The sequence below is a fragment of the Schistocerca gregaria genome, unplaced genomic scaffold (genome assembly GCF_023897955.1).
Source record: "Schistocerca gregaria isolate iqSchGreg1 unplaced genomic scaffold, iqSchGreg1.2 ptg000286l, whole genome shotgun sequence".
In the NCBI taxonomy this organism is placed as follows: domain Eukaryota; kingdom Metazoa; phylum Arthropoda; class Insecta; order Orthoptera; family Acrididae; genus Schistocerca; species Schistocerca gregaria.
In genome coordinates, this window is record NW_026061776.1 from 105,610 (window position 1) to 393,967 (window position 288,358).

The 288,358-nt window shown below is 40.5% G+C and overlaps 2 protein-coding genes and 1 non-coding gene across 3 annotated transcripts; all 3 read left to right on the top strand.

Moving 5' to 3' along the window:
• The first annotated feature begins 30,483 nt into the window (after positions 1-30,483).
• LOC126305239 (2-oxoisovalerate dehydrogenase subunit alpha, mitochondrial) lies at positions 30,484-204,272 on the top strand. Its single transcript, XM_049992028.1, has 9 exons — positions 30,484-30,866; positions 96,807-96,983; positions 99,348-99,543; positions 134,676-134,837; positions 138,014-138,158; positions 145,501-145,704; positions 182,582-182,753; positions 189,851-189,945; positions 203,717-204,272. Exons 1-9 carry the CDS (start codon positions 30,798-30,800, stop codon positions 203,796-203,798), a joined length of 1,302 nt encoding a protein of 433 aa, XP_049847985.1. The 5' UTR covers positions 30,484-30,797; the 3' UTR covers positions 203,799-204,272.
• Positions 33,809-33,883, top strand: Trnas-cga (transfer RNA serine (anticodon CGA)). Its single transcript has one exon. It is a non-coding gene; the product is annotated as a tRNA-Ser (tRNA).
• A 43,457-nt stretch (positions 204,273-247,729) lies between the features above and the next one.
• On the top strand, positions 247,730-252,022 carry LOC126305233 (cytochrome b5). The gene is made up of 4 exons (XM_049992024.1): positions 247,730-247,998; positions 249,567-249,695; positions 249,775-249,842; positions 250,146-252,022. The coding sequence occupies exons 1-4, from the start codon at positions 247,882-247,884 to the stop codon at positions 250,231-250,233; spliced, it is 402 nt and encodes a 133-aa protein (XP_049847981.1). The 5' UTR covers positions 247,730-247,881; the 3' UTR covers positions 250,234-252,022.
• The last annotated feature ends 36,336 nt before the right edge of the window (positions 252,023-288,358 follow it).

Sequence of the window (288,358 nt, forward strand, 5' to 3'; positions counted from 1 at the left end):
AGGCAGCAATGTCAATATCTAATCTGATTATCTCATAGGTGAGAGGTGTTCTTTTTTCTAATCTGTTACCATTTAAGTCCATAAAGTTCTGACATTCCATGTCCGAATACTCATAATCATACTGTTATACCTTGGTTTTCGTTCACAAATTAGGAATGACCACTGGGTACGGATCACCAACCAGGTGCAAGTCTATTTACCAATGTTTAGCACACCTTTTCTAGACCCTTCCCCATTCGGAATGTGCAGTGGTTATCCAATAGGTCTGTCTAGTCCCAGATGCAGCACCAGATTGTTGAGTGGTCTCATGAGTTCTCAGGAAGGCGACCATCACAACCTGCCACCAACCTGCAGGTCCAGACTAGCAGCTTCTATACTCGCTTAAGCATGCTAAGACCGTTCTTATTCCACTGTCATTCAACTTTGAGGACAATGCCAGGTAGAACTGCCAGCCACATGATGTTATTTAAGGTGGATCTCTCTCTGCAAGAAAAAACATCTGAAGCACTGTCCTGTATTAAACTTGTATCAGACTCCAAATAACAGGAATATTATAGTCTTGTGTTCTCCTCTTTTTATTTTTCAAGAACAAAAATGTCACTTCTGCCTCCTTTGATTCCACTACAACATTCTTCTCTCTGCATTTTTTCAAACGTTCACTTATTTGGAGACAATGTATGTAATTAACAGATTCAGAAAATGACGATTTGACTAAATCTGGTGGCTCTTGATTAGATTACTGATTTTGAGAGTGGGCCAGATACCATTTAGACTCATATTCACTCTGTTGTTTGCGTCTCGTACATCAAACTCCTGGTGTATAGCAAAGTCATTATCTCTAAGTATGAGTATGTGCTTGCTACATGGGAAGAGTCCCGTATTCCAGATGTCGTTTAAAACACTTTCCATTGTTACTGCTCACAAGTAGACCGCTCCAAATAACCTTGCAATCAAAAAGCAGATTACTGCTTGCCCTAGATTCGAGGGCGTCCATACAGTATGTGTATGTATGGGAGAGGGGAGGGGCGGCTTGACCCGGCTTGCCTCCTGCCATTTTTACTAAATTTATCTGCCCCTTGTCATGTCCGCTGATAGGCTGGACTCTTTAGTTTCATCTAAAGTCTCTTACGTTCATCTATTACAGGAAAATGTATTGACGAGCGAGATTCTGATTCTCCATTATGACCACGGTCAGACCTACTGCCACAGCAGACTGGTGAGACTACATAGCAGCACGACTCACTAGATGGGGTTTAATGTTATATAGGGAGCGTATCATTGCCACAGCTCCGATAAACACAGTTTATGCTTTAGTGTCGTTTGTTGTGGTATTGAATCGAACACTGGAGTTTCTAAATTAATCGTTGGGTTGTAATGGATAAATCATTTAATTTGCAGCTAGGATACGGTAGCCCTCCCTCCACTTGCCGATCTTGTTAGTTCTCATCAGTGATTGTCTTTGTTTTTTCATAGAATGTTGATGCACGTAATTTGTAATTGGCGAATATAATAAGTAATCAGTTTATGTTTTATTGGCATTTTTATTTGAAGGTAGTCATAGTTCCCTTCAATTCACTGATTTACTCTATTGATTGAATGGATAGTTGTATAGTAAGAGTACTGCAATTTCCCACCTTACGATTCTCTGTTAGGGCATTTCAAGATAGCAATTTCAATGTGTAATTTATCGCCATGGAGTCGTAAGGGGAGTATGACGGAATCTGGGTAGGTCCATTACTCTGATAGGTTTCACAATCTCACACACTGCATGATATTGCAACATTAGTGAACTCCCACAGAATAGGCACCTTTCCTTTGTATTCAGGGTATTTAGAATAATTATAGTATCATTTTGTGGTAAATTAAGAACGAAGTCAAGTCATAACATAAACAGGTATTTTCTCAAATAAAATTCTAACTGGAGGAAGGAAAAGCATAGTACCATTCCATCATCTGACATCTATAGTTTGATACACACAGACCACAGTAATTATTAAATCATGGAGAAAGGAACGATAATTTCCGTCAAAAACCATATTCCAATTTGGTCCTGTGAATTAAAAGGTAGTGTGATTTTGTATCTCCTTATCGTTTTATGGGCGACATTATACATGCCCAACAGGGCTTTTGTCGGGCAGAATTTGAATGATGAATAACTAAAATTATTGTTCCCAGCATATTTGTAATTTTACTCCCAGATCAAAATTTAATAACTCGTCATTAAACATTTATTCTCTCTTATTCAATTTCAACTTAATGATTTTTTCTGCTGCACCTGCTTTCCCATTCTGTCTGCTACTTCTGCGAATAATTTTATGGATAAAGACAAAACTTCATTTGTATCTGACTGTTTTCGAAATTGAGAGTGACAGTGAATTTTAGTGTTCCTGAACAAAAGGCCAAAATGATTTCCATTGAGCTTGGCACTTGCATTTGAAAATGTAATTTGAAAAAAAGTGTATCATTACCAGTTTCATTTGTGCCAAGTAACTGAATAATTATCCAATTATTTGCTTTCTCCAAATTCTGACATCCAAACTTCGTCAAAGATAAAAGTTTGCCACAAGTCTGACTGATCTAAAATCACTTATTGCTCAGAATAATAATATTCTCTCATGCCTATAAAACTGAATACCCTTAAAATAAGTTGGATGAATTTTGTTAAAAATGTTGTGAATTTTTTGATACAGTTTTTATGAGCGTGTTCTACAATAGTTCTCTTAAAGACTACAAATAATTTGCTGCAGTGTTGTGCTCATGAAGACAAGAGAAGCCACTACGAAAGGCCATTGACACCTACCGCGATGGGGACAAAAAACATTGGCCGGATGGCGGAACCAATGAGTGACGGATAAGCACTTCAACTGTGAACTACTTCACAGCTACACCAACACCTCCTTCAGCCTGCATCTAATGCTACCGGTCAAATCATTACATATTTCGTGATAGCTTCCTCTTATACAGTATTTGGCAATTGGAGTCATATAACATCAAAACGAAAAATCATTTTAGAGCACTTATTTACAATGATCGTGTTACTCCACTGAATTTGTACAGAAGTCATATTGTATGTTATTTTATTTGTTATTATTAGTAACATACCATGAGTCGATTCTGCTAAGAAATTCATCAATGCAGTAGAAGGAGTTGTCCACCAACAAATTCTTTAGGCTCCTCTTAAACTGAACTTTATTAATAATTGAATGTTTTATGACTGCTGGCTAGTTATTGGAAATGTGCATTCTTACACAATGGACAAGTTTCTGAATCAAAATAAGTGACTTATTACTCTTATTTCTAGTACTGACTCCATGGATAGAGCTGTTGGTTTGAAAAAGAGATATATTTTTAATGTCAAATTTCATTAAGAAATAAATATATTGGGAAGAAGTAGTTAGTATCGTTGGTTTTCTAAACAGGCCTCTGAAGGATGTTCTTGAGTTTACACCACAAATAATTCTTATTAGATGATTTTGTACTTGGAAAATTTTAGTTTGGCTTTATGAGTTACCCCAAAGAAATAATCCTGTATGACATTATGCAATGACAGTCAGCAAATTGTGCTAATATTTTAGTTTTTATATCACATATGTCTGACAACAGATCCACTCGAACAGGAATTTGTTAGGTGGTCAAGCAGTTCTGTGGTATGCTTCTCCCAGCTGAGTTTGTTATCAAGTTGTAATTCCAAGGATTTAACGCTGTTATCCTATTTACTTAACATTGTATTTTAGGTATATACTGGCAGGAAACCTCTTACAAGTTCTAAACTGCATAAAGTGTGTTTTATTCAAAGTTCAGTGACAAAGTCTTGTCTAGGAACCATTTATCAATGTTCATGAAAATATCATTAACCAATCTTTCTATTTATTTCAATAATTTTATCATCTACAAACAAAACAAATTAGACGTCTGGTAATGTAGCCACTGACATACACAAGAAAAAGTTCATGCTCTGAGATGAATATTGTGGGACACCACATGTAATTAGTTCCCAGTTGGATGGTGGATGATAGAATAATACATTGAAAGTTTAGCGTCTTTCCTCCTTGCCTAGGGACGCCAGATGAAAGTTGATGTCAAGCCCTGAATCAAAATTGCGCAACGGATAACTGGGAAGAGGAGCTTGAGAGCGCTACCTAGAGAGCATGTCCTTTCTGTACGATACTAGGCAAGGGGCTGGAGGGCTCACACACTGTTGTGTGGGTCCCTGCATTCTATAGCTTTAATTTTAAATAAATTCCTTTAACTCGACTTCTTTGTGATTTTTAAGGTATGTTAAAGATTGATGACAATTGATGAAGTATTTATTTTAAATATTATCACTCGATTTTACAGCCATTGCAACAATTGTTGCAGTTTACAGATATTACAATTTTACAACTTATAGCTCGTGTATATTATATAGGAATCTGCACGCACTTTTCTATGGGCAAGACGCAATTGCGTTGGCCAAATGTAAACCACTGATGCCTCCCAATATTTTACATAGGACATCCACTATGCGAGGAGGATAACAGGCAAACTGGGGACCAGATACATTAACACAGGGGGTCAAATTTCCTAACTTAACGAGATCATTCATTTCCTTACACAATCCGAAGCTGGAAATAAAAGAATTAGTAGAAATATTCAAATACCTGTCTTCCATGCGTGAACATTGAGACAGACGCACTGAGGGCACGTCTGCTCACTTACCTGTCTTCTGTAACACTCCTAGAATATGGCGGGCACCTGGAGGTCTTCCTGGGCCCTGGTGGAGGGGCTGGTCGAACCTATTGGCCGTGACCAACCTCTCCACCCCAAATCTTGTGACACTGGAAAGTCTTTGACTTTTACCTGCCTGTGCTGTCTCTCTGATCCCCTAGCCAGGAGTAAGGTTGGCACTACATACTACAGAACTACTTCCCAACAAAGATTTGGCCACGCTTTACGGAAATGTGTGAGGAGGATTAGGAAAGGTCATGTGCAGAATCACATTCACGTACAAGAAATGCATAATACACGACACATATAAATACGTATTATGAAGCCTGACACATTTCTTTCCATCCGTCCATTTGGTTTCTGTTGCACCCGCGGCCGGTCGCGTCATGTAATAAAATTGGCTGCGGAGCCGCCTCTGTTTCTATTTCCCAATGCAAGCGAGCAGCGAAACCTGCTGCTTATAGAGCGGAAACTGCTATACCGTTTCAACATATCTCCTCCATCTGACACCCTCTGTTTTCTGTCAGAGATATAGGATTTGAACCATTTTGGAGCAATTTCTAATTATAATTTACTTAACAGGATATTGTGATTTATACAGTCAAATACTCTTGACACATCACAAAATATACCAGTAGCCCATAATTTATTGTTCAATGAGTTAAGTACATTCTCATTGTATGTGTGGATAACCTTCTCATCAATTAAAACGTTTAGAAACCTGAACTCTGATTTTGGCAATATGTTATTTGTTGTCAGGCGAATCAGAAAGCGATTTTATTGTACCTTTTCTAAAATATTCGAGGATGCTACCATTACTGAAGCAGGACGAATTTTATGATATTTTCTTATCTTCTTACTTCAGCATATTTGAATCATTGAAGACATGTTTCACTGATAAATAACTGGTTACACATATAGCATTATATGTTGTGGAACTCAGAAACACACTCTTTAATTAACTTTGTGATATTTTATCATAACCACAAGAATACTTTTTAAAACATTTTGTGATGGAAATTACTTCTGTTGGTAATGGGGATGCTATTTATAAATTAAAGTTATTTGTAATGAATGGCCTCAAATATTCCATGGCAGTATTTCTAGTAACAGTTACGAAATGCTTGCTAAAAATTTTTGAAACACAGCCCACATCTGTTACCAATGTATCATTCACTCTTACTGGCATCTGCCCCTCTTCACCTCTTGTTCTGCCAGTCCACTCCTTCACTATATCCAAAACTGCCTTTGTTTTGTTTTGTGATGCAATTAACTTTTGCACTTAATGTATTTGCTTTGTAGTCCATATTACTAACTCTAATATTTGGCAGTATGTCTTGTAATGAGCTACAGCATCAACATCAGAGCTAAATGGAAATGAGCGCTTGGCATCGTTGGCCAGGAGGCCCCATCCAGGGAAGTTCAGCCGCAAAGTGCAAGTCTTATTTCAGTCGACACCACACTGGGCGTCCTGATGAGGATGAAATGATGATGAGGACAACACAACACCCAGTCCCCGAGCGGAGAAAATCTCCAGACTGGCCAGGAATCAAACCCGGGCACACTTGCATGGGAGGCGAGCACGTAACCACTCAGCTAAGCAGGTGGACAACATCAGAGCTGTTCCTGACTGACAGATACAGTCCCTTTTTGTCTTGACAGATACCTTTATTTCTTGAATAATCCTTAGATTTTTGTGGACCTTGGTTTAATATGGGTTATTTTTAGGGAAAAACTATTTTCAGTTAAGATAAAGACTTTATTAAAAAAAGATTTGCATTTTTCATTGCCGTCATGGATGCCATACATATCACTTTCATTCATGTCTTTGAGGAGTTTCCTATAGTAATCATTTTCTGGCTTAATGCCTACCCTCTTGAAATCAGATTTAGTAGATTCTTTATCTTACCCAGTATTAACATTTCACAAAAGGAACTGCATGTCATGGTCTGAGAGGTCATTAACTAAGGATTTTGTAATATAAGGAAAAGCATAGTTTGCTTCTCACTGTAAAGATAACAATTTGAGTTGCAGACAAGCACAACAAAAATGTCACATTGAACAAAAGGAGTTACCTTGAAGGGGTGGGAAAGGCGAAGAGGAAGGGATAGTAGGGTATGTGTGGGGGGTGAGAAGAGCGCTGTCTGGAGGAGCATGCATGGACTAGATGGAGGCTTGAGGATTGTCAGGCGCAGCTTTGGAAGGTTCTGCTGCAGGAAGGTGGTGGGGGGGGGGGGGGGGTGAGGAGGATGGGGTTGGAATGGGGAGCAGAGAAGGAGAAGATCATGGAAAAGGAAAGATAGGTGGGGGCATTGGCAGAGGGCGGCAGACAATGATGGTGAGGGGATGCAAATGGGGGGAGGGGGGGGAGCTAATAAGACAGATGAGGTGGAAACTGTTGGGTGGAGGGTGTGGAGAGAATCCATTACCATTGGTTGGCACCGGGATAATTCTGGAAGTTGACAATGTCTTGTAAGGGTAACTCCCATCTGCACAGCTCATAAAATCTGGTGGTGTACTGAAACAACTGAACCACATCCTTCACCAGGGCTTTGATAACCTATCATCATGTGCTGAAATGAGGGACATCCTACCAAAATGCTTCCCAATTCTCCTAATGTGGTGTTTCATGGCTCACCCTAACTCTACAAGATCCTATTCCATCCATATGACACTTCCAATCCCAGTCCTGTGTCATGGGGATCAAATCCCTATGAAAGGTTTAGGCGCAACACCTGCCCAATCCATTCACCCAGCACTTCCTATTCCAGTCGCGTCACAGGCTTGTCCTACTCCATCAGAAGCCACCTGTGAAAGCAGCTGTGTCATATACCTGCTCTGCATCAGTCATTGCAGAACTTTTTACTTCGGCATGACTGCCAACCAGCTGTACACCAGGATTAACGGCTACCTCCAAATTGTGGCTCAAAATGCACACAACATGCTTGATTTAAAAATGGCTGCTTCAGAATCCAGACCATCTGGATTCTCCCATCAGCTACCAGCTGTGCAGCTAGTAATTATCCTTACAACATATTATCCACTCCTGAAATTATCCCAGCCTCAACATGTGGTAAGCTACTGTCCCCCACCCTTTACCCAATAGTTTCTGTCCCCTTCGCCCTATCACCTTCTCCCAATTCACATCCCCTCACTCTCATTATGTGCTGCCCTCTGCCAAGGCACCGGCCTGTCTTTCCCCTTTCCTGCTCCTCTCCTTTTCCGCTCTCCATCCCCCCTTTCCCTCCCTACCCCACAATCTCCCAATGGTGTGACTGGCAGTCTTCGTGCCTCCACCTTGTCCCTGGATGCTCTGCCAGACAGTGCTTCTCTCTTCCCCCACCTATCCCTTCCCTATCCTACTATCCCCTCCTCATCCTCTTCTGCAACCCCTCCAGATTGCTGCTTTTATTCAATGTGACAGTTGCATTCTGCTCTTAGCTACCAGGGATGATGATCATGTGTGTGTCAGCTGTGCTTGCTTGTGTGAATGAAAATGTCTGTGTTTTCTTTTCTGAAGAAGGTTTAGGCTGAAAGCTAAATCGTAACAGTATTTTAATTGCGCCTGTCTGTAACTCAAGGTGAGTAAGTAGCAATCTATACTTTTCTTTATGTTATTGACATTCCAACCTGGTGTTTCCATTGTTTTGTTTTGTAATATTATCTTGTTCATTAAACCTATTTTATAAGCATATTATCAATGGTTGTTTTTTAGCAGTTAGCTACTTTTGTTGGGGAATTAACAGTAGCAAGTTAACTGACAGTAATAAATTCTTACTGGAATTTTTACGAAAATTTGCATTAAAACAGCTGTCATTTATATCTTTTTTGTTGTTTATCAGGCCAACAGAGGTTAAAGTGATTTGTGAACAGATTATAATTACAAGTGGGTCATCAGTACAAACTTATGATTAAGAAGGATTAATTATGGAATTCTACTTTTGTCACACATGCTGCCATATGCCACTCTAGGCAAAATTTATGAAGGTTTATGTTCTTAAATTTATGACAGTTCCTGATTAATGAACTACTAATACACAACTGATTTGTAACCCTTCGAAAGTTGATGTTATCATTCAAGATTTTTATATCTTACACAACATCATTCCCATTTGTGTTGGGATATTCTCAAGACCTCAGTTTGGCAACACAACTATAAGAAACCAAAAACAATTAATTATGACCACAATAGCTATCTTTTAGATTTATTACAGTGTCATCCGACATGCTTCCTAAAAACGTTCTCACATTTCATTTCATTGCGTTCACTGAACACTCACATGTATATAATTTTATTTGTAACAATGCTCCAGGTTAGAAGCTTCAGATAAATCTGTTTTACATTTATGCTAGAACTGAAATGTATGAACTCTCAGGTGGTAGCTGTCATTACGTTCAGTCTCACTGTCAATCGGATTGTGTGGCACCACATTTGACCCACAAATAAAAGCACCAGAGTGCCACTTGGACCTCACTGCCATGCATCACTTTGGATCACCTGCCGTGGCTGCAAACGTATGTGGCACAAACAATGAAAGCGTGCAAAACAATACCATATCTTCACCACAACACAGCCACATGTCCATCCAGTGCCATTTCTATGTGCATTTGACCTTGTAACACCCAATGCTGTGTGCATTCAACTGTTCTTAAGAACATTACAACAGCAAAAAGTAACACTGGCACTCGCACTGGCAGATAAATATGCTGCATCATACCGATACAGGAGTGTTATGCTCTAGGTTGTTAACGTAAATACTAGACAGAGCCAAAATTTAATATGTCTGATTTCCGAAGTGACAAAAATTTGTGAGAAAGGTGAACATGCATGGTGTGCAGAGAAAATTTTACCCCAGAAAACAGCTTGTGATAAGTATGAATCAAAATTGCTCTTCCTTTCGCTTTAAAATTTCTATTAATGGAACAAGTGTGAATATAGTATTTCTTGTGTGATATTGTGAATCATGACCCAAATTACCACATAGTCCAGGACCAGTCAATGTTTACAATACAAATTCTGGCCACTATGGTATGTTTACAGCTGTACGAAGTACATTTTCAGTTACGTGACAGACAGAATTCAATGTTTCTCTGACAGCAAATGTGGAGTAATTTACACTGTTGTCTTAGATCAGGAGCGGTCACGGATTCCGCCACGGCCGCCTGTATTAGAGGCCGGAGGACTGAAATGTGGCAATGTTACGTTAAGGCCTACCGCATGGCTGTGACTATAAGGTAGCAAACGGAAGCAGTTGTTTACATACATCCACGGTGTCTGTTTTATCCGAGATTACAGTGTAATTACACTGGACTCTGCAAAAATTATAGCAAGTAGTCGTGACTACAGTTGAAGATATAACACAATGTAAGTATACAATTCTGTGAAGTTTGTAGTGTTTTTACATGTATATGTGCAAGCGTGCTATGTGAACGACTTTCGTCTACACAATTGCAAGAAAAGTTCTACTATATACTAGATACAATTTGAAAATAAAGTTTTGAATTCATAAGTTTAGTATCAGAATCTTCTCCTAAGTGATTTTGTGGTAATATTATGAATATTTCTACACATTTGATTCTGTTTGTAGACTTGTGTTTCGTGATATCCAAGCAGTAGAAAAAAAAACAGTCCACTCAAATTCTTATTTGCTATTTTTACATAATAGTATTTTGATTTAAGATGTTAGCAATTAATGCATCATTCTATTTGCAGATGCCAGAAAAATGTTGTGTTTCTGGTTCCAACAGCAACTACAAATCGAGCAAGGAAGAGGGTTACATCTCAGTGTTAAGATTCCCTACTGAAGAGGAAAACAGAAAACGATGGACAAGAAATATCCCCAGAAAGGACTGGACTCCATCAAATAGAAGTGTTGTTTGCATTAAACATTTTGAAGAATGTGATGTATCAAGAGTGGAGATTTACAAGGACTCTGATGGGAACTGTCACGAGTTTCCTCGTCAAAGGCCATTGCTTTTACCAGAAGCTGTGCCAAAAATATTCCCTGGGTTACCATCATATTTAAGTAAGGTGCAGCCTCCAAGAAGGTGTGACCCAGAAATAAGAAGGAAGCGTGCACACCATGAAGAAGAGGAGAAGAATGAAGCCATGCTAAATGAGGACATTATTGCAAATTTTCAGTGTTTGTGTGCTGAGTACCAGGATAGAATAAACAGTGTAGGAAAATGGAGTGTTAGTGTTAAAGAGAATAAGATATTCTTTTATACTATAGATTTTTCTGAAGACATTCCTCAGGTCAAAGCGAGTATGGAAATTAATGACAAAACTCATTTCAAGTGTGTGTGTGAATGGTTTTATTCTGTCACATGAGCAGCTCAGCTGGATTTTACCTTCCTCACTTAGAGTAACCAGATGGTCACAAATTGAAAATATTTTGAGTAGAGTTATCAACTGTGATAGCTACACACCCACCTTTAGTTCTATTTTAAATGAATTAAAGAATATTGCAAAGAAACTTACTCTGCATTCAGAAGCTAATCCAAATTGCTGTGTCACACTCTTGTTTCTGTTGGAACAGGTAGATTTGTTGGCAATGAATAAGCGGACATATTCGGTTGATATGATGATGCATGCATTTATCATCTAAAACCAATCTCCAGCATGCTATGCAGCACTCCGGTCAAGTGGATTACTTACCTTACCACAGCAGCTTTCATCTTCACTGAAGATTTGTACAACCAATAAATCACAAAATGCCCATTTTCTTGAAATTGTTGTGAATAAATTAGATGAGAGAGAAAAGTTTGTAATTCTGCAAGTGGATGAAATTTATGTTAAGCCATGTATTCAGTTTAAAGGGGGGAAACTCCATGGATATGCAGAAAATAGTGCCCCATCTAAGGCAAGAACTGTGCTTGCCTTTCTCACATCATCTTTATATGGCAGTTACAAAGAAGTTGTTCATTTGGTTCCTGTCAAACAGTTGTCAGGCTCAGATCTCCATAAATTAACACTTAATGTGTTGCAGTTTCTTTCGTCATGTGGTCTGACTGTTGTTGTTATTATATCTGATAACAACAGAATTAATTGGAATATGTTTTCACTATTGGTAAACAATTCCAGCAGTCCATATTCCTCTCTGTCATGTGGTTCCCCTGTATTTGTGATGTTTGACACCATTCATTTGTTAAAAAGTATTAGGAACAACCAGTTGAACCAGAGGAACAGTGACAGAACATTTAAATTTCCCCATTTTGACTCAAAATCCAGTGATCTGCTAATGGCAAAATTTTCAGATATTGAGAACCTATACAAAAAGGAACTCAACCAGCTTTTGAAATTAGCTCCTCGGTTGACTCACAAGTCAAGCTTAGAAAGACAAAATGTCAATCTTGTCTGCAATATTTTTAATGAGACAACACTTGCAGGCTTAAAATCTGAATATGGTGAAAATTCAGGAACTGTACACTTTATTGAAATCATTCTCCATTGGTGGAATATTATTAATGTTAAGAACTGTACAAAGGGAATTCACAAACAAAATGAATTGTGTCTGCCTTTCACAAGTGCTTCTGATGACAAGCTTGAATTTCTTGCCAAATTTTTGGCTTGGTTAGAGAGATGGAGGGCTTTGGACACTACCAGTTGTCTGACCACAGACACACATCAGGCACAGTATCAGAGTACTTCTGTTATTTCAGAAGTTGTTGAATATTCTTTTAGTGGTGCAGGCATGCAGTATCTTCTCACAGGAAAACTACAAACTGATAATTTGGAATCAAGGTTTAGTAGGTATTGTCAATTATCGGGTGGAAACTAGAACGTTTCTGTACCCAGGTATTTGAATCTGAAAAGAAGTTGCATATAATGAGTGTTTTGGGAATAAAGTCTGCAAAATATGGTCCAGTAAAACTTTCTCCAGAAATAATGAATGACGTAAGCATCTCAGATGTAATGTCTACGGATGTTGACGTGAACCCGTTTATAAGTGTTTTGAACAATATAGGAAATGAAACTGTGATGTACACCAATCTGTGCTTCTGTATGTTTGTGGTTATGCAGCACACAAAACAACACAATTGCTCCGTTGTACAACATGCACTGATTTTGTTTTAGGCACACACACCATAGATAAATATTTTGATAACCTTGTCCGAAGTGGATTTACTGTGCCATCAGATATTGTTGTGGAACTTGGCACTTTTGTATATACAGTTATGAGGCTTTTAATATCTGAAGAGTATGAAACAAAATCCCTCACTTGTCAAAATCAAAAGCAGTTACTACTCAATCTGGTTGGCCAAGGATTTGAATCACATGTTTCTCTGCAGATATTTGTAACAGATTCATGTCTCTGTGGAAGGTCACTTACTGATATCTACAAAAAGCTGGTTTCCATTATGTGTAACATATTGTTAAATAATTATACCAAACTCCAAAATGATCATTTAATATGTTCCAAGAAGGTGGGATTTAATAGAAAATTAAAAACATTACATAACTTTTGACACAAAAGTATGAAATTTCTTTCTTATCCATAACCTCAGTCCTTAAATGCTCCGATTAGTACTTGCGAGGAGGAGGTGGCCACTATGAAATAAACTTTAATGCACTGATAAATTTCAGTCATGCTTCTTATGCAAATCCTACAGCAAGGTCCCCAGTTCATTCTGACTCAGAAAGATGTGTGAAAGTATTTACATACATTGTGTATCACCTAGATTAAAAAAAAATCTAATATACCAATGAACAATACACAAAAAACATTCGTTAAAAATTATCATTATTATGCCTCTCTCATATATAAAGGTGTGAAAGATATGTTGCAGCTGTCAGAAACTTTTATATTAGTTTGTCATTTATACAGGAAGGAACATAATACATTTCAAATAACAGACTGAAATAATTGCAAGTCTGCAAATAATGTTACTAGGCACCTCACAAAATTATTTGCTGAACTTGTATCTCCAAATCTCGGGTAAGAAACGTCATAATATACTGCTATGAAGCACATGTGAGTTATTGAAATGTTCATCGTTGCAAGGTAACGAGAATAAAATGCGTAATTCCGACATAAAGTCGGCGTAATACTACGAGAAATTTGCTTCTCTAGGTTACTGTGTTATTTATAGGGACCAAATCTACAAAAAAAGAAAGAGATTGCGTATTTATATCTGACACTTCGTCTACATTCGATTAAATCTAAACTTCAGTCTGGGCCTGGCTGCTCACGCTAGCCGGCCTACTGACGTCACAGGGTACGATGTTGTCAGCTTGACGACTCCCGCCTCTAATACGGGCGGCCGTGATTTCGCACATGAACTGCGCTCTGGCACCAGTGCCATAGCACTCAGCCACGCTGCACATTTCACGCGTTGCCACGCCACGCTGTCTGAGCGTGAGGAAAGGGACACTGCGGACGCGCCGCATTTAAACAGCACTGCAGTCGCACTGTATACGACGTGGTTTACATTTCACTCTTAGCAATAACATAAATCACAAACAAAACGAATTTCCATTAGTTTTTATTCGCTTTGGCTGGCTGAAGATTGTTTTCTGATACACACTGTCGGAATAAGGACTAACGCAGACAATTTCACAGTTCTTCGCACTTAGATTGCCACGTAATCGTGACATATTTAGTTTCATAAGAAAAAAGGTCGTTCACACGAATATGTCGATCGAAATATTATTGCACTTTTGCGACCTCATTATATCCAAAATGGCGTCACGTATACAACCAATAATAAATCGTCCCGCGAAAAACGGCAATTTATTGCATCTAAAGTGCGTGAAGTGCAAGAAAAATATGGATAACTGTGTCATGTTCGATAACTCATGTGTGGATCCACTCATCGTGTTTAAAGCATTTAGGACCAAGAAACACGTGGTGTCATTGTGGCTTTGTGCAGTGCATCAGACGAGTTAATGCTACAGGAAATAATCGTGCATATGAGGGAGTAAACGTTACAGCTGCATTACATCAAGAGCTTGAAATTACCAGAAACCACGCTCGCCATATTGAATTGCAAATGACACAGCTCAGTGTCCATTGGGGAAAGAAAGCAAAGGGATGATTACATCAACCTTAAAAATACAAATTGTGTGAAACGTGACCAATCGAGTTTTAACTTAGAATTAAGTAACAGGTTCCAGCCTCTGACGATGTTGAAAGAAGACTGGAAGCAAAAGGCGGAGAAATATAGTATAAATATGAATCCATCACCAGACATTGAAAAGCTGTATTCGTGCAACTTAACTGTAAACAAAGGAGACTGAATGAAAGTCCAGTGCAAAACAACAACATACAGACTAAATCAAGTTCACCTACGAGTGAAAATCAATGTACAGTCAACAAGACTATGCTAGAGGGAAAAACTTGACTAGAAATACTGATCAAAACGAAATATTCGTTCATTCTGATGAGCATAGTCGAGGCATGGCAAAAATTTTATGAACATAAACTGCAAGTCTGTGGATACGTGCAATCAAGAGCACCAATGTGGGAAATAGCAAAAAACATAAACACATGGAAAAAACAGTGGAATATAATCACAGCAGGAGGAAATGACATCTATAAAAAAAAAAAAAACATGAGTAGAGCAACATGTAGCCGAATACATTGCTGAAACTCAGGTGAAAGAAACATGTGATGGTTGTCGGAATTCTACAAAGGCATGATTTAATTTCTACATTGTGCTTAACACAGAAATACAGAACGCAAATCAATTTTTCACTGAAATATGTAAAACATACAATGTGTTTTATATAAATGTGGATTACTTAGAGAGGGACTCTTACACTAAGTTGGTAAGCACATGAATGGCAAAGACAAGAGAATTACATGCCAAAAGATTTGTGAAACAATAGCAGCATTAGAACGTTAAGACGAAATACACACTGAAGCACCGACGACATCAAACACCTCTGCAGACACAGCAATGTCCACTCCAATGTCTGTGCCAAACCAAGCCTCAACAAAACCAACAACTCTAACAGCAGTAGCAATTGAAAATTCACCACTAGCTGAAGGCTTACTGGCAATGAGGACCTCCATATCAACATCACCTACAAGAGTGCAAGTGACACCTACAACAGCAGTAACAACACCAACTACTACCACCCCAACAACAAGAGGAAAGCCCACATCTCGTGGTCGTGCGGTAGCGTTCTCGCTTCCCACGCCCGGGTTCGATTCCCGGCGGGGTCAGGGATTTTCTCTGCCTCGTGATGGCTGGGTGTTGTGTGAATGTCCTTAGGTTAGTTAGGTTTAAGTAGTTCTAAGTTCTAGGGGACTGATGACCATAGCTGTTAAGTACCATAGTGCTCAGAGCCATTTGAACCATTTGAACAAGAGGAAGTTCAGCAATTCCAGTGAAAGGAAGTGTAAGGCAACCATGTCATCTACAAGATTTTTTGTTTCCCAAAAGGTCTCATGACCAAATTGGAATAAATAGTACACCTATCAACAATACCTCCAGCAGCAGGCCTTGAAGCAAAAACAGAAACCACATCAACCACACAAGAAGAATGACCAAAGAGATGGAGAACTGCAACTGTTCACCATCAGGACATTTTCTTATGAGCAACAGAGAAAACCAACCCACACTTCAAGATGAGAAGGAATATTTCCCACATAATTTAAATTCAGGAATAAAGGTAAATAGTCAACCAAGTACAATCAGAACAAACCCAAAATCTCACCAGGTCACTCTTCTTTATCAGAATGTACAGTCGCTTAGGAATAAAGTAAGAGAGCTGTCAGGTGAACTGACATATGTTAATACACTTTTCTTAATTGATCACTGCCTGAAATAAACTGAGTTAAAGACAGTGAAAGTAACGGATTGTGTGTGAGCAGCACAAGTGTGTAGAAATCAGTTTACACATGGAGGGAACTGCATATACATTAGAAAGATATCAAATTCAATAACTTAAATAATGTTGAATCCTTGAACACTGAGAAAGATTTTGAAATATTAGGCATAGAAATTCCAGCATTCAAGTTAATTGTGATATGTTGATATAGATCTCCAGAGAGCCACTTAAAATTCAACACTCAGCTTGATACTTTGCTAAATAAAGTAGTAACAAACCAAAAAAACAGTTTTTGTATGTAGAGACCTAAATTTAGACTTTAATAAGCCAAGCAATTCAAAATCTGAGTTGACGATCATATTAACAGCCAATAATTTGGAGAATACAATCCATGTCCCTACATGTGAAATGATTCATTCTAGTACCACTATAGATCAAACAATAATTAGCTCCAAAACAAAATATAAATCAGCTGTAATTAAAGCTGGACTGGCAAACCACCATGAATAGGCTATAGGCTTTCATGTAAACACAAATTCATCCTGTAATTATATGAGGAAGACTACACATATGGGTAGAACTTTCAGTAATGGTGCAGTACAAACATTCCAGAATTATCTCCAGCAAGAATCATGGGCACTAGTGTATAGTAGAGAAAATATTTCTGATAAGTTTGAGACATTCATGAAAATATTTTATATTATTTTTATCTTGCTTTTCTACTGAAAACCAAAACAGCCCAAACCACTAAATACAAGAAATGGATTGCTAGTGGTATAAGGAAATCTTGTGCTAGGAAACAGTACCTACACAATATTGCTAGAAGTTACAGCACAACTCTGGAGTTTGATAATTACTTCAAAAAATGTAAATCTATCTTAAATAAAATAGTAAAGGAGGTAAAGAAACGAGACAACGACAAATACACAGAAAATGCTTCAGACAGAACCAAAGCAATCTGGCAAGTTGTACTGAAAGAAACCCTATCTGACAAAAAATATTGTGTTAAGGGCTGGCTTCGAAAACATTAATAACCCAGAGAAAGTAGCAACTATGTTTAATAACTATGTCCTGAATGTAACAGAGAAACTACTACAACAGACCTGAAATTGAAAACAGCATACAGAAACAGGGAAAAAAAGCTTCAAGCAAATCAATGTTCCTGTATCCAACAACTGTAGAAGAAGTACCAGTTAGAATAAAAAGTCTCAAAAATAAAAAACTGTGCAGGAGTAGATGATATACCTGATTTCATTGCAAAGAAATGTGGGGTCCTGATTACTCAGCCCTTAACTCACCTATGTAACCCATCTTTAGCTACAGGAACGTTTCCTTCATGTTTGAAAATAGCAAAAGTAAAGCCATTGTACAAGAAAGGAAACAAATGTGATTTTTCCAACTACAGACCATTGGCACTTTTCTCTGTTTTCTCAAAAATATTAGAAGGGCTCTTCAATAAGAGACTAACAGACTTCTAGGAGGATAATGGCATTGTGTCAGAATCTCAACATGGATTTAGAGTAAACCATTCAATCGAATCAGCAGTTCATCTCCTTCTATTTGAGGCTCTGTTAGCATTAGACAACAAAAAACTTACCATGGGCATATTTCTAGATTTGTCAAAGGCATTTGACATTATAAATCATGATAAATTGCTACACCAGCTGGAAAATATTCCAATTTGCTGCTGATACAAGCATTCTAATCACAGGAAACTCAGAATAAACCCTTGAAAAAAACATAAGAGAAGCCACTGACAAGCTAGCATATTACTTTGATAACAATGACTCAATAAACACTGGAAAAACTGTAGCTATGGATATACACAGCACAAACAAAAAATCTGATATCGCCAAATCTAGAGCCACATGGACAGACAATTACAACACAGCCTGTACCAAATTTCTTGGATTTCATCTACAAGACAACTTGAATTGGAAAACACATATTGAACAAATGAACAAAAAATTAAGTACTTGTTGTTTTGTGATGGGTATATTAAAAAATTGTACCTGCTACAACACTCTTCAGTCTGTATATTATGCAGTCGTACAATCTCACCTCCAGTACGGGATTATGTTCTGGGGAAATTCTGGAGACGCCATCAAAACATTCAAAATTTAAAAAATTATAAGAATAGTGGAAGGGGTAGATAATCGCAAAACATATAGACCATTGTTTCAAAAAAGGATGATCCTGCCTATTCCTTGCATATATGTACTTGGAAATATAATGTAATTAAAACGAAACTTATACACAAAAAGACCGCTCATCACTCAAAATCACATAATACACAGCTTTGATATAAGACAAAAATTGGATGTACATGTTTAAAGTGCCGACACAAAGTTATTTCAAAACAGTCTTATGCATCCTAGTATCAAACTAAACAATGCTTTACCAGATACCATTAAACATATGCAGAACATTGGTCACTTCAAATTTAAATTTAAGTCATATTTGGTAGATAATTGCTTTTACACAGTAAATGAATATCTACCAAAAAAATTCTATGTTAACCCACTGTAGTCTCAGACGGAGGAAAATTTGTATATTATCTCTTTCTATATAGTGTAACAACATTTATTTAAGTATTCCTCATTAATTGAAATATTAATGTGTGTTATTATGTACAAAGGTGTAATTATATATAAACTGTTAATATTAACATAAAAATCCAAATATATGTTGCACTGTGTGCAGCTGTAGATGAAAATGGATCAATAAATCAATCAGTATGGGGATGTGGAACCCCTAACTGAGGACAGCAACATAGATATCCTGGAGAGTTTCAACTTAAAAGGATTTTTCGTTGAAATGGGCATTACATTGCATGTCAGTCCATTACATCTGCACACACACAGTGGCACTTTCAACTACAACGACAGTCTCGAAAACAACTCAAAACCAGATGTAAGATTAGTAGTATCCTCAAAACGTTTAGGAAACTGTCCTTTTAACTCTTTCAAGGCCACAAGGAATTCTTCAGACCACATGTTTTCTTTGACACCAGTGCGCTTAGGGAAGTGGATGTGTTTGTCAGAATGTGTCCATTCCATAAGGCGATTTTCTGTTTAAATGCACGCCAGTCAAATCAGAAATAAGTTTTTTTCTCGCTTTACTATGTGTTACTGAGGGCAGAGCACTTTCAAGTCCACATAAATTTCGAGGCCTCCAATACACTCCGAATATTCTAATATTCGATCTTGCACTCTTTTTTCTCCATAAATTCAACAATAGAGAGTTTTAAATAGGAAAATAGTTCTAGTTACACCCCTTGACTTAACCAATGTACTTTGTAGTATACAATCCCCATACTCCCATTCAGTTCCATTGACGACTGTCGCACCTGACAGAGGAATAAGACTGAAGATTCCTACCCAAACACTGAAAAGCTGCACAGGTCACACCAACATTCAAGCAAGGTGGTAGCGTTATCCTCTAAATTACTGACCAACATCATTAACGTCGATATGCAACAGGATTGTGTTCGAACATTATGAATTACCTTGAACAGAATGGGCCATTGACACACTGTCAATATGACTGCAGAAAACATCATTCTTGTGAAACACAACTCGCTTTTAAAACGTGCGCAAACAAAGTTGACACTCAGCGCGGCGGCTGATGGGAGCGACCGTAAAGGCAGTTCCCATTTACAGTCGCTCCCATCAGCCACCGCGCCGATTGTCAACTTTTTTGCGCGGTTATTACTCACACGAAGTGTTGAGTACTATTGACAAGGGTTTCAAATATCTCCCGTATTTCTAGATTTCCAGAAGGCACTGTACCATACAACCGGTTTGTAGCCTTGTGTGCTTGTGGAATATCGTTTCAGTTATGTGACTGGATTTGTGATTTCTTGTCAGGGAGATCAGAGCTCACAGTAACTTATGGAAAGTCATCGAGTAAAACAGAACTGATTTCTGGCGTTCCCCAAAAGTAGTGTTATAGGCCCACCACTGTTCTTTACTTATATAAACAATTTAGAAGACAATCTGAGCAGCCTTCTTAGGTTGTTTGTGGATGATGCTGTCGTTTATCGTCAAATAAAGTCATCAGAAGATAAAAGCAAATTGCAAAAGATTTAAGAAAAGATATCTTTATAGTGAAAAAACTAGCAATTGACCCCAAATAATGAAAAGTGTGAAGCCATCTACATCAATGCTGAAACGAATCTGTTAAACATTGGTTACACCATAAATCAGTCAAATCTAAAGGCCATAAATTCAACTAAATATCTAGGAATTACAATTATAACTTACATTGGAAAGAACAAACAGAATATGTTGTGGGGGGGGGGGGGGGGGAGATGTAAACCAAAGACTGCGTTCTATTGCAGGACACTCAGAAAATGTAACAGATATACTAAAGAGACTGCCTACACTATGCTTGACCATCCTCTTTTGGAGTACTGCTGTGCAGTGTGGGACCCTTACCGGATAGGATTAACGGAGTACATCGAGAAAGTACAAAGAAGAGCAGCAAATTTTGTATTATCGAGAAATAGGGGAGAGAGTGTCACTGACATGATACAGCGTTTGAGGAGGACATGATTAAAACAAAAGACGTTTTTCGCAGCAGTGGAATCTTTTCACAAAATTTCAGTCACCAACTTTCTCCTCAGTATGGGAAAATATTTTACTGGCGCCGAGCTACACAGGGAAAAACGATCATCATAATAAAATTAGGGAAATCAAACCTGCAGTACCTATGACTCATGCGACTGCATAATATACACTGGTGTCCAAAATTAAAGCAGTAAATCGGTATTTCCCTGTCCTATGTCTAATTGTCGATACAGTCACACAAATTGTCTACATATGTCTGTATGATCGTGTTCTTCAAGGAAGATGACATTCCAGTCGCTTATCGTCAAGTACAGTCACCAGAAGATAAAAGCAAATTGCAAAAGACTTAAAAAGATATCTTTATAGTGCAAAAACTAGAAATTGACCCCAAATCATGAAAAGTGTGAGGCCATCTACACGAATGCTGAAACGAATCTGTTAAACATTGGTTACACCATAAATCAGTCAAATATAAAGGCCATAAATTCAACTAAATATCTAGGAATTACAATTATAACTTACATTGGAAAGAACAAACAGAATATGTTGGGGGGGGGGGGGGAGAGGGAAACCAAAGACTGCGTCTTATTGCAGGACACTCAGAAAATGTAACAGATCTACTAAAGAGACTGCCTACACTATGCTTGTCCATCCTCTTTTGGAGAACTGCTGTGCAGTGTGGGACCCTTACCAGATAGGATTAACAGAGTACAAAGAAGAGCAGCAAATTTTGTATTATCGAGAAATAGGGGAAATCAGAGCTTGCATGGAAATATATAGGTGTTCGCTTTTTCCATGCACTGTTCGAGATTGGAATAATAGAGTATTACTGTGAAGGTGGTTCGATGAACCCTCTGTCAGGCACTTAAGATTTGCAGAGTATCCATGTAGATGCAGGTGTAGATGTAGATGAATGTGTGCAATTTCAGGAATTTTGCTATTTCTACAAACAATTTCATCAAGTTCTGCCAATTCAGCACAAGGTGCTTCTTGATGCACAGAACAATGAATCCCATCTGTCGATAATTGTACTTTTTTGCTCTTTCATTGTCAATTTTATCTTTAAACTCAATGTGCACTGTATTGTAATACTGTTTTATAGCAAACCTGCAATATCTATGACTCATGCGACTGCATAATATACACTGGTGTCCAAAATTAAAGCAGCAAATCGCTACTTCCCTGTCCTATGTCTAAGTGTCGATACAGTCACACAGATTGTCAACATATGTCCGTATCATAGTGTTCTGCAAGGAAGATGACATTCCAGTCAATGGACAGCTCTGCCAGTGATGACGTCAGGACACCTACTACACGAGTTAGTATGTACCGGGTAGCGTCACATCAACAGTCACTACGTACACAGTCACAGACGGTGCAGTATGGCACAGAGAAGGTGCCTGCCAGACTCTCTGCGGTGGAGGGCCGTAGAAAGAAAGTAAGCAGGACAGTCACAAACTGATTTGGCTCAATGGCTTAAAGTGAATCGTTTTCTTGTTTCTCAGATGTGGCGACTGTTTATAGAAGCTGAAACTGTATCCCAAAGACCAGGGCAGGACCGACCACGTGTGACTTCAAAAGACAGGACCGTTATTTGGATGTAAGGGCACGACATTACCGCCTTATTACAGCATGGCAACTCGCATGTGAGCTCACAGCCTCCACTGGATGTGTTTTATCGAGGCAAACGGTGTGCAGAAGGCTTCAGCAGAGTGGCCTTTATTGTCGGAGAAATGCTGTATGTCTACGTCTGATTCGTCTTCACAGAAGGGGGCGGAGTCATCTACATGCCACCTGGACAGTCGAACAGTGGCCAGTGTTGCTTTCACAGATGAGTCCCAATTTATTCTGGAGAGTGATTCTCGATGGATTCGTATCTGGAGGGAATGAGGAACACAATTTCAGGACCAAAACATTGTGGAAAGAGACTGATATCCAGGAGGGCCCCTAACGGCTTGTGCAGGGATTATGTTTACCACTCAAGCCCATCATCACGAAATGTACGGGTGATTCGGCAAAGTTTAACTGCTGTCAGGTATCGTGACCTCATCTGCAGTTGTTGCGAGGTGCTGTGAGCCCAGGCGTCGTATTGATGGACAATAATGCTCAGCCTCATAGAGCACGAGTGGTTGATGTTTCCTTGGATATAGAAGAAGATACTGCATGCATGGCGTGGCATGCTGCCTCTCCCGATTTGGATCCCATAGATCGTGTCGGGGATGCTCTAGGGAGACGGCCTGCATCACGTCAGCATCCACCAACCACTCTACAAGACTGCGAGCAGTTCTGCGGGAAGAATGGGTGTTACTGATGACATCTTTCACAGCATGCCCCGTCATCGTCAAGCATGTATTGCTGCCAGAGGTGGTCACACCCCTCACCGAGCACACTGACCAATTGTCGGAATGTGTGTTCAAATCCATTAAGTCAGAAAAAACGAAGCACATTTTTGTCTACCATCATGCATGTTGCAGTTGTTTGTGTTCTGTATTCTTTGCAATGTTTCTGCTTTAGTATCACCTGTTTACACTGATTTGTGGCAAAATAAACGTAACACTGCAAAATTTCCTTTTGTTGCTTTAATTTTGGACCCCAGTGTATATTGAGAATTCTCATCCCTCTCTTCTGTCACTCTCATTCATTTTTAAAGTTTTGTAATGATAGATCGCTAGACTGCCTCTTTTTGTGCAAAGAGACACAGGATCTGTGAATGTTCTTCACATTACGAACAAATAGTGAAGAGTAAACAGTGCTGACACCAAGATTCTGCGGAACTGGAGAGGGTAGTAAAAAAAAAAAAAGCCGCATTGCACTACTAAATGTAATGCCACACTGTATCAAATACTTCTGTGAAAGAACGAGTAAAGCCAAAACAGGTTGAGCCTTGGTCCATGCACAGCCCACACACATGGGGCGTGCGAAGTTTAGCATGCTGTGCCTGCTCCTGCCTTACACCATCCTTGTCTGAAAAAAAGTTAGTTTTGTGGAAACGCAGTGTAGTGCCGTACGAATTTCACTGAGTAATGCATATAGAGCCAGTAAACTCAAGGGAAATGGAAGGAGAAGGCTGGAAGCGATGTATGGAATACGTGTTCCAGTGATGCAATGTAAATTCAGTGGGATGAATTTTCGGTAAAACAAGCTATTTATTAGGTTACACAAAGATAAACACTAAAGTTCATCCCTTGTAAAAGCCTTGGGAAACAACGAATAAAAATAAGAGAGATACAGTGACTGTGTGCCGTCGCAAGTGAGGGAATGTTAAAAGCTGTGTGAGATTGGGACACTCCACATGGAATCTCGACACTGCACGAAGCAGAACAACATACAAAATGCTTACATTGTCGTTGCACGTGATACTAACGAAATTGGAAGGCAGGCTTTCCAAGGCGTCTCAGGAATGCTAAAGAGGATGCGATGCGCGAGCCATAAATGGCTAAAGTGCAACTGATCCTAATCGGAAAGCTGTGATGCCCACAGGCTCTCTGCCGCTAACTGCTGCACTACATCAACTCCCCATATTTACCCTCGAATAGTCTCCGTACAGAATGTACAGCACTCATGTCATGTTGGAAGCACTGGTTAACGAACGAAAAGTGTAGCTAGCATTCGTGGGCCAGTTTCATCGACCGTTCATCACCAGAACACACAGAAGAATGCCTGCCTCCCACGCCGATGAGAATTCTGAGCGGAAGCTCCGGTGGGCAGGTCGCAGTATTGGGGGCAAACACATTCCTGTCAGTAGTGCCCACTATGTCGCAGGTGCTTTGGAGAGCATCTACGTGTGACTGTAAGGGGAGAGTCGCCGCTAGGGCAGACTGCACAACTCGTGAAATTTTAGAATTTAGAGAGGGGCCAGTCCCCCTCCCCCCCACACCAAAGAAGAGGAGGATGTTAGGCTAATAACGCTGACTGCAGCTCCGGGGCATCAAATGCTGGTATGCGGGTGAAGCAGCAGTGAGTGTTTTTGACGTGGTAGCGTGAGGTCAGTCGAGTAGTGGGAGCTGGCATCAGAAGAGGTCTATGGTAGCTGACAGTTGTCACAGTGACAGCAGTGCATGCAGGAATGGTGTGTAATGTGGGCAAACAGCTGACTACTGCTAGTGGCTGGGATGGTGTGGCGGCAATGGCGACATAGTACAGAAGTGGGTGGCACCTGCCATGTGGGTGGGTTTGGAGGAATGTAGCCCAGGTGACCCACTGTGAATGGTGGCAGGAGGCTGTCCAAAACACACAGCAGGCGACTGGCACAATGGCACAATGGCTGAAGGTGGACCTGGTGAGGTGCAATGGCGTTGGGACTACAACTCAGAAAAGAAAGTGCTGCGTGGCACAGCAATAGGTTCAGAGGTGCTGGGTGTGACATTGGGATGGCACCAGTAGCGACTGGGCCACATTGGTCATGAAATCAGCAGCATCAGTGATGGGCAGGGAGACCTCAGCTGTTGTTGGCATACAGGCATCATTGAGGGTGAGCATGTGAGCTGGCTTAAAACTGTTGAGGACACAACTGAGGGGACGCCATTTAAATCCAAAGTAAATGTTTTTTCTTTTCATTGTAAAACGAGATAAGGGCCTGAGTATTTTGGGCGGACAGGTGGCTGGCATGCATTGATGCACTGACGCATAGCATTACATTAGTGCACTACGTGAGGTCATGATACATGAAAGTCTTGTACTTGCCAAGGCATCACGGAGGCATGGTGAAAGAGCATCCCTCAACAGAAGGACAGTAGTACTTCACTGTCTCTTAGACTGTGAGCAGTTCCCGATTATGCATGGCCCATTTACGATGGGGCCTTTTTGCCTTGGCAGTGGAAGGGGGCTGAAGTAGGTGGTGGGGGTAAAGGGACTGGGTGGTGGCTGCAGCCAGTGGGGGGATGAGTGACTCAAGCATACAGACTGCTATTATGGCAGTGGCGGGAGTCCTGCATGGTGAGTGCTCTATAGATCACAGCACGCACGTAAGAATTCCAGCTCTGGAATAAAAGCTTGTCCAGCAATAAACTGAGTTTGGCTAAGGCATGGAGGTATTGCATAAGCTGGGTGGGCTTCACATCAGGACACTCTTTTGAAGAAAATAGTGTGTCGGAGTGCTGTGTTTTGAATGACTAGGCCTCTTTTAATATACAGTAGCTGCCAGACTGTGGAGCACTGGTAAAGGCGAACTGCGGTGTGTCTCTCATAATTCCAGACCGTTTGAGGATTGCCTTTGCGGAGCCATCTGTGTCAGCAGGTTGGGCAGACTGGTTGCAGGGGTCTCACTGTATGAAACACTCTGCCATGAACGACATGCACGAATGTCCAAAGGAACAGGCACTGTGGCGACTACAGCTTTTATGAAATACATGAAATGTATTCATAGTTGTGAATATGGACAACCATGAGCTACACAATGAAATGAAAACCATGAAAATATGAACCAGACCTGACCTTGAACTCGTATTTCCTGCTTCTCGTTACCAGTGCCATTAGGTAATCCAAGCACAACTCTCTGCCAGATCCAGACAAACACATGTCATCAACCACATATCTACAACCTGTATTCGTATATCCATTATGTATATCCCAGTACAGGCGAGACATTGTACTTAAAAGTCGTTTGCCCAGTGTCATTGGACAAATGCAATATTGCAGTGCCTGTGTTATTCCAAATTACAATGCAGTGTTCCTTTGGACACGCATGCGTGCATCCTGACACCGCATAAGCGACTTTCAAGAACAATGTCTCCCCTGTATGGGAATTTACGTAGTGAATACATGAGTACAGGTTATAGACACATGGTTGCCGACAAATGGTAGTTTAGATCTGCCCATGAGTCGTGCTCAGATAGCCTAACAGGAAGGCACCGCTCGCAAAAAGCGGGAAATCCGGCTTCAAGTCTGACACAAATTTTCATTCCATTTTCATTCCATTATACAGCTGATGGTTGTCAATGTTCGCAACTGCAAATATATTTCATTTATTTCATGCCTAACAGGGAAGGTGCGCTGCATGGAACATGCGAGAAATGGGGGCAGTAGAAGGAGGGTCTTTGAAGTCCAGATCACTAGTGTGAAAACACACTCCAGCGCCATAAATGTTTCACTGCACAACACACATTATCGCTACAGAGCTAAGGAACATAAGGGAAACAGAAGGAGAAGGTGGAAAGTTATACATCGAATGCATGTTCCAGTGAAGCAAGAAAAACCTTCTAGAAAAATTTTCGGTAACACAAGCTATTTATTAGAGCAGAAATACTACTGCACATTATTTACCAAAACATAGGTAGAAAAAATGATCTGTACAAAAATTTGGGGCCTGATTTGTGCAGCCAAGGTTCTTAGTTCGTCAGTTATGACAAAGAAACAAACCGACGTTAAATTCTTATGTGGGGGCCTTCACTAAGATTAACACACGTTAGAAAATTCAACAAAAACACCAAAAGTTTGGCCGTCATAGAGGCTGTGGGAAACAATACATAAAAGTAAAAGAAATACAGTGACTGAGCACCTTCGCACATGAAGAAAGATTAAAAGCCCATTGAGAAGTAAATGGGATGGTCCATATGGACACTCAGCACTGGCTTGAAGCAATACAACGTACATGACCGTTGTGTGTGTTGCTGCACATGGAATTAATGGAATCTGGAGTTGAAAAGGATGTGGCATGCGAGCCATATATGGCGGGAATGTGACTGGTCCTGTTCAGAAAGCTGTGGCACTCACAAGCTACATGCTGCTAACCAATGCACAAGGTCGACTCTCCAGATTTATCCTCAAACAGTCACTGTGCAGCACTTAGCACTGGTTCACAAATGGGAAGTGGAACATTTGTGTGCTTGCTGCACTGACCGTTCACCAATATAACATGCATAAGAATGACTTCCTTGCACACCAGTGGGAATTCTGATCCGAGGCTCCAGTAAGCTGGTTTGGTAATCAGGCGAAAGACATTCCTGTCAATAGGTGTCCACAATGACATGAGTTATTTGGAGAGCCTCTAGGTGTGACTGTGAGCAGACCTTACATCTCGCAAAATTTTAGAATGTAGAGTTTAGAATTTCTCTTCTTAGACTGAAGGTAATTTTGATGTGAGATTGTTAATTTGGAAGTGTTACGACCCCACATTGTAAACAACATTGGTGTTAATCAATAATAATAGAAAAGTTTAACTACATACATAATTTTGAAACTGCAGTTCCCTTCTGACTCTGACATCTGGCTGCTCCAAGTATCCATCTGCATGACGATCTGGGAGAGAATATCCTGAAGATCGCAGGAAAGATTTAAATGTACTGGGATTAGAGGATGATGATGACGATGGTATTGTGATTTTGGGTGAAAACTCGTTTCTGTTTCATTACATCAGTGGCTAAAGTGCACAAAATTATATAAAAAAGCTGTAAATACTGCAAAGCTTTCTGATAACAGAAACAAAACTAGCAGTTTAAAATTGCTATAACTTAAAGCACAAGTGTTGTAACAATTGGAGCAGTCATTATATTACCTCAAAACGATGATCGATATAAATATGAAACGTAATACGAGTGACTTGTTCAGAATAAGAAACATAAATTCCATTTGTCTCTTGTTTGTGAAAGATGTCCCTAAAGTTTCTGTCATGTAGTTATTGATAATGGCTTGGTTATGCACATTAAGGCTGACCATAAGCAAGTGCAGGGAGAGGGAAATACAGATCTTTCAGTTAAAGACTTGACTCTTGCAAGTTATATTAATGTGGAAACATTCTGATTACAAAAGATGACATCTACTATGGATCAACAATTTATCAACCATCCACAAGATTTAAATGTACTGGGATTAGAGGATGATGATGACGATGGTACTGTGATTTTGGGTGAAAACTCGTCTCTGTTTCATTACATTAGTGGCTACAGTGCAGAAAATTATATAAAAAAGCTGTAAATACTGCAAAGTTTTTCTGATAACAGAAACAAATTTGGCAGTTAGGAACGGTTTTACCATATATACAAGTACTGATGGGGGTTTTGTTATCCCTCTATTAATTTTATAGGTTATGTTTAGCACAAACTTATGTTGTTGCAAATAAAATACTTCTATGAATCTGCTACAAAGGAACATTCTGCAGTAGCAATGGATGTTAATGATTTGTTTGTGGCTGACCAGTGTGTAAACAACAGTAGTGTGAGACTTCTACTCAGGCACAGTGTGGAGCCCATACTGTTCTGTCAGCATATTTATGAACAATTATACAAATTAAATAAATGGCGCTTTAAAAAAAAAGTCTCTGTCAAATATTCCAAATGTAACTTTGCATGGCATACAAACAAAAAATAAAACCTTTTGATTCATGTTAAAGCATCCCATGCATCCTCAATAATTTTTTCATGCAAAGTTCTTCATAGAATAAGTTATTTTACGAATAAAACACAAAAATTTCTTTATAACTGTATAACTCTAATGGGCTGTTTAATGAAATAAGCCCTTCTTGACAACTGTGATATGATATGTCACCTAGTTTGGAGTCTGTTTATGGTAAAATTGTTGGGGGGGGGGGGGGGAGTTAGCACTTAAAGGGTGATAATCTGATGTAGAAGAGAGATACTGTGCATATATAATTTTAATCATTAGCTAAATGCCATAAACGTTGTGCAATCCAAAGCTTTTAGAAGTATGAAGTTCTGCTAACATGTGGCGTGCTGTGTTAGCTGTTATCGAGAACTCACCGCTAGTCATGTAAGTTTGGCTTGTCACGAACAACTGAGGAAGAATAGTTGCAAATATTAACAATATAGTGGCCATAACTTTTTGTCAGTTCCGTTACTGAACATGTCACTTTTGTGTCGTTGACGTTTTCACGAGGCATATATCTACATTCATACTTTGAAAAACCACTGTGAAGTACATGGCAGAGGGAACATCCCATTGTACTAGTTATTAGATCTTTCTCCCGTTCCATTCATGTATGTAATGGCAGAAGAATGACTGTTTAAATTGTCTGCAATTAGTCTAATACTGTCTTCGCTGTTTATATGGGGGGGGGGGGGGGGGCGACGCATGGGGGTTGTAATATATTCCTAGATTCCTCGCTTGAAATTGATTCTAGAAATTTCTAAGTAAATTTTTCATGGCAGTGTGTCAACGAAGGTGCTGAACGAACTGAATTGGTTGACATTAATTATGAATACATCTTGAACTTACGTTATCTGACGATCTAGTGTGAATCAGCATTTAACCCACCCCCATTCTAAACCGAATGGCGCTATTTTTGCGTGCAAAAATTGTCTTCAAGCTTGATTTGCGCTACCAATCGGAATGGGAATGCTACGCCAGATATAACTAACTGGGGAATAAAATGGCATCGTACAACGCGCACTCCAAATTATGCCGTAGTTAACATTACCCCGAATAGTGTTTTGTTTTATCTTTTGATTGTACACTGGCCTTCATTATGAACTGGAATCGATGTCACCTATTCCCCTAGAAAGCTGCTGTATTACTACTAAAGCGCCATGTGACAGTGACATCAGCGTCACAGATTAATTCCTTGATAGTATTTCTACAATCTGATTCATTTGGCTTCGCAACAAACTCTCGTGGCCAACATCTATGGAATACGCAACTAATTAAGTTCGAAACACGTGCTATTGTTTGGAGCTTGTAAAAACGATATGGTTTCTGGAGCCAACTAATCGATATGACTATTTGATGACGACATGTGTTATGAATGGTGAAATTTGTGTCGTTTCCTGTTGTTTTGATTCCTGAAGGAAATGGCATCTAGAGTTATTTCTCGTGGAGTGAAAGTTTCTCAGCGTTTGTTGTTGCCGTTTTCCTTCCGAGTAAGTATGTTTGTGTATTGTCAGTATTTAGCGCGGGATTCAAACCGAATAATATTTTCCCAGGCGTGGTACAGGATTCGACGGTAGTATAAAACTGTTGTTGCTAGCGTGGAATACCAACTTTGTGAAATGACCTCACATTTTCTGGAAAAACAAGTGCCATGCAGACACATCTCCTGTTAAGTCATATTACTCGCCTGAAGTTACATGCCCCAAATAGAAATTCAACGAACTGTAACCAACTTCTTGCCTTGATAACAACTGAAGTAACTTCCTGCTTACAACTAGTTGTTTGAGATTTGCACGGTGTGATCATCGGCGAGGGAGTAATCTGGTCAGTAATCTGTCTTGCTTGAAAAGAAAATAGCGTTATAAAGATTCAGTTTAAGTCCTCATTTTGAAGTATCATTTACCGTTATTGCAATTTTGATTATCAACTGCAAAAACACTTAAAATTTGGCCAGCAGGAGACATGCCGTAGCATCATGGCACAATGTAACAAGTTATACATTTTCTGACACTAAGGCAAAAAATTAAGTGGTAGAGAACTTAGGTTACACATTTTTACTTAGAGAATATACAGATAGTTCAGTACGTCCTTGTTTGGAGTGCCAAACATTTCCTGCGTACCTGTGGGGAAAATGTTGTAGGCTGATCAAGATCGTGGCATATGTTATATTTATTTTGTGTTTGGTAATTATGTCTCTCAATTTATGGATAAATTGATACAATAATATATTATTTCAATAAATTCAAAGTACAAGTTACAATGGAGGATTAATTAAATCTGATGCATGGTGTCACCATCATCTTTGGTATTTACTAGATTATTCACACATACGGTATTTAAGTACAATTTAAAAAAAAAATTTAAATGTATGTTGTTCGTTCCTAATAAACATTTATGAACGAAGTACATGATGAAACATGTAATCCATATCAAATGCACAGACACAACATAGTAATGTCACTGGACGACCCGGTCTTTATTGATTTGTATGACATGAGAATTTTTTTTATAAATTTGTATTGTCCTTATCTGCATAACAACAACCAGCTCCGTACATTTGCTCTCGACTCGTGACATCATAAAGGTGACGGGCATTGATATTTCAAGCATATGCAGAGGATGAAGTCACTCACTACACTTGTGAACAAACATAACTAACACTCGAAATAGTAAACTCCAGCAATAGAATGAAACTATTGGGATAATTGCAGGGAGTAGGGGGTTTTGGGTAGGGGCAAACTTTATGAACATCGGTATAAATAGTGAGAGAGAGAGGAAAAAAAAAAGCGCACAAAATTCTTGATGTGCAACACAAATGATTGTTGTCATAAATTTTGTGTCACCTACGAAGTAAATGGTACCAGTAAACCCAAACAAAATATGGAAACAAAGTAGTCCAAATTTTACTTGACCTGTATAGCCTTTGATACCAAGAAACCTACACACAACTCAGTATCGGGCCATTCTCAAAAATTGGACATTTTTGTAAAATAAATTGTTTTTGAAAATGAAGTTTTATGTATTTAGATCTTAGTGCAATCAAGTAAACCAGTACTCCAATAATGGTGTACCCCCCCCCCCCCCCCCCCCACTCCCCCTCCTGCAAAAAAAAAGTATTTTGTGAAAAAAAAAACTAAAAAATTATTCAACATAATAGTGGAGGTGAGATTGGTAGTAATGGAGGTGAGACCTGCCTGAAGTACCTGAATACTGCGTAAGTTAGAATTTAATAATTGTCATTGAAACATGAAATGAATCATTATTGATTGTTCGTGCTATTGCAGTATGAATAGCTCAAGATACAAATGGTACATCAGGCCAAAATATTATAATTTTTCAAATCGGCACTGTCCTTGATTACTGGTGTTTGGCAGATTTAAAACTGTCACAATTTCACACCATTCTACATAAGAGACATTCTCTTTTCCAGGGAATATGAACAAATTGCCCTAAAAATCCCAAGCCGTAGCCAGAAGCAAGTCTGGGAGTACAGCGACTAGATTTAAAAACTAAAAAACATTAGGCTATTATACAGAACATTAAGGTAAACCTACTCAGCAAGCATAAATAAGCTACATAATTCCATCACTAATTTTTAGAGGTAAATAAAATAGGATCATTTTGATGCCTGAAGCTGACCTTGTAATATTTTGGAAATCATAAGTTAGAGCCTAAACCATTTTTTAAAAAAATCACTGTCTAGTTAAAAGATAAATTTGTCACTTATATACAGACATAGCTTTTCTAATTTGATAAATAAGACAGCTTATTTTGTCGTTTAATCACTAATCAACATTCCGATACTACATTCTCACCTCTGTGAAGATCAGTTTTCACGGAGGTGAGAAACATTCACAAAATTAGATGTTGAGCTGCTGCTTGTGAGGTTAGACTTTCCTATCTCCTTAGTGTTAATTAACAATTAATGTGTAATCAATTGATAAAAATAACAATTATAAATGATTAAAACTTACCCAAAACAATGAACATTGGAGTATCTGAGGTGATGATCATTAATGTCATTATTTCTTCTTGGCGCTGTAATAATTTAACTCAAACTCTACAATCATACAAGCCATGCAATAACTGCCCAAAAATCAAGATGGCTGCTTGCGGTTCCCCTTACATGAAGGAGAAAGCTACTGGGACACTGTATGAGACATTTATTGAACTATAACTCTTATTCACAGAGGTGAAGCTGTAGCATGGGACTAGGTTTGAACAGTTTTTAAGTATCAGCGCGTACTCCGCTGCAGAGTGGAAATCTCATTCTGGAAACATCCCCCAGGCTGTAGCTAAGCCATGTCTCTGCAGTATCCTTTCTTTCAGGAGTGCTAGTTCTGCATGGTTCGCAGGAGAGCTTCTGCAAAGTTTGGAAGGTAGGAGAGGAGGTACTGGCAGAAGTAAAGCTGTGAGGACCGGTCGTGAGTCGTGCTTCGGTAGCTCAGTTGGTAGAGCACTTGCCCGCGAAAGGCAAAGGTCCCGAGTTCGAGTCTCGGTCGAGCACACAGTTTTAATATGCCAGGAAATTTCAACTTTAAAAATGGTTTTAACAAAAAATACAGTAGTGTCTCATTGTTAATAAATTTTGTAATTGTTAAACTGGTTAAAAATTAAAACCCTTTATAATGTGTTGTCCAATTTAACTTAATGTAACCAAGGTAGATGTAGAGGAGAAGTAAGAGGTGATATCTCACATACTGTTACTGAAATATTTAACAAAATTGAATAATTTTATTTAAAAATAAGTAAATTAATGATGTAATATAGTTTTAAGCTAAATTCAAGATATTTGAGAATGCTTAAATGCATTTAAATAAATCATATTATGACCTGGGGCTCAAATATGCCAGATTTTTTAGAATAACCCCTGGTAGTTTCACTTGACCTATACAGCTGATTCACAACCTTCTATACAATGAACCCACTCACAACTCCAAAACTTGATACCACGAATTTCACTTGGCCTATGTGCCAGCTAAAGTGAAGCCTGCAGTACCAACAACCAACACCCTCAAATCGTCATATCTGTCCTCTAAACCTTCACTTACCCTGCCTGTCTGATACGAAATTTACAGTACAACAAATGAAGACGTAACTAATAGCTAACGTGTAATCTAACCAGCAGTGGCAAACCAATATCCATGGTACCTATCAACCATGTTCTAACACAATTACCAAACGCTAACAAGAAAAACTCTGAAGTTTTCGGAAACTTGCATCTACACCAATTTCAATAAACTCAAACAACTCTAAACATAAACAGAAATATCAAACATTACAATCCAAGTATAATAACAAAAATAACAAGCAGTGACCTGCTCTTAAATTAATGTCATATCAGTGACTACCAAAAGAAGATAAATAATATTAAGTCTCCAACCATAAGGAAGAGACAGCACTAATAATTCAAAATACAGACAAGAATCTGTTGGCCACGATATGCAAAATCAAAGTAACTCGCTAGCAAACTGGCACACACTCTTTGAATAACAACCTGACACACTGTGTACAACACTGAATGACTCATTAAAACAACTTTGAAACATAAACATCAATATAAGAGAGTGCCCCCAAATACAACAACACACCATCTACAGACAGACCTGACTTAACACTGCACCACCATGTCGCCATGCAACACAACACAGTTATGTGACAGATCAGAGGAGAGGGTGGAATCGTAACTTTTTGACCCTTGTGCTCAGATGTTAATCCAGAACCTTCTTCCCACTAGGACGTACAGAGTTCATGTGAAAACTGACTATTAAATATAGTATCTATTTTTATCCCCTGTTTATGAAGTAAATATTGAAATGTTGCAAATACATCATACCATGGAAGTCCAGTCATCCACAGGAAGCCCTGAGATTTAGCTCTGTGCCCCCAGTATACTGTTAGATAAGTCAAGCAGCAGATCTGAATGCAGTACAGCTTTCAATTTCATTTGGAATAATATGGAATTTTGTTTCATGTCATTTTCCTGCTCGTAATTAGTGGTTTGTTCCATCTGTGGAGCCAGTTCTCCTATTCACATACTTTTAAGATTTCGTGAATTCTGCAGAAATGCAAAATGAATGAAATGAGAGTAAAGCATCAAGAAATAGGTCACGTCTTTGTGTGTTGAGAAAACAGTATGTGCAGTATAGGTAAGTTAAAAATATTAAAGCTAGAAATATGACATAATGATTGTGGCGTAAAGAAAGAGATCCAAGTGGTTTGGTGAGCAATACTGCCAGAGTACTTGGTTAAATATATTCCTTATAATGCATGACAAGAACATAATTGTGTGTCTCCAGGCCTTTGTAGCTGTTATTGAAGGTAAAATCTTCTGGGTTGGTAGGCCTTGTTATTTATTTTATATGATAAAGGTTTTGATCCCTCTGTTGGGATCTCCTTCAGGGTCTTTTGGTGTCCATGATTAACTGAACACTGCCAAAGCTGAGTGTTGTATAGCATTATAAAGGGAGATTTTTCCATTTTTATAGTGAAGAAGTGGGGTTACTAAGAAACTCCTATGGCTACCACTGGTGGGCCATCATGATTGGATATAAAGGGATTTTTCCTGCACTTGTGCCAAAGAAGAGCTATTGGTTCAGATTCTTCCTACTGCTTTTGGTAGGCAACCATCATGGGAAAGAAGCAAAATGGCAGAGCAGGAAAGGGGGAATCTTTATCAAAAATGTTATTGTCCGTAGAGGCTGTATCCTGGACATCGTTGGTATTGTTGCATAACATGGCCTCATAGTCAGTTCCTTGATGGCGGGGAGCCACAAAGCAGGAATTGTATAGCTGTCCTCTCTGTTGAAGTTACATTCATTCTTACAAATTTTAATCACTTCTCAGACTTTTAGACAGCACACATACATTCCTGAAATCACTGTCCAGGCCACAATTCTCAAGATTTTCTGTACCACAGATTTCACACTTCGTTGTAGCCGCTTGTGGCGTTTGTGTTCCTTAGTTCGTATTTTAACAGTCTGTCCTGTTTCGTCTATATGCACTATGCCACAACCACACGTCATTTCATAGACACCCACAGTGTGGAGGTAATCACGTCCATCCACTTTTTTTGTTTTGTTTCGGCTGAAGAAAGATAGCTGTATACCAATTTTCAGAGAGTTCGGCTGATGTAGTCAGTAACCACAGAAAAAAATAACAGAGTGAGAAGGTGGTTGCTCATAATTTTTATTCGCATAATTTAGCATAATTAATATTTTGTTCAAAGACCGTGTCTGTGGACAAACTAGCATTGCCATTTGGCTTCATTGTATTCTTCAAGAATTCCAACTCTGATTCCAGGCTGTTGGTGCTGATCAGGAAAACGCCATGAAAATAGTATTGGGCACTGCTTGCTTCTGGGCTGGGTGATGGTGTGAAGTGGCATCTAAATCCCTGTTTATGTTAGTAGGCCTTCCATACACCCTCTGTCCTAAAGTGTTGCTAGAGCTACTATTTACCAATACATATAAGAACGGGAGACAAACCTCACAGAAATCCTCTGAGGGAAAGTTGGTTTTGCGGTGAATCTCATTTAAGGAATTGTGAATCCTGTGAAGTCCATCTTTGCTGTGGGCCATAGTTCTGTAGCAAATCCATCATCCACATAGCAAAGCAAACAAGAGGGCTTTAAAGGAGCATTATTTAATGCTTTTTGCTCAAAATATTCCATTAAAATGTCAGCTGCTACTGGCAGCATGGATGAACCTATAACACCACCATTAGACTGTTCATAAAGTTCTTCTCCAAATTTAAAATAGCTCAATCTATACCGTAACTCAGTTAGGTCACAAAAATGCAGAACAGCTGTCTCTCCTATGATCTCCATTGCACCTGTTGCTGGGGTGTTACTAAATAAGGATTTCGCATCAAAGCTTACAGGAATGTCACTATCAGATATCTTTATTGTACATAAAGTTTTGCAAAAAAAATTTCAAATCGTTGTCAGAAGTGTTAGTTTTTACTACTGGATGTCTCAGGTTTCCAGATAAATGACGTGCTGAAAAGTAGGTTGGTAACTAATTCCACTCACTGACAGTCTTAACGGACACCATTCTTTGTGTATCTTGGGTAGGCCATACATTCTGGGTGAGGGAAGTATTAAGGGCAATAGATTCTTGCCGGCCGGGGTGGCCAAGCGGTTCTAGGCGCTACAGTCTGGAACTGTGCGACCGCTACGGTTGCAGGTTCGAATCCTGCCTCGGGCGTGGGTGTGTGTGATGTCCTTAGGTTAGTTAGGTTTATGTAGTTCTAAGTTCTAGAGGACTGATGACCTCAGAAGTTGAGTCCCATAGTGCTCAGAGCCATCTGAACCATTAGACTCTTGGCACTAAGCTATGTATTCTGGAGTGTGATAACAGATTTTTCACTTTACAAATGATTCTGTTTATCAGACTACCTTTTAACATGCAGTACACAGGATCAGCTAATAGTTGTTCCATCTTCTTGTGGTATTCCTCAATGTCCATAACAAACGTAGCATTTCCGTTATCCACTTTCATCACCACATTGCTTTGTTTTCTCTTTAGGTGACTGAGAGTTTTCCTTCCCTGTGTAATTGTATTGCATTTGGGTGGTTTCGTTTTCTGTAAAATTTACAACATATCCTGTCTTACATCTTCAGCTTAAAGTTTCGGAAGAGAGAATGAGGATACTTAGATGGCACTGACAGTTTGTTTAACAGTAATTCTGTTAAATATAGTTGTGAAATTCATGCTATTGCCCATTGCTGAGGCAGCTGTTTCATCAAGTTCCTCTGATGAAAGGTTCACTACTACTCACTTCAGTTTTTATGTCGTAGTATTGAAATCTGATAATCTTGCTGAGTGATTGAATGTTATTGTGTCTGCTTTATCCCAATCTTGTGGTGAGAAGTTGTTGCCAATGACAAATGCAAAGCAATTAAAATAGAGCTAACATAAGCCCCTGTGTATTTACTATATTCTTTGATGAAGAAGTGCTTGGCTTGCCCTTTGGTAGTTCCTCTTGGCTTTCATTGTCTGCACATGGTGACGAATTGTCACAATTGGGCATAACCTCATTATCACGACACTGGGAAGAGGTGTCAGGTCACTAAGTAATTTCTCTCTTCTTCTGTGAGAGTTTTCCAGTCAAAGACCTATGACACATTCTTTCATGAAGAGGAAATTTTCCTATGTTTATGCTGGAGAAGTGGGGTTATTGGGTAAAATTTCTGTGGTTACTATTGTTGGGTCATACTCATTGGGTAGTAGGTGAAATTTACTGCTCTAATGCTGTAGAAGTGGGTTATCGGCTAAGAGAAGTCTGCTTGTTTTAGATTTGCTCCCATGTCATCCCTGTTGTTCATACTAGGGTCTCTACAGAATGAGGAAACGTTCAAGAACAAGAGAGAAGCAATAGGAGAACCTCTGTCTGGAAATGCAGCGGTGAAAAGCTAAGCTATAAGCCAAATTATGAACAGTTGGCTGGAAGTTACATTACTCCTCAAGCATTAAGTGCCACGTGGACAGTTGTGCGGTAGTGCTATGTTTGTGTGTGGTGTAGAACAAATGCGGTCAATGTATCCACGTGCAGCATTTGAAGCAGTGAGTTAGAGTATGGTATAGGATAGTGCATTAATGGCAAGCTCTTGAGCAGATTATGTCTAAATGCTGCAAAATAGGAAGTGCTCACTTTGTGTGGAGGGTCCTTGTTTACTTTGCTTTCATATTGTTGCTGTTACTATTTTGAATGTATTTTCTGTGCTTGTACTTCATATGGTGAAATAGTTATTAACTATTTTATCTGAAATTCAAATTCTGGATTTTGCTGGTACAGCCATCTGCTGCATAGCCAAAGGTTGATGTTACTTGTTATATGGTAGTTTCATTTGCCAGCTAGTACATGAACAACAGCAAAAAAGAATTGTGTTACATCTATTAGAACTCTCTGTCCTTATTTATTTATTTATTCATTCATTCATACTACCAGATATCATCTCACTACGATACGTGGATGTATCATCATAATATAGTGAAAATAAATAGTTCAAAATACGCATACACACAGAATATATAAGTATGCCTTTATGAGGATATTACAGGTGCTCAGCTGAGGCCTTGATGAAGGAGCCATCTCACCCTTTGCCGAAATGGTTGAGGAAAACATAAATCACTCTGTCCTCCTAAATACGAGATCAATGTCTCAACAACTGCATTGCTTCATTCACTTGGCCCCTATTGTACAGTGTTCCTTGATTTGCCTAAAATTTAATCCAGATGCATACTTACTGGTCAGCAGGACAGTCCTTGGAAACATTGTCCTCCTTTGTCAACTTCCACCGTTTGTCTCTGTCCATTAATTTCCTTATCCAGTTCCTGGTTCCCATCGTTTTGACATCCTCTTCTGTATCTTCCTATTCTCCTTCTCCTTTCAGACTTTCCTGTAAACACTTTCTTAACACTCTTAGTTTGTGACATTCTTAGAATACAGCCAGCCCACCTTGTTTTATCTTGCTTGATTTTTCACTGCACTTTTCTTCTGCCCAAAAAGTGTCAGTAGTTCTGTGTCTGCCCTTATTCTCCAGCTTTCTTCCTCTCTCACTGCCCCAAATATCTTTCTCAAAATCTTACTTTCCCCTCTCAACAACTAGCCTTCAGATCCACAAATAGTAGTCAAATATATGAGTGTGTGCTGAAAACTATTGACTCTGAATTTTGTATGTGAAAACTCTTAAAGCTTTTTAAATAAAATTAATGTTATTGACATTCTACTTTATTCTTCATGTCTACGTATTTATTTCACAATGTAGTCACCCTGATGACAAACACATTTTTCCAAATGAGAGACCAGTTTTTTGGTGTTGTCACTGTAGAATATTCGACATTGTTGATGGAGCCTCAACTTCACCTCTGCTTGCAATGCTTCATCACTATCAAAGCGAAGTCCTCAAAGGTGTTCTTTAAGTTTTGGAAACACGATAGGGCCAAGTCGGGACTGTGAACCCAATGTGTCAGATTGTTTCTGGTCTCATGGCTCTTGGGTGTGGTCTGGCATTGTCATGCTGAATGAGAGAGTGTGCCTTATGTGGACAAACTTTTTTAAATTTAAAACTCAATTACAGCATGTTGTTTCTCACACACCGACATAGTTACCTTACGTGCTGCCATGTTACATGCTACAGTTCGAAACCCTCTAGTGGCAGAGGTTTGCAAATATGTAGACATGATGAGGAATAATGATGGGGAATGCCAGTAATGCTTGTCTTACTCAAAAAGCTTAAGAGTTTTCACATAAAATATTCGAAAGCATTATTTTTCAGCACATTCTCGTATTTTGATTCCTGTATTCCTACTAACATTTCTGGACTTAAATGTATTCTGCATTGAATAATATCAGTGTCCATTTGCTATCTTTCCTTGAATTCCTATTGATGTCTTGCTATCTTCTGTTATTGTCAAACATAGATATTAAAATGCTTCCGCTCTTTAATATTCTTTCCCAGTTGTCTCTATTCAAGTCTCTTCGTTATTCTTACCAGCATCTCCCATTACTACGTACTTTGTTTTGCATGTATTCATTTCCAGTTCTAACTTCTGCACCACTCTTTCTGATGCAGCGTAATTATCTTTCATACATTCCGTGCATTTAATGCTATGTCACCGGCATATTCCACCACCTGAACTTGCTGGTTAAATATTGTTCCCCCATGGGTTAGTTTGCTTTTGCCCAATTAACTTCTGTTGTGCTAAGTTAAAGAGTAATTCAGATATAATCTCTCCCTGCCACTGCACCATCCGTACATGGAACTCTCCTGACAACTCATGTTCTATTCTGGCCTTGCAAACTGTTGCTTTCATTGCCATTTCCATCAGCCTCACTAAAGTGATTCATACTTTGGAGAATACTATTTCTGTCTGGACTGTTGTGTGCTTGTTTAAAGTCCATGTGCAACTGATGAAATTGCAGAATATTCATAAATGATCTCTAGCATTTGTCTCAAAAAAATATCTGGTTCTGTTGTGGTTGGCAGGAGAGCCAACCGTGTTACTGAAGGAGGCCGAAATGCACGGGTCTCGGCTCACGCAGGCTGGCGTGAGGTCTGGAACATGACAACGTAATTAGAATTGAGAAAAATGGATGTAGCTGGTGGAATACTTAACTTTAATCCATTAATGACGAACGTCGCTCTTGACGATACATGGTTTACAATATCAATAGTACTGACTATGGTGCCTTGCTAGGTCGTAGCAAATAACGTAGCTGAAGGCTATGCTAACTATCATCTCGGCAAATGAGAGCGTAGAAGTCAGTGAACCATCGCTAGCAAAGTCGGCTGTACAACTGGGGTGAGTGCTAGGAAGTCTCTCTAGACCTGCCGTGTGGCGGCGCTCGGTCTGCAATCACTGATAGTGGCGACACGCAGGTCTGACGTATACTACCGGACCGCTGCCGATTTAAAGGCTACCACCTAGCAAGTGTGGTGTCTGGCGGTGACACCACAGGTTCATTATGGATCTACACCACTGTTCATTAATTTCAATACACCCAATAAATGACATCTAGATCTCTGTAGATAAGGTCGAATACTGTGGGTATTATGGTTGAGGAAGCAAAGGAATAGTACAACAGTTGTACGCATGTCATGATTTTTGTGTGAGGTCATTGAGGTACAGTAATATCCAACAAACAATGTTGTGTACCTAAACATAATGTACGTATCTGATATGTTTGTTTACCTATTTGCCAACGGACATCGCATTTGGTGCACCTGTGTTGTTCCCTGTAGTGATGTGATGTCTGCAGCGAACAGCAAGCACTGCTACGATATGTAGCATGTGGTTCCTGCTTGTCAGTTCCTTCATGAAATTAAAGTGTGCACATTGCTAGTATGGCTCCACCAATGGAGATACCCACAGAAGAACATGTTGCAAATGTAGCGCTTAGCCAAGCAGGTTTATCTATTCGCCAAATTGCGAAACAGTGTAGTGTGTCTATAGGGGGAGTGCAATACACCCTTCACCCCTAGAAGACAACAGGTAGCAATAAAGACATACCACTATGAGGAGAACCTCGTAAAACACTAAAGGTGATGAAAACTATATCAGAAATACCAGTAAGAGAAATAGATTCAAAACAGCTCCCCAAATTAGTGCAAAATTGCTAGAAATGAACACGTCAACAATATCTATTGCAACAGTGAAAACGAGACGGACTTTAGTTGGCTTGAAAGAATGTGTCACAGCAAGAAAATCCCAACTAAGGCCTATAAATAAACAGAAGACACTTGAATGGGGTATATAACATCGTAATTGTCCATCAGATGAGTGGATGAAGGTGTAACTTACCAATGAATTGAAGTCAGAGATTTTTGGAGCCAGAAGGAGAATACTTGTTTGCTGATTTGTAGGAGAAAGGGTGGCCCTGCAGTGTGTTCTACCTACGGTTAAACTCGGTGGAGGTTCTTTTATTGTTTGGGAATGTTTTGCCGGAGATAGAATTGGCGACATTGTGAAAATATAAGGATGTATGGATCAGAAGCAGTACCACTGCATACTTCAGTATCATACAATACGAAGTGGATTGCACTTACTAGTGAAAGGGTTCACCTTACAACAGGATATTGACCCAAAACATCAGTCGGCATACTGTACGAACTACTTTGGACCAAAGGAAAAACAGAAAGTACTGAATGATACGGTATGGCCATCTCAAAGCCCCGATCATAATCCCATTGAAATGGTCTGGGATGAAGTGGACGGACGTATGAGGGAAGTTAATGTATCCAGCAAGCAACACCTCTGGAATGTTGCTTAAGATGTGTGGAATGATAAAGGTTGACAATACTTACAAAAACTGATTGACGGCATGCCTAGAGTTTGTGAGGCAGTCATTAAATCCAAAGGAGAATACTTTGAGGAAAGTAAAGCATAATGATTGTGATTGTTTTATATGCAGAAGTTAATATAATTATATTTTGTGATAAATAACGTTTGATTTGTGTTGTAAATCTGAAAGACCAGGTTGTATTGAAATTAATGAGTGTTGTGTATTTTTTCTAAATTTAACCTGATAATCTTCCAGTATCCTTCTCACCCAGCATTGTAGTCAAGAAGCTAAAATATTACCAAACAACTTGCAAGTTTATCCAAGAAAGTTATCCCACAGTAATTTGCTGCATTCTGACTTGTCACCTTTCGTAGTAATGTGCAGATTATTCCCATGGTCCAGTCTTCATTTGTTTCTTCATTTATCCCGATTTTCCTTACTAATCCATTAACAGCCATCTCCATCTTCTTTCTCATACATTTTAATAATTTGGCCTCTACACTGTCTTATGCTGCTACTTTAATATTCGTTAGGTTTTTAATTGTATTCTTCAGTTCCTCTAAATCTGGAGATGTGACATCCTGCTCTGCTGCTTATGTTTCCAAGTCTAAATCTGATTCCTCATTCAAGGAAGAGAATGAATCCTCCTTTCCACTGAGTAACTCAGTAAAATGTTCCTGCCATTTCCCCTGAGCTTTGCTTTTGTCTCCCTTATCCAAGACTACTCTCAGATGGAATCCTCACTTCAGGTCTCTCCATATTTTGTAGAACTTTTGTTTCTCTTTATTGTCCCCCATTTCACCAAACTGCTCTGTCTTCCTCCTTTCATACTGCCTTTTCTTCATCCTGCATAACTTATTAGCTCTTTTCCTATTCTCCTTATGCTCTTGTGCTTCTAGTCTTGTTTTCCTTTGCAGCATTTTTTACCTCACTTAATTTTTCATTTGGGTTACTAGTGATCTCTCCATCAAACCATTTAATTTGTCTTTTGTATTCTCTCCTTCCAGTAGTTCGTTTGCGGCTATGCTGAAGGTTGTTTTCAAAATCTCCCGTTTAGTTTACACATCTCCTTCCGTCCCCATGTTCTTTCCTGTTCTGAAAATCTCCACTAATTTTTTTCTTGTATTCTTCCTGCTCTTTTTTAATTTGGAGACTTACTTTATTACGTTTCTCTTTTACCCTACTCTGCTTGTGTATTGCCAGATCTACCTTTGTCTACATCTGATCCGCACTAAGTAATGATCTGCGTCTCCGTCCACTGCTCTGCAGCTACTAACTTCCTTAATATCTCATGCTTGCTGTTTATCTATAATTACATGGTCCATTTGCTTTCTTGTAACTATGACTGGCGATGACATAGTGCACTTTTTAATATCTTTCCTTCGATGCCATGAGCTTTTTATCATCTCACTGATTAAGTCTCTCAGCCTTAGTCCATTATCGTTATCGAGTGAAGTGGCTCAGTAGTAAGCACACAGGACTCACATTCGGGAGGATGCAGTTCAAACCCACATCTAGCCATCCAGATTTAGGTTTTCCATGATTTCCCTAAATCGCTCCAGGCAAATGCCAGGATGGTTCTTTGAAAGGGTGCAGCTGATTTCCTTCCCACCTTTGACACAGTCCGAACTTGTGCTCCATCTCTATTGACTTCGATGTCGATGGGATGTTAAACCCAATCTTCCTTCCTTCCATTATCATTATTGACTGCATGCAGGCTTTTGTTTCCTATAGTGTTTCTGTATATTCCTTCTTTCCCAATTTTTGTAGTCATATTCCCAAGGATCTTTTCACATTGTACCTTTGAACTTCAGTGATTTCCTCCTCCGGTTTGGAGCCTCTTATAGGGGCATAGGCACACATTCATCCCAGTGTTCCTGACGCGGTGGAGCCACCCTCATAGCATGGTGAGTAGTGGGTGGTAACACGTTTGCATCACTAGAGGCCAAGGGGGAGACTGCCTGCCTGGCCTTGCTCACTGTCACTGAGAATGGGCAGGTGGCCTCTCCTTCAGCAGGGTCCGAGCACACACACGAGAGGATGGGTTTTCTAGTTACTGGGAGCTTCTACGTTAAGTGCATTATGGAGCCCCTTAGGTAGGTAGTGTTGAGGGCTGAAAAGAAAGCCAATGTGCACTCAGTATGTCTGCCATAGGCCTCATCCAAGATGTGGAGGTGGCCTTGCCAATGGCTATTAAGCATACAGGGTGCAGTCAGTCGTCTTGCAAGTTCTTAGGCCATCCTCAATTCATACAGGCGGCTGGTAAAAGTGGTGAAGACTGCTGGCGTCGTGTGCAGGATGCAAGCAGAGCTCGTAATTTGCGGCATTGTTCTCACAGTTGGTCAGGGTACTTTGGTTTGGAAGTGAGTGGAGGGTCTCAACCAAGGGCTTCGTCATCCCTGTGATGGTCTTGGCTGCAGATTTCTAGGTCTGCGTTATGGTATGGGGAGTTGTAGGACTCCCCTTGATAGGTTGGGGGTGCACTACACGAAGAAAGAAGCTACTCGTGTGGAGTGAAAACAAGAGTTTTTTAGGCTAGATGGTAATTTGAGGTGTTCTGATGAGCATTCACCAGTTGATACGAAGCGAGGGAAGTCAGATGGTGTTCAGAGTAAAGACACTTTGACCCTCACAATTTTATCAGTAACCTGTTAAAGTATTTGTAATGAAGTTCTCGAATTTGCTGCTCTCCAGGAAAGTTCTCATGCTCAAATTATTCTTGGGATGGAGAGCTGGTTGGAACCCAAAAGGGAAAACTCTGAGATATGTAGTGAGCCGTGGAGCGTATATCGGAAAGACAGATTAGAGGCCGTAGGAGGTTGAGGTTGAAGTTGAGCGTGACAGTGAAGTCATCTGGTCACATATAACACATGTAGGTTAAACTAAGTTAATTGCTGGATGTTTTTACCAGCCACCTGATTCTGCTGTAACAGTTCTAGAGTCATTAAAAGAAAATCTGTGGTCAGTAGCACGTCACTACCCAGATCATGCAGTACTAGGTGAAGACGACTTAAACCTGTCGAGTATAGGCTGGGATATGTATGGATTCATTGCAGAGGGTACAAGCAGTCATGCGATATACTTTTGAACACACTTTCTGAAAATTGTCTTGAGCAGCTGGCTTGGCAGTCCACACGCAGTGGAAATGTCTTGGATCTTGTAGCTACAAATAGACTGGACTTTATCGACAATGTCAGTATAGAAACAGAGATTTGGGAGCATGATGTCATTATAGCAACTATGGTTACGAAAGTTAATAAAACCATCAAGAAGGTTAGGAGAGTGTTTCTGCTAGATAGAACAGATAAGCAGTTATTAATATCTGATTTAGGCAGTGAATTGACATCACTTAGTTCCAGTAAGATGGACGTAGAGGAATTATGGTTAGGAGAGCTGTGTGCCTAGTAAGTGGATAAATGATGGAAAAGACCCACCATGGTTTAATAATGAAATTCGGAAGATGCTGAGGAAGCAGAGGCTGTTACACTCTCTTCAAAAGAGACTGCACAAATGATGGCAAGAAAAGTTTATTAACTAGAGATTTGTGCACCTGTGAAAAGATCTATGCGTGAAGCATACAACAGTTCCCACCCTCACACCTTAGCAAAAGATCTGGCAGAGAATCCACCAAATTCTGGTGCTATGTAAAATTGGTAAGCGGGTCTAAGTCTTCCATTCAGTTCCTTGTTGACCAGTCCGGTGTGACAGTTGAAGATAGCAAAACAAAAGCTGAAGTTTTAAATTTCATGCTCAAGAAATCGTTCACACAGGAGAACCATACAAACATACCACCATTTGACCATCAGGCAGACTGCTGTATGGACGACATAGTAATAAGAATTCCTGGCGTAGAGAGAGAAACTGAAGGAGATGAAAACTAGTAAGTCACCAGGTGCGGATGGAGTCCCAATTTGGTTTTACAAACAGTACTCTGTGGCATAGGTCCCTTACCTATCTTGCATTTATCATGAATCTCTCATCCAGCACAAAGTCGCAAGTGACTGGAAAAAAGTGCAAGTGACTCCAGTATATAAGAAGGGTAAAAGAACAGACCCGCAAAATTACAGACCAATATCCCTAACTTCTGTTTGCTGCAGAATCATTGAACATATTCTCAGTTCAAATATAATAAACTTTCTTGAGACTAAGAAGCTTATGTCCACAAATCAGCATGGTTTTAGAAAGCATCACTCGTGCCAAGCTCAGCTTGCACTTTTCTCACATGATATACTGAGAACTATGGATAAACGGCAACAGGCAGATTTCGTATTTCTAGATTTCCAGATAGCATTTGACACAGTGCCCCATTGCAGGCTGTTAATGAAGGTATGAACATATGGAATAACTTCACAGGTATGTGAGTGGCTCAAAAATTTCTTAATTAATAGAACCGAGTGTGTTGTCTTCGACAGCAGGTGCTCATCAGAGACAAGTGTATCATCAGGAGTGCCCCAGTGAAGTGTGATAGAACCGTTGTTGGTCTCTGTATACACAAACAATTTGGGAGACAGGGTGGGCAGCAATCTGCAGTTGTTTGCTGGTGATATTGTGGTGTGTGGTAAGGAGTCGAAGTTGAGTGACTGTAGGAAGATACAAGACAACTTATACAAAATTTCTAGTTGGTGTAATGAATGGCAGCTAGCCCTAAATGTGGAAAAATGTAGTTTAATGCAGATGAGTAGGAAGAAGAAACCTGTAACGTTTGGATACAGTATTACTAGTGTCCTGTTTGACACAGCCAAGTTGTTCAAATATCTGAGCATAACGTTGCAAAGCCATATGAGATGGAACTAGCATATGAAAATTGTAATAGGGAAGGGATATGGTAGATATCGGTTTATTGGGAGATTTTTAGGAAGGAGTGGTACATTTGTGAAGGAGACCACATATATGACACTGGTGCGACCTATTCTTGAGTATTGCTCGAGTGTTTGGGATCTGTACCAATCTGTTTGAAGGAAGGCATTGAATCAGTTCAGGGAAGGACTCCTAGATTTGTTACTGGCAGGTCTGAACAACATGTAAGTATTATGGAGATGCTTCAGGAATTCGGGTGGAAATTCCTGGATGGAAGACAATGTTCTTTTCGGGAAACATTATTGAGAAAGTTTAGAGAACCAACATTTGAAGCTGACTTCCAATCGATTCAGTTGCTGCCAAGGTACATTGCATCATTGCATGCAATGACTATGAAGATAAGATTCAAGAAATTAGGGCTCATACAAAGCCATATAGACTGTCATTTTTGCCTTGCTTTTTTGCGAGTGGAACAGGAAAGGTAATGACTAGTAATAATACAGGGTACACTCCGTCACACATCATAAGGTGGCTTTCAGAGTATCAGTATGTATATGTAGATCAAAAATTATGTCTAAAATGTCAACGAACACAACGTATCATGAACTGCTGTGAAGGTAATTGCATTTGCCTTCATTGACCTGTGTATAAGGAAGTCAGTATCGTGATGGCCTGTATCCCCTCCACCATAAATCAGTGTGTGTTTCCCCAATGCTATCATTCTGTGTCCTTTCCATTGCATTTCGTATGGTGTTGCTGTTGTCATTCTACGCTTAACTGTTACTTCTATAATTTCCTGCAATTTGGTAGATGTGTTAAGTGTTCTCCCATTCCAGGTGTGTGTTTTCCTTTTTCCTTTTCATTGCCTTTTTGTTACTGATTCGTCATCTTTTAATTTGTACCCTTCTGAGGCTTATGTGTGTTATCTGCAACAACTCCATTTTACAAGATGGGTCTACAAGCCCAACCTCACCCCTCTCCCCCTCTATCCCTTTCCCTCCAACCTGAACGACCAGGATTTTCTCTTGGATTTTACTACCCTTGGGGTGGGGGGTCAGCTTCCATATGCCTGTAGCTCCCCCCTCTCCCCCCCTCTCCCCCCCTCTCCCCCCCTCTCCCTCCCTCTCTCCCACCCTCTCTCCCACCCTCTCTCCCACCCTCTCTCCCACCCTCTCTCCCACCCTCTCTCCCACCCTCTCCCACCCTCTCCCCTTTCTTATTCCTCTCTGTCGAGATGTGTCTGGCTTTGGTGACCCTTGTCAGTAGCCTTGCTACTCTCCCCCTCTATCCCTTTCCCTCCAACCTGAACGACCAGGATTTTCCCTTGGATTTTACTACCCTTGGGGTGGGGGGTCAGCTTCCATATGCCTGTAGCTCCCCCCTCTCCCCCCTCTCCCCCCTCTCCCCCTCTCCCCCTCTCCCCCCTCTCCCCCCTCTCCCCCCTCTCCCCCCTCTCTCCCCTCTCTCCCCCTCTCTCCCCCTCTCTCCCCCTCTCTCCCCCTCTCTCCCCCTCTCTCCCCCTCTCTCCCACCCTCACCCACCCTCTCCCACCCTCTCCCCTTTCTTATTCCTCTCTGTCGAGATGTGTCTGGCTTTGGTGACCCTTGTCAGTAGCCTTGCTACTGCTAGCGGAGCTCTCACTTTCGAAGGTGCACACAAACCCTCCTGCCCAGTATTGAAGGTGTCTTCGATAAGGCTGTGTCACATGACAGGGTTGTTAAACATAACTTACAACGTTAAAATGTTGCTGTTCCCCATGCACGAACTCCACTCTATTTGGAAAACTGCCTTCAGGCCCTTAAATGTGCTCCTATGGACCTGGCATGTCTCCAGTTTCTCCCCTTCACTCTGCCTGAAAAATAGAAGCAGCACCCTGAAGAAGAGTGAGAGGTTGAGCTCAGGAGAATGGCAAGAAATTACTATCTTGAGCTAGAGATCTTGGCACACAATTTTGTTGTAAAATCAGTACATTTTGATCATGTTTTGTAATGTGACAGGGTGTTACACATAGTGCAATCATATTAACGTGAGAGCCACCTATGTTAGACGTCAATATGCAATAATTACTCACAGATGGCATGTAGCAGCACTAGCAATGGTGGGTACGTAAAGCATGCTGGGCAATGTGGAAAACAGTGCAGTCATTGTCATAAAGTGAAAGCACAGCAATTTAGCTGATGTCTGAAAGGGCATTAGAACTGGCTTTCGGGCCAAGGATGGAATCATTTCTGAAAAAGTGAAATTTGTAAACTCTTCACATGCCACCATGTTTAAAGTATGTTGTGCATGGCAAAATGGCACTATCCAAAACTGGCACAGAGAGAACTGTGGTGCACTACAGGCCAGAAATGATAGTGGTGGACAACAGCTGCAGAGATCCGTACAGGTGAGTAACAGAAGTGCAACTGTTGAGCAGCTGACCATTCAGATGAACCAGGGTGCTACCAACAGGTGTGTCCTCAATGACTGTTCAGTGAATACTGGTGTGTATGGGCCTCCGCTGCAGGACCTGGTTCTTGCACCTTTGCTGACTGCTGTACACTGGCCATAAAGGCTGGAAATTGCACATGGATACTCAACTGGATGTCCAACAAGTGGCACCGGGTGGCCTTTTCTGATGATTCACATTTTATACGTCATCGGACACATGGTTGTTGGCGTGTATGGTGTGAATCATCTGAAAGCGAAGGGCCCAGGCTGGAGGAGGGAGTGTTATGGTCTGGGCATGTTTACATGGCATTCCCTGGGAGATCTCATAATTCTGAAAGGCACAGTGGATCAACACAAGTATGTATCTATCCTTGGGGACTATGTCCTCTCCTACATGTATATTGTTTTTCCTTAGCACATGACATCTACCAGCCGGACAGTGCAACACGCCACATAGCTCGCAGTGTGCATGCATGGTATGAAGACTACCGGGATGAATTTACCATTCGCCCCTGGCTACAAAACACCCCAAATTTAAACCCAGTTGAGAGTCTGTAGAACAACCTCAATTGGACTGTTCGCACGAGGGGTTCTCAACTGAGACACCTAGCACAGCTGGCTATGGCACTGGCATCGGTGTGGCTCCACATCCCTGTTGGTACCTTCCAGAACCTCGTTGACTCTCTCCTTGCTGGTCTTGCAGGTGTCCTTGCTGCAAAAGGTGGTTATTCAGGATTTTCACAGGTAGTCACATTAATGTGACTGGACAGTGTAGTTCCCCTTTCAGTTTTAATCTTTACTCTGAGTTCTCTAAGTAATCTTTTAACTGTGCAGTATGTATTAAGTATGAAGAATTATTTAGGTACCATGTTGAACCAATGTATTTCAGTAATCTTTTTCATCTACTTTCTTACATTAATTTATTATATTTATTATTTTTATGATACAGTTTTGTAGAAAATGCTGTTTTAATTTTTTTGTTTGTTTTCCCCTTGGTAAATGTAAGTCTTAACTGCCTCTTGTTCCATAGTTAGTATAGATCTACTAGTGAAATACTTAGTAATATTGTCTCTGACATGCACAACAGATTGGTAGATGTGCTCCTTCACTGCAGTAAGGATGTGCAGTTTTTTAAATACTTCTTTACATTGAACCCTTTTCTGCAGTTTAAAAATTGTTTACTTTTTATGTCTTCAATCTCAGAAAAGAATCCCATAGCTAACAATTGAGTGTATGTAGAAATACACTGGTCAAAACAATTAGGGTATCAAATGAGATATCTAGGTTCTGAAGTATTGTCATCGGCAGAATGAACTTAAATGGTTCAGTGTCTTTCTAGCAGCTCTATGGAGTGGAGTCAACAACATTACGGTCACCGAGATAGTGGTAATAATGGAAAGCTGCTGCAGAGGGGGTTGGTGTCAACTTGTGTTTACTGTACCAAACGAATTATGCAAGCAGTTGGGTTCAGATATTGTAGTGACTTACCCGAATCTCATGGAGAGCCATAGGACAGTTGGAATTGGGACAGACACAGAAGGAAGTGGCTGCAGCTTTTAGAGTGTCCCAAAGTGTAATTTCCAGGACCTGGATGTGATTTCAGACAACGGGAACTGTTAAAAGAAGGCAAGGCCAAGGTTGTCCATGTGTAACATTTGCAAGAGATGACTGTTATCTCCAGTTAACAGCATGTCGAGACAGAAGGCTGAATGCAACTCAGCTGCAACGCAACCTCCAGGCAGCAACAGGACGTGCAATATCAACACAAGCAGTCCACAATTGCCTTCAGAAATGTGGCCTCTATGCACAGAGGTGTATGGTGTGTCCCCCATTAAAACCGCGTCACTGTTGAGCCCGCAGGAACTGGGCAGAGGAATGTCAGGCTTGGAGTCATACATGACTCATGGCACTGGGTGTTGTTCACAGATGAGTCAAGATTTTGTGTTTAGCTGGACAATCATTGATCCCTCATCTGGAGAGAACGTGGAACTCGGAACAATCCTGCGTATGTGCAGGAAACATCACCATATCATGGTGGTGGACAAAAGGTGTTGGCAGGAGTCAGTATTGGCGGATGTACTGACCTCTATGCCATTGAGAATGGCACTTTGACTGCTCAGAGGTACAGAGACGAAATCCTTCGACCTTTTGTCGTGCCCTAAGCTGATGCCATAGGAGATGGGTTTCTTCTGGTGTATGATAATGCTCGCCCCCACAGAGCTGCACTGGTGGACAACATGCCTGAAGCTGAGGGAATTGAATGAATGGAGTGGCCAGCTTGTTCACCGGACTTAAACCCAACTGAGCATGTCTGGGATGCACTTGGCAGATACATTGCAGCCAGACCAGCACCTGTAGCAACAGTTGCGGAGTTGAATATTGCACTCATGGAAGAATGGCCAAATATCTGTCAAGAGCTAATTGGCAACCTCATACTGTTCATACCATGCAGGTGTGCAACTGTACTGGCCATCGTAGTTGATCACACACCATATTAGAGGGCAACGAGACTGGACTGTTTCACTATTATAGTAGCCCCATGGTGCCTCGCCCTACATAAACGCCATGTAAACCTCAAGTAAAGAATTGAGACAGCAAAATATCATACTATATCACACACAAATTGCAGTTGTAACTGATATCTGAATAAAATATGTTACCATATGTCTTTTGTGTATGATATCTCACCTGATACCCTATTTGTTTTGAGCAGTGTAGTATGTTGCAACAAGACATTGGCTGTTACAAACTGATGATGGAACCCTAAGAGCTAACATGCTTGTGTGTTCACTCCATGTTAACTGGCAATCAATATTTATCCCAAAAAATTTTGTGCTTGTTACACAATGTATAAATGTATTGTCTATGTTTAGTGGGATCGTTGTTTTCCCTCTTTATGCTGAAGTGCATACCATTTGTTTTCTCTACATTCAGTATTAATTTATCACAAACTACTCAGTTGTAAGTATCCTTGAGGGCCATCATTTGGTTTATCTGATGGGAGTTACGATGATTTGTCAGTTACTATGATGATACTGTTACCAGCAAAGAGATTTTTTTTCTGTATATGTTATACTGTCTGAAAGTCATTGATATATACTAAGAACAGAATTGGATTCAAAACACTACCACAAGATCTGTCTGACAATGCTTTTACTAAAAATTTATCATTAGCAGACATGTCAACTCTATCTTTTGCATCCTGTTTTCCAGGTACCACTTATTTGTTATACCTCTTCCATCTAGTGCTTCTAGCTTGTTTAATAGTACAGTAGAACCCTGATATAATGTGGTTGTCGGGGGACATGCACGACTCCTGCATTATAGCTTACTTGCAGTATATCAAGAGTGAGCTGTGTAATGTAAAATTACCCAGTGAAACTTAGAAAGGACACATAGTGCAATATTATACATACTGCACTATACTGTATTTTAATTTAAAGAACATTAGAAGTAAAACAACTTAGAAACTAACTAAACAGGGTGCAGCAATTAGACAAACTACACTTAAATACTGACCAAACAGGAGTTTCAATATGGTATGTAAAGTACACTATCACATACAGTAGGTAATTTACAGTACTGCCTGCAAGCTACAGTACTTCATTATTCTACTGTTTTAAAGAAATCAGTGCCCTTTCTTTGGTAGGACATTTCGCACAGTTTCTTTTGCATATATTGCGTATTGTTTTATGCGCATCAGATGCAACGACTCAATTTTGTTTAGTTCACTTTGTCGCTCAATCAACATAGCCACTTTATTTCTGTTACCCAATATTTCACGTGTACTGGGAACATCTAGACTTTCTTCTTCAGCTTCATCATCCTCATCCTTGACTGCTTCACTATTGTCATTTCGAACAGCATCAATAATATCTGTATCATCTATGATCTCAGAAACTGGTATTTCATTGTCAACAACTGCCCAGTGGTTCAAGTCTTCAAGTACAGTATAGCAGTGTAGAACACCACATGCCGACTGGATGTCACCTCTTGTTGAAATCTGTCACTACAGCGTTCATCTTTTGCATTTTCTTTAATGGAACATATTCCAGCAATTCTTAAAGTGGTTGGACTATGCGTTGCCATACCAGGCCTACTGAATGCGTAACACTCTAAGGATTTATGAATTTTTTTCTTCATCTGAATATACCATTGAAGTGAGCAATTCACAGTGATAATGAACCTTAAGTGCTTTCATGATGCCCTAATCCAGTGACTGAATTAATGATGTTGTGTTTTTTGGCAGAAACAAAGTTTTAATTTTTTCCATCTTCTTATTGCAATCCATCAGCAGGTGGATGAGCTGGACAGTGATCAAGGATTATTAGAGCTGCTTCTCCCAGCTTAAGTGATCATAGTCGCTTTCTCACTGAAACCAGTGAAACTCTTATTGAAACCATTTGTTGAAAATGTCACATGCCATCCAAGGATTCTTTGACTGCCTGTAAGGTAATTGTAATGGTAACATGTTTACTTTCTTGAAACATTTTTAGCTTTTACTTTTGCCTATACAAAGACTTTCTAACTTATGGCTGCTCGATTTATTTGTGGGAAAGAGGAGGGTTATTCCATCTTCATTCATTTTCAAACCCATCTTATGTACTGATTTTTTCCCCCTCTGTATTGAGTGTTCTGGTTGTAAGCAATTAATAATGAAGCAAAGTTTCATCACAATTATACATGTGATGATCATTCAAATTTTCATCTGCCATTAGTTTGCTCAGGAAACTTAAATAGATTCACTGTTGCAAGGTCTTTCTTCACCTTTAGTGGTCATTTGGCGAATTCCATGATGATATTTCCACCTTGAAAACAATCCACAGGAAGCTATAAAATCATTGTTGCCATGTTAAATCAAAGAAAAATTTTCATCTTGGACTTTAACAATTGGCCCAGAAAGCAGCTCACCTTCACTTTCCTTTATTAAAAACAGCTTATAAAGGTGTTCATATTCTTTGTCTTTTCTTAGTTTAGTCCTTTTTCTGTCCATTCCCACATCATTTTCAACTGTGTTACAAAACTTTCAGGTTTATTCTCTTCTTTCACCCATCCCCTGATTGTTTCTTCAGGTACACCACACTGGCATCATAAAGTTGCTTTAGTTTCCCCACTCTTCGCACGGTCAATAATTTTTAGTTTACTGCTCACAGACGTTGTTGCCAGCACACAGAAATCTAGACAGTTAATGAATAATTTATGATCCTCATAATGGTTGAACTCGTTTTGGTTATTGCCAAGAACTGTTGCACAGTCACTTCATTGACTGTGCCAAACTGTTAACTGTGATATGTGTATTCAAAGCCTCTGTCTAGCAACAATCCTGTGAATTTTAGAATCGTGCTATTCTGATAAGACAAACCAAAGGTTGAGTTTAACTACGTTCATGTATTTTTGTTAATGCTTAGAGTGCTTGGAGGTAGCAGAAGTAAACTCTAATGCAGAAAGGCTACATGCAGATTATAATAAGATTTTTCAAATTTATAAAATATACTGAGTGCAAAAATAATTCACAAATAATATTTTATTTTGTGGGACATAATTCATACTGTGTTACATCTGAGTCTGTGGTACATCAGACTGCTGTGTTTGGAGTTTTTACTGTATTTTATGTTCAGCAGTATCAAAAGCATTGGAAAAGTTAAAGGATATGCCTGTGACACAATCATCCCTGTCAAGAGCTTCAAATACTACTGTTGTGAACTCTGTAATGTCCGATATTGTACATTTCCCAATTTGGAAACCAAATTGTGCTGTGTTTAAAAAAGTTATATCTATGTCTTCTCTTACATGATTGTTCTGTTATTTTGAATATACAGACAATAATGGGCTGACATGTATTTTTAAACACACTCTGCATTATCTTTCTTAAATAAGGGCACAACCCAAGTGTGCTTAGGGTACTCTGGAAAAATACCTGAAACAGAGGACTCCTTTGTAATGTTTATTAATGGGTCAGCAGTCTATACATCCCTTAAGAACAGACTGGAACCTCATGTATGTCTGCTGACGTCTTATTTCATTCATTTCTGTCTCTCTTTCCTGACTTCAAACTCTGTTATGAGAATCATCATTGTGCATGCTGTGTAAGTCACTGTGTGTGCTAAATGTGTTTCAGAAAGATTTTGTTGCAACTTCTCCAGAATACCAGAGAAATAATCATTTACAAAATTTTCCAATTCTTGAGGATTCCTTTTATTTTACCCTGTCAATGATTAGTATGTTGTTATACTTGTGTGGTTTCTCCAGCTTCATGTTTTATGATCACCAACACTACTTAATTTCTGCATTACATATTATTTTGTCATTAAATGATTATATTGCAGCAGGCATTTCTTTGCTGCATATTTTTTTCTGCTTATTATGGTAAGCTAAGAACTGTAAATAACTGAATTGTAGTCTATAACATAACAGTATCGATGCACGGGAAACAGCTTACTGTAACCCAGCTGCGAATTCGAGGAGTTCGGCCAGACATGGAGCACCCTCTCCTTCACATGACAATGTCAGACCACACACAAGAGTGCTGTGACATCTGTGACTATTGGAAACGGTGGGTTCACTGTCATCAGTCATCCTCCATTCACCCCTGACCTGGCACCATCCGATTTTCATCTTTTTCTAGAATTTATAGAACACCTTCAAGGACTTGACTTTGTCGGTGCTGAAACGTTTAAAGCAGAAGTGAGGCTATCTCTCCATCAACCAAGTCAAACATTCTACCGTGATGGTATCAACAAACTGACCCCTGATAGTGAGAAATGCTTTTGCCGCCCAGGTGACTGTTGAAAAATAAATATGTAGACATGAAGAATAAAGATGTAGAACATTGAAGATGTTTGTTTTATTGAAAATGCTTTACGAGTTTTCACTAAAAAATTTGAAGGCATTCGTTTTCAGCATTTCCCCTGTTGAGATCTTGTAGGTACATCATCTGAGACTAATGCTGAACTTTTTGATATCATAGTGGCAGTGTTTACCATTTGCCCCACACTAAAAGTGTTCAGAATGTTTAGGTAAGTATCACTTGCTTCACCCTCAACACGTGTTAATATTCATTGTTTGATATTGTGGTCTTTTTGACTTGTAAAAGGTATTTGTTGTCTTGGGACTGACATAGTAGACTATTTCCCCTTTCGCCACCTTTGCATTTCTTGGCTACACTTTTACTGCATGTTTACTGTCATCTTCACCTTATATGTACAGCTCTTGCTGCCTATGCATATCATGCTGAGGTTATTGAGCTATTCATTTTTCTTCCTTTTAGACTGTGAGCAGAATCACTCATCTGTGAATTCTGGATTGGGTTTTGAAGACCATGATGTGCTTTATAAGGCAGGCTATTTTTACTCTGTCATAAGAGATATTGATGCATGTGAGTGGTAGGTCTGGCTATGAGCAGGTTTGATGAAACAGCCTGATCACCATATCACATGTTGATTTGGCTGGTGGAGCTATAGCTTGCCATATATTAGCACAATGCCGTGGGTGTAGAGATAAGAACGGCTTCTTAGATGTATCCCATGTAAAAAGAAGGATTTCCATAGTTCATTGTCATGATTTTTAATCAAATGAAAGAGTATAGCATGTATTGGATTCACACAGTAGATGATGAGTAAAGGCAGCAACAGGTTTTTGGAGGCAGAAAATTGTAATGTTCAAAATAACTGTGTGCATCCGTAATTTTCAGCTTTCATAGCACATATTTTTATAAATCATTGTGCGTCATTTAGAAAGCAGCACACACACATTCCTGGGGGCCCAATCTGATGATGAGTTGCGGTTTGTGTCTCGGGGTAGGAGGGGGGAGGCGGGTTGGGGTGGGATAATCTGAAATCGAGATAAGATTTTTGTTGTTCTTACATTTTCACTGATAGAAAGACCAATGCAGGGCAACCTGTGCACAGCAGTCTTACTTGCACAATACAGTTTATTGATGACCTGTTTCAGATGCCGGTTAATTGTAATGTTCATGTGAGACTGTATACTATGTACTTAACACAGAAGGCAAATTTACCACTTAGGAGAAATTTGCCAAGAAAAGTGAATCTTTTCACCGATGTGAAGCTCATGGCGCACTGTACCAATTTCATGCAGTGCCATGTCAATAGTAACTGCTAGTTCCAAGGATTTTTTCAAATACAAAGTCTAGTGTACAGTGATATACTTCATTGCTACATGGTATATTGGTTTAATTGTAGTAGCAAATGTACCCAATTTTTGGAAATAAAAAATGAGGTTCAGTTGACACTGAGTGATGTAAAGTAGGTAGGCAGAAAATGTTTTCATTTGACAAAATTTATATGACTTTGGTACCTACCTGAAGAAATGTTACCACAAAGGTAAGCTGTACTGAGGATAAATGTGTGTGATAAGATAAAGGATCATCAGGTCAACTTAGTGTGTTTTAGAGGTAACTTTGGAGAGGGAGCTATACATATTTTAAATGATTTTCATTGATGTGGTTACCTCCTAACACATATATAAGTAATTTACCAATAATAAATCATAAAACTTTGTAAATACTTTGAAATTAGGTTTCATGATGTTTGAGGCAGGGAAAATGAGGTGAAATAGTTAAGTACTGCAGTGACCAGCACAAGATTCAACACCCACGGTTCTGGGCACAGAGGTGTATGGCATGCCATAGAGGTTGCAAGATGCCCTGTAAAGACCCCACTCTCGGATATGCATACGGCCTCTCCGTAGTGCTCTCTACTAGCCAGCTGATGGCTCATAGCCAGCCTCGCCCTCAGTCATATGTTTATTTTTAGCTGATATGTCTTGAACTAGTAAGGCAGCCACTCCATGGTAAGTGTTTTTTGTATCCATATTCTGGAAGTAATAATTAGTGTTGTGTTCATATTGTCTGTATACTCCTGTAGACAGAACAGTGCCTTCTTTTCTTGTCTGACACTGTATTCTTACAAAACAGTTAGAAGTGATTGGTTAGTAAAACTTGACATTAGCAAAAAACAACTGTTACAACACCAGCTGTTTTTTTATGCTTATATCATGATGTGTGTGAATAAAGTTCATCGAGGTACCCAGAAATATGTCAGACACTCTGTAGGAACAACTTTTTCTTATATGAAATGAATAAAAAAATGAGAACTTTGCTTCAGGACTTTACCATTGAGAATACTCAGAATCTTACACCTGTTACCATCAAGTTTCCTCTCTTATATTCTCCTCTGATTTCTAGTAAGTACCTGCCAATGTTGTGTACACAACTTTCGCTGCCCATTTGGGCACCTTGTTTGCTTGATGATGATCATGAAACTCACCAGCTAGCATATGGAAACTTGAGGGAGATTGAGAGGCTGCTAGAGTTTTACAGTCATGATTCTTTCTTTCTTTCTTTCTTTCCCCCCCACCTAGAACGTTTTCATATGGGCATTAAATGCTTACAGTTATCTACATGACTAATGGGCAAAAGCATGACTGATGACTTGATCTGGTGTACTGTATAAAGAGCCTTTGAATTCTGCTACATCATTAGATTGATTCTGTTACAAGTTTTGTATTGGGGGCTCAGATGAAATACACTGATACACTGCAGAGACATTGATCTATTAACTCCCAAAACATTTAAGACAATGTGGGGGGGGGGGGGGGGGGGTTATTGCAGTAATGCATGCCACATAGAAATATTTAATTTAGCAATATGATCTGTCTGTTTTGTCCCATGACATCATCAAAATGGCAGAGATAATACACTAGTGTAAAATGTGCCCAATAACAGGAATTACAGATATTCTCACATCACATTCACTGACATTGCCAACGCACAACCAAACTGTCACCTTCCAAACTAACAGGACCTCATAATATGCTATTATTTGGTCAGCTACCTCAACCATCATTCCTAGAAATAGTATAAAAGCTAAGTAAATGTTGGAGTTCTGTTCTATGTCCGCACACATGTATCACCACACTCTACACCATATCACAGTCAGAATCAACATTCACTACTATTAGGTTCAGTTAAGGTACACTGATTACTTAATGCTCCCAAGCTGCACTTGCCTTGGGCTAAATGGTGAATGTGTCAGGAAGAATGAACTGTGTGCAAAGAGGAGAGCGTAATGCTTGCCACATTGTGCCATTATTGATCTAAATGTTGCTGAATGCCAAACTTATCATGAAATTAAATTTCTTTTTCTAAGCCAGCTGCCGGTCATTGCCACAAGTTGTGGCTAAGCTCAATAAATGTTTCAGTAACTGCCATTAGACATCACAGTGAAATGACTATTTTCAGAAAGTAGCAGTTTTGGTTACAAAGATGCCATGATTTTAAGAGGCTTCATTGCAACATCTGAGGACTTCATGCAAATCTGATTTCCCGGAGTTAATGCAGAGTTATAATTCTGACCAAATGTGTATTGAATCAGAGTGAAAAAATTGTGGCACAGCTTAAGAGACGGGATTGTTTTATAGGACACATCCAGGAATTATCAGTTTAGTAATAGAGGGAAATATTGGGATGTGACACTGCAGAGAAGACCAAGAATTGACCACAGTAAGCACCTCCAAATGGGTGTAGTTTGCAGTAGTTATCCAGGGATGAGGAGTCTTGTGCTTGATAAGCTAACATGGAGAGATGCATCAAACCAATCTTAAGACTGAAGACAACAAAAGCAGTGTCATGTGCTTGGTCTGTGGTATGAGTTTATTTCATTCAGATGTGTTTCTTGATATTGAAATTTTCATGGATGTTAGTGTCTGGTTATGAAGAGGGGTGTTTGGTCACCATTTTACATTCAGAAAGTTCTACTCTTCCGGGAAATCTAATATTGGTGAAGAATTTCAAAAGTAGAATTCTTTTACTTGAAGTGACATCATCAGTTGACTACCACTCAGTTTACAAATAATTTATGGCAATATCCCATTGTAATTGATTTGCACTTTGTACTGACTCCCTATGTGCTTCTCTGGAAACTCATCACATACCACCTGCAGAAATACGTGTCCAGATTATCCATGTCTCTATTTCTCATATGCAGAGGCTGGCACGGAGGTGGTGTTGTGCAGGGTACATGGGAATATGAGGTAATGGAGCAGATAAAGGTGCGTGCATGGCAAATAAAATTTCCCATTCCCCTCACAGTTTCCACACTGGTGAGACACAAGATCATGTGTCTTTGGGATTAGTGGGTAGGGCTGAGGACCAGCTGATCTGCCATCTACTTTAGGAGATGACGAAGCAATATGGTGCATGTTTTGAGGTTCTGAGGAATGTCTGGTCACCTACTGGTTATTAAGTAGAAGATTTTAATGTGCTTTCAAGGTTGCTGGTTCATCCTGTTTTTTTCCCATCAATCTGTCAGTCACAGTTCAATGTTACATTATTTTAGCTATTGTGTGTTTGTATACTGTGTATTCTAACAATAGATTTCACAAAATGACTGTTTCTTATGTATTTTGTTCCTCTATGTAAAAGTATGAATGTAAGTAAGTGGTAATGGAGCAGGGTGGATGAGATTTATATTAAATATTTTTACTTTTTGATACACAATTTTAAAATTTTCGCTCACATTCATCTATAATTACTTTAGTAATCGTGCTTCTGGCCTCTCCGTTGAACTTCCATTATTTACTTTGTCTCGAAACCTGGCAGAATATCCAAAGAGATTCTGGTCGTATGTGAAGTATGTTAGCGGCAAGAAACAATCAGTGCCTTCTCTGCGTGATATCAGTGGAGATACTATTGAAGACAGTGCTGCCAAAGCAGAGTTACTAAATACAGCCTTCCGAAATGCCTTCACAAAAGAAGACTCGGTAAATATTCCAGAATTCGAATCAAGAACAGCTGCCAACATGGGTAACTGAGAAGTAAATATCCTCGGAGTAGTAAAGCAACTTAAATCACTTAATAAAAGCAAGTCTTTTGGTCCAGACTGTATACCAGTTAGGTTCCTTTCGAAGTATGCTGATGCATTAGCTCCATACTTAAGTCATATGCAATGGTTCGCTCGATGAAATATCCGTACCCAAAGACTGGAAAGTTGCACAGGTCACACCAATATTCAAGAAAGGTAGTAGGAGTAATCCACTAAATTACAAGCCCATGTTGTGAACATCGATATGCAGCAGGATTTTATAACATATATTGTGTTCGAACATTATGAATTACCTCGAAGAAAATGGTCTATTGACACACAGTCAACATGGTTTTAGGAAACATCATTCCTGTGAAACACAACTAGCTCTTTATTCACATGAAGTGTTGAGTGCTATTGACAAGGGATTTCAGATCGATTCCATATTTCTGGATGGCTTTTGACACTGTACCACACAAGCGGATTGTAGTGAAATTGTGTGCTTTTGAAATATCGTCTGTTATGTGACTGGATTTGTGATTTCTTGTCAGAGGGGTCACAGTTCGTAGTAACTGACGGAAAGTCATTGAGTAAAACAAAAGTGATTTCTGGCAGCAAAGGGCCTATAACACTACCTTGGGGAACCCAATGTAGTGTTATAGACCCTTTGCTGTTCCTTATCTACATAAACGATTTGGGAGACAATCTGAGCAGCTGTCTTAAGTTGTTTGCAAATGACGCTGTTGTTTATTAACTAATAAAGTCATCAGAAGATCAAAACAAACTGCAAAATGATTTAGAAGAAATATCGGAATGGCAGTTTGACCCTAAATAACGAAAAGTGCTAAAAGGAGCTTGTTAAACTTCGGTTACACGATATATCAGTCTAATCTGGAAGCTGTAAATTCAACTAAATACCTAGGTATTACAATTATGAACAACTTAAACTGTAAGGAACACAGAAAATGTTGTGGGGAAGGCTAACCAAAGACTGTGTTTTATTGGCAGAACACTTAGAAAATGTAACAGACCTACTAAGGAGACTGCCTACACTATGCTTGTCTGTCCTCTTTTAGAATACTGCTGCACGGTGTGGGATCCTTACCTGATAGGACTGACGGAGTACATCGAAAAAGTTCAAAGGAAGGCAGCATGTTTTGTATTACCATGAAATATGGGAGGGAGTGTCACACAAATGATACAGGACTTGGGCTGGAAATCATTAAAAGAAAGGAGTTTTTTGTTGTGACGGAATCTTCTCACGAAATTCCAATCACCAACTTTCTCCTCGGAATGTGAAAATATTTTGTTGACACCAACCTACATAGGGAGGAACGATCACCACGATAAAATAAGGGAAAGATATAAGTGTTCATTCTTTACACATTCTATATGAGTTTGGAATAATAGAGAATTGTGAAGGTGGTTTGATGAGCCCTCTGCTAGGCACTTAAATGTGGTTTGCAGAGTATCCATGTAGATGTATATGTACCAGCCCAGCCTAAAGTGTTTAGTGCTAAGCCAGCCTGTGGGAAATGCAGATGGATTGGACAGGTATTGGGGTCATTTTTCTCATGAATTCCTGCAATGGGCATCAGGAGTGGAGTAAGGACTTGCCTGTCTTTACAGAAGAATAAAAATTCAGAAATTGAAAGTCACCAAATGAATGAGTATAATGAAGAGAGAAAGGTAATTAAAGCAGCAGAGCCTTCAAAATTTGGTACAGCATTTGTATCAGAACAAAAGACTATTTGGAAGATACACTGACACAAGTCAGTATTGAAGAGAGTAACAATGATCAATGCTGATGGTGATTCTGTAGAATGGAAATGAGTGTGGCGGGTGTTGCTGCACCCATACGCCCTCCTATGAAAAAAGGAAGACGTGAATTTTGAGAGAGAGTGCGAGTGAGAGTGTTAAGGAAGTGAATCTGTAAAACATTAGAGGAGAAAACCCTTTCATCAGATAAGGATGTCTCTAAAATTGACCAAAATTGTCCTCAATGTATTCAGCTAAGGAATTAACATAAAAGTTTCACATTGTCACTAAGTTGATGGAATAAAGACAAATTTCACCATTAAAATGGCTACCATAATGCAGTTGAATATGATTCGACCCATGGGAGATCTTATACTTGATGCACAAAGGTGACGCTTGTGCTTGTGGCTTTGGAAGATACACTTTCAAGATGCTAACCTTTGTGCTCTAAGTGAGTGTAAATTTGCACAAAAAGAAGAGTATTGTAGATAACATTGCCAAAGGTGGAACAGTGAGGCTTACATGTATTAATCAGAACTACCACTCTTCACAAATCTCAACTTGTTGTCTAATTATAAACAGTCATCAGAATGAGTGGGTCACTTTGCATCTGTCATCTTGCATCTCTCAGAGCTCATCTCAGGCAATTCCGCCATCTAGTCATCATTCTTGTTGCCTTAAGTGCATGTATTGAACTGTGTGACATGCCTCCAATGTGTAGTTAAAGAAAGCTTCCTTCTAATGAAGGGCCTATGTATTATGGGCACAGAAATAAAAGATGTCAGCAAAACAATAGTGCTATTTCCAGCTATTGACCTCTTCTATTCGCCATCTCTTGTGGACACTGCTCTGTGGCAGATGGTTAATCATTTGCATCCTGGTGACCACTTTCTATATAAAATAGCAGTGCACAAAAAGACTTTGTAGATAGATGTTCAAGATGGTGACCTAGGCACTGTGCAGTCATCTGGCTGTGTTTAGATGACTGTAACAGTATGTGGACATGCTAGTTCAAATTATCACTGTCATCCATCAAGCTGTTGAGACATCCTTTGAAAAATAACCTAGCCACCTCACATGGTAACCTTTTCCATGATGGAATAAGGAAAGTCACTATTCAGTTAAGATCTTTCAAGCAGTGCTGCTAAGGTTCAGATGCAGACTATGAGCAGCAAACCTCACAGCCTTTTGTGTCTTCAGTGTGAAAACCTGGAGACTAATTAAAGAACATAATAGATAATTGCAAAAGTTTTTGAACTCAATCAGTTGTCACTTTAACCCTCGTTTGATGAGTCAGTCGGAAAGATCTCTGAAAAAGGCTATTACCAATGCCTTTGACAAATATTCTGCAAAGTTATCCAATTCCTAAAAGTAATCAGCCAAGGATTTTTTACATCCTGTGGAGTTTTTAACTACATGCAGAAACATGTTATTGAGAATCCTTGATGACTGTGTTTTCATCTTAAACATTAAGCATAATCAATAAATGTTAGCATATTTCTTGAACAGACTTTCAGAGGAGGTACAAAACAAGCTAAATCATGATTAAAAGGCATTTAGCATGGAGCATTGTTAAAGCATCAAAATAGAAACATTGGGAATCAGTGGTATATTTGTCTTAAAATTAAAGCTCAGGAGATTATTCCACACACTCCCTTATCATACCCACCGTTAGTGCTAGGCAGGAGAGTTTGCATGCCTCAATGACTCTGAGGGCCATGCCAGCAATAGCATAGGTACTGGCAATGTCATCCAAACCGGACAGGCCTGATGAAGAGTGTTCCATAACTTGGGAAAGGGACGAGGGAGCTCTGCCAGCAATGGTTTGGGTGTGGGTATGGCAATCATGGTTTCCCAAGCTGAGGACAGGCTGGCACCAACAAACTTGTTTTTCCATAAACTGTGGGCATAGTTCAGGGACTTTGGCTTCATTGCCTGGACCCTGAGGATACCTCTATGAAAAAAACCCAACTTCAAGGTGTGCTATGTTCTCAAGAGGTAAATGACTGTGGAGATGAAACAGTCGACAGTGGACAACCTCTGCACCCTAGTTGAGAAAGGCTTGCTCAGGCATGGGAGGCTCTGTCTGGGTTGACATCTGTTTCTGTAGTGGCTCGTGGGATCCCTATGGAGCGACTTCTACTCCTGACAGGGTGAGTATAGTTTGAGATAGTACCTATACCTACCCAACAAAGAGCACTTTGTTGGTCAGTCCACTCAAGTAGTAGTCTTAGAATTATTGTGACAGGGCAGTAGTGTGCCATAACACTTTCATTGCAATCAAGAGAGCAGAGGGAACCTTTGAGAATGTCTATTGCTGTGGTATTCACAAGGCATTGGAAGGTATTGCTGGATCCGTAAAACTTGTGAAACAACTGTGTAATGGAACACTTAAAGTTAAAACTACCTTATCATAGATAAGCTTCTGGGATGCAAGGCCTTAGGTGACTATCCTGTTGTGACTGACTTGGCATTGCACACTTAACTTCTGAAAGGTGTGGTTACCTGCTCCTGTAGAATGGAATGGACCCTGGGGCATTACGTGGCGACTGGAAAAATATGGGTGTCACCACTACGGCATGTAACAGGAGGGCTGCATGTGAAAACTGTGGAGGCTTAGCTCATGAATTGGGCAACACTTGTACACTTCTCCAAAATTATAAACTGCTCTGGGAATCACCCAGTATGGAGCAGGAAATGTAGTGATTATAACTAGTAAAGGAAAATTCAGGAATTGAAAGTTGCGAGACATGTATCGTGTGATGGAACTAAAAAAGCTTTCTAAGCTATACAACTTCTGGTGTGTGTTACATCTTTTGCATCAGTCCTTAAGAAGCCAGTCACCAAGTGTAATGCCTCCACACAAACCCATACCACAGATTCAAATACGCGTACATGCACTTGTTGCTGTACCTGTGGGGGGAAAAGCTACACTTGAGCCTAAGATCATTTGGAAGCTGTCAGTGACAAACTTGGAACCACAGACACTTACCATTGCACACCAGCAGCACCCACTATTTTGCCCTGTCTTCCCATGCGAGCAACTCCTCCCATAAGTTAGGAAAAATTCTACACAGGATGTCATTGAAAATCGAAGAAAGTAGCAGCAAATTATTGGATTGGTGAACACTCATCCTTTCTAAAAGTGATTTTATGGTTGAGGACACTGATATCCACAAGGAGGAACCAGAGAGTTGAGAGTTGGGCATGGTCGCATATTCCCTGTGACACCTCGGTTAAATCACCACTGCTGGGGGAGAAGAATGAGGACAACCATGGTTAATCAGTGGCTTCCACAGGGTCTTCCCTATTGCAGTGGAACTTAAATAGATACAGACTGCATTTGGAAGTTTCAAATAACTCTTGGGAATTCAGCCAGGTAACGCTTGCAGCGACTGCCGATACTTCGGCGGGAGAACATCCCGCCATTTTCAAGGCAAACTGCAAAGGACAGGTGACGTACAAGCAAATTTAAAACCTCGGTTCTCGGACTGAAGCAGGAAAGAGACACACACACACACACACACACACACACTGAACACTAGTGCCACCAAAGCTGACCAAAGTCAGAGCTATTGATAGTGAGACTATGAACTCGCAGGTGAGGTAGCATTGACTGTGTCCCTCTGTTTTTTGACAAGGGAGAGAGCCGGATTCCAAACAGAGTTTAAACAAAAACCTCCACCCCTGTTAACAAGGTTGCTCACTAATTTAATCTCAACTGCCTCCTTAATAACACTGACCCAATAGCTGGACGTGCATGCCACTATCTCTGTGTTATTATATAACATGGGGTGACCAGTATCCAAGCAATGTTCGGCAACAACAGATCTACTCGGCTTCTGTTTCAAAGGCCAAACTGGTTGAGATACAGTCAGCACGTCATCTTCGAACAAAAGGATTGTGCCCAGGGGATAGTAGACTATATCACTTCTGTGATCCAATGATTCTGTTCCCCAGTGTAGCAACCATCTCAGATGACGGCCTGTCTGTTGGAAGAATGTTGTTCAGCAATCAGAGCCATGTTCACAGCTGTGTGGAAATTCAAATACTATCAAACGACAGAAAACTTTCTTGGCTTCAGATCTGCATGAGCACAAATGAGGTGAGTATTTAAGAAGAAAAGAACTTCTGGAAGAAATCCACTACTTCCATCACTTGGTCCGCATCCACTGTGCAAGTTTGGTACACAGAAATCCAGATTTCAGGCAAGGGCAGTACTCCTCCCCATATGGTCTCGTTGAGAAATGGGGTCTGAGTGGATGCACCTAAAGATATGACTCAGGTTTTCAATGCACACTTCTTTAATGTCACTATATCATGTGGACAGCTCTCTGGGACCAAAGTCCATTTCCTAGTTTCCGGCCTGATTGTACCAGATGTCATTGTGGACCCAATTCCTTCTGCTGGAATTTTGCGGAGACCCCAAACTCCATCCACTATCACCCTGCTTTCCTCCATCAGATACGAGTGGAGGATGATGCTCAGGTTATAGATATCCTTCTCCTCTTAGAATCATGAATGCTACAATCCTGCCTTTACTGTGCAGGAGCTGGATGATGCTCCCACTTCATCCCGATCTTCTGTCCCAGGGCTAGATGATGTTCACATTCAAATGTTGTAGCACCTTTCTCTTGTGGGCAAGCACTTTCTCCTTCATGCGCACAATCACATATGAGCGGATGCCACGTTTCCCAGTTGGTGGCCTGCTCCCACTGTCATACCCATACCTAAGTCCAGTAAGGGCAGACACCTTCCTTCTACCTATCGCCCCATTTCTCTTCCTAGCTGAGTTTGCAGGGTGATGGAATGTATGATTCATGCCCAGCTAGTATGGTAGCTTGAGTCTTACAATTTACTAACCACTGCACAATGTGTTTTCGAGCACGCCATTCTGCAGTTGACCATCTCGTCACTTTGTCAACCCATGTCATGGACAATTTTCTGCAGAAATACCAGACTGTGGTCGTATTTTTTGATGTGGAGAAAGCCTACAACACCTGCTGGAGGACTATTAGACAGGAGTCCTTTATACTCCCTACACATGGGGCTTCTGAGGCTACCTGCTCTGTTTCCTTGAGGAATTTTTTAAAATACAGAATTTTCAAGGTATGTGTGGGTTCTGCCTTGTCGGCCACCTTTATCCAGGAAAACTGGGTGCCTCAGCGCTTCATCCTGAGCATTATCATCTTGCTGCCTGCCAGGTTTGCCGTGCGGTCTAACGCACGGCTTTCTGGGCGGGAAGGGGCGCTTGGTCCCTGGCACGAATCTGCCCGGCAGACTTGGGTCGAGGTCCGGTGAACCGGCCAGTCTGTGGATGGTTTTTAGGCGGTTTTCCATCTGCCACGGCGAATGCGGGCTGGTTCCCCTTATTCCGCCTCAGCTACACTATGTCGGCAATTGCTGCACAAACAAGTTCTCCATGTACGCGTACACCACCATTACTCTACCGCACAAACATAGGGGCTACTCTTGTCTGGTGTGAGACGTTCTTGGGAGGGGGGGTGGGGGGGGGGGGGGGTGGGGGGGGGTCCACCAGGGGCCGAACCGCACAAAAACCCTGTGTTCGTTGTTGGGCGGCGGAGGGGTGAAGTGGACTGCGGTAGTCGCCGTGGGGTTGTAAACCTCTGCGGCTGTGGCGGTGACAGAGCCTCTTCGTCGTTTCTAGGCCCCCGGTTAAAATACAAATACAATACAATAAAATACAATACAATACAATACAATACAATCCTCTTGCTACCGCTATTAACCCTATTGTGGCCTGTCTCCCGCTGGGCATCCCCGGCTCCCTTTTTGTTGATGGTTTTGTGACCTGTTGCAATTCTCCACATACTTGCCTCCTTGAGCAGCATCTTCATCGATGTCTCAATTGCCCTTACTTGTGGAGCATTGACAGTGGCTTTTGCTTTTCCACCGACAAAACCATTTGTATGAATTTCTGGCGGCACAGTAAGTTTCTTCTACCTTCTTTACACCTTGGTCCTGTCGCTTTTCTGATTGCTGAAACTATGAAATTCCTGGTGCTCATGCTTGATAGGAAACTTTCCTGGTCCTCCCACATGTCCTACTGAGCCACCTGCTGTACCTGATCCCTCACTGTACTGTGTGTCCTCAGCGGTACTTCCTGTGGAGTGGTTCAGACCGACCTCCTCCATTTGTACCGATCCATTGTTTGTTCGAAAGTAGACTGTAGGTGTTTCATTTATGCATCTGCATGTCCATCCATCTTACGCCATCGAAATGCAATCCACCATTGTAGAATTAGTTTGGCCATTGCTGACATTTACACTATCCTGATCTCTTCAGTGGATACGCATGCCATTTGTGTGCCATGCCTGGCCACCTATCCTATGCCTCCTTCTTTGATGACTCCTTTGACCACCAGTATGAGGTGCGTTCCACTTCTGTGTTACCTCTTGGAGTTAGCTTTCGGCTATTGCTCTGGCAGCTTAACTTCACACCACCTGCCACTTTTCCGATGGATGTGAACCCTTCACCATCTCGGCTTCGTGCGGTGCCCCATGTTCAGCTTGGGCTTCATTCACTTCCTAAGGACACTGCTCCAGCTTCGATCTATACTGTAAGTTTCTCGACCTTCATGATAGTGATAGTACCTCTGTGTACACTGATGGCTCTTGGACTGACTGTAGTGTTGGGTGTGCCTTCGTCATTGGCACCAACCATTTTTGGTATTGGCTCCCAGAACAGTGCTCAGTATTTACAACAGAACTCTTCGCCCTATATCAGGCATGCAGTATATCTCATGCAGGATACGGTGGCTGATGCACAGTGACCAGTTTTTGTCCAAAGCATTGGGTGAGTTCATTCGTTTGTTCAGAAGGGGAGGACAATAAGCGTTTTCCACCTCTTGGCCTGTCAGGAATGACAAAATCATAGCACACACCCTGCAATCTTTCTCAAACAATTTTTCAGAAACTATGTGGTAAAAAAAAAAATCATATTTTTGCTTTACTTACAGCTTTACATGTCAGGTTCATGATGATGTGCCCATTATTTTGTTAATGATCATAGTTACTGTGTTATTTATGTGAAAAGTAAGACACTGTATGAAATTTGGAAAAGTGTCCAACGAAAAATAGAGGTTGCTACAATTTTGTGTATGGTGCGTGTTATATAATATGTTATGGCATACAAAATTTAGCTAATATACTGAATTTTTCTTTAGACTTAGGTAGAGGTATTTATCTGTCACCAATCTCGAGAAAATTGATGTGATGTAGCTCACTTGTTTTTGATCGTGCTGCACCACCGATAAAGACAGAATGAAATACCCACAACATTTCTTGTTTCCAGAATGAGATTTTCTCTCTGCAGCGGAGTGTGCGCTGATATGAAACTTCCTGGCAGATTAAAACTGTGTGCTCGACCGAGACTCGAACTCGGGACCTTTGCCTGGCAGAAGTAAAGCTGTGAGGACCGGGCGTGAGTCGTGCTTCGGTAGTCCAGATGATAGAGCACTTGGCCGCAAAAGGCAAAGGTCCCGAGTTCGAGTCTCGGTCGGCCACACAGTTTTAATCTGCCAGGAAGTTTCAACATTCCTTGTATTTCATAACAGTTTCAGATACTGAAATGATGTTTTGAAATGATAGCATGCAAAGAGGAGAGAACTTCATTGTCTACCATGTTATTCCAGTAGCTACAGACTTTTTCGGTGAAAGAATGTAAGTTTTAAAGGCCATCGATAGCTGGTGAAACGAGAAAGGCTATGGTTTTTGGAACAACATATGTGAAGACATTACACGTTTTTTTTGTACTGAAGATAGACTTTTTCATAAGCTACTGACTATACGTTTCCTCAGTTCCTCACTTAATAAACCACTGTTCCAAAACTCTGTTTAATTGTATTTGCAAACATGTTAATGAGGTGAGACAGTGTGAACACCTCTGTGTTTTAGCAAAAGAAGCAGATTTTGACGTAGCAACCAGAGAAATGTGTAGGTTTTACTCAAAATTGGTCACTCACAATGCTTCTCTAAAAGTTACAATTGGTTAACAAGCCAGGTGAAAATAAATCACTGCATTTTTGGTGGAATTCTTTTTAGGTACTAACGAAAGCAGAGGTAACAGTAGATCTATTTGAATGGTCACCATGCAAGTGTGGACATGGAGGGGCCACACACCAAAAAAAGTTTTGCATCACTCCTGTTCCCAGAAATCTTGAAGGTAGACATTATCTGTGGATATTGTATCACAGACACAGCCCCTTGACTGTTCGGAGATGTCACTAAACATGCCCAAAGATGTAAACAACAATGCATGAGCAGCGCCTTTTAGACGGAGGGGGTCCGACTGTTGTTTTGGCAGAAGAGCCAACACCGTGTTACAACTGGAGGCCGAAATGCATGCGTTATAGCTCATGCAGGCTGGCTTCAGGAGGGAAGAACTATACTTGCGTGAGGTCTGGAACATGACAAGGAATTAGAATTCAGAAAGCGGATGTAATTAGTTTGATACTTAACTTTAATCCATTAATGATGAACGTCGCTCTTGACGGTTCATGAGTCGCAATATTATCTGTTCAGAAGACATAGTAACTGAATATGATGCTTTGCTAGGTCGTAGCATATGACGTAGCTGAAGGCTCTGCAAATGAGAGCGTATGTAGGCAGTGAACCATCGCTAGCAAAGTTGGCTGTACAACTGGGGCGAGTGCTAGGTAGTCTCTCTAGAGTAGACCTGCCGTGTGACGGCGCTCGGTCTGTAATCACTGATAGTGGGAACACGCGGGTCCGACACATACTAGTGGACCGCAGCTGATTTAAAGGCTACCACCTAGCAAGTGTGGTGTCTGACGGTGACACCACACTGACAGCCGATCAGTTCCAGTCATTCCACCAGGAAGGTGGTACATGGCTCATGTTGTCTCCAGTTCAACCATGCCTAGACGGTCAGTATTGTGGTTCGATTGTGTACGCATTGTTACTTTGTGCCAGGAAGGGCTCTCAACAAGGGAAGTGTCCAGGCATCTCAGAGTGAACCAAAACGATGTTCGGACATGGAGGAGATGAAGAGAGACAGGAACTGTCTATGACATGCCTCACTCAGGCCGCCCAAGGGTTACTACTGCAGTGGATGACCGCTACCTACAGATTATGGCTCGGAGGAACCCTGACAGCAATGCCACCATGTTGAATAAGGCTTTTCATGAAGCCACAGGATGTCGTGTTAAGACTCAAACTGTGCTAAATAGGCTGCATGATGTGCAACTTCATCCTGATGTCCATGGCGAGGTCCATCTTTGCAGCCATGACACCGTGCAGCGCGATACAGATGGGCCCAGCAACATGTCGAATGGACTGCTCAGGATTGGCATCATGTTCTCTTCACCAATGAGTGTTGCATATGGCTTCAACAAGACAATTGTCGGAGACATGTTTGGAGGCAACCTGGTCAGGCTGAACGCCTTAGACACATTGTCCAGCGAGTGCAACGAGGTGGACGTTACCTGCAATTTTGGTGTGGCATTATGTGGGGCCGATGTACGTTGCTGGTGGTCATGGAAGGCTCCGTAATGGCTGTACGATATGTGAATGCCATCTTCCGACTGATAGTGCAACCATATCGGCAATGTATTGGCAAGGCATTTGTCTTCATGGAAAACAATTTGCGTCCCTATTGTGTCCATCTTGTGAATGGCTTCCTTCAGGATAACAACAACGCTCGACTACAGTAACCAGCATGTTCTCCAGACATGAACCCTATCGAGCATGCCTGGGATAGATTGAAAAGGGTTGTTTATGGACAATGTGACCCACCAACCACTCTGAAGGATCTACGCTGAATTGCTGTTGAGGAGTGGGACAATCAGGACCGACAGTGCCTTGATGAACTTGTGGATAGTATGCCACGATGAATACAGGCATGCATCAATGCAAGAGGACCTGCTAATGGGTATTAGAGGTACCAGTGTGTACAGAAATCTGGACAACTGCCTCTGAAGGTCTCGCTGTATGGTGGTACAAGATGCAATGTGTGGTTTTCATGTGCAATAAAAAGGGCGGAAATGATGATTATGTTGATCTCTGTTTCAATTTTCTGTACATGTTCCAGAACTCTTGGAACCGAGGTAACGCAAAACTTTTTCTGATGTGTGTATTTACAACAAAAAAAAAAAAATGTGAGCATAGGCTTCAGTTTAGAACAGCACATCCCCTCCAGCGCGTGGCATTTCTCCTATAGCGCTCTGAGCGACCCAACCGCCCCCCACCCCTCGCCACCTCACACTATACATCCAGCGACACAGGCTTTTCAATTGTGTCATCTGCTCCAATTCTCTCAGTGCCCTTCAGATCCTCAGTGTGCTTTACACAGAATGTCCTGTAGTACAACAGGTCCAAGAAAGCTTCCACTTGGTCACTCCTGAGGGAGCCATTGTAATGTTTGTGGGTCCTTGGTCACATTGGTCTGATGGGAAACAATGCTGCTGATACTGCTTCCAAGGCTGCAGTCCTCCTACCTCGGGCCACTAGCTCTTCCATTCCATCTGATGATCTCTGTGTTGCTGTCTGTTAGCAAGTGGTGTCACTCTGGCATCACCTCTGGTCTTCCCTTCATGGGGACAGGCTCCAGGGAATTAAACCTCTCCTGGCTGACCACATCTCAGCTCTCACGCCATGTGGAGATCATTGGTTGCGTATTGGGCACTGTCATTTCAGCCATCATCATGTGATGGTGATGCCCTACTACTTTGTGCTCATTGTCACCAATCTCACCATTTTCTGACTGAATGCCCTATTTTTTAATCACGTACATTCTAATGTATGCTTGCCATTTGAGTTATTGGCAATTTTAGCAAACAACTCGCAGACTATCAACGGCATTTTACTTTTTATCTGTCATAGCAATATGGTGAAGGACATGTGATCTTTATTTGGGCATATTTTGTGGACCTTCCTCCAAGAGGAAGTCCCTGTTCTCAGCTCTCTTTCCTTCCATTGATTGGGCTTATTTGTTTTTAAGTCTTTCATTTGTTTCTCTACACTAGGGATGCGTATTACTATGCCTTTCATATGGGAGTCTGTGCAGTGGTCAGTCAACAGTATGTTTGAACGAATCTCCTGTGTGAATGATTCTTAAATGCTAAATTCAAAACCTCAGCTATCATTTTGCAATCTTCTGTTGCCACACCAGACTGGTCAGTGAGTGATTGGATAGAAGCCCTAGACGCGTTTAGTGATTTTACGTAGGACCAGAGTTTTTTCGGGTTCTTGGCAAGATGTTTTGCTAAGATATGATGGTGGTAGTTGTTGCTTTGGGCATCAATCTTGACTAACTTCAGCGTGTTGTCATTTATGTGTTCTCTTTTGAATGCCTCTTGCAGTTCTATAGGGCATTTGTCAGATCACATTTAGATTACAGCAACTTGGTTTATGAATCAGCCCATGTTTCCTGCTTTAAGATATAAAGATGCCGTTCACCATGAGGGCATTCAGATACCAACTGGAGGCTTTTGGACCATCCCAGTTCAGAGTCTGTGTTCATGGCTGGTGAAGCACCACTCTGAATTTGGCAATTTGGCGGTGGCTTGTCCTGGCTCAATCATTGGGTTTTAGTGTGGCGGTCCACCCCCAACTTTGAGTGACTGTTCAAGAAAGTATCTGACATGTCAGACCTCCAAATACACATAAAGGGATTGAACAAATTTCCACCTTGGTGTCTTCAGAGGCCCAAAGTGATTTAATGCTTCATACAGTACAAGCAAACTTTTACTACAGATTATATTTTTACAACTCTTTATTCTTCAATTTTAAGTACTTCTCACAGTTTCATCATTTATATGGGTGGAGCCCAGCAAGGGGATGCACTCAGTTGTTCAACTGTTTTCCCTGATAGGATTTTCAAATGACACCTTCTGGAACCTTCTGGAACAATTTTACAAATTATCATGTGGAGTTATACAATATTATGAAGGCACTAAAATGGATTCACAAGCACCATAGTAAAAGATTTCTCATCTCTTCTGAGTCACTCACTGTGCTACCAGTGTTCCACCAAATGTACCTGGTAGACTGGTTGAGTCAGTTCATCCATGACTCCTTATAGTGTCTCCAACACCGAGGCAAGAAGGTGGTCATTTCCAGGGTACCTGGACACGTCGGGGTACAGGGAAATGACAAAGCAGCCAAAGAAGCATGTCGGGATGATGTAGTACTTCGATGTTGTTGTTCCCTTGCACACTGTCACCTCATTATCTGGCAGGTGAATCATGTGTCAGTGGTGAATGGTTGGAGGTGGTGGAAAATGGGCTGCAGTTTCTCATATTGACCACACAGGCATGACGGACCTCATGTCAACCTCACTGATGGACAGAAGTACTGATCACCAGACTGTGCATAGGACATAGCCCTTTAACACATAGGTTCCTTCTCCAGTAGGAAGATCCATCACTGTGTAAAGTTTGTTGTGTTCAGCATATTTTGGCTACTTTTGTCTTACATACTGATGTCAGGACAGCCTTCAGTTTAGGTAGAGATCTGCCAACCATCCTCACTCACACGGACACTAATGTTACATGGGTTCTAAAGTTTTGTGAACTGTTGTGCTCCATCCCCAAAGTACTGGGGATGGGAGGCAGACTTTAATCCATTATAAACTACTTTAAATGTGGGGACAGTCTTTGTCCCATCTCATCCCTCCCCACGAGAATGGTATACTGACTTTTTGTCAGGACACTGATGACCGTAATGCTGAGTGCCCCACATCCAAAATCATCATCATCATCATTCATATATCTGAGAAAATCATTTACTGAGGTCTTTAAGAGCTTTATTGCATTGGAACAAGATGTGACAAATGAAATTACAGTGAAATCCAGACCTTTGTAGCTGATTACAGGCATTGATAAATATCAACAAAGACAGTTGAAAATGTGTGCCCATACTGGGACTCGAATCTGGGATCTCCTGCTTACATGGGAGATGCTCTATCTGACTCAGGATAGTGTGGCTGCAGGGACTTATCTGTGGCACGCTTCCCGTGAGACTCACATTTCCAACTTACTGTCCACACACTACATTTGTAGTGCCCCTGCTCACTATGCTCATTATTTGCATCAGTCAATCTCCCAAATCCCATAGAGTTTGAGCAGTGTGAGTGCATCTGCGCTGCAGATGATCATTAGCCTGTAAGCCAGCAGGATACTAGACAGGACATTTCACATTTCAGGGCATGACAAAAGGTAGTTGAAAACCTGGTGGAGAATGTAATTCGGTTGCTCCAGTCCTGGGTGGTACTGAGTTATGAGGGGAATGCTCCTCTATGGCCTGATGGTGGGACTTAAGGAGGTATTGGGAGACTGGAAAGATAAGGCACGTTGTACAAAAACAAATCACCCGTGCCTTACCTATCCAGTCTCCCACCACCTCCCAAAGTTTTTTCCGTCCAGCCCCAGAGGAGCATTCCCCCAGTAACTCAGTACCACCCTGGATTGGAGCAATTGAATTACATTCTCTGCCAGGGTTTCGACTACCTTTCGTCATGCCAAGGAATGAGAAATGTCCTGCTCACTATCCTTCCAACCCCTCCCACAATGGTATTCCTCAGTCCATCGAACCTACACCATATACTCATCCATCCTTACACCAAACATGCTGCCCAACCCCTTACCTCGTGGCTCATACCCTTGTAATATACCTACATTCAAGACCTGTCATCCTCCCTCCACCACCTACTCCAGTCTGGTAACAAACATCCCCTATCCCATCAAAGGCAGGGCTTTGTGTGAGACCAATCATCTGATCTACAAGCTAAGCTACAACCACTGTGCTGCATTCTATGTGGGCATGACAACCAACAAGCTGTCTGTCCGCATGAATGGCCACTGACAAACTGTGGCCAAGAAACTAACGGACCACAGCTGAACACGCTGCCAAACATGACATCTTTAATTTCAATGACTGCTTCACAGCCTGTGCCATATGGATCCTTCCCACCAACACCAGCTTTTCTGAGTTGTGCAGGTGGAAACTTTCCCTTCAATACATCCTACATTCCCGTAACCCTCTTGGTCTCAACCTTTGTTAGTCACTGTCTTCACCCATCCAGCCCCTCCCCTGTTCTCATTCCAGCACTACACAGCCATCATTCCACCATCACACTCAGTCCTCCTTCCCCACCCCTCCCCAGCCCTGCGTCTAACCTGCAGCACTTCACTGTCCACCACCCCCACCATACTATGCCAACTCCTCCCCGCCTCAACCTCTTCCTTACCCCCAACCCAGTGCTGTTGCTTGCAGTGTGGTTTCAGTTGCCTGAGACTGCAGTCGTGTGTGTAAGTTGCATTTGCGTGTGTGTCTACGACTGTTGTTGATGAAGGCCTATATGGCTGAAAGCTTTATTTGTGACAATCTTTTTGTTGCGCCTATCTGCGGCTCATCATCTTTGGTATATGGTGAGTAGCAACTTTACTTGTTGTTAACTTCCATCCTGGATTTTCCATTGTTTGATTTATAAAGCATTTATTGACAAAGTTGAATTGTGATGCTTCTGCACCTGGATTAGACTGTGTTGTATCCACAGACTGGAGAGCTTTTGATGTGAAGAGGTACATTTAAGATTTCAAAGATTGCCTCCAATCCAATGCCAAAAGGACAGTGGAAGTGCTTTTAGATAAGTGTGCATACAGTCACTCTCTCAATACCAAACATGTTGTTCAAACACATATATGAAACTAAAGATTGATTACTAGTGTGGGAACCATTACTTTACAATCACATTAGTATGCATCTGAAATGACAATGAAAATTGATGTTACTCTGAACTTTAATCACAATGTCCTACTTTCCAGGTTTGAGTCTTCATCCTGACACAACTTTGCAATTCTTACTTCAGCTGCACATTTTCTTCAGTAATAGCTGTTGCTGTATGCCCATCGCAGTTTTCAACTTCAAATTTGTTTCATTTCTGAATCTATTCAGCAATCCCCAAATGCCTAATCAAACACCTACAAACAGTGATTCACCCTCAAGCTGGCTGTTCAGCTGTAAATATTGTCATCAGCTGCGCTGAATGCAGTTGACATACACTACGTGATCAAAAGTATTTTTCATATTAGGTGCATTGTGCTACCACCTACTGCCAGGTACTCCACATCAGCAACCATGGTAGTCATTAGACGTATTGAGAGAGCAGGATGGGGCGCTCTGTGGAACTCACGGTCTTCAAACATGGTCAGGTGATTGGGTGTCACTTGTGTCATATGTCTGTACATGAGATTTCCACACTCCTAAACATCCCTAGGTCCACTGCTTCTGATGTGATAGTGAAGTGGAAATGTAAAGGGACACGTACAGCACAAAAGCATACAGGCGGACCTTGTCTGTTGACTGGCAGAGACCGCCAACAGTTCTAAAAGGTCGTAATGTGTAATAGGCAGACATCATCCAAACCATCACACACAAATTCCAAACTGCATCAGGATCCACTGCAAGTACTATGACAGTTAGGCGTGAGGTGAGAAAAACTTGGATTTCATGGTCGAGTGGCTGCTCATAAGCCACGCATCATGCTGGTAAATGCCAAACAATGCCTCGTTTGGTTTAAGAAGCGTAAACAATGGATGAATGAACAGTGGAAAAATGTTGCGTGCAGTGATGAATCACAGTATAGCGATCTGAGGGCAGGGAGTGGGTATTTCGAATGCCCGGTAAGTGTCATATGCCAGCGTGTGTAGTGCCAACAGTAAAATTCGGAGGCGGCAGTGTTATGGTGTGGTTGTGTTTATCATGTAGGGGGCTTGCACCCCTTGTTGTTTCGTGTGCTCTATTGCATCCCAGGCCTACATTAATGTTTTAATCACCTTCTTGCTTCCCATTGTTGAAGAGCAATTTGGGGGTGGTAATTCCATCTTTCAACACTATCGAACACCTGTTCATTATTCACGGTCTGTGGCGGAGTGGTTACACGAAAATAACATCCCCGTAATAGACTGGCCTGCTCAGAGTCCTGACCTGAATCCTATAGAACACCTTTGCTATGTTTTGGAATGCCAGCTTTGTGCCAGACCTCACTGACCAACATCAATACCTCTCCTCAGTGCAGCACTCCTTATTTTAGTATCATTATTGACAATATCTGAATATTGTGTATAGGAAGGCAGTGGAGGCCTTTCCGGTACTTCATATAGCTACACATTGATGAAACATGCAACAAAAGATTGTATTCTGTTATTGCTTGTATTCCTTTGAAGTACTCAAATGGACTACAGCACAATCACACTTTAAAGTTTCTTGGTGACCATTCTAAGTATGTTAAGCAGTTAGAACAAAACACTCATTTGCAACAATGAACATGTCCTCATGGGACAAATTTCTTGCTAAAAAGCCAGTTTTTTTATTTTAGTTTGGGGAATAGAGTGCATCCACTTGGAGAGACATAAGGAAAATAAAATGATCAACAGAACAGTTCGAATGCCAGTTTATCACATTAGCTCTTGTGATACTGCAGTGTGGCACCGAGCATTTTTCTAGTAGAAAAAAACTATTGTGTGTATAATTCTTGGTCACATTTTGTTCAGCTTTGGTTTCAAACAGTAACAATATAGCACAGTAGGCTCCAGTTATGGTTTTGTTCTTTTCTGAGTAATTGGTGAGGATTAAACTCTGGGAATCTCAAACAAACAAACATATCAGTACCTCATTTGGCACTATCTGACTGGCATTATTGTATTCTGTAGATATCAAGCAAGATGGTGCAGTGTTTAATACACTGGAATCTCAGTCAGGTTGAGTGCATTTCAATTCCCTGTTCATTTATACAGTCACAAATTCAGGCAAACAGTTCTTTTGGCTCAGTTTTAGTTATCAATTGGATCATTCATTGCATAAAGATTTTTCATTTCCAGTTTGTCATGCAGGACATTACGTACTCACTCATTTGAGATGCATACAATAGCAGCAGTTTTGTGCACTTTCACCCAGTGGTGTTGCACTATATTTATTTAATGTATTTATTCATCCAGGATCATCTGACAGTGATACAGGATTTGTCATCATCATACAATGGAAACAAGTAAATCAAATGTGCAGATGGATCCAAACCCTCAGTTGTTCTTCTGTTTTCCCTGATAGTTTTCAGAGTGTGCCTTTGGAACAATTCACAAATTATGATGCGGAGTTACATTGCATTATAACTGCACTGGAGTGGAGTCACAGGCGTCACAGTGCAAGTTATCTTGTATGTTCTGACTCGCTAAGTTGTCCACCAAATGTGTCCAGAAGACAAGTTGATTCAGCTGATCCATGACACCTTACAGTGGCTCTAACACCCTGGAAAGGAGTGGTCTTTTGCTGAGTACCTGAACACATCAGGATACAGGTAAATGACATAATCAGCAAAGCAGCCAAAGAAGCTTGTCTGGGTGGTGGTGTACAGCAGTGTGCCATCCCCTTGCATGTTGTCATCTCATTATCTGACATATGAGTCATGCATCAGTTGGTAACTGAATAGTTTGAGGTGGTGGAAAACAAACTTCGGTTATTCAAATCTGTTTAAGAAGGTTAATCTCGCATTTTTGTAAGTGTAAATTCATTCAGTCTGTAGCACAGTAGTTGCTCATTTGTTTTGTTTTGAAAGTAACCGTTCGTCCATTCGTTTATTAAGCCAGTCAGTCAGACTCCAGCTCTCGGCTGTCATACGAGTACACCTACAGAGTGGCCAGTTTAAGTGTTTAACCTCTTCTGTGTTTTTCACGTAGTATATTTATTAACTTCCATGTGTGTTTCTCGGTTGATACACTTCATCTCGAGTTCTTGTAAGTGTAAATTCATTCAGTTTTTAGTGCAATAGTTGCTCATTGAACAGCTAGCTACGTAGCTCTTTAACACATCAGTGTAAATTGCTGACACATCAGGAAGGTAGCAAGTCAAATATCTAGCATTGTCTGCTTTTAAACTTCTTCAGTTAGTCTTGTTCGGATGGATAGGATGTGTGAATGCTATGTACAGATGCAGGAGGAGCTGGCCACAGTTTGAAAACAGCTGAACATGCTGTTGGTTATGGTCAGTCACCATCAGTTTGCTGCCTCGGGGTATAGCAGTGACAGAGAATCTAGCATGTTGTGCGACATACCTCAGGTGTCACTTGTTTTGTCCATGGACCCTGCTTCTGAGGCATCTCCTAGTGCTCTTGATGCAGTGGTCCCACCCTCGCAGCAGAGTAAGTGCCAAATGGTAATGTGTTTGCGTCGTTCAAGGCAGAGGACCAATGTGAAAACGGGCCACCTGGCCTCACCCATTCACCTTGTGGATTTACAGGTGGCTGCTCCTTCAGCAAGGTCCCAGCAGGAACGCGGGAGGAGGGGTTTACTGGTATTTGGGAGCTCCAATGTTAGGTGCATTATGGAGTCCCTTAGGCAGATAGTGTTCAGGGCTGGAAAGAAAGCCAATGTGCACTCGGTACATCTGCCAGAGGGCCTCATCTGAGATGTGGAGGTGGCCTAGCCTGTAGCTGTCAAGCATGAAGGATGAAGTTGTCTACAAGTTGTAGCTCACATTGGAACCAACAACGCCTGTCGCACGGGTTCTGATGTGATCCTCGACTTGTACGGGCGACTGGCGTAGGTGGTGAAGACTGCTGCTCTCACATGCAGGCTGTAAGCAGTGCTCGCAATTTGCAGCATCATTTTTAGTTGATCAGGGTCCTTTGGTTTGGAGCTAAATGGAGGGTCTCAACCAAATGCTTTGTTGACTCTGTGATGGTCTTGGCTGCAGATTTCTAGACCTACATTATTGTGTGGCTATTTGTAGGACTCCCCTTGATAGGTCGGGAGTGCACTACACAAAGGAAGCTGCTACTTGGGTAGCAGAGTACGTGTGGAGTGCACATGAGGGATTTAGGCTAGGCGGTAGTTTGAGGTGCTCCAATGAACACTCATTTGATTCACAGCAAGGGAAACCAAACGCCATTCAGAATATAGACACTTCAACTGTCACAGTTTTATGTGTAAACTGTTGAAGTATTTGTTATAAATCCTGGATTTACTGCCCTCCAGGAAAGTTCTCATGCTCAAATTATTCTTGGGACTGAGAGCTGGCTAAAACCTGCAGTCGAAAGCTCTGAGATACGTAGCAAGTCATGGGGAGTATGTTGGAAAGACAGGTCACAGGCCATAGGACGGGGAGTATTCATTGCAGATTGACAAAAATATTCTCCCTACTGAGTTTGAAGTTGAGAGTGACTGTGAAGCCATCTGGTCGAATACAATACATGTAGGAGAAACTAAGTTAATTGTTGGATGTTTTTGCCAGCCACCTGATTCTGCTGTCAGTTTTAGAGTCATTCAAAGAAAGTCTGTGCTTAATAGCGCGTAAATATCCAGATCATGCAGTAATAGTTGGAGGCAACTTAAATCTGCCAAGTATAGACTGGGATGTCTAAGGATTCGTTGCAGGGAGGTACAGACAGACAGACGGTCATGCGAAATACTTTTGCACACAATTTCTGAAAATGGTCTTGAGTAGCTCGGCAGCTCACACGCAATGGAAATATCCTAGATCTTGTAGCTACAAATAGGTCAGACCTTCTTGACAGTGTCAGTATAGAAACAGGGATTAGTGATCATGATGTCATTATAGAAACTATGATTACGAAAGTTAGTGAATCAGACAAAGTGGCTAGAAGAGTGTTTTTGCTAGATAGAGCAAACAAGCAACTTGTTTAGACAGTGAATTGGTATCACTAAGTTCCAGTAAGATGGATATAGAGGAACTATGGGCAAAGTTTAAGCAGACTGTATATCATGGTCTGGTAGTTACGAGGCTAGTAAGTGGATAAAGGATGGAAAAGACCCACCATGGTTTAATAATGAAATTCGGAAGATGCTGAGGAAGCAGAGGCTGTTACACTCTCTTCAAAAGAGACTGCACAAATGATGACAAGAAAAGTTTATTAACTAGAGATTTGTGCACCTGTGAAAAGATCTATGCGTGAAGCATACAACAGTTCCCACCCTCACACCTTAGCAAAAGATCTGGCAGAGAATCCACCAAATTCTGGTGCTATGTAAAATTGGTAAGCGGGTCTAAGTCTTCCATTCAGTTCCTTGTTGACCAGTCCGGTGTGACAGTTGAAGATAGCAAAACAAAAGCTGAAGTTTTAAATTTCATGCTCAAGAAATCGTTCACACAGGAGAACCATACAAACATACCACCATTTGACCATCAGGCAGACTGCTGTATGGACGACATAGTAATAAGAATTCCTGGCGTAGAGAGAGAAACTGAAGGAGATGAAAACTAGTAAGTCACCAGGTGCGGATGGAGTCCCAATTTGGTTTTACAAACAGTACTCTGTGGCATAGGTCCCTTACCTATCTTGCATTTATCATGAATCTCTCATCCAGCACAAAGTCGCAAGTGACTGGAAAAAAGTGCAAGTGACTCCAGTATATAAGAAGGGTAAAAGAACAGACCCGCAAAATTACAGACCAATATCCCTAACTTCTGTTTGCTGCAGAATCCTTGAACATATTCTCAGTTCAAATATAATAAACTTTCTTGAGACTAAGAAGCTTATGTCCACAAATCAGCATGGTTTTAAAAAGCATCACTTGTGCCAAGCTCAGCTTGCACTTTTCTCACATGATATACTGAGAACTATGGATAAACGGCAACAGGCAGATTTCGTATTTCTAGATTTCCAGATAGCATTTGACACAGTGCCCCATTGCAGGCTGTTAATGAAGGTATGAACATATGGAATAACTTCACAGGTATGTGAGTGGCTCAAAAATTTCTTAATTAATAGAACCGAGTGTGTTGTCTTCGACAGCAGGTGCTCATCAGAGACAAGTGTATCGTCAGGAGTGCCCCAGTGAAGTGTGATAGAACCGTTGTTGGTCTCTGTATACACAAACAATTTGGGAGACAGGGTGGGCAGCAATCTGCAGTTGTTTGCTGGTGATATTGTGGTGTGTGGTAAGGAGTCGAAGTTGAGTGACTGTAGGAAGATACAAGACAACTTATACAAAATTTCTAGTTGGTGTAATGAATGGCAGCTAGCCCTAAATGTGGAAAAATGTAGTTTAATGCAGATGAGTAGGAAGAAGAAACCTGTAACGTTTGGATACAGTATTACTAGTGTCCTGTTTGACACAGCCAAGTTGTTCAAATATCTGAGCATAACATTGCAAAGCCATATGAGATGGAACTAGCATATGAAAATTGTAATAGGGAAGGGATATGGTAGATGTCGGTTTATTGGGAAATTTTTATGAAAGAGTGGTACATCTGTAAAGGAAACCACATAGATGACATGCCATATGATTCTAATTCTACTGCCACCAACATACATTGTGCATAAGGGTCGCGAAGATAAGATGTGAGAAAATTTTTCCCTCACTCCATTTTGAGTCAAACAGGTGGGGAGGGGGGGATGACTAGTAGTTGTACAGGGTGCACTCAGCCACGCATGGCACAGTGGCTTGCAGAGTATCTGTGTAGATGTAGACCACACAGGCATGGTGGACTTGTGGGCTTCATGCCAGCCTTACCGACAGAAGGAAGTGCTGCTCACCAGACTGGATGTACGACGTAGCCCTTTAACACAAAGTGAAGTTTGTGGTGTGCCACTTTTGTTTCAGCATATTTTGACTTTATGTGTCTCATACTGACACGAGGGCAGCCTTCAGTTTGGCTGGAGATCTACCTACCATCCTGCTACCTGTGTGCCGCAAGTACTGAAATTTTGTGAACTGTCGGGCCTCATCCCTAAAGTGCTGCAGGGGAAGCAGATTTTAATGCATTATATACTGCTGCACATGTTGGGACGGCCTTTGTCTCCCCCTTCCCCCCACCCCCCTCCCATATGTGAATAGCATGCTGCCTTTTCATCAGAGACCTGATGTCTATGATGTTGAGTGCCACGCAACCAAAATCATAATAATAATAATAATAATAATAATAATAATAATAATAATAATAATAATAATAATAACAAAAACAATATCAATAATCAGGTCAAATGTACATACACATAGAATATTCAAGGATGTTTTTATGAGGATAGTGCAGGTGGTCAGCCATGGCATTGCTGAAGGGCCTGTCCCTGCGTTTGTGTGAAATTCTTTAGAAAAGCTAAATTAAAAAGGTCAGACAAAGCAAACTCCAGCATCTCAAATAAGAGAAAAGTGTCTTCACAATTGCGTTGCGTCATTCGATTGGTCCCTATTGTGCGATATTCTTTTCACTGTAAAAAAAATTGCAGAAGATATCTTACAATATATGAAATAAATATTTCTTTTTCCGATTATCACCATTGTTCTGACCTCAGTTGTGTAGTCAGAGTACTTTCTCCTTCGGTAATTGTACAGTCAGTGCTGTTCCCCAATGACACGTTTGTTTCAGACTTTATTTAGAACTACCACAAAAATAATGCTTACCAACAATGATGCTGTTTTACAACATTCCCTACCCTACCATTTCATAGAAATTTACCATGCTGGTAACACAACCTCCACTGAAGACAGACATTCTGAGAGAGAGAGAGAGAGAGAGAGAGAGAGAGAGAGAGAGAGACTGAATTGTACTTTGAGAGGGAAAGAGCTAATGTTAATGATAGTTACATTATGAAACTTCAATTAGTGTTAATGTGGACCTTGTGGCAACCATGTACAGTGTGGTAGCATGTTATTGATAATACAGGAACACAAATTTGTTTTCAGTATCATATAGTATAGCCTCTAACAGGTAAAAACATGACAAAAATTTAGTCGTCGTACATAATAGCAATGTACGAAATTATTTTAGCAGAACATCTGTACTATTGCAATTATACCCCATGGAAGGTGGAAGAGCATCAAAAATTTGTTTGCAGGCCTTCAGCTAACCTCTGACCTCACTGGCACTGAGGTAGAACCAGTTTTCATCAGAAAACACAACAGACCTCCACCCCGCCTTCCGGTGAACTCTCGCTTGACACCAGTGAAGTAACAGATGGCGGTGGTTTGGGGTCAGTGGAATGCACACTACAGGGCATCTGGCTTGGAGCTCTCCATGAAGTGACCAATTTATAACAGTTCATTGTCACTGTGGTGCCAACTGCTGCTCAAATTGCTGCTGCGGGTGAAGTACAATGCACCAGAGCCATACGCCAAACACAGTGATCTTCCTTCTCGGTAGTGCCACATGACCATCCAGGAGTTCAAAAACATAACAAAATAATTTATATCTGTGATGTTGTAACTTACCAAACGAAAAAGTTGGTTTGTTGATAGACACACAAACACACACACAAAATTCAAGCTTTCGCAACCAACTGCTGCTTCATCAGGAAAGAGGAAAGGAGAGGGAAAGACGAAAGGATGTGGGTTTTTAGGGAGAGGGTAAGGAGTCATTCCAATCCTGGGAGTGGAAAGACATACCTTAGGGGGAAAAAAAGGACAGGTATAGACTCGCGCACACACACGTATCCATCCGCACATACACAGACACAAGCAGACATATGATATATTTTTCCCATGTGTAATGTTTCCCTCTATTATATTTATAACAATTTTTTTTACATGTGAAATTTCATCATTTTTTTTCAGTTACTATTGACTGCATTTGTTGCCATAGGTATACTTTTCTTCATAAGTAAGAGAGATTCTTCGATGAATTTTGGATAGCATAAAAACCATACTTACAGGTGTATGAAAATCTAGAATTTATTTAATTGATGGGGTTCCTGTAGTCATGTGTGGTTCATGGTGTGGGTTCCTGTAGTCATGTCCTAGTTCATGAACCACGGGCAACGTATGAGTGGCCAAGTAAGTGGCCCCAACAGTCGGGATACCAGTTGCTTTGGAATAAGGCTGGGCATCTCGGACATATTCTGAGTCGTGGTCACCTTTGTGCTCAGACGGCAAAGACTATCAAATCCACCAGTTAGTCCCTCAACCGTTAGGGGTAAAACTCAATGGGACTTGGGGCAAGTAAGGCTAGCAACCTGCTTCCCCGATACTTTAAGTATGATGCTGGCAACAATCAGAGCAAAATGCCTCAGACCTTTGGATGTGACGGAGTCCCACCTCTAACTGACTCCTAAGATATGACTTGGCAAACAAATGAGATGGGGAGTTATTAATATCAATGGGGGCTACTCTGGGAAGAAGGTAGAGCTGGCAGAGGCTGCAAGTAAGATGGGGCTGGACGTTTTAGCTGTTAGTGACATTCGGGTAAGGGGTGAGAAAGAACAGGAAATGGGAGAATACAAGGTCTACTTGTCAGGAGTCAAAGCAGAAATAGCACAATGGGGTGTAGGGCTTTACATCAGGAAAGAAATGGAACCCAGCGTAGTTGCAGTAAGGTATGTAAACGAACGACTGATGTGGATAGATTTGACAGTGTCTAGCAAGAAAATTACGATTGTGTCAGTATATTCGCATTGTGAAGGGACAGATCAAGATGAGATGGATAGTTTTTATGAGGCACTCAGTGATGTAGTTGTTAGAGTAAAGGACAAGGACAGTGTTCTGCTCATGCGGGATTTTAATGCCAGGATTGGAAATCGAACAGAAGGGTATGAAAAGGTTATGGGTAAATTTGGAGAGGATATGGAGGCCAACAGGAACGCGAAACAACTCTAGGATTTCTGTGCCAGTATGGGCTTAGTAATCACAAACTCCTTTTTTAAACATAAGAACATTCACCGGTATACTTGGGAAGGCAGGGGAACCAGATCTGTCATTGACTATATAACAACAGATCAGGCATTCAGGAAGGCTGTGAGGGACACACGTGTATTCAGGGGATTCTTTGATCACACTGATCATTATTTAATCTGCAGTCAAATTGGGATTGTGAGGCCGAAAGTGCAGGAGGTCAGGTCAATATGTAGGAGGATAAGAGTGGAGAAACTTCAGGATAAGGAAATCAGGCTCAAGTACATAACAGCGATCTCAGAAAGGTACCAGTTAGTTGAATGTAATCAATTACAGTCATTGGAAAAGGAATGGACAAGGTACAGGGACACAGTACTAAAAGTGGCTAAAGAATGTCTTGGAACAGTAGTGTGTAAAAGTAGGATGAAGCAAACAGTTTGGTGGAATGACACAGTCAAGGCAGCCTGTAAAAGGAAAAAGAAGGCATATCAAAAATGGCTACATACTAGAACTCAGGTAGACAGAGAAAGTTATGTTGAAGAAAGAAATAAAGCCAAACAGATAATTGCAGCATCCAAGAAGAAATCTTGGGAAGACTTTGGAAACAGGTTGGAGACTATGGGTCAAGCTGCTGGAAAACCATTCTGGAGTGTTATTAGCAGTCTTCGAAAGGGAGGTAAGAAGGAAATGACAAGTGTTTTGGACAGGTCAGGAAAACTGCTGGTGAATCCTGTGGATGCCTTGGGCAGATGGAGGGAATATTTTGAAGAGTTGCTCGATGTAGGTGAAAATACGATCAGCAATGTTTCAGATTTCGAGATAGAATGGGATAGGAATGATGATGGAAATAGGATCACATTTGAGGAAGTGGAGAAAATGGTCAGTAGACTGCAGTGCAATAAAGCAGCTGGGGTAGATGAAATTAAGTCGGAACTCATCAAATACAGTGGAACGTCAGGTCTTAAATGGCTACACAGTATAATTGAAATGGCCTGGGAGTCGGGACAGGTTCCATCAGACTGGACAAAAGCAGCAATCACACCAATCTTTAAACATGGAAACAGAAAAGATTGAAACAATTACAGAGGTATCTCTCTAATCAGCGTTGTGGGTAAAATCTTCTCAGGTATTGTTGAAAGGAAAGTGCGAGTATTAGTTGAGGACCAATTGGATGAAAATCAGTGTGTGTTTAGGCCTCTTAGAGGTTGTCAGGACCAGATCTTTAGCTTACGGCAAATAATGGAGAAGTGTTATGAGTGGAACAGGGAATTGTATCTATGCTTTATAGATCTAGAAAAGGGGTATGATGGGGTTCCTAGGAGGAAGTTATTGTCTGTTCTAAGAGATTATGGAATAGGAGGCAAACTTTTGCAAGCAATTAAAGGTCTTTACATGGATAGTCAGGCAGCATTTAGAGTTGACGGTAAATTGAGTTCATGTTTCAGGGTAGTTTCAGGGGTAAGACAAGGCTGCAACCTGTCTCCACTGTTGTTCATATTATTTATGGATCATATGTTGAAAACAATAGACTGGCTGGGTGAGATCAAGATATGTGAACACAAAATAAGCAGTCTTGCATATGCGGATGACTTAGTTGTGATGGCAGATTCGATTGAAAGTTTGCAAAGTAATATTTCAGAGCTAGATCAGAAATGTAAGGACTATGGTATGAAGATTAGCATCTTCAAAACGAAAGTAATGTCAGTGGGAAAGAAATATAAACGGACTGAGTGCCAAATAGGAGGAACAAAGTTAGAACAGGTAGACGGTTTAAGTACTTAGGATGCATATTCTCACAGGATGGCAACATAGTGAAAGAACTGGAAGCGAGGTGTAGCAAAGCTAATGCATGAGCGCTCAGCTACGATCTACTGTCTTCTGCAAGAAGGAAGTCAGTACCAAGGCTAAGTTATCTGTGCACCGTTCAATCTTTCGACCAACTTTGTTGCATGGGAGCGAAAGCTAGGTGGATTCAGGTTGCCTTATCAACAAGGTTGAGGTTACGGATATGAAAGTAGCTAGGATGATTGCACGTACTAGTAGATGGGATCAATGGAAGGAGGGTGTCCACAATGAGGAAATCAAAGAAAAACTGGGAATGAATTCAATAGATGTAGCAGTCAGGATGAACAGGCTCAGATGGTTGGGTCATGTTACACGCATGGGAGAAGCAAGGTTACCCAAGAGACTCATGGGTTCAGCAGCAGAGGGTAGGAGGAGTCGGGGCAGGCCAAGATTCGGTTAAGAATGATTTTGAAGTAATAGGTTTAACATCCCCCCCCCCCATGAACCATGAACCATGGACCTTGCCGTTGGTGGGGAGGCTTGCGTGCCTCAGTGATACAGATCGGCGCACCGTAGGTGCAACCACAATGGAGGGGTATCTGTTGAGAGGCCAGACAAACGTGTGGTTTCTGAAGAGGGGCAGCAGCCTTTTCAGTAGTTGCAGGGGCAACAGTCTGGATGATTGACTGATCTGGCGTTGTAACAATAACCAAAACAGCCTTGCTGTGCTGGTACTGCGAACGGCTGAAAGCAAGGGGAAACTACAGCCATAATTTTTCCCGAGGGCATGCAGGTTTACTGTATGATTAAGTGATGATGGCATCCTCTTGTGTAAAATATTCCGGAGGTAAAATAGTCTCCCATTCGGATCTCCGGGCGGGGACTACTTAAGAGGATGTCGTTATCAGGAGAAAGAAAATTGGCGTTCTACGGGTCGGAGCGTGGAATGTCAGATCTCTTAATCGGGCAGGCAGGTTAGAAAATTTAAAAAGGGAAATGGATAGGTTAAAGTTAGATATAGTGGGAATTAGTGAAGTTCAGTGGCAGGAGGAACAAGACTTCTGGTCAGGTGACTACAGGGTTATAAACACAAAATCAAATAGGGTAATGCAGGAGTAGGTTTAATAATGAATAGGAAAATAGGAATGCGGGTAAGCTACAAACAACATAGTGAACGCATTATTGTGGCCAAGATAGATACGAATCCCATGCCTACTTCAGTAGTACAAGTTTATATGCCAACTAGCTCTGCAGATGACGAAGAAATTGAAGAAATGTATGATCAGATAAAAGAAATTATTCAGATAGTGAAGGGTGACGAAAATTTAATAGTCATGGGTGACTGGAATTCGGTAGTAGGAAAAGGGAGAGAAGGAAACGTAGTAGGTGAATATGAACTGGGGCAAAGAAATGAAAGAGGAAGCCGCCTGGTAGAATTTTGCACAGAGCACAACTTAATCATAGGCAACACTTGGTTCAAGAATCATAAAAGAAGGCTGTATACATGGAAGAAGCCTGGAGATACTGACAGGTTTCAGATAGTTTATGTAATGGTACGACAGAGATTTAGGAACCAGGTTTTAAATTGTAAGACATTTCCAGGGGCAGATGTGGACTCTGACCACAATCTGTTGGTTATGACCTGTAGATTAAAACTGAAGAAACTGCAAAAAGGTGGGAATTTAAGGAGATGGGACCTGGATAAACTAAAAGAACCAGAGGTAGTTCGGAGTTTCAAGGAGAGCATAAGGGAGCAATTGACAGGAATGGGGGAAAGAAATACAACAGAAGAAGAATGGGTAGCTTTGAGGGATGAAGCAGTGAGGGAGCAGAGGATCAAGTAGGTAAAAAGACGAGGGCTAGTAGAAATCCTTGGGTAACAGAAGAAATATTGAATTTAATTGATGAAAGGAGAAAATATAAAAATGCAGTAAATGAAGCAGGCAAAAAGGAATACAAACGTCTCAAAAATGAGATTGACAGGAAGTGCAAAATGGCTAAGCAGGGATGGCTAGAGGACAAATGTAAGGATGTAGAGGCTTATCTCACTAGGGGTAAGATAGATACTGCCTACAGGAAAATTAAAGAGACCTTTGGAGATAAGAGAACCACGTGTATGAATATCAAGAGCTCAGATGGAAACCCAGTTTTAACAAACAAAAAGGAAAGCAGAAAGGTGGAAGGAGTATATAGAGGATCTATACAAGGACGATGTACTTGAGGACAATATTATGGAAATGGAAGAGGATGTAGATGAAGATGAAATGGGAGATAAGATACTGCGTGAAGAGTTTGACAGAGCACTGAAAGACCTGAGTCGAAACAAGGCCCCTGGAGTAGACAACATTCCATTGGAACTACTGACGGTCTTGGGAGAGCCAGTCCTGACAAAACTCTACCATCTGGTGAGCAAGATGTATGAGACAGGCGAAATACCGTCAGACTTCAAGAAGAATATAATAATTCCAATCCCAAAGAAAGCAGGTGTTGACAGATGTGAAAATTACCGAACTATCAGTTTAATAATTCACAGCTGCAAAATACTAACGCGAGTTCTTTACAGACGAATGGAAAAACTAGTAGAAGCCGACCTCGGGGAAGATCAGTTTGGATTCTGTAGAAATGTTGGAACACGTAAGGCAATACTGACCCTACGACTTATCTTAGAAGCTAGATTAAGGAAGGGCAAACCTACGTTTCTAGCATTTGTAGACTTGGAGAAAGCTTTTGACAATGTTGACAATGTTGACTGGAATACTCTCTTTCAAATTCTGAAGGTGGCAGGGGTAAAATACAGGGAGCGAAAGGCTATTTACAATTTGTACAGAAAACAGATGGCAGTTATAATAGTCGAGGGACATGAAAGGGAAGCAGTGGTTGGGAATGGAGTGAGACAGGGCTGTAGTCTATCCCCGATGTTATTCAATCTGTATATTGAGCAAGCAGTGAAGGAAACAAAAGAAAAATTTGGAGTAGGTATTAAAGTCCATGGAGAAGAAATAAAAACTTTGAGGTTCGCTGATGACATCATAATTCTGTCAGAGACAGCAAAGGACTTGGAAGAGCAGTTGAACTGAATGGATAGTGTCTTGAAAGGAGGATATAAGATGAACATCAACAAAAGCAATGGAATGTAGTCGAATTAGGTTGGGTGATGCTGAGGGAATTAGGTTAGGAAGTGAGACACTTAAAGTAGTAAAGGAGTTTTGCTATTTGGGGAGCAAAATAACTGATGATGGTCGAAGTGGAGAGGACATAAAATGTAGACTGGCAATGGCAAGGAAAGCGTTTCTGAAGAAGAGAAGTTTGTTAACATTGAGTATAGATTTAAGTGTCAGGAAGTCATTTCTGAAAGTATTTGTATGGAGTGTAGCCATGTATGGAAGTGAAACATGGACGATAAATAGTTTGGACAAGAAGAGAATTGAAGCTTTCGAAATGTGGTGCTACAGAAGAATGCTAAAGATTAGATGGGTAGATCACATAACTAATGAGGAAATACTGAATCGGATTGGGGAGAAGAGAAGTTTGTGGCACAACTTCACCAGAAGAAGGGATCGGTTGGTAGGACATGTTCTGAGGCATCAAGGGATCACCAATTTAATATTGGAGGGCAGCGTGGAGCGTAAAAATCGTAGAGGGAGACCAAGAGATGACTACACTAAGCAGATTCAGAAGGATGTAGGTTGCAGTAGGTATTGGGAGATGAAGCAGCTTGCACAGGATAGAGTAGCATGGAGAGCTGCATCAAACCAGTTTCAGGACTGAAGACCACAACAACAACAACAACAACAACAACAGGTTTAACATCAGAAGAGGCACCAATGTTAGCACTGATTAGGGGATCATGGAGTAATTTTACAAGGGGGCTATGCTCCAGACTGAATGCTGAAAGGCATAATCAGCCTTAGATGATGATGATGATGATGATGATGATGATGATGATGATGATGATGATGATGATGATGATGAAAAATAAATGAATTGTTACATTTTAAACTTCATGTTTAGAAAAAAACTCAAATTTTATAGTTAATTATCTAAATTTTTACCACAGTTTGTAATAGATTTGGAAAATTCCAGAGTTTTGCCTTAAGGAGTTTGTGTTTAATAAGCAATGCAAAATTCACTGAAGAATCTCTCTTACTTATGAAGAAAAGTGTACCTATGACATCAAATGCTGCCAATAGGAAGTGGAAAAATGATGAAATTAAACATGTAAAAAAATTATTTTGTTATGTTTTTGAACTTCCACTGCTGTGAGTCTGAGTCCTGAATCTTTCCTGGTCATGCTCACAGAGTTTTATGAATTTATTTGTAAAAGTATAGGCAGTGGAAATTAAAATGTCCTGTGGTGCCTCTCCTGCTCCAGTGCTCCAGGTGGGCCCATTTGACGTACTACCCTCCTTAAAGAGATTCCTGACTAACATAAACTCACTACATACAATCTCAAAAGTAATTATCACTTACAACCGTTACCGTGTGTATTTAAAGCAAACCTGATTCGCATCGCGCCACTCCTATGCAACTGGCATGAAATTTGAATAGACATAATTTTTGAGATTTGGGAATTCAGGACAGAGAGTATATTGTCTGGCTATTATGTTCACCACACATTATTTTACTGCAATTTTTACTTTTGCTTTCAACTATGACATGAGTAGGTGACTTAGTGGGTTAATTTTACGCATGTATGTAAAATGAGAATTCTGTAGTTAAAAATAATGTGTTGAGAAACATGTGGCAGAAAATCGGATACCAGCTTGATGTTTTTCATGCCATAAATGGTTCATATATAAAAGTGTACTAAAAGACTTAAAAGACTGCAAAATATATTACATTTCTCTTGCATTTTAGCTAATTTTATTTTCATCTGTTTTATACTTTTTGTGGTAGTTCGACATACACCTGTATTTTGGTATCTTTTTGGAAGGTAGTGGAACAAGCTGAAAGGTTTTTAGGCAAAGGTTTATAGGCAAAGGTTTTCAGCATATTTTGTCATTTTGTGTGTGTGTGTGTGTGTGTGTGTGTGTGTGTGTGTGTGTGTAATATTTCAGCTTAAAACTTGTCAAAAAGAGTGAATGACTGATTTCTGTGTGTGATACTGCCTATGTATTCTTCAAGTTGTTCTGTCGAGGAAAACATTTACACCCTTGCTGCTTGTGGGAGGAAGTTGACATTGGGTAATTCCCTAAAAAGTGCTACTAATGGTATGCGGTAGCCATTTGGGTAGTAAAAGCATCAGTCAACAAAGAACCTGTGAAGGTAGTCCTCGTGACCAGATATTGTCCATAGTAAAAGCAATGTAATGAATGGGGTATGTTAAAATGTATTCATAGTCATTATACTGCTAGAAGGTGAAGTTAAAAAAGTTTCACCTATCTGTGAGAGCATGCTGAAAAATAATGCCTCCAGCTTTCTTAATGTGAAAACCCTTAATGATTTTTAAATACAACAAACATTATTAACATTCCACATCTTTATTCTTCATATCTGCATATTTGTTTCTCAACATAGTCACCCTGGGAGCAAACACATTTTTCCCAAAAAGAGACCAGTTTGGTGTTACCGTTACTGTTGAATGTTTTGATTTCATTGACAAAGCCACAACCTCACCTCTGCCTGCACTGCTTCATCACTATCAAAGTGAAGTCCTAAAAGGTGTCCTTTTAGTTGTGCAAACAGATGAGTCAGATGGGACCAAGTGGGGACTGTGACAATGAACCCAAGGCGTCGGATTGTTGCAGATGTTGCAGCATTCGTGTGTGGCCTGGCATCGTCATGCTGTAGGAAAAGCTCCATGTGTGGACAAACTCTTTGAATTTGCAACTTTGTTACAGCATGCCTTTTCTCATGCACCGATGTAGTTATGTTACACACTGCCTTATTACAAGGTGCAATTCGGAGTCCTCTAGCGGCAGCATATGTAGACATGAAGATAAGATGTAGAATGTTAATAATATTTTCCTTATTTAAAAAGTCTTAAGAGTTTACTAATAAAAAATTAGGAGGCATTATTTTTGAGAATGCCCTTGTAATTCATGATCATATAAATCCCACTCCATATTGTGTCTGCGTATCATCTTTCCCAGAGTGAAACAACAAAAATTTTTGTTCGTGTATCTGTTCCTTACCTATCCATCTAACCTCTTGAAGTGCAAAAACTCCCAATTCACTATTTCAGAACCTCTTCAATGATGATGTACGTTGCTCGAAGTTGCAGCAGGGTGCATAATTCCATGTGCCAACTTTTAGTAGCTTTTTCATATCCTTTAGCCATGTTAATCTTTGTAAGTGGTGACCAGCATTTCTTGTTGTACCATTGGCAACTTTCAGATTACATATAATTTGTTTCTGCAGCTTTCTATTAATCTCGCATACATTTATTTGTAGGAAATAGTTGTTGACAAGAATGTGTGAAGTAGTGAAATATTGTTGATTGTTATTTGTAGGCAAATGTAAAAAGCAGAGTTGGGGCATTGAGCCAAATGAGTGATTTACCTATGTTCCCTGGTGCCCAGTCACAGTGGACGGAAAAACTCGAGTTCAGTATAAGGGAGAATGCCATACCAACTTACAGGGTTACAGATCGTCGTGGAATGGTGGTAGATCATTTGGAAGAACCACAGGTGCGTAGCTACGTATTGTTCATATTTTTAGTGGTTCTGTTACATTAGTTTTTTGAAGTTTCTCCTGAGGACATCATCAGGTCAATGGAAATCTGTTTGCTGCCTCCTAGAAAACTGTTTTTTGTACAATGAATGTGTAAAATTCTTGTATGGAAGTAAGGAATTCAGTAATGAAACATCAGGCAACAGTAATAGAATGTAGTGGAACTACCTTCAATCAGAAAAGGTATCATTTGGTGCTATATTATTTTCTGCACCTATTACAAGTAAAAGGTGAAGATACTCAGAGATAAGTACAATGTTAATACATCGAAAAGAAAATGTGCTCGAATGTATTCACACAAAACTGAGAAGCAGAGCAGGGCTATTGTCTTGTAACGTTTTTCTTATCACAGGGAACTTTGTGTTGGCATAAAGTACTATAATTTCATTGTTGTTAACCCGCTGAGAAAACACGCAGTATTTCTACAGTTTCATTATTGCACCAGTTTGCGAGAATAGTGGCAGCAAGGCATAAGTCAGTCAGCAATCTTCTCAGTGTTAATGGTTCTTTTAGAGATCTTATTAGCATTCAGCTGTTCTCCAGAACAGTACTGATTGTGACAGGTAATAGGTATCTTATGTTACTTTGCAGTGCAAAACTTCTATATTCTGAGACAGATTATAGGCAGACTTTTGAAATGCATTGTTTTATCAAGTTAAAGGGAAGTAATGTACGTGTCTTCTTTTCTTTTTTAACTTCTCGCAAATACAAAAGAACCCAGTAACGTGTGTACTCATTAATTCTAGTGGTTGCAGTTCACTTTCTTCTAATTTGTTTGTGAGTGTTCATAATTGTTGTATGGTTTGTGCATATGTACTACTGTTAACGTGGCACTGTTATTGGGTAAAATATAAATTTGCATAGGAAATATGTGGCAATCACAAATTACACGAACACTCATATTGATCCTTGCTCAAATGCTAGAATTTATCACTCTACATACATAAATGTAGTATGGGGACCTCAGTCAATATTGAACTTACATTACACACAGTCTGGCCTGATGACATAACAGCAATGGCAAAATCATCAAAAAACTTATTTTCACCCCCCACATCCTTCTGTTGTCATGCAGCATTTCTGTTTCCTGACTGAATAAGTTTAAGCTTCTCTACACTACTGTCATTTACTACAAACAAAATTAATGGGATACATTAGTAGTGGCCATTTTCTATTTTTTTAAATTTTGTTCTGCCCAAAGGAACACATTTCGTATATGTCAATAGCAGGTTAGCAGTTTTGTCGTTTGTTTACTGAGATGTTAAAAAACTATACGTTGATGAGCTAATGAGCTGAGAGGATTAATGAAATTTGAATGTACCAGACAGTGTAGCTGGCTGATACACATGAACAAGAAAGAACTATTATGTTGCATATGCAAAGTAGTTCAGAAAAGCTTGTTGTTCTGAATGTTCACTTTCCCTCAGAGTCCAGTAAACAGCAACTTCAGTTTGACCAGCCAGTCAAAAGAGAAGCAGTTTGTCACTTTTTGATTGAACTTGTCTTTCCATCCTGATATCTGTGTTAAAATGATATTTTGTTAAATATATATGTGCACAAATCCAGTTAGAAGTGCTGTTTTGGTTTGGTCGTGCAAATTATCTTTTTGTGACTTGTCCGAAGCAAATACCTTTGTAGGTACCAGCTGTATTAAATTTGATGGAGTGCTGCACTTTGTATAAAATGTATTCACAGGCAACCAGTAGTGTCTGGATATAAGAGAAACATTAGTGCTATGTGCAGTTTTTTAACAAATATTAAATACCCTGTTTAGATTTTCGCAATTGTTGTCATAGAGCCTTCATCTGTCTCATCATTCCTGTTTTTTTTTTTTTTTTTTTTTTTTTTTTTATCTTATCTTATCTTACCATTTCATTGAGTTTTGCACCAAGTGCGTTTTGATTTTTCAGAGTTTGTTATGCATATTTATGTGAAGCATTCAATAATATTTTTTAAAGACAAAGGCTGCCATATTTCTTACAACACTGTAGTGCATTTGTCTGTATGTATGCAGATAAGCATCAGCCTCACATCTGAGTATTTTGATAGTTGTAAGAGGTGTTATTTTGTAGCTGGAAATTAGTGTTTTATTGTGTAACTAGAGAAGTGTTCAGTGTTTGTGCCTTAGAGTATTAATTTCAAAAATTACATTTTTAGTAGTTCTCCTGTAGTGATAGCATTTTGTGGCTGTAGCTGAAATTTTCCTTTTCCAAATGTGGTGGTGGCGGTGGTAGTAGTAGTAGTAGTAGTAGTAGTAGTAGTAGTAGTAGTAAGCATTTGATTTGTTACTTAAACTGTGAATTCATTTGAAAATAATAAAGTTGAAGCCAGAGACCGTGAAGAGGATGTACTACTGCATGAAGCTGCTCAATATTATGGATCATATTCTGTATGAATCACAACGCCAGGGTCGGATCTCATTTTACATGACGAACTATGGAGAGGAAGCTACACACATAGGTAGTGCAGCAGCACTTACTGATGATGATTTGGTTTATGGACAGTACAGGGAAGCAGGTAAGCTATATTTAAAATGTTTATATTCATTGAGATTATTCCACAGTTATATTAAGGTTAAACTGAAAATTTTGGTTTGCTATAGTACAGATGTATCTGCTTTATGGGCATGTAATTTGTGTGCAAATATACACTGAACACTGCAAACACTTTCCAACTGAAATCACGTCTAGATTAAAAATTCTGTACAGTGCTGATGCAAATTACCTGCTACATTTTGCTTTCCTATTTGTGTTATGGATACCGAAAAGAAGAAACAGCATTTGAACATTACCAAAAATGGGTTTGTTGAGATAATTGAATATACAGACACTTCTTACAAATTAGAGTATTATGTGTTAAAATGTTCCCCTAAACTAAAATACAATTATGATGTGAAGGAAGGGCTCAAGACAATGATTTCGTGCAGTGAAAATAACTTTCCCAAGTGTTAACTGAAGTTCCCCTTAACCATTTCCAATTTGTTGCTTTTAGTATTCGTTGCCTTTCTTTCGTTACAAAGTTCGTAGTAGACAGCAGATATTTTTCTGTTTTGTACAAGTTATAGAGTGTTTAACAAAATCTTCTCTATAAAGTAAATTGTGTGTATTTGTTGTCTTACTATTTTCTTCCATTTGTTTCAGGTATGTTGAAGAAACATTGGTTTGTTTCATTTTCAAAATATCTGACTGTAATCTTATAACAAGAGAATCATTCTGTAAAGGAGTGAGGCCCTATTGAATACTGTAGAAGATTAAACTTCCGTATTTTATGATGATTCTGTAAGTTTTCTTCAGAGAACTGCAGTTTCACTGTGAACTGGTATGTTATATAATTATGACTGTTTATTTATTTCATTAAAAAGTTTATCAGATTTGAAACAGAAGATATTAGGAGTCTGGGATAATGTGGCCTTGAATGATGTTTTTGCAGCTTGCGTTCATTTATACTGTATGGTACTGACACATTCCACATCATTACGAAGTGTCATATTCATGATCTATGCAACAAGTACTAATCTAATCTAATTATGCAGTCCAATTAACAGTACATTATTGCTTTCTGTTTCCATGGTATGTTGATCGTGACAGACCGTTTCCCCTTCAAAGCTTGCACTTTTGGTGCTGAGTGGTCTTTGGCAAATTGTCTTAATTTCAATATATGGTTCTATTCTGTATGCATTAACTTTCTTGGACCTAACTTGGCGATTCTGAACCTAAAAAATTGACAGTACCTTTGATTTTATATTGAGAAAGTGTGATCATTATGCCATGTTGGACAGTGGTTACATATGTTATATTCCTTAATCTATGCTGAAAGACACTGAACAGTCAATTTTCTTGGTATGTTTATGATGGCGTATGTCTAAAGTTTGATGACAAGTATTGCAGCTTCAGGATTGCAATTCTGTTTTTATAATAGTCTTATTCCTTTTGATCCCCCTCACATATTGCAGCTTGTAAATGCTCCAACCAAATTCTTTGGGCACGATCTTTCACAGCTGCATTCTTCATACAGTGCAGTACATACCTGAAATTATATATTTTCAGTTATGTACTGCACTGTATGAAGTGACGTATCTGTGTGTGTGTGTGTGTGTGTGTGTGTGTGTGTGTGTGTGTGTGTGTGTGTGTGTGTGTGTGACAGAGAGAGAGTTGTTATACAATCTAGATTTCAGCCTTATGCCATTGTCAAGTACAAAAACTAGAACAAATAATAGTAGCATGAATCACTTAAGCAAGAAACAGGGCAACCATGAAAAATAGTATGTAGATACCATGATTGTTTACCTTATTTATATGTCAGGACATCAGACTGGTGTGAAATACATACAAATCCTTGTCAGAAAAGCATGTCTGGTCATACAGTTCTGATCGGTCATCAGGAGAAAATCTCTAAAATCCATAACTAAGTTGCAGACTGTCATTTATATACCCTACAGTAGTGGACCTCCATGTCATATACTGTAAACACTGTTATATGCAATTGTATGCAAAGATAATGTATTCATTAGGCAAAATAAACATTTCAGCAACTTTGTTCCCTAACACACTACAGATTGTGTTGTGTAGACTACTTTCTGGCAATCATTGGAACAGCGTTTCATCTATGCCCATTGCAGATGTTGTTCAGACACAATAGTGTGGCCCATACCTGTTTACTGGTTAGGAGTTTCATTTAACAGCTGTGCTATAAGATACATAAATGGAAGTCTGCAACTTATTTATTTTAGTGATTTTCTCACTTTTGCTAGTGGCAGATCTGAACTATATGGCCAGATATGCTTTTCTGACAAGGATTTGTATGTGTTTCATACCAGTCTGATGTCTTTTGCTATATAAATAAGGTAAAGAATCATGGTATTTACACACTGTTTCTCATAGTTGCCCAGTTTCTTCCTTTTTTTATTTATACTTCTACTGTTTGTTCTAGTTTTTGTACTTTGAAAAGCTGCAAGGGCAAAATCTGGATTGTATAACAATAAAATAAAAATTATTACAGTCAAATGGCAGGAGAATCATTCAAAAAAATTATCATGACTGTGACACACACAGTATTGAGTTTGCTTTGCAAGAAGCTAATGGTTTTATCCCTTTTGTAAGTAGTTTTGGAATTAACTTCACGCATTCTATAAAAGAAGAATACTCCACAGAGCAACAAAGCATTTAACAAAAAATTGAAAGAACAGTTTTACACACCACAATGTTACTCCATAACTGTCTGCTTACTGGCAGCTGAGGTAGTAGAGTGATATGACAGCTGTGCATAGGACAGAATGTGCGACAAAACTCATGCTGTGATTTTTTGTTGCTGTGGCAGGTGTCCTGGAAACAACTAGTTTTGAAGTCACTTCGTTACTCTGATCCTGATCCAGGTATAGGTTGTCTTCAAACTGAAGATTACAACACAACCACATCCACCTGATTTTTCCTCATCCATGCATGCATCATGGAAGTGTTTTATAAAGTATTTATTTCCTGCAATTTGTATGGCCCTTACATTTTGAGGGAGACCAAGCTTTAGTAGCATTTGCAGTTCTTCATTCTTGATAATACACATTTATCAAAAATTTTTACACTGACAAAAGAAAGACCTTAGACATGACCAACTGATTTGTCTAACATTTGGAAAGTTGTTTGCGTACAGCCCGAAACAAAAAATTCTAAGATTTTTGGCAAAACACCCCTCTGGATTTGAGAAAGTCACTCCCAAAGTTCACGCCGAGTGATTGACTCTGAATTGACAGGATTGGTAGATGAATGAGAATTCAACAGTTTTCAAAATCATATATTGGTGTTTGCAAATGCATATTTTCCTAAACATTGAGAAATAAACTGTTGGTACCCGCTTTTTATGTACCCATAAGGTAAACCCTGTTGAATCAAAGTGCCACTGGTGTTGCGACTGTGGCATCCAGCTGGGAGTAGAGAACCTGTGTTTGAGTCTCAAATGCATTGTGCAAAGATTGTTTTTATTTGTATTTTTTCCATATTGAAATTTTTAGGAATAAATTGGTTAATTAGGTAATCAATAAAGGAAAAATACAAGCTAATCAAACAAATTTCTGAAATGGCTTTGATTGATAAAAAAATAAAATTTTAAGCTTTAATGTATGAAAAGCATTCCAAGTAATACTATTGTGAATTTTTCACGAGGGACCACGAACAGCCGACCACATGATGTTTGTTTACAGTGAGTTGTGGTGCAGAACTTCATTAGGAACTCTCAAAATTGCATTATGCTTCTGAAAACCCTGTGGGCATTGCACACTATGCAGGTGCAACAAGGAGTCATAGCTATATACACGATCAACTTTCAGCACCAATATTTAGGCAATACTATCATATGCATGATACGCATTAACATTAATTCCATTAATGAAATTTACTTCAGCTGTATTTTTACACATTTATTGTGTTACAACTGGTTTTGTTTCTTTGAACATAATCAGGTTATCAAGTTGTGCTGGAGTTAAGACATAGATCAGGGCCAGCAAAATGGTGTACACTGTGAAAAATTGCAGCGGTGCGGCACTGGTGCACACATCTCAGCGAGTGGGCAAAGCACAACAGTGACGTTTGTAACTAGACATATACACCAAATGAGCGGCTACAGCTCCGCTTCCCAGTTTACATGGTACCAAGAGGACCGAAGCATACCCAGTCTTGCTTCCCTATGGTGACTGTAGCCTTACATGAAATGTACTGAGAAATGGCGAGTATTGCAAAAAAGAACGGAGGATCTGTGTTCTCAGTCATTTTAACACAACTGGGAACTGCAATTCTTCTTCACAGCAGTAGGTGAAAACTCGCAGTGTTTGCTGTGCTGCCGAATAATAGGTGGCCAGCCCCAAGTTCACGATTGAAAGACACTATTACTTATTGATAATCTACACCTGCCGCAGACTCAACACCAACATTCCTCTTGTGTCCCCTCTCCTCTCTAATCCTAGGGTACTGCCACACCTCTACCTACACATCCCACCAACGCTCCACTTGTACACCCTCCACATCCCCTCCCAAAGAAATTTCAACCATCTCCCTCCCAGATCATGAACTCCATCCCAGAATATACCCATCTTACCAACTCTGAATCCATCCCACCATCTCTGCCGCCCCCCCCCCCCCCCCATCAACCCCCTCTGCCAGGGCTTTCCTCACCTTCATGTCCTCTCTCTCACCCCTCCTTTTATGCCCGCCAGTCGCTCCCCACTCCCCCTTCCTTTCAGATTCATAATACCGATGCCAGCTACCCTTCTCTCCCTGTCCCCCAACAGCCATCCCTATCTCATTGTCATTGCCACCTCTTACTAACCCTCAGTTCCCATCCCCATCCCCTTCCCCTCTCCCTGTGTACCTAATTTTCCTTTCCTTTCATCTATCATTCTAGAGCAGGTCCTTCTGAATTTTAGTGAAAGTGTGCAGTGCTTCGTTTTTAATGGTCAGTATCTCTTCTGTGTTGTTTGTGTTTTTTCAAGTGTTTTTAGTGTTCTTCGTGTCTTTTTTGAACTGTGCTGTCTGACCATATTTTTATCATTGCTTTTAAAATATTCAGCCAGCCTTATTATGTTAGTCTTTCACAATTCTTATATTTCACGACAATTTTAAAATCATTATCATCATCATGTTTATATGTTAGCACCTAACTGTGTGTAGTCCCCTGGATGAAGAGCAGGTTGAGTGTACCACTGCTAGCCTTCTTTCTCTCCCTCCTCCTCCTGCCCACATGAAGATGAGTGTCATATACTGAACAGTCAAGAATGGCAAGCCAAAGTAAGTGTGCTTAAGAGAAAAATGGTTTAGGCACATCAACAGGTTTTTAATGTAAGTCATAATAATTGATACCTCTCGAACTCTTCGTTTCTTGGATTACATTCGTATCGATTTTACTGTACAATGTACTTTCAGAGTGACAATCATAGTACATCTTTACTGCAAGCAAGTTTCAAAATTGCATTGAGAATAGCAAGATCTAGGAAACTGTTTTCCAAAGGGAAGTTTGCAAAAGATTGTCTCATTGATGCTGCAGAGCTTTAGTGGCCCACTAATATTAGCAGGTTTCAAGAAATTGGCCTTTCCAAACACAGTGATATGACTTAGTGCCTTTGAAAGGGGCTACAGCAGGTGTAGATTTACTCTAAGCTGTGGAGCAAGCGGTTGATGGTGTCGGTATGGATTGGAATCGGTTAATATCAGTGACAACAGATGGAGCACCGGCAATGTGGGGCTATCAGAGAGGACTCACAGCACTGATGCGCAGAATGCTAGGATGCATAGAAGAGGCACTTTATGGAGTTCGCTGCATTCTACATTGGGAGGAGCTTTGTGCAAAATCAGTAACGTTAGAAAAGTCAGGTAAATTGTTGCGCTTAGTATAAACTATCTGAAAACACATGGGCTTATGCATTTCAGCTTTGGCAGTTCTTGGAGGAATTGGGAAATGAGTATGCCAACATATCTTACTATTGTATGCCAAAGTATGCTGGTTCAGTTGAGAAAAAAAAATGCTAACAAGATTTATTTGATTTATGTTTGGCTGTAGTACATTTCTTACGTAAGAAGGGAAAGAATGAACTGAAATTAGAAGATCTTTGGTGGATATCAGACTGTGCATCTCTCATGGCCATTACGTCTCACATGAACAGCCAGAATGTCAGTTTGCAAGGTGAGAATAATTCAACTTCTTAGATGTTGGGAAAAGTAAATGCTTTTTAAAGTAAGCTTGCTATTTGAGAGAGAGCCAGTTGTTTTGTATCCCACCTGGAAAATGGTGCGTGGGTCTGCTCCTGTGATCTGCAAAATAGGCCAAATGAAGGAAGCCAGTAGGAGCAGGTGATGTAAAGCACTTCGGTACTGCATGTAAAGTAAAAGCACATTTAATACAGAATATTAGTCAAAGACATACACTTAACTTAGTCTTGATAAGCACGTAGGTGCGAAGCTGTTCATGTATCAAAGCTAACAGTTACTAGTAGTTATACAAACTACCATCAAAGTAACAAAGGCAAAGTCTGTAATGGCTATCCCCCTATGAAGTAGAAGCTAAGTTGCTCTGTCGTCTGCTCTTGATCACCTGGGGTAGAAAGCGGAGCGGTGCTCGTTGAGCTCCACAGCTTCGGCTAGAGGGCGCTGTGGGTGGCGTAGTTTGTCTGCTCTCGTAGTACCAACCTACGAGTGTGCACCTATGCTGTGGCAACAGAACTATCGATGCCACACCAATTATTGTCTGAAAACACTGCACATTTCTCTAACCTCAGTTTGGTCCACAAAATTGCTAGATTTCGAGAATATGTGTCAATAATTGTAAAAATTATGGAGCAATTTCGAGTAAAATTTATAGATGTTAAGAGTGTGTCTCCTCTCATTCGTTGCTTTGCACAGCTCTTTTCAATATAAGTTGAAGAAGCTCCAAATCATCTAAAGATGGAACAGATGGACCTGGAGTGCAACACATAGCTGAAGGACAAGTTCTTTGCAATATGAAGTACAAAATAATTCTACACAAACTTTACACAGCAAGAATTTCCATGCCTACATCATGAAGCTGTGTTCAGATGTACTTACATGTGTGAAAGATTTTTCTCCGCAATGAAAATCAGTAAATCCAGTATTAGTGACAAAAATCTTCGCAACTGCTTGCTTTTATCAATGTGCCGTGCTTTTGTGCCTGACTTTAAGTTTGTTTCTCATCACCAATGATAAGCAGGTTTTGGGTTTTCTTCTTTTTCTAATTCAAAATTGTTATTTACTAGCTGTGCTTTATCCTGCTTCATGTTACACAGGTGAACATTGTTATCTAAAATGTTTGTCAATAAACTGGTTGTTCAAGGCTTATTTATATGCTTAAAAACTATCCTTTGATTATTGAGAGACATGTTACATACCCCTGCCATGAAGGGTATTTAGATTCATGACTGCATTGCACACTGTGAAAAGAGCACGAGACTGGCCCAGGTACAGTATATCCCAGCAAGTGGGTAAAGCGAAGTGGTGACTTCTGTGCTTAGAGGCTTAAACTAAATGAGCAGTGATGGTTCTGTTTGCCTGTTTACAAGTCTGGTAAGTGTGCACACTGTGACCAGGAAGTTGCACATGTGTGTAGAATTTCTGGCCGGCCTTGACATAGATGATCTGGTTGTCATGTGTAATGTTCAAGACAGCATACAAGAACAGTGATTGTAAACATTCTGCTGACCACATGGTGGAAGTATGGCAAGTCGGTGTAGTGTGATGCATACAGTAAACTGCTCAATGTGATCAAAATTAATTCTGAAAAAGAAACATTTTAAAATGTAAACAAAGTATGTTTTCTACCAAATCTTCGGAAGGAACGATGGAGTTGCATGAAGGTTGCATCATTAGATGTTCTTGATGCTGGGAGTATATTTGCTTCAAATGTTTATATATGATGAGTACCATTGATGTAGTTGTTCCAAGGAAAATGAGGACATGTAAAAGAGTAAGTGAAAGAGCCATGGTAAGGCAACCAAGATTAAAATTTTAATGCCCTACTAATTCATGCTGTTTAAGAAATTTATTTGCCTACCTTACTGTTATTCCTTATTGATCACTTTAGTAACTCTCTTGTTCCTACCAGTTTCAATATAGAAAAAAATGCAAATTAAAAAAAAAAAAAAAACTACTACTGCAGAGTGCACTTGGGAATCTAAAGCAGCTTCTCTCCTCCCCATCCAGAAGTCTCGGTTTCTAGACCAGCAGTGCTTTTGTTCAGCAGTGACTACCTTAATGGGTACAGAAGTGGCAATTGTAACAGTTGCTTTCCTCAATTTCTAGGAAAATATCTGTTTGCAGACCCCACATATGACGCTAAAAAATGCTCAGGTATCTGTTATCTACTGATCCAGCCAATTTTGGGTTGATTATACGTCATGAACTTATAGTGCGATTTCCTAAAAATATGGGGGGGGGGGGGGGGGGGATGGTGGTTTGAGCCAAAATACCTTAGTCTGTCATTCAGCATGTACACAAATGATCTGGCAAATAAGCTACATTTGTTGGTCGTGTTTGAGACCTCCTCCTTGTGAGTGATTTGGTGATTTGGCACAGTGGTTAAGGCAATGGAACTGTGTTAAGAAGAAGCAGACCTCGTGTCTAGATAAAGATTTAGGTGTTTAATGATGCCCTTAAATCAGTTGACAAATTTCAAAATATTTTCCACATAAAGGTTATGGCTGGGTCCAGTCCCCATCCTTGTCCAATCTGAGTTAGAGTGCCACCTTTAATTGCATCATTGTCTTCCTTCTTTCTTAGTATTGTATAGTAATTTATTCATTGAATGGTTATTTTTACGATCACTAACCTTCTTACTAAGTTTAATGTTGTAACATCGCTTTATACTGAGGATGATTCTCTACTTTTCGTTTCAGTACCACTTCACGTCTCCCTCATGACTAGCCTGTTTTATGTCAAAACTTGTTATTACTCTTTATATCTGTCACACCTTTATTTACTAATTCTGAAGTCTGTGTATATTTTTGTTCATAATCAGTTTCATTTGAAGACATATATTCGTATCCTCATTACTTCATATGTAAGTTTCATTGCCTTCTACTCTGTCCATTTCAGAGTGAAATGGTGCTGCAGTCATATTAAGTCTGAGGTTTAAATTCAAAAATTTCATGGTGCTTTTAGTGTCTTCTCTCAAACATTTAAGTAAATGCTTAGTTTTCTCAATGCCCAAGCGTGTCCACTTTCTTCCATGAATTTGGAAATAATATCGTTGACATAAAGGCATTAACTGCTCTTCTTGCTCTCACCATGCTTCAGAGATAACCACCTCTAACTAATAGATATCATTTAGAATAAAGGCTTCTCTTGAATTCTGGAAATTTATTTTATTTTTCATTAGCCATACCAATAAATTAGTATCATTATGCGACAATCTTGTTCATGTGTCAGAAATTCTGTTTTTTTTGTAATCATTCTGTTTCGTCAGCAGTTTGATATTTTGCAATTTCATATAGTATGCAGGAAAAGGAAGTGACCTTATTCTACGTTTCAAACAATTGCAATTAGATTAGCTTAGACACTGTACTCGTTCTGTAGACCTATAGTGTGGTGATCCTTAAGGATGTGGAACATGACAGAAAAAAAATATACATAACACATGTTTACAAAGGAATTGATATGCTAATGCTCCTTCGACAGATTGCCAGTGAAATTGTCCTGAAAGATGTGGGAAGAGTAAATAATTTGGAGCATATGATCATTTAAAAATTAGTGCAAAACTTAGCACAGACTTGAAGTTTTGAAATAGTTCCAAAAGCTGCTAATAGATGGCACTGTGAATACCACAAATGAAAACGCCATCTTACAGCAACAAGGTGCAGTTTTCTAACATGATTTAATGTTCCAAATGACCCAATGCAAAAATCATTCACAAGCTCTTGACCAAATTCCAGTGTACAGGCAGCATGGTCGATGATCTACTGGGGAATGTTGGCCCCAGGCAAACTGTTGTCACTCCTGAAAATCTCACCACAGTTTCAGGAATTATTCAGCAAAATCCAAGGAAATCTGTCAGAAGAATTTCAGCAGAGGCTGATTTGAAGTGTTCTGGCATGCAGACAATACTGAAATATAACCTACACGTGTTTCCATTCAAAATCCAAAGCCACCAGCCATACCTGTAAGAGCTGTGCGACGGAGGGCTGACTTTGTGATCCAGATTCTCCCAGTGATTGATAATGAAGGATTTAATTTTGACTGCATTTGATTCACAGTTGAAACGTACTTCCATCTGAATGGGGATATGACTAAACAAACTAAGTGAATTTGTGGTTCCAAAAATCCCCATTGGTGTGAAGTGAAACAACTCCTTTCTCCTAAAGTTACTGTTGGGGCTGTGGTATCCAGCAGGGGCATTATTGGTCCTTTTTTATGTGAGAAACTATCACTAGTGAATGTTATGTTGCAATTTGGAACAATTTGTGGCCACGCAGCTAGCATTGGAGGACTGACCAGGCATCGAGTGGTTGATACGAGATGGAGCCAGACCACATCACACCAAACAGGTATTTTGCTTTCTTGATGAATATTTCGGGTCGCACAATGTGACTCCTTGTGATTACTTTTGGTGGGGCACATTGAAAGACACTGTCTACCAAATCCATGCCACCATGTTATAGGACCTTGAATTGGCGAATTGTGTGGCATCTGAATCCGTTTCCATTGGGACGTTACAGTATATGATGGCAAATATCGTTGTTCATTTGTGCCATCTCCATACTGCGAGTGGTAAAAATTTTGAAAAGACTGGAATGTGATTGCAAAGAACACTTGCATAAGTTTAATTCTACTCACCAATACTGTATAAGTGTCATATGTTAGCAGCTTTTCAGACTATTTCAAAACTTTTGTATAATATCCTTACAACTTTGAAAATAACATACCTTTCTTTGCACTCCTCTATCAATCTTAGTTTTTAAGATGTTTCATTTTGAAATTGGGGATTCTATCGCTGGACAACCTGTATATATGTACTGAAGTGAATAAGACAATTTCAATTCCGTTTTAGTCAAGCATCATCAAAAGGAAACAGTTTTCAGTACTCCCTGAGACGAATTACGTTAATGCTGCGAGGAGGTGGAGAATAGGGTATTACGTAGAACTCGTGTTTCATTATTGTTAACAAAATATACACTGAAGAGCCAAAGAAACTGGTACACCTGCCTAATACCATATAGAGCCCTCACGAGAATGCGGAAGTGCCGCAACACGATGTGGCATGGACTCTACTAATGTCTGAAGTAGTTCTGGAGGGAATTGACACCATGAATCCTGCAGGACCGTCTATAAATCCGTAAGAGTACAAGGGGGTGGAGATCTTTTCTGAACAGCACATTGCACGGCAGCCCAGATATTCTCAATGTTCATGTCCGGGGAGTTTGGTGGTCAGTGGAAGTGTGTAACCTCAAAAGAATGTTCCTGGAGCCGCTCTGTAGCAATTCTGGTTGTGTAGGTGTCACATTGTCCTGCCTGGTATTCCCAAGTCTATTGGAATGCACTGAATGGATGCAGGTGATCAGACAGGATGCTTACATACATGTCATCAGTCAGAGTTGTATCTAGATGTATCAGGGGTCCCATGTCATCCCAACTGCACATGCCCCACAATATTACAGAGCCTCCACCAGCTTGAACAGTCGCCTGCAGGGTCCGTGGATTCATGACGTTGCCCACATACCTGTACATGTCCATGTCCATCTGCTTGATATAATTTGAAATGAGACTCGTCCGACCAGGCAACATATTTGCAGTCATCAACAGTCCAATGTCAGTGTTGACGGGCCCAGGTGAGTTGTGCAGTGATCAAGGGTACATGAGTACACATTCGGCTCTGAAAGCCATGTCGGTGATTTTTTGTTGAATGGTTCACACGCTGACACTTGTTGATTGAAATCTGCAGCAATTTGTGGAAAGGTTGCACTTCTGTCACATTGAAGGATTCTCTTCAGTCATTGTTGGTCCCATTCTTGCAGGATTTTTTTCTGGCCACAGCAATGTCAGAGATTTGATGTTTTACCGGATACCTGATATTCACAGTACACTCGTGAAATGGTCGTACATGAAGATCCCCACTTCATCCCTACCTCGGAGATGTTGTGTCCCATCGTTCATGTGCCGACTATAACACAATGTTCAAACTCACTTAACTCTTGATAACCTGCCATTGTAGCAGCAGTAACTGATCTAACAACTGTGTCGGACACTTGTTGCCTTATGTAAGCATTGCCAACCACAGAGCCATATTCTGCCTGTTTATGTATTTTTGTATTTGAATATGTATGCCTGTACCAGAGTCTTTGGCACTTCAGTGTACATCAGTTAGCTCTGCTAAGAAATTCTTCAGCAGAGTAGAAAGAAGTGGCCACCAATAAATTCCTTAACCCAGGCTATTCCAGCTGTTATTAAGTACTCACTTGCAGGCAGCCTGTTGCCCATGGGAGGGGGCAGGCAAAGAGCTGCCTTGTGACCAGACAAACACCCTAGCAGTAAATTCCACAACTACACTGCCCTGGCCAAGTGACTGCAGGCAGGGGTAGGCAAATAGCTTGCACTTGCACAGAATGTGTCCAGTAGGACAACTGGACTTACAGACAATAATATCCATCCCTGTACATGGGCAAAATGACTGATGTTCACTGAACCCCCCCCCCCCCCCTCCAGTATTGGAACAGTCTGCTTTAATCTCCTTGTACACTGTAGTTAGACTTTTTGTAGATGCTACCAAGGTGTCGGCACTAATGACGTGTGTCGCTTTGGATCTGAGGAAATTCTCTCTGGATTCCAGCAGCTATCTGATTTGGTGAAGGCTGCCGGTCTTGCTTACGAGATGAAGGCAGAGCTCACCATCTGCAGCATCGTTGTCAGAACTGACTGCGGACCTTTGGTGCAGAGCCGGGTGGAGGGTCTGAATCAGAGGCTCAGACGGTTTTGCGAGCGTATTGGCTGCGGATTCCTTGACTTGCGCCATAGGGTGGTGGGGTTTCGGGTTCCGCTGAATAGGTCAGGAGTTCACTACACTCAGCTGGCGGCTACACGGGTAGCGGAGGCTGTGTGGCGTGGACTGGGCGGTTTTTTAGGTTAGAAGGCCTCGGGAAAGTGCGGGATGGGCTGCAATGTCAAAGGGTGCTTGGCAATTACAGGACGTGCTTGGATCAAGGAACAGTCGGAATTATAGTTGTAAATTGTTGTAGTTGCGCTGGAAAAGTCCCTGAGCTTCAAGCGCTAATAGAAAGCACAGAAGCTGATATCGTTATAGGTACAGAAAGCTGGCTAAAGCCTGAAATAAGTTCTGCAGAAATTTTTACGAAGTCTCAGACGGTGTTCAGGAAAGATAGATTAGGCAGAATTGGTGGTGGAGTGTTTGTGTCTGTCAGTAGTGGTTTATCTTGTAGTGAAGTCGAAGTAGATACTCCGTGCGAATTGGTGTGGGTGGAGGTTATACTTAACAGCCGAATTAAGTTAATAATTGGCGCCTTCTACCGACCCCCAGACTCCGATAATACAGTTGCGGAACAGTTCAGAGAAAGTTTGAGTCTCGTAACAAATAAATACCCCACTCATATGGTTATAGTTGGTGGGGACTTCAACCTACCCTCGGTATGTTGGCAAAAATACTTGTTCAAAACCGGTGGTAGGCAGAAAACGTCATCCGAGATTGTCCTAAATGCATTCTCTGAAAATTATTTCGAGCAGTTAGTCCACGAACCCACGCGAATTGTAAATGGTTGCGAAAACACACTTGACCTCTTGGCCACAAACAATCCAGAGCTGATAGAGAGCATCATGACTGATACAGGGATTAGTGATCACAAGGTCATTGTAGCTAGGCTCAATACCATTTCTTCCAAATCCATCAGAAACAAACGCAAAATAATTTTATTTAAAAAAGCGGATAAAGTGCCACTAGAAGCCTTCCTAAAAGACAATTTCCATTCCTTCCGAACTGACTATGCGAATGTAGACGACATGTGGCTCAAATTCAAAGATGTAGTAGCAACAGCAATTGAGATATTCATACCTCATAAATTGGTAGGAGATGGAACGGATCCCCCGTGGTACACAAAAAAGGTCCGAACGCTGTTGCAGAGGCAACGGAAAAAGCATGCGAAGTTCAGAAGAACGCGAAATCCCGAAGATGGGCTGAAATTTACAGACGCGCGAAATTTGGCACATACTTCGATGCGAGATGCCTTTAATAGGTTCCACAACGAAACATTGTCTCGAAATTTGGTAGAAAATCCGAAGAAATTCTGGTCGTATGTAAAGTACACAAGCGGCAAGACACAGTCAATACCTTCGCTGCGCAGTGCCGATGGTACTGTTATCGACGACTGTGCCGCTAAAGCGGAGTTATTGAACGCAGTTTTCCGAAATTCCTTCACTAGGGAAGACGAATGGAATGTTCCAGAATTTGAAACCCGAACATCTGCTACCATGAGTTTCTTAGAAGTAGATACCTTAGGGGTTGCGAAGCAACTCAAATCGCTTGATACGGGCAAGTCTTCAGGTCCAGATTGTATACCGATTAGGTTCCTTTCAGATTACGCTGATACTATAGCTCCCTACTTAGCACTCATATACAACCGCTCGCTCACCGATAGATCTGTACCTACAGATTGGAAAATTGCGCAGGTCGCACCAGTGTTCAAGAAGGGTAGTAGGAGTAATCCATTTAACTACAGACCTATATCATTGACGTCGGTTTGCAGTAGGGTTTTGGAGCATATACTGTATTCAAACATTATGAATCACCTCGAAGGGAACGATCTATTGACACGTAATCAGCATGGCTTCAGAAAACATCGCTCTTGTGCAACGCAGCTAGCTCTTTATTCGCACGAAGTAATGGCCGCTATCGACAGGGGATCTCAAGTTGATTCCGTATTTCTAGATTTCCGGAAAGCTTTTGACACCGTTCCTCACAAGCGACTTCTAATCAAGCTGCGGAGCTATGGGGTATCGTCTCAGTTGTGCGACTGGATTCGTGATTTCCTGTCAGGAAGGTCGCAGTTCGTAGTAATAGACGGCAAATCATCGAGTAAAACTGAAGTGATATCAGGTGTTCCCCAGGGAAGCGTCCTGGGACCTCTACTGTTCCTGATCTATATAAATGACCTGGGTGACAATCTGAGCAGTTCTCTTAGACTGTTCGCAGATGATGCTGTAATTTACCGTCTAGTAAGGTCATTCGAAGACCAGTATCAGCTGCAAAGCGATTTAGAAAAGATTGCTGCATGGTGTGTCAGGTGGCAGTTGACGCTAAATAACGAAAAGTGTGAGATGATCCACATGAGTTCCAAAAGAAATCCGTTGGAATTCGATTACTCGATAAATAGTACAATTCTCAAGGCTGTCAATTCAACTAAGTACTTGGGTGTTAAAATTACGAACAACTTCAGTTGGAAGGACCACATAGATAATATTGTCGGGAAGGCGAGCCAAAGGTTGCGTTTCATTGGCAGGACACTTAGAAGATGCAACAAGTCCACTAAAGAGACAGCTTACACTACACTCGTTCGTCCTCTGTTAGAATATTGCTGCGCGGTGTGGGATCCTTACCAGGTGGGATTGACGGAGGACATCGAAAGGGTGCAAAAAAGGGCAGCTCGTTTTGTATTATCGCGTTATAGGGGAGAGAGTGTGGCAGATATGATACACGAGTTGGGATGGAAGTCATTACAGCATAGACGTTTTTCGTCGCGGCGAGACCTTTTTACGAAATTTCAGTCACCAACTTTCTCTTCCGAATGCGAAAATATTTTGTTGAGCCCAACCTACATAGGTAGGAATGATCATCAAAATAAAATAAGAGAAATCAGAGCTCAAAACAGAAAGGTTTAGGGTTTTGTTTTTCCCGCTCGCTGTTCGGGAGTGGAATAGTAGAGAGATAGTATGATTGTGGTTCGATGAATCCTCTGCCAAGCACTTAAATGTGAATTGTAGAGTAGTCATGTAGATGTAGAAGGTGAAAAATTATATTTGTAGAGTGAAGTAAATTTTTTTTAAAATCGTTATGTCGAATCTGTGTGTTTCTGGTTTTGATTCTGTGAACAAAGTCATCGTTTCGTAATAGAGGTGTGGTATTTATGACAAATTTCATTAAGGAATAGATACACTGAGAAACAGTAGTTTGGTATACCCAGTTCCTTGATTTGACTTCTCGAGAAAGTTCTTGAAGTGACACCACAAATAAATTACTTTTGAATACATTATGGGAGTGACAGTTATCAATGTGTTTCAAATATTTGCTATCAAAAACAGTCTTGATCACAATTTATTTATTACGGTGACCGGTTTCAACCACTACTGTGGTCATCTTCAGACCTACAAGTCATTTACAAAGCTTTAATTAGAGAGATACATACATTAAAGAAAATACATGAAGTTATAAAGTTATAAAATGATGAATTGCCAATGAGTAAGAACCTCCTCCTGCTGGAGAATCACTACTGGAGAAACCAGTGCAGTCTTACTATATATAACGGAGGCTCTGCCCACTTCTGATGGAAAGATGTCATTACTAACCAATGAGTTATATGTCGAATAACAATGGAAAATTTCTTAGTTAAAAGAACATTCTCGAGAAATAAAAATACACACACACACACACACACACACACACACACACACACACACACACACACACACACACACACAACTTAGCTTATTTAACAGCTATTGTCAATTAAGAAGCGTTAAAATAAACAAACATGTAGGATAAACAAACTTCGTTTTGACAGTACGTGGGTTACCCTCTCAAGGCCTGTTAGTGAACCATTTGGAACCACTGGTTGCCATGGTGAAGTTGGACACTGTTCCAAAGATGAGGCAGCAGGCTTTTTTCCACTGAAGTTGTTGTAAAGTTGATAGGCAAACTAGTTGTTGCCATGGTGAGGATAAACGCCAGTACAAAGATGTGGCAGCAGGCTTCTTTCTAACAAAGTTGTTGCGAAAGTGGAGTGGCAAAGACTGTCATGTCAGATGATGTAATATTGAGCAGCAACATGTCTTTATTGAAACGATTTTCAGTGAGTAGGCTGCAATAATCCTTAGCTGATATGTATAGAACATGCTGCACAGATACGATTTACTGGTGTAATAAGAGACTTTCATTTACATTTGTTGTTTGCCAGTCTTATAAACAAATAAAAATAATGAAAATGGAAGGAATTTAGAATTATAATACTATGAGCCGTAGTGTCAAAAATAAAGAAATGTGAATTAGCAATATGCAGTCTAAAAGCATATAAGCAAACATTCTAAAACCAGATAGTCAGTCATAAAATAATGTTTGGCGAAATAAAATTAAAAAGGAGAGATAAAATATTTCCTAAATGTCTTAATAATTTTAAAAACAAATGACAGAAGAGTAAACCTTCTAAAGCAGATCATCGAAAAGCTCAAAGAAATGTTTGTCTTTGAATTGAAGTTGTTCGTATAAAACAGATAATGGATTTCTTTTGTGAAGTGAAAAGATTTCAATTTCATCTAAAGTATTTAGCAGTAGTCCTTTTAGCACAGTATGTAATATTTTCAAATTGTTAGAAATGGAACCCTCAGAAAGATTGTATCCATCGAGATGTTGACCAAATATTGATTTGGTACTTGCAGTACCAGTAATATGTTCCCTAAAACGTGTTAGGAAGTTACAACCAGTTTGGCCAATATAATGTTTCTCACAGTCATTACATAGTGTTTTGCAAACACCTGACTTTTGGTATATATTTGATTCCCCAATTGTGTGTTTGTTTCATCTGTAGTGAGTTATTGGTTTTAAATGCTATTGTCAAGCTTGCCTTCTTAAATAATTTATTTATTTTATCTGAAATAGGTCCCATGTATGTCATTTTTGTAAATCTCTTATTGGAATTTATAACAGCAAATTTTGTTTCTTGTAATTTTTGATATAACAGATGAACCTGATGGGAATTATAATTAACAACTGCTATCTGTGTTAATGTATCAATTTCCTTCTGGATTGCATCAGGTTGAAGAGGTAATTTCAATATCCTATGTATCATTGTTTTAAAAAATTTCATTTTGTATCTTAATGGATGGCATGATGTAGCATTTATTATTACGTTGGTTGATGTGGGTTTTCTATCAATAGAAGTATTATGTTTTCCATTCCTGTTTGCAATTGTGACGTCCAGGAAATTAATAATATTGTTACTTTCGTGTTCTACTGTAAATACAAGTTTTGGATGTAAGTTGTTTAATTTGTTAGTGAAAGCATCAATTTCTTCCTTAGAACTGTTATATAATAGCAATGTGTCATCAACATATCTTTTGTAGTATATAATTTTATTTGTCATTTCTGGATTATTTTTGAAAAATTGAATTTCAACATAATTGACAAAGATATCTGCTATAGTGTTAGCCAAGGAATTCCCCACTGCAAGTCCATCTTCCTGAATATATATTTTATTATTAAACAAAAAATAATTAAAATCTAGAGTAATTCCTAACAGTTCAATGAATTCTACTATTTCTTCGGGGCTCATGATTTTATGATATGTTAAGTTATCTTTAATAATATAAATAGTATCTTGAATAGGAATATTCGTATAAAGATTTGTGATGGCCATCGATGTGAACCTTGCGGTTTTTTTTTTTTTTTTTTTTTTTTTTTTTTTTTTTTTTTAAATATCCACATCATTTATGATGTATTATAATTCAAAATTCCTTCCATTTTCATTATTTTTATTTGTTTATAAGACTGGCATACAACATATGTAATAGCAATGCCTTTTTAAAAATTGTCACGTGTAAATTTTAAAAAAAATTGGAATCTACATATGAACTTCATAGACAATATTTCATAAATATGCACAACTACAGTGCCCTCTCAGTTTTTTTCCCCCTCTCGGTATTGATTTGTAAGAATTATTATGTAATTTATGTAAATGAAAGTCTTTTATTACACCAGTAAATCGTATCTGTGCAACATGTTCTATACATATCAGCTAAAGATTATTGCAGCCTACTCACTGAAAATTGTTTCAATAAAGACATGTTGCTGCTCAATAGTACATCATCTGATATGACAGTCTTTGCCACTCCACTTTCGCAACAATTTTGTTAGAAAGAAGCCTGCTGCCACAGCTTTGCACTGGCGTTTATCCTCACCATGGCAACAGCTAGTTTGCCTATTGACTTACAACTTCAGTGGAAAGAAGCCTGCTGCCTCATCTTTGGAACGGCGTCCAACTGCACCATGGCAACCAGTGATTCCAAATGGTTCACTAACAGGCCTTGAGAGGGCAACCCACGTACTGTCAAAACGAAGTTTGTTTATCCTACATGTTTGTTTATTTTAACGCTTCTTAATTGACAATATCTGTTAAATAAGCTAAGTTTAGTGTGTGTGTGTGTGTATTTTTATTTCTCAAGAATGTTCTTCTAACTAAGAAATTTTCCATTGTTATTCGACATAAACTCATTGGTTAGTAATGACATCATTCCATCAGAAGTGGGCAGAGCCTCCGTTATATATAGTAAGACTGCATTGGTTTCTCCAGTAGTGATTCTCCAGCAGAAGGAGGTTCTTACTCGTTGATAAATTCATCATTTTATAACTTTATAGCTTCATGTATTTTCTTTAATGTATGTAGCCCTCTAATTAAAACTTTGTGTACAACTTGTAGGTCTGAAGATGGCAACAGTAGTGGTTGAAACCGGTCACCGTAATAAACAAATTGTGCTCAGGACTGTTTTTGATAGTAAATACACGACAAATAATTTGTGTTATACACCTCGGGATTTAAGAAAACTTGGCGTGGCTTGATAAATTACCCAAAAATGTCACCCCAAAAATCATTATGAAATGAAAGTAAACAAAGTAGGTTGGTCAGCATTTTGTTACATTTACATCACCTATGCCTGACAACGTTAACATACCAAACAGATTTGTTTGGTTGTTTCGTCAACTTCCATGCCCCCCCCCCCCCTCCCCCAACTGAATTTATTATAAAATCATAATCCCAAGAATTTAACACACTGCCTCTTCTATCTACATGTCCTCATATTTTATGTTAAGTGGAAACCAATTGGAGCTCTCCAACTGTGTGTAGTGATATAGGGAGTTTTTCAGAGTTTTGTGATGTTGCTTGATAGTGCCCAAAGGGGTGAAAATTAATTAAACACCAACAAAATTAAATGTTTGTTTCAAATAAAAATTGCTGTCAGAATAAAATAACTTCTTTCAATACGTGAAAATTCATTAACACCTCTTTTTAAACTATAGTTAATTTGCTCGTTCTTTCAGTGTTCACATCTTCTGCAAACAAAATAAAATTGGCATCTGCTAATGTTACTGTTGAAACACCATTAAGAAACAGAAGAGAAAATAAAGGTCCTAAGAAGAAACTTTGTGAGACATCACATGCAACTAATTTTTAGTTAGATAATGACTGATGGCCTAATACGACACTCTTTTCTATTGACAGCCCAGGTTTCCTTTTAGACAGATAACATTTGATCCATTTTGCAGACTTTCTTGTGACATAATATTCTAATTTACACGCAAGGATATTGACAAATTACAGAATATACCAGTAACCTGTAATTCATTGCCTAATTTTCAGTCTGTATAAGCAACCTTCTCACTTTTGGAACCCTTTGGAAATCCATACCCTGACTGACAGTTTGTTGTCTGTCACCAGATGGTTAAAATGCTGCTCATAGAAGGTGCTATCCAAACGTTCTCAGAATGTATGTGTAGCTGGTGAAGTCTAGTTGTTACAGTGAAACACTGCCAGGTGGTACCTCATACATCCTTTAATAGAACTAATGGCTCAAGTGACTTTGTGCTAGGCAGTCGCTTTTAGTTTTTATGTACATTTCCTCATTCTTGTGTGTTGCGTGTCTTGCAATATTAATGATGGCAGGTGTCTAGGAACAATGAGTATGTGTCAACTTTCTTTTCAGACACAGAAAAACAGCTACATAAACATATGATGGGTATGGTTCCTTTGAAAGGGCATGGCCAGTTGCCGTCCCCATCTATACACAGTCGAAGCTCATGCTCCACTTCTAATGACCTAGATGTCGACAGGACGTTACACCTAATCTACTTCCCTTCCTGACAATGTTGCTTCTGTTTGGAATACAGTGTTGGAAAATTGTAAGCAGACCATTCAGTTAATATGCAGTGTTGTGAGGCTGTGTTGTGATACATGTCAGGATTTTGACTGATGAAAGAGGCGCTTGGGTGATAGGTTCCTCCATCATGACAATGTGAAGTCACAAACTGCGTTGGATCATCCAGAAGTTTCTGGTGAAAAACAAAGCAATTGTTCTTCATACGTGACACCATCACCCCGCTAAGCGCCGCCCCCCCCTCCCCCCCCCCCCCTTGGGACTCCAGGATTATAACAACTCTTGTGAGTGTCTGCTTTGCAAGATTCAGCGCAATATATAAGGTGGCTGATGTGCAGTGACCAGTTTTTGTCCAAAGCGCTGGGCTTTTGGCTGATCAGCAATGACAGAATCTTTCTCAAATAATTTTACAGAAAATGTTGAGTAAAAAATATTCATTTTTACATTACTTATAGCTTTATATGTCAGGTTTGTGTTGATGTCCCCATCATTTCGTAAATAGTCAGAGTTATTGTGATATTTACATGGAAGTAACACACTGCGCCAAATTCGAAAAAGTTTGCAGTGAAAAACGGGGTTCTCTATGATTTTGCTTTTGGTGCAAATTACATAATATGTTGCTGCACATGAAACTTAGCTAACACATTGAATTTTTCTGTAGACTTGAGTGGAGGTCTCAGTCACCAGTCTCAAGAAAATTGATCTGATGTAGCACACCCATTTGCAATCGCACCATTCTAGTGATAAAGCCGGAATGAAATATCCACAACATTCCTCATATTTCATAAACTGTGTGTGACATCGAAATGAGATTTTGCCAAAAGAGAGCACACAAAGAGGGGAGTATATTACCATGTAGTTATTGTGCAAAACTTCATTATCTACTGTGTTATTCCACTAACTACAGGCTTTCTCAATGAAAGACTCTAATTTTTAGGGCCATCGATAGCTGTTTAAACAACACAAGTGAAGACATTACATGTTTGTTTTGTATCAAGAGTGTGCTTTTTTAATAAGCTACTGACCTTACTTTTCCTCAGTTCCTCAGTTAATAAACTTAATAAACCACTGTTTCAGAATTCTATGGCAGTTGCTTCTGCACAACATGTTAGAGAGATGACACCTGTAAACTCCACTGTGTTTTGGCTAAAGAAGCAAATTTTAACATAGCAACAAGAAAAATGCGTACGTTTTTCTTAAAATTCACCACTCATGATGCTTCTCTGAAAGTTACAAGTGGTTAACAAGCAAATAAATTTCTGCATTTTCAGCGGAATTGTTTTTAGATACTAATGAAAGCAGAGGTGATGGATCTTTTTGAATGCTCACCATGCAAGTCTGGACATGGAGGTGCTCCACTCAATATTTACAAAAAATGTAGCCGTGGGCTTCAGTTTAGAATGGCACTTCCCCTCCAGCAGTCGGCATTTCCCCTACAGCACCTGCCCGTAACTGTCACCGCTACCACTCTCCTCACGCGTGCCCTGCTGACTGTACATCTACCAGCTACGATATTCTGCATGGACTCTACCATGGGGCTTCAGCCTGTACAGCACTACTTTCCTTTCTGTGCTGCAAGTTTATATTGCCACTGTCCTTTTCTCCTCCTGTCTTTTGATTAGATGGCCTCTCTGGTGTAGTCACTTGGCCCTGGTACACGATTTAGGACTCTAGTTCGCCATTTCACTTCTGACACACTCTACACATTTTCATAAATAAATACATTGTTCCCATTGTTGGGTTTAACCTGCCACCACTTTTTCAAATTTTTCAGAAGTGTGGATTTTGCAAGGAAGGTTGCTCAATAAGGTGTCTGTTCCACTTTAGTGCCTTTCCACCTTAGCACTCACTATTCCTTTCCAGTAAGGCAGTATGCCCGAAACCCAGCATGGTAGCCATCCCATTTTTGGGGCGGGGCTGGTCAAGTACCTGCATGATAGTAGCCCCCTAACCATGCAGGGATTGCATTGTTGGTGCCTGAGCTGAAACCTCCCCATTTATGCCAGGGAGTATGTGCCCATCATGACTGGGGCACAAGTACTTCAAGCAAAGGATTTCTGGCCAGGTAGCCATCGCTGAGGCTGGGTGGCACCCATGGGGAGAGCCCCTGCTCAGAGTGGCTGTCAACATGGTGGATGACTTGCATATGGCACGCATGAAGCAGCTTTCTCCTGCTGGTGGTCATACGGCTCCAGCAGTCTCTTCAGTAGGAAAGAACTCATTCAACACAGAGATATATGAGCCCAAAATGTATCCTTCCCTAGCAGCGACATGGGAGGAACGTAGGGCTAAGTTACAAGCAGAGAGATGCTTCCCGCGATACCTGCTTTGTACAGTGAACAAGTTTGGGGAAGTTTCAGCCATCTCCAAAATGAAGAGTGGGACAGTTTTGAGTGAAACAGCATCTCCTGTCCAGTTGAGGGGGTTGCTTGGAGGTAACATTCCAATGACTGAATATGGTTCAGGGCATCATTTTCCATTGTGACCTTCTCTTGCTGTCTGCAGCTACACACCACCCTGGAGTGATGGGGAGTACACTGTCTCTGCCATGCCCATAGCGGCCATAGGACAATAGGGTTGCTGCACTGGCCTTCACCTTGGACTTTGAGGGCAATTCGTTGCCTGAAAAAGTCAAGATGATGGTATACTGATTTTATGTGAAACTGTATATCCCCCTTCTATGTGGTGCTTCAAATGTATGAGATTTGGGCATGTGTTTTTGTTTTTGCATTGCGAAGCCAGCTCAATTTGTAGGGATGTTGGACGACAGTTGCCTGCAAATGTTCCGTGTGCTCCTCCCCCCATTTGCATCAACTGTAGAGAGCACCATTCTCCCTGCTCACCAGACTGCACTGTTCTTCAGAGAGATAAAAAGATACAAGAATATGAGACTGGACAAACTGACATACCAAGAGGCCCAGAAAAAATATGAGTGTCTATGTCCTGCACACATGACAGTATTGTATGCTGGAGTTACGATGATGTTGCCTTCACTGCTGATGGTACTCTCCTCCGTTATGCATCTGACAGCAAGCCATCAGGGTGACTCGACTGTGCCTGCCCTCTCCCTGCCTAACCCCCCCCCCCCCCACCCCCACCCCTCACCCCTCCGATGGTTTGGGACTCTCTTCCTGCTGCTTCATCCACACCTGCACTATAAGCAATTGCTCTCCATCCACTGGGGATGCCAATCCCCAATCTGTAACCAAAGACACATCACCCTCGCCCAGCTTTTCATGCCTGGAAGGGGTCCCTTGGGGCATACCCCTGCAAGGTTTCTGCTGGTCTGCAGCCGGATACCAGCCAGTGGCTGAAGTAACTACAGGCTGTTGATTGTAGTGCTTAATGATGTTCTCCAGTCTCTGAAAGTAATTCAAGGAAGCCCACCCAGTCATCCCTATCCCCTAAGGAAAAGAAAGACGAAAAGAAATTTTCCGGGCAAAGGAAATTGCAGTTGCCTCCATGCCACTGGATTCTGGTGGCCCCTTAGGGTTCAGATTGCACCACACATGTTTAAATTCTGCATCTTTTGATACATACCCTTTCAACCAGTGGCAGCAGGTGATCTCGGCACATAACCTGCCTCCTCAGTCTGTTCATGCCTGATGGTGGCCCACATCCTAGTAGACTGCCAAAATTTGGTTAATTTACAGTGATCTATTAACCTTCCTGACACACTACCTCTGGTGCTATTGGATGATGCCGAAGCGGATGACACAGTTCTAAATTTTACTTGTGAAGGCAGTTTCTCCTCATCTCTGTGAGTTGGGGCACTTGGACAGCATTGATCGCCTGAGGAAGGTTTGGAGGAGCACCTCTCTTTCCTGCTCGGGCCCAGGGGTCCCATGTCAGTTCTTGCTTGGTGGTCTGGCATGGCCCCTACCCTTCTCACCTTTTTATTCTGCTTTTTTTATGTTTGCCATTTTTAATAATAGTTTTATCTTGCCTAAAATTTTATCATCTTTTTGTGTTGCTCACTTCCTTGTGGTAATTGAGGGTGAGGTGGTGTTGCTGGGATACAAAAAGGGAATCTCCCACTGCATACCCTGCACCAGGGACCTCCAAGTGCATTCTGCGCAGAACAGTTCACCAACCTTACCTCACCCCCCCCCCCCCCCTCCCCCCCGCCCCACATTTCTACTACTTCTTGATTTCAGCTCTGTCGTACTTGCTTGCTTATATCTTGCTTACAATCAGCCTTCCCGGGATTTGAGATGTGTTGTATCCTCCTTCCAAGGATTACTCCTGATTTGATAAACATAGGATGAAGGGACTGATGACCTTGCAGTTTGTTCCCTTTAACTCCAAAAGTCAAGTAACCAGCCAATCAATCGTCCACGATATTCACCCAACCTGGCAAAATGGTTCAAATGGCTCTGAGCACTATGGGACTTAACATCTGAGGTCATCAGTCCCCTAAACTTAGAACTACTTAAACCTAACTAATCTAAGGACATCACACACATCCATGTCCAAGGCAGGCTTCGAACCTGCAACCGTAGCAGTCATGTGGTTCCAGACTGTAGTGCCTAGAACCACTCAGCTACCCCTGCCAGCCTCAACCTGGCTCAGAGTAACTTTTTTTATCTATATATTCCCCAGAATGAAACCCTAGTGAAAAATCTGAAGATTTCGCACAGCTAAGGAGATTCAAACAGAATCGCAAGTGTTATTAAACAGGCTCATGAAAAATGTATTCCAAGGAGCTTTCAAGTCATGGAAAAACTGCTGGGAGTCGTGTATACAGTCCCAAGGAGACTATTTTGAAGGTGATGGTGATAAATAAGCTCCTGATAAAGTGTAATTTTATTTATTGGTGTTCTCCAGAAATTTTTAAGAACCATGTCTTATTTTGAAGACTGCTTTCAAAGTGTAATTAGATAGAAGTTCAACGGTGTTCATGCCCTTTCTTATATAGAAGTATATGTCCAGGATATTTCAGCCGATAAGGAAATTTACCAATGATAACTGGCATACTTTATAAATAAATTAGAATGTTACTAAGCTGAAAATAACATTGTTTAATTAACTTTGTTGGTATTTCATCATAATCACTGCAATTCTTTGAGATTTGATGTTGATGGTAGATATTAATTCCTCTGTTGCAGTGAGGCTAATGTTCATGTTGCTGAAGATACTTTGAAAGGCTGGGTCTCAGTTATTCCAGGACAGCATTTAGTGAGCATGTTAACCTAATCCTGTTAGTAATAGATACAAAGTGAATGGATGAATAACTGCTTCAGTTGCAACAAAATTCTCTTTTTAGTTCCTGACCATTTTTTACTTTTTATGTTGAAACCGTTTCCTGCTAGGCTGTGAAACTGACATAAATGCAACCAAACATTGTACATATAAAAAAATGAGTGTACAGGGTGTTCAAGAAAAGTGTTTCACATCTTGAGAGGTGGTGATACTCATCAAAATAAGAAAAATAAGTCCAATAAACATGGGTCCAGAAATGCATACTTTCTGCAATAAACATGGGTTTGTAGGAGGTGTTCAACATGGCATCCATTCACGACAATGCATCCCTGTGCCCTCCGGCGTAAGGAATGATGTGTCTTTTGAAGTATACCTTCTTGATGTTGTTCCTGCTGGCATGCATTGAAGATGCGACCATATAGTGTCCGCAGATTGTTGATTGGTGTGGCATAGACAAATTCCTTCAAGTATCTCCATAACCAAAAGCCTAGGGGTTTGAGGTGTGGGGAACGAGCAGGCCAAGGCGTGGGTCCCACTGACCAATCCAATGGTCCTGAAATATGTGCATCAGATGTACACACAAATTGTGAAAAAAGTGTGCTGGTGCGCCATCGTGTATGAACCACATTTGTATTCGTTGCTGCAATGGCACAGCCCAACAAGGTAGGCAATAAATTAATGAGAAAGTCCAGATAATGCACCCCAGTTAACCTTTCTGGTAGCACATATTATCCTGTTAATCTATTGCCAAGTATGCCTGTCCATACATTGATTGAGAATCAGTGTTGATGCCTTCTTTCTGGAAATTCTTGGGAGGTTTACATCTGCCCATGCATGCTGGTTATGGCAATTGACACCACCACCTCTTGTGAACTCTGCCTCATTAATAAATGAAATCTTTAATGTGAACAGTGGATCTGCGACAAGCTTCTGCAACAGCCATTGACAGAACTGTCATATGGTGTGATGATCCTGTGGCCTTAGGGCCTGAATACGCAATTGTTCATGAAGTAACCCGCTCCCCATATAAGAGAGTGAGGCATGCCTTATGCTGCTGCTAATCATTGCACACTGGTCCCAGGGGCTTCTTCCACCAAACATGGCACATGTTCCTCCATGTTAGGTGTGCAGAGTGTGTGTGCCCTTCCAATGTCAGTCTTTTGAGGTGCAAGGGTATCTGTGTCCTTCAGATGCTGGAAAATTTACCAAACAGCTTATTTGAGGGCACTCTGTACCTGGATATTTTTCAGTGTAGAGGACACGAGCTTGCGGGCTACGTCCATTTGCTAAATCAGATCAGGACATCATATCCACCATTTCACTTGTCAGGTAGTAGGCTTACATTGCTAACAAGTGGTGGAAGAGAGAAAATTTAAATGTATTACACCATTCGTATGTGCAAGCAGCTCAATAACAGTAAACACGTAAGTGAATCCACATGTAGAAGAAGAAGGTAAATCATCATGATATATATGCAGGGTTGACAGTACTGTACAGTAACACACACAAACATGTGCAACAAAGTGTTGCGGAGCCCTTCTTATAAACATGTGTTTCTCTCAGAAAGTATTCCTTTCCAGACCATGTTTGTTGGACTTACTTTTATTGTTTCAATGATTATTACCACCTCTCAAAGTATTTGACTGTATAAATACTTCAGATAGTAGGAATATAGGAGTTTCAACGTAAAAACTTTGTTTACACATGTACACTATAGTACAGAAAAGAGAATAAAGCTTGAAGTGTACTGGGGTGAAGAAAAGTCAAATGATTACAAAAGCAAAAGTTAGGTAGATTTAAAATTGATGTGCCCAATAATATCGTAGGAAATGTGGGTCTGCCATGATTATATAAACTGCACTTTTTTTTACATTAAAAGTGTTGTCAAAATGTAATTCCCGTTAATACTAAAGCATTCTATGTCTTAAATTTTAAACTGCACGCTTTTCCATACTAAAAGTAGTTGTTCTGATGAAGTTCTAAAATAGTTGCAATTGACTCTTGAGTCCAGATGAAGTGTGAAGTTACGTCCTGTAATGCGAGCAGTCAAATGGTAGAGCACAGGGACCTGTAGAGGCTGCTAGCATCTCGTAGATGCAACATGGACTGCTTACAAGATAAGAACATGTACTAAGGTGTGAATGCAGCTATGAAATTGTGGAGTGCCTTTAAAGGAAGCAATCAATAAAGGGGTGGCATATATCCAGGAAAGTAGTATTTCTTAGTGCATGCTGCTCGTGGAGTCTTTCCTCTGGATTTTTGCTGGCAGGCATAAATTTCTACTTCTTCATATATGTCTATAAAGTATCCCCTCTTTGTTGTATATAGAATTGAGGTAGTTTTTGATACTGTGCACCATGTGATTACCTTGTATGAAGTGAGCTGAGAAGGTGGTTTTTTCCTTATGTTTTTTGCTTTTTTAAGTGTGTATGTGTGTGTGTGTGTGTGTGTGTGTGTGTGTGTGTGTGTGTCAGAGCAGTAGATTTTGTATATGCCACTCTTTTGGTATAAGTATTGTGCCATTTTGTGTTACAAGAAGTAGCAGCGAAGTTTGTGATTTATAAGTGGCATGTACATTACGTCTTATAAAAAGATTGATAAATTTTTATGAAACGTGGCCATAGAAAAGAAGCAGTACAAATTGTCTTTTATTTAGTTATTCATTGTGTGGTGATGGGTTTGTTTTAGATGTTATGAAATTATAAGTATTGTCAACTACCATGAAGTGACAGCCAGTCTGGGCTGTTTTTCGTAACTAATTAAGTTCTTTTTTTACTTCATCAGCTATACTGGTAGTTCAAGGAGTCTGTTTATTGCAGATCAAAAAAGATCTTTTTAAATTAAGCAGAATGACATGATGAGGCAGGAATAGGAACATTGGAAGGTGTAGGTTTAATTGTGTTGTGAACCACAGAGTAAGACAAAAATGTCAACAGTGTATGATTGTGTAGTTAATTTTAGGGCGATTTGTGGAGAAGGTATTTCCCAAGTGACTGACAAAAGTATATGCAAATGTACATGCCAATAGAGTTTTGCTAACCCATCTTTTTCAGAGTTGATATTGTTTCTAAAAATAAAGTAGTTGTACTTCAGTACTATTTCCAGTGGCTCAATGGTCTCAATAATTTCCCCAGGAGGAAGTGTGTTGTGTGGAATTGCTCGTATTGCTCGACTTTGCAAATATGTACAGCAACATTCCTGTAAATGAAACAATAGCATTAATTGAAAACAGTTTGCTAATGCACAAGACACACTCCCCCAGAGCAATTATTGAAATAGGCTAATCATGACGAGGCCATTTATCTGAAATATTGTTGGACACATCACTTTTAAATCCATTCGACTTTTACTTCTGTAATTATTTCAACTGTTTTTCACACAGCACCGTGCGAACTGTGAATTTTCCTTTTTCTGTTGTTCACTGTACATGTTTGAATGTAAAGTTTTTTCATGTTGAAACTCCTACATTCCTGTTATGTAAAGCATTTAAATATTCAGTACATCATTATGCGCAACATTTAGTTGCATTTACATCTTCAGTTTCACATTTGTTTGGAAAATGGCTTCCATTTAAAAGCCAAAACTGGTTGTGGAGTAAAATAAAGTTTTCTTCTTCTTCTTCTTCTTCTTCTTCTTTATTTAGCAACTGAAGCAGTTATTCATCAATTCAGTATACAGTTGTCGTGGAACAGTGCTCTCTGAATGGATAAACTAATAAAATATGAAGCTTGTTGAAGAACTATTACACAATAACTGTAACTAGTCTCTCATGTACTCTGAAAGCTATCTGCTTCACTATAATCCTTACTGTCATTATTTTGTTGCTTAATGTGTCCACCCTGTTACTGACAAATGGTGTTTCCTTTATTACTTGAGTGATGCACATCTTTTTTTGCTTGAGTCTAAATGAAGTTGCCTTTAAGGGCAAGCAGTTTCTGTATACTTTTATTATGTATTGTGTTGTAGTTTTAATTCAAGTCATGGACATTATTCCAGTTTGTCATTGAGTGGTTCCTTAAAATATTCAATTTTTGTCTTGTTAACTATCATTCAGTACTCAGATTTAGTATCCTGATAGGTGTAAGTAGTTGAGACAAGGATGTGTGTGACGTGTGTAATAGGTCATGGACTTGTGATTTTGTCCCATTAGATCGATCTTTAATGATAATGTTACTGATTGCAATAATTTCATGTTACAAAAGTTTTTTGTGTGTTAAAGGTAGGCCAATACAGCTTGAAAGGGCTTTATGAATAGGGTAAAATTTCCTGTAGCTGCTCCCTCTGCTTTTACCTTTATAAAAGACAGCTTATGAATTCAACTTCTGTTACACATGCTTCTGGATGCTGCTGTGTGCAAAAATTTTCTGTGTTCGTAAATGTCTGAACCAACCCAGGTAGCCATGTATGTTAAAGCGTTGCTACTGGGACAGGGAGGTGTTCATTCCCACATGCTGATCAAATCAACAGAAATCTCTCCAACACGTGACTTGATGCCTAAAATAATCAACAGTTTCCCTGACAGGAGACCTCAGAATGTGAGGTTGATTATGGTGCCCCAGAACAGGTGTAAATGCCACACTTTCTTGTCTTAAATGCTGACACTATCTTCACCAGAGTAACTGAGTAAGTTGGCATTGTTGTTAGCACATTGTACATCCATTCAGAAGGATGAATGTTAAAATCCACATCCGGTCATTCAGAGTTACGCTTTCTGTAATTTCACTATATTGCTTCAGGAAAATATTGGGAGGGTTCCTTTGAAATGGCATAGATGATGATAGGACATCAAACCCTAATCTTCTTCTTTCACCAGAATACACTCTAGAGAATACTTAGGTTCTCAGTCAATAATATTTTCCAGTCTGTGCTATGTAACCATGATGTCTTCATCTGTGAAATTTATTAACAGTGAGTCCATAGTCTCATTAATAAATGTTTATCGGCCTCTCTTTACTGCAATGGATTTGAATGTTTCAGATGTTTGATTTTCTGTTGAACTATGCTAACTGTTGTGAACTGATGCACATGAATGAGAACCTTTTGAAAAATCTCAGTATTTTATTTCCATTAGACTTGTTAGTTCAACCTCTTTTTTTTTAGAACGTCAAGTATTATATCATGCTACTTAAGCAGTCAGTAACGAGCACATAGTAATTAACACTTTATTGTACTACTACAAATTGGATATGAATATTGAGTACTGCTAAAGGTGAATAACATTATACGTGCATTATAATCCTGCTCAGAAGATGGTTGAAGCCCTTATAGTTTCTAAAAACATGATAGAAGTAATATTGATACCCGTGTTCCCAACCTGTAGAAATAAGGGCTTCATTATTCTTGCATAAGCAGCAGATTCAACATGTTAGAATAGTTTTAAAGGGAACTTTGTTATTTTTGTTGTGTTATGTAAGCAATATAAGCATTTAGCAATCACTAAATAATGACTGTGTCATAAATATGGCCTTAAGCAGTACAAGGACAAAAGAACTAACTGCCAGTTTAAGTGGGTAACTGTCATCTAGTAATGAGTGTTGGGTATGTGGGGAAGGGAAAAATCTTATATCGTTTTCATTTTCTCCAATTTTCATTTCATTCAAAAGTGTTCTGTGCGAAAAGAAACAGCCTGTCATTTACATGATTTCCAATCAACTGCAGTCTGACCAACTTGCTACAGTGGTATGTATCAAGATCATAATAATTCAGGGAAATAAGATTTATGCCTAGGACAACATTTCAGTGAATCCTACTTCCAGCAAAGGCACAGTCCATTATTGAAAGAATGCAGTGAAATGGCCCAGTGCTGCAGTTCAGGGAATGTTTTGCACCATTTTCTAAGATTGTTAATTCCTCTTTACAGGCCCTCTTGGCCCATTTGGTTACAAATTGATACTCTGAATAATGATCACTTGTATATGAGGAGTGTTTCACGTTCAGGGTGTAATATTTTTCAGCAAGGAAATTGGGCAGAGCTTCAGAGGTAAATGTTCTTGCAAATAACTGGAAGAGCACACTCTTGCCTCCTCCATCCACCCCCCCCCCCCCCCTCCCCCCACGGAGCTTAACTGGGCAAAAATCTTAAGGCCCACATTGATTCTTAAATCTACTGAGTGAATTTTGTGCTCTAGGAAACACTAAATAGCAAGGCTCAAAACACCCATGGAGACCTGTTGCACTAGGTGTGCCTTCGAGTAATTTACTTGCTGTGTGTACTGAAATGACTTGCGCTATTCATGGTGGCAGGTGGTCATAATAATGTGACGACACTATTTCAAGTTGTTAAAATCATTTGTGGTTTTTGTGTGTTTAAAAATAGGCCTATAAATGGTGCACAGTGCCTTTCTTGCAGCTTTTCTCTACATCTGTAATGCTTTGATTGCTCATACTGAGATTTTTTGAACGCTGACACTGCTACTTGGTCAATATATGGGATTTTCATTGATGGACAAGCATTACATTGTATTGGTTAATATTTAGAGTTTGAGAAATGTTATCTTCTTCCTAGAGAAGTTTTATTTGCCCAAATCAATTTGGGAGCAACTCTTTGAAGACACACCAGTCTAACATCATATATCATATAATAAAATTATGCTTGTGGTAAACACTCACAAAAGTTTCAAGGTATTGCTTGCTGTGTCTGTATTGACAGCTGATGGCATGCTGCTTGTCAGTGTGTCATCTTCAAACAGTTGCTCCCAAATATGTGTATGACTAGATGACAGTACACTACATTGAGTGGCACAATGGCTGTGTATGTAGATAATTTGAAGATTACAATTTAAATGACTGAAACTAGTTGTGTGTGTGTGTGTGTGTGTGTGTGTGTGTGTGTGTGTGTGTGTGTGTGTGTGTTGTAATCTGGGCAAACAAAACTTCTGTAGTAAGAAGAGTACATTTTTGAAAATCAGAGATAATTTTCCTGCTGACAGTGTCTGATAACCGTCTAGAGTTTGATTTTTGCAAATAAATTCTATACACTAAAATAAATTTCAGGAAAAGCTACCTCTTTATGACTGACATAATTGTATGTGGTCCATATTAGCAAGCTGCTCACTTAGAAAGCTGCTAAAATAACGATCAGTGTTATTTATATATATAACGTAAACAGAAGCAGCTTCGCTGAGGTATGCAGGAAGTTGTAATTATTTTAGACTATGATTCTGTGGCTGCAATTGTGGACTGATTTTTGCTTTACAAGAAATCTTCAAAATATTGTTCATAAGTCTTCCGAATCGTATTCATAAAATGGATTTTACATAATAATCACTTTAAAATGAAGTCTTCATCTGACAGAGTTGCTTAGTGTCCTTCTCTTAAATATTTCTATCTGGCCACTGCCCCTCAGAATAATGCAAGAAGGCTGAACCCAATGTATAGCCAGAGGACTTGATTGGAATTGAAATTAATCACTCAGCCAAGTTAACTGATTTTCAGCTCACCCCATGCACCTCACTTGTGCTCATGCACATCACCAACTTCCTGGGCCTAATATCAAATGGAAATTACTGCTGTTGACAACTGATATTAACTGTGGAACATACTACAAAAGCACCAGGTATTTTTCTCCACATCTGCTAGATGATAGTAGGAACTGAGACATAGGGATTCATGTTTCAGAACTGCAGTAAACTTTTGACTGGCATTCTTGATAGCTGCAAACATCGACATCTCATATGGTGACTTGCCAGTGCCCTCCCCCATTTCCCTTCCACCTTCACCCTGCTAACAGACATACTGAAGATACATTGGTTTTCTTTTTGTTCTTAAATGCTATTTTCTTAAGGAGCACCACTATCCTCCCTACACTTGGTATCCCCTTAAGTAGTTAACATATTTACCTATGTGTGGTCACTGATGGTACTGATAGAGCATCCACTGTTAGCCAGAAGAGGAAATTCATGGTGCATCATTTGGTATGTAGTTCACTATTATTTGTGAGCAATATTTGAGCAGCTACAGTTGTTTTTTGCATTGTCTTATCTAGCCTGACTGTTATTCTTAATTAAGTGTACAACACACTGTGAGGCACTTAAGTAAACGTGATGAGACTGTCCACCTAGCTACAATGAGTAGACAGATAACAGTTCTTTGTAAGATTCTGAAAATGTAGCAATGTTCATTTATTCCCCAACCTTGGTTAGAATTTTTCCCTTTCCCTCTACCCAAGTCACCAAATCACCCCAAAATCTGCTGGTAATGGCTCAAGACAACCAACGAGTGCAGACAGTGGGCATCTTTACTGTTGTTGTTGTGGTCTTTAGTCCTGAGACTGGTTTGATGCAGCTCTCCATGCTACTCTATCCTGTGCAAGTGTCTTCATCTCCCAGTACCCACTACAACCCACATCCTTCTGAATCTGCTTAGTGTAGTCATCTCTTGGTCTCCCTCTACGATTTTTACCCTCTACGCTGCCCTCCAATACTAAAGTGGTGATCCCTTGATGCCTCAGAACATGTCCTTCCAATCGATCCCTTCTTCTGGTCAAGTTGTGCCACAAACTTCTCTTCTACCCAATCCTATTCAGTACTTCCTCATTAGTTATGTGATCTACCCATCTAATCTTCAGCATTCTTCTGTATCACCACATTTTGAAAGCTTCTATTTTCTTCTTGTCCAAACTATTTATCGTCCATCTGTACTAAGTTTTACATAAGATTGCACCCTACACCCTGATCAGTAAGTCACAAAGCCTCCACCGTATACCATGGGCCATTGGCACACACAAGACATGTTCATTAATTTTCTTTCTTTCCCCAAGAGTTGCAATATTTTGTTTATAATAGGAGTTTAGAACAGCATATTATTAGAGACTTTTATTTATAGGTGTTCTTGTTTGGAGGGGTTTCTCTTTGGACGAGTTTATGAACCAGTGCTACGGGAATTGTGAAGATGGTGGTAAAGGAAGACAAATGCCAATTCATTATGGATCAAAAAGGCTAAATTTTGTTACAATTTCTTCACCTCTAGCTACACAGATTCCCCAAGGTAAGACTTTGTTTCCAATATTTGATGTAGCTCATCTAGTTATGCGTATATTTGGAATGTGATATAAAATGTTTTCAGTGAACTTACCTTGTTAATTGTGTGTAATATTCTGGGCTTTAGACTGTATGTCATTGTCTTCATCAGAAAAGCTGCTGACTGTCTAAGAGATTTGAATAACGTAGAGATGCACCTTGCAGCTAGCTCTAAAAGTGATACATAATGTGCAGAATTATTATTACATCATAGTGTGTAGAGTTTCATTTACACATGAGTGAATGGAAGCAAACACAAAAAACCAACCATTCACAGAACAATTCATTAGTGTTCACTCTCATTCGGTTGTGCCTGGGAACAAGTGTTTACTTTGGAAGGAACAGAAGAGAACATCAGAGAATGAGAATTGAAGCATGCCAATCCTTCTTGGTTTTAAAGTTGTAGGTGCGCAGATGGAACTCTGTACGACACTAGTTATCATTGTGATACAAAACAGTGAGATTAAGATTATTTTTTATTATGAGCACAATGTTGCAAAGTGACATGTGAAAAGATAAATGTAGGTGTCAATTTTCACATATACATGCAATTAGTGACACTGCACTTAGCACTCGATTGCAGCTCTAACTGCCCCATTTCAAAACTTTGAAGGTCAGTAGACAATTTTCACTTTCTCACTGCTGGTGAAAGGGAAATATTAAAGTAGGACATTAACTAGCAATGACAAATATCACCTACAGAAGCGTTAGCATTTATACTCCAGTATTAGTAAATGGGGTAACTGCACTAGTCTTAAATACTTGTTTAGCGTTTCAGTAGCTGCTATATTTCAGATATTATATTATCCATTTTGGGTAGACAACACCACAGCTGTTTTTGTAAATTACACTGTAGGAAATACTCTGACCAACAATAACAACGGAAATAATCAATTATTGATAATATAATGCAAGTGAATCAATAAAAAATCTACTCACCAAGAGGCGGTAGGGGAACATACACACAAAAGGATTTAACATTTACAAACTTTCAGAGATGCTGGCTCCAAAGGTTTGTAAAAGTCAAATCCTCTTGTGTGTGTGTGTGTGTGTGTGTGTGTGTGTGTGTGTGTGTGTGTGTGTGTGTTCCCCTGCCTCCACTTTGTGAGTAAATTTTTTATCTGTCCATTTACATTATATAACTAGTAATACGTTTGCTGGGTCAGAGGGGGTAACCTGGTTGAGAGAGAAACAATTTTTGCCTTTTCAGTTAACATGAACGTGATACGATCTTTTGAATTTTTTTAATTTAACGTTAATAAACAAAATAAATATATGTGCCAAGTCTTTTTATTAAAAAATGGAAAAGTTTGTGCCTCTTCATTATGTTCCTGCCCAACAAAAATAATGAAAGTTTTCTTAACATTACCATTTAGTTCTTCAGCAATTTTGCTGCATCCAGTTTGTTCTTTGGAATTTTGTGTGGTGGATCTCTTTGTGTACTACAACCTCCCAAGATATTTCTTTTATTAGCAACATTACATTCTCTACTCACCACTCCATTGCTCACACAGCTCATATTCAATAACAAAGGTAGTTCTCCTTGCAAAAAATAAAAATATTGATGATTTGCTGAAGGACAAACAACCAGCGGAATATAAGTGAGCACAGGCAAATGTGAACAGAACAATAGCAAATGCTGTTTGCTTGCACATAACTACAACCTACACCAGAGAGAATGCTAGCTAGCTGATACTTGCTCACTGACACTCGCTTCAATGTAAACAAGGCTTAATACAGGATGGAGCATCTGTAATCTCTTAGTATCGAGCACCCATTTCCATGTGTTGCTGAATGAATAACTTGTGTCTGTGTTATAGATGAGTTCAAATTTCAATATCCTCATTCATAACTAAGTCTCAGTGATATGAAGCATGAGCTAGAGTATGTGTTTGCTCTGATGACATTGTTTGCTTACTTGTAAGGTGCTGAGCTTGGAAGGCCATGCACATGACTTTATATACGGATTACTGTGTACTTTGAAGAGATAAATAACAGTGGGAGCCCTTTCATAGCAGTCAGTAAAGTAATTGACAAAGTGGCTGAAGCATTGACTATGAAGTTACAGTAAAGAGTGACGAATTAGAAGAGACTGCAAGTTCAGCAGGAAACTCTGTTCTTATGATCTGTGGAAAAACAAGGAAGAAATTGTGCTGTGTGCAAATATTAACAAGTTTGATTAACATGTAGTTATATATTACATCAAGAAATGGCACCTAACACTTAAAAAGTTGATTATTTCACTGTTGGAAAATGAATTGTGTGCAGGTTCTATAACTATGACAATCCTTGTGAATATTTTAATGACAACTCGCTACAGGTTGAAGAGATTCATAGGGAGAAAAGTGTTAAGGGAATAAAAAGGTGGTCTGGAATTGCCATTTCCTTCACAAGTTGCTGCCAATGACTCTGGAGAATATAACATGGATAGATGAAATTTGGGTTAAAATGCATCATACAAGAACCGTATTGCAGATGGATAATACATTTGGTTCGAGGAACAGTTTGGTGCCCAGTGCTATATTGAGTTTTCAGTCAAAAAAAGCTTGTTGATTACCATGAAGAAATGTGTCATTACTTGGCTCAGTGCCATTGAACTTATCTTAACTCATGTTAAAGTAGATTTTGCAGAGCAAAATAAATATTTACACTTAGACACATTGGTGAATAAGGCTGTTGATGCAAACATCATCAGAGAAATGGAAGTAACAGAATAGGACTGTGTATTGTTAAATTCTACAGCTTGTTTCAGCTGATAAGTGGCACAGTGACATTATGTTTGAGAGTCAACAAAGAAAAATTCTAACCTCAGTTTAGCAAGGATTAGTCCAACATGTTGTGTTTTCAAATGAACCATATGCTGGTTACAAGTAGTTCCATATATACCACTAGAAGATATTGTACTACATAAGTTGCTTTGTCTTAATTCATTTGTGTTCTTAGCTTTGAATTTAACTAAACATATAACACAAAGTACCACAAAATACACACTCATAGGTCTGCACTTTCTTCTGCCATCCCATTCAATTGATAATGCAGTTAATTCACCTAATAATGATTACAAACTAATAAAGTGGCATGTTTTTAGTACTACTTCTAGTCTACATATTTATTTTATGAATCCTTACTTTTATTGTTTTTTAGCTGTTGGTGCTGCCTATGCCTTGAAGAGAAGTTCTGATGATAAATGTGTTATTGTATATTTTGGAGAAGGAGCTGCAAGTGAAGGAGATTGCCATGCCGCCTTCAACTTTGCAGCCACACTAAATTGCCCTGTTATATTTTTTTGGTATGTACTGAGGAGAAACATGTACTCCTTTGTTTTTATTTAACCAAAATTGTAGAGATATTAATTTAAAATGTAATTTCTCTCTTTTTTTACTGACAGTAAAATTTTATGCATGGTTTCTGTAGAAGAAATGTTCTTGCACATTTCCTCTTTGGTTTCCTCTTCATTGATATCTAATAAGCTGAGGGCAAAGTGAGCATGATAGAATCCTTGAACCCCCTAAGTGAAAATATGTAATGGAGTAAACTAGCTGATAGATTGTTACACCTGACAAAAAAGGATTTCGTGTATTATTCAACATTATAACTGTTGGTTTATGAAGTGTTTTTCATCAGATTTAAATTCTTGTAGTAATTCTGGTAAAATTTGTGCTCCAAATATTGTTTTTGTGTCTCAAAGTAGCTATCATAGTGTCAGTCTTGCAAGCTGCTGGGGAAATATGCAAAAATGAACAGCTAACTAATGTGGTTTCTTGAAACCAAAGAACTCTGTGATTCTTAGTAATGGGTTTTCTTGGACAGTGAGGAAATCTACGATACTACTTCGAATTTCATACTCAATATTGTGTTAGCCAGATTCTGCCTGACTGTTTTTGAGCTAAGGAACAGCTTTCCACAATGGTCCAATTTAAGTGAAATCACGTGTGCAGTAACCATTAATAGTGTACTATCGGAATTACAAAGTCCTATAAGAGTTCACTTCTTGTGTACAATTTAATCATCTACTTTTTGTGTGCAATATAATCTCCTCCTCCTCCTCCTCCTCCTCTTACTACTACTACTACTCCTACTCCTACTCCAGCCTAACACCCATGACTCATCCAGTTCAATAACAGATTATAGATATGTTCTGAATGCTAGAGCTCCATGTTCTCTGCACAGAAAATGGCTTGTATTGATTTCAGCAGTCTTCTGACATTTTCAGTCAACCTTGAACTAAAGATCAGTTTTAAATAAACAAAGAGGTATCTGGGCATAATTTATATGAAAAATTGATGTGATTACCAACCTAAAGCATCAAAAAGCATAAGGTCCACCAAGCACTAGGGATCTTAAGTCCATCTGCAACATTTCGTTGAAGGAGGAGGGAATCGTATCAAACAGACTGGCTACAGTTTTACAAGGTTCATGTACATTTCCAACTCCGTTTTGGATGTTCAGTATATTTTTCAGTTTGATGGTCATATCTGGAAACTATCATTGCTCTTCAACTTAAGGTGATCAGGCTGGCAATGGGAGCTTTAATACAAGCCCTGTTTGCAAACTTTGTGCTGAGGCTTATCCGCCACCCTCCAGTATTGGGTGGGGTTTCCTTACGGTGTGCTAGTCATATGGCATTCTGTCCTCTCCTCAGGCACCAGCCTTCCATATCACTGCTTAAGCTTGAACTCAAATGAACAAATTATTTGGGACTTATCTGTGAACAGTGAGGCCACCTGAATCCTCAAGAGTTGATTCATTGGTGGTATTAGATGTTGACAAATTTGTTTTTGAGAGAGGTTGGACCTGTTCACCACCTTTAGTGTGAAAGCAGTTTGTACTTCCATTAAAAGGTCACAGAAATAAAAATACTTCTGAATATATTTTAGATATGTTTATCCAAATGCTAAGTGATGTACACCGATCGGTCTAAACAGAGATTCCTTTGACTGACAGGGAATGTAAAATTCAGAAGTGTGTGTGATCTTGAGGGCACTCAAAAATCTCACTAAGACATTGTTAATCTGGTCTGCCCTTTCCTGCCTTATCTCTGTTTACCATACTAGACTATATTTTACTTGTGTATCAGATACTTCCTAGAGTTTCCTTCCATATGGGATAACTCGTTTTGAAAATCATGAAGTATCTCCATTATTTCAGTCAACATCTTTACTAAGGTGGTGGCCACTCCTATTGCAATTAGTCAAAAGTGACTGCTCTTCCCAAACAAACAAAAACTATAATAATTTACCAGTTACATTATAAGTGGGATTTTTTGGAAGTGATTGTTGATGGGCATACCAGACAGGCACTCGTGTAGCTGAGAATCATTTACAAGTATGTCTTGAACACATATTGGCATAGTATCTAACAACTAGAAAATAACTTCGGAAGGACAACTTGTTGTTCATACCTCAGTTTGTCACATTGGTAGTTATATGTGCTATATTTGCTGAATTCAGAGTGAACATATACAGGGTGGAACAAATAAGTTATCTCCTTGGAAAACTTTTCAAGTTATTTCTACCTCGAATTCTTGTTAATTAATGAAACAGAATTGTGTTAAGTGCATAACTAGTGTATTGTTCAACAGACAGACATCTTGTGAGAATGTGATGATGGACGAATATTGTCAAATGAGAATGACAGTTTGCTGTAGTGACGGGCAAATTTTGATCCCTACCTGTGCAAAGCATTAACTGAAGTGTTCCTTTGATCATGCTGTAATCAAAAAGTAATAATTACAGTAAATGAGAATGTGCAGTTGTTTGAAAAAGAGAATCTTTTGTCATAGAGCAGATTTGAGTGACAATATTAGCAACTGAATATGGGTTCGATAATTTGTTTAAAAATAAGCAACTATTGATTTCAGATTGTAGAACCATTAGTGTTAAGGTTTGTTGGGCCAACGTGAAAGTCCACTCGAGACAGCCCACAAGCTCACTACTGCTAACTTCTGAGACTTACTACAGAGATTTATTTTCTTCATGACTTTGTCAGAGAATTTTAGATGAAGCTAATTAAAGTACATTCCTCTTGCTTGTCACTGAAAACTGTGTACTACGCATTTTCATTGCATTACACACAGTCATTTTATTGCATGAATTACTATGACTATTTCATATCCTGCTGTGATCATAGTCGCAACCCACTTGGTAGGGTATAAAATTACTGTATCAGATGCCTCAGATGATACAGAGTGGGTTGGTTTAGTTATTTTTTTGTTTGATATATCATAATTGCAATATCTTTCCTGTGACGTGGAAAGTGTGTCTGTTACACACACACACACACACACACACACACACACACACACACACACACACACACACACACACACACATCCATCCGTACACAGACACAAGCAGACATATTTAAAGGCAAAGAGTATGGGCAGAGATCTAAGTCAAGGTGGAAGTGTGGAGGCAAAGATGATGTTGAATGACAGGTGAGGTATGAGTGGCGGCAACTTGAAATTAGCGGAGATTGAGGTCTGGTGGATAACGAGAAGAGAGGATATATTGAAGGGCAAGTTCCCATCTCCGGAGTTCGGATAGGTTGGTGTTGGTGGAAAGTATCCAGATAACTCGGACGGTGTAACACTGTGCCAAGATGTGCTGGCCGTGCACCAAGGCATGTTTAGCCACAGGGTGATCCTCATTACCAACAAACACTGTCTGCCTGCATCCATTCATGCGAATGGACAGTTTGTTGCTGGTCATTCCCACATAGAAAGCGTCACAGTGTAGGCAAGTCAGTTGGTAAATCACGTGGGTGCTTTCACACGTGGCTCTGCCTTAGATCGTGTACACCTTCCGGGTTACAGGACTGGAGTAGGTGGTGGTGGGAGGGTGCATAGGACAGGTTTTACACCGGGGGCGGTTGCAAGGGTAGGATCCAGAGGGTAGGGAAGGTGGTTTGGGCATTTCATAGGGATGAACCAAGAGGTTACGAAGGTTAGGTGGACGGTGGAAAGACACTCTTGGTGGAGTGGGGAGGATTTCATGAAGGATGGATCTCATTTCGGGGCAGGATTTTAGGTAGTCGTATCCCTGCTGGAGAGCCACATTCAGAGTCTGATCCAGTCCCGGGAAGTATCCTGTTCTTCCGTGAGAGGTTCTGGGTTTGAGGGGATGAGGAAGTGGCTCTGGTTATCTGCTTCTGTACCAGGTCGGGAGGGTAGTTGCGGGACGCGAAAGCTGTTTTCAGGTTGTTGATGTAATGGTCCAGGGATTCAGGACTGGAGCAGATTCGATTGCCACGAAGGCCTAGGCTGTAGGGAAGGGACCGTTTGATATGGAATTGGTGGCAGCTGTCATAATGGAGGTACTGTTGCTTGATGGTGGGTTTGATGTGGACGGATGTGTGAAGCTGGCCATTGGACAGATGGAGGTCAACGTCAAGGAAAGTGGCATGGGATTTGGAGTACGACCAGGTGAATCTGATGGAACCAAAGGAGTTGAGGTTGGAGAGGAAATTCTGGAGTTGTTCTTCACTGAGAGTCCAGATCATGAAGATGTCATCAATAAATCTGTACCAAACTTTGGGTTGGCAGGCTTGGGTAACCAAGAAGGCTTCCTCTAAGCGACCCATAAATAGGTTGGCATACGAGGGGGCCATCCTGGTACCCATGGCTGTTCCCTTTAATTGTTGGTATGTCTGGCCTTTAAAAGTGAATAAATTGTGGGTCAGGATGAAGCTGGCTAAGGTGACGAGGAAAGAGGTTTTAGGTAGTGTGGCAGGTGATCGGCGTGAAAGGAAGTGCTCCATTGCAGCGAGGCCCTGGACGTGCGGGATATTTGTGTATAGGGAAGTGGCATCAATGGTTACAAGGATGGTTTCCGGGGGTAACAGACTGGGTAAGGATTCCAGGCGTTCGAGAAAGTGGTTGGTGTCTATATGAAGGATGGGAGACTGCATGTAATGGGTTGAAGATGTTGATCTACGTAGGCAGAGATAGGTTCTGTGGGGACTTGGTAACCAGCTACAATGGGGCGGCCAGGATGTTTGGGTTTGTGAGTTTTAGGAAGTAGGTAGAAGGTAGGAGTGCGAGGTGTCGGGGGGGTCAGGAGTTTGATGGAGTCATGTGAAAGGTTTTGTAGGGGGCCAAAGGTTCTTAGGATTCCTTGAAGCTCCGCCTGGACATCAGGAATGGGATTACCTTGGCAAACTTTGTATGTAGAGTTGTCTGAAAGCTGACGCAGTCCTTCAGCCACATACTCTCGACGATCAAGTACCACGGCCGTGGAACCCTTGTCAGCCGGAAGAATGATGATGGACCGGTCAGCTTTCAGATCACGGATAGCCTGGGCTTCGGCTGTGGTGATGTTGGGAGTAGGATTAAGGTTTTTTAAGGAAGATTGAGAGGCAAGGCTGGAAGTGAGAAATTCCTGGAAGGTTTGAAGAGGGTGATTTTGAGGGAGAGGAGGTGGGTCCCGCTGTGATGGAGGACGGAACTGTTCCAGGCAGGGTTCAGTTTGGATAGTGTCTTGGGGAGTTGGATCATTAGGAGTGGGATCAGGATTATTTTTCTTCATGGCAAACTGATATTTTCAGCAGAGACTACGAGTGTAGGACAGTAAATCTTTGACAAGGGCAGTTTGGTTGAACCTGGGAGTGGGGCTGAAGGTGAGGCCTGGAATCCGTACCCAGTCTGTTACCCCCAGAAACCATCCTTGTAACCATTGATGCCACTTCCCTATACACAAATATCCCGCACGTCCAGGGCCTCGTTGCAATGGAGCACTTCCTTTCACGCCGATCATCTGCCACCCTATCTAAAACCTCTTTCCTCATCACCTTAGCCAGCTTCATCCTGACCCACAACTACTTCACTTTTGAAGGCCAGACATACCAACAATTAAAGAGAACAGCCATGGGTACCAGGATGGCCCCCTCGTATGCCAACCTATTTATGGGTCGCTTAGAGGAAGCCTTCTTGGTTACCCAAGCCTGCCAACCCAAAGTTTGGTACAGATTTATTGATGACATCTTCATGATCTGGACTCACAGTGAAGAACAACTCAAGAATTTCCTCTCCAACCTCAACTCCTTTGGTTCCATCAGATTCACCTGGTCGTACTCCAAATCCCATGCCACTTTCCTTGACGTTGACCTCCATCTGTCCAATGGCCAGCTTCACACATCCGTCCACATCAAACCCACCATCAAGCAACAGTACCTCCATTATGACAGCTGCCACCCATTCCATATCAAACGGTCCCTTCCCTACAGCCTAGGCCTTCATGGCAAATGAATCTGCTCCAGTCCTGAATCCCTGGACCATTACACCAACAACCTGAAAACAGCTTTCGCATCCCGCAACTACCCTCCCGACCTGGTACAGAAGCAGATAACCAGAGCCACTTCCTCATCCCCTCAAACCCAGAACCTCTCACAGAAGAACCCCAAAAGTGCCCCACTTGTGACAGGATACTTCCCGGGACTGGATCAAACTCTGAATGTGGCTCTCCAGCAGGGATAAGACTACCTAAAATCCTGCCCTGAAATGAGATCCATCCTTCATGAAATCCTCCCCACTCCACCAAGAGTGTCTTTCCACCGTCCACCTAACCTTCGTAACCTCTTGGTTCATCCCTATGAAATGCCCAAACCACCTTCCCTACCCTCTGGCTCCTACCCTTGCAACCGCCCCTGGTGTAAAACCTGTCCTATGCACCCTCCCACCACCACCTACTCCAGTCCTGTAACCCGGAAGGTGTACACCATCTAAGGCAGAGCCACGTGTGAAAGCACCCACGTGATTTACCAACTGACCTGCCTACACTGTGACGCTTTCTATGTGGGAATGACCAGCAACAAACTGTCCATTCGCATGAATGGACGCAGGCAGACAGCGTTTGTTGGTAATGAGGATCACCCTGTGGCTAAACATGCCTTGGTGCACGGCCAGCACATCTTGGCACAGTGTTACACCGTCCGAGTTTTCTGGATACTTCCCACCAACACCAACCTATCCGAACTCCGGAGATGGGAACTTGCCCTTCAATATATCCTCTCTTCTCGTTATCCACCAGGCCTCAATCTCCGCTAATTTCAAGTTGCCGCCGCTCATACCTCACCTGTCATTCAACATCATCTTTGCCTCCACACTTCCACCTTGACTTACATCTCTGCCCATACTCTTTGCCTTTAAATATGTCTGCTTGTGTGTGTGTGTGTGTGTGTGTGTGTGTGTGTGTGTGTGTGTGTGTGTGTGGGCGTGAGTATATACCTATCCTTTTTTCCCCCTAAGGTAAGTCTTTCCGCTCCCGGGATTGGAATGACTCTCCCTTAAGACCCACATCCTTTCATCTTTCCTTTGCCTTCCCTCTTTCCTGACGAAGCAGCCGCCGGTTGCGAAAGCTCGAAATTCTGTGTGTGTGTGTTTGTGTGTTTTATTCATTGTGACTATCTACCGGCGCTTTCCCGCTTGGTAAGTCTTGGAATCTTTGTTTTTAATACATTTTTCCCATGTGGAAGTTTCTTTCTATTTTAGCTTTTAACTTTGGTAACCTGTTAACAGTGTAATAACTCTGATCATGATCACAAAGCAACACGCACACTTTAGAAAATATAATATTTTTTTTTTATTTTGGTTAAACATGGATCTCAATATACTTTTTTACATATACTTGTTGCAGCAGAAATAATGGGTATGCAATTTCAACTCCCAGTAGTGAACAGTACAGAGGTGATGGCATTGCAGGTAGAGGTCCAGGTTATGGTATAGCAACCGTAAGAGTTGATGGAAATGATGTATTTGCTGTCTACAATGCCACAAAAGCCGCAAGAAAATATGCACTTGAAAACAGCAAGCCTGTTTTGCTTGAAGCAATGACATACAGGTAAACTTTCTCAAATGCAGAGCGAATCCTAACTTTATTGATTAAACATGGTAATACTCAATATACTCTTTTTTATTTTTTCTTTCTTTTATATAACATGTTAGCCATTCCTCCCCAGCTTCATCTGCATATGTATTCGACACAGATATTAAACATACATCCTCCTCCCCCTCTCTGTGTCCACCTCTCTCTCTCTCTCTCTCTCTCTCTCTCTCTCTCTCTCTCTCTCTCTCTCTCTCTGTCCACCTTGCCCTTACACCTCTAGCTTCTATCTCCTCCTCCCCACTCACTCAATCTCTTCATCTCCTCCCCCCTCTCCCTTTGTCCATTTTATCCAATTCCTCTCTTTGTCCATTTCATCCACCCCCTATCTGTGTCTATTTCATCCACCCCCTCCCTTTGTCCATTTCATCCACCCCCTCCCTTTGTCCATTTCATCCACCCCCTCCCTTTGTCCATTTCATCCACCCCCTCCCTTTGTCCATTTCATCCACCCCCTCCCTTTGACCATTTCATCCACCCCCTCTCATTGTCCACTTCATCTTCCCCTCATTTCATCCACCCCCTCTCTTTGACCATACCTTCCTCTCCCCTCTCTTTGACTGTATCCTCCTCCCCCCCTCTCTTTCCATCTTTGCCTCTGCCTCTTCTTTTTCCAACTGCCCACTAACCTTCTACACCTGCCACCTGCCTCACACGTCTCTCCCTTCTCCCCCTCGTTCTGTCCATCTCCTCCTCCATCCATCTCAATCTGCCCCCAGTCATCTTCATCGACACATGTATGTGCCGTTCAGTTCAATAAACAAGGCCGATACTACTTATGTAACATGTCTATCATATGGGGAAGGCTTCAAAATCATTTACTTTACCCATGACTTACAGGCCGTCTTGCAAAGCAGGTCAATAAAGCAGGCTGATATTACTCAGACACAACACTCCAGTAGACTGCCCTGCAAAGCAGATTGTTTTGGAAGGCCAATACTGTTCCCACACAACATGCCTGCTGTGCACGGCAGCCTGTATGGCAAGTGCTGTAATGAAGCAGCATGTTTTTGCCCGCATGTCTGCTCCTATTGGAGCTAAGTTCTTATAAACCCTACAGTGCTGATACTCATGAGGCCTACTGTTTCTAGCCAAATTGTGGTTAAAATTGATCCATAGGTTTGGGAGGAGATCTCGGATATACATGCACATCTTTTAATCCATGTTTGTTGTTTTGTCGCTGTCCAGTACCAACCTTAGAATTGAAACTATAAAATTTGCAGAAACGCTGTAGTAACTAATTTTTCTGCATTGTGTTCAGGCTGTTTGTGGGAAAATAACCATTGTGGCAGTTCCTTGGTCAATCAAATGTGCTACATATGAATGTTTCACAGATTATAAATGTCGCCATCCACAGTCGGGTTAAATGCTTAGTATGAAGCACAGAACATAGGTTTGCTAGTTCCATCATATGAGGGAGACAGGAAATCCTCATTCCGTACCACTCTTAGGTAAGGGCTTGCAACTGTGCAGCTGTCCAGTCTTTTTTTTCTCGTGCAGTGGCAGTGCATGTTGCATTGCCATTTGTAAATGAGACACCATAATTTATCACATTAAAACCTTATTTATCAGAAGACATGTATTTTGCTACTTTCAAAGACATTTGTGATACTTCATAATTTGACTGTACTATATGGAAACAAAAGGAACTAAAGAACTGTTTTTCTTACCTTGAACTGTCTCTTTACACTCCGACAAGTTTTATCAGAATCAGTCAGCTCATTGATTCTGCATGAGTAATTTACTATAGATCTTTTGTTACACTCCACCAGTAAGCGGTAGCAGTGGAGCTTACGAAATATTTTGAACAAACGCTGAAATGTTTGGATCGAAATGGATCCTAATTTTGCAGCAGACACTCTGTAATTCAGCATTTTTGGCATCTACCCAAATTTTTGCATTAAAACATGTTTGTAAACTTATCTTCCACTGTTGCTAGATTGAATGAAACTTGCCACATTGTAAAGACACAAAGTCGAAAAACATACACTAATATGTGGCAAGAAACAGCACCTTAATGCTGTGAGTCAATAGTTACTGGTAACCTGAATCTTATAATTTTTTCAACAGGTCCGTGAAAGAGTTAGCATCTTTATTTACAGTTCACTTTTGATTTATCTCATTCCAAAATCAGAATTATTCTCTTTGATTAAAAACTTGTGTAAACACAACTGTTTTTGACACACACATGGTTGATCTTTTAGTTGTCACGGTCATTAAATGTATAGTTTGAAAAGTCTGTATCCAGAAATGCATATTCTTGACTTACCAGAATATTAGGAAATACAACTATAAATAGTTCATGTTCAGTGGCACGCTGAAATCAGCTCTGTTGGTGACTCACTGATAATTAATCACTGATGATGGGCATTTTTGCCAAATTTGATTATGTGAATCATTCACCACCACCACCACCACCACCATCAGTGTCAGATTCTTCACTGCAAGCAGAATAAAGATTATGTTCAGAGACCTTCAAATAGATTTTAGTACAATTTATGGAAAAGTGTCAAAGTGAAAATAGCTTCTTGTGTAGATGTAGTAGTCTGTAGGTAACTGTAATTTTAGATACATCTGTGCTTGACTCAAAACTATCAAAAGTAACAGTTTGAACGTCATTAGTTGTAAGAAGTTTTTGTGTGCAAAGCAAGGTGATGTTTTTGTGTTCAGTCTCTGATTATTAAATGTGTGTAACAATGATAGCATACATTATTGTTGTTTTAACAAACTTTTGCCTTGGTGGTGGGAATATTTTCCTCTGTGTGTTGTTTTATTTTGGCTACTAAATATTATTTTTTGTTTGATATTTAGATTTTTTTAATTACTTACTTGACATACTATACATTAAGTTTTCTTATGGTAGATTGTTGATCGCGCACGCGCGCACACATACACACGCACACACACCATACTGTAGGTACCATATACACTGAAGAGCCAAAGGAACTGGTACACCTGCGCGTTATCGTGTAGGGTACCCACTAGCGTGCAGAAGTGCCGCAACATGACATGGCATGGACTCATCTAATGTCTGAAGCAGTGGTGGAGTGAAATGGCACTGTGAATTCTGCAGGGCTGCCCATAAATCCATAAGAGTGCATGGGGTGGAGATCTCTTCTAAACAGCATGTTGCGAGGCATCCCAGATATGCTCAACAATGTCCATGTCTACAGTGTTTTGTGGCCAGCGAAGAGAAGAGCCACAAGAGCGTTCCTGGAGCCACTCTGTAGCAATTCTGAATGTGTACGGTGTTGAATTGTCCTGTTGGAATTGCCCATGTCCATCTGAGTGAAAAATGGACATGAATGGATGCAGGTGATCAGACTGGATGCTTACGTATGTGTAGCTGTTGGACTCATATCTAGACTTATCAGGGGTCCCATATCACTACAACTGCATATGCTCAACACCATTACAGAGCCTCCACCAGTTTGAATGGTCCCCTGCTGACATGCAAGGTCCATGGATTGTCTCCATACCTATTCACATCCATCCGCTCGATACAATTTCAAACAAGACTTGTCCAACCAGGCACCATGTTTCCAGTCATCAATAGTCCAAGGTCAGTGTTGACGGGCCCAGGCGAGGCCTAAAGCTTTGTCATGCAGTCTTCAAGGGTACACGAGTGGGCCTTTGGCTCCAAAAGCTCATATTGATGATGTTTCATTGAATGGTTCACACGCTGACACTTGTTGATGGCTCAGCATTAAAATCTGCAGCAATTTTCAGAAGGGTTGCACTTCTGTCACATTGAACGATTCTCTTCAGTCGTCATTGGTTCCATTCTTGCATGATCTTTTTCCGGCTGCAGCAATGTTGGAGATTAGGTGTTTTACCAGATTTCTGATAATCACAGTACACTCATGAAATGGTTGTACAGGAAAATCCCCACTTTATCTGTATATCAGAGATGCTTTGTCCCATCGTTCGTGTGCTGACTATAAAAACACATTGAAACTCACTTAAATCTTGATAACCTGCCATTGTAGCATCTGTAACCAAACTGACAACTGCGCCAGACACTTGTTGTCTTATAAAGATGTTGCCGATCGCAGTGCCTTATCTGCCTGTTTACATCTCTCTGTATTTGAATATGCATGAATGTACCAGTTTCTTTGGTGCTTCAGTGTAAAACTCACACAAACTTTATGAGGGGAAGGGGGTGAGGGAGATGGGGGAAGTGGGTGTTAATTCAATAAGTACCATTTCATAATACTCCCTAGCAATAGAATTCTGCTTTCTAGAATAATATAGCTAAATGAAATACTGTGTTTTATTTTGTATAATTGTTTAATGTTAAAAAATAATATACTTTTGCCCCTTACTAGCATGACTTACTATGTGGTGCAGCATCGAAATTAATTGTCATCATTAGTAGTAATAGTGAAACAGTAAGTCTTGGTAAAATACATAGCATTGTCTGCTAAAAATCTCCTTTATTGTTTCGTATAAACACAAACAGCTAGTTTCAGCCCACAGAACTATTGTCAAGTGTCTTAATCTACCAAAAATAAGATATTAAAGAATGCGTTGTGATATTTAATACAATACAGTTTAACAAAGTTTATAGATTGAAAGAAATGGCCATGGTGATTAACTTAACTTCAAAATTATGTACTGTCTGAAAGTCCCACAAGAAATGAACCATATGGACTGAAATGAAGTAAACTATGCTAACCCTCAGTGTGCACCCAGTTTAACAATAATACTGTAAATTAAACATGTTCATCAAATTCACAAGTGTCATACAGAAATTAACTCCAGTAACCCATAAGTAGAACACAAAACAATACGTAAGTTATAAATCAGTATTTGGATAAGTCTGCAGATTACTTCCTAATATAATCATCACCATTATTAAGGTATTTGCCATACCAATGCAATACTGGTATTTCTGCATCGTAAGTGTCTGCCACCAACATCTTGAGCAGTGAAGTCTATTATCTGCACATCAGCATCACTGTGAAAATATTTTCCTGGCAGAAAATGCTTCTGGAGGCGGAACAGATGAATGTCACCTGGCTAAGGGTTGGGGTGGTAGGGTGGATGGTCAAATGCATTGTTATGCAGAAGGTTAATTCCTCCATTCATCATATCAAGTCTCTTGTTCTGGTTTGCCCTTCACAGATTTTACTATGTCTGACAATACTGATCAGTATTTAAGGCCTCTCCTTGTGGCAAGAACTAGATCAGAAGTGCATCATTTAGAAGACAGTGCACATAACTTTTTTGACTGAGATAATGTTTTTTGATTTGATCTTTGCAGATAAACGGCTGTGTGTCAGATTCATGAAGTATTAACATTCTTTCTTTGCGTGTAACACCTGTGTTTTATCCATGGTGATATGGACAAGAAAAATATGTTCTCTTCATGCTGCTGGTGGTTTGCCAATGCTGCAGCTAGGTGTTTAATTCTGTGTTCATCTGTCAGCTGCCGTATCACCCATCTTGTATGCATTTTGTGAAAACAAAGCTGTCATATGATTGCTTCTTACAGCAGTGAATGAGACCTTAGAGGGAACTGACCAGAGAATTCCAAAATTTTAAAGCTCAGTTTCTGCAAAATTGTTTGTCACACACCTTCCATCAGTTCTTACAGTCTTTATTGTGCGCATTCTATTCAGTGAGTTGCTTTTACCATCATCTGACTGTACACTCTCATAATATTAGATCCACACATGTGCCACACTGAACAGTGGATCTTTGCTGGAGTTTGATAACTGCCCTCATTCACAGGTGTCAATATTAATGCTACCATTTTGTTACTAGTGCTGTGAAATAACTGCTGTCACAACACTGACACTGCAACACATTGTCACCTCATGCCATCTCTCTGTTACCACAAATATTCATTCCAATCTGTTTACTTGCACCAACTCTGGATGCAGCCAAAGCTTACTTTGTGACTGATGCCTCTCTCAGTTTATAGTTAATCATATATTGATAACATAAGATAAAATAATGCACAGAAGCATCCATATATCAGCTGCTAACTTTTCCTGAATGTAAATTTGCTTCCATTTTTATTTAAATTTCAACTTAAAATACTTTGCAGTGAGTTCTGTATAGGATGTTAGATAAGAGCATTATGTTAGACATCAGAAAATTGTTTGAAAATCAGTTTAAAGATTTCAGAAGTGAGCAGCATCACCTATTTTTCTGTACCTTTCACCCACCGAATGTTAGCATAAAACTTGTGTACAGGACAAAAATGCATTGTTTTCGGAGTTGATAGCCTGTTGAAAAAGACACCTAGTAAAGCTGTTACACTGTGAATCTAGGAGTCTGTGCATTGTTTTGCTTACTAAATTTTCACGATTTGAGTTTTTGCCAACTTGGTACTGTCAAAAGTTGCTGTGCCTCCTCAACAGTGTTTTGATTCTGGAAGACATAAGTTTTACAGCTGGCTGTGTATTTTAGCAAAATGTAGAGTCAATTTTAAATATTCTGACTTCATTAACTGTCATCATCAATTGAAAGGAGGTTGTCAGTTTTGCCAAGTGCCTCAAGGCAGAAGCCAAAATATTTTGAAACTCAAAAGAAACACACCACAAAAAAGTCATTGAGTGTGGTACAATAACTGTTGAACTAAGTACTCCATATATATATGTCCAAAGAATGTCACTTCATGTGCACCCTGTATGAAATGTCATATTAAAATTGCAGATGATATTGAAGACAGGAGCAATGTGGTCAGTAAGCCACAAGTGCTGTAACAGAAATTGAGTATTTGTCTAGTTTATGCAAATCAAGCATTTGTCGTTAAAATAGACTTTCGTATGAAATGTGCTCTACTGGAGAACCAGAAAAGCAGTTAAAGCATTTGAAGTTTTTAGACATTTGTCGCCAGCTCTGAGATTTGATAACCTGGTTACTTATTGACACTTTTAGCCAAATGTGTGCTGTGTTTATGAAGGCAGCAGTGGAAGAGACCATAGTGTGCGGTGAGGGTAAATCTAACATTGCTGCAGCCTTTGATGATCTGGGGGTGTGAGAAGAGAGGCCACATTCAATGTAAGGATAGCAATCAGAATATGAATATGTTCTGGGATGAAATCCATAGAAATTCTCAGAAATTATCAAAGATCACTAGAAAATTATGGATGAGAAGATAGTAGAACTTGAAAAGTTAAGATGTATGTGACATGTTCCAGAGACATTCACATAAAAGATATGAAAGAGAGAGAACTCAATAATGTTAGATCTATAGGTGTATGATTGAGTATTCAGATCACTTGAAATGAGAATACCTGCCCAAAACAGCTTTTCTTTTCAATGCTGTGATATTAGTGTGTTAAATCCTGTCACTGCTTTTAATGTTGGGCAGTAAGCAGATGTGTAGCCCTAGAGCTGCTAGGAACATTTCCTGGCTGTAACCTGAAGAAATAACTAATGGAAATTTACCTGAAGAGAGTAGTTGATGGAGAAAAATGGGTCATTGTAACTAAAGAGAGACTAGGACAACAGGGAGAAACAAGATACGAAAAGGAAACCCGAGAAGAATGTGACCATGGGGTGACAAAATGTGCAAAGATGGGCCATAATAAGCCCAATAGAAACCTTGAATTTTTTTTTCTGTCATACTCCCTGTATGCAGAAAAGAACTTTCTTAGCTAGAGTGCTAAATTTTTTCTGGTATTTCACAGATTACTGTTAGGCGTGAAGTAGACAACAAAAAATTACCCGTCTTCAACAAGAGGAAAAATACTAACTTATGAACTCTAAACAATGCACCAGTGTTTCAGAGCTAACTTATAAGTAAATAATGAAGAAAAGATAGACTTAGATGACGGAATTGTGTGTACATTGTCATGGATATGTTGCTAATGTGCTTTTAGTGTTCCAAGTATCTAAATAAGATTGTCAGTGTGTATTCTCCAGGTACAGAAATGCAAAACATTCTCTAACTCATTTATATTGTCTTACAATTTTAATAGTACACGATACAGGTTTCCCTGTTACAACAGATGAAACCTGTTGCAGTTTGTATTTTTTTCAAGATATTCATGTGGTGATGTCCGTAAGTTTCATAGACTGTAGCATCAACTGTTCCATCCTTATGTACATGTCAGTTTATGCTTTTTCTTAAAAGGTTGCATGTGCCTCTATAGTGGAATAGCTGTGACTTTTACGTCATTACACACTAATGGCTTAGTCACTAGTAAATATGATAGTTTCGTTTGCATATTATGGTGTATATGTACGTACAGTATATTACTTTATCTTAAGGAATCCATGTATTATGACCCATGTAACATTAAATTTGATGAACCTGTTTACTTTACACCTACAGTCTGGTAAATACATGAAGTGGGATAGTTTAGTGTACATTATTTCAGCTCACGTGGTCTATTCTTGGGGGGTTTTCTCATACTATACATTTTTCAGTCTCAGTTATGTTAATCCCTCTAGCCATTTATTTACAGTGTAACCCTCTGGTTAACCACATTTGTTAAATATTACAATCCACTTTCCAGTTTTGTAACTTTTATAGAGACATAAGCTTGGGCTGAAAGTGGATGTTCGTGTTTGTAATGAATAATGAACAAAAGTTTTATCATATGAGGTCCTGTACAAGGATATTATGTTTAGATTTATGAACAGCTATAAAAATACATACCCTAAAAGCTGTTAACACTTGTTCATCCTCATTTGTGTGAAACGCACTCTTCTACTGAACACGTGCTCATAGCTCTTCAAGTATGCATTTTAGAGCCCATGTTTACTAGAACTTTTTGCTGCAAATGATTGTTCCTGTGATATACCTGGATATTGATAATTCTTCCCGGGACACTGTGGAAATGGCAAAACTAGTGCAATAAAATCGACATTCTGACTGGAATGTGTGTAGATACTGTAGTGGCTGAGCTTCTTACCATTAATTTAGTAAAACCATGTCACTGTATAACCCTTGCAACAACAGGATGAAGAATACAGAGAAGCACAAATGTCCCTCAGGAGCTGACAGAAATATCTTCAGCAGTCTGTGAATGTTAACCTATTAACCGGTTCAGCAAAATGTACTACTAGTAGATGGGAACAATCATCAAAAGCTACTGGTACACTATACTAGTAAGGATGAGTGTGTGGACAGTTGTACATTTATCTCCACTTGGAGAGGCAATGCCCTTTACATCAGCTACTGCTAGTTCTTCCTTCAGAGTCTTAACAAGGTGGCTCCTCAATGTTCTGGAGTATATGTGGAGGCCCAGTCAACACTTTGCATTCAGAGTCCAAACTGAAAGTAACAAATACGATATTGAACAGCCAACGTGGTATACAAACATTGGTGTAAATAAAGATAACAGTTCTCCTTATAGTAGAGACACTGAGTTGTAGATATAATATAAACAGAAATAAGATCATTTTACCATCTCATTCCACACATCCTGGACATTGCTCACAACCAACCTAAATTTAACATTTACTGTATTTACCCAAGTACAAGACAACCTACTGTTTTTTAAGAGGTTTTATGAGAAAAAATTATTTTTAACATATTCTGACTACTCAGAATTACAAAACTGTTTTATTAACGTAAAGTATCTGCCTAAAAGATTTAATGTTAATCAATTCTAAATTTATTCCATTTATTGGTTGTCTGCATTTTGATAAAAGGAGGAGGAATAAAATTATGAAAAGAAGTGGTTTACATTAACTTGCAGACCATTTTATTTTCTACATTTTTTGCTTACTGACCCTGTCATATGTGGTGTCACTGTTTTTAATCATCATCCTCATCCTAATGACACAGCTGTGAAATTAATATATTTGTTGTCACAAATATTTTTTTTTTTTTTTGAATACATATTGGATTTTGTTTCTATACTGATATGAGATTGTTATAGTGTTAGTTTCCAAATGTATCATCTGCCCACCACTCTCTCATTGGCTGCATAGAATCCCCAGCTGACTAGCCCCCTATAGTCCCCATCACACGTCATATTGAGCATTGACAACATTGCTGTATGAAATGTGTAAGTAGGTCACTGTCCCTTATCTAGACATTTAACATCTCCTGCAGAAATGAATACTACTGTGGAGTATTTGTCCAATTTTAAAATGAATTCAATTCAGCCTACAAATGGATTCAGGTAAATTGCAGTTTAAACTTGTTAGATGTTTCTAAAAAGCAAAGTGTGTGGTATACGTTCTCATGATGTAATTTGCTGCCCATTCACTACTCCCTTCCCCACACTCATCTAGTTCTCAGCCAAGCTTGTATCACTGTTCCCCTTCCAACTCTTCCACAGTGCTGTGCTCGAGAACTGTGAAACATGGATTGTAATAGATCCTAGGATGCAAGTCCTATGTAACAACAACAACTAACACACAAATTAAAGATGGCAATCATGATTCAATCTGATTCTTGTACTTTTGCTTGTCCCATGATCTACTGATGTATGTTGGTACTATCTCCATGATGGGTCTTGCCACTGTAATTTATTCTCACAACAGTTACAGTCAGTTTAATATGATTTTGTTTGTTTGACATCTCGGTCTGAATTAATTTTCCTTCTTGTTCCATCTGAATGTCACTGTCACGTCCTAAATCTGATTAAAAGCTGGTAATATTTTTGCTTGGTATTCTAATATGTGAACAGTGAGTGGAGTTCTCATTTGCAACCCACTTATTAAATCATTACAGTCTTTCATAATCAAATAAAACATTGATCTGGATTCAGAATCAAGTAATGTTTTTTGATGGACAACCTGTACTTGAAAAGCAGCATTAATGTTTGTACATGGTATCCATACGTGTATCAGAACTTTTATTGTAAACCTATTCAAATACAAAAGATGATAAAATTTATTGCTATTTCATCCAGTGTTTCACAAAATCATCAAATTTTTAAGCAGAGCAATAGAGTGGTGTTGTGGCTAGTTCATAGTTTCTAGCATATCCCTGTCAGTACTGCCACGTGATTCAAATATCATGTGATTGTTCGAGCAATGAAAGGTGCTTCCTGTATACTCTATTAAACAAAATGAAAGTCATAACCTCAGTAGCAATATTTTAATCTGGGAATATAAGAAGACACTGTATTTTTCGAATGACGAATTTGGGGAAAAACCTCGTCTTACACTCGGGTACATATTGTATGCAATATTCTGTCAGTAATTCCACAATAATATTTCATACTTCATTGTGAACCAGCTTTTGGTTTTTAGTTCATCATCAGACAACTTGAGGCTGAACAGATAGTCCACACAACCTCAGCAGGTGGTTAGAGCTGTATGAAGATCATTATTTTCAAAGATATATGACCATTTTATGACTGTGTGTCTATATGAGAAACACGAACACATTGAAATACCCAAGGGAAATATAAACGAATAAATCTTACATTAAATTCTACCCAGATTAAAAGTAGAAGATTATAACGGCTGAAACAGTATACCAAACTACTACTGACACAGACTGCTCTGTTATATGGACAAAATAACTTGTGAACAAACGGGAAATAGGGGTATGGGGCAGGGGTTGGGGATGGGGCTAGAAGGGCGAAGGAGAAAATGAAATGTGGGGAACAAGTACACTATTTGCAACAAGCATATCATCTTATGGTCTAAACATTAGCTGGCTGCTGCTAATACTACAGGAAGGGTTGATAATGGAACTGTATTTGATCACTAAGGATTAAATCAGGATTCTGGTTTTCGTTGATAGCTAGAATTTTAAATTATGTGAGCTTTATGTCTTTATTTGTTCTATGGAGAACATCTCATTTACTATCATAACAATGACATTCATTCAGAATTTGTTTAACAAAGGTGGAACTTTCCTTTTTCAGTCTCCAAATCCTTTGATGATAAGGCAGTCTAGTCCCATTAGGGGCCTCACATATCTTTTGTGAGTGCATACTTGGCCACCACGGGACCCCTCTCCTTGCCGCTCTACTTCCCTTTCGTGTTGAAAGTCTCCCCCCAGCGACCTCCTATCCTCTTCCCTCTGCCTTTCCATTGGATGATCTTCTTAGTGCTGTGTTAGTGCTTGGATCTGGTTTGTGATTTTGGACACTCAGTTTTCTTACCTTCTGCCACTCCACAACTTTTCATTCTTCACTATATGGTCCCCATTGTTGAGTTTGACCTGCTATTTCTTTTCCAAATTTTACAGAAGTGCGGCTCAAAACCCAGCATGGTAGCCATTCCATTGTGGGTGGGGTCATCAAGTACCTACATGGTGATAGCTCTCAGACTACACACGGATCACACTGTTGATACCTGAACTGGAAACTCTCCATGCATGCCAAGGAGTATGTGCTCATGATGGTTGAGGTATGGGGACTAACGGCGACTGTTTACTGGCCAGGTAACTGTTGCTGTGGCTGGGTTGTGCCTGTGGGAAGCGCCCTCATTTGGAGGGGTTGGCACCATGGCAGAAATGAATTAAACTTTCTTTTGCTGGTACGGTATGACTTATTATGACATGAAGAGAGATGATTCCAAAATGTTCCCTTCCCTGGCTACGCTGTGGAAGGAACATTGGGCTCAAAGAAAAGGTGAGAAATACTTCCCCCATACTTAGTTTGTTCAAGGACTGACAGGGATTCCATTTTGACTACAAAGTAACTGTTCTTTGTTGAACACCTTGAGGACAGGTTTGGGGAAGTAGCAGTGAATTCAGGAATGAAAATGTCTCTCTTCTGATTATACGACCTCCGCTGCTCGGTCAAGGGTGCTGCTCACTTGTGACAAGCTGGGTGACATTCTGGTAACTGTAACTCCCCATAAGTCTCAGTATGGTACAGGTTATCATCTTCCACCATGATCTCCTTTTATAGACCAATGATGAATTGCGTGCAATTTGTAGTGACAGGGTGTGCATTTTGTCAGTCGTATCCATTGAGGACAAAAGGACAACAGGCCTTTGAAGTTGAATCATTGCCTGAAAAAGTCAAGGTGATGGTTGCAATGTGAAGCCTTATGTTCCCCTTCCCATGCAGAGCTACAAATGCACAAGATTAGGGTGCATATCTTCACGTAGCAATGCCAGCCTTGTCTGTAGGGATGGTGGACATCATTTGCACACCAACACCCCTTGTGTCATCGTCCTCCCCATCCCACTTCTGTATCAACTGCAGGGAGCACCATACCCCCTGTTTCTCCAGACTGTACCATCTTCCAAAGAGAAAACAAAATCAAAGAATACAAGACTCATGACTGGCTCATATATCAAGAGGCCAAGAAAAAATATTGTCTACATCCTATGCATATGACGGTGTCGTGTGCTATAGCTACGATGGCGACATCTTCTCTAGTGACTGTACCATCATGCTCTCTCTTCTATTTTGGGCCCTCAGGGCCTCTCGATTGCACTCGCTTCCCTGGAGACTGGAGGCCCACCTACTACTGCTTGCTTCACACCGCCTGTGGGAGCATCGACTTCCCACCCGCCGGGGCACCGGGGTGATCAGACCATGAACTCTGGCCGGAAAAGCAATGCCCTCCTCTGGCATCTCTTAGCAGAATAAAGTCCCTTCTCAAGAATGTATTGATCTGTAACCATATACCAGCCAGTGGCAGGAGGAATTACAGGTTGTAGGAGTTCGCATTCCTCCTCTGTCCCAGAATCTGGGGCAGACAAGCTCTCGCAGACAGTGAAATCATCGAAGGAGAAGCGGGACAATAAGTAATCTTTCAAGATGGAGGAGATTCCAGTTGCCCTGATGACACTGAGCTCTGCCCGTTCCATCTCTGTCTCTGGGACAGTCTCACTGGTGGTCCCTATTGGCCTGTACTCCCTGCCGTTCTCCCTGGTGGCCCTTGTTGTGCGCACGCGAGCATCCACACACACACACACACACACACACACACACACACACACACACACACACACTCTCACACACCCTTCCTTTAGAACCAATGTTTATTGATGCTATATCCTCACAACCAGTGGTCCTTGGTCCCGTCAGTCCCACCCCCCCACAGGATACTGACAGCATGATCCTCAAGTGGAAACATAGTGATTTTTTCCACTACCTAGCTGAGCTATGACCTCTTATGCATTTCCCCTTCTTTTTGCAGAAAATTTGGTTCGCAGCAATGCGGGCCCATACCCTCCACAGCTATTGGGGCTATTTTAAGAATCACAGTTACACTGACTATGAAACAGCGTCTGGCAGTGTTTGCATGTACATTCTGGACTCTATGTACAGCAGACACATGCCACTCGATACAACTTTTGAAGCTGTGGCTGTTCATAGGAGAATGTCTCTGGATTTTACAGCCTATAATGTGTATCTCTCTCCATATGTTGAAGTGTCCCAGAATGCATTATTTGCACTTTTTTCTCAGCTCCCCCCATCTTTCCTAATATTGGATCACTTCAATTCCCACAACCCTTTGTGGGGTGGAATTATACCAGTGGGCTGTGGTAAAGCTGTCAAAAACTTTCTTGCAGAGCTCAATCCTTGCCTCTTGAATATCAGTGTTCCCCCACATTTCAGTGTGGCATATCGGTCTTATTGAGCTATTGATCTTTCCATTTGTACCTGAGGTCTCTTCCCCTACTTCAGTTGGAGAATCCATGATGAACTGTGTGACAGTAATCATTTTCTGATTGTCTTGGCCCACCCTTGACTTCACTTGTCCATGTGTCCACCAGGTGGGATCTCAGGGAAGCTGATTGGACTGCCTTCACCTCTACTGTTACCCTCAATATCCCTCCACATGGAGGTATCAATGTGTGTATCCAGAATGCGGTTGCAATCATTCTATTGGTGGATCTGTGATATCACCATGCCCATTAGAGAGCGCAGATGGGCTCTCCCAATGCCATCAGTGACGTCTGTCGACAGACCAACTAACTAACTGCCTTTAAATTGCACCATGTCTGGGTCCACCACCTCCTAAATTGACAGGAACAGGAATGCTGGGAGGGGTATGTTGCTACCATTGGGCTGTGTGTATCCGTTCATCAAAGATTTGAGCAAAGATTCAGCGTCTCTATGGACACCAGTTGCCCACAAGTGTGCTGGTATCTCCCTGAATGGTGCTATCTACACTGACCCAGGCACTGTTGCCAAACATTTTGCTTTGCACTATGCACGAGCATCTGCAATTGAGAAGTATGAGCCTGAATATTTTCAACATTTTGTGGCCCTGTCAGCAACTGTATAAATATTAATTTTAATAATCAACAGCCTCAATTGCACCATTTACCCAGAATTTACCTAGGTTTCTGTCGGGATAACCCAACCTTCTTCAGAATAACAGTAACTACCGTTTCTCCATAGTAGACATCATCAAGCTAAAACTACAAATTCATAAACTGTCGTTATCAGGAGAAAGAAAACTGGCGTTCTACGGATCGGAGCGTGGAATGTCAGATCCCTTAATCGGGCAGGTAGGTTAGAAAATTTAAAAAGGGAAATGGATAGGTTAAAGTTAGATATAGTGGGAATTAGTGAAGTTCGGTGGCAGGAGGAACAAGACTTCTGGTCAGGTGACTACAGGGTTATAAACACAAAATCAAATAGGGGTAATGCAGGAGTAGGTTTAATAATGAATAGGAAAATAGGAATGCGGGTAAGCTACTACAAACAGCATAGTGAACGCATTATTGTGGCCAAGATAGATACGAAGCCCACACCTACTACAGTAGTACAAGTTTATATGCCAACTAGCTCTGCAGATGATGAAGAAATTGAAGAAATGTACGACGAAATAAAAGAAACTATTCAGATAGTGAAGGGAGACGAAAATTTAATAGTAATGGGTGACTGGAATTCGAGTGTAGGAAAAGGGAGAGAAGGAAACATAGTAGGTGAATATGGATTGGGGCTAAGAAATGAAAGAGGAAGCCGCCTAGTAGAATTTTGCACAGAGCACAACTTAATCATAGCTAACACTTGGTTTAAGAATCATGAAAGAAGGTTGTATACGTGGAAGAACCCTGGAGATACTAAAAGGTATCAGATAGATTATATAATGGTAAGACAGAGATTCAGGAACCAGGTTTTAAGTTGTAAGACATTTCCAGGGGCAGATGTGGACTCTGACCACAATCTATTGGTTATGACCTGTAGATTAAAACTGAAGAAACTGCAAAAATGTTGGAAATTAAGGAGATGGGACCTGGATAAACTGAAAGAACCAGAAGTTGTACAGAGTTTCAGAGAGAGCATAAGGGAACAATTGACAGGAATAGGGGAAAGAAATACAGTAGAAGAAGAATGGGTAGCTCTGAGGGATGTAGTAGTGAAGGCAGCAGAGGATAAAGTAGGTACAAAGACGAGGGCTGCTAGAAATCCTTGGGTAACAGAAGAAATATTGAATTTAATTGATGAAAGGAGAAAATATAAGAATGCAGTAAATGAAGCAGGCAAAAAGGAATACAAACGTCTCAAAAATGAGATCGACAGGAAGTGCAAAATGGCTAAACAGGGATGGCTAGAGGACAAATGTAAGGATGTAGAAGCTTATCTCACTAGGGGTAAGATGGATACTGCCTACAGGAAAATTAAAGAGACCTTTGGAGAGAAGAGAACCAGGTGTATGAATATCAAGAGCTCAGATGGCAGCCCAGTTCTAAGCAAAGAAGGGAAGGCAGAAAGGTGGAAGGAGTATATAGAAGGTTTATACAAGGGCGATGTACTTGAGGACAATATTATGGAAATAGAAGAGGATGTAGATGAAGACGAAATGGGAGATACGATACTGCGTGAAGAGTTTGACAGAGCACTGAAAGACCTGAGTCGAAACAAGGCCCCCGGAGTAGACAACATTCCATTAGAACTACTGACGGCCTTGGGAGAGCCAGTCATGACAAAACTCTACCAGCTGGTGAGCAAGATGTATGAGACAGGCGAAATACCCTCAGACTTCAAGAAGAATATAATAATTCCAATCCCAAAGAAAGCAGGTGCTGACAGATTTGAAAATTACCGAACTATCAGTTTAATAAGCCACGGCTGCAAAATACTAACGCGAATTCTTTACAGACGAATGGAAAAACTGGTAGATGCAGACCTCGGGGAGGATCAGTTTGGATTCCGTCGAAATGTTGGAACACGTGAGGCAATACTGACCTTACGACTTACCTTAGAAGAAAGATTAAGAAAAGGCAAACCTACGTTTCTAGCATTTGTAGACTTAGAGAAAGCTTTTGACAATGTTGACTGGAATACTCTTTTTCAAATTCTAAAGGTGGCAGGGGTAAAATACAGGGAGCGAAAGGCTATTTATAATTTGTACAGAAACCAGATGGCAGTTATTAGAGTCGAGGGACATGAAAGGGAAGCAGTGGTTGGGAAAGGAGTGAGACAGGGTTGTAGCCTCTCCCCAATGTTATTCAATCTGTATATTGAGCAAGCAGTAAAGGAAACAAAAGAAAAATTTGGAGTAGGTATTAAAATTCATGGAGACGAAGTAAAAACTTTGAGGTTCGCCGATGACATTGTAATTCTGTCAGAGACAGCAAAGGACTTGGAAGAGCAGTTGAACGGAATGGACAGTGTCTTGAAAGGAGGATATAAGATGAACATCAACAAAAGCAAAACGAGGATAATGGAATGTAGTCAAATTAAATCGAGTGATGCTGAGGGAATTAGATTAGGAAATGAGACACTTAAAGTAGTAAAGGAGTTTTGCTATTTAGGAAGTAAAATAACTGATGATGGTCGAAGTAGAGAGGATATAAAATGTAGACTGGCAATGGCAAGGAAAGCGTTTCTGAAGAAGAGAAATTTGTTAACATCGAATATAGATTTATGTATCAGGAAGTCGTTTCTGAAAGTATTTGTTAGGAGTGTAGCCATGTATGGAAGTGAAACATGGACGATAACTAGTTTGGACAAGAAGAGAATAGAAGCTTTCGAAATGTGGTGCTACAGAATTATACTGAAGATAAGGTGGATAGATCACATAACTAATGAGGAAATACTGAATCGGATTGGGGAGAAGAGAAGTTTGTGGCACAACTTGACTAGAAGAAGGGATCGGTTGGTAGGACATGTTTTGAGGCATCAAGGGATCACAAATTTAGCATTGGAGGGCAGCGTGGAGGGTAAAAATCGTAGAGGGAGACCGAGAGATGAGTATACTAAGCAGATGCAGAAGGATGTAGGTTGCAGTAGGTACTGGGAGATGAAGCAGCTTGCACAGGATAGAGTAGCATGGAGAGCTGCATCAAACCAGTCTCAGGACTGAAGACAACAACAACATCAGATTAGGTAAATTCTTGGTAAATGTTGCAACTGAGGTTGTTGATTATTAAAATTAAAATTAATTATCAGCCTGAATTTTGTATCCTCAAAACACCGGGTGGAAGGGTTTCCCTTCCCTTTCACTGCATGTCACTTGGAGTGATATAATGCTCCATCCAATGAGTGGCCTAGCCCTTTTCCTTGACTTTGCTCTAGGGCCAGACCGTTTCCACAGCCAAACACTCAAATACTTATCATTGGTCTGCCAACATCATGTCCTTGCCATTTTTGGCCATTACTGGAGTGAGGGAGTGTCTGCTATCCAGTCAGCTTTTGCCTGGTGTCAACACCTTATTGCTGTCTCCTTCAACGTGAAAAATACTTATGACACCACATGGTGTCACCTCATCTATAGCTACATCTGTACTCTGCAAACCACTGAGAGGTGCGTGGCAGTAGGTACATCCCATTTTACCAAATATTAGGGTTTCTTCCTGTTCCATTATCGTACACCTGAGCATGTATATTGAGTTGGCCAATTCCAGTGCAGGGTTCCGTATTGAGTGTATCCCTCTTTCTAGTGCCTATCAATGGCCCAGTTGCAGCTGCGGGCTCTGCAGTATCACACATTGTGTATGCTGATGATTTTTGCATTTGTTATTGCTTCTAAACTGTGGGTCCTGCTGAATATCGACTGCAGGTTGCCACAAGGAAGCTGTCATCCTTGGCTCTCACCCATGGCTTCCAGTTTTCAGCTACCAAGACATGTCATTGACTTCTGTCACCTTCGTTAATTTCAGCGAACATGCTGGTCACATATTAACCCTGAGTTACTATCGATATTTTTGACTATCACAACTACTGTCGTGGGGTCATTGGTGACACCAAAAATTATTTGTATCTCCATTTACTTTGATTCAATTTTTATGGTAATTGTTTTATACACGTTCATTTCAACTTGATTACAACTGCCTTAATCTAAATATTAGGTATTAGAAAGCCAGAAACTCATACAAAACATGTTTATTTTAATGTCTACATTTTTTTCAATTCTCAATGCAGAGGAACTTTTAAAGTAACAAATTTTTCATTTTTGTAGTAACTCTTTTTCTTTGCTCCATCCACCCATTTGATTAAGGTGCAAAGTAATCTTTGAAAGCGGAAATGTAATTTTTAATGCTTAGTAAAGACATTAACAGCCATTACTTCATGCTTAACTAAAATTTCAATTTCTAAAATATTGTTGTTTGTAATAAAGGTACTCTTTGTTTCTTTGTACACGTCTTCTGCTGAGAGTGGTTTTTGCAGACATGTTTGTTGCATCCTGAACAAGTGACTGATACTTTTTTGTCTTGATTTCTTGAGCAGAAGTTACATGTTTGGTGCTTTTTAGGCTTACATGAGCTTGATGGTAGGAACTGCTCTTCCAAACGAAATGCTGAATTAATTAATGTTTTCAAATTTGTTGATAGCGTTGGTACAGTAGCACTTTGTTTGAGATGGTTTTCATTTAGAGTTGTTGAAAGATCTTCCATAAATTGGCAATGTGACATTTTTGTGTTAGGATTGGAGTACTACCATACTACAAAACTGTTATCAATAGCAATATGGATTACAGCACACCATATGGCTAGAGGCCACCTTTTACATCTTGTTCAATAATTATAGAGGGCACTGTTCTGATCAAGTGGGGGATTTTGCACAACACAGATACATAATTTTTAACCCATATTTTTGTTTAACCCATATTTTTGGGGGTTTGTTTTGTAGATACATTCTAAAAGAACAGATTCCGCGAAAACCTGCTGGCATTTCATCAACTGTTGCAAATTGTGAGCAGCTATAATTTGCTGCAGAGTTGTATATAATCTTGTTAAACAATTCAGAAACAGCTGTCAACTTGTCATCTGATTGTTTTCTCTGTTCCCTTGTTGCTCAGTTATCAAATCTGATAACAGACAGAAGAAAAAGAAACTGTTCCTTGGACACTGTTGCTCTAAATATTGGTCTTCCTGTTAGCTCCATAGCAAAAAGTGAGTCTGCATTCTCATGATTAGATTTACAAGCACCTGAGAGATAAATCAATCCAAAAAAGCTCGCATTTCTTCTAGAGACACATGATCAACATACGTCACAGTCACTCCATAATTTGCACTCACTCCCGAAATTTGTGCATTTGTGTGACCTATATAGTGTTCAGCATATTGGGCTGTAATAATCAGAAACCATGCTTCAAATGGTGTAGAAGGCTTACATTGCCGAGCAGGTCCACTCAATCCCGGTAATTGAACAATAATATTAGATTTTCTCCTTCTAGAATTATTGGGTGGGTTTCATGACCATTTGAACCTGTTTCTCCCATAGTAATAACTACGAGACTCATTTTCAGAGATTTCATCTTCTGAGACATCCAGAAACTGTTGTGTCTGTATTGTGAGCACTGTGTTCACTTTCACAATCCTTTATATCAGAATCATGTTCTTGATTTCATTCTTCTGCAGATTCATTTTCTATGTTATGTAAATAGTCCATAACCTCTTCCGCCGTTATAAAATGTCCGTTGATGGGAATAGATTCACTACTCATTGTTAGATCACACATACAACTCAGAAAACAATGGAATATTCAGAAATAATGTGCACGTAAGTACTATTGTGAGGTCTTCAGTGATCCCAAAATCCAATTACTCTGAAATGAACAATGTCATGACTTGCACCAACATGTTTCCTTTAAGACAATTGACTTCTAAGAGAATACATACAATGTTTGGTGCAAGAGCAGCATAATTCCAGAGATAAATAAGATAATGTTTATGTTGGAATATAAAATGACCCCATGATAGTAACTGGGGGTTAATACTTTTCACTGCTTCAGTAACACCAGCTGGGGGTGCAGACCGCTCTATATTCTTGCGGCTCTACAAGGCTGTGATCCTGTCTGGTCTTGATTGTGGGAGTCTGGCATACGGCTCAGCATCGCCTTCGCTGGACCTGATGCACCATTATGGGCTCCAACTTGCAGCAGATGCTATTTGTAACAGCCATGTGATCAGCCTACTTGTGGAAGCCCCACACCCCCAAAGATTGGAGGCCAACAGCTTCTGAGCATCTGAACTACTGTGTACTTTTTCCTGGTAGGGAGGCCCAGGGTGATACATTTCCAGGTTCAGAAGTGATTTCCAATGATTTCTCTACTGTTGACAGATGGACCAGTTTTGTCTACACACATGCATGGTGTAGTGAACTGTAGAATTGGTGGCCATCACTCAAGCCCTCAGCCACTTCCATTCTTTACAGGTGAGACAATCATTGGCAATGACTACTTGAGTAAACTTCAGGCTGTCAACCAGTGCTGCACTCAACACCCATTGGTTATGACAATCCAGGAGCTACTTTGTGATCTCCACCAAGCTGGATGGTGGGTCATTTTTATATAGACCCCAGGTCACATTGAGTACACCAACATACAACGAGAACAAGACTGACTTGGATGGAGAGTGCAGTTTTGTATACAGATATTGAATATTCCACAATATACAAAAATAAGATATTTCAAGAACATTCAAAAAATTTAAAATACTAAGTAACAAATAAAGGTGGAGGGGGTCCCCATCATTAAACATGATGCCATACTGCAGCAATATTTTCATTTACTTACACAGTTGACATTTAAAATTGTTTTTTAGAAAAGTTTTCTAATTACTGCTGTACCATGTTTTTTTATACTTTGTGCAATTTTGTGTACCTCTCCATTTTATTTCTAATAAATTTCAGTCTTCTTTGTACCTCATTTTATTTTGAAGTGATTTAGTATTTTAGGCAAATTTTCATTGTTACTAAACATCTAAAGATAACATGAAACCTTGTCATCAATTTACCTAACACAATAATAGCTTCTATCCTCCTGATGATATTGTTTGCTACTGCTGATGCTCACAAAAAAAGAAAGAAAACTCCATGTTCAATTTAACATAGATCTATGATTCAGGATAGATATAGGGAATTATTTTCTCTTATAATTTACAGACAGGATAGTAGAAGAATTGAGTTAACCAAGAAATCAAGAATGCATTCACCCATCTGGGGAAGCACTATTTACCAGATAGTGTATTCACTAAAGAGTGGAGATGTCCTACTTACCTGCTGATATCAAAAGAATTCACAACTGCAAATACTCTTAAAACTCTTACTTGCTTACTGCCTCAAAATATACCTGACTTTGTACTGCCCAGCCTAATTACAAATTATTTGGTAGAAAACTGCATCTACTGATCATACCAGTTACAAATAAAATACCACACACAACGAAGTCATTGAACAGTTTACAGTTCATTAATGCTGTTGCATTGAATGGTGCACATACTGTAAGTGGAAAGTTTCTTTCTGTGTATCGGTTACTTTGACATCAAATTCAAAAAATTTTGCACCTATCTGTTGCTGGGAATATTGTGACACTTTCACTCATTTTACCAACCTCCTCATTTCCTACTTGGATACATGTCATTACAATCTTAATTACATCAGATTTTGTTTCATTTTCCCTGCTTACCTTTCAAAAGCTGTAAGTTACCTTTCTACCTGGCATTCAGTCACAGTGTTTTCAACATATGCTTTAACAGCTTCCACTTGTACTTATATATGAAGCAATCAGATGAAAGTGAGACAGATGGAATAAAGTAAGTGAACTGTTTATCATTTCAAAATTAATCACCATAAATGTTAATACGTTTACCCCACTATGGTATAGGATTGTCAGTGCCTTCACAGAAAAACATTTTCAGTTGCCTACAGAAGCATGAATGTACCCACGCATGCACCTCTTCATCTGAAGCAAATTAGTGGCGATGAATTATTTTTTTAATTTTTTTTTTCCAGGCCTTCAAAAACATGGAAATAGCATAGGAAGGGATTGCAACTGCATGGAGGACATGTAAGGACTTCCCCAACAAAATTTCTATAGCATACTTGAAACAAAGGCATGCCAGTTCCAGGACTGCAAGGGCTTGCTGCTCTTTGACTTTCTGGAACATCGTGCCACAATTAATGTACAGTTGTACATTTACACTGAAAAAAAAATTGAACCGTGACATCAAGCCCAAATGCCCAGGAATGTCAACAGGCGGCATCATTCTGTTGCTGGATAATACCCACCTGTATGTTGTCAAGGATGTTTTGACTAGACTGCAGAAGTTTTGCTGGGAAGCACTTACACATCCTCCATACAGTCCTGATATCTCCCCACGTGATTTCATTATTTTTGAATCCCTGAACAAAGACATTCGTGGTCACCAATTTGCATCAGACGAATAGGTGCATGGCCTGGTACAATCGTGCTTCCGTACGCAAATGCTGCCATTTTTACGTAAAGGCATTGACCATCTTGTCTCACCCTGGGTTAAATGTATTAACAGTTTTGGCAATTACTTTTGAAATAACAATCTATTGACTTATTTTTAATGTCCCACACTTTGATTAGTGAAAACAGAAGACCTATACACTGAAGAGACACCTGGCTAATATCATGTAGGGCCCCCGAAAGCATGCAGAGGTGCCCCAACACAACTTGGCATGGACTTGACTAATGTCTGAAATAGTGCTGGAGTGAATTTACACCACGAATCCTGCAGGGCTGTCCATAAGTGTGTAAGAGTACAGGGGTCGAGATCTCTTCTGAACAGCATGTTGCAAGGCATCCGAGATATGCTCAATAATGTTCATGTCTGGGGAGTTTGATGGTCAGCAGAAGTTTTAAACTCGGAAGAGTGTTCCTTTAGCCGCTCTCTTAAGAATTCTACACATGTAGAGTGTCACATTGTCCTGCTGGAATTGTCCAAGTCCTTTGGAATGTACAAGGGACATGAATGGATTGCAGGTGATCAGACAGGTTGCTCTCATACTAGTCACATGTCAGAGCCGTATCTAGACATATCAAGGGTCCCGTATCACTCTAACCACACATGCCCCACACCATTACAGAGCCTCCACCAACTTGAACAGTCCCCTGCTGACATGCAGGTTCCATGGATTCATGAGGTTGTCTCCATACTCATACATGTCCATCTGTTCGATACATTTTGAAATGAGACTCGTCTGACCAGGTAACATATTTCCAGCCATCAACAGACCATTGCCAGTGTTGACGGGCCAATGTGAGGCGTAAAGCTTTGTGTCATGCAGTCATCAAGGGTACACGAGGGCCTTCGACTCCGAAATCCCATATTGATGATATTTAATTGAATGGTTCACACACTGACACTTGTTGATGGCCCAGCATTGAAATCTGCAAAAGGATTGCACGTCTGTTGTGCTGAACGATTATCTTCAGTTGTTGTTGGTCCCGTTCTTGCAGGATCTTTTTCTGGCTGCAGCAGTATTGAAGATTTGGTGTTTTACCATATTTCTGATATTCACAGTACACTCGTGAAATGGTTGTACCGGAAAATCCTCAATTTATCATTATCTTGGAGAAGCTGTGTCCTGTTGCTCATGTGTGACTATAAAAACACATTCAAACTCACTTAAATCTTGATAACCTGCCATTGTAGTGATAACCTGCCATTGCAGCAGCAGCAGCAGCAGCAACCAATCAGACAACTGTGCCAGAGATTTGTCGTCTTATATAGGTGTTGCCGACCGCATTGCCATATTCTGCCTGTTAACATATATCTGTGTTTGAATACACCTGCCCGTACCGGTTTCTTTGGTGCTTCAGTGTAGAATGACTTTGTAGTATGTCTGTCTGTCTCTCTTGTAAGACGACTTTGTCTCAGGACTGGATGGAGGTATAAAGTTGTAATGTATGTCAAATGCTAAGGTCTATGGCCCCTTGGTGGTGTAAAATATTAAGCTTCTATGTCAATGCAGTCAAAAGATATGGCCATTTGTATCTCATACTTTGATACTTGCAGACTCACTCTTGAAAACCTATAGATGAACTATCTGTATACAGAACTAAGTTTGTTTGCAACTCTCTCTCTCTCTCTCTCTCTCTCTCTCTCTCTCTCTCTCTCTCTCTCTCTCTCTCTGTGTGCTCTTTTCCCCATCTCTCTTGTTTTCATTTGACTGTCCCTTATACATTCATTAAATCGCCATTAATCTTTTTGTTGTGTTGGGGAATCCAGTTCATTATTATTAACAGAATATGTTTGTACTACAACTTCTGATTTGGCCTCAAAATAATTAACAACTGCAAAGTAGAGTTACCTTAAATCTCCTTTGAGATAGCTGGTGCAGTGGTTAGCATGCTGGACTCTCATTCTAGAGGATGGCAGCTGAAATCCATACCAACCATGCAGATTTAAGTTTTGCATGATTTTTCTAAGTAGTCACAGACAGATGCTAGGAAGTTTCATTTTAAATGGCATCGCCCATTTCCTTCCTCATCCTCAAATATTTTATGCTCTGTCTATAATGACCTCGATGTCAATGAGTCATTAAACCCTAATCTCCCTTCTTTGGTCTGCCTTGCATATCATTACTAACAGAATAAATTTTCAAATCAAATTCCTTATCAATTTTATCTCTGTTCTCAATACAACCTTTCACTGAACGAACTGCTTTTCCAAGCTGTCACATTTTGAATGCAAATTACTGATTTCATTACTACTTTCTTGTATCTGTAAAATGAAACTACTGGTAACACTATGCCATAGAGCTGACTTGTATTTAGTATTCTTTCCTCAGTAGCACAAGTCTTGATCACCTTGAAGCTGACGCTTTATGTAAGTGTGGAATGGTGCGATTCAAAAATGTACACAATACTAACAATTTAGTTGACAATAACACATATACGTTGTTCATGCAAAGTGCAGTTATTAATTGTAGTGACCAGTTTATACACTGTGAACAGTCATTAGTGCACGTGTACAGACTAGTATGTGTAGTGGAAGTGGGAAGTAATTTGTTCTATTGTAGTGCAAAACGATGTTGCTATTTATACAAAAATATTACAGTTCTCATTTATCACATCAGAGTTCAAATTTAGCACAGTCCTTTAGCAATTTGTTAAAGATGATTACAACTTGGTGGGTTCACTCCAATAAGAGTGACAGTTCACAGTTCTTGTTGATCACATTACAGTTTAATAAAATTAAGTTTGTTGATTTAGATCACAGATATCACTTGTAAGTAATTTAACATTAAAGTTTGTGAGATCTAAGGCTGCCAGTGCATGTATATTTGCTTATACAGGGTGTCCCATTTATCTTGCTCGCCCAAAGTAACTTTTTTTCTGATGTGTTAAATGAAAAATTGTTTCAACCAATGTTCTTTTAACACCATTGGGTAGTTCTTGCTGAGGGTATATGTTTAATCTGTATCCCCACAGAGGTAAGAGATATGAGGTAGAGGTTAAATTTTTTAAATGGAACCACATACATTTTATTCAAGGATACACTTACCCTCTGCAAGAGCTATTCAAAAATGTATCTCATGATACAATTTTTGTCAATAAGACATAGAAGTCAAATGATAATGAGTACACATGCTGTTTACTGCCTTGATTGTACACATTACATACCCAGTGTAATGCTGTGGTAAAGTGTGGGTTTTGTTTATGATTTGCGACACACGTAAACATGGGTCCTCCCCACCCCACCCCCACCCCCACCCCTCGTCAGTCCCCCGACCCCTCCCACACGCACCTCATTTGTTATATCCATGTAGTCATGAATTAGAGTAGCTAGTAACTGCTTGGCATTAGTACAAATGGTGAATACAGTTTTTGTTGTATAAAGGTGTGTGATGTACTCGCATGACAACAATTTAGAAAAACTGCTGATACACAGAAAAAGTACACTGACAGGAAATAATGTAGTAGTCTCAAGATCATCATAGAACATGAACAAACGAGGCTGCTGAAGTTGGTGTGCTGGTTTCTGTAGCTTTGAATCCTCAAGTCAGCAGACTATGAATTCAACATGAAGTTGTTGTCTCAAAAACAAGTGCACATTGCATTCTGCAACATCATAAATTCCATCATTACCATGTTCATTTACACCAAGAACTTCGTCGAAATGACTTCAGCGATATGGTTCAATTTTGTCAGTGGGCTCAGCGACAACTTCTGACTAATCCTAATTTGTTCTCAGATGTTCTTTGCACCAACAAGGCATCTTTCTCCAATAAAGGAATAGTCAGTATGAGAAGTATGCATTATTGGTCCATCAACAATCCAGTGGCTCTGACAGTTAGAGCATGAACATCCATGGAATGTTAATTTTTGGCATGGAATTATTTGAGATACCATTATCAGACCTTTCTCCGTATATGGCAACCAAAATGGCAGACAATATTCCCAGTTTTCAAAACATGCTCTCCCTGTTCTCTTGGATGCCATGCCTCTGAATTGGAGGATAGTCCTGTGGAATCATCATGACGGATGCCCAGCACATAACGCTTTATGAGCATGACAAATTTTTGGCCGTAAATACCCTGGTAAGTGGATTCGACATCATTGGTCAGTTAGTTGGCCTGTCTATCTCCAGACCTTACACCGTTGGACTTTTTCTCTGTGGGGAGCAGTCAAGCATGCTGTCTACTAAAATGTTCCAACAACACCAGAGAACATGTAGCAATGCATTATTGATGGTTATACAGCCATCACAAAGGAAGTAGTAGCATGATGTAGGGTGAACTTCATCTACAGAGTGACCCTATATATCAAAGCCAATGGTCACCATTTTGAGTATGTGATATAAACAGTCTGTTTTTCATGTAGTGGTAGTATCACAGTAAAAGTTACGACAAAGGTCTTGTTACTTCTGTATTGTCGTAAGTATTGTAGTACAGTACTGTACAATAACAAGATCCAATTACTGTAAAGTGCAGGACTGTTGCATTCAGTGTTTATTGGTAATTGTAAAATGCTCAAATGCGCCTTAAAGATATTAAATTATGTAGTTAATGAAATGCACTGAATTGATATTTCAATTAGAAAAACCTGCACTGTACAATTTTTATTTCTATATTCGGTTTAAGTACATTCTAGAAGTATCCACAAATGTCAAGAATCATTGTACTGGAATGTTCTGTAGCCATAAATATACTGTGTGTGTTCCGGCCAGAGGCAGTTTGCTCTACGCTCTTGCATCTGCAAGTGCTGAATAAGCCTTCGTTAAGTGAAGTTAGTGTTTGTCATTCATCTAATTACACCTTCTTCTACATGAAAATATTGTAGAACAAAATAAAGTGATGCTTTTCATTTATTATAATGTTGTTCTTCCAAGCCACCATGGAAGATCCTGTCAACACAAAAATAAACAAGTCTTATCTTCTTGGGTTGGTTGCTATTGTGTGTTGCCGATATTTTGTTTCCTCACACCAGGTTGAGTTGTTTACATCCAGCAGGCTTCTGATTGGTGGACATCCTTGTTGTATGGTTGCTGACCTGTTGACTCCAACTGCTTCCTCATTAGCTGGATATAAACATGAAGCCAGTTTTGACATTATTTCTGTTTGCATGCCACATCACTTCCAGAAGCAATCTCTTCTAGTTCTTCACTAATACATTTCGCAAACAATCAAAACTATTGTTGCCCTTTATAGTGCACCACCTTCTTCTTAGCATTTTATACAATTGTTTGTGTGTAGTTTTGTAACATTCAGTCATCTTAACCCTTTTGCAGCTACGAACGTGCTCTCTGCATTCTGTGCCGAGTGCAGCTATTGTTGTGACTGTACTGCCAGTCAAATGCTGGTGACAATGCTGAGAGATGGCTTTCTCCCTAATACTAGATACTTATCATCTGATTTTTCAAAAACTATTAGGTGAAAAAAAATTGCTTTTTGCACATCTTACAGTCTGATATCTTCACTTTATTTCTTTTTATTATCCATAATACTTAACTGTGCTGCAGTCAGTTAAGTGAAACACTGCTTGAAATTTTAAAGAGTTTGCAGAGGTATAAACACATTGCATAAAATTATTTTATGATTGATTTTAGCTTATACTGTTCAGTGAATGAAATTTAGATAAGATGTCAAAATTTTATTTAAAATTGAGGGAAGAATGATATCTGATCTCATTATCAAGTTAATGGGTTTAATATCTGACAGATGGTCACACGAGATGTCCATTCATGTCCTTGCGAATTGCGAATCATGTGTTCATAACAATTGTCAGTTTCATAAACAATTTAAGATATTGAAACGAGCATGCAATTAGGCATGTAAGTTGTATGAAAAATACACAAAACTGTTTTTCATTACCCTAACTATGGAAATAACTCGATCACGACAGTGTGAGATGAGCAGTTCAGGATGCATACAGATGTCCATAGCACTGTAGAAAAAACCAAGCGGTGCAAGTGTAACCTTCGCCAACACCTAGAGAACAGCATAGCAGGATGTGTATGCACATCTACAGCAATGAAATAGTTAAAAGCAGAGAGATGTTTTACTGATATTATGGAATGCCCATAGATAACAGTTCCTTACCCCGATGGCTGTGAACATGACCAACTTGTTTGATGCTTCACAAGTCTTATATAATATTATCAATCCAGCCCACTGATGATGATTATCAGGTGACTAAGGTAATTAATAATGTTGCAACACAAGACAGTCAATTTACTTTTTAGGTCATTCATCTTTATTTTCACTATATCCGTGATGATCAACCTGCTTGTAATGTGATACTACAGATCTGTAAGCTATATACACAATGAGTGGTCTTATAGATTTCACAAATGGTACATATGTAGTATCTATACAATTTGTAACACAACTGTTAGTGTAGCGAGTACTTGTTAACAACGTAGCAAGTGTACTGACTTGATGTCACTGCTGACTGACTATATGAATAAATCTGACTGACTAAATAAATGAAATCAATAACATTTTGTTTGAACTGGTTGAATGCTTGTCCTCGACTAACTTAGAACTTTACATAATTATTGATGAACCCAGACTGGCTAACTCCATAGTAACTGTGCTAGTTAAGTGGTAAGCACAAACTGATGTGTAACTTTACAGGACGATTACCAAACACTGACTGACTTTGGTTTTGTGCATGGTGCCTATATATAGATATGCATAATATAGGAATAACAAAATATTAAAATACTAAGCAATTACATTTTTGACAGAGATAAGTAAAACATATGAAAGTAAAATAGGTAGTGAAGTTATTTTACTTTGTTGCATAATCAAAAACTGGCATAATTATAGGTACTGTTGTATGATACTGAACCTTACATGGGAAGTGAACTTACACATGTGCATTCGAAAGCCCCCCAAGAATTTTCTGGAAAGCTACATTTTATTATTTGTATAATTAACAAACTAACAGATTATTTTAGGAAAGTTATATATTTTCGAAATCAGAAAATCATGAATACTGTGAAATGGGGTCAAGTTGATTGCTTTTGGAATTTTTTTGAAAACATTAAAATGAATGTATTGGTCATTCTTTCAGTGTCATTGGTAAATTTTAACTTGCCTGGGGATGAAGTTCACCAGTTATCTGTTACATGACGATTGTGGATTGTTTACAACCCTAGGGTGATTTTCATTTTTTTGAAACCTTATGAATAATTGAATAATAAATATTGCATACTAATTAAATTTTAACACTAATCTCAGAAAAACGTTTAAAAAAGTTTTAAGGATAGACAAGTGCTCACAAATTTTATTTACAAAATTCCAAAGAAACACGCACTCTTCTTCTTTATCTCTAAAAACTGTCTCACCACCTTGTGTTTCACTTTGTTGACTATGGATTTTGTTTATCAGCATTAATTTGAGAATTTTTTACACTCAGGTTGCCTTATTAATACTTCTTTTTCCTTTTAAAATTACTGGGACACACAATTCTAAAACATTCAGCTACATTTCTTCAATTCACTCAATTTATGTTTGTACAAACGTGACATTTTCACACTGACAATTCTTACTATCTCAACTGTATGCCGCAAAAAAAAAAAAAAAAAAAAAAAAAAAAAACAATGGCCTACATGATGAATTCATAAGTTCACACAAAGACACTTGCATCAATGACTTCCTCACTCCACCACTAGACTGTTGTAGGCAATTATTGCTGCATCCACTGTGTTACATTGTCATTGTGTTCATTAGGTCATACTCTTGCAGCATTCATGAATGTTTGTTCATAAAAGGACCAAACAAGAAAAGGTGGTCAACTTCACCTTGATTCCACCAAAAATGTACAAAGTTTTATTTGTTTATCTTTAAACAGGTTTGGAGTTTGTGGCCATGTGTGTGTGAGGTGTGCTTTCTTGAGTGAATGAATGGTGTCGAGTGTTTCTCTTTTCTATCATAAAACGCTTTTTGAACTTTTCAATCAATTTCACCCCAATGGTCCACTTTACCCCATTTGACAGCACAAAGCTATAACACTGGACTTTGCAAAGAATTGCATTTTAAGATTTGAATATTCCAGAAAACAAAAACATTTTGCATACAAATAACTTTTGAAATATTAAGTTTTCAGAGAAAATAAAACATTTGTTTGAAAAAGAGATTCTTCAAATATTATATATCAATCTTGCAACAAACAATCACTAGTGGAGTAAAAGTTTGATGTGAATATGGTTCACAGGTGTTGTAAAACTATCATGAAATATTTACACAGTTGTCATCAGCTGCCTGTAAATTCACTTGTGAATAATAAAGTTTAGTGAAATATTACATGAATAAGAATTTAGCAGTTTGAGTACTTACAGCATATGCAGTATGTGTATAATATGAAACAGGACAAAACATGTATTTAAGGAGTATGATTGTAGCAAGTAACAGTGACTTCCTTACTGTGTGGCACTGAAGCCACTGTCTCAAGTGTTTACCTCTGCTAATTTAATTTCATGTGACAGTGCACAGAGATTAGCATGGATACAGGAACACCACAATTAAATGCTCAAAGCATGAAGAAAGACGATGTGGGCTGATGGGTTGTGAAAATCCTTGTAAAAAACCTTAACTTTTATTACTCTCATTTGAACTTACATAGTGAATTCATCACTGTAAACTGAAAATGAGTTGACTCTCAATACAGTTCATTGTGGCTGGCTGTTAGTGGGCAGGACTAACAGCACATAGTAGGGATGCCTCTTTCATCTGGTTCTTGCTTCATCTTGACTGGCCTGGTTGCTGAGACACACACACACACACACACACACACACACACACACACACACACACACACACACACACACACACACACAGAGAGAGAGAGAGAGAGAGAGAGAGAGAGAGAGAGAGAGAGAGAGAGAGAGAGAGAGAGAGAGAGAGACTAAAGCAGTGATTAATAGATTCTTCATATTTTCGTATTTTCTTTGTTTTTCTTGTTGGTCCCCCTAGATAATTTAGAAATTGCAATTTGTCATTGTGTCACTGGTGATAGATGCAGTGTGTTGTGTGGTCAACTAACCATATGGTGGATCTCCTGCTGGCAGGAAATGGCTTAGAGTCTGGCTGTGATTGTTGATTTGGTGAAATGGTTCAGCCTGGTTCAGTTTATCAAACAAAGTAGCTTATTAGTTTTCTTTGTGTCTGTGACCATTCAACATACAATCCTGTGCTCCAGAGTGGTTCACTGCACGTTTCTCGGGCATCTGATCTGATTAGATGTATGACTGATAGTTTTGCATTGGTTGATATTGTCCTGTTAACAACCTTGTACCATGTGCTACGGACCTCTTGTGATAAGAAAAGTGGTCAAACATTTTGCCATACAATGTTCCATCGGTATTACAGAAATTTTGACTCAGTGGTGTTCTTGCATGGATTGCCTCTGAATGTATCGTATATTTTGCAGTCTTCTATCTGCACTTGAGAATGCTACCTATTGTGTACCTCTTCTGCATGCACTACTGTCACACGAAGATGAGTGTAAATGGAATTGTGTGGTCCATTGGTGCTTGTTGAGATTCTGGCCTGTATTTGTTGAAGAAGATTGCTGTCGGATTGACCAAGTTGTTTTCTGTGATTTGGGATATTGTGTGCATCATCAGAGCTGTGCACACTGGCACAGAATTGATTATGCTGCAGCAGTATCCTTTTGGTTTCAGAGTATGTATAGTGTCCGCAACCTTAAATATGTCTCCGTGCCACAGTACCCTGCAGACCAGTGTATTATAGCTCTACTCAGTTCTTTGCACAGGTTTAGAATTTGTACTATAAAGCAAGATTTTAGTATTGTTTGCAAGTTATAAGCTGCCATTTGTGGAATGTTGGCTCAGACAATTGCTCTGCGGAGTTCGTTTATCTTTTATTATGTACCAGGGCTGCTGAAATTGTCTCGTGTTCATCCGTATGGGTATGAGCACAGTTTTCATATCAGCCAATGCTCTTTTGTATATATTTAAATCTTTGTTCAGCTTGTCCATGTCTTAGACATCTATAATAAATATCCCTAGGTCATCTGTGTTAGCTTTACAAACTGTGCACGAGTTTCTCACACTCAAACCCATGCAGGATGAGGAGATTTTGCTAAGTAATGGGTCAAGCACTATGACAAACAGTGCCATAGATAATATGCATCCTTGTTTCTCTGAGCATTTGATAGTATATGTATCTGTTGCTTCTACGTTGATGATCACTTGAGGTGGATCCCACTTGACAATAGGGCACCAGTCATGAATATACTAGAGGTTCTGTAATGCTGAGGAGGTTTACACCACGTAATGAAATGGGGGCCCCTGGTATGTCTGTCGTGTCTGTCATCATCTCTCACTTGTGCACTAAACAGGAACCTACTGTTTGATCATGTGCATCTGATTGTTCACCTGTGGGACTCTGCTGGTAACACACATTTTCAGCATAACAATGTGCCATCCTATTGCTTCTTTGTCATAATTATTTTGAGAGTAGATGGTGGACAACAGGGTGCCTGTGTCTCAGTAGTTGTGTTTGTTAATTTAATAATGTCAAATTTTTAACATTTTGATGTCTTTTAACATGGTGCCACCCATACTGAGAGTTTTGCTTTTTCATTATTAATTACACTGCTGTCCCATCTAAGCACACTGGACAATAACTTAGTTTCCCCCACCAGGCAAGATGCTGATATCATGTACCACCACCTCTAGGATCGGTAATGGCCTAAATTAGGTGAGGAAGAGAGGCCAGAAGTTTCTTCACGTATGCCATGTATAGATAGAAGTTTCTGTGGAACAGGCTGAGCAAACAACTGATGTGCAAAAGTCTCAGAGCATACATGATTGTAGTCCACTGGCTGAGCAGAGGCGGCCAAGCAGGTGGCGCATGCACAAAATGAGTGCAGTCGGGCTGTTTGGCAGGTTGCCTACACTACCTGCTCCTCCTCGCAGTTGCCCGTGCCCAGTGAGGCAACATTAGAAGAGCGTGCCATAGAGCTGCCAAATTGCACAGATATTGTTTGGTATGTGTCACCCATTGTTCAAAATAGTTAGAGATATTTTCTGTGGCAATAAGATTGGATGATTTGGCAGGTCAGTTGAGGTGCAATTTGGTGCCTGAATGTTTGTCAAGCCAGAAACCTAGGAGTGTTCATAGCATTATCAAAATTATGAAAAGGTAGGAGAAATAGCATCACTTCTTCACTGAGAATTTTGAAATAAATATCCTAGTTCATTCACCATAATGTAAATGAGTGTGCCCATGTCATGGTATGGAAATATCACAGAACCACTCCTGGCTCGAACACACACTGCTGGTTAAAGACCTAATTGGGCCAGTAGTATGCTCCATGCTTCACATCATTTGAAAAGAGGCAAGATAGTGACTCATTGGATCACATTAGATGCTTCTAGTTAGATACTGTCCAGTGTATGTGGTGTTCAGCCCATTTAAAAGTGCAGCTTTATGTGCCATTGTGAGCAACTGCCTTTCTGTACCCACCTCCCGACGTCCATTGCATGCAGTTCCATTCATGATGTCCACTTGAGAAATGGTTTAGATGGCCTGTGTTCACTGCCAGAATCACTTCCTGTTGGGCCTGAAACTGATTCTCAGTGGAAAGGTGTGATACTCATCTTGCTGTTGGTTATAATCTTTTCACAACCACTATTCTTATTCTGTGTTACATGGCTGTGAATGTCGCACCATTCCTTGAAGACATGTTGGAGAGTCCACACTGGTACACCAACAAATTGGATAACTTCATTAATGGTATTGCCATGGGCACATCCAAACACAAGAGCTCCTTTCTGCCGTTCTGTCATACCTGTATTTACACATCAATCTATCTTACTGCACCAATTAATATATCCAACTAGCACATACACACTTCTTCACTGCCATAACTTAGGTCAATGATGGAGGGTCACATGGCTGTCTGGATCCAGTTCTACACAAACTACAAAGCTGCAAACTGACAAGTCAGTATTTAATGCAACTTATTTTTGCTTTAATTGTATATTATCTTTGTCCATTGGTTTTTATCCTTTAATTTAGAGTTTTCAGTAGGTTCTGTTTGAACAGCCACTACAGCTTTGTTTATAGGAAATGTAATTTTGTCTCTTTGCAGGCCTTTGTCATTTGTTCCTGTGCATTTGTTTTGTAACAGCTGAAGTGTTTGTGCTAATACATGTTCAATGTCATTTTGGATTGTTATTTCCTTGTTTTCAGCAGTGATAACTAGGATTTTAAAACATCGATGACTGTTTTCAACAAGTAAACATCTGCAGTGAATACAAAAGATGTAATCATGAAAGACTTCTCTTCATGTAGACAGTCAAAGCATCATGATCTCTGAAAACCAACAATATTTTGGACATGGTGTGTATGCGTCCCATGCACCAAAAAGTTACATGTAACATACTGACCCACTTTTACAATGATTTTGTTCTGCTTCCAGCATGATCTGTCAGTTATCCTACACTTTCTAAAGAGCACTGTGTGACTGAATTGTTATCTAGATGCCGTCTTGCTACATGTAACTTACTGAAGAAACTATTTGATGTTCACAGCACTACTTTTCATCAAATGTGGAGAGTTCATATTTTAAAAATATTTGCACTGCTGGAGTATATATTTTATTCCTTCTCTTAACTTTCTTTATTTTCTTTTTTCCATAAATTGTTAGTGTTGTCAGAGATGGGAATCTTATTCTCCGGCTACAGTTTACTATCTTATTCTTCATATCTGGTGTAATTTGTTGGTTTGGTTAGCTACTAGCACTTAAGAATACATCTTGCTCAAATCTTCAATATGACTTGTGTTCCAGTACTTCCAGTCACTATCGAATGAAGTATGATGAATCATTACTGCCAGTCTTGTCTGTTCACTTTGTTAATCAATTTCTCTTGCTCTCTCTCAGCAATTTCTCCACAGCTGTATTTATATTGTTTTTACTTTTGCTGTTTTGCATGTAGTTTTCATCTAGATACTTTTTTTAGCTGTCTGAGAGATCTTTCTTCAGCACTGTTAATTGCCTTTGTCATTTTTACATATATTTTGTATCAATGAAAAATCAAGTCTGGAATATAATGTGTAAGGGTAGATTGCTACTTACTAAACAGAAGAGGCATTGAACATTGGACAGGAACATGAACAGAAGCTTGATTATCTCTCAGAAAAAGTTCTTTATCAGAGCTAATATGTACATAACTGAAACATGCAGCCACTGAAGCCTCAGAAGTACAGGTTTTCATGAGAAAACACTTTGATGCATTATGAATTGTGTGTACTTTCTTTTTATTCTCTTCCTTCATTTAAGTAATGACAGTTTTTCTTTTTTTATTATAGAGTTGGGCACCATAGCACATCTGATGACAGCAGTGCATATCGCTCAGTTGAAGAGGCACAGAAGTGGAATGAAACAGATTATCCAATTTCTCGGCTTCATAATTATATGGTATCAAAAGGAATCTGGAGTGTTGAAGAGGAGAACAAATTGACAGCTGATATTAAGAAGGAGGTATATTTAGTAACATTATTTTCCAATGATTTTTATTGATGTTTGTTGTTTTGGAGTCTTGATGCACCTCAAATATAGTAGAAAAACTCTTTACATGTGAACCAGAGAAAACTGTATGGAATTCTTGTGATAAAAGAAATTTTCTTCACTAGAATTTGTATAGCAAGGGGAAGAGTGCAGCCATTGTGCAGTTACCAATTACTAGCTTGTATGCCTGTGCCATGGGACAAAATTGAGTGATCTTCTCAGTATGTAATGGTGTGAAGACATAATAAAGTCCACCCTTGAGGTCAGATTAATCTGAGTGCCAACTTCATGCTTTCCAAGAGGCAGACATTATGTATTTCTTCTCATTCTTCCTTTCTATGTTTTTTCACAACAAAAGCACAAAAGAGGCTCTTACCCCAAACACACACACACACACACACACACACACAGACACACACACACACACAAACACACACAACTTGAATTCAAGAGGACAATGGTTCAAATTTCAAATCCACATCCGGCCATCTAGATTAAGGTTTTTCATGTTTTCCCTAAAATTTTCCAGGCAAATGCTGGGATGGTTCCTTCAAAAGGTCACTGCCAATTTCCTTCCCCATTCTTGAAGCAGTCAGAGCATGTCCTCTATCTCTGATGACCTTGTCGTCGATGGGGCCGTAAACCCTAGCCCCGAATCTATGGTTTTTCCAAATGGGGCAAAAACTTGATAGTGGTGCCTGCTCTCTTTGAGTGTTAGAAATAATTTGTTTTAAAAAACTTAGAGTTATATACTTGATGGGATATTTTTGTGAATTGGAAAATAAGATCCATTCAGTAAATCTGCACACTCTATTACCAATTAACTCATAACTTTCTCTTTTGTGTAACATAAAATTAAATATAATTAACATACAATCAGTAAAGAAAACAGAGAAGCAAGACAAGTACACATTTCTTCAGTCCTTAGATTTCAGCATTTTTCCCCTCTCTAATCTTGCTACAGCTTTACATGGCTTGCTTTCCTTTCTGTGAAAGAATCTATAAGCTCATCAAAGTTTGTCTCATAGGAAGTTTTATTTTCAATGCCTAGGATCGCAATGCCAGATAGACATACCTGACTCATTTTTGAACACAGATAGCTTTTAATTATTTTCAGTTTGTTGAAGCTTTGCTCACATCATACAGATGCTATCGGTAATGTGCAGTGCATCGTTAAAGCTATACTAACATTTGAAAATGCTTCTTGCAAGTCATACATGCACAGATGATGTAACAGGTGGAATGTGCTTAATTTGTCATTAATTTTGGTTACTTGCTTTTTCAATACGGTGAATTCCTGGCAAAATTCAATGGCATTCAAATCTTTTGAATATTTTCATATCAGATCAACACCATTTTTTCTGCAAATCCTGTTGACATATGTAAAAATGCGTGGCCACTGAGAAAGGAAAAATTTTCGTGTAGTATCTCTGTGGAGAATACCTTATTTGGGTTTAGTGTCTTTGGTTTGATCTTGCAGATTTCGTCATCTTGCCTTTATTTGCTTTTGAGGATTGGCTCAATTTCCAGCTTTTTTGATCCATTGTTCTATTGATTTTTCTCTCATTTCTTGCAAGGTCTTAACAAGATCTTGCATTAGCACCACAGAACACAAAATGATAATGTCCTCTTTCTATATTTTGACATTCACTCAATTAATCTCGCGAAGAAAGTTAGCCCAAATTGTTAAGTTTAGGATAAATTTAAAGTACTTTCTTTTAAGTTGGTTTTCATACACTTTTGCAGTATTTACCATCACATGGTGGACAGAACAAAGAAAGAAAAAGTTTTTGTACAAGCCCAAACAGGCTAACTGTTTCTGGACACGATAACATTGAATGCATGCCTACAAGATTTAAAGTGTGTGCTAGACATGGTACAAACCCTGTCAGCTCGTTCATTTCCATAACTCTGGACTGGATTTCCTTATATATGCTTGCCCTATTAGATCTCTTGGTATAAGATTTCCCACTACATTTTTGCACATCCAAACCATCAGCTTCTAGTTTTTCAATAATTCACTATGTGATATAGCCTCCAGTGTTTCTGTCACCTATAAAATCAATAAAACTTTCTTTTATTTCACATCCAGTTTCTGTTACTTTTCTATGAAAAACCACATGGCTCATTTGTTCTGTGTGACGCACATCTGAAGTGCTGTTGAACATGATGAAGTAATTGGTCTCCTTGATCCCATTGAAAATGGCATTTTGAACTTTATCATTATATCAATTACTCTATTTTTTATTGTCTTTGACAAATAGGCTACCCCTCCTTTTTTTTACACGATCTAACTGGTACTTGAGAGTATGATTGTATTTGGCAAGTAGATTTATCAACTTAGAAAAATTTCCTTGACTAAGTTGAGGAAAATTTTCAGTAAACTCACTCAGTGTTTTTTTAGAACTTCGAAAAGAAAGACACTTTGTGGCAAGATACATGGCAATGTCCATTACTACACATTGAATATGTCGCCATTTTTTCCTCACAGAGTGAATTAATTGCTCAGCGTCGCAATTGAAGCCTTGACATGATTTCATTTGCTGCACGTTGGTTTTCCATTTGCTAAAACATTTTTAATGTTTTTGTGATGCAGATAATCTTTCTGAAACCTTTCTCCAATTAATGAGACCCTCGTAATCAAGGCTGATGCAGAAGTGATGGCGTACAGCTTGCATACAGCACAGTAAATAGCATTTTTTGATTTTGAATAAACAAGACTGGATCTTTTAATATTTTTCTTATTTGCCATTGTTCTGAGCCACACTTGATGTGTTGTTCTTAGCCACACGTGATGTGCCAGATGCCTACGGTTGCATGCAGTGGACCTGATGTTTTATCATGTAGTAACACAGCTTGTTTACTGAAGAATGACCTTTGTTGATCAGTAATTTTTTTGTGGTCTGGCCATGTACCTGGGTCCCTCAGCGTCACCTTCCTCCTGAGATAATACTGACAATGAAGACTGTTTGCCATCCTCTGAGCCATGAAGCTTCGACTGATCAATAGAATTATCTTGATTTCCAGATTACAAGAATTATCTGAAATACCTGAAATCACAGGACGTATTGGAAGTATCAGTGGAGCTTAATGTGCACCTGCTTCATGATGCCATCTTATCATCTTAGAACTCAATTGATTTACTACTTCAATTTTCTCTTTAACTCTTTTTCTGTTTTGAGCTCCAGAAAGCTGTGTTCTTGGTGTGCTTATCATTTGCTCTTTACTACCTGAAAATATAAATAAATACATCTTAACACTGACGAATTGGTTTTACATACAAAATCATTGTCATATGTGTATATGTATAATATATGTCTTTTATATTATCTGACACACACTTTTTATTTTAGCCTATTTAGTAGTTTCGCATTGTGGCAAAAGCTTTTTCATTTCCTTGGGTACCATTCGGCTCAGCTCGTGTGGTCACAACCCCTTTTGTATGCAGGAAGATTTTTTCTCTAGATGTGATAGGGATTCCCCTGGCAGAGACATCACTTACACTATGCACTTATTCAAAAATCGACTTAGAATAAGTTTAGAAATCAACTTATGACGTGTTTAAAAACCAAATGGTATACAAGTCAAAATCAGATGAATAGTCAATAGAACAATGTGTGCTGGATGCTAAGTGCTTTGTGAAACAAGTTTTTTTTCAAATGTACGAATTTGGCACCCTCTCAAATTGCTGCCTGGGGCATATACCCCGGTTTGCCATCCCCCCCTCCCCCCTCCTTCCCCTCTTAGATCTAGGGCTGTTAAACCCTAATCTTCCTTCCTGTTTTTTCCAGCCTTTGATGAAACAGCTCATGGTTTGAGATCCACCATTTCTTTTTTACTTGTTTACTTGGTCACACTGTGGTATGTACTCTGTTGCCATGGCTATGGCTTTTTGGCCTAGTGTTAATTGTATGTAATGTAAATAAAAAGATTTTCAGCAGACTGAATACAATAGCAGTCATATGCTCCAGTTTAACTAAACCTTGATCTAGAGAAGTTGATATACTTTTTGAAACAGTGAACCTATACAACAGCACTTAAATTTGATTGACATTTTAGTAATATTAGTTTAATGGTGGCATTGATAACCAGTCTAGTAAACTGCAGACAGACTCCTTAAAGTGGAAAAAACATTAACTTTGCAATATTCAGTATTAAACAGAAACTATTTTCCTGATGTTCTGCAAAATGTTAATTATTCAGTATTGAACTGGCTTTCATTTTCTTAGGCCATCATCGTGTGTCAACTCATAACCTGACAGTGGCCTAAGAAGCAGAAATCTGATTCCAAATAACTAATATTTTACAGAACACCAGAGAAGTTTTCCATGTTTACTACTGTTAGGATGTTCTACTGAGCACTGACTTAATGTTTGTAACATTCCTTCTCCTTCTATCATTAAATTTCTAAAGGGAGTTTGTTGCCATCCAGCTGATGTGTGACATAGACTTTCACTCTTTGATTTTAAAATTATGTTTCTGTCATTGAATGAAATGTTGCTAAAGTTGTTCCATGACATTTCACATGAACTACTGGATGCTAATAATTTGGTGCTGTGATATTTGGGAGCAGAGGTTTCTGGGGAATACTGCTGAGAATACACTGAGGCCTCTGTTAAAAACCATGCCAGTGCATGTGTGGAGTACACAGTTGCCACTGTGCATGTGTAGTTAAAGCCCATGCATGTGTGATGAAACTCTGTGAGATGCTGTGAACACCCTCCGTGATATTAGATTGCTGGTCTTCACACGGTAAAGTCGCAGTATGATGCTGGTTATGCAGCGCTTGAAGCTGTTCTGTAATGAGATTTTGTGCATTATCTAACTGGAGCCACCATCCCAATTGATAAGGACCTCGGACAACAAGTTTTCCTTTGATTCGTTAATAAGAGTCCCAAAAGTTTGAAATATAGGTCACAGTTTTTGTTTCATTGTATTTCATCAGATGACCCATAGAATAAGAGTACTGTGTGATAGCAGATTTCCTGTCTTGGAGGAGATCAGTATGCTGTTGATGTTCCATGATGCGCTCCTGAACTGTGCGAATTTTTGCCCTACTTATGATTTGCCATATTCACATAGAATCTTATAAAACCCATGTCTTGTGCACCAGTAAGTCATCTTTGACTAATCCCAAAAGCCCTGAGATCTTTGATGGAGGATGAATAATTACTTTAACCTTATGATTTTTTAGTACTTTGACCATTTTTGTGGAAACACTTCCAATATATGAGCAGGTAGGCTGCGTTGGTGAAGGCTCATACTGTTCCTTGTTGGGCCATTTGTATGTTTATGGTGCTCTGTGTATCTGCTGAGATGAATATCCATTTTCTAGGAAAATACTGTGGCAGCAAATTATTGACACCCTGCAGTTCACCCAAAATTTCGTGGAACAATCTATATGGTGGGAAAGTTGTAAATTTCACATTACTAAATTTAACTGAATGATCTTGTGCCTCCATACTCTTGAAATAGTTTTCATTAGTATTGTCAGTGTCATTTAGACCTATAAGATGAAGTTAAATACTTTGTATTCTGAAACCACTGATTTACACTACTGGCCATTAAATTGCTACACCAAGAAGAAATGCAAATGATAAACGGGTATTCATTGGACAGATATATTATACTAGAACTGACACATGATTACATTTTCACGTAATTTGGGTTCATAGATCCTGAGAAATCAGTACCCAGAACAACTACCTCCACCTCTAGCCATAATAACGGACTTGATACGCCTGGGCTCGAGTCAAACAGAGCTTGCATGGCGTGTACAGGTACAGCTGCCCATGACGCTGCAACACGGTACCACAGTTCATCAAGAGTAGTGACTGGCATATTGTGAGGAGCCAGTTACTCGGTCAGCATTGACCAGACGTTTTCAAATGGTGAGAGATCTGGAGAATGTACTAGCATGGCAGCAGTCGAACATTTTCTGTATCCAGAAAGGCCCATACAGGACATGCAACATGCGGTCATGCATTATCCTGCTGAAATGTAGGGTTTTGCAGGGATTGAATGAAGGGTAGAGCCACGGGTCGTAACACATCTGAAATGTAACGTCCACTGTTCAAAGTGCCGTCAGTGCGAACAAGAGGTGACTAAGATGTGTAACCAATGGCACCCCATACCATCACGCTGGGTGACACGCCAGTATGGCGATGACGAATACTCACTTCCAATGTGCGTTCACTGCGATGTCACCAAACATCGATGCGACCATCGTGATGCTGTAAACAGAACCTGGATTCATTCGAAAAAATGACATTTCACCATTCGTGCAGCCAGGTTCGTCGTTGAGTACACCATCACAGGCGCTTCTGTCTGTCAAGGGTAACCACAGCCATGGTCTCCGAGCTGATAGTCCCTGGTGCTGCAAATGTCATCGAACTGTTCGTGCAGATGGTTGTTGTCTTGCAAACGTCCTTATCTGTTGACTCAAGGATCGAGATGTGGCTGCACGATCTGTTACAGCCATACAGATAAGATGTCTGTCATCTGGACTGCTAGTGATACGAGGCCATTGGGATCGAGTGCAGGCTTTCCATATTACCCTCCTGAACCTACTTATTCCATGTTCTGCTGACAGTCATTGGATCTCGACCAACGCGAGCAGTAATGTCGCAGTACGATAAACCGCAATCGCAATAGGCTACAATCCGACCTTTATCAAAGTCGGAAATGTGATGGTACGCATTTCTCCTCCTTGCACGACAACATTTCACCAGACAACACTGGTCAACTGCTGTATGAGAAATCGGTTGGAAACTTTCCTCATGTCAGCACGTTGTAGGTGTCGCCACCAGCGCCAACCTTGTGTGAATGCCCTGAAGAGCTAATCATTTGCATATCACAGCATCTTCTTCCTGTCAGTTAAATTTTGCATCTGTAGCACGTCATCTTTGTGGTGTAGCAATTTTAATGGCCAGTAGTCAGACTTCCCATCTTAACAGAATCATCCCATCTTCAGTTATACTTTTACAAGTGAGATGCAGAAATGGCAAGCAGATACAATCGACCAAATTAATAATTTTTATTACTCATGTTATAACTATTTTTGTTTATAGGTTTTGTCAGCCTTTGCAAGAGCAGAAAAATTACCAAAGCCCAACTGGAAAGAAATGTTCAGTGATGTTTACAGTGAAATGCCTGAACATCTGATGTAAGTTATTGATTTTTGGGATTATAAACTATTAAATTTCTTAACAGCTCTACATGCTATTAGCAGCAAGGAGTTGTACAGATTATGAAATATTTAAATACTTTTTTCTATTTGACTGTGTCCTTAGAGTTTTGTTGTCATTGTATTTTTGCCATTATTTTTATATCTCTCTTCATTCTAGCACGAGACATGTATGTGTTCTTCATTTCATTATATCTCATACTTTTTTATCTGTCAACTTCTTCCTGGCTTGTTTCTTCTTTTCTTCACCTTAGATCTGAGAATAATTGTGTTGCTCTCAAATTTCCAGTACCTTACACCACGGCACTCTGGATCATCCTTTAGCATCCGTTAAATTTATTGTAGTATTAATTTTTCATCTTTGTTTGATTTTTCTTAATTTGCCCTTTGTATTTCATCAGTTGCAATTGACACAGAATGTTGCCGAAATGAAACGGAGAACATAAATGAACGAGATGAAGAACACTGTTAATTTAACATTTCTTTTTGGGACTTACCGCAAAATAAATTTGTAGCTGATAGAAGGTGGTAAGACAACGGCATGTCTGTACTCACAATTTTTTTTAATAAACCAGTAATATCACAGATGTGAAATAAATATCTGCAGGTGCAATTTCGCTGTTCTTTCGTGTACTTGCTCTGGCAAATGCCATTAAAAAATTAGATATTTCCACTGGACAGATATAATAGTTTCTTCAATATCTCAGCAGATAAACATGTTAACCATCCATTGAAACACCATTAAAAAAATAAAGCACACACACACACACACACACACACACACACACACACACACACACACACACACACACACACACAGAGAGAGAGAGAGAGAGAGAGAGAGAGAGAGAGAGAGAGAGAGAACTACTTTGAAACGTACTTTCCAATGGCAAGGTTCATGCTTACATGATATGCTGGAATTCATGTTTTAAAAATGGAGTTTTTGACGCAAAATCAAACTTGTATTTGGGAAAAAAAAACCTTGAATAACTACAGAACACACCACCTGTTACAATTTGTAAATTTACCTGTGCAGGTGTTTGTAAGTTAAAATGCGATAGCTATGAGAAAATATACATAGCACAGACAGGAAAAAATTTTAAAACAAGATTCAGAGAACATCTTAGTCTCACTGGCATAAACCTAACTTCATTTAGCGCATGCCTGGAAGAACAAAAACAAACAGCCAATCACATAATACAATGCATGTCAATCCTATACACTACTGAAACCGGTAGCCTACTGGATATTTTGGAAGAAATAGAAATTTTCACATATTTCATGATACTTATCTACATTATTTTGAATGAACAGGCTGACATAAAACCAAAAGTAAATCATTGAAAATAAACCAATGTTCTTTTAAACCTTTAGTACTGAAATATGTTCCTTTGATTAGAAATTCTGTTAACATAATTCAGGTTAGAAATGAAATTATATACTCAATGAAGTAAACAGCTTAATATCTTTTGATATCAAGCACATTGCCATTGACAAGTAAATGATATCCTACATTAATATTCTGATTAAAACTGTTAGATAATTGTTTGATTGCTAATGGCAAATATCTTTAGCATGTGCCAAGAAACCAATAAACAAGGAAAATCAAATTATATGAAAAAGTACCAGTCATTTATAGCAATATGAAACACTATATACTAGATACACACACACACACACACACACACACACACACACACACACACACAAAGACGTTTGAATATTCTAAGTACAAAAGAAACAGGTGGGTAGAGGAGAATTAAACAAGCAAATAAACCTAATAAACAAATAAACATAGGTCCGGAAACCAACACTTTTCCTGATTCAGTGTATTGTGTCTGAGTACATAAACACATAACAACAGAGTCCCCAAGGATCCAAACTGCATAAGGCACATGAGGAAAAATGCATTACAAGTGTTCCACATGGCTACCATTCATGTGAAGGGATGTTTCAGCATTGCACCTTGTTGGTTCCTGTGCTCATTCAAAAACTGCGGGTGTGTTTCAAATCTGTTGGTGACCATCCACAATGTGTTCTCAAAGTTCACTGACATATAAACATGGCTGGAGTACACAAAGGTTTTAATTTTCCCCCACTAAAAACAAAATCCAGCAAGTTCAAGTTGGGGGTCCTGGGATGCCACAGTATTGGTGAGCCCTGACCAATACACTTCGTCTCGAAAATAAATGCTACACATTCCTGAACAGCCACATAAAAAGTGTGCCGGAACACCATCATGCGTGCACCACATATACACCCTTCCACCATAAGCTGGGATATAAACATTGCATTAGACATTAAGAGTGTTGTAGCATTGCCATGACTGCAGTTGTGCATATGTCATATCAGCAAAACCATTGGTTCCCAGAAATATTTTTATTAGGATTATTTTCTTGCTTCATTGTCCTCTACTCACCTCTTTCATTTGTAAAGTAGTCACACGCCCTGTATATTTGTAAGCTGCTCAATAGAGATTACTTTTATTTATTTATTGGTTGCTGAACTTCATGTGTGTGTGTGTGGGGTGTGGGGTGTGGGGTGTGTGTGTGTGTGTGTGTGTGTGTGTGTGTGTGTGTGTGTGTGTGTGTGTGTGTACAAAATATAACATCTGTCTCTGTCAATGCAAACCTAAGGCATTAGAACACAGCAGTTCTACTGCAAGCACTCTAGATTGCACAGACAATGGTCATTTGTAGTCAGACAAAATTAAGGAAGGTCGAAAAGCAGGAAATAAAAATTCTCTGGAAAATATTCAGACCAGTTTCTTTTACGAAGGAATTTGGATAAGGAGTCTCTAGAGAGAGATCTACAGACAGAAATGATAAGATACCTTCACAGAAAATAGGATGAAATTTTATGGAGGTATCCATGGGACAAACAAAAAGAGGTTTGTACGACAGATCTCAGAGATAACAAAAACTAGACATAGTGGATCATTGAAACAAAAGAAAGTACTAAAGACGTGGGAATCACTCAAGATACGAGCCAGGGTGGTGCAGAATTGTGATTTGTCACTGAGCACAATGCGATACAATTCCTCTGCAGTCTGTGCTTCCCAGTCACGGCATAACTTCAAATGCAACCATTTGTGTTGTGTTGTTAAGGATAAAGTTTGCATGGGATGGTAATTCTCTAGTCTGGCTGCTGTCAGTCTCTGACCAATGGTGTGAGCAGACTTATTGTGAGATGGCAAGTGTAGGTGTGGAGGGGTGACAATATCCTTGGCTCACTATATGGTGATCCACCCTTGTGGTGGTCAGGTGGGTCAATCAGAACCTCATCAGTGAGTACGTCTGCAGTCCGTCGGACCATTGTTGCCTCTGAAAGCCCACAGATTTGGATATTGCACAGTTCGATTAGACAGCCAAATGGAGACCCCAAATGAGGCCTGTTTCAAACTCTGTTGGGTGATTATAACGTTGTCTAAAATGAGTATATGGCACCTCTTTGTCCACCATAGTGATTACTCAACATCTGAAGCTGTTGATGGCCCTTCTCTACCGTACCAGACCTGGTAACAGCACCAAATATGAACAACACTGATGCACTCTGCTGGCCGATCTACCTGTCACATTGTGTTGCAACTCTAATCATTTACATACTCACTAATGGTGGTAATCATTTAGATACTCGCTAATGGTGTGACCTTGTATGAGGTTACATTGACATCTGATCATGCCTTCCGAGTGCTTGACTTTCTTTGTCAGGCAGTGTATATAAAAAGGTAAAATCTGTGACACGGTCACTGACCTGGCTGTCGGCAGAGTACAGTTTTCCATTGCTGCAGTACTGATGGGGGTGACCCAATTGTCCCACCTCTGTTTTACTTCCAGGAAAGATCCCCAGTACTCATTGGACAGCATGCTGAGTGGCTCTAGAACCATCCTGGAGGGACTGGGATAAGAAATAATCCCCACTACTAACCAGGATTGAACCCGCAACCTCCAGGGCTTCTAATACATTGTAACCTTTCCATCGTGTGAAAATAGTGCCAACACTTTTTGGTGCAAATAAAATAGTTCAGGGCACTTTAACGTCAAACTCTGGACCTACAGTTTCGTATAATGTGTAGGCACATATATCGTTGTTTTAAAAAAATCTGTTGCGAGTGACCAAACGAAGAATAACTGACACAACTGCTTGAAACTACCTTATTTGATATATTCATGTACCATCTATTTAAGTGAGATTGTGGTTTGTAAGATATTAAACATTATCAATTAAAAACAGAGATTCCAAGACTCACCAAGCGGAAAAGCGCTGTTAGACAGGCACAATAAGTAAAGAACACAAACAATCACACAAAATATCTAGCTTTCGCAACCAACAGTTGCTTCTTCAGGAAAGAGGGAAGGAGAGGGAAAAACGAAAGGATGTGGGTTTTAAGGGAGAGAGTAAGAAGTAATTCCAATCCCAGGAGCGGAAAACTTACCTTGGGGGGAAAAAGGACAGGTGTACACACACACACACACACACACACACACACACACACACACACACACACACACACACACACACACACCGAGAAGAGAGGATATACTGAAGGGCAAGTTCCCATCTCCGGAGTTCGGATAGGTTGGTGTTGGTGGGAAGTATCCAGATAACCAGGACGGTGTAACACTGTGCCAAGATGTGCTGGCCGTGCACCAAGGCATGTTTAGCCACAGGGTGATCCCCATTACCAAGAAACACTGTCTGCCCATGTCCATTCATGCGAATGGACAGTTTGTTGCTGGTCATTCCCACATAGAAAGCGTCACAGTGTAGGCAGGTCAGTTGGTGAATCACGTGGGTGCTTTCACACGTGTCTCTGCCTTAGATCGTGTACACCTTCCGGGTTACAGGACTGGAGTAGGTGGTGGTGGGAGGGTGCATAGGACAGGTTTTGCACTGGGGGCGGTTACAAGGGTAGGAGCCAGAGGGTAGGGAAGGTGGTTTGGGGATTTTATAGGGATGAACCAAGAGGTTACGAAGGTTAGGTGGATGGCGGAAAGACACTCTTGGTGGAGTGGGGAGGATTTCATGAAGGATGGATCTCATTTCGGGGCAGGATTTTAGGAAGTCATATCCCTGCTGGAGAGCCACATTCAGAGTCTGATCCAGTCCCGGGAAGTATCCTGTCACAAGTGGGGCACTTTTGGGGTTCTTCTGTGAGAGGTTCTGGGTTTGAGGGGATGAGGAAGTGGCTCTGGTTACCTGCTTCTGTACCAGGTCGGGAGGGTAGTTGTGGGATGCGAAAGCTGTTTTCAGGTTGTTGGTGTAATGGTCCAGGGATTCAGGACTGGAGCAGATTCATTTGCCATGAAGGCCTAGGCTGTAGGGAAGGGACCGTTTGATATGGAATGGGTGGCAGCTGTCATAATGGAGGTACTGTTGCTTGATGGTGGGTTTGATGTGGACGGATGTGTGAAGCTGGCCATTGGACAGATGGAGGTCAACGTCAAGGAAAGTGGCATGGGATTTGGAGTACGACCAGGTGAATCTGATGGAACCAAAGGAGTTGAGGTTGGAGAGGAAATTCTTGAGTTGTTCTTCACTGTGAGTCCAGATCATCAAGATGTCATCAATAAATCTGTACCAAACTTTGGGTTGGCAGGCTTGGGTAACCAAGAAGGCTTCCTCTAAGCGACCCATAAATAGGTTGGCATTTGAGGGGGGCCATCCTGGTACTCATGGCTGTTCCCTTTAATTGTTGGTATGTCTGGCCTTCAAAAGTGAAGAAGTTGTGGGTCAGGATGAAGCTGGCTAAGGTGATGAGGAAAGAGGTTTTAGATAGGGTGGCAGATGATCGGCGTGAAAGGAAGTGCTCCATTGCAGCGAGGCCCTGGACGTGCGGGATATTTGTGTATAGGGAAGTGGCATCAATGGTTACAAGGATGGTTTCCGGGGGTAACAGATTTGGTAAGGATTCCAGGCGTTCGAGAAAGTGGTTGGTGTCTTTGATGAAGGATGGGAGACTGCCTGTAATGGGTTGAAGGTGTTGATCTACATAGGCAGAGATACGTTCTGTGGGGGCTTGGTAACCAGCTACAATGGGGCAGCCGGGATGTTTGGGTTTGTGAATTTTAGGAAGTAGGTAGAAGGTAGGAGTGCGAGGTGTCGGTGGGATCAGGAGTTTGATGGAGTCAGGTGAAAGGTTTTGTAGGGGGCCTAAGGTTCTTAGGATTCCTTGAAGCTCCGCCTGGACATCAGGAATGGGATTACCTTGGCAAACTTTGTATGTAGAGTTGTCTGAAAGCTGACGCAGTCCTTCAGCCACATACTCTCGACGATCAAGTACCACGGCCGTGGAACCCTTGTCAGCCGGAAGAATGATGATGGACCGGTCAGCTTTCAGATCACGGATAGCCTGGGCTTCGGCTGTGGTGATGTTGGGAGTAGGATTAAGGTTTTTTAAGAAAGTCTGAGAGGCAAGGCTGGAAGTGAGAAATTCCTGGAAGATTTGGAGAGGGGGATTTTGAGGAAGAGGAGGTGGGTCCCGCTGTGATGGAGGACGGAACTGTTCCAGGCAGGGTTCAATTTAGATAGTGTCTTGGGGAGTTGGATCATTAGGAGTGGGATCAGGATTATTTTTCTTCGTACTGAGCATTTTTTAGTTGGGTATGACAACTATACTGACTGAAAATTTCCTAGCAGAGCAAAGCTATAGAATATCTACATCTATATTCTCCAAGCACACCTTAGGGTGTGTGTGGCACAAAGTAATTTGTGTACCACTGCCACTTCCCCCTCTTCCTGTTGCAGACATGCATGGTTCGCAGGAAGGACGATTGTTGACAAGCCTCTGTGTGGGCTCAAATCTGTCTTATTTTATGATGACAGTCTTTTTGCGAGATATACATAGGAGGAAGCAATATACTGGTTAAGTCTTCTATGATTTACACATGGTGCAGAACACATCTCTTGCAATGTCTACCACTGCAGTTGGCTGAGCATCTCCATGACACTTTCACACTTACTAAATGAACGTGTAATGAGATGTGCTGCTTTTATTTATATCTGCTCTATCAGTTCTATCTGGTACAGATCACATACTGATAACCAGTATGCAGGAACTGGTCCAACAAATGTTTTGCAGCATACATCTTTTGTATGCAGTTAATTTGGTGTGGTCATTCTACTTCAGATCACTCTGTACACATACTCCAAGACTCTCTTCATTGAGGGTGATGTGCTGTGTTCTGTTTGCAAGACACTTTGTCAATCCAATCACACAGTTGGTCTGATATTCTGTACATTCACATTTTTTCATTAGACGGCAGTGTGAGACTGTAGTGAATGTCTTCTGGAAGTCAAGGAAGACGGCGTGTACCTGGGTGCATGTACAGGGTGTTTCAAAAATGACCGCTATATTTGAAACGGCAATACATTTTCAGGCAGACAAACTTTTGAAATTACAGTAGTTACAATTGTCAACAACAGATGGCGCTGTGGTCTGGGAAACTCTATAGTACGATATTTTCCACATATCCACCATGCGTAGCAATAATATGGCGTAGTCTCTGAATGAAATTACCCGAAACCTTTGACAACGTGTCTGGCGGAATGGCTTCACATGCAGATGAGATGTACTGCTTCAGCTGTTCAATTGTTTCTGGATTCTGGCGGTACACCTGGTCTTTCAAGTGTCCCCACAGAAAGAAGTCACAGGGGTTCATGTCTGGCGAATAGGGAGGCCAATCCATGGTGCCTCCTATATGTTTCGGATAGCCCAAAGCAATCACACGATCATCGAAATATTCATTCAGGAAATTAAAGAGGTCGGCCGTGCGATGTGGCCGGGCACCATCTTGCATAAAGCACGAGGTGTTCACAGTGTCGTCTAAGGCAGTTTGTACGGCCACAAATTCACGAAGAATGTCCAGATAGCATGATGCAGTAATCTTTTCGGATCTGAAAAATGGGCCAATGATTCCTTTGGAAGAAATGGCGGCTCAGACCAGTACTTTTTGAGGATGCAGGGACGATGGGACTGCAACATTGGGCTTTTCGGTTTCCCATATGCGCCAGTTCTGTTTATTGACGAAGCCGTCCAGGTAAAAATAAGCTTCATCAGTAAACCAAATGCTGCCCACATGCATATCGCCGTCATCAATCCTGTGCACTATATCGTTAGCGAATGTCTCTCGTGCAGCAATGGTAGCGGCGCTGAGGGGTAGCCGCGTTTGAATTTTGTATGGATAGAGGTGTAAACTCTGGCACACGAGACGATACGTGGACGTTGGCGTCATTTGGACCGCAGCTGCAACACGGTGAACGGAAACCCGAGGCCGCTGTTGGATCACCTGCTGCACTAGCTGCGCGTTGCCCTCTGTGGTTGCCGCGCACGGTTGCCCTACCTTTCCAGCACGTTCATCCGTCACGTTCCCAGTCCGTTGAAATTTTTCAAACAGATCCTTTATTGTATCGCTTTTCGGTCCTTTGGTTACATTAAACCTCCGTTGAAAACTTCATCTTGTTGCAACAACACTGTGTTCTAGGCGGTGGAATTCCAACACCAGAAAAATCCTCTGTTCTATGGAATGAACCATGTTGTCCACAGCACACTTGCACGTTGTGAACAACATGCGCTTACAGCAGAAAGACGATGTACAGAATGGCGCACCCACAGACTGCATTGTCTTCTATATCTTTCACGTCACTTGCAGCGCCATATGTTGTTGAAAATTGTAACTACTGTAATTTCGAAAGTTTGTCTGCCAGAAAAGCATATTGCAACAAACGGTGTATTTCTATCGCCGTTTCAAATATACCGGTCCTTTTTAAAACACCCTGTATCTATTGCTTCTGGGTGCTGTGGACAGAAAGAGCGATCACATAATCATTGTTTTTGGGACCCGTGTTGGTTCCTATAGAGGAGATTTTCAATGTCCAGTAATTTCGTAATACACTAGTGTAAAAAATGTGCCAAAATTCTACAGCAGACATATGCCTATAAATTTGGCAGGTGAAGATAATTTTTCTTTTTGGGGCCAGACTAGTACTGATTCAGAATAGATGTAGTATGTTGTAGTTCTGTTTCCACAAGATCATGTCCAAACATATATGGCTGTTTATGAGCTGAAAAATAAAGCTCTTGGCAATGCTGGTAGTACACTTAGCACTACAAATGTTGCTCAGTAGAAGGACCAATGTGTAGCACTTTTGATTAGATCAGTCCATTAACAGAGCACAAATTCAAAATTGATACTATGTTACATTCTGTGAAGAATGTTGTGTCGCAAAAAGTTCAGGACTGAAAAGTGTGGCATTGTTAATGTGAGTTGTTAAAGGTGGTCACAACCATGTAATTTACCAGAATTTGTGGATTAGCACTCAGTTGGTAGGATGGAATTTCACTAATGTGGACTCAGTTAATAAAAGGAGAGCTTGGCAATGGTGTATATGTAATTGTCGGTAGAGATGATTATTAACTCTTCCACAGAGGACACAAAAATATGGGGCACAATATGTAGTGAGCCTAACAAACAGCAATAAGATGTTGCATAACAATCCAAGCTGTCAGCATTCATTTGCTGTTGATGGTAGCCTGTCTGCCCAGAGGTCAACTATGAGAGTTAACAATACCATAATCAGATCTGGTGTCCAAAAAAGATGGGCTGAGGAACATTCTGGATGAGAAATGTTTTATTTCCTGGTCAGTCAGAGTTGAGTGACAGATTTGACAACCAGTTTTTCTATATTTGGAGAGAGCATAGCCAAGGATACAACTCCACATTTGTGCATAATGCAGGGCTGTTGATGTGGATGAAATCAACTGTGGTATATGTAAAGACATATGTGTCATTATAAACGTTTCTTTAATGGCTTCAAAGTGTTACCATGTGCTGATGAAGGTTTTTGTGAATGACAGCACTATTCCGTATAGAATTCAGTTAACTGGATGTATTTCGAAGAGTAAAATGGCTTGTTCAAATTCTGTGATTAGGATACTTCCTTGACTTTAACCATTTTGAAAGTATCTGGGTTTCATTTTGAAGGCAGGTTGCAGATAGATAATTACCTTCAACAAATGTTTCAGTGCTGGAGATTAATGTTATTGTAGGCTGCTAAATTGTCTGTTGTAAATTTTCCTGAATTCAACGAAATCAATTACAACACAGTTGCAAAGCAATCTTGGCAATTCATGGTGACCGTACACGGTATTAGCTATTTCACAGATGCAAAATTATCATGTGTCATCAGTCGTATATACATTTATTAAAAAAATACCTCCAGCAATACACACAAGAATTTTATGATGTATCAGAAATGGTTTCAATGTTTCTTATACGAGAGAGGGGGTGGGTAATGGCGGAGGGGGGGGGGGGGGGGAGGGAGAGGGAGAGGGAGAGGGGGAGAGAGAGAGAGAGAGAGAGAGAGAGAGAGAGAGAGAGAGAGAGAGAGAGAGAGAGAGAGAGAGAGAGAGAGAGAGAGAGGTGCGTTGATTAGTAATTCCTACCCATCACCTTTTACCCATTATTGTAATAGAAATTCTTCTAGGAATAGGAAAAGTTGTCAAAGAGAAACTTTTTTAGTTTGTTTCCAAATTTCATTTTGCTATCTGTCAGTTTATGTCCCAGGTAAATTACCCAAAAATTTTGTTCCAGCATTTTGCACCCCTTTTTGTGCAGCAGTGCATTATTTACAACTAACTTCATGAGGGAATAAATATACAGTGAAGTAGTCAGAATGCCCAACTTCTTAAACAGATATCTATAAGATGATCATGGTTGTGCACCACATTCTTACAGCACGTTTTTGAGCAATGAAGACTTTCTTTCTTAAAGATGAGTTTCCCAAAAGCACTGTTCCATATGACATTACTGAATGTAAATATGCAAAATATGTCAACTTACTGATTTGTTCCTCCCTAAGATTTGCAATGATTCTAAGTGCAAATGTGGATGAACTAAGTTATGTTAGGAGTTCCAAAATGTGCTTTTTCCAGTTTAAATTCTCATCAATATGGACACCTAAAAATTTTAGTTTCCACCCCGTTTATTATTTCCTAGTCATGTGTTACACTTGTCATTGGTTTAGCACACCTAACTGTACAAAACTGAGTATGATGCATACTTTTAGAATTGAAGGTGAGACCATTCACAGAAAACCAGTCAATGATACTTTTAAGAAAATTGTTTACCATTTCTTCTATGTCCATATGCATCCATGGACTGGATTGATTAAAAGACTAGTGTCATCTGCTAAAAGAAATAATTCTGCTTGTTGTATATTAGATGGAACACTATACATGACTTCTCCGGAGGCAGAATAATGTTCCTGGACTAGATTGGTTGAATTACTAACAAGGAGAGGTCCTCAGCAGTGGTACCCACTTTTTAAAATGTCCTATACGGTGATGTAGGTTAAGGTCCTATATATCACACCCTGAAGCCATTCATCTTGGTGGTCCCCTCATTTGTGAGTAATTGGGAAAAAAAATTGAAATTTTGTGTGATGTTCCGCAGCTGTGAAAAGGTTGTATTTATCAGATTGGTTGCACAACATAATGGTTAAGTTTCTGGTCTCCCGTGCAAAAGATTGTCAGTTTGAAGTTCATCAGGTTTATTTTTAAATCTTTATCATACTGACTTTGGTCATTATTCTTGTTCATTAAATTGAATCAGATGTAATTTTGTACTTCTGTTCCTTTGTCACTTCATTTTAATAACCATGTTAGCTTTTTTAGTTGCTCTCATTTTTTGTTCCTATCATTCCTTTTCCACTTCGAATCTTTGTTCATGAGAATTTAATTCTTTTGTATTTACGTATCGTAATATTAAAAATTTGAAACTGCTGATTTATTATTCAAAAAACAGAGACAAGATAATCTATTTATATTGACTCTGCAGTGGTGTCAAAACTATATTTTTCCTTACAATATGTAATATTTGTGAATGGTAATCATCAAACGAACATTAAAAACATAAATTTTTATTGCACTATGAACAAAGTAATGCAGATGAATATTTTAAATGAAAGAAGGGATTATAAACAAAACCAAATTCAAGCAAAGTGGGTAATGGAAAGAAATGAATGGACAAAAATATAGGGCGATAAAATAGAAATTAAGTTGACATTAATACATAAAAATAGTTAGAATTACATGAACAAAGAGTCAAAGAGGGAAAAAAATTAGGAATAAAAATGAGAGCAATTGAAAAAGTTAATACAGTAATTAAAATTGGTGTGACAGAGCTATAGAAATAAAATAATTACATTTAACCAAATTAACTAAATAAAAATAATGACCAAAATCATTTCAATAAAGATCTAAAAATAAAAATTTAGAAAGCACTCAATGCATTTTGAACTAACAATCTCTTGCATTGGGGGGGGGGGGGGGGGGGCAACCAGTTTGCTACATATACATTTTTCTTAGCTGTAGAACATCATGCAAAATTCAAAAAAAATTTTTTTTTGATTACTCAGAAATGAGGACCCACCAGGGTGAATGGCTGCAGAGTGTGATCCCTGAAACCTTAACTGACCTCACTATACAGATGATTTCAAAAAGTTGATCCCACCAGTGAGAACCTCTCCTTGTAAGTACAACTTTTTACATTCCTTGGTAGGGTATGTCATCGTCCATTGGTTGGCTATACCAACAATCCCTTGAAGCTTCAATTTATCTATGGTTTGAGTACAATCATGTAATTTTACAAGTCACACGAAAGGGTGTACTTTGTGAACTTCAGTGTTTCATTGCTCATCTACAGCATCATCTCTCCCCCATTAGAAAGGCCAAATGAAGTGATACGTTGGTTGAAATGTTGGACTTCTTCTATTCAAAAGTGAAATCCAAATTCCTCTTGATCTTGTTTGGTTTTTCCATGGTTCACCTTATTTGCTTCAGGTTAATTGAGCGATTGTTTCTTGAACAGGCCACAGTCATTTCATTCCCCTCATTGCTCTCCAGCTAAGCAAGTGGTCTGTGCCTAATGAGTTTGATGGAAAGGATTTACTGCAGAAGCTGACATTTTCCTGACACTCTGCTAATCCCTTTTGTCAGTTTTTTTGCTACAGACACACTACAACAATGAAAAGAAAATGACATGATTCTCATACTGGATTGGCATTTGAATGCTTTCAGCATTCGTGAACAGGAGGTAAAGATCATACAACAAGATGATTTACTTATATATTTCTAGATTTAAATGAAGCGTTTTGCCCCAAATGCTCCTTCAGTAATGACCTACGGTGGAAAATTCTGTATATATTTTCAACTTCAGTTTTATCTTGTCTTGTTAAAGTAGGATAGTTAAATGAAATAATGTTTGAAAAACATTAAGTTTTGAATATGACAGCTATAGCTTAGGCAGTATATTCATTTTTTTTTACTGTAATGGAAGAATTGTTGTTCAAATAATTTGTTTGGTTCTCTCCTCATACAAGACACTGTTCTGTGACAGGACACATGGGTCACATACCTGCAGAATATGTAGGTTTGATATGACAAATGTTTTATTGATTTAAGTAGCTGAAATAAGAAAAGCATAATCAGTGACCACCATTGGTTTGTGACACAGTTGTGAAGAGATTAATTAGCACAACTGAAACCTGAATGTTCTCAGTAGTAATGAAACTACAGAGATGGAATTTGATTAACATAAAGATTTACACAAAATTTAAAGTTGTTACGTATTGTGTTGTTTGATTTTTTTGAATATGTAGATATTACTCAGTTTACAAGTATGCAAAATTATTATATTGTGGGTGTAATGTACAAATCTATTCTTTATACATAACTGATTCTTTATTTCAGGAAACAGATGAAAATGATGGAAGAACATTTGAAGAAGTATAAATCTGAATATCCTGTAGACCAGTTTAAAATATTAAGTTAAATAGTTGTGGGGAATAACTGAAATTTAGTGACTGAGAATTTTGTTCTCAAATGACTGGACTAAAATAGAAAGGCTACAGAAACCAAATAGTGTTTTTACTTCTGGTAATAAAAATAAAGCATTATTCATAAACACATGAACGATATGACCAAAATATGATGTTTACAAAAAAATATTAAATAACTGTGAAACTAAATACTATTGACATTAGCAGCATTTATGCTGCTTTGTGGTGACATAAAACATCATCCAGTGTCCAAAGCGTTAAAGGATCACCATTTTATATTACTACATTCCTTGACATTTTGACATTAAAATGTTAATTTTTACTGAAGAAATGTTTTTAAAATGCTTTAAATTGTAATAAATGAGTTTTTATAATCTCAGGGTTCTTCTGCATATTTTTGTATGTATATGGTTGTACAAAGAAAAAATTTGTACAATTTATAAATAAAAGTTTTTATTTTTCTATAAGATTTGTGTTTTGAACATCTTACCATTTTCAAAGCAACTCCAACAAAAACAAAAAAAAAATAGTTTGAAATTGTTGTTTATGTACATATAATATATGGGCTATTTCAAAGGCTTTACAGTTAGATTACATGTGAAATAATAATAATTAACCAGGGACTGCCATGTATGTAATAAATCAAGGATGCAGATGGTAAATCTGCACACACACACACACACACACACACACACACACACACACACACACACACACACACAATTATTCATTTTGTGTATTTATCGGTTTACATGGGACCATGTGAGTGAAAGCAATTTGATCATTGGAATTAGTACATAGTTTACAGAACGCTGATTTGAAAGTTTATAAATCAAAGAATTAATAAAATGTGAAAAAAGTGTGTGTGAATAAAAAATTACATATTACAGAGAAATGTTCTCAACTACTGTGAGGAACTCTAATACATACTGAGAATAGAAACCTTTCAAGTTGAGTGATAAACCCCAAGTACCCAAACCCAACTTTTTTCAGTTCGGTTTGAAACCTATTGAAAATGAAATCTGCTGATTAGTGCACACCTTTCTGTATAATGCTTAAGGAATTGTTATTCAAGTGTATCACTTTTCCATCTTGCATTCACTGAGTGAATGTTGCAGTTTCTTCTGAGTGAGTGGATATTGTCGGCAACAAATTCCATTATGGAATATGTGTACAAGGACAGCATAGGTAGAATTCTGAGACATCTCAACAATGGCATAAATGTAATTTGCAAAGTGACACATGGATCAGTCAGGTCACCTGTCTCTGGGTTAAGAATTTGCTTGGTGAGTGTACAGTGCTGTCCCAAAATTCAACATCTTATAGATAATGAAGTGAAAGTAAGTAAACAAGCTTGCGTGGTTCAGTGCAAGAGAAACTACTCATCATACTTACAGTGAAGATATCACCATAAAGCTACTTGAAATTTTATTGTACCCACTGAAGTCTTCAGTGATGTAATAATTGGTTCAAATTAATCTTTGCTTGCTTCCTGTAGTTGAATGTGATGGTGTTGTCTCAGAACACCAACTTTCAAGAATTCTAAAAATTTACTTGCACCAATAAAATTTTGATTTAACTTGCCAACTGTTACAACAAGTGATTATTAAATATTTTGCACAACTCTGGGGAAACAGCAATGTTTTCATCCACACACAAGAGTACTGTAAGATGTTGAACACCCACGTTCTGTCCTGATATTTCTTTCACAACTTAATGTATAGTTCTAATTTTGTTCTAAGAGCTTCCTATTCTCTTGGTGTAATGCATCATTTTAGCCAGTTGGATAATATTCTTCAGCACTTTGCTATATTGTCTGTGGTAAAATTCTATTATTGGTCTCTAACTGCCCTACATATTATGATGTAGCTCCCATTTCCTTAGTTATCCAATTAGCGTGCTTACTAGAGCTACATATGTGCCCGAACTTGTTTAATGGGAAGTAGCTATTAAAGAATGAATAAAAATTTGAGGGAAGTATTATGTTTCAATTGTGTGTTTTTGAAGGAACTGAAGTCAACCGACAAACAGTTGTGGGAAACTGAGAAAAACTGTTTAAATTGCATAATGACTTTATATGGTCATCTATATTGGCACTGTTATGTTTTATGTTACGTGATGCAAATGTGATTGTCAGATGAGATTGAATTTCTAATGGTAATGTAATTAATTATTAAAAGCTGGAAAAATGGGGCCATTAAAAAACTCTTGTAGAAGATACTGAAAATGCACTCTCCCTTTTAGTCACATTAACATTATCTCGACTGCTTACAGTGTAACATGTACAGCTCTGCATATCACAATACTAATGCAGAATTCTACAATAATAATCACTGTTTTACAGTACTTTCACTCATTGTCTTAGCTGTTGTTCTTTACAGGCTACTTCAAAATTTCTTCATAGAATGGTAGTTATCCATCAGAGTGATAAAGTTGGAGTTTTTCCGTGTCCTTGATCGTACTGCACTTCCCTGGATCCTTTCCAGATGGATGAGCTAGTTTTTCTGGCACAGTCAGTGGACCATCTGTTCCTGTCTAGGATCTTCAAACTGTGCCTCAGTTGTATGTATTCTCACTTCCTGCTCCACTTCTATTTATTCTTACTACATGTCCTACAGCTCCAGAAGATGATCTTGCTAGGTTCCCCCGTCTTCCCCGCTACTTCATCCTGGTGAGACCACTAGCTACACAATTCACAGTATGCTCCTCAACTAGGATGCCCTCCTTCAGCTACAACAACTGGGGCAGGAGGTGTCATTCTGCTGGGTACTAGGGCACATGGGTATTCTGGGGAATGAAAGGGCAGATCTAGCAGCCAAGGAGGCATGTCATGCTCCTCAGTTATTTCCGTGTGCCATCCCCCTGCATGGTATCACCTCGCCGTTGATGTACTAAGTCATGTGTCAATGGGAAGATGAGTGACTGGAAGTGACTGACAATAAGCTCCATGTAGTAAAGCCCACAACTCGACTGTGGCTCATCTCCTTCCAGCCATGTTGATGGGACAAGGTCCACCCTATTAAGTAAGATTCAAATGAATGTGGTTCAAGTTTTAAAGTTAGATGAATTGTCCAACATTTTTCCCAAGATTTTTAGGGAAATTGATTTAATGTGTTACTAGGATGATTGGCTCACACAAATTTTTTGTAAGTGATCAGCCAGTCACATTCCTGTGCTTTTCTTTAAGCTGTTCTCTGTTTTAATCTAATGTATAGCTACTTTCCCACTTTCTAGGTTGTTTTAGTGCCTGTGAGATAGAGTGACTGTGTGGTCATTTCGAGTGCATGAGCGTGCAACAATTTTAGGGTTTATCTTCACATTTATGTGTTTTAATGGGTGTAAGGGTGCTATGACCTCACTGTTGAGCACCCATAAGATCCAACTCCTATCTCCCCCCCCCCCCCCCCCTTTTCACCTACTCCTCTAAAGACTAACCTACAACAGTTTGTGACTTCACACTCATTTGCAAATTTCACAATATCTGTAAATAAGTACTATGAAATAACATAAAATTTATCACATAAAAAATATGCCATAAATTACCCGTAAACAATCTACCTTATCTTACTAAAAATGTAAAAATGTTGAGAGTATGTAGCTTAGCCATCCTCAGTTAAATTATTGGGCAGAAAATGTAGACTACATGAGCATCAGCTCCGTGCTATCTACAAACAAAACAGCAACTCTCAATTATACATATACCAGTATAGTGTTGGAAAAAAATCACAACACCAAGAAGTAATTAATGTAGAGTAAAGAAATTTTGTGGATAATATTTAAGTGATAATATTGCAAGATAACAGGTTAATGTAAGCATGAGATAAGCCAGTTCAGATGTGAAACACTGTATATTAATAACTGGTGTAACCACTAGAATGTGGAATGTAAGCAAGCAGAAGTGCATGTGTTGTGCTGTACAGTTGCTGGCTGACAGTTTGTGGGTGGAGTTCCATGCCTGTTGCACTTGGTCGGTCAATACAGGGATGGTTAATGCTGTTTGCGGACAATGCTGGAGTTGTCCAATGATGTCCTACATATGCTCGATTGGAGATGGAGCTGGCGATCGAGCAGGCCGAGGCAACATGTCGACACTATGTATAGCGTGTTGTGTTACAACAACAATATGTGGTCGAGTGTTATCATGTCAGGAAACAACCCTCGGAATGCTGTTCATGAATGACAGCACAACAGGTAGAATCACCACATTGATGTACAAATTTGCAGTTGTTTTATGTGGGATAATCTTAAGAGTGCTCTTGCTTTTTTACAAAATCACTCTCCAGACCATAACTCCAGACGTAGGCTTTGTGTCTAGCATGCAGACAGGTTGGTTGCAGGCCCTCAACTGGTCTCCTCCTAACCAACAAATGGTCATCACTGCCAATGAGGGGGAACCAGCTTTCATCAGAAAACACAACAGGCTTCCACCCTGTTCTCCAATGAGCTCTCCCTGGACACCACTGGAGACGCAAATGGTATTGGTCTGGGGTCAGTGGAATGCATTCTACAGGGCATCTGGCTCAGAACTGTCCTGAAGTAACCAATTTGTTACAGTTTGTTGAGTCACGGTAGTGCCAACTGCTGCTAAGATCGCTGCTTTAGATGCAGTACAATGTGTCACAGCCATATGCCAAACACAATGGTCACTCTCAGTAGTGCCACGAGGCCATCCGGAGGCCAATCTTTTTGTGACTGTATATTCCTATGACTACTGCTGCCAGCAGTTGTTTACAGTGGCTACATTCCTGAGGTGAAAGCAAAATGTCCTGACTTTTGTGGAGCTGGGGTGCACGGCTTTGAATTATTTCAGAGGAGACAAATCTGTGTGCTTCCATTGTTGGCTCTGCTGCTTGGTCTCCAGTTCAAAATGATGACACCCCGGTTTTTTTTTCTCCCACAGCAATATGATGCAGGGAACGGTATTCTTCGTTGTGATACCGTTCCAGGTACTACAGTGATTTTTGCATTCTGTTCAACATCTGCTCCTCCACCAGGCTGTGGAAACTCATTGCGCACAGATTGGGAGATTTCTGACAGCAGCATCCACCGCAGCAGTGACAGCAATAGGTAATGATGAGCGTGTCATGGGCAAATGCTTCCTCCAATGACACCCAGCCTTATTTTAATCGTTTATTCTATGGAAACATACATGCCTGTGTCATGCTGTGTTTGTCATACACAGCAGACATTTGAGAATGAATTTCACTTCATGGCAGTTATTTTTCAGTCAAAAACATCAGTACACCTTGCTGTTGCTCTTCCCTGGCCTGCACAGTGAAGTTGGACACACATACGACTAGCTGACGTCAAGCACGTCTATCAGACAAATGGTGAACATTCGTGCTGTTTCTTCCCAATTCCCAATAGGATGCACTTCTATATGCACTCCTACCTGTGTTACTCATGTCCACATCATGTATGTTATAGAGTCTGTTTCGTTTTCATTTGATTGCCCTTTATATGACAAGTTTGTGAAGTCTCTTTAAAACAACCATAAAGCCAGCCAGAAACCAATCTAAGCAAAAGAAACAGACAGGTAAGATAAAGACATAATACAGTTTATGTAAGGAACAGGAAGAAACTAACTCATGTTCTTCAGTTTTCTTACTGAAATGAGAAAATGTGTCTGCTTGTTAAACAAAGCAATCAGTGGTGGTGTGTTGTAACTCGAGCTGGAGCTTTTGAGTTACCTAATGACAATACATTTTAACTGTAATATTGTTTCATGTCCAGCAGTTAAAGAATCTATGAAATTCACTAACAAGCATTGCTTATATTTGACAGCACTTTGCAGTTTAAACTGGGATAGACAAAACACTAACATGTGACATACATGACATGCCATAATAAGACATCCGATTGTGCCTGCAGTATCTGGGTAGAGATCATGAGTATAGTGATTCTGATTGTGAGTATAGCGATTCTGCGCAGCAATTTCCCTGATAACTTCTATGCATGTAGAATGTTTCAGGACTCTTCCCTGTGGATCTTGTCTTTGATTATAGGACATAATTACACATACTTTTACTAATAAAACTGCATTCTCTGCCCTCAATTGACCATCCTCCTAATTGCTTTTACAGATAGCTGGGCAATATTAGAAGTGTTGAGAATGCAATCAAACATTCCAAATAGTACACCAAATGCCACAGTGGTAGTGCTGCAGACAGTGTCACACTTACACTTGCGCCCGTATCTAAATGCATACAATGTAAGTTATGTTACAGTGTGTGGCAGAGGGTACTTCTACGCCATGTGGTCAAAAGTATCCAGACACCTGGCTGAAAATGAGTTACAAGTTTGTAGTGCCCTCCATCGATAATGCTGGAATTCAATATGGCGTTGGGCCACCATTAGCCTTGATGACAGCTTCCACTTTCGCAGGCATACGTTCAGTTAGGTGGTGGAAGGTTTCTTGGGGAATGGCAGGCCATTCTTCACAGACTACTGCACTGAGTAGAGGTATCAATGTTGGTTGGTGAGGCCGGCATGAAGTTGGCATTCCAAAACATCCCAAAGGTGTTCTACAATATTCAGGTTAGGCTTCTGTGCAGGCCAGTGCATTACAGGGATGTTAATGTATTGTAACCGCTCCACCACAGGCCATGCATTATCACAGAAGCAGCTGAGTAGCACAGTTACCGTAGTGTAGTGGTTATTATACTACACTGTTGCATGGAGGGTCGTGAGTTCAAAACTCACCTGAACCGTAAAATTTTAATTTCCATATTCAGTTCACGTACATTCTAGAAGTATCCACAAATGTCAAGAATCATTGTACTGGGATGTTCTGTAACTGTAAATCTACCGTATTGTGTCCTGGCTGGAGGCAGTTTGCTCCACGCTCTGGTATGTGCAAGTGCTGAACAAAACTTCATTAAGTGAAGTTAGTGTTCATCATTCATCTAATTACACCTTCTTCTGTGTGACATTATTCTGGTGGAGATGCTGGGTATTGGAACGTGCAATAGCACACATTACCAACGACACAGCGGCTCCCATGAGGCCACGACAGAGCCGCCGTTTACCTGGCTACAAACCCCGAGTTTGAGCCATATTCAATCTATCAGAGACAGAAGAAGAAGAAGAAGAAGAAGAAGAAGAGGAGGAGGACGTTATGATGACAGCAACTGTGTGCCACCACATGAGACATCCTTCTGGGTTCTCTGGTGACGATGGCCAAGATGCAAACAAGTGGCCGAAGATAAATGAGCGTATAGCCAAATTTAACAAATGGGATGACACTGTGTGTTTGGCTAAAGTATTTTTCTAATTGGAGGGCACTGCCAAGCAATGATATGAGAACAACGAGGAGAAGTTCACAAGATGGAAAGTATTCCAGATAGAACTGTGCAAGTATTTCGGTGACACACGACGACAGAAGTGCAAGGCTGAAGATAAATTAAAGTGCAGGGCACAGTGTCCAGGAGAAACCACATCATCCTTAATTAAAGATGTCTTAGAGCTGTGTAAAATAGTGGATCCTAGAAGAGAGGAGGAAGATAAGGTTGCACATCTCATGCAGGGTGTTGCTGAGGACATGTATCCAGCTCTACTCCTGTAGAAGGTTTCGACAGCAGACGACTTCATAAAATGGTGCCAGTATATCTAGACAATGCACGGCGAGCAAAAAAACCGAGACTCTTCAAGAGATCTTAAGGGAGGAAGTGGAACAGACATTGAACCCAGTCTCTCGTCCTTAATTTCCCTTTAAAATGGTGAAAAAGTCAAGACCCAGGCGGAGTTACGTTCCTACAATGCCGCATGAGGAACCTGTTTGGGCATCAAGGAAGAGTGATGTCAGGAAGACCCAGGATAACCAACCAGTATGTTTCGACTGTGAAAGACTGGGACATGTAGTGTGCTATTGCTGAGAAAGACGGCGGATATTTTATGACGCACATGCCAGAAGACAGCAGACCGATATTAGCAGACACCAACTCCGGGACGACAAAGATGAACAAGAAGACGTAGTTGGAGGACGACTTAGGTCACCACCACTGCAAGCTATCCACTGGAGAGGATGCTCCCCAACAAACCTATCAAGGTCTCCATCACTGTTTAGAAGCTCTAGCCGATCACCTAGCTGCCACAACCTGGAAAACTAAAGGATGCGACCTTCCTTGGAGGTGAGGCCACAGAAGAGAAAAATCCTCCACCGTCGATCACTACAAAAATGATAGGAAACTGCATCGATATCCTCATAGATGGCCGACCAGCCCAAGCTTTTCAGTCATTTCGGAGAAGTCCTGTCGCCAGTTGCAGAAAACCGTATTCATCGACAACGAAACATCTCTGCTGAAGGTGGCTAATGAGAAATATGTAAAACCTCCAGGAAGATGTGTCACTCATGTGGGTATGTGTGTCCATATACAGCCCTTAGAATTCATCGTCTTCAAAGTGTGCAGTCATGATGTTATTCTCGGATGGGACTTTATGAAAGGACCGAAGGAACAGATACCATATCCATATAAGTATATAATTCTGGCAACACTGACCTTGAAGTAGTTCTTCTGTGCAGATGCACACCTATTCCCCGACTTCTTATGGGACTTGGTAAGAATGTCTTCCACGAGTAATGAGTGTGTTCGGTTGGGACACTATGAATGTAGTGTGTGGACATACAAAGTGAGACTGTGGGTCTTGCAGGAGGCATGCACGAGATAGTCCCTACAGTTCACTATCCTCTGTGCTCTCGGTGGTTTAGATGGTTAGAGCATCTGCCATGTAATCAGGAGATCCCGGGTTCGAGCCCTGGTCGGGGCGCACATTTTCACCTGTCCCCATTGATATATATCAACACTCATTATCAGCTGAAGGTATTAATATAATTGTAATTTCGTTCTGGATGGCTGCAGGTCATTAATGTTGGACATGTCCTAAAGAACAGACACCATTTCCATATACAGGGTGTTTCAAAAATGACCGGTATATTTGAAACGGCAACAAAAACTAAATGAGCAGCGATAGAAATACACCGTTTGTTGCAATATGCTTGGGACAACAGTACATTTTCAGGCGGACAAACTTTCGAAATTACAGTAGTTACAATTTTCAACAACAGATGGCGCTGCAAGTGATGTGAAAGATATAGAAGACAACGCAGTCTGTGGGTGCGCCATTCTGTACGTCGTCTTTCTGCTGTAAGCATGTGCTGTTCACAACATGCAAGTGTGCTGTGGACAACATGGTTTATTCCTTAGAACAGAGGGTTTTTCTGGTGTTGGAATTCCACCGCCTAGAACACAGTGTTGTTGCAACAAGACGAAGTTTTCAATGGAGGTTTAATGTAACCAAAGGACCGAAAAGCGATGCAATAAAGGATCTGTTTGAAAAATTTCAATGGACTGGGAACGTGACGGATGAACGTGCTGGACAGGTAAGGCGACCGTGTACGGCAACCACAGAGGGCAACGCGCAGCTAGTGCAGCAGGTGATCCAACAGCGGCCTCGGGTTTCCGTTCGCCGTGTTGCAGCTGCGGTCCAAATGACGCCAACGTCCACGTATCGTCTCATGCACCAGAGTTTACACCTCTATCCATACAAAATTCAAACGCGGTAACCCCTCAGCGCCGCTACCATTGCTGCACGAGAGACATTCGCTAACGATATAGTGCACACGATTGATGACGGCGATATGCATGTGGGCAGCATTTGGTTTACAGACAAAGCTTATTTTTACCTGGACGGCTTCGTCAATAAACAGAACTGGCGCATATGGGGAATCGAAAAGCCCCATGTTGCAGTCCCATCGTCCCTGCATCCTCAAAAAGTACTAGTCTGGGCCGCCATTTCTTCCAAAGGAATCATTGGCCCATTTTTCAGATCCGAAACGATTACTGCATCATGCTATCTGGACATTCTTCGTGAATTTGTGGCCGTACAAACTGCCTTAGACGACACTGCGAACACCTCGTGGTTTATGCAAGATGGTGCCCGGCCACATCGCACGGCTGACGTCTTTAATTTCCTGAATGAATATTTCGATGATCGTGTGATTGCTTTGGGCTATCCGAAACATATAGGAGGCGCCATGGATTGGCCTCCCTATTCGCCAGACATGAACCCCTGTGACTTCTTTCTGTGGGGACACTTGAAAGACCAGGTGTACCGCCAGAATCCAGAAACAATTGAACAGCTGAAGCAGTACATCTCATCTGCATGTGAAGCCATTCCGCCAGACACGTTGTCAAAGGTTTCTGGTAATTTCATTCAGAGACTACGCCATATTATTGTTACGCATGGTAGATATGTGGAAAATATCATACTATAGAGTTTCCCAGACCGCAGCGCCATCTGTTGTTGACAATTGTAACTACTGTAATTTCAAAAGTTTGTCTGCCTGAAAATGTACTGTTGTCCCAAGCATATTTCAACAAACGGTGTATTTCTATCGCTGCTCGTTTAGTTTTTGTTGCCGTTTCAAATATACCGGTCATTTTTGAAACACCCTGTAAGTACATAGACCCAGAAAAGGTGAGATCTACAACGGAATTTCCTATTCCTAAAAGTATTAGAGATGGGAGATGCTTAATCAAATAGTGGTCTTATTACCAATGTTTTATCAAAGACTTTTGTATCAAAGGCAGGCCACTCCAAGAGTTCTTAAAAGCTGATGATAAATTTATCTGGGGCGGTGTTCAACAAGATTCTTTCGATGTGCTGTGGAAAGCTCTGATGACTGTCCCTGTATTTGGTGTGTATGATGAGAGAGCACCTGCAGAACTACACACAGATGCCAGTGGGTATGGAATTGGTGCCGTTCTGGTGCAAATTTCGGACGGAAAAGAGGGCACTTACAAAAGCCGAGAGAAACTTCTCAGCTACAGAAAGAGAATGCCTTGCTGTGATCTGGGCCATGTGCAGATTTCGACAGTATCTCTATCGAAGGCCATTCACATTTGTTACAGACCATCACTGACTTTGTTGGTTGAAAGGTCTTAAGGATCCAATAGGATGACTCGCCAGATGGGCACTACATCTTCAAGGGTATGACATTACCATAGTGTACAAAAGTGGAAGAAAACACCAAGATGCCGACTGTCTCTCAAGAAACCCTGTGCAAGACCATCAAGACTGTGACTGTCTCGCTGCACTCCAAGATCTCTCTGCTGAGCAGAAGAAGGACGCCAAGGTATCTCAAATTATGCTTGCCTCAAATCAGTCAGAGGATGTGAAAGGACAATTTAAGTTAGTTAATGTATTACTTTACAAGAAAAACTTCAATCCATTTGGAAAGAGATGGCTACCACTGATTCCTAAACACGTGCACTTAGATGTTCTACAGAAATTCCATGACCCACCTGAAGCCAGACATTTAGGATGTATTAAGACATATGATAGGATCTGCAAGAGATTTTTCTGGCCAGGTTTATTTAAGAGTGTCTGTCACTGTGTGTCGCGCCATCGAGAGTGCCAGAGGAGAAAGGCAGTTTCTCAGAAACCACCTGGTCGACTCATACCAATTCCACCAGCCGTAACGCCTTTCCAACTTGTTAGGATTTACCTCCTCGGACAATTTCCAATGTCTGCTAGTGGCAATAGATGGATTATTGTTTGCACTGATTATCTGACTTGCTATGCCATTACAAAAGCCATGAAAACAGCAGAAGCATTTGAGGTACCTGGCAGCAGGTGGCAGCACAAGGCATCTAATATGAAAAATGTTTGTTTTGGGGGGTGTCTGGATACTTTTGATCACATAATGTATATGGTAAGGATTCCAGACTGATGAGCAGTACTCAAGAATTGGTCAAACAAGAGTGCTGTAAACTACTATCATCAGTGAATTGCATTGGCTTAGGATTCTTCCAGTGAATTTGTCTTTCAACGACTCCTGCAACTAGCATCAAGTGATAACTTCAGATTAAGTTGCTCTAACAGATACTCCTATATATTTTGCAGTTATTTCTGTTTCAAGTGACTTATTGCCAATCATGTAATTGAATAACAATGAGCAATATGTTACATTTATCTGTAACAACAGCAAAAGGAAAGCTGAATTTTTAAATTACATATTTAAGAAATCATTCATGCAGGAGGATTGTACAGACGTACTATAGCTTGACTGTCGCACAGACTCCCACATGGAGGACATAGATATAGGCATCCCTTGCCTAGAGAAGCAGTTGGAAGAGTTGAAAACAAGTGAATCACTAGGTCCAGATATAATCAGAGTTCAGTTTTACAGAGAGTATTTTGCAGCATTGGCCCCTTACGTAGCTTGCATTTATCATGAATCTCTTGCCAAGACGAAGTCCCAAGCAACTGGAAAAAAGTGCAAGTGAATCCTGTATACAATATAAGAAAGGTAAAAGATTGGACCTGCAGAATTACAGGCCAATATCCTTAACTGATGGTTTGTTGCAGAATTCTTGAACACACACCGAGTTCGAATATAATAAATTTCCTTGAGACAGAAAAGCTTCTGTTGACAAATCCACACAGATTTAGAAAGCATTGCTCATGCAAAACTCAACTTGTCATTTTCTCACAGGATATCATACAAACCATGGAGGAGGGTAACAAACAGATTCCATATTCCTATATTTCTGGAAGGTGGGCTGAGGTGTGAATGGGAATTTAGACTGAGGAGGGGGAGCATGCTAGGACAGTCCATGCATTTGTGCATAGCCATTTGTCAGGGTGGCATAGTGGTTAGCGCATCTGCTTAGTGGGCAGGGGACCTGTAATCGAATCCCAGCCTCGCTATGTAGTCTGTTTCCTTTTAATTTGATTACTCCTTATATTTACTGCAGACCTCATATGCTGTACTTCTACACACACACACACACACACACACACACACACACACACACACACACACACACACACTAATATCATCATTTGTGACTGATAGGTTATCAGCTAACCCTTAATAGAGAAATAAACCCAAGACTGCCATGTCTAGCTAGATCCATGAATCTCAATATCTGTGGGTCAATTTACTAAATTGCTGACTGCAAAACCAGAACAGAAAATGGAAAGAATAACAGACTCAGAAAGCTGGACTAAAATTATGAGACCATGCTTCATTGGTTCTGTGTGCTAATTTGCATGATGCTCTGTCAGTTGAGTCTATGGATTGTAGAGTCTACATTTATATCTATATGTGCAAATGTATTCTGCAAGCACCATATTATGCATAGCAGAGGATACATTGTACCATTACTAGTGATTCCCCTTCCTGTGTCACTCCCAAATGGAGTGAGGGAAAAATGATTATACTAGTGATTCTCCTTCCTGTGTCACTACCAAATGGAATGAGGGAAAAATGATTCTCTCTATGCCTCTGTACTTGCCTTAGTTTCTCTTTCCTTGTCATAACAGTTATTATGGGAAGTGTACATTGGCAGTAATAGAATCATTTTTCAGTCAGCTGCAAATGCTGGTTCTCTTCATTTTTCAGTAGTGTGTCACGAAAACAATGTTGTCTTCCCCCCTGAGATTCCTGTGGTATTGACAGTTTGTTCATTGACCACACTTAGCATGTTGCTGTCATCAGTGCAGAAGTAGCATTTAAATTGGCCACTGTGAGTTTCCACTAGAGATGACTCGCTACATGCCTCCATGTGGCGATATACGCAAAACCAGACACACCAGAGGATGCCAAATTCTTCTGCATCAGATTATCTCAGATTAACTTCAGATTATCAACAGAATGCATTCTTACATCATCAGAATACTCTCTGATCACACTAAGTATAGAGACAACAGTGAAGTGAGATCTTGTTGCACAAAGCTAGTGATACTTTACAGACCTAGTTTGACACTAAGCTACTACAAGTGCTAGTACCTATTGATAACCAGGACTATATGCTTTAATCCGTCTGTAGTGTTTGATGTGTTCTAGAGCATTATCTGCGTCGTTAGACTGACGTATACAGTAACTCCCTCTTGAGTTCATGGAGCATTTCTGTAATACTCACATGTTCATTGAACCTACCAGTATTAAATCTTGCAGCAGGCCTCCAAGTTGCTTCAATGTTTTCCTCTAACCTGACCTGTCCCAAACATTCAAGCAGTACTCAAGAATGAGTTGCACAAGTGGTCTATACATAATGTCCTTTATAGATGAGCTACACTTTCCTAAAATTCTCTGAACAATCTGAAGTCAACCATTCACCTTTCCTACTTCCAATCATAACTGCTCCTTCCATTCCGTATTGCTTTGCAACATTACACGTAGATATTTAATCGATATGACTGTGTGAAGCAGCTTACCTTTGATATTGTATTCAAACATTACATGATTGTTTTTCCTACCCATCTGCATCAACTGAACATGTTTCTCCATTAGAGCAAGCTGCAAGTCATCACATAAAATAAAAGTTCTGTCTCTGTCATTCTGTATGATCCTACAGTCACTCAACAGTGACACTGTCCCGTATTCTACAGAATCATCAGCAAACAAACAGTCACAGATTGCTGCCCACTCTCTCTATCAGATTGTTTATATATACTGAGAACAAGAGCAGGCCTACCACACTTCCCTGGAGCACTTCTAATGACACCCTCATCTCTGGTGACTTCTCACCATCCAAGACACAGTACTGGGTTCCATTACTTAAGAAGCATTCAAGGAACTTATCCTCTAAACCATCCAGCAGCCATAGTCTCACCACCTCAGCAGAAGACAAAACTGCTAACATTGCTCCCATACTAGAGTGGAATATTAAAAGATTCAGGACTCCCATGAAAGAATTAACACTTTCAACACGGAAAATAGGACTGTAGGCAGTTAACCTATTTGCAGTTTTCTCTCTCAGCTCTCCCTATAGTCCCTCCTCTTGGGGTATTCTAATTTGGATCAAGTGTTGGTGTGTTCTGCTACTACTTGTCACCAAGAGCCAAGCTGTTGAGAGCCTCTTACTATCAAAAGTTTCATGGTTGCTGAAACATTTATGTTAATGTTCTCAGGTCAGCTTAGAAGTTGGGCTGTCCCGTGGTGGAGGGTTGAGTAGTGCTCTGTATTCAGGGATAGTTGTGCATGGATAAATAGAGGTACAAGTGTAGAACATCTGCTGAGAATCTTGAAGCCTTTTAGATGGCAAATGAAGAATATCATAAGACAGTTCATTAGCATGAAAAGAATTGGTAGCAATATTAACAGTTCCTGCACTCAATCAGCTTCCACTAAATGAGCACACCCGAGTGAGAATATGAGGATGACTTTAGGAAAAGAAGAATGAAACCTACCAATCAGAATCCTCTGACCAGAAAAAAAAGATAGTTTACAGGCCATGGGAGAGTATTTAACTCAAATCACTGTCACCACTGAAAGTGATTAATGAAAAGGAAGATTTACAACTGTACCTTTTCATGTGGGAGTGGACTTCATCCTGCTCTGCTATATGTCACATATCACTATGTCATAATGAAGCACATTATAGCATATAGCAACACTTAAGGCCACAGAAATCCTCCTCAGTATTTTTAATTTAATATGGACAATGTGACAATTTCCTGATACATAGAGCAATGTTATTTTAATTATTGCCTTTAAACTTAGAAAGTACTATACTTGACCAAATACATCTGCATCCATGTACACACTCCACAAGCCACTATATGGTGCTCATCCCATCAGCTCCTCCTTGAGTAGTATTCTAAGATGCTTCAAGTGCTGTTGGATTCTGCTATTACTCATCCCCAAGGGCCAAGCTGTTGACAGCCTCTTGTTATCAAAATATATAAGTTGCTGAAACATTTGTGATAATTTTCTATGGGCAGCTTAAAGGACAAGCTGTCTCATGGTAGAGGGATGAGTTGATTTGTATTCAGGGAAAGATATGCATGGATAAATGGAGGTTCAAGTGCAGATCATCTGTTGAGGATCTGTTAGTCATTCCCTTTCTTGTTCCTCACTGAAATGGAGTGAGGTAAAGATGACTGTCTATATGCTTCCGTATGAGCTCTGATTTCTCCTGTCTTTGTGATTTCTTGCAACATATATGTTGGTGGCAATAGGACCATTCTGCAAATGCCTGGTCTCTAAACTTTCTCAATACTATTTCACAAAAAGATCATCTTCCCTCCAGGGATTCCCAGTTGAGTTCGCAGAGCAATTCTGTAATACTCATGTGTGGATCGAACTTATCAGTAACAAATCTAGCAGCATGCTTCTGAATTGCTTCAATGTCCTTCCTTAACCCAGCCCTGTGGGGATCCCGAACACTTGAATGGTAATTAATAAGAGCCACACAAGTGTTTTATACACTGTCTCTTTTGCAGATGAGCTACACTTTTCTGGAACTCATCCACTAAATGGAAGGTGACCATTCACCTCCTCTACAATGAAACTTAAGTAATGTCCCATTTCATGTCACTTTACAACATTACATCTCAATATTTAATCAACATGACTGTTTCAATCAGCACACCATAAATTCGTATTTGAACATTAGAAAATTGTTTTTCCTATTCATCTTCATTTACTTACATTTTCCCACATTTAGACCAAACTGTAATTCATCACATACAGAGCTATGCTTCATTCTGCAGTTTCATTCACAAGTTGCAAATGGCTCACTGAGTTGTGTAAACTTCTGAAAACTATCAGTTGCTTTGCTTGATTTTTTCCTATGTGGTTGATGATAGGTTTAGTAAATACTTCATACACATCTGAGAGAAGGCTAATAGTGCTGGTTTTGTCTGTCTCCTTTCTTGTGAAGTCGTACTACTACTATCTGGTTTTTGCCAAAATAATGTTTTTTGACAGACATTTGGTAAATAATTTTCTAAGTTCCCATGGATAATATTTTCCAGCTTTATTTATTCCTATTGACACACCATTATTTGTTTATCCTCTCTCAATAACTTGAAAGGATTTATATGCCACATCTGGTGTTAATTAAGTAATTTCATTATTTTTGGTATTTACTATCTGTTATTCTGATTCTTGTGTTGAACTATATAAACATTTACAGAAATGTTAAAATACTTTACAAATTTCTCTCTGTTGTTAGTTACAATTGATTTAATGGATGAAATGTGGTCTCTACACAGCCTGACTTTCTGATTTCTTCACACCATTATTGTTTTTGATTGTTTCTCTTATAAAATTTTCATTGTAGCGCATCACATCCTTTTGAAGGCATTTCTGAACAGTTTTACTTGTTTCATCATATTGTATTATCCTCCTATTCATTATTTGTTTGAACCTCTTGTCTTTCCTTTATTAGTTGAAATGTTCCAACTGTGATTTTCTTTTCATTTGTGTTCTCCATGCCAGAAATGTCGTTGCTTGTCTGAGTACATTTGTTAAATAATTGTCATTTTTTGTATGGCAGTATAATCAGAGTTTTATGAGACGTTTAATTTAATATAGTATACCTTCCTATTCTTAAACATATTCTTATAATTTTCATTTCTCATTGCCTGCCTATAAGTTAATTTATTTCTGACCTCGTGTCTGTTTTTATCCTGCATATTATCAGTTTATAAATGTGATGATGGAAAGTCCTGTGTGGATATAAATAACAGAGGGTGCAAACATAACAACTCACCATACAGTTGGAGATTGTGTGACGTTCCTCATAAATTACCCTTTCCTCACCATTCGTCTCTCTATGTGTGTATGTGTGTGTGTGTGTGTGTGGGGGGGGGGGGGGGGGGGGGAAGGGAGTGAAGCGGCACGCTCTCACACATGTGTTGCAGCACCCTTTTTACTGCAAGTACAGGTTGCCCCTTTTCTTCCTCCTAGTCGTTGCATGCTGTCTCCATTTTTGTCTGCACCTGTTTTGATCTATCTTTCCACATTGTTGTTTGGTGCTTAATGCAATTCTCATTCTGGGTATTGATTCTATTGCACTGCATTCTGCACCTGATTTATAGATATCTGCTGATCTTTAATTCAAGTTTCTTGACAATTCTGTGCTGAAGGAAGAGAATTCTTGTGAGCCACACAATGTTTTGGATATGCACAGAGTTTCCAATCATATGGGTTGTATGTGTTCCTTTCTTCAATTTCTGATCTATACCTATTACCATTTTTGTTGAACCTTTTGTACTTACCCATTCTTGCATGGTTAGAGGTAGAATATACCTACAGTCTATGATTATTTCATATATTTTTATTCATCAACTACTGATCATGTACGTGATATGTGTTTGAGGTATACAATAAAATCTTAAATAAATCTATATTTAGCATTAAAAATTACATAGTAGGTTTAGGATATGACATTATTATAGAATTCTTCTGTCTCTTTACCTCTTTTTCTATCACTGCTTCTAACATAGTACTGAGTGACACATCTGAGTGCACTAATGTGCAGAACCCTCCTGTTGCTTTCATTTGATTTCTTCTTGCTCTTTTGGGACTTTGGGTCTTGTGTGGGTTTTTCACTTTTAATTTCATGGACTGAGAAAGAGTTAGCTGACCTGTGGCCTCCAGTCTGTATGTCTGTTGTTTTCTGGAGAGATGGGGGTATCCTCTTACTGAGTGAAGCTGAACGAAGCTGGTAATTCTCTGGCTGCATCAGAGGATTGGAGTTCCACAATGCATGTACAATGGAGGGTGAGAGGCTTACATCATCCCCCTCTGGTGGTTGGTCTGTTCAATCCTCCGGCTAGGACCTGGTCTTGGGAAAGCCTGGCTATTTTTATATCATATGCAAATTTTACTAGTGTACTGATGAAATTCCCATCATACTGACAGGATGTAATAGGCTAAGAAATCAAACGTTTTACATCCTTGAATCTTTTACTCTTTCTTACATATAATAAATACCAGTTAACAGGAAGAATGCTGCCATTGAGAGTTTACACACAATGGGGGTTGTTTACATGACGTATCTTCTTATGTTGTTCTGCTGATATTACCAAAAGTGGGATCAGGAATACATTGGAATTGCATCTTTTCAAACTTCAGTCTATTGAAACTTCTCATGGATAGGGATACAAATGGTTTAACACTGCATCAGTAAATCATGCCAGCTTCCTCTGGTAATGTGTTTCTTTCAAACCCTATATTCTTTTGTACCCCTCTTGATACAACAGTCAATCTGGGGGCCCTCAATGTCCTAAATTAGCACCTGTTATTCATCAGTCTGTAGCAAAAGGCCCAAAGGAAGATGACACTCGGTATCATATTTAGTCCTCTATGAGGATAATGGCAAGCATTCTTCCCTGGTGAGACAAGGTGACAACATAATACAAGTTGGAGACCAAGGGGATAAATTGCCCCTCCCCTAACTTTCCTTTCATTTGGGAGACTTTTACACCCATATCACTCTGTGGACAAATTCATGAACTAGCAGAGGCTGTGTACACTTCAATATAAATCATGCCCTGCCAGAAACCTTACAGTCTGCAGCTCAGGTCTCTGCCTGTGATCCTGTGGAATGTCTGTAATGATTTGTAATGATCTTTTTGACAGTGATCCCCTCCCAATCATTTTGTTGCTTCCAAATTACCAACCAACAGGACATTTACCCAGGTGGTCAGTTAAGAAAAGATTATTGACAAGTTTTCAACCACAAATAACATTCACAACTTCCCAATAGTAAAATATTTGTGACACTATAAGGGATATGGTTATACACACTATGGAAGCATTGTGTCTCTATCCATTGTATCTCCTTGACTGAAAATGAATGTCATGGTGGACGGATGAAATCACTGTAGTCATTACAGGCCATAGAAACACTCTCCAACAATATCAGTACCACTTGTCTACAGGCATTTTAAAAGGGTCCAAAAGACTCTGCAATAAGGCACGTTTATTAACAAATAAAAAAAAAAAGAGTGCTGAGAGTAAAAGAGAATAGCTATGAGAGCGCATATTTCTCCTCTGTGGTACGGGCTAGGCTAAGCCATATATTTGGCCATCAATTGTCAGCTGCTTTATCCTGCATATCTATTAACATTAGCATTTACTGACCCTTCTATCATTACTGAACGGTAAATGTCACCCCTTTTTCAGAGCTCGTAAATGCTATATTGAAGATAAGAGAACTTTCTCAGGATCTGAACTATGTAAGGGGGGGGGGGGGGGGGGTTGAAATGATATACAAAGTAAAAATACACTGGTATGCATAACTTATGGATGAAAAGAAATTTCACTTGATGTGTCACTACCAAGTAACACAGCTCAATTAAACTCATACCACATAAGAAAGAACTGCTGCAGTATAATATATAAGGCAACTGAAAGAAATGCACAATAAAGCAAACAGAAATCAGACATTGGAGGATTCTCTCACCAGAGCAAGAAGGCAAGCATCATAGGGCTGTGGCCTACATGAAAATGAGTGAGGAGGACCTTATCCAGTCTGCATTGGCCTCTCAATATGTATATTCCTTACTGTCATTTCTTGTTACCAATATTAGTTTATTCCCAAGAATAAGCAGCTTTCACTCGGTTAATACTCGGCAGAAATCAAACCTGCATTTGGATCGGACTTCCTTAACTCTTATGTAAAAAGGTGTGCAGCACACTGCTGCATCCATTTTCTGCCACTCGAATTAAAAAATCTTAGCAGTAATCCACATGTTCTCAAATCGAAACTGAAGAGTTTCCTCATGGGTCACTCCTTCTATTCTGTCGAGCAGTTCCTTGAAAAATTAAGCTAATTCTTATTGTATTGCTGATAGCGTTTACTTAAACTTATGGACTGACTTTTTTCAGGTTCATGAACATTTAATTTTATCTGTTATTACTTTTATGTTGTAATTTCATGTACTGACACGTTTCATGACCTTGGAGATTTGCTCCTCAATTTGGTCCTACAGAACTTGACGTGTAAATAAATAAAATAAATTAAATTTAAAGACAATAATTACACTGAAGTCAGTGCAATTTGTGATTGTCCCCTGGCTATTACAAAAGTCCAGACATGGTAATTAACAGGATGTGTGATCACAATGGTCAACATGCTCCCATTTTGGTCACAAGGTTAGTAAGGAGATCATGTGGTTGGGCATTCCTCCAACAGCATGCTTCCTAAAAATGTTGTCTCATCATGCGGAGTAAACCTACAAAATGACACTAACTCACTCCCACCTTATTTGCGGTGACACACACAATCACGCCATCTCACGTGTTGCAAGACAACAGAGAAATGGTGAAAGATGCTATACCTGGGATTAAAACATAAAGAAAATGCAGAGGAGCTAAAATAACAGCACAGGGAGATGTAACTAGCTGACCACTAACAAAAACATGGGTGAGCCAGTCTGTAAAACATTTTAAAGTGGTAAAACTGAAAGTAAAACAAGAAATACCAGAGAAAGCTCAGTGTAGGGAAATGTCACTGACTGACCATATGTGAAACACGAGTGAGCCCATCACCCTATTAACACATTAAGAATGTCTCCCCAAAATTTTAGGAAACAAGTATGATGTATCACAAAACCTTAAAACTCTAACAACATTTGTTTGAATGCCACTTAAAATACAAGGCAGATTTGTCAGCAATTCTGCCACTCCCCTCTGGTCTGAAAGTAAAACACTGTCTAGTGAAACATGGTGCATGGTGATCTGTGTGCCACAAGCACCACACATTGTAGGATTCTCTTGCCAGAGCAAGAAGGCATGCATCATAGGGCTGTGGCCTACATGAAAATGAGGGAGGAGGACCTTGTCCAGTCTTCATTGCTGGAAAGAGGTATGCCACAGTTACACTGTTGACTGTACTAGATGCAGCTTTTTCTCTGTCACTTCCAGCCACTCATCTTCCCATTGACGCATGATTCTGTACCTCAGGAGTGAGCTGATAGCAGCCAGGGGGATGACACACAGAACTAAGTGAAGATCATGACATACCCCCTTAAATGCTGCATCTGCCTTTTCATTCTCTGCAGTACCCATGTGCTCTGACACTCAGCAAAAAGACACCTACCGACCGAGGTGACGCAGTGGTTAGCACACTGGACTTGCATTCAGGAGGATGATGGTGTAAACCCACATCCGGCCATCCAGATTTAGGTTTTCTGTAATTTCCTTAAATTGCTCCAGGCAAATGCTAGGATGATTCCTTTGAAATGGTACAGCCCATTTCCATCCAAATCCTTTACACAATCCAAGCTTGTGCTCTGTTCCTAATGATATCGATGTCAACAGGTCATTAAAATAAATCTTCCTTGAAAGACAACTGCTTCCCCAAAATTAATAGCTGGAGATGGGTATCCTGGATATTATGGACTACTTTTTCTGCTAGGTCAGGCACTGTATAGAGCAAACGGCACTCAGGGAATTGGAAAAGACAAGGAATTTAGTACTCAAAACACATGTCAAATGCTCCTGTGCCAACAAGATTGCGTATAATTCTGCCTCGAAGGCAGTAAAGTGTTGAATCAGTCGGATCTTGGGGACATGATCAGGGACAACAACAGAACAACCAATGGCGTTCCCTGTTTAGAACCATATGTAAATACAGCTACAGAGTTGTAGTGCTCAGTTAAAATGTCATAAAATAACATATTAAAAAGATATGCAGGAGTGCAGCCTCTCCTGTACTGCACTAAATCTAAAATTACTCTGAGCATCTGTAGTAACCAGGCTGGCCAGTGGTTAAAACTCTGGACTTGGGGTTGAGCATGCTGCACACCAAGTGACTCCAGAACACACTGCACACAGGTCCCAAATGGCCTTGTTGCTCATGGACGATGGGAGAAAAGGTGTTCCAAAGTAGAACAAGCAACATTGTGGTATACAGGTGAATTTGGAACAGCAAGGAACTTATATACTTGATACACCATGGGGAGCTGCTGCACGTTGGTGAATGGCAGTTCCCCAGCCTCAGCTCAGAGATTGAGCATGGGGCTGGTCCAATATGCACCCAAGGCTAGCCTAAGCCTCTCATGGAGGGTAGTGTCAATGGTCTGCACTCATAGTCTAGCTGCAGTCATACAAAAACTCTATAAAACTGGAGCAGATGTGCCCTGTCCACTCCCCAATACCTATGGGTAAGGTGCTTTAAGCTGTTAATTGCCGCCGGCCGCGATGGTCTAGCGGTTCTAGGTGGTCAGTCCGGAACCAGGTGACTGCTACGGTCGCAGGTTCGAATCCTGCTTCGGGCATGATTGTGTGTGATGTCCTTAGGTTACTTAGGTTTAAGTAGTTCTAAGTTCTAGGGGACTAATGACCACAGATTTTAAGTCCCATAGTGCTCAGAGCCATTTGACCCATTTTTTTTGTTAATTACCTTTTCGGTTCTGGCTTTCAAGTCTTTCAGATGCAGTAATCATGACAGTTTAGAATCAAAAATAAGGCCCAGATAACTCACAGAGTCTTCAACGTGTAGAATTGTGCCGTTAACATGCAATTAAGGCGAATTAAAAATATAATGAGAATGATTAAAATGAACACACACACACACACTTATCTGTAGAAAACTGAAAGCATGTTTGATTCCCATTCCTCTAACCTCTGCACTGTAAGTTGCAAATGACAAGCTGCTGTTGCAACACTAGAGGAGGATGCAAAACCTGCAAAATTGTCTACAAATAAGGAGCGTTGTACAGGACTCCTTACTGTAAATCTGATACTGTTCATGGCAATGGCATAGAGGGTAACACTTCAAACTGTGCCCTAAGGAACACCATTCTCCTGCTGAAAGTGATCTGATAGCACATCACCACCATATGATGATGAGGAGATGGTCATGGGTGGAGCTGCCCTAGAATACTGTGTCACCATGTAGTGTCGTACCCTTACTGATGTCAAAGAATATACCAAGATCGTGATGTTTCCGTAGAAAAGCCTGCTGGATAACCACCTCTAGCAGGGTTAGATGGTCAACAGTGGACTGAAATCTCAAAAATCCACACTGAGAGTGGCTAAGGAGTTGCTTGGTTTCTAACAACCAGCCCAAACAATGGTTAACTATTCACTCCAGGGTCTTTCCTATACAGCTCATTAAGGTGACACTCCGGTAGCTGCTGGGACATATTTGGTCCTTTTCTGGTTTGACCAGAAGAATCAAATTTGCCTCCCTCTATGAGTTAGGAAAGTGGTCTGCCTGTCATGTCAAATTAAAACAGTCAAGGAGAGTTTCCTTTGATACTCCTGGCAAACGTTAAAGCATGCTGTACTAGACTTGGTCATGACCGGGTGTAATATCACAAGTTTCAGACAGTGCCAAATTAAGTTCCCACATGGAGGAAGTGCAGTTGTTTCACTCAGAATTGTTGGATCCGAAGCCCAAGTTGCTCCTCTCTATGGTCACAGAGTAGCAGTGGAATGCTGGATTCAGGCTGGCATTCACAGTAGTTGTTGCAAAGTGCTCTGCCATCGCCTGGGTGATGCCTCTGGGCATTGATTGGAGACACTCCTGCTTCAGCACTGTTGTTATTGGTAAATCACTGTATTTATCAGAAATCCTCCTGATGGCTTCCCACACTTTTGTAGAACAAGTGGAACAATTTACAGAGTCCAAGAATGTTTTCCGTGACCTTTTCTTATTCTCCTTGATTAAGCGTTGAGCCTTGGCTCTAACAATTCAAAAGTCTGTGAAGTTGTTTGTTGTTGGGTTGGCATCTAAACAATCAGAGAGCCACAGGCATGACCTGGATTTCTGAACAGCACTCACTGGTCCACCAAGGTACAATTTGCCTCCTAAGATGACCTGAGCACTTTGGGATGGATAAGTCAGCAGTATGATGGACCACTTGCGTGATATGCTTCATCCATTCCTGGAAGCTGTTGTGGTGCTCAAACACAGTCAGCTGGCTGTACACCATCCAGTCAGACCTGTTAACATCCATTTCAGTGGCTTCCCTTCAAGTACTGCTCCATCCAGTAGGTTGATCCATAGTGAGAAGTGGTCACTGGAAATAAGGTAATCTAATCTGTTGTTTCCCACTGAGCAGAGTCTGAAAGGGCTGGAGGGCAGAAAGGGAGGTCAATAGCTGAGGACCTTGTAGCAGCTAATGAGGGAGACTGCCAGTGTTGAGGATCCACAGCTCCTGAGACATCATGAGGCTCTCCAAAACTTGACTCCTAAAGCAAGTATAGCTCAAGGCCCATAATACATTACGGGCATTGAAATCACCCAGAAAGAGAAAGGGGTGGAGTTGCTCTATAAATCCTGTGAGAGCCTCAGAGTCTATTGCATCCTGTGGAGATAAATACATTGAGCATATAGTTCACTTCTGACCACATTAACTTCAACGGCTTCTGTCTGTAGGTCAGTATCCAAGGAGAGAGCAGAGGATTGATGTGTGTTATTTACAAACACAGCAACCCCACCCTTGGCTCTTTCCCCTGTCAGGTCATCCTTGCAGTAGAGGGTATAGCCATGTGGCACAGGAGTATCAGTGGCTTTAAAATGTGTTTCTTGTAAACACAAGCACAATGGGTGTGCTTGTGCTAGATGTTTCAGTTCCTCCACATGAGTCCAGAACCCATTTATGTACCACTGTAGTATGGGGGCCATTTATCAAGGGCATTGTACTTTCATTCTGTCTCTCCACTGGGCTGGGGAGCCCACAATGGGTGAAGGTTCAGTCTTTGGGTGAGATGGTTGCCCCAGACAGACTTCACAGCCCATTGGCTCTGAACCAGACACAGCAGAACTGTCATACCAAATGATAATGATATGGTCCGATGGTGTAATGCCTGTTTTCACCTCTGGGGGATGCTTCCCATCTGGGGAGGGGGGGTGGTGAAATACCTGCAGCTTTACATGTCCACTGACAAATGCAGGTAGTAGTGCTGACATGTAGTGGCATCGGCTGTTAGAGTAGTCTTTTTAAGACCAGAAGCAAATGACATAGTGAACAGGGGAGGTTGCATGATCTTATAGATTTTTCTGGCCTTGCTATGTGTGATGCACTTCATTGTTTTAAGCTCCTGGACCTTCCTCTCTTCAGGGAAGATGCTGATGTCCCTAACCCAGACAGGGTGATCCGTAGAGAAAATGATATACTATGGAGAATATGAACAACCGACTTCTTCAAATGTACCATGTACCACAAATGTACTCCTTACCAAATGTACCACAAGTGGCTTCTCCCTTAGATCCTATAATGGTGTGCCCATAGTGCTGTCCTTTAAAACAGTACATTGGGTTGGGGACATAGGGCGACACACTTAAGCAAAGGAAATTTGCCTTGATATACTATGGGAGTTTTGTGCTATTGAAGGTAAGGATCAAGGAGTCAGATATTACCAGATCCCCATCTACTCATTTCATCATACTTTGCATATCAACAATACTTTCCTGTTCTCACTCATCTTTCAATTCTTCCTTGGGAATATCAGCGAGATTTCTACAGAACACGAAACCTTTGCTGTAGTTCAAGGTATTGTGTAGCTTCGTTTCAGTGCCATATTTCCAAGGCATGTTAGCTTCCCTGAGATTCATCACTTGTTAGGTACTAGAAGTTTCAACCCACAGTCTTTCATAATCTGATCCCTTGACTGGTTTTAAAGTGCCAGCAATGCCTTCTAAACCTCTCTGTACATAGAAAGGTGAAATGTTCACATAGCTGCCCTCTTTTCATTTAACTATTAAAACACATTATGATTAGCATAGTCTGTTAGTAGAAATATTAGTTTTGGAAACAATTCATTAGTCAGGAGGACTGGCTACATGAGCCCTCTTTTGGATTGAGTGTTAGTACCAACCAGCAGCCCACCCATTCTGCTGGGAGGAGGCGGAGAAAATTTTCAGGGTTTCGTCTTGGTCACACGAACAGCTGGAGAATTGGTGGTCCACCCAGACAGTGCTCTGTGTGCCTTGGTAAGTCTTATACAAATGAGGTGTGACAGATTACGTAGAGATCTCCCACTAACGACTGTTCCGCCTAGACAGTGTTGCATCTCAATGGCACACATGACACATTGAGACTGAGGTTTTTTTAATAGAAGTTTTTATCATCCTCTTGATCCAAGCAATCAAGGCAAGATCCTCATTTCCCATGGGACATAATGTACCATTGCCACACATTAAAGCGGTTGCTGAAGCATGCCCAGACCTTATGATGACACAGGACTGACAGTGCTTACCGGTCACTAGCTCAGGAACCCCAAGGTCACCACACCTATTCCCAGCAAACAAATGCTGATCCCTGAGGGCACGAAAGTTCTAACAGTCTCGTTCCCTCAGTTTAATAATCATGAAGATAACAAAATTAAGATTATTAAGTTTGAACAGTCCTGTCAGCATAGAGTAACACAGAAATGTGTAACATTTGAAATTGGAAAATGGAATTGTAGATAGTCTATCCATAAGTTGACGGCAGTAGTAATTGGTCATCAATAATTGCACTCATCTTGATTTCTTGTAGATGTTGTTGGCTTGGCTTGTTGTCCTGTAAAATTCAGAGTATGATTTGTTCATAGGCCCTGGTCTTGACATGTTTACAAAAAGAACATTAACATCTTGACCTTGGATGAACACAGTGTATCCTTGACTTCAACTTGTATAGTAATATGGCTCTCTTATTTTACATAATAAATGACACTGGTTAAAAATTATGACTCTCTGATTAAACATTGTTTTTAAGATACACTGGTTTTATATTTTCTGCTCTCACTGATATAATACAAACATTAACATTTCTGACACAGACCAGTTTTACTGTAAACATTTCATAATCCAAAACTTATGTTATTTAACCTGGAAACAAGTCCAGTTTAAACGATGTGGCTTCTCATGCCCGTCTGCCTCCAACCAAAACAGAGACTAACGTGAAAATGTTATGATTAATTAAAGAAAGACAGCACCCCCTGATCAGTGCAAAGCTTTTGTGAATAACAGTACACTGATGATTGTTTAACAATTGCAAAAAAGTAATAATCAGTACAAAAAACATATTTTATGGAGAAAAACAATTATATATTCCTAAGCATAATTTTTGGTAATTAAATTTCATGATCTGGATACTGTTAAATATATAATTACCTTCTGGTTACTGATGAAGGAAAAAAATCCAGTTTCATAGGATTAATTAATGTTTTCAATGGTGACACAAAAATGAATGAAATGGATTTTCAAAATATAAAAAAATATAAGAGGATAAATGAAATTTCAAATAATAGTCACCAAATAATGTAATGATCCTGAAAACTTCTGCAACCAAAATAAAATACGCAATTTTCAAAGAAAAATCATCAAATGATGAATGGTTCATTAAACAGAAAAGTATTGTCAACTACTATTGACTGGGTGACGCAATGGTACAGATTTATTTCAATGAGGATGTGCTGCAATACGTGTCCCAAAGGGACCCCACACATGTTCTAGGGGATTTAAGTCAGGCGAACAGGGAGGCCAGTCCATCTGTCAAATATCTTCTTGTTCCAAGAGCTCCTCCAGCTGTGATGTGTGGTCATGCATTGTCATCTGTAAATGTCAGACCAAATGCCACCATGAAAAGATGCACATGGGGAAGAAGTAAAGTGCATCTATAACATTGATCAGTGAGTGTACCATGTTCAAAGATTTGGGGATCAGTAAACTAATGCAGCATTATGCCTGCCCATACCAAACACCTGGACCTCTAAAATGATCATGTCCAACAATGTTCTAGGGTGCATTACGTATTCCCTCCTCTCGCCATATGAGTGAACATCCAGAATCACTACTCAGACTGAATTTTTTCCCATATGGGAAGACCAGGTGACCCACTTCTTGTGGGTCCTATCCCTACACTCTTGGCACTGTCACAGATGGTGCAGCCAATGTGCGAGTCTCAATGAAACACACTGTACTGCTTCCTGGGCAAAGAGACCAACTTCAAGCAGTCACCATGCCACTGCAAAGCATGATGTTGCATGCCTTGCAGATCTATCAACTGTGGCTGTAATTGCACCCACTATTTTATGTAGGTCCCTTCTTGCCTATTGCATAATATAGCAGATATCTGTTTCTGAGGCTGAGCATGATTGACCAACTCTTCTCCTTCAGGAAGAAATGCCTCTGGTTCAGAACACTTCCAATGTACATGAAAATACTGAAGTTCTGGGCTACATTTGTCACACTTCATCCTTCTAGTTTCCTAATGATGTGCTAACTACTCACTGATTGCTGACAACCCTCCCCCCCCCCCCCCCTCCCCCAACTCTCTATCTCTCTCTCTGTCTTTTTCTGTTCCTCCAACTGCTTTATTTTGTGGGGCCATCCTGTTTAGCACTACAGTTACACTGGCCATGAACCATGTGTCATCGGACTTTCTGTGCACAACTGGGAGACTTCTGGCAGCATGCTCCCTCACTTTCATTCATCTCCCCCAAGTTGTTAAAATGTTATGTTACTTTATCTAGCTCATCCTTGAGTTTCAATATTTGTCACAGTTGTGATGATAATCATTTTTTGTGGCAAACAGTTTCAGACAATCATGTTCATTTTGAAACCGTAGCCTTAAATGTCAGTGTAATGAAATTCACCAATGTAAACATGGGTAACAGATGTTCATATTCATTGTTAGAAAGCATTACATGAATACAAAATGGTGAACTTCATATGAATATATAATACGATTTCCTTCCAATTGAATGCAGCAAACACAGACTTTTGACAAAGTGTATCAATATTTGGTTGATGCTAATCAAAAGGAGATTTTGGGTCCCTTCTGTGCTGGTTAGGTCACTCACAGCTTCACAATCATGTAACATGTTGTCAGCATACAATGGACAACCTATTACAGCACTTGGAGTGTGCAGCTTACCAGCCACATTCCATGGTACTACTAAAACAGTGTTGTTTCATTTTTTGTGCTCTTGCGAGTCTACTAACATTTTTGGCATGGATATCTTTGACCTTTTCAGATTGTCAATTCATGGGAAGGTGTTATAAATTAATTGATCTGGGTTTCTGACCCATATTAATGCATTATGTGACAAGCAGAGTTCTCTGTCCATGGTAGTTTAGGCAAGGCCCAAGTGGTTGAGGCCCATGTGACATTGAAAGACAATGCTCAGCCCAAGTCTTTTCAGGCTTGTCCTGCCCCATATGTGTTACAGGAACAGGTTGCTGCAGAGTTGCAGTGGTTGCAGGGCAGTGACATCATCAAAGCAATGTCAGCCAGACAATGGGCATCACCCCTGATGGTTCTTACTAAACCATTAGGTGGGCTGAGACCCTGTGCAGATTTTAAATCAACCATCAACCCACAAACTGTTGTTGATTCTTATCTGTTGTCTGCCCTGACAATTTGATGGAAAATTTAGGTCAGGATCATTTCTTTTAAAAAAAATTGGTCTCCAGGGGCCTACCTGCAACTGTATTTAGATGAAGGGTCAAAGAAGATTTTTGTGATCAACACACACAAGTGATTATTTCAGTTTCACCCAGTTACCATTCCGAAGCACTTCCGCCCCATCTCTTATCCAATGGCCTATTGCTCCCCCTTTCCTATAACAAACCTGTCCTCACCATATCCTTTTCCTGTCATTTTCTGTTATATGTATAAGACCTCAAAGGCAGTGACAGCAGAGGAAGAGTATTTTGGAATGGTGAAGCTGGGGGAAGAGGCACCTTTTCTCTTTGGGTTCAAAAAGAGTACAAGTAGCGACTGTACCCCCAGAGGGGCGGCTACAGACAGTGTCTGACTCATAGTGAGCAGCTGATTTTAGACTGGGCATCCTACTGCCTATGTGGAAAGTAATGGAAACTACCACATTACATTCCCAAACAGTACACGGTATGTCTCTCGATGTGCAAGATTCCGGAGTTAAAACTTCCCCTCATTCGGATCTTCGGGAGGGGAACACATTGAAAGTAGACATACACTCCTGGAAATGGAAAAAAAAAAACACATTGACACCGGTGTGTCAGACCCACCATACTTGCTCCGGACACTGCGAGAGGGCTGTACAAGCAATGATCACACGCACGGCACAGCGGACACACCAGGAACTGCGGTGTTGGCCGTCGAATGGCGCTAGCTGCGCAGCATTTGTGCACCGCCGCCGTCAGTGTCAGCCAGTGGCATACGGAGCTCCATCGCAGTCTTTAACACTGGTAGCATGCCGCGACAGCGTGGACGTGAACCGTATGTGCAGTTGACGGACTTTGAGCGAGAGCGTATAGTGGGCATGCGGGAGGCCGGGTGGACGTACCGCCGAATTGCTCAACACGTGGGGCATGAGGTCTCCACAGTACATCGATGTTGCCACCAGTGGTCGGCGGAAGGTGCACGTTCCCGTCGACCTGGGACCGGACCGCAGCAACGCACGGATGCACGCCAAGACCGTAGGATCCTACGCAGTGCTGTAGGGGACCGCACCGCCACTTCCCAGCAAATTAGGGACACTGTTGCTCCTGGGGTATCGGCGAGGACCATTGGCAACTGTCTCCATGAAGCTGGGCTATGGTCCCACACACCGTTAGACCGTCTTCCGCTCACGCCCCAACATAATGCAGCCCGCCTCCAGTGGTGTCGCGACAGGCGTGAATGGAGGGACGAATGGAGACGTGTCGTCTTCAGCGAAGAGAGTCGCTTCTGCCTTGGTGCCAATGATGGTCGTATGCGTGCTTGGCGCCGTGCAGGTGAGCGCCACAATCAGGACTGCATATGACCGAGGCACACAGGGCCAACACCCGGCATCATGGTGTGGGGAGCGATCTCCTACACTGGCCGTACACCTCTGGTGATCGTCGAGGGGACACTGAATAGTGCACGGTACATCCAAAGCATCATCGAACCCATTGTTCTACCATTCCTAGACCGGCAAGGGAACTTGCTGTTCCAACAGGACAATGCACGTCCGCATGTATCCCGTGCCACCCAACATGCTCTAGAAGGTGTAAGTCAACTATCCTGCCCAGCAAGATCTCCGGATCTGTCCCCCATTGAGCATGTTTGGGACTGGATGAAGCGTCGTCTCATGCGGTCTGCACGTCCAGCACGAACGCTGGTCCAACTGAGGCGCCAGGTGGAAGTGGCATGGCAAGCCATTCCACAGGACTACATCCAGCATCTCTACGATCGTCACCATGGGAGAATAGCAGCCTGCATTGCTGCGAAAGGTGGATATACACTGTACTAGTGCCGACATTGTGCATGCTCTGTTGCCTGTGTCTATGTGCCTGTGGTTCTGTCAGTGTGATCATGTGATGTATCTGACCCCAGGAATGTGTCAATAAAGTTTCCCCTTAGTGGGACAATGAATTCACGGTGTTCTTATTTCAATTTCCAGGAGTGTATTTGAAAGGAAGAAAGGTACAGTGAAAGAAAGAAAGGTACAGTGAAAGAAAGAAAGATAAGGATTGGAATATGGAATGCGATGACACTACTGCAAGCAGGAAAGCTGGAGAATGCAAAACAGGAGATGAAAAGGAACAGATTAGCTGCCCTAGGTTTGTGTGAAATGAGATGGGGAGAGAATGGCAAGATAGAAAGTGGAGATTATAAGCTCTTTTACTCAGGGGAAATCAAGAGTGGTGAAAACAGAGTAGGAATATTAATAGGGCAAAACCTGAAAAATAAGGTAATGAAGGTACAATATACTGATGGAAGACTGACGATGATATGACTGAAGGGTAGTTCGAAAGATTTGGTTTTAATACAGGTATATATGCCAACTAGCCAGCACAGAGATGAAGAAGTGGAAGAATATTATGAGAAAATTCAAGAACTCATCGAGAAAGAAAATAGAAATGCCTACATTATCATCATGGGGGACCTGAATGCAGTGGTGAGTGAAGGAAGAGATGAAGATTCAGTAGGAAAATTTGGATTAGGAACAATAAATGAGAGAGGTGAATGACTAATTAGTTTCTGTAAAGAAAATTCATTAGCAGTGGGTAACACATGATTTGAACACCACAAAAGGAGATGTTACACATGGATATCAAATTTGAATGCAGAAACACATCAGTTGGACTACATGCTGATACAAAAAAGTTTTAGAACTGTTTGAAGAATTTCAAAGCTTATCCAGGAGTGGATATAAATTCAGACCATAACCTAGTAGTGGGAGAAATACAAGTGAAGTTGAAAAAAGTCTGGAGAGGTAAAGCAAAAGAAAGACTAAACATAGAAAGACTCAAAGAGGTAGGAAAGGCATCAGATTTGGAAAACAGATTTATGGAAAAATGGGAAAGAGGTAGTGTTGATGAAAGTGTTAATGACAAATGGATAAAAATGAGGGAAGGACTTATGGACTCTGCCAAAGAAGTAAAAGGAATTAGAGTATTCCAAAGGACCAGGAAAGGATGGATAACAGAGAACATGTTGAAAAAGATGGAAGAGCAGAGAAAGCGAAAAAATGTAGAAACTGAAGAAGGCAAAAAGAGGTACAGGAAACTGATTAATGAACTAAGAAGAGAAACTGAAGAAGCAAGGGAAAAATGAATGAAACAGAAATGCGACAAAATAGAGAAAATGGAGAAAGAGGGAAAAATGTGAAATAATGTATAAACTGGCTAGTGAGATAGTTTTTGAATGTAAAAGAAAGAGGAATAACATGGTAATAGAAAGAGCGGATGGTACTCTTGCATAGGAACCACAGGAGGTTTTGAACAGATGGCAAGAATACATTGAATGTCTGTATAAGGGGGATGAAATACAAAGTGAAATTAAGGTTGAAGAGGAAGCTGTAAAGGGATTCACCATCTTGGAAGCAGAAGTAGAAAAGATGCTGAAGGAGATGAAGAATAGGAAGGCATGTAGAATTGATGATTTGCCAGCAGAACTGTTGAAGAGTCTGGGAAACAAGGCAAGAAAAGAAATAATCTACCCCTGTAATGAGAGATATGACAAAGAGGAATGGCTTGAGGACTTCCTTGCAACAGTTATGATACCAATAGAGAAAAAGAGAAGCACTACAAAATGTGAAGAGCATAGGACCATTAGTCTAATTTCTTATGCAGCCAAAGTCTTGCTGAGAGAGTTTAATAGAAGGCTATATGGCAAGCTGGATAGAGAGATTGTAGAGGAGCAGTTCAGATTTAGAAGAGGAAAAGGAACAAGAGGTACTATTGGACTGTTAAGAACTACAGGGAAAAGAAATATGCAAAAAGGTAGAGAAATCTTTGCTGCTTTTATAGATTTAGAAAAGGCTTTTGACAGAGTTCAGTGGAACAAGATGATGGATATTTTGAAGAGGAAAGGAGTAGATTGGAAAGAGAGATGACTGATACAGGATCTATATTTACACCAGAAAGTAAGGATAAGGATTAGGAATGAAATGTCAGAAGGAAGCAGCATTGGACGAGGTGTTAGACAAGGTTGTTGCCTTTCCCCACTGTTGTTTAATGCATACGTTGAAGAGATTACTGCAAAAGGCATAGATGGGAAAAGAGGAATATGTACTGGTGGAAAGAGAATAGAATTTATATGATTTGCTGATGACATGGTATTAGTGGCAGAAAGTGAGCAGACAGTGAATAACATGCTGAAAGATCTGAATGAAGCTTGTGTGGAATATGGGATACAAATAAACACAGCAAAAACAAAGAGTATGGTCATCAGTGCAAGATGCATACTGTGCAATATTAAAATAGGGCAATCTACCATTAGCCAAGTAAGTGCATTTAAACATCTTGCAAGCACAGTAACTGAAGACTTGATATGTCACCAGGAGGTGAAAACTCGAATTGCCATAGTGAAGGAGGAATTCAACACAAACAGGAGGCTCTTTATGTGGCAAATTAGATAAAGGTCTAAGGAAAAGGCTTGGCAAATGTTTTTTCTGGTGTGCCGCACTATATGGGGCAGAAACATGGACACTGAGATGAGAGGATGAAAAAAGGTTAGAAGCATTTGAGATGTGGATGTGGAGGAGAATGGAGAGAATAAACTGGATGGAAGGAGTGAATGATGAAAGAGTATTGGAAAGGGATGGTGAGAGATGTCTGCTGAAGGTTGTAAGAGAAAGGAAAAAGAACTGGTTGGGACATTCATTGAGAAGGGAGTGGTTGATAGCAGATGCTTTGGAAGGATTGGTTTGTGGGAGACAATTGAGAGGAAGAGGAAATTATGCAGACCTGAAGAGAATGGCAGAAGACCAGACAGCCTGGAGAACTACCATGTGAAAACCTGCCTTTTGGCAGAACACTGATGATGAATCTATTCCATCTGTTTTATCCCGAATGCTGCTCAGATTGTAACTCCTCTAAATCAGTTGTGCTGCAAGGATGTTCCATTCGTATGATCGACCGAATGTCAGACTGCTTTCTAGTGGCTGAAATATGCACAACTTAGTGATTGGTATTTGGTTCACTTCAACCCCAGTAAGCCTGTCATTCCGGCAGTAGATGCCTCATCTTATGGCACGGGTGCGGTGTTGTCACAGTGAGTGGGCTCCAATGACAGACCAATTGTGTTTGTATCAACAACATTGACTGAGGTCCAATGCAGCTATAGCCAACATGAAAAGGAGGTGTTGCCTGTCATTTATGGCGTCACGTGCTTCCATCAGTACCTGTATGGCCATCACTTTTCTCCAGTTGTGGACCACAGACTATTGACAGCTCTGTTCAGGTCCTCCCAGCCTGTCCCAGTACGTACAGCACAGAAGTTACAATGCTGGGCTCTTCTCTTCTCCAGTTACTAGCATGAGTTGGCATATCGGCTCTCTACCAAACACTCCAACACTAACCTTCTGTTGAGGCTCCCTGTTGGCTCTGAAACTCTATTCTTTCTTAATGGTGTAGTAACCAACTGTCGAAAGCGACTGTGATGTTAAAAGATCAGGACTTGTCTGTGTCTGATTGTAGTTCCTTCCATTATGTGGCAACACTACGCAGCGTCCTTTAATCCCTCTAACAAACTGGAGAAAGCAGTGCACAGTATTAACGCGCTGAATGGCACTGCCCTGCTCTCCCCTACACTTCAAAAGATCATGTCTTTTCGAATTTTGTAATCATTTTCTCGACATGTTTGCAGACATCGGACCAATGCCTTTTTTCATACCCTTCAGTATCCAGAACTTATGCAGGGTTACATCTAGAACACAAGCTGAGGAACAGCGTTGTGTCGCACGTCTGTTGGTACGCCTATTCTGTCGCTCACAGCGCCATCTGTTGGTCAAATTTTCGTTTTTTCCCCCACGACGTTTCCACCTGCGTCAGTAATATGCTGTTCAAATTTGACGTCATTCTGAGTGGTGGTTTTCGTTCTACAGCGTTTTGAAACTGGACTTTAATTATGAACATCCTGTATGTTGTTTCATGTCTCTGAGCTACGTGACTACATGTTTCACAAAAAGGTTGACATTAGCGGAAGAGAGGTAAATACCACCTGGAAATACAGAACAACATAAACAACAGAAACAGCTTACTAATGAAGGCAACATAAAGAACATCCTGATCCTCTGAAAGTAAGTCACTGATGCGATGCAGTTCCTAAAGGTGCAAGTTGAACAGTCAGTCTGTCACAATCGAGAAACATTGGCATAGGCACAGTCAGTGTAGGCTGCTCAGAGATGTCCAACGCTCTAATGTCGTACACTGCACTCGGAGAAATATACTCGTTGCGCTCCCGAAATATAACGTCGGTGTCCAGACTGTGCCTCTGACTGGCTGGATAGCTGCTGGGTTATGTCCCATAAAGGCTGCCCGGCGGAGGAATATTCGGAAGTTGTGTGATGGCATGTGGCTCGTGCACACTATCTGTAGTTCGAGTCACAAACTATGGCGATTCGCACAGGTCGAGACACAGATGGGGACTGCAGTGTTGCCATTTAAAAGCGAGAGTTGCAGTTATGTGCATACACACGCTTTGCACTTGAAGAACGCGGGTACCCTGCAAATCGTGTCTCTCACTTGCTTATGTAGAATTTGTCGCTTACCACCACCATCAGCGATTTTTTAATTTAATCGTATGGCTAGGGCCCCTTGTCGGGCAGATCGTTCGCCAGGTGCCGGTCTTTCAATTTGACACCACTTCGGCGACGTGCAGTCAATGAAGATGATAGGATGATGATGACAGCACAACAACCAGTCTCTGGGCGGAGAAAATTCCCCGTCCCAGCCGGGAATCGAACCCGGGCCCAGAGGAATGACAATCCATCACGCTGACCATTCAGCTACTGGGGCGGACACCATCAGCGATGACAACTCGCAACAACTGTAATAAAAATTCACTAAATAACTCGCTACAGCAACATTTGATGCTCTCATTGGCTACAACATTTACAGCAAAGCACTCAGAATAGTATTGAAAATGTACTGACTGACTGTCAGAGAATGCGTGATGCAGGTGCGCAGAGAGACCCTAAATGCGGCTAGCTTCGTTCGTGACTCCAACTATAGTACTCGCTATATTGGTGAATGGGTTGCTCTCAAAACTGCAATGGTTGTTGCAGACATTGGTGAGCTGTGAGAGCTAGCATGCATCTGACAAAGCGGCAACCACATCACTCTGTTTTGTGGTATATGACAGTGCGAGATCTGTTAGAAAAGTGCCTGACCTTACTTTTTTTTGCGAACACCTGACGGATTTGAACGTAACGCGCTCGCACGAGATGACCTTGAACCTTTGTGTGCATGAGTGTATTTTTTCCCACTTGTCGATAGTGTGAGTTGCCGACAACCAGCAGTTGAGTGAGTGAGTGTGTGGTGTTCGCGTCGTTTTTCATTGCAATGGAAATGACAGAACGACTGGAGCAGTGTTACTGCATCAAATTTTGCCAGAAACTAGGCAACAGCCTGGTGGAAACCATTTGGAAGATTCAGATAGGTTTTGGTGACGATACTATGGACATCACACAGATTAAGGAGTGGTACAACCAGTTTAAAGACGGCCTTACATTAGAGGAGAGCGAGCCACGCTCCAGTCGACCGTCGACAAGCCGAAATGACCAGGTCATTGGCAAAGTGACCACTGTGCTGATGTAGGACCATCATGTGAATATCAGACAAATTGTGGAAGAGGTGGGTAGTAGCACTTTTTTGGCACATTCCATTCTGATCGAAGATTGGCCCTGAAGAGAGTGTCGAGGAAATTCATGTCAAAGCTGCTTATGGGGGAGCAGAAGTAACTTCCTCTGCAAGTCTTACAGGACATGCTGGTCTCCACAACAAGTGATCCCTACTTCGTGAATACAATAACCGCTGGTGACGAGTCCTGGGTGTACGGGTATGACCTGGAAACCAAATCCCAGTGGTCTCAGTGGCACCATTCCTGGTCACCAAGACCAAAGAAGGCATGCCAAGTTTGCAGCAACATCAAAGTGATGCTGACTACTTTCTTTGACTCCTGTGGTATGGTTCACCACGAGTACACACCACAGGGTCAAATAATCACCAAAGAGTACTACAGAAATGTCTACGTGATGCTGTGCAGTGCAAGAGATCCAACTTGCGGTCAGCAGGAAATTGGCGTCTTCATCATAACATTGCTCCAGCACATTGCTCGCACTGATTTCAGACCTTTTTGGTGAAAAACCTGATTCCTTTGTATCAATAGGCTCCTTGCTCTACTGAAACGGCTGCCTGCAACTTCTGACTGTTCTGAAAACTCAAGAGGCCATTGAAAGGGAGGCGATTTCAGACAAGAGAAGACATTATGGTAGCAATGACAGATGAGCTTAACTCTGTTGTGAAAGAAGCTCTTTCAGCATGCTTCCAACTATGGCGGCACTGTTGGGAGAAGTGTATGGAGTCCCAAGGGAACTAATTTAAGTATAATTAGGTGTCTAATGCTCCAGGAAAGTTAGTTTTTTTCCAGCCGCAGGTCGGATACTTTTCTAACACACCTCGTACCGTGTGGCAGCAGCTGTATGGCACAAATATATTCACCCTACCTGCCCCCACGTGAGGTACTACATGAAAAGGCTCTCAGTGAGCTGGCTACTCAGCTTCCCCAATCCTCCACCGTGGCGATTTTAACACAATGTACATTGGTGCTCTGCTACAACCTGCCCCAGGATAGACCAATGGGGAGCCTTCTAACATATCACAAGCGTGTCTGTTGAACATGAGGCCTGGCACACACTTCAGTATTGCAAAAGGGTCGTTCATTGTTGTCAATTTCTCAGTGTGCTCTCCAGTCCTTGCACACACTGCTCAGTCAGAAGTGGTTGATTACTTGCGCTCAAGTGATCACTTCCCAGTTTGGATTCATCAGGCAAACTGAACATAACTTGAAAGAAAGCTGCCACAATGCATTCTCAGTAGGGCAGACTGGATAGTTTACAGACTTTCTATGTTAGAACACCATGAGAGCGTCGATGAATGGGTGTATCATGTTACCAAAATGACATACCACACTAATGAAGCAGCAATATCACAGTCTTCAGGGCAACTAAAAAGGCAGCCCATCCTTTAATGCAGTGTCAACTGCCACGCCACAATCAAGATCACACAGGTGGCTCTCTGAAGTGACGGCGAAATCTCACCATATTATTAGAGAGAGCAAGAAGACATCATGGGAAAAGTACACGGACATCATAGACCATTCCACTAAAAGTACAGTTTCATGAGAGACCATCAAAACGATTTCTGGGAGGCAACCAGTAGCTGCTGTAATGAAGAATGGATATCTCTCGGCTAACCCACAAGCATTTCCTGGAAAATGCCAGAATATTTCGCTAGGGTTACCACTACTGCCAGTCGAGACAGAGCTTTCCAACACAACAGAGTTGCTGCTGAGAGAGGCCGCCGGGACTTCAGTTTCACCAGTTATGAAGAATACAACTGCCGCTTTTCGATGTGGGAGATAGATTTTGCGTTTTCTGCAGCTCATTGCACATCACTTGGTTCCAGTAGAATCAGCTATAGTATGTTATGGCTCTTTACAGGGTGAAACAATGAAATCTTCTACGCCCTTTTTAACTTCATTTGGGTGTTAGGGCACTTTCCCGACTTATGGAGAGAGACAATTTTAACTTTGGTTTTAAAACCTGGGAAGGACTGTATGAGCCTAAATAGTTTTCATAGTGTTGCTATAACTAGTCGTGTAGGGAAGACCTAGGACCAGATGGCCAGCCACTGCCTTCTCTGGCTCTTAGACCCCAGAAAGTTCGTTAGTCGATTTCAGTGTGCGTCCAGGAGGTATCACTCCACTTTTAATAATGTGGTCGTCCTGGAGGTGACCATACAAGAGGCTTTACTATGCAGGTATCACTTAAGAGATACATATTTTGACATCAAGCAGGCCTATGATACCATTTGGTGGCTTGGTATATTTGGACAGCTCCATAGATGGGGCTTTCAAGGATGTTTTTCCAATCCTTATATGGTTCTTTCAAAAATGGTTCAAATGGCTCTGAGCACTATGGGACTTAACTTCTGAGGTCATCAGTCCCCTAGAACTTAGAACTACTTAAACCTAACTAACCTAAGGACATTACACACATCCATGCCCGAGGCAGGATTCGAACCTGCAACCGTAGCGGTCGCGCGGTTCCAGACTGTAGCGCCTAGAACCGCTCGGCCACCCCGGCTGGCTATGGTTTTTTCTCTCGTCGTAATTTTAAATATAGAGTCAACAACATATTCTCTGACCAAATTGAACAAGAGAACAGTGTCCTTCAGACTAGTGTCATAGCTATTAATAGTACAATGTCGACAGTTAAAAGTCCTATCATGTGTTTTTTCTTAACATATGACTTCGCCATTTTTAGTTCCTCCTCTAACCTTGCAACAAGAACTAGTCAGTTCCAACTAACTGTTAGAAGGTTGGAGGGATGGTCAGGGAAGGGATGTTTTCATTTCTCAACTGAGAACACTGCGCGAGTTTCTTTTAACGGTTCACATCCTGTTTTCTGCTTTCCTGTGTTTAGAGTGAGTGACACTATTCTTAATTTTAAAGATGTGGTGAAGTTTTTGAATCTCATATTTGATTTTATACTTACGTTGTTGCCACTCCATTGTTGCTGTTGTTGTTGTTGTTGTGGTCTTCAGTCCAGAGGCTGGTGTGATGCAGCTCTCCATGCTACTCTATCCTGTGCAAGCTTCTTCATCTCCCAGTACCTACTGCAACCTATAACCTTCTGAATCTATTTAGTGTATTCATCTCTTGGTCTCCGTCTATGATTTTTACCCCCCATGCTGCCCTCCAGTACTAAATTGGTGATTCCCTGATGCCTCAGAATATGTCCTACCAACCGATCCCTTCTTCTAGTCAAGTTGTGCCACAAATTTCTCTTATTCTCAATTCTGTTCAATATCTCCTCATTAGTTATGTGATCTACCCACCTAATCTTCAGCATTCTTCTGTAGCACCACATTTCAAAAGCTTCTATTCTCTTCTTGTCTAAACTATTTATCGTCCATGTTTCACTTCCATATATGGCTACACCCTATACAAATACTTTTAGAAACGGCTTCCTGACACTTAAATTTATACTCAATGTCAACAAATTTCTCTTCTTCAGAAACACTTTCCTTGCCATTGCCAGTTTACATTTTATATCCTCTCTACTTCGACCATCGTGGGTTATTTTGCTCCCCAAATAGCAAAACTCACTTACTACCTTAAGTGTCTCATTTCCTAATCTAATTCCCACAGCATCACCTAATTTAATTCAACTAAATTCCATTATCCTCGTTTTGCTTTTGTTGATGTTCATCTAATATCCTCCTTTCAAGACACTGTCGATTCCGATCACCTGCTTTTACAGATCCTTTGCTGTTTCTGACAGTATTACAATGTCATCGGCGAACCTCAAAGTTTTCATTTCTTTTCCATGGATTTTAATTCCTACTCCGAATTTTCTTTTGTTTCCTTTACTGCTTGCTCAATACTCAGATTGAATAACATCGGGGAGAGGCTACAACCCTGTATCACTCCCTTCCCGAGCACTGCTTCCCTTTCATGCCCCTCGTCTCTTATAACTGCCATCTGGTTTCTGTACAAATTGTAAATAGCCTTTCGCTCCCTGTATTTTACCCCTGCCACCTTCAGAATATGAAAGAGAGTATTCCAATCAACATTGTCAAAAGCTTTCTCTAAGTCTACAAATGCTAGAAACGTAGGCTGGCCTTTCCTTAATCTATTCTCTAAGATAAGTCATAGGATCAGTATTGCCTCACGTGTTCCAACATTTCTATGGAATCCAAACTGATCTTCCCCGAGGCTGGCTTCTATCAGTTTTTCCATTCGTCTGTAAAGAATTCGTGTTAGTATTTCCAGCTATTGCTTGTTAAACTGATAGTTCGGTAATTTTCACATCTGTCAGCACCTGCTTTCTTTGGGATTGGAATTATTATATTTTTCTTGAAGTCTGAGGGTAGTGTCGCATACATGTTGCTCACCAGATGGTTGAGTTTTGTCATGGCTGGCTCTCCCTAGGCTATCAGTAGTTCTAATGGAATGTTGTCTATTCCCAGAGCCTTGTTTCGACTTAGGTCTTTCAGTGCTCTGTCAAACTCTTCACGCAGTATCATATCTCCCAGTACATCATTTTCTATCTCCTCTTTCATTTCCATAATATTGTCCTCAAGAACATTGCCCTTGTATAGACTCTCTATATACACCTTCCACCTTTCTGCTTCCGCTTCTTTGCTTAGAACTGGTTTTCCACTCGTTAGAGACTTGAAAATGCAGTCCCTAAGAGTACTAAATGTTTTAAAAATGTATAGGGCACATGAGTATCCATCCGTTTTATGCTGCCTTTGTGCCATCTCTGCTTGATTAGGGATCATGGTGTATGGGTATTTAAAAACATTTGCATTGGTACACCTTGTAGAAATTAGGCAGGCCACTGGAACATTCAGAACCAGCTCCACACCAAGACTCTGTGGTATTAGGGATGAATGGATAGAGGCTCAAGAACTGGCAATTGGTAAGAAGACTTGGAGGAAGAAGCTGTAAGCTGCACAAATAATAGGGTCCATCAGCTCTCACAGTTCAGTAGAGAGATGTCTCTGACAGACATAGGTGAGAAAACTTATAGCGGATTTGAGCTGTAAACAGGAAAACCCAGATGTGAACTGCTGGGTAATGGCCATGGGGCAGGTGTAGACCCTCAGTTGGAAACAATTCTAACGACAGAATTCTAAGTCACCAACATTTTCAAACACTAATACAGTACTTGGTCATATGACAGGAAATATAGGGGCTTTGTGTATAGAATCCTCAAAGGAAGATTATGTATTAACAATGGGTGCTACCAGCAACATTATGTACCGGTACAGGACCATAGATAGTTACTTGAAATTTGTAGCACTGTTGACCTATTTTGCCAATGCGCCCTTTGTGGAGGTGCTTCAACATCATGCTCAGATTAAAAGTGCTGCCACTGGCAGTGTGGTTTCAGTTTCCTGAGACTACAGTCATGTGTGGTGTTGCATTTGCGCGCGGGCGCGCGTGCGCGCGCGTGTGTGTCGTTTATTGTTGAAGAAGGCGTTAATGGCCGAAAGCTTCGGTTGTGAGAGTCTTTTTGTTGTGCCTATCTACGACTTAGCATTTCCGATGTATGGTGAGCAGCAGCTTTCCTTTTCATAATATTGTTACATTCTATCCTGGATTTTCCATTGTTGAATTTTAATGAATGCTGGTCATCGGGCAAACGAACATCTTCGTGAATAGAGCGAAGAATAAACAAGTGTTGTGCGAATAAGTTACTTCTCGCATAAATATATCAGCGTTGAACAATCGTGCACTAATGCTGCTATCAAATTATTTACAATACAATTCTTTATTTGATAGACACGGAGACTTGTCAGATATTTCAAAGACTCTACATACTATGTTTCGATAAACGTCTCTACAATGCTTCACCAATGATTCGAATGGCGAAAGAAATCATGTGTGTCGTGTTCCGAGTTGCAAGGGAGAAGTGGCAGTCCGAGAAAATTTAGAAAGTAGTGATTTGGCGCCAACAGTGAACGTCTATTCCGACTGTCAAGCCAACCGGTAGTGTTCCGTGATACGTGCAAGCTGGGAAGTACTCTCAAGGCATATAGATCTTTGCTTATTATTCTAGAATTTGGTAAATTAATATAAATAATTTCAGCAGGCGGTCTTCTGTTTTTTACTGAACAAATCTCGGTACTTTTTTATCCTTCTGTCTACTAGTATATCGATTGTCTCCAATAAACGTATCTCTGACGGTAAATTCGACCTTCATATGTTGCCTACACTGCAGCAATGACATCAAGATTTTCATTTAATCTTCGTCGTTACATCAGTGCTGAGGTTGGTGGGGTGTTACTTAAGAGGGAAGGTGCTGGTAGGTGCTGTAGTCAGATTGAAGTTATTTGCTGAAGTAGTGAAGGATACTCGTGAGCCATGGACCAACCTGTGAAGCTGTTTCGTATGGCTGAAGTTGCGAAGTGCAATGACAGTAAACAGACTTATATTGTGATTCACAATTCTGTGTACGACGTAACTGCCTTTTTAAATGAGGTAACTTCATTTTTGGTACTGAAAGTGTGTGAAAATGTTTTAAGTTAGCCGTTTGGTTCAGTCGCCTATCTCCATTCTTCCGTCTAATACATGTCGCGTAAAATAGAAACATGTCTGAATTCGTCGGTATAGAGTTGGTTTATTGCTCACTCAAACTTTCAGCGTAATGCATATGTCGATGCAGTTGTTACTGATCCTGTAAGTGTGCTGCTATCATCCCTATAACCTGTTCGTCGTCTGTGTGATGTTCAGTACCTCCATGCTTTAAGACAGACACGGTTGCCAGTGTTTAAGGTCAATTTATAATTGACTCAAATTTTTGTTATGAGAGTGGCCAGATTCTTAGCGACGAGGGCTTGATACGAAATCAAGGTACATAAGTGGAATACAAATGTTGTCATATATATTAACTTTTGTATGTGGAAATTGCGTTGGTTTTTTTTTTTTTTTTTTTTTTTCCTACGTTCAACAACTGAGCGAAGAATTTTCAAATATTATTGCAGTTTAATGTTTAGTGTCCGCGAATCCAGTGAATACAAGTTGAAATATCATCAGTAGCAGACAGAAGACTATCTTAGTTACGTGTTCCACAAAGGTGGATCCTCAGTTAAACAAGATACTCGTGAGAAACACTCGATCTGCAACATTTGAGTGTCACTCTTCTCGAGTCCTATGCCCGCCTTAATTATTAACTTACAACTTTGCGAGGCCCCTTTTGTGCTGTAAATTTATGGACCTGAGCTGAAATACATATTAGCAATTTCGTTGGCAGCAAAATAAGATTCTGACATGAATAGAATCACCGTCCAGATTTTAAAAAATATTATATCTGGAATATCTCATAACAGTGACTTTATGGGTTGATAACGCTGTTGGTAACATTATTGCAACTAGCTTTCAAATAAAAATAGTTTCGTTGAGGCGTGGTATGGAAGAATGTACTTCAATAAGTTAGTGAATTAACATATTTGATGAAATGCAGTAAAAACCTTGGGAAGGAGGAACTTCTGTAAGCAAGTATTTAATATAAAAAAAGCTTTTTCAGATTCGAAACTGAACACTATAACCCCGCCGCCCCCCCCCCCCCCCCCCCATTTTTACATCTGTATTTCTTAGCTTTGTCGGCAGTAAAGAATTAGAATTCTTGCTTAGGCAGTGCCCTGTTGCCTTACTTCAGATCAACAACTTGTATCAGTACGAAGTAGAGAACTATAAATGGGTGGTACATACTGTGTACCTTCATGCACATGACTGTAATTATGGTTAATTGACAGTTCATCTACTCAAGTTCCTGTTACTAAAATAGTGTTTGGCTAGGAACAAATGTGGGTACTGAAATGTCGCGGTTATAATTTCATATCGTCGTTGCATCAAAGTATTTGGCATGATAGGTAATGAATGAAGTCCTATTATTTATAAACATTGTACATATAGTGGAATAATAGGGCACAGGTTGGCCCCATAACATTATCATCAATCAATAAATTTAAAAGTGCTAATTTTATGGTTGTGTGCAATCTGCATATTAATCTTTCCATAAAGACTGTCATGTGTGTTTATTTTGACAGCACCCAGGTGGTGAAGAAGTTTTATTGGATCAAGCTGGGAAAGATGGTACTGAAGCATTTGAAGATGTTGGCCATTCTACTGATGCAAGGGACATGATGACCAAGTACAAAATTGGTGAACTAGTGGAGGTAAGCAAAAAATTAATTTGAAGCTCAAATTTTTATTCTGATGTATAGATTTGCAACAAAATCTTTATTCTGTTTTTAGGAAGATCGTGTTGAAACAAAAGTAAAGCCTCCAGTGAACTGGGATACTGATAAGGAAACGAGTAACAGGTAATGGTTTGATATTTTTGTGGACATATCATAGAGACTGTAGTGGTAGTACTTGAATATATATACTGCTCTGCAGCAATGAGACACGATGCTTTCCTGATTTCTGCCATGTTGGATAGCAGTTACGGTGCCAGACTTCATATGGTATGGAGTTTCTTATTTACTGTGTGTGTTTTGTTTTAGAGAGAGAGAGAGAGAGAGAGAGAGAGAGAGAGAGAGAGAGAGAGAGAGAGAGAGAGAGATATCAAATTGCAATTTCATACTACTTAACACACATACCTCACATGGAACTTTTTGTTGCAGTTCTTGGAAATCGTGGATCATCCCTGTTGCATTGGGAGTTGTGGCAACAATTTTGTACAGATCATATTTTATAGCACAGGGTCACTAACCCTAATGTACCTTTTCATATGAAGAAATGGATGGATGTTTAAAATATACAAGGGAGTTATTTGTTCTTCATTGGAGATAATTTAGTTGAATATCCAGTGAAGAATGAGTGAGTGTGTCTGAGAGTATCTGTAACAAAAAAATTACACAATATTCCATGAAGCACAGAGAAGCCGATGCAGTGTATAAATTTTGATTCTTGGGTTAAAATGTTTTTAGTAATTTGCTGTTTCAAGTTGTGATGAACAAATAGGTTATGACACTTCAGTACATTTTTCCCTAAGTAACTTTTTAGGCTGTTATTGTGAGTTAAGGCCATCTTAGTATGAACCTCACAAATACATCAAAATTTGGGACTTAATATACTCTTGTGATTATTTGGAACTCCTGTTGAGGTGACTTTGTCAGTAACAGTATTTGTTTACGGCTGCATAACACTTCTGGTACAGCCGTTCCATTTTATTTTGGTGTGATTGTAATTAGTAAATATTTCGAAGAATAATGCAATGGTTTATCATAATATTGGCTTAAAGAAATCCAGGCCATTCAAATTAATTCTTCATGAAATTATTTGGTGTGCATATTGTCTCATCGTACCAAAGAAAGTTTCTGAAGTCTGTCTTGTTAATTAGTTTTGGCTTACAGAATCATCTGAAAATGGCTGTATAAGCAAAAGTACTGATTAATAATATAAAAAGTAAATGCTACAGAACATTAAATTTTGATTCGTTAGTATAAAACAGTTCTTTTGAACAGAGATAATAAGAAATCTGTTAATATTTTTCAATCTAAGACTTAGCACTCTGTTGCACTAATAGTGATTGGAAATAGGTAATGGAGATAGGTGTTCACTGATTGTATTATTAAATATTGCAGCTGAAACCAGGCAATGAAATTATAGGAGAAAAGTCAAAGTATGCCAAAATATTTTTAACAAGACTTGGATGATAAACAAAGCACACAAAAGGAGCTGTGCAGTTCACACTGTTTAATACTTAGTTAAATCCTCTGTATTAAGTGCATTTTCCTCTCAAAAGGTGTCATTAGTTTTTCCTACAATTATCTCATGATCTTTCATTCTGTGGCTGCATCCAAATAGTATTTAAAGAGCCCTTAATATATTTAATGTATTTAGATAAATGTTGTGGAATTTGCGTATTACAATCTTTCACTGTACTGCAAATGTCACAACAAAAGACTATTGTAATAATTGTAATAAGTTAGTGTGAGATGAAAACTCTGTATGAATGTAGCCATATTTATGTTTAAAACTGTGGCATGATAAAGATGCCTTGTGTGAAATCCATTATTGTAGATGAAAAATACAGTTCAGGCAGCAAGGAAAGACTGTGTGCATTAGCTGAAATCTTTGAGGATGTAATTGTTTTGTATTATTAATGTGAATATGCCAAAGTGTTTTGGGATTATGTGAGGTAATGGTTTGTCATTAAATTCTATTAAATAGAATGGCTAAACACTTTTGCAAAGCATTCTGCAGAGATTTTTTCTGAAGTTCATGCAGGACTGTTATGATATGTACTTTACTTGTGCTTCCTATATATTGTACCACGTCACTGTGTGTGTGTGTGTGTGTGTGTGTGTGTGTGTGTGTGTGTGTGTGTGTGTGTGTGTGTGTGTGTGTGTGTGTGTCAGTCACTCTGGGAACATGATTTTTTGGGTGCAGCTGACTAATGTTTAAGTTCTTAATGCATTTATCAGAAATCATTTGAAAGTTTGTAGAGACTATGGGAATTGTTAAATAAAAGATTATTTTATTCATAAAACTTTAACCTTTTCTTGTCATTACAGAAGAAAAAGTAGTTGTTTGTTTCTTTCATATCTCTAAAAGAAATTGATTTTTATGTCCTCAATCTTCTAAGATGTCATTAATTTTATGTTGTACCAGCTTTGTAAAAACAAAATCAGTGGCATGATCCCTTGCATGATATTGTCTTCAATCTTTAAATTTGAAGTTTTGGTGCATCACCTGAAGAATGAAGTAACTAGATTCTAAAGTCTCAGTAACAAATTAAATTATTAGATCCCATGTTTCTGAGTATTAAATTGTTTTATTAGCTGTATTGACATGAGATTTTCCTTTGGGTACACACAGAGTTAATTCTGGGAACATAGAATGATACATTGTCCTGAAAATTTAGACTTGTTTGGAAACAGCATTAAAAATTATGATCCAACTGTATCACTGCTAATTGGGGGGCCTTGAGTTGTACTTGGTTTAATTGTTTTGCTTAGATAGTGCTTTAAAATTACTATGTATATTCAGTCCACTTTTATTTTGTGGCAGTGCTTTGGGTAAGTTTCTTCTTGACATTTGACGTATTTTGAGTAGATGTGCCACATCCTCCAAAATTTTACAAGATCAGTTAAAGAAACTTATGCATAATAAGTTTCCCTTCACTCATGAGGTATTTTAATCTTTGTTGCTGTTAAGTCTTTGCAAACAACCCTTACTAGTGCAGTTTTAATACTCTTTCATCTGGAGAACAGAACTTTATCAGTATTGCTGGTCTAAGTATTTCATATTGAGATGCAGAGCAATTCCTTAGAGCAATATGCTTGAGGACAGGTAAGATTCTGGAGAGATGGGCAGGTTACATTGAGTCTCTGCAGGCAAATCACCAGGAAGCTGGTGACTTACAGAAATGGTTTGTGGTGATGCATGTGTAGAACTGTAAATGTGGCAGGAATCCAGACTGGAGAGGATCTACAGCTAAAGAAAATATTCGAGAAAGTGTAATTAGTAAACTTTTAATATGAAAAGGGAGGGGAAATTAGATTTTTACCCCAAAACTGAGTATCGTACAAACATACATACATAATTGCAGCTGGAGTCGTAAGTGAAACCTGAAAATCATCATAGGGGTCTTTACTGTGTGGTAGTATTTAAAAGTGTAAACTTACAGTATCTTAACATGTATGTTCTTGTCTAAAAATAAAGAAAAGTAACAAAACTTGGAATAGATAATTACTTAGGCCCCACTGTATTGGTGTTAACTCAGAGTATGGTTTGCATAGTGAAATGTGCAGTGAGGCACTGACTAGTCCTTGCTGGCCAGCAATGGTATTTCATCAAACAAAACTGTTTCCAGATCTATGCATTTTACTTAAAATTGTCCACTTCCATACATCTATAGGTGGCATCTGGTAGCATTCAAGTTGCTCTTATTGGCACTGGTTTCCTTTGCTGTCTGCGGGTTGAGTTGTTTAACAAGAATTGTGTTGTAATTATACACAGATAAGATGGCTTTTTACTTCCTTATCCCGTGTGATAAGATTGTGACAAATGGAGGTAACAAAAATTAGAATCGTGAATTACGCAGAGAATTTTCTACCAGACAGCACACTGCGAAGAAACTGATGCCCCTTCTGTACTGTGACACCAAAGTGAGCAACTGGCTGGCTGAGTTGAAGCAGTACATGTGTGGACTAGCTTGCGCACTGGCAGTGTAACATATTAACTGCCACAAGGTGCAGCTAGAGCTTTGTAATTTATTGCTATCAGTTGAGCATAACGTGAAATTTGAGTGATCAGCTCACATACTTCTAGAAAGTAATTATTGATGGTCAAAAGCCTTAGTGGCACTAATTTCATATTTAAGAGGCAGGGTATTGTTGGTCCAATGTGTGATGTGCTTTCCTGAGGATGTTTTAAAAGATACATATGAGTGTTAGTGTGCATTTGACGAGCATGTGCACAAGGTTTTAAACAATTATAAATAATGGGATCTTGATGTCTACATATAACTGCATATCCTACGTGTTTGTAACAAAGGTTGCTGTAATTGTGTGTTTGCCATTTCCTGAACAAGATCCATCTGAATCTGTCCCTTAAAGGTTCACATTTCTAAAGTGTTTTGCCCTTAACTGGGTTGCAAAGTTTACACAGTCAAAAAATTGTCTGTACTTACTTTGCAAATGACATATTCAACCAGTGCACTTACTGAACATGAACTGTGCATTCAGTAGTCAGTAAAACTTAATGTGGAAAAAGTTTATTCCACACTGGTTTTCCTTTCAGATGTTTAAGAGCTCAGATATTGTATGTAACTATGTGCTGTACAGTTTGGAATTGTAGTAGCAGCATGAACAACTGTCACCATCTAACCACACATCAAGGGAACTGAGAGCATCAAACCGTAACCTTTTAAAGTGACAAAAGGAGTTTTTTCAGCATAACGGTGAAATACATCAGTAAGTAATTTTTGAGAAACCTGCCAAATTTATTATGTATATTTTTTATTTTATTTTTTTAATCTTCCACGTGGTGCAGGTTGGTGAATATTCACACTAATGAATCTGGAGGAAAACAAGTGTCTACATAGTAATACCAGTTGTTTGTGAGTGGTACACACACACACACACACACACACACACACACACACACACACACACTAGGTGATTAAGATTTTTAAAGGAAGATTTTATAGTCTAACAAATCAACTAAGATAACTTCCTCCTGTGAAAATGTCAGTACTTGTCACAAATATTTGTCACCATCACTTAAATGGTTAAAATAGTCATTGCATATCCATGTGGTTCAGTCGACAAGTCTAGAATTATCTGTGAAGTTTAACATATGAACTTTTGAGTTCTTTAAACTGGCATGGGTGGTGGCTGAAAGAAGTCACATTGTCCCTGATAGAAATGTCTACGTTGAACCCCCTCCCTCTTCCAAAAATCTTCCTCCCCCCCTCCCTCCCCCCATTGTGCAGTTTCTGGAAATTTTGTAACTTGTGAGGCATGTTTAATAAAAATTAAGCTTTATTGAAAAACTTAAATGAACTATATACTAGCGTCATTCAAAAACAAACAAGCCATAGGCTGTTATATGAAAACAGCTGACAGGGCTGTAATGCCATTGTGTATTTTAAAAAGTTGTGGTTCCTATACGAGCACTGAGGTCCCACACTCGCCGTTCGTGAGCACGCCCACCTGACGACTGAGCGGACACACGTACGTGTTGACACCACTCAGTAGTGCTGCAAAGGGTGAAATGTAGCCTTCAAAAGAAGAGCAAATGGCCGTAGTGGGTTTCTTTAAAGTGGAAGGACTATGGGGAACGGTGATTAATCGAAGAATTGCACATAAGTACGAAGCGCGCTACATGTTCATTGCCACGGTGAAGATGTGGCATAAGCGATCCATGGAAGGTGCAATCTGTTAGATAAAATTTTCCAGAGAATGCACCAATAAAATTTTTGCATTTACAAGAGAAAATTGCTGATTGAAATTTCGTGAAAAGATTTGACCGCAACGAAAAACACTTGTTTCAACGACTGCAACCCCAAATTGCTAACATAACCGTGATACTCTCCCCCGTACCTCGTGATAATATAAAACGAGCTGCGCTCCTTATGAAATCTTTCGATGTTTTTCTTCAATCCTATCTGATACAGATCCCATACTGGTCAACAATATTCCAAAAGAGTACATAAAAGTGTAGTCTAAATAGTCTAGATTCCTTAAAAGGTTAGCTAGGGAGTAGCTATTGTAAAAGGGAAATTGATAATTGGAAGTGGGAATAAGTGAAGTGCAGCAGCAGGGAGAACAAATTTCTGGTCAGGTATGCACATCGTTATCAACACAGAACGGGGTGGGTGGGGGAGATGATGGTAAGTGTTCAGGCAGTTGGAGACGAAAATTTAATTGTGATGCTTGATTAGAATTAGATTGCAGGAAGAAGAAGACTAGAGGAAATGAATGAATGAGAAAGCCACCTAGTAGAATTATGTATAGCACGTAATTTAATCACTGCCGGCACTTTGCTTAAGAATCATGTAAGAAAGTTGTACATGTGAAAGATACCTGTGGCCACTGAAAGTTTTCAGGTTATATAATGGTAAGGCAAAGTTTTAAAAACGAAATTTGAAACTCTTAAGACATTTCCAGGGGCATATGTGGACTCTGACTGTAATCTACTGGTTCCAAACTGCAGAATAAAACTGAAAGTATGTAGGAAATTTATGAGATGAGACCTGGATAAATTGAAGCAATCAGAGGCTGTTGAGAGTTTCAGAGCGAGCATAAGACAACATTTGACTGAAATGGGGGGAAACAAATACCATAGCAAACTTATGGGTAGCTCTGAGAGATGAAATAGTGAAGGCAGCAGAAGACTGAATAGGGAAAAATGCAGGGGGCACTGAAAATTTAATTGATGAAAGGAGAACATATAAAAATGAAGCAGGTGAAAGGGAATAGAAGTGTCTAAGACAGATAGTCACAGAAAGTATATAAATATTAAGGACGGGGTAGAGTACAAATGCAAGGTTCCGGAAGCATATATAAGTGGAGGAGAAATAAGTGTGCCTGCAAGAAAATTAGAGACGTTTGGTGAAAAGAAAGCAACTGTATGGACACGAAGCAGTGCTATGCAAAGAAGGGAAAGGTGGTGGGAATATACACAGTCCAGTCACATTAGGGTGACCACCCACCATTAGCCTGTATGACCATCTTTTGCAGTGCAGACATGCAGGAAAAGAGTCAATACGGTACTGACAGGGATGCAGACTCCGGTGTCATGGCCAGCTGCTCTAGGTTTCTCAGTTGAGTATGTTCAATCCCACATCCGGCCATCCTGATTTAGGTTTTCCGTTATTTCCTAAATCGTTCCAGGGGTTCCTTTGAAAGGGCATGCCCGACTTCCTTCTGAGCCCTTCCCTAATCCGATGACCTCGCAGTTTGGTCTCTTCCCCATACAACCCAACCCTCTCAGTTGAGTATCCATGGCGTGAACAGCCCAGTTGAGGTGGTCCCACAGATTCTTGGCTCTGAGCACTACGGGACTTAACATCTTAGGTCATCAGTCCCCACAGATTCTTGATTGGGTTTAAATACAGGACGTTTGGTGCTCACGGTAGTAAGGTAAACTCAACCTTGGGCTCTTCGAACCATGCACGTACACTGCGAGCAATATGACATGTACCATTTTCCTGCTGGTAGGTGCCATCATGGTGAGGAAAAATCAAACTGCATGTGGGGGTGGACATGACCCCCAAGGAGAGATGTACACTGGTCTTGGTCCATTATCCCTTTCAGAATGACGAGATCACCAGGGAATGCCACGAAGACATTCCCCAGATCATAGCGACCCCTCCTCCTATCTTGAGTCTTCTCACGATTGCTGCTGTGCCATACACAGAAATGGCCATCTGTCTGATGAAGCGTAAAATGTGATTCATCGGAAAAGACAACCCTTTGGCGCTGAGTGGACGTCCAGTTGCTGAATTGGTGGGCAATCCCAACCTTGGTTGCTGATGAACAGCAGTCAGCATAGGTGTATGAAAAAGGTGTCTGCTGCAAAGGCCCATATGCAGTAACATTCACTGAACAGTCATTGAGGAGACACTGTTGGTAGTCCTTTGGTTCATATGGGTGGTCAGTTGCTCAACATTGCACATATATTCGCCCACACACATCTCAATAGCCATCGTTCGACCTAGTCATCTATGGCCTGTTGTGCACCACAGCTGGCTTGGTGCCAGTTTTGGATAGCGCCATTTTGCCTTGCATGCAGACAGTTTACAGAATTAGCTGTTTCGGAAATGCTTCCAGCCCTGGTCCAGAAGCCAATGATCATGCCATTTTGGATGTTAGATACATCACTCCCGTTCTGCATTACGCCAATGACTGTACTGTACATCTCCCGACCTGCCTTATACACCCTTCAATGCCAGAGCTGCCACCTGCCGTCTGTAAGTGGTTATCGCACTTCGATGTTGAACATAGATGGTGGTCACATTAATCTGACTGGACCATGTATATAGAACCTCTACAAGGGAAAAGAACTTGAGGATATTATTATGAATGGGAAGATGAGATGGGAAGTATGATATGGCAAGGCGAATTTGACAGAGCACTGAAAGTTCAAGGGCGCCCATACCTGGCGACAGATTTTTAACAGGGTGAGGAATGAAATTTTTGTATGGCTACTTAAAAGTCGAAACAACGCCCCTGGAGTAGGTGACGTTCTCTCAGTGTTATAGACATTCTTGGGAGAGCCAGTCATGACAAAATTATTCTATGTAGTGGGCAAGATATATGACACAGGCGAAATACTTTCAGACTTCGGGAAGAATGTAATAATTCCAGTGCCAAAGAAGGCAGGTGTGAATACTACTGCCGGACCACCATTTATGGTTGCGAAATATTAACACTAATTATTTGCAGAAGAATGGAGAAATTTGTAGAGGTTGACCTTGTGGAAGATCACTATGGGTTCTAGAGAAACGTAGCAACACATGAGGCAATTCTCACTCTATGGATTGTCGTAGAAGAAAGGTTGAAGAAACGCTAACATTTACATCATCTGTAGTTTTAGAGAGAGCTTTTGACAGTGTTGATTGGACTACACTCATTGAAATTTTAAAATGAGTAGGGATTAAAAACAAGAATCGAATGGTTATTTGTAACTTGTACAGAAAACAAACTGCAGTTAGAAAAGGTGAAAAAATGAAAAGAAAGTTGTAGCTGAGAAGGGAGCGAGAGGTGATTGTAGTCTATTCCCGGTGTTATTCAATCTGTACACTAGGAAAGCTGTGAAGCTTGCCAAAGAGAAATTTGGTAAGAGAATTAAAATTTAGGAAAAAGAAACAAGAACCGTCAGAAGGGATGAAGTCGACCAAAAAATGTCGTTTTTATTTTAATTTAGGGGTATCTATGTATGAATTCGTTTAAACAAATTAGTGTAATCCTTAGCATTTCAATATTACATTTAATGCTGGATGTAGGCATATCCTATTGTGCTTTTGGACTTGTATTAGTTTAAAAGTCGATCGGCTTCATCCCACTCACTGCTTTTTAAAAGATCTATAACGGCTTCATCCAGGTTATATTAATTTTTTAAAATATTAGAGGTTGTTCCTCAGGGAACAGATCAGTTAACAAATAGAATATTTTATGGTTAGAACATTGTACTTTCCTTAAAACATAGCTACTATACATAAAATTATCTTACATCATCAAGAATTTTCACTCAGTTTGTGAAATGTCAATGTCTGGGAAAATGTAGCATTCACTACTGATGTCCTTAGGCTTCATTTTTGTTACAGTTTGCATGAGAGGAGTCTTGTGTACATCCGGAACTTCTTGACATAAAAAATGAACCTAATTGGATCATTTTTTCCTTAAATAACTCACTTCAGTGTCACTATCAGCCGTCTGAATTATTTGACCTATAAAATATCTGTTCCTACTACCAGACTGAAGACTACAACGACAGATGAAAAAAGAGTGCACATAACTACTTACATAGTTGCAAATAAATTGTAAATTGTTTAAACTTTCTTAAAAATTGAGAGCAAAACAAAATCTACATTCAATTTTTATATCGGTGACTGCACACTGATTTTAGTTCATGAATGATAAATAATATTTTATTTTCTCCTCATAAATTATTAATAGTGCATAAATTATTAATTGGAAACAAAAGGAAAAGTGCAATAAATAAATGTTGAGAACATCTTGCTTTGAAGAATTACGTTCACGTTATAATTTTCCATTTCACTGATTTGTTATGTCATTGAGGTCAAATTTAGCAACTGTTCTTTTGAAGTGCAGTGTGGCACAGGGAGGAAAGCAGTTGATCTGATGTGTGTCGAAGATGTGGCCACAGCACGGGAGGAGGGGTCGAGTGGTGGTGTGGAAACATGCAGGGCGTGGGGAACTGCCTGAACTTTGCACATGCCTACGATAATGGCGCATAAAATCCTACGAAACATCCTGCATTGCTATCCACACAAAATCACCCATGTTCAGGAGTTGCTTCCTGCTGACCTGCCAACAAGACAAACTTTCACTCTGGAATTTCGTGCTCACATGAAAGTGGGTAATGAATGGCCATGGAGCATACTGTGGAGAAACGAAGCTGTCTCCAATCTACAGGACATGTCAATACACAGAACTGCAGAATATGGGCAACAAAACAGCCATATGCATATCAATCTCTACCTCTTCATTCTGCAAAGGTGACTGAGTGGTGTAGACTAACGGCATCATTTATCGAAGGGCGGTATTCTTTAGAGGAGATGAGTACTGCTGGTCCGATTACCTGGTAAACACTACGAGAGCCTTTTGTGAACCAACGTCATTCCAACCCTTCAACAGCGGCGATGTGCGGGTAGGATCATTTTTATGCAAGATGGTGCTCCTCCGCTCATTGTACAGCGAGTGAAATGGCTGGTGCAAAGACATTTCAGAAATGCTATTATTAACAGCCGTCATTTCCCTACAGCCTGGCCTTCCGTATCCCCTGATCTTAATCTGTGTTTGAGTTCTAACTGGCGTTATCTGAAAGATGTTGGGTTGTTTGCTCCTATTACAAACTTAGCTGAACTGAAGGCCCGCATTGTGCAACACATTCTGAACGTGCCCCCCGAGGAAAGAACCTAGCCAGAGGGGGAGGGAGGGTCTATGGGGCACAGACATTCCCCCCCCCCCTCCCTCCCCCCCACCACAGGCACCTAAATGAAATTACACGCGACGTAGTTGCCGTGTAGTGAAGTTGAAGGATATTTTGATTTTCAATCATACGACGAAAAAGGATACGCACTGTTGATAGTCAACAAGGCTATCGACAGATTTGAATTAGCGATATGTCGATAGCACTACAAGCTATCGCCCACCCATACTTCTGCCAAGACCAACTACTGCATATTATTGGCCTTACTTGATCTCAGTTGTTGTTTTGTTAATGAATTAAGTTCTTAGTTGCAGTTGAATTTAATGTAAGTGCTGCCATTTATTGTTTTCATTCTGCGTGCTGTTGTGATTGGTTTTAATTACAAGTGAGTCTGTAACAAGAAAGTAGAGGAAAACCAATTCTGATTCATCCCCAAGCGTTATGGAAGTTAAAATATGTATGCTTTACTATAACAGGCTAATTACCTATCTATTGCAGTTTAATGTTAGCACTTGAGTGCTTATTTGGAGATTGGTAGAACTTTGAGATATTTCTGTTTTTCGCAATGCAACAGACCGATAAACATAACTACATATAAACATTAAATTAAAAATAGTGCATAAAAATACACTTGGATTTTTTCTGTATCGCCCAAAAATCGCGTTGATCAACAAAAATATCGCCCGAATGACGATGGCTGCATTTCTTTAAAAGTTGCTCAAAATTCTATCATTAGTAGCCCAAGTGGAAAGACATCGCCCAGTCTGGTCACTGGGGCGGTACTCAATTGTGAAAACCAGGAACGGAATTGCAAGGAGAGGTTTGTGTAGAGCGGAAAGGGTGTGTGATGACAGCACACTCTGCACTTCGTTCGCTTCTAAACGATGCTGTTTCTCAGGGTTGCTTGAATTCGTCCCAGCCTACTGCGCTCTTCGTTCCTGCCCTTGCCCCCGCCCCACTCTACTACCCTATTGTCCATAATCTATTTACGCTCTTGTAACACTGTAATAACTGGAGCGGTTTCAGATGCTCTATGATTATCTTCAAACTGTAACGTTTTTAAATTGTGGTAACAATTATATAGGAAATAATTTTTACGCTACTTTTGTAACAGTACTTATCTTAATTTGGGAAATAGTGATTTATTTCGCAGGCAGACAGTGTTTAATTTTAATGCTGGTTTGTGTAAGATTTCGACAATATGCGTAGAGTCTGTTCATAGAGTTAGTTCAAATGGCTCTGAGCACTATGGGACTTAACTGCTGAGGTCATCAGTCCCCTAGAACTTAAAACTACTTAAACCTAACTAACCTAAGGATGTCACACACATTCATGCTCGAGGCAGGCTTCAAACCTGCGACCGTAGCGGTCGCTCGGTTCCAGATGTAGCGTCTAGAACCGCCCGGCCACCCCGTTGAACGGCGACATAATTTATCGTCTTCAAGTTTTACTTCAAGAAAGATGTTCTACTGTGAAATGTCTTATACAAGTGAGGTCAATCGTCACAACTCTAACATATTTGCAAATAAACGTCGCAGAAGAGTTTTTTTAGCATCAAAGACTGTATTGTATAGCCATATTATCAGAAATAAACGGAAGTTCATTTGTGAGATGCATACATTACAAATACAGTTGAAATCAACGTGTGAATCAGTGTTAAGACACCAAAACTGTAGCTCACAGTATCTCTGTGTTCCGTATTGTTTTATAAAGAAATTTGGTTGCTCTAATGCAAGTTAACTGTTGAAATACCTAATTAATAAGGAAATTCTTGACCACTTAAAGAAACAGAAGAATTTTAATGAAATGAATGATACTTTAATAAAATTTGAGCTTGAACTGAGAAACCTCCGCTGCTTTATGTGATGAAGAAAGTCTCACTTAGTTTCAGATACAATACTGTAGTAGGAGAAAGATAACCATTATAAAAGAGGTTTGAACACTCTAACATAAGTTATTCAACCCAATGTTAAGATTTTTCTGCTCTGTGGTAATGAACCTTATATCAGAGGACTGAGCTGTCTTGTGTTAACAGAGAGGCAAAAATAAAGTTATCATATTGCCAAAAAAGAAATATTTAATTTGCGTCTGCGTATTTCTTATATATACAGGGTGAGTCACTAACTATTGCCACCAAGAATAATTCCGAAAGTGTGATAGGAGCTGAAAAGTTTGTGGAACAAAAGTTGCATGGGACAACGAGGGTGTCTTTTACGAATTCCCCCCCCCCCCCCCCCCCCAAAAAAAAGCAGAGGCATCAAGTCTGGCGAACGAGCCGGCCACGACACATCTCCGCGTCCAGTCCAACGATTTGGGAATTGTCTCTAAAACTCATTTCTAGCCATCAGCGAAAAATGTGCCGGACATCCATCGTGTTGATACCACATACTGTTCGTTGTTCCTAAAGGTATTTCTTCCAATTACAGACCTAATGTTTCTTGCAGGAATGTGGTGTACTTCCTACCATTAAGATTTCCTTCGATGAAATAGGGGCCTATAATTCTGTCCTCCGGAATCTCACACCATACGGTTTTTGGTGTACAACTTGTCGCAGTCAACATGGATTTTCAGTTGCCCAATAATGCATGTTATGCAAATGAACGTTTCCGTGGTTCCTAAATGTAGCCTCATCAGTAAATAAAATCAAATTAATAAATGCGTCATCCCTCTGAATCTGAAGTTGAGCCCATCGGCAGAATTCAATGTGACGTATACAATCCGTGCCAGTTAATTCTTGGTGGAGACTGGTATAGTAAGGATGATATTTGTGGCGAGGCAGAACACGAACAACACTACTCTGGTTCATGCCAGATTCACTTGCTATTTGACGCGAACTAACACAAGGATCGCCGGCCGCTGTGACCGAGCGGTTCTAGGCGTTTCAGTCTGGAACCGTGCGACCGATACGGTCGCAGGTTCGAATCCTGCCTCCGGCATGGATGTGTGTGATGTCCTTAGGTTGGTTAGGTTTAAGTAGTTCTAAGTTCTAGGGGACTGATGACCTCAGACGTTACGTCCCATAGTGCTTAGAGCCATTTGAACCATTTTTTTTTAACACAATGATCTCGAACTACAGTGGCAAGAGTATCGATTTCCGTTTCATCGTTAGTAACTTTCGTTTGCCGGATATGCTTCCGATGCGTTAAAATCCAGTTGTTCTCAATTTATCATACACATATTTAAATGTACGATGTGTAGGGTGAGTAAGTTGAGGATATCTTTCAGTGTATAAGTTTCTAGCTCTCACTGAATTTCCTTGGCATTCTCCGTAAATCAGAAGCATATCGACTTGTTCTTCGAAGGAACACGTCATTCACATTCGCTTGATCGGACGATACTAGTCTTACCGTTCCTATTACTGTTGTATTGTGAAACAGTCGAATGGTGTTTATACGTCAATGACACGTTAGACGGATGCGTTGTATTCGTCGAATATTTACTATTTGCACGATTTACGAGAGAGAATTGTCAGAGCATGTGCTTCGATAAGTGCCGAAGTGATAAGGAATACCACTCAATCCATTCTAAGAAGATTGCAGCACTGCATTGATACCAATGATCATCACTTCGAACAGTTTCTGTAAATGGATGTTCATGCCACCTTTTTGACCTTCGTTGACCTTCAAATACCTTACTGTTACACATCATTGGATTCGTCTCTATAGCCGCTATCAGAAAATAAGTACCAAACTATACCATCCCATTTAAAAAAAAAAAACAAAAACAAAGTTGACCTTCATATCTCTGATGCGACCCCACTTAGCAACAAAAAACCAACGCCATGTTATGGCCCCGTTGTCCCATGCAACATTTGTCCCACAGACTTTTCAGCTACTATCATACTTTCGGAGTTATTCTAGGTGGCAATAGTTAGTGCGCCTCCCTGGAAATGGAAAAAAGAACACATTGACACCGGTGTGTCAGACCCACCATACTTGTTCCGGACACTGCGAGAGGGCTGTACAAGCAATGATCACACGCACGGCACAGCGGACACACCAGGAACCGCGGTGTTGGCCGTGGAATGGCGCTAGCTGCGCAGCATTTGTGCACCGCCGCCGTCAGTGTCAGCCAGTGGCATACGGAGCTCCATCGCAGTCTTTAACACTGGTAGCATGCCGCGACAGCGTGGACGTGAACCGTATGTGCAGTTGACGGACTTTGAGCGAGGGCGCATAGCGGGCATGAGGGAGGCCGGGTGGACGTACCGCCGAATTGCTCAACACGTGGGGCGTGAGGTCTCCACAGTACATCGATGTTGTCGCCAGTGGTCGGCGGAAGGTGCACGTGCCCGTCGACCTGGGACCGGACCACAGCGACGCACGGATGCACGCCAAGACCGTAGGATCCTACGCACCGCCACTTCCCAGCAAATTAGGGACACTGTTGCTCCTGGGGTATCGGCGAGGACCAGTCGCAACCGTATCCATGAAGCTGGGCTACGGTCCCGCACACCGTTAGGCCCTCTTCCGCTCACGCCCCAACATCGTGCAGCCCGCCTCCAGTGGTGTCGCGACAGGCGTGAATGGAGGGACGAATGGAGACGTGTCGTCTTCAGCGATGAGAGTCGCTTCTGCCTTGGTGCCAATGATGGTCGTATGCGTGTTTGGCGCCGTGCAGGTGAGCGCCACAATCAGGACTGCATACGATCGAGGCACACAGGGCCAACACCCGGCATCATGGTGTGGGGAGCGATCTCCTACACTGGCCGTACACCTCTGATGATCGTCGAGGGGACACTGAATAGTGCACGGTACATCCAAACCGTCATTGAACCCATCATTCTACCATTCCTAGACCGGCAAGGGAACTTGCTGTTCCAACAGGACAATGCACGTCCGCATGTATCCCGTGCCACCCAACGTGCTCTAGAAGGTGTAAGTCAACTACTCTGGCCAGCAAGATCTCCGGATCTGTCCCCCATTGAGCATTTTTGGGACTGGATGAAGCGTCGTCTCACCCTGTCTGCACGTCCAGCACGAACGCTGGTCCAACTGAGGCGCCAGGTGGAAATGGCATGGCAAGCCGTTCCACAGGACTACATCCAGCATCTCTACGATCGTCTCCATGGGAGAATAGCAGCCTGCATTGCTGCGAAAGGTGGATATACACTGTACTAGTGCCGACATTGTGCGTGCTCTGTTGCCTGTGTCTATGTGCCTGTGGTTCTGTCAGTGTGATCATGTGATGTATCTGACCCCAGGAATGTGTCAATAAAGTTTCCCCTTCCCGGGACAATGAATTCACGGTGTTCTTATTTCAATTTCCAGGAGTGTAGTTGCGTTTTTCTTGTTTGTTGTTTTAGTTTTGTCATTGTATGGGGGAGACTATTTTCAGAGAGTTCTATAGGGACAGAGTGGACTATCGGGAATTTTTGAGGATGTCGTACTGTGTTGTAGTAACTTGTAGTGGAAAAGAGGTAGTGTAAGCATGTTTCGTTCCTTTTCTTCGCAGGGTCAGTACGTATGTGGACGAGCTGGATGATAGCCATGGGGATAGCCATCATGAAATGGTTCTGGAGATATAACCAATTCAGAATCTGAAATATTTAAACTCTACGTTAAATCCAGAGATTTTGGAAACGTTGCATTCCTTTATTAACGGATCTGTCGCGGTTAATAAAGTGTTGGAACACGTCCGAACGTTACAACAGCATCGGAGCAACAGTGATAATAGCAGTGAGCATATCAGCCACAGGGTGTGCCGTTTTTCTCTTTAGCTTGAGCATAGCTTTGTGGAGAGGGTGGAAACGTGCACCAATAGAGGAGGTGCCAACACATCAGTTGCCTACGGCACGGGTAACCAGCGTGAACAGTGTATAGGTGTAGAATTAATGTTTGATCTTGTCGTTAGTTTTAGTCTGTAGCATATAAGTTTAGTTAACAAGGTATGTTTACGCAGCCACAGGCCACGGCTGTTATATTTCAATTCGGGACGAATCATGTTCAGAGGAGGGAGGTGTGCTGTTCTAGTATTTGTCTTAGTCGTAGGAAAGAGGAAATTTTATCGAAATGCAATAAAGGCGCGGTTGGATGACGGAATCTGGGGCCGCTGGCAGAGTGTTGTAACAGTCGACAACTAGAAGGCCATGCAATGCAAACATGGCACTCGCGAGCGCGGTGCTGCAACGGCGGTATCGAGTGTGCAATTTTCTTTGTGTGAAGCAGCAACAAGGCAGCAAACCATAGCATTGCTTGAAGTTATTGTGATATGAGGCGAGGTACTAGGCCAGAACCAGAAGGATGATGTGTAAATGGCTGATGTATGGGAATTTACCCCTGCAATAGTTTCTGTCTCTCTCTGACACTATGTCAGAAGCAAGGGGATAACTAGTATAAAGAGAAGGACAATTTGAGCTAGTGACAGAGTGTGCCAGGACAGTTGAGAGTCGGGCCAGACCTGTGCTGGTATACGCGTAGAGGGGCCAGTTTGTCAGCCATGTTGTAAATAGTCTGTGTAACTTGTTCTTTATTTCTATGTACTTGTTTGGGCTGTATTCCGCTCCGGGTACACAACACCAGCACGGAACGGCAGCCAGACTCCATGGTCTGCCTGAAGGAAGGCAGTGACAGCGGTCTGCAGCGCGTCCAGAACAGGCCACATTCGCTTCCCACCTGGCGTATCGAGATCCGGGCGAGGCGTACGCTGCAGGAGGTGCAGCAGCGCTGAACAGCATTGAAGACGGCGGCGAGTGGGCGAGTGTCGCCATCCGGCAAGCACCACTAGCGGCAAGTTGCGGCACCGCATCCAGGAGGGCGCGGGTTCAGGTCTGGTCCTGTCCTGGGAGCAGCGGCGGCCTGAGGGCCACGGGTGACCAGTACATCCACCTTCGTCCCATGGTCGGACAGAGCAGGCCAAACGGGGCAGTGGGAAGCAAGGACCGGGACTGTAACAGTCTCCAGAATAGCGGGCAGTGCAACGTCTGGCGGACGGTGACCGGGAAGAGCGCGGCCGACTTACAGCGGCAGGTGGCCTTATTGACACCAGCAGCGGTTTCGGCATACCACGAGTTGCTGATCCGGATGGACTCGCCGAACAGTGCGCGGGCGGCACACCGATCCTTCGCTGCACTCATCGAAACACTGTAAATTAGGCGAATAAAGAACTGCTACCATGTATCGCTGTATCACTCTGCACTGCCCCTTGATGCTATTGAACTTGCTCGGCCTCCTGACGAAAAGCGGCACGGTGGGTCTTGGCTTCAGCTCGGCCACCTGGAGTCCCAGGTTCGACCATCGACAGCCCTGCAACAAGTATGTGCTTACAAAACTGTAAGGCACCCCCTTCTGCTACTCCATCACACAAATCTAACAATGGGAGGCCACAACGTTGGGATCACAGATTTACTTCAAAGTTTGTAAACCTTTAGTGGGCCATTAAAACAACATAATGTGGAAGTACTAAGGTGCACTACTCTGGAAATTCCGAGAAAGTCGCAAGAGAAGTTTGATGCTGCTATTATGTACTTGATGTATCCATGCGAACATGCTGCACGTAAGAAGTCGCTGTGGTGAAGTGGACAGGTTTCACGAATGGTAAGGAATTTGGGCGAGGCGACAGTCGAGTTCCGCCACCACTTATATTTTAATCTATTTTTTTCCATTATCTAATTTATATGACATTTGAGAGGTACTCTCCGTCCGAAACGGCTGTGGAAGGCCCAACGGTACCGAGCGGCCGTCGTGCCATCCTCAGGCCACAGGCGTCACTGGATGCAGACATGGAGGGGCATGTGGTCAGCACACCGCTCTCTTGGCTGTATGTCAGTTTACGAGACCAGAGTCACTACTTCTCAATCAAGTAGTTCCTCAGTTTGCCTCACAAGGGCTAAGTGCACCCCACTTGCCAGCAGCGCTCGGCAGACTGGATGGTCACCCATCCAAATGCTAGCACTTAACTTCGGTGATCTGACGGGAACCGGTGTCACCACTGCAGCAAGGGTGTTAGCTATTTGAGTGCTAATATAATGAAAAAATACACATGCATTTTCATGAAGCTGTAGTGAATTCCATGTGTTATTTGACTATTTACTATATGTGATTAAATTTTCAAGGGCGATGGACAGGCTTGGAAAGCCCAAGTAAGACTTCGATAAATAATGATGCGAATGACGTTATTCACGATATTCAAATGTGTGAGGATTACTAAGGTCCCTAGACGTACACACTACTTAAACTAACACACACACACACACACACCACTGCCCGAGGGAACACTCGAAACTCCAGCGGGAGGCTCCGCGTAATATGACAAGGCGCCTATAACTGCGCGGCCACTCCATGCCGCGTTATTTACAATCAGTAGTATAGTAAGTCACAACGTGCCAGACCACAAGAGTAATGTACAATTACTCGTCGGATGTGCTCTCGACGTAGCACGTTGCAGGATAGCATTTGTCTTACAGACATGGAAAACATAAATTGAAACTTTGTGCAAATATATAAGGTTTTTGTCATTATATTATCTCTCAAATGTCACGTAAATTAAATAATATGACCAGTGTTGAAAAGAAAGAAGTGAGCGCGAGTCGAACCGTCGCCTCAAGCGCGTTCGTCTTACGAAGCTCGAACGCTAATAATTTTTTTTTTATTTTTTATTTTTTTTTAAATTTTTTTTAGACGCTACCCCCTTTTTTTTTTTTTTTTTTTTTTAAAGCCTAAAAACAAAAACAAAGATAGTGCCACCGCCACTTTCATCCTACAGTTAACTAGGACGGCCGTTCGCCACCACTTTAGATTTTGCGAACGAAACAAAAATTAAATATGCCTCTGAACTTTTAATATAAAAAAAAATAATAAAAGGAGAAAGGAAAGGGTATAATACGTTATTATATTTGATTTGTTGTTCATTTTGTTCTTGTGTATTTATTAGGATTCTAAACGCAGGTCTCCTGCCCAATATTTTTAAATCTTTTTTTTTTATTTATTTATATAGGTATCAATGTGCGAACAGTCATAATTAATCAAGCCTGGAAAACTAAAACAGAATGAAGACACCATCGAAGATATTAAACGTAAATAACATGAAAAAGAAAACTACCACGTCGTAGTTAGGCTTCCCATTGACTGCGCCCTCTGATAAAGATTGTTCAATATATGCTCGTTTGCAGTTTGTTCTGACCTCATCTGCCACTGCCTGGAACATTCCAGCTGCACGGGGGGCTGTGAAAGGCGCTCCATAGGTAGTTTGCGAAGCATTGTCGATATCTGGTATGCCCTGAAATAGCATGATGTCTTTCTTGCAAATAGAGCCAGAAGTCAAGGAAATTCTTGTGTCCGTCACGACAGAGGTAATGGACCGCATGTCCACGTATCCAGGTGACGGAGTTGGTTCGAGTCTTGGGGTAAAATGTCTCATCCGGAAACAATAACGTGCGTGCAGATATATGCTCCGGCCTAACTCGCAAGACATAAGCCAGCATCTGCCGCACTAGGTGCCAAACCGGTTCCGCCTCTCCGCAGCTGAGGCGGTGCTCGTCAGAATCTACAGTGTTACAACCCACACAATTAGGAGATTCTGCCATGTGGATATTGTAGAGACGTTCTTGCGTCACCAGCTTCCCATTAACGACTACGTACCATTGGGAAACAACGTCGGAATCAAGCATGGCATCGTGTACAGTCTTCCACACAACGCGCCACCGTACGTCAGGATATTTTAGTTCGACCACATTTAGGGGGCGGCGTTGCATCATGTCGTGATAGATACGTCGAGTCGTGGCCATTTGTGGTGTCGTGAGCGCTACACTGCAATAACTTTGTTCTAAATAGAAACGTCCTATATAAAAGAGGGGCGCTGGGATGTCCTGTAGTGGCACCGGCGCTCTTAGTGAAGTAGGTCGTAGCGCCGTCAGAAGCAGACTCGTGAGGCTCGTAGGACAACGGCGCAGCAGACATAAATGTGAGCTAACATAGAGGGCAATGGCCCTATCATGGACGTTGACTAGGCCGAGACCACCTTTTTCCTTGGGGAGAGTAAGAGATACGTATCTGATCTTCAGTAACATACCAGCTGTGACGAAGTATCCCAGCGCTGCCATAATGCTACGAGCCAAGGATTTCGGAATGGGTAGCGTTTGGGCGACATGCGGTATGCGGGACGCAAGGTATACATTGGCATAATACGCCCGCTGAACGATGTTGAGGGACCGCAAGCGCTGATTTGCAATTCCGGCCCTAATTTGGTGAAGAAGGCGTCGATAATTGAGCGTCGTCGCGCGTCGCATGTCGTTCATGAAATCTAAGCCCAAGCAGCGGACAGTATCACTGAAGTGTAAGGGGGCAATGTGTTCCTGCGGTAGCCCAATCCCGATGCTCAAGGCGACAGATTTGTCAATGTTGATTTGGCTACCAGAAGCTGTACCGTAGGTTGCAATCCAGTCCAACGTCGCGGCCATATCGTCAGCTCCTCGTATGACGATCATCAAATCATCCGCATATGCGGTGCAGCGATAGATGGAGCCGCCGAACTGTATCCCAGTGAGCCTGTCTCGGAGACCACACAACAAGGGTTCTAAGGCCAATGCAAATAACAATGTTGATAATGGACATCCCTGTCGTACTGATCGGCGGATCGGCATGGGTGCCGTCAGTCTTCCATTAACAAGAACTCGAGAAGTAGCCCCATGCAGAAGGCGTGTCAACACTGTGATAAAGGGGTCGGGATATTCCATGCGCCGTAGAACGGCAGTGAGGAAAGTGTGGCCCACACGGTCAAAAGCCTGGCTAAAGTCGATAGACGCCAGGGCTGCCGGCAAACGTCTCACCCGTGCAAGGGAGATGAGATCTCTGTAACGGCATAACGCAGTTCTGATGTTGTTTGGTCCCCCCAAGGACATCTGATCGCTGGACAGGACGTGCAATAGTGTGCCCCGAAGACGTTCTGATAGTAGCCTCGAAAAGATCTTGAAGTCGCTGTTCAATAACGTTAAGGGGCGATAATCGCGGACATGATTCCGTCCCTTCGGCTTATGGATGGGGACAATCAGTCCTTCCAAGAACGGTGCAGGCAGCGGTATACCTGGGGACATCAATTCCTGACAAATTTCAACCCAACACGGTACCAACAGTTTTTTAAATGCTCGATAGAACTCTAATGGTAATCCATCGATTCCTGGTGATTTATGGGGAGCACCTTTACCAATGGCGTCGAGCACTTCCTCTTCTGTCACTTCCCCCAGTAAAGTCGGTACCATGTCTGGTGGAACTGTACCGTGGACATGTGCTGAAACGGAGTCTACCGTCGCCATATCAGGGAGCACTGCTGAATAAAGTTGAGCGTAATGCCCATAGAAGGCTTCTGCTATATCTGCTTGTTCTGCCACGTGTCGTCCGTCGTCCGTTATCATGTCGGTTACCAGTGCCCTACGGCGCCTCCTGCGTTCTAGGAGCACATGGTGCATAGATGGCCTTTCTGATTGTATCATGTCTGGAGCACGCGACCGTATAACAGCGCCTTGTAAATGATGGCGTGCTAAGGAGATGAGTTGCGCTTTCGCGCGATTGACTATGATCTGCCGGTCAGGTGAGGGCTCCATAGCAAGACATTCTCGTAGGACGGTGTAATAAAAGTTTTCCGTGCTCCTCCTCCATGCCGCCGCTTCTCGGCCGTAAACCATGAAGGTGCGCCTAAGAGCAGGCTTGGCACATTCAATCCACCAACTGAGGGCCGATCGGTAACGACCACGCTGTAAGGACGCGTTCCACGACTCTTCGATAGCACGTTTACATGCCGGCTCGTCCAGATGGGCGACGTTCAGTTTCCAGGGGGGCCTACTGCGCCACACACGTGCAGCTGGAAGGGCAATGGTGCAAATATAGGCTGTGTGGTCGGTGAATGCAGTGGGCCAGAGCTCTGCTCCTCTCGTCGCCGTCGAAAGGGTGCTTGTGACGTAAATCCTGTCTAACCGACTTGATGAATGACTTGTATAGTGGGTGTATCCAGGAGCTGGGCCATGGATATGGCGCCACGTGTCAATCAGGTGGAGGTCACGCACTAGCATTTCCAATTCCGCACACGGGACGTGATGTGGCTGCTGATCAGACTGAGATAATGTACAGTTAAAATCTCCTCCGATCACCATATCGTCTATGCGGCCCATAAATAGACGTGTGATATCTTCCGAAAAGAAGCGGGCCCGGTCTCTCCGTCTCCCTGATCCTGAAGGGGCATAGACATTGATGAGTCGTACACCGTTGACAGTTACTGCCATGGCTCTTGCACTCGGTAAGTACAGTACGTCCGTAGCCTCCAAACCGTCCCGTAGCAGAACAGCCACACCACAATCGGTAGAAGAGGCGTGGGAGATGTGGGCGGTATATCCGTAGAAGTCAGGGAAACTAGCGACACATACTTCCTGTAAGAGGGCCACGTCGACGTCCGCCGCATCAAGCATGCGTTGTAGCATTGTCAGTTTGTGTGGTGCCCTTATCGCGTTGATATTGATTGTGGCTAGGCGAAAGGTGTGCTGCCTAGCCTCTTCACCTAGGGTAGACCCCATGGCAATCAAAGCTAACCGCAAGAGATGCCGGACCTACCAATTTCGTTACAAATTATGCGTCTTTTACGATAGGAGTGGCATCTCCTATGCCACCCCCTCCGCTGTCACCCGTGCCCTCTTTAGGAAGTTCCTCAACATCGTCCGACCACAGTGGCTGCAACACGATGCTGTGTAGCTGATCAGCACCTAAATCTCCCGCACGTACGTCGTCTTTGTTAGAGGTAGACGGAGCGCCATCCATCGACGCGACCTGCTGAATCCGTGGTGCAAGAAGTAACTTGGCACTCGTGGTATGGGCAAGTGAACCGTCTACACCACTTAGATTCTCAGCAGGCGCAGCATCCATGCCGTCTGAGGAGATGTCACCGTCTTGACCGGCCGTGTGTAGGAGGCAATCGTCTGAAGGGGTCCGCCGACGTCGCTTCCGTCGTCGAGGCGAACGTTGCTTGCGAACGTGGACATCCGTATCCGAATGTGGGAGGCAATCCAGCGTCGTATCACCTTCCGCTAGGAAAGCCGCGGTCGGGACAATGTTCGCGTCCACGTCCATCGCGTTCTGGATGTTACGTTGCGTCTGGAGTCCGTGGGACTGCTGCTGCTGTTGTTGCTGTGGAGGGGGCGACATATGGGTTGGCATCGGGGGTCCTTCCTCTTCCTCCCTTGGTGCTTCTGGCGTCGATGGGTGTGTCTGATCGCCCGTTTCGTCCTCAACTATGGTGCGCATCGTCGTCTGAGCGTACGTGAGGGGCAGGATTGTCGTCCCCGTCGGGGAAACGGAGTCTCCCACTGGTATCTGCGTAATTCTACGTTGTAAGCAGCTCGATCGAACATGGCCTTCCTGCCCACATCCGGAACAGGTACGCGGCTGACCGTCGTACATGATGATTGCACGACAGCCACCGATGTTCAAATAGGACGGCACATGTTTCTTGAGCTCAAGTTTAATTTGGCGCACACCATTGTAGACCTTATACGTCGAGAAAGTTTGCCACTTTTCTGCAACGTGGTTGATAACATTGCCGTACGGTCGGAAGGCGGCCTTGACAACTTCCTCTGGGACCTCGAAGGGGAGCTCAAAAACTCTTACAGTCCTTAGGCCCATGCCTGCATGATCCACCGTCACTGCACCGATATGCCCGTCAGAATGTTTGAATCTGAGAGAGTTCGAGTATTTAGACACCACTGTCGCGCAGACCTCTGCACTGGTCATTTTAACATAAACCACGCTCGCCGTTATAGAAAAATGTATTCCGACGACAGTCGCCGGATCTAAACGTAGATCGTCTCGTATGAACTGTTCTATTTCATAGGCTCGAGGACGCGCGTGATCTGGTTGGAAGGTAATTTTGATCGTATCGTGGCGCCATGTGTGTGCCATAGTCGCACCGAACTTGAAACTAATACAACTCGCGCCGCGAGAAGGTAAACACAAGCAAGCGCTCACGGTCGCGCACGGCGGGGCGCAGCGGACGTCCTCGCCCCACCGCAGCCGAAAGCAGACTGTTTTCGACCACATAAGCTATTGCGTTGAGTCCCTACGCACAGATACATAAACCACATAATAGCCGCATAAAAATTCTCTTGCGATTTTCTCGGAATTGACAGAGTAGTACACGTTACTACTCGCACATTATGTTGTTTTGATGGCCTACCGAAGGCGTACAAAGTTTGAAGTAAATCTGTGATCTCAACGTCGTGGCCTCCCCTTGTAAGTCACAAACAGTGTGTAGCGTGTTTTCAAAGACACACAGTGTGTTTAGTGCAAAACAACAGTGTAGTAGCCTTTCGAGAAAGGCTCCCGACTCATCTGCTGTGCTACATGAAGACAACAATTTTTTTCTTTCTCTTCCCATTGCTGGACGATCAGCCTGTTTGCGACTTGACACTGGAGCTTCAGTGGCTTTGCTCAGCTGTAGCACTAACAAATTTGCTTGGCAAACTATTTTTTGCACAGTGTGCCACATGCTGAAGGCGTATAATGGTCAAGACATTCCTGTCTGAGAACTTGTAGCCTTCCTGCAACTTTCCAAAATTTGCTGAAGACAGTGACTTTCATAGTGCTTCCTTCTGAGACAGTGTTAATAGTTTTGGTCTAGGCTCTTTTGATTCGTCTGGGTTAAACATTCAGGACCATGTACTTCCTGTTTCTTCCTTTGATCCTAGAGACAGTGGTGCTATGTTATGTGCAGAATTTCAGGATTTGTTTTCTCAGGCTTAGACAAAGCCAATAACTTTGTTGCCCATGTCACAATGAAGGATAATGCGCACCCACGTTTTGTTTAAGCTCGTCCTGTTCCTCACACTCTTTGAGAAGAGGTGGCTCAGGAGCTTACTGCTTTGCAAGACTGTGGGGTCGTAGCACCCATTACTGCAAATCAGTGGGCATCTTCTGTTATTCTAAAGAAGCCGTCCGGCAGACTTCGATTGTGCGCCGATTTTAAGGAAACGGTGACTCCTCAAAAAGTCATTGACAGTTACCCCTTGCCAAACCCAGAAGAATTGATGGACAATTTGAGTGCCGGTCGTTACTTTTCCAAAACTGATCTTCACGACACTTACTTGTAAATCCCTCTGGATGAGCAGTCGCAAGATGTCTTTGTCATTAACATTCATTTGGGTCTCTTAAAATTTTTGAGATTGCCATTTGACACTGCTTCCCCAACCGCCAGCTTTCAGCGCTTTCTGGAGTAGCTGACTGCAAAATCCACGTTTTGCTCGAAATATTTAGAAGAAATTGTCGTCTCAGGTCGTAATGCTGCAGAACACATTAGCAATCTTCGCTCTCTGTTTCAAGTGTTTTCTGCAGCTGGTTTTTAATTTAACATAATCAAATGTGTGTGTTTTTTCAAAAAAAAGTTCAGATGTGCGTTAAATCTTATGGGACTTAACTGCTAAGGTCATCAGTCCCTAAGCGTACGCTTACCTAAATTATCCTAAGGACAAACACAGACACCCATGCCCGTGGTAGAACTCGAACCTCCGCCGGGACCAGTGTGTTTTTTTCCGACTGAACTTGAGTACTTATGACATGTCCTTAGTAGCCAGTGTGTTCACTCACTACAGTCACATTTGCTTGGTATCCGTGACCTTCTACCCCCACGCAATGTGCGGTAATTGCAGTCTGTGTTAGAGAAGCTCAAGTATTACATCCTATTTATTCCTAACGCCTTTCACATTGTGACTTCTTTGCACCGCTTGCGCAGGAGAATGTCCCTTTCGTCTGGTCGAAAGAGTGTCAGTCTGCTTTCTAGAAGCTGAAAGATGCTTTGCTTAGTGATCGATACCATATTCATTTTCATGCAGCCAAACCAGTCGTCTTCGCTCTTACAACATGGTGCTGTTGACAGTCCGACTGCCTTTGCTCCGAAGTTGTTCGCAAATTGAAAAGGAGGTTTTCGCCATTGTCTATGGTTTCACTAAGTTTCACCAGTACCTTTCTGGCAAAAAATTTTAGTTGGTGACTGACCAAAAACCTCTTCAATCTTTGTTTACCCCTTCTCAGTCAGTCCCAGCTCGCAAAGCGCAGAAGGTCCACTGGTCGCCTGTCCTTTTATCAAATTACCAATATGAGATTGTGTATCGGCCCACTTCTAAGCATGCCAACGCAAATGTTCCCCTGGCCTCCCTGTTGGCCCAGATTCAACATTCAACGAGTCCTCTGCTTCTTGTTGCTACACTGATGCACAAGACACAGACGCTTTGCACTGCTTTCCGCTTAATCGTCAAAACGTTGCCCAGGCCACAATAGCGGATCCCGATTTTCAGATTCTGTTGCACTACATCTGCAGTCAGCCGGACATATTCGTAGCTCTGTTGTTCGGCATGCCCTTGCAGTTCACCAATGTGTCATTTTGCTTCGCATCGATAATGACCAGTCATGTGTTATGGTTCCCAAAGGGCTCTCCAGCCTGATGTGCATCGTTTGCTACACCAAGGTCACTGGTGGATCTCTCGCACCAAGCAGCTAGCACAGTATGGATGCCCAAACTAAACAGTTGACTTCTCAGTGCCAAGCCTGCGCTGAACATTAGTCAGCTCTGACTCAGCAGTTCTTTGAATGGCCCAAACCTCAAGCACCTTGGCAACGTTTGCACTTCAATTTCGCGGATCTTTACTGGAATACACTTTGGCTCATCGTCGTTGATGCTTTCAGCAAATTTCCGTCCGTGATTCCTGTGCACTCTGTTACAGCTCATTCCATAGTCCAAGCCTTGTCGTCGATCTTTTGCCTCGAGGGACTGCCTGAAGAAATTGTGACTGACAATGGGCCTCAATTTGTTAGCGCCGAGGTTGAACAGTTTTGCACCGCCTCTGCCATCACCCACATTACGAGTGCACCATTCCATCTGCAAAGCTGAACGCCTTATATGAACATTTAAGCAACAGGTGGACGAACTTGATGCCTCCCACAAAAGGGATAAAAGCTCTGTTGCTGTTCTTGTCATCCTACCACTCCCAGCCACTGACTCTGGTCTTAAAGACGTATTCACATCAAAAATACGTATGAGTAAGAATGGTATGCGAAAATAAAACGTTATGGATGAATGACATTGTGAAAAAGGTTGACTGTGTCTGAAAATGCAAGGACGGTGCAAGCCAACAGGAAGCTAAAGGCGATTTACAACTTGTACAGAAACCAGAGGGCAGTTATAAGAGTCGAAGGGCGTGAAAGGAAAGCAGCGATTGAGTACGTAGTGAGACAGGATTGTAGACTATCTCCAGTGTTAGTCGCCGGCCGGGGTGGCCGAGCGGTTCTAGGCGCTTCAGTCTGGAACCGCGCGACCGCTACGGTCGCAGGTTCGAATCCTGCCTCGGGCATGGATGTGTGTGATGTCCTTAGGTTAGTTAGGTTTAAGTAGTTTAAAGTTCTAGGGGACTGATGACCTCAGATGTTAAGTCCCATAGTGCTCAGACCCATTTGAACCATTTGAATCCAGTGTTAGTCAATCAGTACACTGAGCAAGCGGTAGAGGAAAACAAAGAAAAATCTAGAGTCGGAATTAAAGTTCAGGGAGAAGAAATAAAAACTCCGAGGTTTGCCAAAGTGCTGACTGCATTACATTAGGAAAGTAGTAGATAAATTTTACTATTTGGGTAGTAAAATAACTATGGAGGCCAAAGTAGAGATGATGTAAATGTAGACTGACTATGGCAAGGAAAGCATTTCTGAAGAAGAGAAAACAAATAAAAATCTAGAATAGGAATTAAAGCTCAGGGAGAATAAATAAAAACTATGAGGTTTGCCAGTGACATCGTAATTCTGTCAGAGGCATAAAGGAGTTGGAAGAGTAGTTGAACGGAATGGACAGTATCCTGAAGAGAGAATACAAGATGAACATCAACAAGCGCAAAACAAGAGTGATTGAACGTAGCCGACTTAGATCAGACAGTAATGACTGAATTACACCAGGAAATGATAGACTTAAAGTAGTAGATGAATATTTCTGAAGAAGAGAAATTTGTTAACATCAAATACATTCTTAATAGTCAGAAAGTCTTTTTCTGAAGGTGTAGCCTTATATGGAAGTACGTGGACGATAAACAATTCAGACTAGAATAGAAGGTTTTGAAATGTGATGCTAGAGGAGAATGCTGAAGATTAGATGGAGAGATAAAGTAAATAATGAGGAGGTACTGCATAGAACTGGGGAAACAAGAAACTTGTGTACAACTTGACTAAAACAAGAGATAGGTTAAGAGGACACACCGTGAGACATCAAGGGATCACCACAACAAGGGATCATCAGTTTAGTACTGGAAGGAATTGTGTGGGATAAAAATTGTAGAGAGAGACCTAGTGATGAATACAGTAATGGGGTTCAAAAGAATGTTGGTTCCAGTTATTACTCGGAGACGATGAGGCTTGCACAGGGTAGAGTAGCGTGGAGAGCTGCATCAAACCTGTCTTTGGACTGATCCCACAACAACAACAATATTATTATTATTTCGCTGGGGTAACCCAGGAACATCTGCTACATTCACATTTTACATTTGACAGAGTTCTTTCATTTATTGTGAGTTATCGGGAGAGGTATGCCAGTTCATTTGACTGACGTGTTGCTAAATCCTGCCTGTGAGAACCAGCCTTTCTTTCGGCCACAGACTGTAAATGAACGCTGTTGTAACAGTGTCATTTCCTCCAGAGAACATCATAAAGAAACTACTACCGAACAGACGTCGTATGGGGTATGTGCCAGTAGTATGCTTGGTTCACACTGCTGCCGCCTACACTGTTAACTCACTAGAGAGGCTCTCTATAACTCACGTTCAACATTGGAGTTTTTGCTGCTCCTTCACTACGATGTTGTGGGATCTCAAAGGTCGGCGAGTGGGTGCTGAATGAAATATGCTGTCCAACTGAAAGGTTACGATTTATGTTGATTTCTGCCAACTGAGGACTGGAGTGAAACTGTTTAAGCTAGAATGCTTCAAACTATTTAACAGAGCAACAAGTTAAATGGGAAACAGGTCTCACATGTAACACACAATTTCATCTCACTTTATTTTCCAGTAATAAATGCGAAAAATGAGAACTCTTTATCATATTTTGAAAAATATCCAGAATATTTTGGTGTCAAATATGTCACAAATATCAATACTGCAGAGCTAGTCAACGAAATAGCGGCTTTTAAATTCCAGTAAACAGCGCTGATGAAGATCATTCACACAGCTTTTTATTTGGGTATTTTGAAGTTTTCTTTAACGTATGGATTACAATATGCTTATCCGAACACAGAAACAGCTTTGAGTATATATATCGCAATTTCAGTGAGTGCAAGATGTTGTCAGTGTAGGTTTAGCAAATGAAAAAAACTACAGTGTGTCCATAATTAATAATTAAAAGTTCCAGTTTCAAAACGGTGTAGAAGGAGAACCACTGCTCAAAATGGCATCAAATTTGAACAGGATATTATTGACAGTAGAAGAAATATCACGAAACAAAAAAAAATTAACAAAAATTTTACCAATACATGGCGCTGTAAGCGTCTTAACATAAATGGGATCGGCTACAAATGATAGATGAATCGCAGTACGACGGCTATGGGTTGAGTTGCACATTGCACCATCCATACAGTTCAATATGCATGACTGCACAAGTTTGGCAGTCATCAGTTGTGGCACTCTCAGTTAGGTAAGCCCATCTATCAGGGCAACTTCATACCACATCGAGTGGAAAAAACAGTTTTTTAATTGTGCTGAGGCCAAAAACTACATAAAAAGGAAAATGACATTGGTTTTTAATTGCCCTGGAGTCCAAATCAGATAAAAAGCAAAATGACTTCAGTTTCTAATTGTTGTGAGGCTGGCGCAAGACATATCCACAGTTATCTGCCACAAGTTGCAATCGAGAAAGCCTTCGTGTTCCACAACAAATCAGAGTGTCTCGGGCAAGGATATGGCCAGGGTTTTGTCAAAGGGGAGTTCGATCTGTTAAACAGGACCTTAATAAGGCTTATGTTTTTATTTATTCTGAAAACATTTTTTTTATTTCATGAACCACAGGCAACGTATGAGTGTCCAAGTAAGTGGTCCCGACAGTCGGGATACCAGTTACTTTGGAATAAGGCTGGGCATCTCGGACATAATCTGAGTCGTGGTCACCTTTGTGCTCATACGGCAAAGACTACCAAATCCACCGGTTAGTCCCTCAACCGTTAGGGGTAAAACTCAATGGGACTCGGGGCAGGTAAGGCTAGCAACCTGCTTCCCCGATACCTTAAATATGATACTGGCAACAATCAGAGCAAAATGCCTCGGACCTTTGGATGTGACGGAGTCCCACCTCTAACTGATTCCTAAGATATGACTTGGCAAACAAATGAGATGGGGAGTTATTAAAATCAATGGGGGCTACTCTGGGAAGAAGGTAGAGCTGGCAGAGGCTGCAAGTAAAATGGGGCTGGACGTTTTAGCTGTTAGTGACATCCGGGTAAGGGGTGAGAAAGAAGAGGAAGTGGGAGAATACAAGGTCTACCTGTCAGGAGTCAAAGCACGAATAGTACAATGGGGTGTAGGGCTTTACATTAGGAAAGAAATGGAACCCAGCGTAGTTGCAGTAAGGTATGCAAACGAACAACTGATGTGGATAGATTTGACAGTGTCTAGCAAGAAAATTAGGATTGTGTCAGTATATGCGCATTGTGAAGGGACAGATCAAGATAAGATGGATAGTTTTTATGAGGCACTCAGTGACGTATTTGTTAGAGTGAAGGACAAGGACAGTGTTCTGCTCATGGGTGATTTTAATGCCAGGATTGGAAATCGAACAGAAGAGTATGAAAAGGTTATGGGTAAATTTGGAGAGGATATGGAGGCCAACAGGAACGCGAAACAACTCTTGGATTTCTGTGCCAGTATGGGCTTAGTAATCACAAACTCCTTTTTTAAACATAAGAACATTCACTGGTTTACTTGGGAAGGCAGGGAAACCAGATCTGTCATTGACTATATAATAACAGATCAGGAATTCAGGAAGGCTGTGAGGGACACACGTGTATTCAGGGGATTCTTTGATGACACTGATCATTATTTAATCTGCAATGAAATTGGGATTGTGAGGCCGAAAGTGCAGGAGGTCAGGTCCATATGTAGGAGGATAAGAGTGGAGGAACTTCAGGATAAGGAAATCAGGAACAAGTACATAACATCGATCTCAGAAAGGTACCAGTTAGTTGAATGTGGTCAATTACAATCATTGTAAAAGGAATGGACAAGTTACAGGGACACAGTACTAGAAGTGGCTAAAGAATGTCTTGGAACAGTAGTGTGTAAAAGTAGGATGAAGCAAACAGCTTGTTTCAGATTTCGAGGTAGAATGGTATAGGAATGATGATGGAAATAGGATAACATTTGAGGAAGTGTAGAAAATGGTCAATAGATTGCAGTGCAATAAAGCAGCTGGGGTGGATGAAATTAAGTCGGAACTCATCAAATACAGTGGAATGTCAGGTCTTAAATGGCTACACAGGGTAACTGAAATGGCCTGGGAGTCGGGACAGGTTCCGTCAGATTGGACAAAAGCAGTAATCACACCAATCTTTAAACATGGAAACAGAAAAGATTGTAACAACTACAGAGGTATCTCTTTAATCAGCGTTGTGGGTAAAATCTTCTCATGTATTGTTGAAAGGAAAGGGCGAGTATTAGTTGAGGACCAATTGGATGAAAATCAGTGTGGGTTTAGGCCTCTTAGAGGTTGTCAGGACCAGATCTTTAGCTTACAGCAAATAATGGAGAAGTGTTATGAGTGGAACAGGGAACTGTATCTATGCTTTATAGATATAGAAAAGGCATATGACTGGGTTCCTAGGAGGAAGTTATTGTCTGTTCTACGAGATTATGAAATAAGAGGCAAACTTTTGCAAGCAATTAAAGGTCTTTACATGGATAGTCAGGCAGCATTTAGAGTTGACGGTAAATTGAGTTCATGGTTCAGGATAGTTTCAGGGGTAAGACAAGGCTGCAACCTGTCTCCACTGTTGTTCATATTATTTATGAATCATATGTTGAAAACAATAGACTGGCTGGGTGAGATAAAGATATGTGAACACAAAATAAGCAGTCTTGCATATGCGGATGACTTAGTTGTGATGGCAGATTCGATTGAAAGTTTGCAAAGTAATATCTCAGAGCTAGATCAGAAATGTAAGGACTATGGTATGAAGATTAGCATCTCCAAAACGAAAGTAATGTCAGTGGGAAAGAAATATAAACGGATTGAGTGCCAAGTAGGAGGAACAAAGTTAGAACAGGTGGACGGTTTAAGTACTTAGGATGCATATTCTCACAGGATGGCAACATAGTGAAAGAACTGGAAGCGAGGTGTAGCAAAGCTAATGCAGTGAGCGCTCAGCTACGATCTACTGTCTTCTGCAAGAAGGAAGTCAGTACCAAGGCTAAGTTATCTCTGCACCGTTCAATCTTTCGACCAACTTTGTTGCATGGGAGCGAAAGATAGGTGGATTCAGTTGGCCTTATCAACAAGGTTGAGGTTACGCATATGAAAGTAGCTAGGATGATTACAGGTACTAGTAGATGGAAACAATGGCAGGAGGGTGTCCACAATGAGGAAATCAAATAAAACCTGGGAATGAACTCTACAGATGTAGCAGTCAGGATGAACAGGCTTAGATGGTGGGGTCATGTTACATGCATGGGAGAAGCAAGGTTACCCAAGAGACTCATGGGTTCAGCAGTAGAGGGTAGGAGGAGTCGGTGCAGACCAAGGAGAAGGTACCTGGATTCGGTTAAGAATGATTTTGAAGTAATAGGTTTAACATCAGAAGAGGCACCAATGTTTGCACTGAATAGGGGATCATGGAGGAATTTTGTAAGTGGGCTATGCTCCAGACTGAACTCTGAAAGGCATAATCAGTCTTAAATGATGATGATGATGATGATGTACATAATTTGCTTTTGGAATACCTTCATACAAACAGCATTTGGTCTGTAAAAGTATGCAAGAAAAACTTTTCTTAAACAAGTAAGATACATATTTTCAGCAGTATATATATACACTCCTGGAAATTGAAATAAGAACACCGTGGAATTCATTGTCCCGGGAAGTGGAAACTTTATTGACACATTCCTGGGGTCAGATACATCGCATGATCACACTGACAGAACCACAGGCACATAGACACAGCCAACAGAGCATGCACAATGTGGCACTAGTACAGTGTATATCCACCTTTCGCAGCAATGCAGGCTGCTATTCTCCCATGGAGACGATCGTAGAGATGCTGGATGTAGTCCTGTGGAACGGCTTGCCATGCCATTTCCACCTGGCGCCTCAGTTGGACCAGCGTTGGTGCTGGACGTGCAGACAGGGTGATACGACGCTTCATCCAGTCCCAAACATGCTCAATGGGGGACAGATCTGGAGATCTTGCTGGCCAGGGTAGTTGACTTACACCTTCTAGAGCACGATGGGTGGCAAGGGATACATGCGGACGTGCATTGTCCTGTTGGAACAGCAAGTTCCCTTGCCGGTCTAGGAATGGTAGAATGATGGGTTCGATGACGGTTTGGATGTACCGTGCACTATTCAGTGTCCCCTCGACGATCATCAGAGGTGTACGGCCAGTGTAGGAGATCGCTCCCCACACCATGATGCCGGGTGTTGGCCCTGTGTGCCTCGGTCGTATGCAGTCCTGATTGTGGCGCTCACCTGCACGGCGCCAAACACGCATACGACCATCATTGGCACCAAGGCAGAAGCGACTCTCATCGCTGAAGACGACACGTCTCCATTCGTCCCTCCATTCACGCCTGTCGCGACACTAGTGGAGGCGGGCTGCACGATGTTGGGGCGTGAGCGGAAGACGGCCTAACGGTGTGCGGGACCGTAGCCCAGCTTCATGGAGACGGTTGCGAATGGTCCTCGCCGATACCCCAGGAGCAACAGTGTCCCTAATTTGCTGGGAAGTGGCGGTGCAGTCCCCTACGGCACTGCGTAGGATCCTACGGTCTTGGCGTGCATCCGTGCGTCACTGCGGTCCGGTCTCAGGTCGACGGGCACGTGCACCTTCCGCCGACCACTGGCGACAACATCGATATACTGTGGAGACCTCACGCCCCATGTGTTGAGCAATTCGGCGGTACGTCCATCCGGCCTCCCGCATGCCCACTATATGCCCTCACTCAAAGTCCGTCAACTGCACATACGGTTCACGTCCATGCTGTCGTGGCATGCTACCAGTGTTAAAGACTGCGATGGAGCTCCATATGCCACGGCAAACTGGCTGACACTGACGGCGGCGGTGCACAAATGCTGCGCAGCTAGCGCCATTCGACGGCCAACACCGCGGTTCTTGGTGTGTCCGCTGTGCCGTGCGTGTGATCATTGCTTGTACAGCCCTCTCGCAGTGTCCGGAGCAAGTATGGTGGGTCTGACACACCGGTGTCAATGTGTTCTTTTTTCCATTTCCAGGAGTGTATAAAATCCTTTAGTAGCCGTTGCATATGCACCGTGCTACCCTATATGGTTTCCTAAACACTGGTGTATTATCCTCCGTTGGTATGTGATGCTTTGTAATCGGTGCTGCCGTTAAGCTACTCTCCGTTCCGAATAAATCGCTAAATGACAATAACAATTCCTCCATCGCGACCCTGTCGTCTCCCTGCAAATGTTGTAATTTTCCCCTCAATTGCTGTGCATTGACGTTTTGCTTATGGCTCGTCTCTAAATCCTCCCTATCGAGGTCATCTTCATCAAAAACAAGCCCCAAATGTGGCCAATAACAACCCTTTCGACAATCTAAAATCCACTCCGCCGAAGTTATCTATACTTACAGGAACCCTATAATTTATTTCCACATAACTTGCTTGAGCTAAACTCCTCCGCACAAAACAGTGCTCATTATCCAACTCCTCATTACTCGAGAGTGGCTCCATCATGTAAATGTCTCCTTTGGTAAGTCCATATTTGTCGAAACCCAAACTACCTTCCCTGTACCTGCCGGTATGTTATCATGTTGATCGACCTTTAATGAATCCGTTCGCAGTTTATCTGGCGTCACCTTCACGGTAAGCGCGCCTTGCGACATTCATCCATTTGCAACCGTTTCTCCCATGCAAAACATTGTTCCACTGAGTTCCACTATTTGTTGCCAAAGATCTATCTTTGCACCATGTTTGTCAGGGAAGTCGAGGCCGACAATCACTGAATACCCCTCACCCACACATTGTAACACCTCTAACTGCTCACTAAACTTATTTCCCGCAATAACAATTTTTTTGCATCTTTCATCCCCTCTTGAGCTTAGCTCTTTTCAGTCATAGGTGCTTTAATACTGTTGGGAGTCCATTTATTTATATTATTTGGGGAAAATTGATATTTCCTGTTTTATTTGAAATATTGATTATTCAATTCAGTTACAATAATTCTTCAATAATACATTATATGTCTTCTATTGCTCTTCACTATTACTTTCTTCCTTTTTCCTACTTTATCTGCTTCTTGCTATTTTCTTCCTGTTCCTGAGGGGAAATGATGATATATCCTGGCATTCGTCTTATGGGTAGGGAAATCCCCTCAAAAACCCCACCTGGAATAATTTATCTTATATAATGTTTTACTTTATATCGTATTTTTCTCTAGTATCTCCCTTAATTTATTTAATTTTTATTATAGAACTGACATTTACACTTCAGCTTCCATTAACTAAATGGCTAATGTTTTTAAAAGGTCCAAGTGGAGTTGTTCTATCAAATTCTTCATTAGTCTCCCTAACAAATTGTTCTATATTGTGTGATGGAAATTTATACTGGTAGCATGGAAAATTAAAATTCATAAATTCTTCTTTTAACGTTTTAGTTGTTAACTTATCAGAGTGAAGTCTATTCATTCATATATTGCTGACAAGCTCAATAAGCCAGCGCTGTAGCGGTAATATATTTACTAAATTATATATGTTTTGATTTATAGTATAGTGACTTGATCTAGTAGCAATTCGTAGGATTCTTCTTTCTGTGCTTAAAACTCTTTCTGTTTGCTGTTTACTTGCAATCCATATTGGTGCCCCATATTCCAGGACTGGTCTTAAAACGTTTTATAAGTATAAATTAATGTACTATTGGGCGCTCCTCTTATATGTCCTCTAATTAACTGTAGAAGTCCGATTCTTCTCCTTGCCTTTACTAGGATATTATCTAGGTGAGGCTTCCATGACAGTGTTGTGTCTATTATAAGAACTAAATAATTTGCATTTGGTTTTGGGAAGATTTCTTCTCCCCAGAGTTTTAACTTTACTTCATCTGGTGTTTATAATTTATTAGTAGTAAAAATTCATTGTCTATAATTTATTAGTAGTAAAAATTCATTGTCTAGATATCACTAATTGACTCTTCTGCACATTAGGTTTAATATGCCAGGTGCTGAGAAATTTTTCTAATTTTTTGAGGAATTGTGTGTTTATATTATTCAATTCTTCAGATGTTCTCTCATGACACCAGTGAACTGTATCATCTGCATAGACTGCCAAGCCTTCATTCCAATGGGTAGGCTGTGGAATATCAGCTGTATATAAGCTGCATAGCAGAGGTGAAAGAATAGCACTCTGTGGCATGCCGGATTCTGGAATGAATGGACTAGAGGGTTTGTTAGTGTTAGTGTTTTTTTAACGCCCCGTCCACAACGAGGTCATTAGAGACGGAGCGCAAGCTCGGGTTAGGGAAGGATGGGGAAGGAAATCGGCTGTGCCCTTTTGAAAGGAACCATCCCAGCATTTGCCTGAAGCGATTTAGGGAAATCACGGAAAACCTAAATCAGGATGGCTGGACATGGGATTGAACCATCGTCCTCCCGAATGCGAGTCCAGTGTGCTAACCACTGCGCCACCTCGCTCGGTGGGAGAGTTTGTTATTGACTGATACATATGTAGTTATATTGTCAATAATAGAACTAAGGAGTGCAATAAATTGAATTGGGATACCAAAGTTTATAAACTTGTAATATAATCCTGGTCGCCATACCCTATCAAAAGCTCTTTCTATACCCAAATATAAGGCTGATCCACAATCTGTGATATTTAAGTCCTTGGTTATACTAGTACATATTCTAACAATTAGATCTAAAGTTAACTGTTGTTGTCTAAAACCTGCTTGTCTGCAAATTTATTTAATAGTCTGTTTAATACAGACTCAAAACATTTTCCAGTAGTTGATAATAGTGTTATAGGGCGATAGGATGTTGGATTATTTAATGGTTTTCCAGGTTTTGGCATCATAATTACTTTCACTGTTTTCCATTGTTTCGGTATTTGTTTCAATTTTAAAACATTGTTGTACAGACAGTGTAACGTTCTAATTATTTTCTCCCTTGGTGGTGCTCCAAGATGTAGTCTGCCAGTTCCATCTATTCCAGGTGAAGTGTTTTTGCCATTATCTATTGCTTTATCTGTTTGCTCTTCTGTAATTTCTTGAATTGGTGCTAATTATTCTTCATTAAAAACCTCTGGGAATGTTAAACCATTGACATTTCTTCTCGAACTTTTTGTTTGTGTGTATTATTGAAAAGTGGATACTTAGGTATTTTATGAGTTTTTATTAAAACTTCTCTAAAAATTTGTGCTCTTCCTTGACCATCTGTTATGATATTCCCATTATATTGTAGCGGAGGATCAATGTTTATTTTATCTCCTATAAGATGTTTACAAGTCTTCCAGAACTTGTTTGATTGTTTGTGATCTAACAATACACATGTTT

What these genes read in the sequence shown, in the direction of transcription:
- LOC126305239 (XM_049992028.1), top strand. Translation starts at nt 30,798, where the DNA reads ATGGCATCTAGAGTTATTTCTCGTGGAGTGAAAGTTTCTCAGCGTTTG. An exon ending in AGCTACACAGATTCCCCAAG is followed by an intron (nt 134,838 to 138,013) that starts GTAAGACTTTGT and finishes ATTGTTTTTTAG; the next exon opens with CTGTTGGTGCTGCCTATGCC. An exon ending in CAGCTGATATTAAGAAGGAG is followed by an intron (nt 182,754 to 189,850) that starts GTATATTTAGTA and finishes TTTTGTTTATAG; the next exon opens with GTTTTGTCAGCCTTTGCAAG.
- LOC126305233 (XM_049992024.1), top strand. Translation starts at nt 247,882, where the DNA reads ATGGACCAACCTGTGAAGCTGTTTCGTATGGCTGAAGTTGCGAAGTGC. An exon ending in TAACTGCCTTTTTAAATGAG is followed by an intron (nt 247,999 to 249,566) that starts GTAACTTCATTT and finishes TTATTTTGACAG; the next exon opens with CACCCAGGTGGTGAAGAAGT. An exon ending in AAATTGGTGAACTAGTGGAG is followed by an intron (nt 249,696 to 249,774) that starts GTAAGCAAAAAA and finishes TTCTGTTTTTAG; the next exon opens with GAAGATCGTGTTGAAACAAA.